The sequence below is a fragment of the Balaenoptera borealis genome, assembly GCF_965194805.1.
Source record: "Balaenoptera borealis genome assembly, chromosome: 7".
NCBI classification, from domain to species: domain Eukaryota; kingdom Metazoa; phylum Chordata; class Mammalia; order Artiodactyla; family Balaenopteridae; genus Balaenoptera; species Balaenoptera borealis.
Genome location: NC_138864.1, coordinates 117,320,351 through 117,540,591, shown reverse-complemented (window position 1 = coordinate 117,540,591; position 220,241 = coordinate 117,320,351). Strand labels below are relative to the sequence as shown.

General features: G+C 42.0%; 3 protein-coding genes across 19 annotated transcripts; 1 reads left to right on the top strand and 2 right to left on the bottom strand.

Annotated features, from left to right (window-relative positions):
- Nucleotides 1-3,513: 3,513 nt before the first annotated feature.
- Nucleotides 3,514-31,845, bottom strand: WEE2 (WEE2 oocyte meiosis inhibiting kinase). Of its 4 annotated transcripts, none has more exons than XM_082400324.1 (12): nt 29,916-31,327; nt 27,439-27,852; nt 22,377-22,573; nt 20,558-20,609; nt 18,460-18,632; nt 16,741-16,862; nt 11,470-11,616; nt 10,698-10,805; nt 10,480-10,565; nt 9,544-9,714; nt 7,753-7,895; nt 3,514-6,117 (listed from the first exon to the last, which is right to left on the bottom strand). In XM_082400324.1, exons 2-12 carry the CDS (start codon nt 27,790-27,792, stop codon nt 5,961-5,963), a joined length of 1,710 nt encoding a protein of 569 aa, XP_082256450.1. In that variant the 5' UTR covers nt 27,793-27,852; nt 29,916-31,327; the 3' UTR covers nt 3,514-5,960. The 4 variants fall into 4 exon arrangements, with proteins under 4 accessions (XP_082256450.1, XP_082256449.1, XP_082256451.1 ...); XM_082400323.1 differs by having other exon boundaries at nt 27,439-30,051; nt 31,223-31,293; XM_082400325.1 differs by lacking the exon at nt 27,439-27,852 and having other exon boundaries at nt 31,223-31,845.
- A 1,049-nt stretch (nt 31,846-32,894) lies between these two features.
- On the top strand, nt 32,895-92,653 carry DENND11 (DENN domain containing 11). 10 transcript variants are annotated; one of them, XM_082400349.1, is made up of 11 exons: nt 32,895-38,748; nt 59,602-59,701; nt 60,619-60,804; nt 73,585-73,738; nt 78,079-78,217; nt 79,114-79,245; nt 79,384-79,534; nt 80,042-80,110; nt 81,776-82,379; nt 83,290-83,373; nt 84,626-92,653. In XM_082400349.1, the coding sequence occupies exons 1-9, from the start codon at nt 38,481-38,483 to the stop codon at nt 81,969-81,971; spliced, it is 1,395 nt and encodes a 464-aa protein (XP_082256475.1). In that variant the 5' UTR covers nt 32,895-38,480; the 3' UTR covers nt 81,972-82,379; nt 83,290-83,373; nt 84,626-92,653. The 10 variants fall into 10 exon arrangements, with proteins under 10 accessions (XP_082256475.1, XP_082256474.1, XP_082256476.1 ...); XM_082400348.1 differs by having other exon boundaries at nt 82,484-83,373; XM_082400350.1 differs by having other exon boundaries at nt 81,776-82,392.
- A 114-nt stretch (nt 92,654-92,767) lies between these two features.
- AGK (acylglycerol kinase) lies at nt 92,768-219,152 on the bottom strand. Of its 5 annotated transcripts, XM_082400354.1 has the most exons (18): nt 218,862-219,152; nt 181,141-181,283; nt 178,631-178,884; nt 172,929-173,046; nt 146,773-146,812; nt 144,067-144,146; nt 138,379-138,454; nt 132,305-132,397; nt 130,617-130,649; nt 129,190-129,284; nt 124,252-124,321; nt 112,224-112,303; nt 109,272-109,329; nt 104,692-104,839; nt 104,150-104,244; nt 97,970-98,040; nt 95,898-95,982; nt 92,768-94,128 (listed from the first exon to the last, which is right to left on the bottom strand). In XM_082400354.1, exons 4-18 carry the CDS (start codon nt 173,027-173,029, stop codon nt 93,991-93,993), a joined length of 1,263 nt encoding a protein of 420 aa, XP_082256480.1. In that variant the 5' UTR covers nt 173,030-173,046; nt 178,631-178,884; nt 181,141-181,283; nt 218,862-219,152; the 3' UTR covers nt 92,768-93,990. The 5 variants fall into 5 exon arrangements, with proteins under 5 accessions (XP_082256480.1, XP_082256483.1, XP_082256482.1 ...); XM_082400357.1 differs by lacking the exons at nt 178,631-178,884; nt 181,141-181,283; XM_082400356.1 differs by lacking the exons at nt 178,631-178,884; nt 181,141-181,283; nt 218,862-219,152 and adding an exon at nt 174,079-176,628.
- Between the last annotated feature and the right edge of the window lie 1,089 nt (nt 219,153-220,241).

Sequence of the window (220,241 nt, the reverse complement as noted above, 5' to 3'; positions counted from 1 at the left end):
TCTAGCGAAGTGAAATTACTATTTGAGGAGGTTCCCGGCCCGGCCCGGCCCGGCCCGGCCCGGGACTCGGCACGGTGGACGAAACAAAGGATAGTTGTGTCTCTGGAAAAAACTAGAAAGGTTCAGGCCTCCAAAAGCAAGAAGAAAAAAACGAAACAACAAAAACAAACAAAAAACTGAAAAAGTAGTGGCGAAAGAGCCGAAAGCGCAAAATTTAAGGGTCACCAAAAAAATGGGAATCAAAGTAAGTAGTAATGCAATGTTTTCAAAAGTCAGAATTAAGGCAAAAAAATCGTGAATAAAACATGAAAATTTTTATTAAATACAGTATCTGAGCCAGATAGGATCCTAAGGCACCAGGAAAAACGTGTGCCCCTATATACAAGTTTTTATGTATTTAAAAAAAACTTTCCAAGAACGTTAAAGTACTTGAAGAAATATTGAACATCTGAAAATTAGGTGTATTAAAACTAACAACATTGCTTTAAGTTTAAATATTTTGCTTATACCAAAAACATAATTTTACCTTCCTGGCTTTAATGGAAGTCTACTTCTTTGCTTACTTTATTTCCAATTGCAAGAGTTGCCGTGCCTGATCATTTTTCCTGAGGAAGTGGCATTAACTTCAGCTCACTGATCTTGCCTTTATTTAGAATTCTTATATTTTGTTCATTGTGGATTTTTCATTAATTTTAATATCTTAAAAATATTGCATTAAAGTAGCATTCATCTTGAATGCTGGGTTTCTTGGCCCCCCTTAAATTTTGTCTCGTTCCCCCTAATCCTGGCCTTGGTAAGGAAGAGGGGAATGGAGGCCCATAGACTGCAGAATACAGGCCAGAGGGAACCTCCCCAGGCCTGTCCATCACCTGGTCCTGGCACTGTCCAACTTCTAGAAAAGGTACCCTCCACATCATTCTAATAAGGAAATCTCCTCCTCAGGACCCTACTTAAAACCTTTCAATGGCCCATTCTTGCCCTAAAAGGAAAGAACACGAACTACTTCATGTGGTTTCCAACACATACCCTAACCCACTCTTAAGGATATGACTTAGTAGTTGGTATATTTCTTGATGCTTACCTCTGTTTTACTTCCACCTTCAAGATGTTTAGTCCTGGAAACATACCATGTTATGCTGCCTTCAGGCCTTGCACAGGCATTAATCCCACACTCCATTAATCCCACACTCCACTGTGTTACTACTGTAACATACCCTCTGATGATTTCCTATTTAAAAATCCTATTTCCACTAGAGCTGTTGAGTCAAGTGAAAAACCAAATTCACCCTTTCCTTCAAAGCCAGTTTCCCCCTTCTAAGCTCCTTGTCTGTTTTAATGGTACCAAAATTCTCCCAGACTTGAACTTTGGAATCATCTTTGACACTTCTCACTGATCACCTACATCTGTTTCATCCATATCCAATCACTTGGCCCTAAAAGTTCTATCTTCACTAGGCCACAGATCTCTCCCTCTTTCTTTCTGTTCACAAACACTTTGGGGTAAGGAGTGTGGAAAAGTTTGTTTAAAAATAAGAAAGCACCATGCAAATTGAAAATAGACACACCTTTGGCAAACTTTTATAACCTTATGAATAACATCTCAGTGGAGAATCTGGGCTAATCTGAATTCTCTCTCAGATAGGAGTTACCAATACACGTTCTCCTTAGACTGTTGGCTGGAGAAATTTGCAAGTGCTGTTTTCTTTGACAAAAACATATTAAGATGTATAATGTCATGGAAGAACAGAGTTGAAACATTTTCTTCTGTCATCAAATAGATCCTCCTTCACAATATGACAAATACTTCAGTGTTGCTTTACTCTGTCTTCAGCATCAGAAATGTCCTTTCCACATACTTTCAAAATTCTCTACTCAAATCGTCTTTCCTTTGTTCTCCCATTTCACTTTCTTTACACACTCAGTCTATCTTGTATTAGAATTTAAATGCCCATGAAGGTGCCTCCTCTTCCCCATTGATTGTGAGCTCTTAGTGAATAGGGACCTTGTTGTGAATATCCAGTTGGCAATTATGCTTTAAACAAGAACAGACCACAGGCCAGAACAGAGAAATAGAACCTAGAAGGATACTCAAATAGGCCTGGAATTAGAAAATTTCAAAAAAAAAAAAAGAATCTAGAAGAGTAGCTGAAATGTATTTTTTAATTAAACATACCACTTTTACAAGAATTTACAATTTTCATTTTGGTGAGGAATTCCTGAAACCTCTTCATGGTGTGCATATACCTGCACACACTCTAACATAATCATAAACTTTCTGTAGTTCATCCATGGACCCAGAAAGTACCTTCCCAATGCTGAGAAGGGGTGAAAGCATCATGGCTTTAATCAGTTACAGTTACCCCTGGCAACAGTGGAATAATTCAGGGTTTTCATCCTTTGCAAAGCTAGCTGAGAAAGAGACATGTCTATCATATATGCTCAAGTCCACAAAGTTATCTTTGGCCTTGCCTTTTTTTTTTTTCCTTATGATAACAGATCAGTTTTAATTCTAACACCTGAAGCTATACAAGGGTGTGCATTATAAACTTCATGGAACTGTTGTACACATTCAATAAAGTGACAACTGTGCAATACCACTTAGTATCTCAAAATCAGGAACATACTTTGGAATTGTTTAAACACAATCCACAGAATTAAAAACAAAATCAGAAGTCATCCACGGTTATACTAATTGCCAATTAAAAGTTTTATCATTTACTACTTGATATAATAGTCAATATCTAGTAGGGGATATTGGAAGTGATTTCAGATTCTCATACTGTTGTACTCTGTTGGGAAGATTTCTTGAGTAGCTATGTGACTGGCCGAAGGTGGGTACAACTAGGACCAGAACAGCATGTAAGGTTCTACCACAGTTTCTGTAGTTTTCACTTTTTTTCCTTTGTCAGTGAAAAGTGAACAGTAAGAATTAAATACTTATCTTTACATATACACAAGGTATGCTGTGAAAGCATATTTGCTAAAAATATGGAACGCTTCACGAATTTGCGTGTCATCCTTGCGCAGGGGCCATGCTAATCTTCTCTGTATCGCTCCAATTTTAGTATATGTGCTGCCAAAGCAAGCACTGGCCTTGCCTTTTTTCCCCCCCTAAATTAAAAAAAATCTCAGCTATAGGCATCAAGTGGTAGAGACCAGGGTTGGCAATGCTTTCTCACAGATAGGAAGCTTTGGACAATTTCAGTGCTGTAGAATAACATTTTTTAGACACTTTAATCAAGTTTTCACTTTGCTTTTAAATCAGTTTTTCCTCAAGCCTCATAACTATTAGAAAATTACAGCACTTATTACTTAAACTGATTACTATCATGTTTTACATTGATTCAAAAGCAATTTTAACAATACTCCATAGTTACTATGGCTATTTTTTTGTTAATTTCTTTTTGAATTTTTGAATTTTATTTTATTTTTTTATACAGCAGGTTCTTATTAGTTATCCATTTTATACACATCTAGGTTGCTTCCATGACCTGGCTATTGTAAATAGTGCTACAATGCACATTGGGATGCATGTGTCTTTTTGAGTTATGGTTTTCTCTGGGTATATGCCCAGTAGTGGGATTGCTGGTTTGTATGATAGTTCTATTTTTAGTTTTTTAAGGAACCTCCATACTGTTCTCCATAGTGGCTGTATCAATTTACATTCCTACCAACAGTGCAAGAGGGTTCCCTTTTCTCCACACCCTCTCCAGCATTTGTTGTTTGTAGATTTTCTGATGATGCCCATTCTAACTGGTGTGAGGTGATACCTCATTGTAGTTTTGATTTGCATTTTGTTAAATTTTTTAAAAAAATCAACCTGACAGTTTTTATGCAATTCAAGATTGACAGTATGGTTCATACAGAGATTTTTAAGATACCTAACTGTTCAGGCTGAAATGTTGACATTTATCCTTCAGTGTTCATCTTTCTACAGCTTTAGAGAAATAGCTTCTATAAATTGTTGGATGTGTTAGAGCTTAGTAAAGCACAGTAGAACTTCTTTATAAGATTTCTTTTACTCAAGATTGTCTGTTGGCACCTTAACGTCAGTGTTCACGTTTAAGAAACAGAACTTCATGACTGAGGATGGAGCGTCTCACTGAGGCCAGGGGTCAACTTCCAACTGAAATGGAAGGGATTAAATCCCGAACCCATTGAGGATCCAGTCCCTCTCACACTCAGTGTCTGTGCAGCTGCCTGCTCTTTTGGTGACTTCCTGCTACCGTGGAGCCCAGCAGAGAGAAATGGAGAGAAACCAACAGTCTGGCATCGGGTCCATTCAGGTCCTAGAACAATCTTTGAGGAACATGGTAGAGAAGGGGTCGTAGGTCCTAATAGTAGTTGTCAATGCCTAAGAAGAAAAGTGTAACCACAGAATTCTGGGCTATACATTGCATACTCTTAATAATATACCTGCTTATAAATCGCAAAGTGTGGTTGACCTTGCAGCACTGTACCACAAGGGACATGGCTGGTGTCAGGGAGGCAAGAGATAAATTAACTCAGTTTTAAAACCTGAATAATCAACTATACTCCAACATAAAAAAAAATAAAAATTAAAAAAAAATACATAAGAGTTCAGGGGAAAAAAAAAACCTAAATAAAGACTCATTTTTTAAAATGTCAATGGGCAATACAGAGCACTATACCCCACTTAATTGCATGGAAGAAATTGCTACTCCAAAACAGAAGAATGACGTGATGGTTTGTTCAATGATTTATTCAATTTTAAAAACTTCTTAATTTGCTTTTAAAAATTAAGGGAAAAGAAGAAAACAAGGCAGCCAAAAAGCCTACAAGCCATGAAGAGGCTAACGTCATTAATATGACACAACTAGGAGTTCTCAAATGCCTTTATGACCAACATTATTTTGTATCATAGCTTGGCCATTATTAGCTTTTAGGGCCGTGAAGCTGGGCTTTAAAGCCAAGACCTGTTAGTACCAGCCTATTGAATTCTCTCTCCTATCTACTCATGGTTTCCAACATAAATTTCTTATTCTTTGTTAGTTACATATTTATAAAGAAGAGTGCTTTACTCATATTTGGCTTAGGACAAGATAAAAACCTTTATTTACAAACATTCTATTTCTTTAAAAATATATATACAGAGTAAAGGATTTGGATAAAATAAGTTAAATCACAGGAAGCAAAGCCAACTTCTGTTAAAATCAAGGAGAAATTGGTGACAGCCAGAGAATCAGAACCAGTTATAACAGTTACAAGAGGCTCAAAGCAAATAGATTGAGGGACAACAAACCACATCAAATTTCCCTTGAACCCTCTACCCAGTGGTTTTGTTCCACAAGTTAATAGCCAGCTCAGAAATTTGAAGTTATGTAGAGTCTTATTTCTACCCACCTCATATGGTGGTGAAGTCATTTACTTAATAAATACAATATCAGAGAAGGGGATTGGCTCCATTCAGAGAATGCAGTAGGAAAACTACTTGCTCAAAGTGGCTGAAAACTCCTTGAGGAATAAAATCATCTAACCTGGGAAATGTTGTTGAAATCCAGGCACACTTTCTTGTAAGCTGTTACCTCAACTGAAAACGAAATTGAATTCCTTTCTGTTCGCCCGGAGAGTCCCTGGGATCCTTGATAGGTAGGTAGGCAGCCTCATAGTCCACAGGCTGCACAAAGGGCTGCTTTCAGTTCAGAGGTCCATGCTTTCCCATTGTGCATCAACACATCTGAGAAGTGAATGAACTGTCGACAGGTGGTGTTAGGAATGTAGCAAGAGAGAAGAGAAATGGCTACCAATGATAGCACCTACGACCATTGCTGCTAGGAAGTCTTGATAGCTGTAGGATCTTGGCTGAAAATGCTAAATTAGGAGTGGCTTTTGAAATCTTTGGGCACCCAAGTCCATTAGTTTCTCCCTTTACAAGAGAAAGGTTGACACAGTTGGTATCTATTTTGGGGATAAAAGGTGAGTTGGTGTGAAAGGAGTTCTTATGGGGAAGACTGTCCCCAGGTGAAGCTTGAAGACTTGGCACTCTTTCCTCCCACCAGGCGTTTGGTGCTTCTTGATCCCGTGGGGGTCCCAGAGACCCCAGGGACACTGTGGCATTCCTTGGGGGACTGGGCCTGCTGGGCTTCTTTCAGTTCCCTGGAATTAAAGAGGAAAAATGTACGTTACTTGGTCCTAAATTAGAGATAATATTTATGATCAAAACTGATATAGATGTGGCATGGACATACATACACTACCAAATGTAAAATCGATAGCTAGTGGGAAGCAGCCACATAGCACGGGGAGATCAGCTCGGTGCTTTGTGACCACCTAGAGGGGTGGGATAGGGAGGATGGGAGGGAGATGCAAGAGGGAGGAGATACGGGGATATATGTATATGTATAGCTGATTCACTTTGTTATAAAGCAGAAACTAACACACCATTGTAAAGCAATTATACTCCAATAAAGATGTTTTTAAAAAATTAAATTAAAAATTTTCTATAAAGTGAAAAAAAACTGATATATATTTTTCTTTTGATTTCAGTATTTATAGAAACAAGCCTGAACTATACACGGAATAGAAAATTAGCTCCTGTGATTATCTTAAAAAATGGCTAGCACACACGTGCCTCAACACACAGCAGGCTCGGCTTACTGAATTCTACTGATTGGGGCATAAATGGTCTTTAAAATTAAAGAAAAATAAGAGAACAACTCTAGAGGCTATATATGAAAGCTCCAGGGGTCTGTGAAGCACAGCCCATGGGTCAAATCTGGCCTGCCACCTGTTTCTGTAAATAAAGTCTTACTGGAACTCAGCCATTCCCATTCATTTGTATATGGTCTATGGCCACTTTCACATCACTCCAGTAGAGTTGAGTCATTGCAGCTAAGATCATATGGCCCACAAAGGGTGAAATACTATCTCGTTCTTACAGAAAAGTATGCCAACCCCTGGTCTAGACAATTTCAAAAAGCAAAAAATTATTGAGTTGCTTATTAGCAAGGATTACCTGACTAAAGGCTCAGTTAGAGCTTCCACAACTCATTGCCAAGAAATCATTTGGGGGACTTTTCAAACTAATCATTTTAAGATGGGTTGTGCATCCAAAAGAAACTGGACCTCTAAGTTTATTCTAGACAAGGACCATTTTTCATCTGCTTTTATATTTTCAACAGTTCACAGTATGTAATAATTACTTTAAAATGCCTTCAGAACCGTGCTCAAACATCACTTCCTGACCTTTATAATACCAAGCCCACCCTATCTAATTAATTAATTTGTTAAATGAAGGAATAGATTAATAAATAAATGCATGCATGAATACAAGCTTACATGCATAAGTAATAGGACTGCTTCCTTTGGCTTGGAAAAATACCTCTTTCTCTAAACATTTGCCAAGACAGAATATCTGCCTGCCCCCAAGATTTAATGGATTTCTAATAGATATCTTCCCTCTTTAACTATGGTTATCTTATATCGGGTGATCATCCACCAGTTACTTTAAAACTCTTGCCACTCAGAATCCTGCTAATTTTTCTTTACCAGTTGTATTTCCTTGTATTCATTTGCATTGACTGGAATTTTCTCTCTCAAGCCGTCTAGTCATGGAGCATCCAGCCCCTTGTTACAAAGGGCCCCGTGCTACTAGCCTTCTTGTGGGCAGGGGCCCCTGTGTCATACTGTTGGATTCCACTCGAATCCATAGAGAAGACACATCAGACCAGTCATGTCACTGTGAGTAGTACATAAATAGATTCTTTCTCAACTCCAGCATCCAAAATCTACCTTTCCAGTGTGGCTGTCTTGAACTTTTCCAAGTTCAACTGCTGCTGAAGCTCTTCTGTTTTCCCCAGGGAGGGACAGAGAACTCGACTTTTGGCCAGAGCTGCTGCAGAAGGTCTCTCTGCTGGATCGGGGTGGATCATGTTCTGACGAGGTAGGACCAAAAAGGAGGAAATAGAACTTCACTGTTGGGAAAAATCTCCCCACCCAAGCCAACTCCAACCCAGCTTCTGCTGGTGGATTTTGTGAAACTCGCTTCTCCTTTGTGCAAAGGAAAGAAATAAATGAAAACTTAGCTCCACCTGGGACAGGAATATCATCCTTATCTGGTAGCATCAGTCATCCATACCTTTGAGTTGTCCTTAAGTATCATATTTTAGAGCTGGATGAATGATGAACCAGCTTAACTGCCTTAATTTTAAACAGGAAGAAACTGAGGTCCTGAGACAAAAAGTGGCTTGTCTAAGTTATTGACAGGACCAAGACTAAAACTCGGGTTACCCAACTCCTAGTTCAGCTCACTTTCTACCATAATGTGCTCATTTTTCACTTAAAATTAATTAAGGATATCCCACCATGACAGTATTCCTACAGCATTTATCTTCAGATAGAGGATGTGTATAGCCTATAATGACTGGAATACAGTAGAAAATACCTAATATACGGAAATTAGTAGTGTCGAATAATGAAGAAAACACTGACCCTTCCATTTGGGGAGCAACGTTCAGAGCCAGCTCCACCACTTATTATGTAGCCTTGAGCAAGTCACGTACCTTTGCTGAAACTCAGTCTCCCTTTCCTATATTTAGGATAGCGATATTCACCTTCTGGACTATTGTGAGAATTAAATGAATTAACATATGAGTATTACCTAGCACAGGGACAGCATTGAGGTACTCAGAATCAACTAAATCTAAGATCAATTTACACATAGAAATAGGTGATTAGACTATGAACAGAAGACCACTGTGAGGAAAGGTTTGCCTTCTTTCAGGAAAGCAGAAGTGAGGAAGGACAAGTTTGGAACTAAATTTGAAGTGTTCAGGTAAACTGTGAAACTCAAATTTAATCTCCAAGAGAGTAGATATTTCTAAGGCTATTTTAGGGATTCTAACCAATCCTGTTCCTTAAGCCATGAAGTAAGTCTTACATATACATTGCTTTTCTAGTATAATTCTAGCTTCTTGACAGTGTAGGTATTTTTGTACCTCTCTTTGTTTCAACATAATACCTTCCTTTCCTTGTCCCTTCACATACTCAGGTATCATTAAGGACAAAGAACACAGATTCCTAAATTAACATTATGCCTTTCTTCTGCTCAAATAACTGGGGGGATTGTCAGTTATCCATCAATAAAGTAACTTATGTTTCCTCTATACACGCAAAATTCAATTTTTTGAGTAATATCACTGTTACCATTGACTGTAGTTAAAACCCTGAAATAGGAGCCTAAGAGCAGGTTTGATTTTGGAGTTAATCAATTATTGAAAGTGAAATACAAGTCAAGGAGCTGCTCTGAGTCTTGGTTTCCTCATCTGCCCACCTCACAGGGTTATTAGGAAGGGTAAATGAAAAATACAATAGGATTTTTAAACTATAACAAAAGGTTTTCATGATATGCTCTAAGTTTCCTAGAGAACCTTTCAGTCTGTCCTGTTTTTTCTGGGCTTCCTAGTCATGTTTCCTTTCCCTTCTGTCAATGGCACCACCATTTCCCTTTTCCCACCTATTTACCATTACATTTTTTAAAAAACAGACATTTCTATCCTCTCTTCATTTCATTAGAGAAACCACCTTGAGTAGTTGGTGAAATTCTCTGGAGAGCTCCTGAGGCATGTCTGGAAGGTTCCCCTCTCGGATGTGATGCCACGCAGCACCATTGGTAGGTAATGACTCTGCTCCCGCAGCCAGTGCAACGGTCAATCCCAAGGCAAATATGTCTGCTTTAGGAAGGTGCTGATAATTCTTCAAAACAGAAGACACGAAGGCCAGTTAGTTCGCCAAGTGAAGTGAGTCTAGACTAAAACACAACTGGTAAGAGAGATTCATTTGAATGCACGTGAACTTAAACAGAAGCAGTGGGCAAGGTCATATCTGCTGTGGTTAGTGGTCTATCTCTAGGGAAGACAGGACAGAGCACAAATCCACTTGATTAGCACTGCCCTGCCCCAAAGAGTCTGAGGCAGAATCTCAGCGCCATTTTGTTCTCTCAGGCTCAAAGAGGCTTGAAGCATAGATTGGCTGATCACAGATAGGAAAGACTCCTCTTTTTCCCCCCTGATTATTATCCTGTAGAAAGTTATATCCTTCCTAGGCCAGACTCACAGACATCTTAGAAGGTGAGCAATAACTGAAGGTCATTCCAATGACCAAAGCTGGAGGTGCTATCAAAAGGATAGTAGCATGATGAAGATGGGTTCGACCAATAACGGCTTCCTTCCTACTAGGAAATCCGTAAATTTAATAATTCTAAGAAGTATTAGAAACAGTAAAGGACCTTCACGAAAAACAGTAAAAATTTTGCTTAATCCATGTTTGAGCCAGCTTTCCCCACACTTTTTTTTTTGCAAAAGTTTCTCTCCTATCTTTGGTCTCCATTCTGGATAGAAAAAGGATAATATAAATTTAAATTATAAATATATACTTTTCATTTCTTGCACTGTCAACGTTCATTTGAGACTCAAAATGTTCAATGGATTATAAAATACCCTCCGTTTCCCTAATCTATACCTCTTGCAAAATCTCATTAGCCAGGAAGCGACTATCTCCCTCTTCCACTTTGGGCTTGCTTATTGATGTCACATGACCCAAGTCACCTAGAAAAAGAAAAAAAGAAGTAGAGTTCTTTAAAAGCATGTCTTTCTTAAAACTGGAATAAACGGAGTAGAGTCGTCAGCATAAATTTTATAGGATAATATTATACCAACCAGGTTACAAGACAGACTCACCAATTTTATACATCACATTGGCAGAGAGAAACCAATCAGCTTCATTTTCAATCTCTTCTGGGACTACTGGAGAGTCACTTTGCATCTTATGACATATGAAGATGTTACCTGAAAAAATACAGAATTGTCATTAAGTAATGAATCCTAAGCTTTTTCACCCGAGATTCTTTTCTGTAAATAACATTTCAGTCACCCTCCTTTTCTGTGTGCATGTAACAAGACTACCAAGGTTTCCTTTCTTCCATGGAATCTCTCACACTACTTCTGAACAGCTGAGTGACTGATAATACCTATTTCAGTGAAACTTAAACCTCAAACATGCTCCATCCTCTGAAGAGGCTGGTGGCCTCAAAACAAAGAAATTATCAAAACCACAAAATAGTCACAACATTTCCTCGCATTTCACATTAATGAGTGCCTAAACCATTCATTTCTGCTCACTTCGATCAGGGCTGAGTTAGAAAGAGTAGAGCACTAGCTGTAAAAAGTCAGGATGCAGCCAATATGCTGTCACTTATCTATGCGGTAAATTAAACACTTCATATTTTTGCTTCACTATCTGGGAGTCTTTACTCTCTGTCCTCTAGGCCCAGGGGGGAAATGGTTAAAGCTCTTTAACTGAAATTTGGGCAGGGGAGGGGGAAAGGGGAACTGATGAAAGGGATTCTGCCAGCAAACAGCATCTTTGACACTTGATAGGCACGCACAGATTCTGACAACAGTGGGGAAAGAACTCAATACGGCCAGAGGAACAGAGGAGAGCTGTACTGACTAGGTTTGATGTCCAGGTGCACCATGCCAGAGCTGTGGATGTACTTAAGCCCAAGGGAAATCTGTAGAAGGATGTCTTTGAGTTTGCACTCTTGGAAATGATTGCCAGACTTTGCGTTTTCAGATATAGCAGCTTGCAAGCTCCCACCTGGGAAAGAAAAACAGAGAGTAGCCCCGCAAAATGAGAGAAAAGGTATGAATCTTATAAATGAAAGCATAGTACGTATTCAATAAATTCCTCATGAGTGAACGCAGTCCAGCAAGTATAAATTGCTTCAGTGTCAGTTTGAAACATGATATCTGCTCCCTGTCTACACCATAGACATATTGGAAAGAGGAATTAAGGGCCTTTAAAGAGGAAAAGAAAATGCCATATCCTAGGTATCCAAGATGTGGCCCTATTGCTTTGAGTATGCCCCAACTAACATTTTAAAAGTTTTACCTAGCTATTAACCAGAAGGCCAATCAGGCCTAGTCATGTAGCTACTATGGTGTTGATGAATAATTCCATGTTGGTATCAAGCTAGTAATTATAGGCCATTAGTAATTTTAATGTAATTGACTTCAAGTTTCATTCCATTAAAATATATATCATGAAATAAGAACATGTAATGATTGCTGACCCAAGGAAAATATAAAACCTCCATATACACCTAAACCCTATTTGAGCCACCGTGTTTGTATATCAACTATTTATCATTGTTATCAATAAAAAGATAAGGCCCCAGCTCACCTGACTACCTGATCTTAGATGCCCCTGTCCTAAGGTATTAGAATGCTTCTGAACCCTTTGTTTCATTAATTAGCATTTGTTGGCAGCCTCTTCAGTCAAATTAGAGACTCCTGGGACCCCCTGTCAGTTAGAAAGCCCACAGCTCCACCCTCCAAGTGTGTATCAGAACAGGAGGATCTGAGATGGTAACTATACTTTTAAGGAAATTGATATTTTAAAGTATCCTACGTAAAACTGAATTTAAAGCTTGAGCTGCCATGTTAAAATAAGTTCAGAAAGGAGAATTCAGCCCCTTTCAGAAACACAAAAAGGGCTAAAGTAAAGGTTATTTTTTTTCCCCCTGGGAGTCTTCTTAGGAAAGAACTTATGGACTGTCAAAGACATTAATTAAAAAGGAAGAATAAGTAAAGAAAGAGTGCGTGTGCTTGTTAAAAATGCAGTCACCTCAATACTAAGTTTGCGGAAAAGGTTATGAGCTGCGACAAAGCCCCCGGGTCCCCACTAGCCCGAGTGTTCCTTTAGGACAGGGCCCACAGCTCATTCATGTTCACTGTGCCAAGGTCTGGCACGTAATAAGTATTTTCTGAACTGAATGTCTATTCTGGCAACAGAGGGAAAAGAAAGGCTGAGTCAAGGACCCTATGAAAGGTATGGAAAGAAAGAAGCATCCTAGGTTACTTAGGATCCACTTAATATGTTCCTTTCGATTATAAGCAGAGGTATTTCTAATCCCCTGAAGAGCTACAGATATGTAGTAAGGGTAACTAGACCAGTACTAGCAGCACTTGTAGTTACTTAGAATCTGTATAGGTAATATTAAAGATAGCCAAGAGGTCATTAGAAGAGTAGAAGTTACTGGAAAGTACTCATTTATACGACTGTATTAGAATATCCTTATTTTGCTAGAGCTAAAGCGATTGTCCACACACTCTTATAGAAGAGCATAGTTAACTGTTCTTTACTAAATAGTACTAACAAGGAAGTATGTGTTTATAGACATAGCAATACTGAATGAACTGTAAACTTAATCCCTCCTAATCTCACCCAGCTGCCCTGGAGCCTTAGCTCTGTAACCCAAGGTACCCCCACTGGAGCTGGCTCCTGCCAGCATGGCGCCCTAGGAGGAAGCAAGCCAGCTCCTGGCAGCTCTTTTCAAATCACCTTTGTGAGATGAGTTGCTGAATTCCTTCCTTTAGATAAAATAAAGATACTCGCCCTACTTGGCCGGAAAAAAAAAAAAACTTAAGAAAAAAATATCCACGTTTTCCTGTCTGCTCGCGAGCCCTAACAGATACCGAAACAAATAAATAGCAAATGCCTTCCAACAATGAAATGCAAAAAGTAGACCAACAATTCAACAGGATATTATGTTCATATATTTGTATTCTCACAATCTTGATTTTATGTTGCTACCAACAGCACAAAGCATATTTTTCTGCTGGTAAAGTTGTTCCTTATTTGGTGGAAAAATATAACCAGTATTCATGGTGTTCCACAGAAGACACACTTCTGGATGTCACATCACTTGAGCAAGTATGAGAACCACCATTCTAGGGGAACATGCCCTGTAAAAGTTCTGTGACAGAGACGTCAAAAGAAAATACTGCCTTTAGGGAGAGATTAATCATCCAGTCCTGAATCAGTTAGAATACTGGTTGTTGCAGAATCAGCCTGCTACCGGAAAACCTTCAGATTTCTGAGGCTGGCCCAGGGGTGGCTTGTAGGGGATCTTGGCTAGGGTGGCAGAGAAGGAGGGAACTTTTGATTAGTTCAGGGTTCAGGAGGGACAGGAGGGGAAATCAGATAACTGTTAGCCTCTAATAGTTAAAATCTAAGTTATCAAAATCATCTAACTTATAATCAGAGTTAAAGCCATAACAGTACATGTTCCAGCCGGCCTGCTATGAGAGGCTAAGGGTGAGGGGTAAGGGTGGGCATGGGGAAACAGGGCATAAGGATGAAGAGGTGAGAAAGAGGGAGAGGATGCTGTGGGGAGGGAGTGGAAGGAATGAGGCACTGACTACTCTGCTACTTTACACATACTTTGGGCTTATTATCCTTTACTTAGAGCCATCAGGCAAAGTCTCAACATGGATTATCCTTAACTACAAACAAGGTATAAGGGCATGCTTTATTTTCCGTGATCAGTTCACATTTGAAAGGTTCAATGTATGTGAATTACATTTTGCTAAATCACAGTCCCATTTTAATTGGCAAGTGTTGAGTGAAGTTAGTGAACTTCCATGATGAACAAACAATGATTCCCCGTAATCTATCCCATCTAGTCAGACCCACTGCCTGGCTTTCACGGCCCACTGCAGTCTTCCCACCCTTTACCTTGCTGATCTTATTTCCTCCTGTAGGGTCACCTCAGGCCTGTTCGTCTCCTTACCGTCTGCTAGGCCAGCCCCGTTCCCAGCCCCGGTGCTCCTAGCCGGCCTGCTGTTCCCCTAACTGGGTGGTCTTCCCTCTCCTTGCCTAAACTCTAGTAATCCTTCTGCAAGGTCTCATTCAAGTCTTACCTCCTTTATGAGATTTTCTCCGGATATGCTAATGACAAGTATTATCAAGTTCTTACTATGTATTGAGACTTGATATTGTGCTAGCATTTGACATATATTGTTGCCAATTTGCAAACTACCCCCTTAAGTAAATATTACTGTCTCTTTACTCAGTGAGATTAAATGACATCCCAGTGGTCCTACAACTACTATGTGACAGAGCTGGATTTTGAACCCAGGTCTGCCTGACTTTAAAGCCCAGGCGCATCCCACCACACTGCCTCTTGCTCACATTCATCCTCTCCGAACGCTTTGTATCCACAGTTGTACCATATGGCTTTGCATCAGATCGTCTCTTTTGTATTCATTTTAACAGAGCAGATGGAATGAAGCTCCTTGAAGATAAGGACTTACTTACCTTATCTCACTCTACAGTATTTCTCACCCTAGAGCTTAATACAGTGTCGAGCCTATAGAAGGTATTCAAATGTTGAAAAGAATTAGAAGATGATTTGTAATAGATCACTTCATCTTATTCTTTTTGAAAATTTGAAACTTCTACATTGCCCCAGTTAAAATTTACATTGCCCGCAGGTTAAAATTAGTTGTGTTTTGCTTTATTAATTTTTTAATTTGATATTCTCTTTGTTAGTAGCTAAATGTCATGGAAATAAAATCAATCTTCTTTATAGAGAGAGGGAAGAGAGAAAAAGAATAGGGAATCTCAGGTTATGATAAGAGGAAATTAAGAAGAGAAGATGAAAAGAAAGTCTCAACATCTCAATCACAAGTATAAGGAAAGGGTCCATTTTTTAATCCCAAAGAAACTATTAGGAAAAGGGATTTGGGGTGAGCTTATTAAGGAAAAAAACTCATGAAGTTCACAGGTAAGGCTATGAGAAAATCAGGCTAGAAGGAAACAATAAGGGAAATGCCAAATCATTATTTTATAGGATATGTCTTCTATACCATTTTCTATGTTTTTAGCAACTCGTAATGTTATTTACTTACCTACTTGTAAAATCAATCATGTATACGGTGATGGAGCTTTATCACTGATCACTGTTCTCAAAAGCCAGGCTGGACATACAAACTCAGGGCTATCCAGTGGCCATTAAACTTACCCAAAGACACACTGTACTATTAAAGAAGCTCAGGGTGGGTGTATATGTTGGGGGGGATGCCGTTATCCAATATTACTGTGGCTAAAATATGGATTGCAAACTATGGATGCATCCTAAAATGATGGCAAGCTTCTATTCAACTGGTAGCACTTTTCTACTTTACCACTGAACATTTTGATGAAAATGTATTTCCGAGAATAACAATACACAACTACTGTTATGTCACCCCTTAATCACAGATTAGAAATATTAATCATGGATTAGAAATATGTTAATCCAAAGGACCACTCTTTATAATTTAAGTAGCCCAGAAAAAAAAAAGGTTTTACTGGTTACGGTGTATATATGGTCCTGAAGGACCTAGGAGAATATACCTGAAGTCACCAAGTTTCAGTCCCAGCACCCCACCCCATGCCCTTACTCTTGTGAGAATACTTAAAGCTCAAAGGTAAGAAGCAGCAAGAAACATGAACAATCCCCAAACACAGGAATCCATTTCAAAATTAATCAAAAGTTGGCTGTATAAGTTTACCACCCCTTCCCCAAAATCGTAAGGACTATGGTTTACATCTTTTAGAATACCTAGTAAATGGTAAAAGGATGATTTACCATTCAAACCACCAGGGTGAAAGTTTTCTCTTTAAGTATTAATTAAAGTGTGAAGGATGTGATGATAGCTTCTGTGTATTAGCTGTGCATCAGCTTTGAAAGAAATACATAACAGCATAAGCCTGAAATTCCTTTCCAGCTTAACTCATTTTCTCCAGCTCTCTGCTTCCAAACAAAACAGTAGTACAGACTTTTAGGTATGACTCTAATATACCTGCCATAAACTACAAGAAGGAGGCAAAGATTTTTTTCTGAAGCCTTAAAAGTTCATCTCCCTCTCCACAGATATTAGACCACATACTTACCATTGCAGTATTCATTCTGAATGATCATGTGGTCATCTTCTGCCCATGCAGAGTAGTAACGTACCACATGGGGGTGATGCCCGAGCACCGCATGAGCATAAACTTCATGCATAGCCAAATTCCTAAGAGATGGAAAAGCACTGAGAAAATTGAATCAAAATAATAGACATACAAAGGTTTTTAAAAGACAAGCTATGAGGCATTATTAACAATGGCAGAACATTTACTGAGTGCTCACTGCTTGCTTACTGTTTTATCACATTTAATGTTTGTAACGCCTCAGTATGATATAGTGGCAAGGATTAAGGCTTTAGAAAGTTAAGTGACTGACCCAAAGTCAACCTGGTGATAGTAGATCTAAGACCAGAACCTTGGTTGTCCTGGACCAAAGTCCATGGTTTTCTGATTGAACATGACATATGTAGAGAGGAATCTTAGGTGGTTATTACCTCAGCAGCAGACCTGCTTTTTTTTTTTTTTAAATAAATAAATGTATTTATTTATTTATTTATTTATGGCTGTGTTGGGTGTTCATTGCTGTGCACTGGCTTTCTTTAGTTGTGGTAAGCGGGGGCTACTCTTCGTTGCAGTGCACGGGCTTCTCATTGTCGTGGCTTCTCTTGTTACAGAGCACGGTCTCTAGGCACGCAGGCTTCAGTAGTTGTGGCACGTGGGCTCAGTAGTTATGGCTTGTGGGCTCTAGAGCTCAGGCTCAGTAGTTGTGGTGCACGGGCTTAGTTGCTCCGTGGCATGTGGGATCTTCCCAGGCCAGGGCTTGAACCCATGTCCCTGCATTGGCAGGCAGATTCTTAACCACTGCGCCACCAGGGAAGCCCAGACTGGCTTTGATTCTTATTTACACTGTATCACAATCTAAAAACCCTGATGGGCTTAAGAAGAAATGGACTTGATTGTGGATATTGTGATGGGGGCTTAAGAAGAAATGGACTTGATTGTGGATATTGTGATGGGCCCTCTACCTTCCCTATGAAGGCTAAACAATCATTATAGTCAATATTAAACTCAGCCAGTATGATGTAGTCACAGGGACAATCTTGGGGGCAGATATTCATTATGCAATAGGAAATCCAACACAAAAGAAGCAAAATATAGTACTTGATCAATTTCATTATTCAAATGAAGAATTCCAAAGACTGATGTCAGATTCAGCATTTTAGTATTATATTCCCCAGAGTTCATAAAAAGCAATGGCTGAATCTGAAAATATTTGTTTTCCTTGTGGAAAGGAAGAACTTTTGAACATTTAGTTCTGGGAATGAAATTTAAATTTTTGTTAGTTTTTCCTTGCTTACAAGGAAGGACACTTTGAAACTTGACTATTGAATTTATTATTAATGCAAAGTAGAGATAACCAGTGAGTTAACAATAACTTGGTAATATTTCTGATGAACTAAACAGGCACCAGAAGATCATTCCATAAATCTATTCGTTAAAAAAAACAGTAAGACCAGTAGTAAAAGCCAGGAGAACTACAAAAAACAAAACAAAAGCACAACATGATCCCAAATGCTCATGGTATATTTCAGGAAATAACTTATCTCTGATCTTGAAAATTCAGAAAGGTTATGAATGTGAGACAACTTTCAGTGGGTTGGGGGGGGTGATTAAAAAAAAAGTAGCAAATGACATCAGTGCCCTGATTCAAAATGCTTTGACAAATCCAAGTGTGTATTTCTAGTACATTTTAAAGGTACTCACTCATCTGATGATCCTACCAAAGGTTTCGTGGAGCGTTTTATTGCATAAACACATCCATCCAGCCTCTTAATGCACTTGTAGACTGTACCAAATTCCCCAACCCCGATTTTTTCCACCTCCAAGAATTCTTTTTCATAGCGGGAAGCCATGTTGGTTTCTCGTAGAACACATCTCTGAAATATTTCAGTAAAAAAAATAATTCTCCCTAACATATTGTGAGAATAAAATTAAGGCATATTATTCCTAAATTTCTCTAAGTTTTCAAAAAGACTTTTGAGGCAAACCCATCAATATTCTTGGTAGCAAACGCCCCTGCAACCCTGCCACAATTGCTGACTACCTTCTCTGTGTTCTTTATAACCTGTCATACAACTCTGTACTGACATTTCTCTTTGCTATATTATTACATCTTTTTCTATATTATTTCCTCTGTCTGGCCATACTCTTCTTCCCTATATGTGCCTAGAGGGGACACCTCACTCACAGCCAGAGCTACTGTCCTTAGCTGGAGGAGTGGGTGGGCTCTTGGAGGCGGATGTTAAACAAAGGGAACACCTCTCTTTGGCTCTTGTTTACTTGTCTCACACTCTGGCTGCTGATGCTTCATCTCAAGTTGAATAAACATACTGTGTTCAGTTTGCTTCCCCAAAAATCTTAGTCTGGAGAACAAAATTGTCAAATTGATTATTTCAGAATGTGTGCTCAGATATAGCAACCACTCCCGCTACTGGCCAACTAGCGACATCACTCTTTGCTCTGCTAGTAAATAACTCGAGCAAGTCACTGAACTCCGTTATCAGTTTCTCATTTGTAAGATGAGGATCATAGCAACTATGCCTCAGGGTCCTTTCAAACATCACATGAGAATTATATATGTTACAAATATATATATATATAAAAAATTCTCAGTAAATCGTGGCTATGATGACAGAAATATCCAGAGATTTATATGAATCTCAATCCAAGCTGATTCGTCTCTGTGAACTCATCTTTTCCCAATGTCCTCATTAGCAAGAACTTTTGCCATCCAACTTTAAGTGTTTAAAATATCTTGACTCTTACTAGCTCTTCATTTTCAACATGCAGTCCCAACCAGCCTTCATCAACAAGATCTATAATTTCCCTTGCCCTTAGCCAGTCTCAAGCTCTGTTTCCTCCAAGTCTGGATTTGCTGCAGCTACCAGCTCTCTCTCCATCTCCTCTAATAGGAAGATTGTTTTTGCAAAATGATGCTGTAGAATCAGACAAACCTAATTGTTTCCCATGAGGAATCCACACTTCTGTTCAGAGGCCTGAAGGCGCTGGTAGTGCTTACCTGCTACCTTACCATCCTCATCTCAGACACCAAGTACCACCTTACCATCCATATCACTCCCTCCCCCCTTCCCCTCCCCGACCCTCCCCCCCACTTACATGCACTGAACATTATAACATCATGAAAACATGCCTATGTTCAAGCATCTAAATGGCAATTTAATATTCCACTGACTTTAAACTATAATTTACTTGGCCATTCTTCTATTATTGGACATTTAGTACTCCCCCCCCCCTTTTTTTTTTTTTTTCTTTTTTGCTATTACAGTTAAGGCTGCAACAAACATCTCTGGTGGTAATATTTACAGCATTATTTTCTTAGTATATATTATCAAATGAGGGATACTAGATCAAAATTATAAAAATCAATAGATACTGCACATTTAAGAGCTAAATTTTTACATATAGACCTCTGGCTTTATGCCCTTTTTCTCTGTTTTGTCTTATTCATTTTTGGACCTTAAATATCTTGATTTTCCCTTCACTTCTTCTGGAGTATAGAATTTTTCCCCAGATCAAAGACTGTAGCAGTAGCCTTTAAGAATACTCCAAGGTAATGGTTCAGCAATATATGTGTTAGACACTGTCTGGTAAAGTAACAACTAGCTAAGAATATAGACCCTGATGAGAGCCCAGATAAATTTAGCTGAAAAACATATTTACTACAAGGTGTGTGGAGGGTTGGAGAGGAGAGAAGGCAGAAAGGAGGGAGGGAGGGAGAAAGAAGGAGGCATTAGGATGAAATGACTGTGTTACGACAGCTGGACCAAAGAACTGTGCTCACCTTGGCAGGCAGCCCTTGTTCTACCTTGCCTTCTCCTGGATCAGCTTCCTCACTTGGAAAAAAAAAAGTAATATCAGAGTATGATTAGCACTTATTGAGCCTGGTACTATGCTAGGTTTGGGGGCTCTACAAGTAAATAAGACAATTACTTCCCCTCTTCAATTTATATTTGGGCACAGGGATAAACAGAAATTTTCAATACAAGAACTTAGGACAGGATAAAAACAAGATATCAAGGGATACCATAGACAGCACCCAATTAATTATTTGAAGAGTAAAAGCCTTTCCCAAAAAAGAGGACATGTAGCTAAGATTCCAAGAATGAGTAGGAACCAGCTAAGAGAAAAGAACAGGGTTTTAGGCAAATAGAACACGGTATGCTGAGATGCGAATCAAGAGAGTGCACAGAACATACCTGAAACTCTAAGGGCTCTTCGCCAGGATACAACATTTCCCCTGCAACACCTGCCTCCCTTAGAACCAGGCCTGTCTTATGTTCACAAGCCAACTGTAAGTATAGCAGAATGTGCTCTAATCCTGGCTAAGATGTTTTCAACTACTTTTCATTAAGCTGAAGTCTCTGACGAACACCCTCTTTGGCATGAGCAGATGCATCCTGGATCTTTAAGCAAAATTTCAGTTTCTAGACCAGCCAGCTAGGTTCTTCTTCTGGACAAGTACAGGGTAGAAGTGGCAAGTGGAGGACATTACACCCATGCAAATTAAGTGATGCAGGACACTTGTGACTTACATTTAATACTACATTCTAACACTTTATAAAAGAACAACGCCACAATGAAGAAGAGGGGAAAATACCCTCTCAGAATCACTAAGTTATTGTACTAAAATGTCACCACTTTCAGGGCCAGGAATTCAAATCAGCAGTCTTTTCCTGCTAGCTTCAGTGAGAGGTGAAGCCATTCACTCTGAAGGTTTACAAAGAATTCTAAAGAGCTAAAAGCAGTGGAATACTCAGTAACAAGAATAGACCAGTGTACCTGTGCTGAAGTCCTGTTTACTTAAGATCCAGGAAATAGTATTGAGAAAATCCTATTCTGGCTACAAGGCTGATTAATATGTAGTCATGGATTCCAAAAGAACACAGCACATTAAGTGTTCTACAGGCTTTTAGATTGTTAGCTGTGCATTTATTTTGCTGAGTACACCTAAGCATAAATGACTGGCCTGTTTTAGAGGTGCTCCCATTCTATAAAAAAGCAGCATTGAGGATACAGTAAAGAACTGTCCTTGAGTAATCTGCACTCTCCTTATTTAGGTGATTTCTACCATTCAGTGGCCTTTATGGAATAGTGCAGCTGGCTTTCCATTTATTAGCACCTCCAAAAGCAGTACTCTCTTTTTCTCTTCAGCCAGCCTTCCATCACCTGCAGAGAAGTTCAAATCCTTGCTCTATAGCTCTCATCACCAGTCACACCACTAGACTCAAGACAGCAATATACTCTCTGGAATGAGAACTACACCTTCCCCAATTGCTGGACTCGTAGTAACCAGAGAGGAGCCCTTGAGTGCAGTTCCATAGCCCATTCAACTTCCTAATATAAGACAGATCTACTGCTTACTCTGCCCTGTTCTTTCAAAGAGAAGGCACTTTACGGTACACTTCAGAATGGAAAGGTGTTACGATCTCTGTGACAAAGAAGGTTAAAGCCAACGCTGACATTTAGAAAGGAGGGAATATATAAACATGATGTCGACTCATTCAGAAAGACTTCTTGTTTATTCCTAATCTTTAACACTCCCCCTTCCACTTGGTAATAGTAAGATCAGTTCTCAAAAGTCATAGCAACAGGACACTTACAGGTCGCCTCGGGTTTTCCGCTTGCCATTGGATTTAAGGAATTGTTTTCTATAGGACTCCGGAGTGAAGGGATTAATATTGACCAGGGCGAGTGAGGTCATCTCATCGGTGAAGGGACTAGGTGTGAGCTTCAGATGCTTAGAGCTTCGGGAGGGGAGCTTCCCTGTTGAAGAGATCACCGGCTGGCTCACCTGGCCCTGAATGAGGATGACAAAAGGCAAATCAGAATGGAGGTAATTTTAAAAAAATGGTTCTGTATCAGTTAGTTAATTAATATTTGAACCAAAGAAAGTTATTGCTGAAAGGGACCTTAGAGGATATCTGGTTCACTGCAAACATTGTAACTGGTTCTCTTATGAAAAATACAGACTCCCAGTCTACCTCTAGAAATTTTGATTCCTGGGATCAGCACAGCAATCTGTACTTTTGTTAAGCTCCACCCTCTTCCCCTGGGCGATTCTGAGAGTCAGCAATGAGACCACCAATTCTAGTCCTACCTCCAGCTTTTTAAAGATGACCTTTCAGCTTAGACAAATGAAAATGACTCTAGAAGACCTGGTGCTTATGTTCTCAGACTGTATAGTTAATTTCTCCTCAATTATTCATCCCAATATTTGTTTGGTACCTACTAAGTAGCAGATGCTGGGCTAGGTGCTGAAGGGTCCAGAGGTGAATTCTGGCTCTTAAGGAATGCACAGTCCGTTAATCAGCAGTTCAGCAATGTTTCAGAAATAATCACTTTGTAAGGGAAAGATTTCATAGACTATCTAAACATGGAAAAAGAAGTTTCCAAGTCCACTAAGAATGTAGCACAAATTGAGAAAAGTTCCAGGAAGTTGGGTAAGGAGACTGAAAAGTAATACTCTAAGCCCTTAAGATGCAAGGCTTTGCAGTGGCTACAACTAGCATACCAGTCAATAGGAAAATGTGCAGGGCTTACCACTCCAAGTGGGATACAGTAAGAGAACATCAGCCTAAAACCTAACCAGAACTAAATCAAACGACAGAGGGGAGAAATCAAAGACAAAGAATTCTGATGAGTCAGCAGAATGCTATTATGACCTAAGTGCCAGGGGTCAGAGGAATAGCTGCATAATAGATCCTCAAGAGGACAGTAGTAGACACAGGGGCCATGATGTAACCTCATAGTGTAATCATTGTACCATGAGGCTCTTTGGAAAAGAATTCTGTTTTGATATTCTCTGCACATGACTTTCGAGTGTAGAAGCAGAAGCTAGATTACAATATGATTCACTATATAAAAATGTAATTAAAGAATGTGAGGCTACAAAGAATGGATATTAAACTTATTAATGAATACTCATTATTAGATTAACAATAGAAGCAGAAATAAATACTCATTAAATGACTGATAGAAACAGAAATGAAGGAAGCTATAGAGTACACATAGTAGCCTAACATTTTTTTAAGTGAAGAAAACTTGACACAGTCAAGAGTTTTGCCAAGGGTTTTACATATGTCTTAGAGTTCAGAGGGTCAACAGCCCTGGGGATATTATCAGACAAAGCCATCAATGACAAACAATTTTCCCATAAGTTTATTGTAAGGGTTGAGTATTGGTTCAAAAGAAATAAAACTGTACTATATGATATTTCTCAGTTGTCTATGTGATTCAGGAAATGAATTTAGAATTATAGTAAATCATTTTCTGAAACAGTTTTTTTGTGATGCTGATTATCATATGGAAAATAAAATGCATCTGTCACATATGAAACAGTGGGGCATCCACACCTGGTATGCTGCACATAGCTCCAGTTGCTACAGTTCAAGGACAACAAAAAGGCCTAGAAACTTGTCAGATAAAAGCAAGGAAAAGTATTCATATCAAGGAAGACTATCAGAATTCCTAGTCTGGAAATATGAAGGCTGATAGATTTTGTGAACTCCACTTACAATATAGCAAATGATATTATGTTAATATGGGTTTTATTGCCAGAATGGTAGAATTGAGTAATCCTTTTGAAATCTAAAAGAACACAGGTTGCAACAAGATTTATGAAAGTGAGTTCTGCCTAGAAGTAAAGTAGACTGAAAATTTCTGGAAAGATGACCAGGTTGAGAGTATAAACGTGTTGCAGAGAGTGTAGCTAATTCTATATAAGTAACAGCTCTTACTACAGATGATTAAGAGAAAGGAAATTTGGGGAATAGCTCCTTGACTTCAGAAGATGGTGAGAGGAGAAGGTGGCAACCTCCCACTAAGACACAACATCACAGGGACTGGGAAAGACTTTAAAGGCCCAGTTGGTACAATTAGTTCCCTGATGCTTGAATCCCTGGTACAGTGTTTCTACCAAGTGGTCATCAAATAGCGTTGAATGCATTTAGCTACAGGGACCTTACTACCTCCTAAGGAAGCTCTTCTATCTCTAGATAATTCTGCTAGGAAGTCCTTATGGGGACCTGAAGTCGTTTCCCATGATTTCTGGTCCTATCCCTTGGGCAAGGCTGAACTAAGCCAATCCTCCTTTCCTCTGCATCCCTGTCTTTAGCACAACATTATGAATTATCATCACCCTGGCCTCTCTCCTCTGACCTTGATCCAAACTATATTTTTCGTAAAGTGTGTACTTTCCCAGTTGCATTTCCAGTTTCCTTCCCAAACTTTGTTTTCTTTCTGTCCCTCAAATCTTGGCATTTCTAGGGTCCCTAGCTTGGACCACTCCTCTTCTTACTCTGGCACACGGACTATGTAAACTTATACACACCCATGGCTTCAACAACTTCCTAAATGTTGATGATATCCAAATATAGATCTCCAGCTTAGGTGGTTTTCCTGCATAGCAGGACCACTTATCCAACGATTTACACCACATCTCTTTCTCCAAACCTGTACATCCTCTAAGGTCACCTACCTTGATTCAAGGTACCATCTACTCGGTCAAACAAGCAGGAAGCCTCACAACACCCTAGGTCCCTCCTTTTCCCGCAACCCCTCCATCAAGTCAGTTAGCAATTCCTAAACATCTCTCAGTTTACCACTGTCCACCACTATCCAAGTTCAGGCCCTTCTTTTTTCTCTGTAGATCTATTATGAATTCTGCCCTGCCCCCATGGTCTCTCCTGCTCCATTCCATCCCTCACATGAAGGTCATGATTTTTCAAAACTGCCTCTGACCAAAACCATTTAATGGCTCTCTCAACACTTTCAGGATAAAATCTCAGTGTAGCTCCTACCTACCTACTCTGGCCTCACTGCCAGACCCCCTGCCACGCTGAACAACAAGCGGTTTTCCAGGTGTAGCGTGATCTTTCCCCTCCATAGCTCGGTAGATGCTTTTCCCTCAGCCTCGAGCTCTCACTCCCTTCTTTTCCTAGCAAACTGCGACTCATCCTGTAAGACCGCTCTCAAACATTACTTTCTCTGGAAAGGTGTCCTGGATATCTCGAAACTTAATTCCCCACTATTTCTCATCATGCTCTACAAGTCCTCTAGCATATCTGATCTGAACTTTATTTACCGTTGTTGTTTACCTTTATTCATTCCGTAGGCACTTTTTGAGGTAGTGAAGGGTTTGCCAGCAGAAGGTCTGCTAGCATATCAAGGTGTTCAGTTAAGTTTTCAGTGAGTGGATGAAATACACATACCGTGCCGTGTCTCCTTGCCTGCTTACTCTTGCTCTGAACTACATGCTCCTAGCCCACTCTCCCCCTAATTTCCATGTATTAAAACCATACCATTATCAGGATACTCTGTAAGGGCAGGTTATTTCAAGTTCAAAAGACTTCAGCTGGACAAGAAATATGTATATAAATAAAAATGTTTGAGATTTTGTTATATTTAATAAAGTGAACATTTTTAGTTAAATTCAAAGAAAAAAAAAAACCATACCAACTTTCATTGCCCTTCATATGTTTCCTTCACCTGCATTTCTTTCCTGACTACCCACTGAGAAGCGGTCCACCCAGAGAACTCTGACCACTCTTGAATCACCTATCACGTAGTATCCGTAGGCATATCTCCCCTGCCAGAGACTACCTCATGCTTCCAGCCCACAGTGGGTTCTCAAAAAATAAATGGTTGATTGATTGGTTATTGGGACCATTGAAAAACCCAGACAGACACATGAGCGTATTAAAGTAGTTTGTCTACCAGTCAAACGAGAAGCTTAGTATTTCCTGGTAGTTGTGGTACTCATACTCAGCAGGGACAAAAGAGACCTGCTGACAGTGACTGTGCTGCCATCAGAAGCACAGATGTTATTATGATGATCTTAAGCACCTCAAGCTGAGCCAGCGGGAAGCAGAGCTAATTCCAGGCCTAAGGCTCACACACCACGGCACCAGTCTATTAGAGGTAACCCTGCCCCAGTCCTGGCTTTAATAACGTGAATGATATAATAGGAGATCAATCACAGCAAGGATAAAGGAACCTGCTTACTTGGGACCTTTACCTATTTGCCATCCTCAGCTTATAAAGTAGTATCAACAAGTTACCTCTTTGTTCACATATAAGAGCCTGTACCTCACTAGACCAAGGAATGGAGAGGACTTCTTTCTGGAAAGAGCAACGGCAAAGGGATAAAAATATGTTAAACAGTGAATGTGAACATTCTTATATTAGGAAATGTTAGTAAATAATCACAGAAAAATAGAGCCAGTTGGCGTAATGGCAAGAACAGCAGACCAAGCCCCAAAGATCATGTTTCTCAGTCCTTTCTCTGCCATTGGCTGAGCTACAGGCCACTTTCTCTCCTGAGACCTTGGTTTTCTCATAGGTAGAGTACAGGTCAGGCTGTAGATGTCAATATTTTTTCCAGTTCCAGTATTCTTTCACGAGGAACTTTTTCCCCACCCAAGATTTATCTGTGGCCTACACCAATGGTTTTAAGAAGACAGCTGGCAAGACACTTAATTCTGTTTTCCGGTAACTTTAAACTCTTCTTCGTTTTCACCAGCAAATACGTAACTGAAGATAGACACAGCCTGTGAAACAGAGCTGTCACACGTACATAGGACTGGGCCCTCGTTCTCTGTCCGCCGAACGGAAGGAGCACGGACCTCAGCGGCCGGGCTCCCTCCTCCCCAGTGATGGACTTACTTTGGGAGTGAAGGGGCTCTCGCAGCGTGGCGGCTTGCCCTTGTCTGGTGGGGCTGGGGTTTCAGGACGTGCGAGAGAGTGTGACACTGGAGTCCTCAGACCCTGACCCGGACTCGCTTGGTCTTTTTCCTGAAATGTGTTGAGGTCACGCACGTTACTAAGGGGAGTTCTGAGAGGTGTAAGCTCTGCCTCCTGGACACATCCTGAATCCTGAACTCCAGACTTCTCTGGGGTTTGGCTCTGGGCCTCTTTGCTCTCCTGGGCTTCCTTCTGTCCTTCGTTCTCATGCTCTTCCTCACAAGAGGAAAAGCTTAATTTCTGCTTCAGTTCTTTGTCCTCGTCGTTGTCACCCATCTCAGCCAAAGAGCTTTACAACCTAGGCAAGAAGGCCTCTCCGCAGGAAACACTACAGAGCTGCAGAAATAAGGAGGAGACAAGAAAGTAACCTGGCAAGTTCCCTAACTCTGGCCTGGCTTTCCTTCTGCCAACTAACAGCTACATGGAGACACACCATTGGTTTACTCACTTAAGTACCACGTATCTGTGTGATCTCAGCTTCTCCTCATTTCCATTCTGATTAAAGAAGGCTCCAGTAACTCTTTGAGCAATTAAATCCAATTATGTATAGAACTCTTCTGGATATCCCACAGTCTCCCTGAACCCATGTGCAACTACTAGGGAAACAGTTGGATTCTTTAATTTAGCATGGCTTTAAAAATACATGTTAGCCAACTGGGAACAAGCTCATTATTGGAAAGAAATTATTTTCATTCTCTTACACCTATCATTTAGAAATATCACCCTCTCCTCTCCCCTGGTTCCCACCTACCCAGTGGCTAGCAGCAGTTCCTTAGAATTCAGTATCACCTGGATATCATAATGATCCTTAAACAGCCCCTAATATATCTTGGCTGGAGTTCATCTCCCTAATAGAGACACACCTGACATCTCTGCCAGACACACCTGTCCTAATTCAGGCACCTCCACACCCTCCACCCACCCCCAGGTATTAGCAGTTAAAGCTTTTAGGGAACTGGACACATTTTCACACTGAAAAAAAAGAAAGGTAGAAAGATCAGCAAACAGAGAAGCAGATATATGTATCACTTGAAAATGGCAATTACTTGGGCCCCAGTCACCTTATTTTGTAAAATATGTTTTCTTACTGTTTAGATATCTTTAACATACCTTATTCAATTTCTTTCTCAGAGAGGCCCCTATGGAGAGGGTTAAAAAAAAAAAAAAAAGCTCTTTGAAGAAAGCAAAAGGCCACCAATATCACTTTGTAGGAGAAACCATGTGAAAGGCACTACATGAAAAAGGAAAATCATGTACATGAGCCCCCGGTGCCCTCAGGGGGGACTCTGGAGGGACTGGACCTGAGGAATTATTTACACGACAAACGTGGACCCAAAGAGAGAGAGGTGCTGAGGATGAGTTTGGTCTTGACTGAAACAAATTCAATGTCCCTTCTCTTGATAGTCTTTGGTTACCCATTGCCTGTCACCCATCTTCCATCTTCTCTCTCTTCACCAATCCCTCCACCCCTTTCTTTTTTCTCACTCCTTTCCCATTTCCCACTTGAACTCATGAGAAGGTTAATCCAAGTGAAGAGTAACTGGGGTGGAGGTGATTGTGAAAATGTTTCTGCAGCTAAACGCCTTCTCACGCCCCAGCTTTTTGTAGGTGCGCACACCACCCAATCCTTCCTTTGTCCTTCCCCAGTCCCTCCGGCCACGCAAACTTTCCAAATCACTCAACAAGGTAGCTCACTGCTCACCTTTGTCAGAGACTCGGCATCCCACAGGGACCAAGGAAAATAGAGTCATCCACAGGGAGGGGAGGCCGGTAAAGAAATTCCTATTAACTGAGATTCTGGGCTTCGGAGTGAGTCTCTTGTTTACAAACCAGCAGGCCATGTGATATAATTCCTTCACTACAGCCTTGGTGCTGATCAGTTTTCCCCTCTCAAGGCTATGGCTAGTCATTCTCACCTCTCCAGGCCAGCTAGAGGCTGACTCTGCTCTCAGGCAGGATGGGACCAACCTGAAACCCTCTGACTGTATCACGGGCCTGCAGCCAGGGCACAGGGGCTGGTGTATTGGGTGTTACCCAGTAGGGTAGGTTGGTTTTTATCATCACCCCTGCCTTTCCTCTCTGCCTTGCTAGAATTCTCAATTACCTTTACCTATGACTGCACTGTTTGCCTAGGGAGGCAACTATGCCATCATGATGACCAATCACAAGTATATAACTTGTGCCATTCACCATCCATGTATTATCACTCAGCAGATGATTGTGGCTAAGGCTTCAGAATAAGAAAGGTATAATAACAAGTACAAAAAGAATATTCCTGATTTGGAAAATAGAACAATGAGAATTGGGCAGTTGCCGACCTTGATGGCCCAAGGGAATCCCTGGAGGTGCACATCTGGCCTCTGGCCTGCAGCCCCACTATTTCTGGTGTCATGCTTTACCTCTGTCCTTAGCCTCTTCACATTGTGAAAGATTCCGTCTTTACTCCAGTGCATGTTAATACCACAGGCATCCATCCCAGGCACAAAGCTTAGCATCATAGTTGAGATGAGGTGTCAAAAGGGGAACCCAAATAATCTGTGGCAATAAGAGGAAAAGGAGGGAGGATTTTTCCCTTAATGTGGAACACATGTGGGTTTTCCATAAACTATTTTTGAATGGACTTGGGAAAGTAAAATTAATGTATCTCATTTTGTTTAAAATACTCAGTATTTGACTTTTTTGAAGGTGGAATATTTTTCATATTGTTATAGGGATTTCTGCACAGCAGGAAAGTAATGTTCCCAGGAGTAAGAGGTACAAGGAGGAAGTCAGCTTTGCATCTTAGGGCTGGCTTCCCCAAACCGTGTGCTTGGGGGAAACTCTCCTTCTGCAGATATTGCAGAGTGATGAGAAAGCTCCTAGACTCAGAGCTCCACTCTGACCAAACCTCAGTTCTGAGGCCTTTGAGACACTGATGGGAAGGACAGAAGCAGGAAAATCCAGCTAATTCAAATCGGATTCACAAGAGGTAGAAACTTGTACTCCCTTCAAGGTAGACTGTTCCTTTGCAAAAGTAAAGCTAAGGCCGTGGAAAATGAGATATTTGAGGGTCTGTTGCTCCGAGGAGGGACATGCTAGCCTGATTGTCTCCTCAGTTAGGAGGGAGAAATGTAAAAAATGCTTGAACAAGCCAAAGTGAAGCTCTACCACATTATTTATTGAAGATTGAATTAAGACTGATTCATTCCAGACTCTGAAAAAATACCGATGCTGGATTATGATGTATTTGATGGGACTGCCCCACTGGGAACCATTGGGAGGTCTGGTTTCCCAGATAAGAATTGGACATTTTTACTGCCAGGCTTAATGGGAAGCTGGCAGATTCCAGGACAGGAAGTGAAGACTTGAAGCAGGCTTAAGCTGAAAGCAACTCTCTGGGCTTTGGACTGTTGGGCCTGGAATCTGAAGACCAGAGACACACTTGAGGGAACTCCAAGGTGGTGGAGGAGAGAAGTTGACCTTTATCCCCAGAATGTGCCCTGTAGAGGCAACAGTGCAGCATCAGTGTTCTCAGACAAGGGCCCATGGGCCTCATCAACATATGGAGGAATAATCTCCAGCTCACTGAGGAAGCAGGACGAGTAGGCAGTGATATCTCTCAGGTCCCTCCTACTTCAACCCCATTGTCCTCCTTGTCCTTATTGTGCTCAGTCTCTCATCACAACCGGAAGTGTTTCTCAACCCCGCAGGGGAATGTTTGCAATACCTTAGAAAAAAGCAGAACGTGCTCATCACGTGTATTGTTCAGCTCCCTGGACGGATCCGTCAGCGGCAGTGACGTGAGCAGGGGCTGGGCCTGGACCCATCCCATCAAGGGTCTCAGGTGCTCCGGACTCCTAGCAGCTCTCTTCCCATGACAAGGGTGGTCAGCAAAGCCAGGAACCGTGAAGGGGGCCTTCTCTTGATTTCCTTCCCACACCAAGAGGGAGTGCACAGAAGCAGTGGCTGTCAGTTGCAGTCAATCTAGTGATAATTACAACAATCATTAACAATATTCACTAGCGGTACTTATATTTGGCCACCACATTTCTTCTTTTGAAGTCCTTGTACACCTATGTCTAATGAGTAGCGTTCCCAGCAGAACAGAATTCCAAGGCAAGATTGTGGGCCAGGTAAGATAAAGCCTGGAAGTCATCTTAAAGCTTATGAGTCTATCATGAATACTTTGCTTCTTGTTGTTTTGCTTTTTCTTGTGGAAATGTTCAAACACACCAAAAGTAGAGGAAATACAGTATAATGAGTCCTGATGTACCAATAACCTAGCTTCAAAAATTGGGGGCAGTTTTACAGTCTTGTTTCATTTACATCTACAACTTTCTTGGCGGTGTGTGCTGGAGTATTTTAGAGCAGATCACTGATAACATATCCTTTCACCCATGAATACTTTGGTGCCGTTAGTAAAAATCCTTAGATTAATCTATTTATTTGAAATCTACTATATAACTATGTAATGAGTAATCAGATTCTAACGAATTGCTTCTCTTGCCAGAGTTTTCCATTTGCTAGAACTAGAGGATATGCATCAAAATAGCTGTTATAATAGAGATATACTACTTGTCCACTCACAAGACAGTATTCTTAGAACAGGTACAGAGTTCTAACCTCATATCCCAATAATTTAGAGATGGTTGATGTACTGCCCATACTTTAAGGAGCAGATAGTTTAAAATGATATAGATTCATTAGTCTGATCTTTTCTCTATGGGCCACAGTTAGGAGAATTTATGTGGCATTTGACCATTCCCAGGTTCTGTAAAATTAGAGCAGGTAGTAGTTGCCTATGTGACTGAGTCTAAAGCCAGCCCTGCAGCCACAGAGGCGAGATCTCTGTCTCCTCTGTCTCTCTTTCTCTCTCTCACACACACAACATACACAACACTCGCGTGCACGCACACACACACACACACTCACTGCTTTAATGGGAAGAAATTAGTAGGGATGGAAAAGACATTCTCAGAGCTGGACCTACTGTACCTCAATCTTGACTCATTCTCTCTCTCTGCTCTGAGGGGTGGGACTCATGAAGTCCCAAGGAATTGATCAAACATTCTCAGTCATTTCTTCACACTTCTGACCCAATTACAAGATCCCCACACTGAAGTTTTGCCTTCATAAAACTAAGCAGGGCAAGGTTTTAATGATTTTTTTGAAGTGTGATTAGGAATTAAAGCTCTTCCACAGGAGGTGACCAGCAGAAACTCTAAAGACAGAAACTTAAAATATTAGTCTCTCAGAAGAGAGTGTGGGTATGGGGGATTGGAGGAGAAGGAGATTGCTACTCATTATACGTCCTGCATGCAATTTGATTATTTAATCTTTGCCATGTATATATATGCCAAATATAATATATATATATATATATATATATATATATATATATATATATTTAGACCTGTCCAGAATGTGCTTGAATCACTTTGCTCACTCCTCTTCATCTCCTGACCTCTGAACCCTGGAGGTCCCTGAGCTCAGTCCCCCAAACTTTTCTCTGTGTACACTCACTTCCTTGGAACATCATCCAGCCCATAGCTTTAAACCCTATCTGTAAGCTGGTGACTTTTGAATTGATATCTGCATCACATACCTCTCTGTTGAGCTTCAGAATTGCAGCTGCCTAATCAAATCTCCCTCTGGTTGTCTAACAGGCATCTCAGTCTCAACATGTCCGAAAACAAACTCCTGATCTTTCCTACCAAACCTATTCCTCCCGCAATTTTTTCATTTCCCAGTAAATGGAAACATACCAAAAATCTGCGAGTGATCGTTGACTACTCTCTTTCTCTGCAGCTGTGCATCCAATCTATGAGAGATTCTTTCAGTTCTCTCAGCCTCCTCCTACTGGCATCCCCTGCTTTCCCCCTGGCCCCTCTCCACCCAGCAGCCAAAGGGATCCTTCTAAAAGGATTCTGCACTCAGATCCTCCAGGGGCTCCCATTTCACTCAGAATACGGAGCAGCCCCTCTACGAGGCCCCCAGGGCCATAGGATCCACCCAACAACCTGTCTGATTCCTGCTACCCGCTCTCTGCTCTAGTCTCCTCACTGTTCCTCCAGACGCCAAAACCTTTCCCACGTGTCTCACTCACCCCATCGCTTCCTTCAGTTGTCTGCTCACAGGTCATTTATCAGAGAGGTCTTCCGCATCAACCCCATCACCCATTCTCTGGTCCCTCACCCTGTTTCCCATTTCTTCTCAGCACTTACCACCATATATATTATATATTCAAAGGTTCATTTAAAAACTTGTCTCCCTCATCCCACCCCCAATAGAATTTAAATTCCATGAGGATAGGGACTTAACTCTTGCTTGATGCTGTTTTTCCATTACCTGGAGTAAGGCTTGGCACACAGTAGGTGCTGTGAATCAAGGCACACACTATGTGTTCTATGTACCCTTATGATGGACACTACTGCAGAATGAATACCTTTTATGAGGTTTCAGATGTTTAATTTCCAACTCCATTGCAAATTTCAGAGGCCTAAAAGTGAGGGATGTGTGGATTTTAAATAACTTAGTAATTTTGAATATATATTCTATTCTATTAATCCCTATACCATTTCTGGCTCAACTGGAACTCAGCCTCTGTAGTATGTGATTTGCTGTGCTTTCAACTTGGATCCTGCCAACAAGTGCCCGAAGCACAGATGATTCAGTGCAGATGGGGCTGACGTCATAGTTGTGTGGCTAATGTATAAAGTAAATGTGTCTCCTCCATTCACATTCTAAATTTCACCCCGTTACACCTCAGCTTGTCCCACAATCTGGACTCCTGTCTGGACCACTGGTATTTGCCCTGGTCCACTAATTATGCAGACTGATCATGGAGGTAGAGCAACCTATTCCTCACATGGATGGAAGACTACCTGGCCGAATAAAATGGCTTAGTTATATAAAGATGTTGACCCTTCTCCAGTAAATATGTACAGATGACCCTTGAACAGTGCAAGGGTTGGGGCTCGACCTTCGGCAGGGTCAAAAATCCGCATGTAACTTACAGTCGGCCCTCTGTACCTGAGCCTCCCCTGCATCGTGGGTCCCCATCTGTGCTTTCAACCAACCACGGATGGTGTAGCACTGTAGTGTCTACTACTGACAACCCACGCGTAAGTGGACTCGTGCCCTTCAAACCTGTGTTGCTTAGGGGTCAACTGTAATTCTCATGCAGTTTCAAATGAACAAAGATCACATTTTTTTGAAACTGGCTAAAATGATTTTCAATTTCACATGGAAAAATCATTGTCAAAGAAATAGCTGAAGGTTTTTTAAAAAGAGTAAACAGAGGAGACTACCTCTCCTAGAAATAGAACTTTAAATTGTAGGTAGAATAGGCAGGTCAGTGGTGAAGAATATATAGCTTAGTAAATATCAGTAATATTTAAAATTTTAGAGTCTCACTTCCTATCACATATCAATATAAACATTGAATAAATGAAGAGATCAAATGTGGAAAATCAATCATAAATAACTAGAAGAAAATAAAAGTGAACGTTGATCAAATTTCTGGGAGGGGAACAACTTTATAAATGTCAAAGCAACGTGAGAAATCACAAAAAGAATTGATAAGCTTGATGACATAAAATTTAGAACTTCTATATTTCATAAAGCAATTAAGCAGCATTGAAACCATACAGTAAATTGGAAGTAATATTAACAAAAATTATGCCAGACAAAAGATTAATATTCTTACTGCACAAATAACTCATGCAAATTGATAACAATTCTTCAGTGTCTCCAGACAGGGCTCTGAAGAGCAACCACAAATCACCAACATATATTTTGAAACCATGATTAGATTCAGTCACAAAACGTTAACTTAAAACAAAATGCCACGGTCATCTGACAACTGGCCAAAAAAAAAAAAGATTTTAAATGGCACTATCTAACTGGGACAAGAGGGAAATGAGACTGATGCCCTTGTACACTTGTGAATCAACAATTTGGCAGTACAATCAAAACATGGATACACCTTAATCCAGTATTGCCACCTCTGGCAATCTGTCATGTCAGCAGCCTGAATAGCTGATTGTACTTGCCCTGCCTGTCACCCCTCATTCTAGATTTCATTTTTTGCCTGATAGCTGCCTTCCCTGCTGGGCTATAAGCTTGATGCGAAGGGATGTCTGTTTTCTTCACAGCTGGACTTGGCATAGAATAGGAACCTAGTGTTAGTTCAGAGTGAAATTTAGGCACAACAAAAAAGGGAAGAGCTTGATTGTCTAACAATGAGAATGGTTAAGTAAATAAATTTTCAAACACACATACAAGAGAAAGAATTAAAATGATGCATATAAAAGTTTCTAATAGAATGGCGAATTGTTCACAGTCTGATATTAAGGGGAAAAAAGAATACAAAATTGATATACAGTATGATTTCAACATGTAAACACAGAAAAGAAAAACAACTAAATCTATCATTTAAGATATACCATTATTATACCATTATTTTTACATGCCACTAAGAATGAAAAATGCCCATGATGGGGAGTCTAATATGATACCCCCTACACAACTTTGCCAAGTAAACCTCCCACGCAGAGAGGGGCAGGCAAGGAAGACTGCTTGTCTCAACTTTGTCATTGGGTGCAGAGAAGAAAAAAAATCTCACCTAGGAATTAAAAGGCAGGGCTCGCACTAGCTTGTATTTTGAATTCACACTACCAGCATGGTCCAAAGAACCTCCAGCGGAGAATTTAACTCAGAGTAGTCTCTGGTTGGTGGTCCTCCAGATGGCTGACAAAAGCAAACACAAATCTCCCCTGTGAGACCCGGACCTCAGTGGAGCTGGCAGCAGTTATAAGTCACCATAGGAATCCTAACAAGTGAGAAATTTTGCATCCTAGAACTGATGAGATAGGATAAGCAAAATCTTCGCAGGGGCCAATCCAGCGGTGAGATGATAGATCAAAAATACTTGTATATAATGTATTTTATGTACGTTGTATTTTTATTGTAGAGATATTTATATAGTGTAGATATATTTTATATGTTTTACATAATGTAGATATATTATTTGTAAAAGTGAAATAATTTTATTTTAAAATTAGGACATATGGGATTCTAGGGGAACTCATTAAAAAATTTAACATTATCCGAGGGTCTCTGAATGTGACCGACCTTCATTTCTTATTGCCCTTAACACTAGTTTCCCACCAGATCTATTCTAATAGCTAAGTTCAATTAATTCCCTCCCTATCCTCTCATGAAATTCAGTAGACACAGAGATGATGAATCTGATGGTCAGGTACAGGGCCTCTCTCAGTCTGTGAATGTGTGTCAAGCGGAGTGTCATCAGCGTCATTAACATTTTTGAACACCCACTATGTGCAAGATACCAGGTTAAGCCTGGCAGGAGGGGGGCCAGTTGTGCAGGGTTTAAGTCTCTACTTTTCATTCATTTGCTTAGTTGACAAATATTTGTTGAGCACCCGTTACGCAAGGCACTAGGGTCTGAAGATTGACCTGATGGCTGCTGAGCTAGAACACATGCTTAAATGAAGATTGGAAAAGGTGCTAGGTTTAGGGTTTGGACATTTTGGTCTTCTGTTTATACAGAAAATCGACTGGGATGGAGATTATGAGTTTATTTCTTCATATATATATATATACAGCTTGAGGGTATTAAACTAGGGGATTCGGGGCCTGGGGGGGGGCGGCTCACACAAAAGATCAGGAAAAGGAAGTCCCTTGGAAAAAAAGGAAAGTCAGACTGAAGCTGATGGCTTTGGAAATGGATTAAGGATTTCTTATGAATTCCCCATTTTATATTTAGAAGTAACATTTTGAATGCCTCACCCCTTGGGGTAAATCTGGTGGTTAAGTAATCAGAGGAGGTGGGATAAACAAATAGGAATAGCCACTAAAATAATGAGAAAACATGAGGTGAGGAGAGAGACTTGTTCAGATACCTAATTCCTCCAAAGTTCAGGAAGGCCTGGGGTTTGCCTGCCCTCAGAAGGATGCTAGGTGTTACCCGGAGGGTGTTGATGAAGAGTGACATCTGTGTACCAGACACGCAATGACAAGATGATTTAACCCTCCTTCCCAAGGAGATCATCAATGACTGCCCAAGGCTGCTGCTTCCAGACAAAAATCTATGACACAACAATAAAAGAATCTATGCAGCATTTTACCCTCAAGAATGGAGACTGCTTTCATCTTGGCTATATTTATCAACCTCTCCCCCACCCCCCAAGGGCAAGTAAGTGACCGTCGTCCACCACTCTCTGTAGAGACTAAGTCACTGAAATGTATGGGGAGCCCCAAGCAGGGTCCAGGAAGGCCAGGGCCAGGCACTATCCCCCACATTCAAGGGCACACCGACTGGGTGATATACACACAACTACTCCAGGCCGGACACCAAAGCCCATAGCTTCAGCGGATCAGGCCACGTCCCAAGCGCAAACAACGCGGGCAGCCGGGGCTCCCGCTTCTGCTTCACTCCCAGCACGGCGGGAGCTCTGAACACACATCCAGGGTTATGTAACACCTATCTGTCACGGTCCATATGACCAGGGGACTTTCAAAATCATGGTGGCGTGTAACAATTCACGGTGGTACAGTCATCCCACGGAATCCTAGGTGAGAAGGCACAGGTAGACAGATCCAAGTGGCTGCGCGTCCATGTCACCGCACTTTTCCTATCCCCGGGCGCGCAGATGCATCCGTGAAGTCTCAAACCAGGCACGCAGTTCAGCGAAGATCGTAGGGAGGACGCCTTCTAGGGCAGGATCGGAACGCCGCCGAGCTGGGTGGGAGGGCGGCGGGCGCGGGGCGGGGCGGGGCGGGGCGGGGCGGCCGGGGCAGGTGCCGGCCTGGGGCGGCGGAGGCGCGGCGTGAGCGCGGAGGCCCGGCCGGCTGGCCGCCCGCCCTCCGGCGAGAGGAGTTCCCGCAGCCCGCCCCTGCGCCCGCCCCTCGCCGCCCGCGGCTCCTCCTCGCCGCCGCGCCTCGCCTCGCCTCACCTCGCCATGGTGGAGCGGGGAGACGAGGCGCCGCTGCTGCGTTGGGCCGAGGGCCCCGCCGTCTCCCCGCCGCTGGCCCCGGACCCGCAGGCTGGAGGCCGGGGCTGGGGCGGCGGCGGGGGCGGCCGGGCGGCCGTGGAGCCGCCGAGGAGGCGGGAGCCCGAGGAGCTGGGTCCCTCCCAGGTGCTGCTGCAGCCCGGGCGCCTGGAGCTGGGCGACGTGGAGGAGGACCAGGTGGTGGCCGTATTCGTGGTCACCTTCGACCCCCGCTCGGGTGAGAGCCGCTCCGAGACCGCGGGCGGGGAGAGGGTCGCCCCCAACTGGGCTTCGGGGGCGGCGGGGGAGGGGCTCGCTGCGCGCGCACCCGCACACGTGCAACCCCCTCCGCGCCGACCGGGCTGCCCCGGGAGAGCCCGGTGCCCCCGGGAGGTCGGGTCGTGGGGCTTTGTTCCCTGCGCCTCTGACCCCCTCTCGGTTGCGTCCCGCTACCTCTCAGCGGATCCCCAGCCCGCGCGCCCGTCCCCACAGTCGTGTTTGCGCTTCTCCGGTGACAGAGGATCTTGTTTGTGGCCACAGGCACGCTGGCTTTTGTTTTCTTTTCGGGCTCGGTTAAAAGGTCTCTCCCGTGAAGAGGAGGAACGCCCCCCAGGTGAATTCCTTTCGAAACGGATCGTCCTCAGCTTCCACGTTCTCTGCTTCCCGCTCTTGCTCCCCATCCCTCCCTGCACGGTAACTTTGTGAGGGGCCAAGTTCACTCCCTCTGACGGTATTATTTTGAGGAATTGATGCCTGGAGCATTAAGGGGTGGCACTGAGGGATTAAGCTGGAGACCGATGAAAAGAGAAGCCTCCTCAGGTAGGCTCTCTTTGGTATGTTTGGAGAATTCAAGTGTTATCTCGCATAATCTTTACCCTGACCATCCAGTAAGGAAGTGTGCATTTTACTGGTGAGAGAATTCATGGGGTTCAAAAGTGAATGAGTAAATACCTCCCTCCGAGAGCCTTAGGTGGTCGGGGCAGGACCCTGCTCTCAGGATTGGAGGGATGAGAGCTGTAGTCTTGGTTCTAGGGTTTAAGAAAGCCCAGGTGTGTCTTTCTATCCTAACTCCACTGAGGTTGCTGGAATGTGGAGTGTCTATTAGGGGAAAAAAAACCAGAACAGTTTCTTTCTGGAGTTCCCTTCCTGGTCTGGCAAGGATGAGGTGTGGAAGCCATTCTGAAAAACTTGATACTGTGCGCTGGAGTGGGAGGAAAAAGGGTGAGGGTCTTGGGATGGCAGAAGATACAATCCAGGCAGGATTATAAACCAGCAAGACCCAGGAAGAAGTAGGAACAGCTGTGGGGAGACTAGGCCTTTCTGACTCCTGTCTATTCCTTGGCCCCATCCCAGTGGGTTTCAAATATTTTTGACTGTGACCCACCATATGAAATTCATTTTACATACCAATCAGTGTGCTCACATATGTACATACGTAACTGAAACAAGTTTCATGAAATAGTATTAACCCCTTTTACATGTAGTGCATACTGGCATTTTCTATTTTTCTTTTTCTTTTTTTTAATGCTCATCACATAGGCTGGTTGACTCATGTATGGTTGGGACCCCCAGACAGAAAAACTGTTCTTTTTTTGAACAGAGTAAACTTTATTGCTAGACAAAAACAGATACTACTTTGTAACTAATAATATTCCTTATGCCCTACCCCATCACCTACATACAGTAAATAGATGTGAGCATGAGATTCATTCTGGAAAGTGTTTAAGAGTAACTAGAAGAAATGGAGAGAAAGCGCTAACAGGGTCTGATTTAGCAGTGGTCGCTCTGGCGGTAGAGCCTAGAGAGGGGAAGAGGAGAAGAAAAAAAAAATACTACACTAACCACAGATGGAGTTAATAACACTGAAAAGCACCACAGAGCTGGAACCCTCCCCCTGCCTTGTCAATCACAGCTGGTGAGCATGATTTTGTGGGTATGTGTATATGGTATTTGTGTGTACGTGTGATGCACACACACGCACAAGTATGTATTTGTAATGGTTTTCAGATTAAGGTTAGTGTGGAAAGGGATTTAACTGACACTTGGACACTTGCTTTGTGCAGGCGTTTTACTATAATGGTTTTTCATCTAATTCTCATCACCATTGTAATTTGATGATCGTTTATAACCAAGGATGATTAAGTAACTTGGAAATATTAACTAGCTAATAAATACTTGACTCCGAGTCTGGTTGTCTTTCTAGAATACAACACTGCCTGAACCTCTGGCCCCTAACTTTTCATCTTACTGGGTGCAGAGAGGGGAGAGGCTGAGAAGGAGTGGGGGAGGGGAGAGAGTGTGTTTTTAACTTTGGTTGATGGTTTTGTTTTGGTTTTTTTTTTTGGAAAGCTGCTGTTTCCTGCCCATAACTCTCTTTTGTCATCTTCTCAGTCCCAATTGGCACTTTACTTCCTGTAAAAAATTGTGATAGTACCTATAGCAAGTAAAAATTATATGGTGCAGTATAATTCTAAGAGTAGAAGATGGAATGAATGAATGCTACTGGGGTTCCCAGGGCTGCAAAGGTCGACACTAGGACAAGGGCCTCAGAGAGCCCGTGGAGTGTCCCTTGGGTGAAGGTTGAGGGTTGAGGAAATCACAGTCTGGAGAGGGGAGATGGAGGCCCTCGGATGCCCAGTGAGCGGGAGACATCGCTGGGGCCAGACTTTCGTCTCCCGGTTTTAATAGTTCAGTGTCTTCCTCATTCTGCTGTGGAGGCGGGTGTGCTACGTTATTATTTAATCTTGGTCCACCAAGGCTTTTGCCTTCCTTAGCCCATGATACCCAAAGTGGTAAAGTGAATACTGGCTTCTTTACCCAAATCAGAACATATCACAGAAGTTCTTGCATGCGAGAAACTGGCTAGAGTTTCTGCACCTGCCTGTCTGCTCCCCGTGTCTCTCCCAGCTGTGTCCTCAGTGTCCTTCCCCAGGAGCTCCTCCCTTGTCCCCAAACCTCCCCAGTCGCCTACTGCCCAGGCCATGGGTATTTCGCTCATCTTCCCACCTGGTATAGGGAACTGTTGGCACATGTGCCTGCGAGCGTACAGGAGGGGATGGGGGAGGAGAGAATCCACAGCCGTGGGTCATGTGTCAGGGCGTGCGTGGTCTGGGTGCTGAGAGAGGGTGCGAGGGAGGAGTTGGATCCTGGTCACACACACATTCACACGCTCTTGGGCAGGGATGTGCTCAGTGATTCCCAGACCGGTGTATGGGAATAAGAGTAATTCTCCTATAGTTTTGGATACTAATTTTGGGTTGGGCATCTGTAGAAAGAATCACAGAAGAGGCTGGGGCTATAAAGAATGTTATTTTCATTGGAGTCACGGTTTGAAAATTATGGTTGTTGGATCTACTGATGTTGTGAGGTCTGTAGGGGCTTCAGGGTCAAGTGAGGCAGAGGCGCTCTCTCTCTCTCACACACACTCTCCTTCCCCTGTCTCTCTCTCACTCACTCCCTGACACACTCAGTCTTTATCTGGAGGAGGGAGTCCCTGGGATGGTGGTGGTGCCGGCCATGTGGGCTACAAAGCTGCTATTGAAACCAGGCCCAGATGCCGACTATGGGAGCCAAGTGGGAGAGGTTGGCAGCCAGAATATTGCTTTTTCATTGTGTCCAACCCATTATTTAGAGCTTTGGGTTTTAATTTTGATTCTCTTCTTCGGGTCTCTAGTAAAATTTTTGTTCTTTGGTCTGCTTAATTAAGGGAAAAGTTACTGTCACACTTGGAAATCAGCCTGCTCCCCCATCCCCTCTATGAAGGTGACATAGCTGTCTCGCCATGTGACTGAGGGCTTGTGTGTGGGCCTGAGGTAGGTAGAGCTCTGGCTCTACAATGTATGACACCTGTGAATCAGCCTCACTGGACTGTTTCTTTATAAGAGATTCACTTTCAACAGCTGCATTTTCCCCAGAGTTATTTTGTGAGTGTCTGGGGGAAATTCCTATGCTGTGCGTGTCTGTGTTGGGTTGGCTGAGTGGAGGAAAACCTGCTGAGGTTTGTAAGATGTCTCTTTTTCCTTTGTTCTTCCTGATTAGGGATGAATTACCTGTTCCTCCCTCAACCCCTCTAGCCAGTGCCTAAATTACATCTAAGCCCCTATTTAATTTAGTGCATCGAAGTGCTCCTGTGTTCATGTCAAATGAGCGTAGTATTTAAAATCACTCACATACACTAATTTTAACCCCCATACATTCTCCGTATAGTCAGCAGAATTCAAGCATTTTCTTTTAAACAATGGCGACGTGGAGGCAGCGAGACAGGGCCAGGTGTAGCATCTGAGGCATAACTTGGAGGGCTGCCCAGGTCATCTGACTCATGCAAATAATAAATGGCTCCAGCCTCTGGTGGGAACGTGACAAAGCAGAATGAGAATGGAAAATTTGGAGCGCCATTTTGAGTCTCAAAGAGCAGTCCTACGAATGGCCAGCTTAGGCCAAGAGAAGGCCCGTTCTGATAGCCTAGGCAAGAAAGCCTCTTCGAATGATTAACGCTGCCGCATCCTTTCTCTGTAGTTTCTATCAGATGTCAGTGGAATACAGCTGTGGTGAATTTCATTAATTCCCACATTGGCAAACTCTTTCCCAGGCTGTTGGTGATTCACCTGCTTGCGGTTTTCAGGGAGAAGGTCAGTTGGTGACCATCTGCAGGGACTTCTGTTTCTCCTCTTGAAAGTGGATGGAAACTAGAGTAGGAGTGGGAATCATAACAACCACCACTTACTGAGTGCCCACCGTGGACCAGGAACTAGCTAATCCTTTCAACAATCTTCTCTGTAATGACGAGAAAATCAGGGGCACAGGGCAGTTAAGTCATATTAAGTCACAGAGCAGAGAGGGGCAGAATTCCTGTGCTTCTTCCCACATCACACCACACCACTGCCTGGCGCAAAATGATATGGGGCCCCTGAAATGGAAAGTTTCTTCCATGTAAAATTAATGCATTGGAATTCAGCCATGGATTGGCATATGGCTGACTTGAAATCACCGGGATTAATTTCTTCCTGCCTCAGGTTTCTTTATACTGACTCGTTCTTCCTTTGCTTTGGATATGCTCTCATCCTAGGTGGTGGTAAGACAATTCAAAACTATTTAAGACCCAGAGTTGAGTGATATGGGCTGTCGACTTTTCTGGCGTTAGAGTCTGAACCATATAAGCTTCTGAGGTTTCTTCCATCTCTGGGATTTGGGGGCCTCCTGCAGTAGTGGAGACCACAAGTACACCTGGATTCTTGCCTTGATTCAGGGCTTGTGTGTATGCCGATGGGCAGAGCTGATGGAAAGAGTAAAAATCAACACACATGTTGGAGAGGGGAGAACTGGTACAGAGCTCCACTCTTGAGGTCAGAGGAGCCGTAACAGGACCTTGAGCTGAGGTAGCCACTGCTTATGAAATCCAGGCCTCAGGAGGAAATTCTTGATTGGGAACCGCCCAACATGGAGGGAGAAAAGGAGGAAGGAAGGCCACGTATTTCCCATAGACAGAGATTATTTTGGTTCAAGATCATTGCTTTCTCCGTTTTAAATATTCTGAGATCAGCTTTCTTAACAGGCAGCAGCAGTAGCAGCTAATATCTATTCCCCCTGGAGAAATGGTGGTTGGTGAAATCCAAATATGCTTGGGGGTGTGGTCATTTCACATTTCCACAGAAATAGAAGGCAGAGGCAGCCCTGCATGTAGATAGGACAGAGTACATCTCACCTAGCGTAGGAGCTTGTGAAACATCAGCTCTGGGAGGCCCTGGCACACAGGGCCACGAGGTTCAAGCCGTCTCTGCATCTACAGCCAGGCTCAGCATTGCCCTGTGGCTTCCCTGGGTACCTGAGCCGCCAACTCAGTAATCTCTTAGTCCAAGTTCCTTTGCCTGAGCCCAGAATCTGGCACTGGGCTGCCAAGTTATGTTCCATCAATATTTATTGAATGACTGGCTGAATGTACACAAAGCAGATTGCCACATTTGTTCCTCGTGCGGTCATGTCCATCCCTCCTAGAGGCTAGGCAGGGCCCAAGGCAAGGGGGGGACATGGAGATGGAAGGAGAGCAAGTCAGGAAATAAGGCACTTGTCAGTGTTGACTCCTCTCTTTGATTGCCTACCCCTGGGATGAGCCCTTCTGTTCAATCCTGCCAGGCCCCAGCTCCCTGGCTGCGTTCCTAAAGTGTGGTGAGGAAATTTGTAAAACCAAATGGCTTTGAGTGTGAAGGCTGAGCCTGAGGTAGGCAGCATTCTGTGTGAGGTTTTTCTGGCCCTAAATGGCTCACGACAAGGATTGTTATTTCTGCCAAATCACTTTCCTTTAAGCCTCTTACAAGTTCCATATATAAACGGGTTTCTAATTTTTGAGACTAGTGTACTATTTCTGTTAAAGGATGACCTTTAACCATCATGCTGTTTCATCCCCTTAAATATAACACATTGTCTCAATTATTTTTTGCCTTTGCAAAGTCCTTTAGGCTTAGCTTATGGTTTTTTGCATCTCTGTTATTTCAGTTATGTTTCTTAATTCATATGTTGAAATTTTTAAATTTTATTGTTTTTTTATATTGGGGTATAGTTGATTTACAGTGTTGTTAGTTTCAGGTGTACAGCAGTGATTCTGTTATACATATATCCATTCTTTTTCAGATTCTTTTCCCATATAGCTTATTACAGAATATTGAGTAGAGTTCCCTGTGCTGTACAGTAGGTCCTTGTTGATTGTCTATTTTATATATAGTAGTAATCCCAAACTCCTGATTTATCCCTCCCCCCCACCTTCCCCCTCTGGTACCATAAATTTGTTTTCAAAGCTTGTGAATCTGTTTCTGTTTTGTAGATAAGTTCATTTGTGTCATATTTTAGATTCTACATATAAGTGATATCATATGGTATGTGTCTTTCCCTTTTTGACTTAATTCACTTAGTATGATAATCTCTAGGTCCATCCATGTTGCTGCAAATGGCATTTCATTCTTTTTTATGACTGAGTAATATTCCACTGCATATATTGATATGTACCACACCTTCTTTATCCATTCATCTGTCAATGGACATTTAGGTTGCTTCCATGTCTTGGCTATTGTAAATAGTGCTGCAGTGAACATTGAGGTACATGTATCTTTTTGAATTATGGTTTCCTCCAGATATATGCCCAGGATTGGGATTACTGGATCATATGGTAGTTTTTTAAGGAACCTCTAGACAGTTCTCCATAGTGGTTGTACCAATTTACCTTCCCACCAACAGTTTAGGAGGGTTGCCTTTTCTCCACACCCTCTCCAGCACTTATTGTTTGTAGACTTTTTGATGTTGGCCATTCTGACCGGTGTGAGGTGAAACCTCATTGCAGATTTGATTTACATTTCTCTAATGATTAGCGATGTTGAGCATCTTTTCATGTGCGTTTTGCCATCTGTATGTCTTCTTTGGAGAAATGCCTATTAAGATCTGCCCACTTTTTGATTGGGCTGTTTGCTTTTTTGATATTGAACTGCATGAGCTGTTTGTACATTTTGGAGATTAATCCCTTGTCAGTCACTTTGTTTGCAAATATTTTTTCCCATTCTGTGGGTTGTCTTTTCATTTGGTTTATGGTTTCCTTTGCTGTGAAAAAGCTTTTAAGTTTCATTAGGTCCCATTTGTTTATTTTTGTTTTTATTTTCATTAGGAGGTGGATCCAAAAAAGATATTGCTGCAGTTTATGTCAAAGAGTATTCTGCCTATGTTTTCCTCTAGTATCTGGTCTTACATTTAGGTATTTAATTCATTTTGAGTTTATTTTTGTGTATGATGTTAGAGAATGTTCCAATTTCATTCTTTTACATATAGCTGTCCAGTTTTCCCAGCACCACTTATTGAAGAGACTGTCTTTTCTCCACTGTATATTCTTGCCTTCTTTGTCCTAAATTAATTGACCATAGGTGCATGGGTTTATTTCTGGGCTTTCTATCCTGTTCCATTGATCTGTATTTCTGTTTTGTGCCAGTACCATACTGTTTTGATTGGTGTAGCTTTGTAGTATAGTTTGAAGTTAGGGTGCCTGATTCCTTCAGCTCTGTTTTTCTTTCTCAAGGTTGCTTTGGCTATTTGGGGTCTTATATATTTCCATACAAATTGAAAATTTTTTTGTTCTAGTTCTGTGAAAAATGCCATTGGTAATTTGATCGGGATTGCATTGAATCTGTAGATTGCCTTGGTTAGTATAGGCATTTTGACAATATTGGGTCTTCCAATCCAAGAACATGGTATATTTTGCATCTCTTTGTGTCATCTTTGATTTTTTTCATCAGCATCTCATAGTTTTCAGAGTACAGGTCCTTTGCCTCCTTAGATAGGTTTATTCCTAGGTATTTTATTTTTTTGATGCGATGGTAAGTGGGATTGTTTCTTTAATTTCTCTTTCTGATTTTTCGTTGTTAGTGTATAGAAATGCAAGAGATTTCTGTGTATTAATTTTGTATCCTGCAACCTTACCAAATTCATTGATGAGCTCTAGTAGTTTTCTGGTAGCATCTTTAGGATTTTCTATGTATAGTATCATATCATCTGCAAACAGTGGCAGTTTTACTTCTTTTCCAGTTTGGATTCCTTTTATTTCTTCTTCTTCTCTGTTTGCCATGGCTAGGATTTCCAAAACTATGTTGAATAAAAGTGGTGAGAGTGGACATCCTTATCTTGTTCCTGATCTGAGAGGAAATGCTTTCAGCTTTTCACTGTTGAGTATGATGTTAGCTGTGGGTTCGTCATATATGGCCTTTATTATGTTGAGGTAGGTTCCCTCTGTGCCTACTTTCTGCAGAGTTTTTATCATAAATGGGTGTTGAATTTTGTCAAAAGCTTTTCCTGCATCTATTGAGATGATCATATAGTTTTTATTCTTCAATTTGTTAACAGGGTGTATCCACTGATTGATTTGCAGATACTGAAAAATCCTTGCACCCCTGGGAATAATCCCACTTGATCATGGTGTATGATCCTTATAATGTATTGTTGGATTCGGTTTGCTAGTATTTTGTTGAGGATTTTTGCGTCTATGTTCATCAGTGATGTTGGCCTGTAATTTTCTTTTTTTGTGATATCGTTATCTTCTTCTGGTACCAGGGTGATGGTGGCCCCATAGAATGAGTTTAGGAGTGTCCTTCCTCTGCAGTTTTTTGCAAGAGTTTCAGAAGGATAGGTGTTAACTCTTCTCTAAATGTTTGATAGAAGAATTCACCTGTGAAGCCATCTGGTCTTGGACTTTTGTTTGTTGGAATTTTTTTGATCACAGTTTCAATTTCAGTACTTGGTGATTGGTCTGTTCATATTTTCTATTTCTTCTTGGTTTGGTCTTGGAAGACTGTACCTTTCTAAGAATTTGTCCATTTCTTCTAGATTGTCCATTTTATTGGCATATAGTTGCTTGTAGTAGTCTCTTATGACTCTGTTTCTGTGGTGTCAGTTGTAACTTCTTTTTCATTTCTAATTTTATTGATTTGAGCCCCTTCCCTTTTTTTCTTGATGAATCTGGCTAAAGGTTTATCAATTTTGTTTACTTTTCAAAGAACCAGCTCTTAGGTTCATTGATCTTTTCTATTGTTTTCTTTGTCTCTTTCATTTATTTCTGCTCTGATCTTTATGATTTCTTTCCTTCTACTAACTTTGGGTTTTGCTTGTTCTTCTTTCTCTAGTTGCTTTAGGTGCAAGTTTAGGTTGTTTATTTGAAATTTTTCTTGTTTCCTGAGGTAAGATTGCATTGCTGTAAACTTCCCTCTTAGGACTGCTTTTGCTGCCTCCCATAGGTTTTCGATCTTTATGCTTTCGTTTTCATTCGTTTCTAGGTATTTTTTAATTTCCTCTTTGATTTCTTCATTGATCCATTGGTTTGTTGTAGCACATTGTTCAGCCTCCACGTGTTTGTGTTTTTGCAATTTTTTTTGTAGTTGATTTCTAATCTTATAGCATTGTGGTTGGAAAAGATGCTTGGTATGATTTCAGTTTTCTTTAATTTACTGAGGTTTGCTTTGTGGCCCAGCATCTGATCTGTCCTGGAGAATGTTTCGTGTGCACTTGAGAAGAATGTGTATTCTGCTGCTTTTGGATGGAATGTCCTATACATATAAATTAAGTCCATCTGGTCTAATGTGTCATTTAAGGCCTGTGTTTCCTTATTGATTTTCTGTCTGGGTGATCTGTCCATTGATGTAAGTGGAGTGTTAAAGTCCCCCACTATTATTGTTTTACTGTCAGTTTCTCCTTGTATGGCTGTTAGCATTCGCCTTAATTTATAAGGAGCTCCTATGTTGGGTGCATATATATTTATGATTGTTATATCTTCTTGGATTGATCCCTTGATCATTATGTAGGGTCCTTCTTTGTTTCTTGTAACAATCTTTATTTTAAAGTCTACTTTGTCTGATAAAAGTATTGCTACTCCAGCTTTCTTTTGATTTCCATTTGCATGGAATACCTTTTTCCATCCCCTCACTTTCAGTCTGTATGTGTCCCTAGATCTGAAGTGGGTCTCTTTTAGACAGCATATATACAGGTCTTGTTTTTGTATCCACTCAGCCAATCAGTGTCTTTTGGTTGGAGCATTTAATCTATTTACATTTAAGATAATTATCAATATGTATGTTCTTATTGCTGTTTTGTTAATTGTTTATTTGGCTGTGTTGGGTCTTAGTTGCGGCATGTGGGATCTTCGTTGTGGCATGTGGGATCTTCGTTGCAGCACGCGGGCTTCTCTCTAGTTGTGTGTGGGCTCAGTAGTTGCAGCGTGCAGGCTCTCTAGTTGTGGCATGCAGGGTCCAGAGTGTGTGGGTCAGTAGTTGTGGCGTGTGGGCTCCAGAGTGCATGGGCTCAGTAGTCACAACACATGGGCTCTCTAGTTGTGGCGCACAGGCTCTAGAGCACATGGGCTTAGTTGCCCCGTGGCATGTGGGATCTTAGTTCCCCGACCAGGGATTGAACCCACATCCCCTGCATTGGAAGGTGGATTCTTAACCACTGGACCACCAGGGAAGTCCTGCCATTTTGTTAATTGTTTAGGATTTGTTTTTGTAGGTCTTTTTTTTTGCTCTTCCTCTTTTGATATCTTCCCTTGTGATTTGATGACTATCATTAGAGTTGTGTTTGGATTGATTTTTCTTTTTTGTGTGTGTATATATTGTAGATTTTTGGTTTGTGGTTACCATGAGGTTTTGATATAGCAGTCTATATATATATATATATATATATATATATATATATATATATGTCCAAGATTGTTTTAAGTCTCTGGTCTCTTAATTTCAAATGCATTTCCAATATCCTGCATTTGTACTCACCTCTTTGCACAATTGCTGGTTTTGATACCATATTTGTGTGTGGATAATTTCTTAACCTTTACTGTATGTTTGCCTTTACCCATGAGCTTTCCCATTTGTAATTTTCTTATTTCTAGTTGTGGCCTTTTCTTTGCTGCCTAGAGAAGTTCATTGAGCATTTTTTGTAAAGCTGGTTTGGTGGTGCTGAATTCTCTAAGCTTCTGCTTGTCTGTAAAGTTTTTGATTTCTCTGTCGAATCTGAACAAGAGCCTTGCTGGGTAGAGTATACTTCGTTGTAGGTTTTTCCTTTTCACACTTTAAATATATCAGGCCACTCCTTTACGGCCTGCAGTTTCTGCTGAAAAATCAGCTGATAATCGTATGGGGGTTCCCTTTCTCTTTGTCTTTAATTTTTGTCAATTTGATTAATATGTGTCTTGGCATGTTCCTCCTTGGGCTTATCCTGTATGGGACTCTCTGCACTTCCTGGACTTGAGTGTTTCCTTTCCTATGTTAGGGAAGTTTTCAGCTATTATCTCTTCAAATATTTTCTCAGACCCTTTCTTTCTCTCTTCTTCTGGGACCCCTATAATGCAAATGTTGGTGTGATGAACGTCGTCCTAGAGGTCTCTTAGATTGTCCGCATTTCTTTTCATTCTTTTTTCTTTATTCTGTTCCGTGGCAGTGATTTCCACCATTCTTTCTTCCAGCTCACTTATTCATTCTTCCAGCTCACTTATTCATTCTTCTGCCTCATTTATTTTGCTATTGATTCTGTCTAGTGTATTTCTCATTTCAGTTATTGTATTGTTCATCTCTGTTTGTTTGTTCTTTAAATCTTCTAGCTCTTTGTTAAACATTTCTTGTATCTTGTTGGTCTGTGCCTCCATTCTTTTTCCAAGATCTTGGATCATCTTTACTATCATTACTCTGAATTCTTTTTCAGGCAGATTGCCTATCTCCACTTCACTTAGTTGTTCTTCTGAGGTTGTATCTTGTTCCTTCATCTGGAACATATTCCTCTGCCATCTCATTTTGTCTAACTTTCTGTGTTTCTGGTCTCCGTTTCTCAGGCTGCAGGTTTGTAGTTCCTCTTGCTTCTGGTGTCTACTCCCATTAGGTGAGGTTGGTTCAGGGGCTTGTGCAGGCTTCCAGGTGGGAGGCACTGGTGCCTGCCCACTGGTGGATGGAGCTGGGTCTTGTCTCTCTGGTGGGCAGGGCCGTGTCAAGGGGTGTGTTTAGAAGTGGCTGTGCACTCAGGATGACTTCAGGCAACCTGTCTGCTGTTGGGTGGGGCCAGGTCTTGGTACCAAAATGGCGACTTCTGGGAGAGCTCATGCCAATGAATATTCCCTGGGGCCTCTTCCACCAGTGTCCTTGCTCCCACAGTGAGCCACAGCTGACCCCTGCATCCCCAGGAGATCCTCCATGACCCGCAGGTAGGTCTTGCCCAGGCTCCTGTGGAGTCACTGCTTTGCCCTGGGTCCCAGTGCACATGAAACCTTGTGTGCACACTCCAAGAGTGGAGTCTCTGTTTCCCCTAGTCCTCTGTAGCTCCTGCACTCAAGCCCTGCTGGCCTTCAAAGCCAAATGCTCTGGGAGCTCCTCCTCCCAATGCCAGACCCCCAGGCTGGGGAGCCTGACATGGGGCTCAGAAGTCTCACTTCTGTGGGAGAACCTCTGCGATACAATTATTTTCCAATTTGTGGGTCACCCACCTGGCGGGTATGGGTTTTGATTATATCATGAAAACACCCGTCCTACTGTCTCGTTGTGGCTTCTTCTTTGTCTTTGGATGTAGAATACTTTTTTGGTAGTTTCCAGTCTTCTTTGTTGATGGTTGTTCAGCAGTTAGTTTTGATCTTGGTGTTTTCATGAGAGGAAGTAAGCTCAAGTCCTTTTATTCTGCCATCTTGTCTCCCTCTCATATGTTGAAATTTTTTAAACCTCAGAAAAGTTGAAAGAATAGTACAGTGAAAATCTATATATCCCTGACTTAGATATATGTGTCACTCCCCATTTGTTGACATTTTGCCATATTTGCTTTATCTAAAGTCAGTTCCACAGTAATGTGAAATACACATTCCTAAAAACCACTGTGCTAAGCAAATCATGCAGTAAAAATCACAGGGCTTATGGGGAAGATGGGGTGAGGGGCACAACACTCAAAAACTTTGTCAGTGACGCATTAAAGAAAGATAGGAACATAATAAAAGTGGTAGGATGGTTGTACGTATGTTAAATAATTAAGAAATACATCAATACTCAAAATACGGCACTCTACCTTAAAAAAGACCTGCTTTGCATACGAAGGTGGGTGTTGGAAGGGTTGAGCTTGTGAATTATAATGAAGCAGAGGAAGAGGGCTTTGTGAAATTGGATGGAAAGTTGTAACACTAGAGGAGATAAGTGTGGCTCAGAACACACATGGTGAACCAAGGTAGCAGGCAGATGTTTGAGTGTTGTGTGGAGATGCGTTTTGTGTAGAGCTACAGCTGGGTGCAGTTTTCTGTGTTCACATTGTGAACCTTGAGATCAAAATCACATATCAGCAAACATGAAATTCCCTATGATTGAATTGTTAACATATCGACTGCTTTGGAACAAATTCGGCCAGCATTATAGCAGAGCTGAGGATATATAAATATACTTTTTTTTTCTGAACTATTTGAAAGTAACTTTCAGACATCATGACATTGCATTTCTAAATACTTCAGTTTAAATCTCCTAAGAATAAGGCCATTTTCCTACATAACCACAATATCATTACTACCCCTAGGATAATTAACCTAGGTTAATTAATTTATTACCTTTCTTAATACATTTTATTTTATTTTTAACAATTTTAGGTTTACAGGAAAACTGAGCAGAAAGTACAGAGTTTCCATATACCCTCTTCCCCTACCTGCCCGCCCGGCCCCCCTGTTACCTCTATTATTGACATCTTGCATTAGCGTGGTATATTTATTGTAATTGATGAACCAATATTTATACATTATTGTTGTCTGAAGTTCATAGTTTACATAAGGGTTCACTCTTCGTGTTGTACATTCTCTGGGTTTTGAAAAATGCACAATGTTAGGTATCCACCATAACAGTATCATACAGAATAGTTTTACTGCCCTAAAAATCCTCTGTGCTCTGCTTATTCATCTCTGCTTACCCCCTGATCTTTTTTACTATCTATAGTTTTTCCTTTCCAAAATGTCACATAGTTGGGATTTTGCAGAATATAGCTTTTTTAGACTGGCTTCTTTCACTTAGCAATATGCATTTAAGTTTCCTCCATGTCTTTTCGTGGCTTGGTGGCTCATTTCTTTTTATTGCTGAATAGTATTTTGTTATATGGATAGCCCACAGTTTTGTTTATCCATTCACCTTTTTGAAGGACATCTTGGTTGCTTCCAATTTTTGGCAATTATATTAACAAAGCTGCTATAAACATTAACGTGCAGGCTTTTGTGTGGACCTAAGTTTTCAACTCATTGGATAAATATACAAAGGAGCATGATTGCTGGATCATGTGGTAAGAATATGTTTAGTTTTGTGAGCAACTGCCAAACTGTCTTCCAAAGTGGCTGTACCATTTTGCACTCCCACCAGCAGTGGATGAGCTTTCCTGTTGCTCCACATCCTCGTCAGCATTTGGTGTTTTCAGCGTTTTGGATTTTGACCATTCTAATAGGTGTATAGTAGGATCTCGTTGTTTTAATTGGCAATTCCTTGATGATATGTGATATTGAGCATGTTTTCATATGCACGTTTACCATCTGTATGTCTTCTTTGGTGAGATATCTGTTCAGATCTTTTGTCCATTTTTTTAAAAATTAATTAATTAATTTATTTATGGCTGTGCTGGGTCCTCGCTTCTGTGCGAGGGCCCTCTCCAGTCGCGGCAAGCGGGGGCCACCCTTCACCATGGCGCGCGGGCCTCTCACCACCGCGGCCCCCCGTTGCGGAGCACAGGCTCCAGATGCGCAGGCCCAGCAATTGTGGCTCACGGGCCCAGTCGCTCCGCCGCATGCGGGATCCTCCCAGACCAGGGCTCGAACCCGTGTCCCCCGCATTGGCAGGCAGACTCTCAACCACTGCGCCACCAGGGAAGCCCTGTCCATTTTTTAAATTGAGTTGTTTTCTTAATGTTGAGTTTTAAGAGTTCTTATTTTGGATATAAGCCTTTATCGGGTATGTTTTTGCAAATATTTTGCCCCATCATTAGCTTGTCTTTTTATTCTCTTAATGGTGTCTTTCACAGATCAGAAGTTTTTAATTTTAATGAAGTATAACTTACCAGTTTTTTCTTCATGGATGATTCTTTTGGTGTTGTATCTAAAAACTCATTGCTAAACTCAAAGTCCACCTAGATTTTCTCCTATGTTATCTTCTAGAAGTTTTATAATTTTGCATTTTACATTTAGGTATACTATTCATATTGAGTTAATTTTTGTGCAAAGTGTAAGGTCTGTGTCTAGATTCATTTTTTTCCTTATGGATATCCAGTTGTTCTAACACCACTTGTTGAAAAGACTATCTTTTTTCCCATTGTATTACCTTAGCTCCTTTGGCAAAGATCAGTTGACTATATTTGCGTGGGTCTATTTCTGGGCTCTCTAGTCTGTTCCATTGATCTATTTGTCTAATCTTGTGCCAGTACCATACTGTCTTGATTACTATAGCTTTATAGTGGGTCTTAGAATCAGGCAGTGTTAGTTCTCTTCGGGATTGTATTGGCTGATTTCAGCCTTTTGCCTTTCCATGTAAACTTTAGAATTAACTTGTCAGTATCCGTGAATAGCTTATTGGGATTTTCATTGAGATTGCATTGAATCCATAGCTTAGCAGATGTGAAATTCCCTATGTGCACATTGGTCTTAATATATCAGTTGTGTTGGCGCAAACTCAGCAAGCATTGCACTAGAATTGACTAAATACAGATAAAAACTTTTTTCCTTAGCCACTTGAAAGTAAATGCAGGGCTCCCCTGGTGGCGCAGTGGTTAAGGACCCGCCTGCCAATGCAGGGGACACGGGTTCAAGCGCTGGTCCAGGAAGATCCCACGTGCCGCGGAGCAACTAAGCCCGTGCGCCACAACTACTGAGCCTGCGCTCTAGAGCCCGCGAGCCACAACTACTGAGCCCACGCGCCACAACTACTGAAGCCTGCGCGCCTAGAGCCCGCGTGCCACAACTACTGAAGCCCACGTGCCTGGAGCCCGTGCTCCGCAACAAGAGAAGCCACCACAGTGAGAAGCCCGTGCACCACAACAAAGAGTAGCCCCCGCTCACCGCAACTAGAGAAAGCCCGCGCGCAGCAACGAAGACCCAATGCAACCCAAAATAAAAAATAGTAAATAAAATAAATTAATTTAAAGAAAGAAAGTAAATGCAGACGTGACTTCACTCCTAAATACTTGAGTATAAACCTCCTAAGAAAAAGGACGTTTTTCTACATAACCACAATGTCATTACTACTAGCTTTTTAAAAACATGCATATCCTCTATAAGGCTGGGTTTTTGCTTTGTTTTTGTTTTTAGGGTCCATCCTGTCTTGTGGTAAGCACTGTGCTGTGTTGGGATGTAAAGATAAACAAGCAGAGTTCCTGCCTTTAAGAAGTCCAGTCTCCTGGGGAGACAGATATCTAAGACAATGATTGTATTAGGCTGGGATGAGGGCCATAGTAGCTTTATCTACTTTCCTTTCATTCAAGGAGTGTGTCAGCAGAAATGTTCTTCCTGTGGGATAAAGAACTGTTCCCAGAGTGGTGTTCTGGAGTCCATACTCCATTCTGTGATTCACCGGCCTGACCCTGATGGACCTTTCTCCCCGACCTAGAGGGGCTTGCATCCATCTAGAAGAGAAGGATGTAACTAACACGGTATCATTCACTTCGTCTGATTCTTTCAGTTCCTCTACAATAAGGATTGGCCAGGCACAGAGGAATAAGAAAGAAGCTTTGAGAACCAGGCTGAGGAATTGGGGGCTTTATTCTTCAGATCACCTGTATTAAGTAAGAAGACGTATGTTTGGCTATGAATATCAGAGACCCAAATTAACAGTGACTTAATCAAGATAAGCATTTAGTTTTCACTTAACAGTCAGGAGATAGCCGGTCCAGGGCTGGAATGCCAGTTCAGATCCATGGGGTCATCCAAGGACCTAGACTCAAGTTGGCTCTCGCTCCATCATCCCCTCCTTGATATGTGGGCTGATGCCCTCACCTGTATGATTCAAGACGGCTTGTCACCACATCCATATGCCAGGCAGCAGGATGGAAGAAGGGACTACATACTCCTTCCCTTTAAGGCACGTTTTGGAAAGACACACCTCACTTCTGCCTGTATGCCACTGGCCAGAATTTACTTGTGTAGCCATACCTATTTGCAAGAAGGTCCAGAGAAACATAGTCACCATTTGGAAGGCCATATGCCAGGCTAAGAATAGGAGGTCCTATTCCCTATAAGAAAGGAGGAGTGGTATGTACTAAGGGTCAACTTGCAGCCCCTAATACACTGGTATTTCTTTAAAAAAAAAAAAAAAAGCCTTCTATAAAGTTTGGCCCTTAAGATGCTCCTTAAAAATAGGTTTATTGGCCAAATAATTTTGGAAACATTTAGCATGGTATTGATCTTGTAGCGATTCGTAATGTAGAGAAACATTAAAGGCTCTGAGAAGTTCTGTGGTAAAGGAACATGTCTGTCTTTGTTTAACCTAAACAAAGATTGTTTGGCTAAAATCCCTTTTTACAAATTTTGTTTTTTGCAGAAGCCCTAGTCACCTAAGCTTTGGGAAACACTGCTTTGGGAATTATTAAAGTTTCCTTAGTTTGCAGTGATGCAAACATTTTTACAGCTGTTCCACTCCTAGGGACGTAGTCAACAGAAATGACTGCATATTGTGTCAGTCAAAGTCAAGGTTTAATCAAAGAAACAGAACCACTGGGAGATAAATAAAGGGATTTATTGCAGGGATTTGATCTTGTGCAATTGTGGGAGCTGGTTAGAAAGCCTGTGTAAAGCTGTTGCCTTGTGTCTGATGGTGGAGCTTGAAGTCTCTTGAGCGGACAGTTAGGAAGAAGAGAGTAAAGTTGAGAAGAAGGAGAACAAGCTGGAACTCATGAGGGTGGGTGGGAACCCAGGTCAGTGTGTCGCTGCCTCCTGTTCTAATGATGTGGTGCCCTGACCTGATGAAGCTGATGCCCTTCATTATGGAACTAAGCACACGCCTGGGAGTCAGAGAAGCTGACAGAGGACCCAGGGAAGGTGGATCCATCGGCAGCAGGCCTGCCAGCCACCCCCCAAGTGCGATGAGCCTGCAAGATAAGCAGCAACGCCCATGAGTTACCTGATGCCCTCACACTGGCCTTCCGACATAAACACAACATGGCTACTGCTTCACTTCGCCTCCCCAGTCTCAAACGGAAATGGGAATGCTGAGAAATGTGAATCAGCCCAGCCGGGTCACGCATTACAAAGCTACCGCACGTGTAGTCACCAGATGACAAGTATGGAATTGTTCACAGTAGTGCTGTTTGTGATAGCTTCAAATAAGAAGTAAGCTAAATGTGCATCAACAGTTAAACAGATAAGTAAGCTGTGTTACGTGCATAGGATGGAAATAGTAAATGAAGAAATTATTGCTACATGCATTAACATGGATGAATCTTGCAAAAAAATATTAAGCCAAAGAAAACAGACACAAAAGAATACAAACTATGATTGCATTTATATAAATTTCAAAAACAGCAAAGCTAATTTATGATGTTAGAAGTCAGGATAATAGTTAGCCTTGAGAGAGGGATAATGATTCGGACGGGGCAGAAGAGAGGCTTCTGTTTTGCTGCTCATGTCCTGCTTCTTGATCTGGCTTCTGCTCACACAGGTATGTTCATGCTGGGAAAACTCATTGTGCTGCCTAGCTATGATCTGTGCACTTTTCTAAACTTATCCTTCAGCACAAAGTTTAGGTACATTAAAGTTTTAACAAGTCCTTGAGTAGTCATGGACGGGCTGGGTTAAGGAAAGGAAGTAAGAGCAAGTTGAACCCTGCGTGGAGTGGCATGGGGGCGGGGAACAAGGCAGCAGGTACCAGAAGAAGCAGGTAAGTGAGAGGACAGAGTCTGCCAGAGGGTCATCGCAGGCTGTCCCTCTCCTAGGCTGGCCATCTGTTGCCATCATGAAGGGTTAGGACCGCGTGCGCAGGAGGCTCGTCAACAGAAGCACCCACGTGGCACAGATCATGATCGTGTAGATTTGGGGTGAGGGTCAGCACCTTTGTGAGCTTCCTGGGTGTCCTGATGCACAACACAGGGTGAAAGCCACTGGACCGAGGAGACCGTAGACGGGGATGCTAGCGGAAAGACAGGAATGTGGGGGAAGTCGGTGTGCGAAAACTTACCTTTCTCCCCACGTTCGCCCCTCATTCAGCGTGCAGCATGCTTTTTCTTGTCTTTAACCCTGACAGATACAACATTGTTCTAGCCTTTCTGTTGTGTGAAATCTTAATTCCTTTTTTCATGCTTTCTGTTTTAGCCCACTGATTAGTTGTTTGAGTTTATGAGTCCTCTTTTGAAAATAAACTACTTGAAAGTGCCTTAGGCTGCTGAATATAGGATAGGCTGATCCCCTGTGATGTCCACCCCATTCGGAGACTGGGTTATGTCCAGGTAGACTTGATATGCGGTACCTCTGATGCCCCGAACAATTATCTGAAAGCATTGTTGTCTGGGATTAGTAATGGTATTTCTAATGCCTGGGAAATTAGGGTTTGAGGTGTTGATGAGAAGTTTGTTCTAAAGTGAAATCTTACAAGTATCTTAGTATTTTTATTTGGAAAATTTTTGAATATGCAAGAAAACAGTAGGGCATCTTCTGTAGCATTCTCTCAAGCCTCTAGGAAACACTGCTCTTGTGAAATTCTCTGATGCCCTCAATCTGATGGCTGCTTGTCATTGCTACGTTCTAAAATCCCATGTTATCTTCTGTCATAGAATTTACCACACACCACCACCCCCGGCCCCCAGAACTGTAATCACTGGTCTCCTTGTTTATCTCCATATCTGTCCCTGGAATCTAGTCTGTTTGAGGTCAGAGACTGTGTCTTATTTGACTTTGGAGCTCCAGCATCTAGCTCAGTAGAAACTCAGTAATTAGGGATAAGTGAATAAGCCCTGAAATTCTTCAGGCAAAGAACTGGTGTCTGGACCTTGGAGAAGAGCTTCATTTTGAGGAGAGAGGAGAAGGAGTTAGGGAAGGAAGCAGAGCTACATTTGATCAGAGAAGAAGGAAAAGAACCAAAATAGTATTCTATCACGAGAGTCAAGGGAAAAAGGGGAGACATTTTTGAGGAATTATCAAATGCCACAAAGACATCAATGAAAATGCGAATTAAAAAGAGTTTGGGGGTTTGTCAGAGTCATTAGTGGCCATAAAAAGGCAAGATGGAAGCAGGATCTCGAGGGGTTAAGGACAGAGTATGAGATGAGGAAATGGGGGTAGAGGGTCAAAACATGCACTTAGAAGTGAGGCTGCAAGAGGAAGGAGATTTGGAGGTGGCCAAGCAGAATGGGAGAACCAAAGCCGGCAGCCTTGCTAGGAAGAACTGTGTTCATTTGAAGGCAGAGATCGGAGGTGCCTTCAACGCCCATCTCCTGGCCCTCGGGATGGCTCAGGGACTCTGCTGGCATGTGGGCGATGGAGGGATGAGCCACCTGAGCATCCTGGTGGTCAAGTCAGTAGTACATTTACTCCGAAGCCATGTGCACTTAGCCCTGCACTAGGCCCTTTGAATGATTTTGTCTCTTTCAAACTTGTATCCTCCCTTCCCCACAGGAAACATGGTGGAATGGTGCTTACCTCAAGATATTGACCTTGAAGGCGTTGAGTTCAAGTCTATGGCCAGTGGGTCCCATAAAATTCAGTCTGATTTCATGTAAGTACTGCTGATTGCAAGTCTTCTCTGTACCATTTCCTCTGCCTCTGTGCTTTCCCCCAGAGAATAAGGGCTCTCATCGGGGCACTTTCAGGAAGTGTGTGTAAATGCCCTGAAAATATATACTGGTTTGTGTTTTTATATCAGTTTGCTAGCAAGAAGTTCCCAAGCTTTCATTAGGTTCTCGATGAGTTTCATGATCCAAACATGTTAAGAACTCCTGCCATAGAGGTTCTCTCCTTTCCTAAGACATGATTGGGCCTTGCTTGAGGTTTGGCTTTAATAAAGGAATAGAGTTTCGGTTGCATTTGGGTTAACTTAAGACATGTATGTGCTAAAACTTGAAATTCGAGCTTTAAGTAAGGCCAGTTTGTAGTCCTGTGTAATCAAGATTCCTGTGAGGAGCACATTGAAAGAATGTAAGGGTGATGGAGTAGCTTTCATCTTCTCATTGGGCTGAAACCATGACAGACATAAGTGTGAGAAAGGGGAAGGAAACAGAGTGACAGCTCTGGTCAAATGTTCTATTTAAAATATCAGAGACTCAGGAAGCGAGGAGAGAATCAACACAGTTTATGCTAATAAAACAGAGGTCCCCCCATCAGGTCAGTTGTTATGCAGGAGGAGAAGGGCTGTACCATGGTCGTGGGCAACTGAGCGGCAGGCTTTGCAGAGATCAAGTCCTGGCTCCAGCGGGATGACCCTTGGCGAGTTCCACAATTTCTTTGAGCCTTGGTTGTCCCATCTGTGAGGTTGAGGGCCTTGGGCTGATAGTCCCCCTGAGATTCTAAAAAAAGGTTTTTCTCAGGCTGAGTTTTCTCAGGTAGAGCCCTGGACACAGTTATGTCTTTTGCTCGCGACTGCATCTCAAAAGGCAAAACACAAAGTAAAATGAAATTTCTCTCTCTGATTTCGAGCCACGCTACACATTGGGTCTATTTTAGCTATTTCCGAAAGGGGCCCTTCTTTGGCCTGGCCTGCTTCGCCAACATGCCTGTGGAAAGCGAGCTGGAGCGTGGCGCCCGGATGAAATCCGTGGGCATCCTCTCTCCATCCTACACCCTGCTGTACCGGTACATGCACTTCCTGGAGAGCCAAGTCCGGTATGTGGCTTACATATGGGGTGGGGTGCAGGGAGGGCAGAGGCGGCAGGGCCCTGCCAGTTGGTGTGCTGGGCTGAGCCCTCAGGGGTAAAGGCTGTACATCAGAACGGCAGATGCCTCACCAAGAGCGTCCATGGCTGAGTCTCACACCTCGGGTGGTGGTCTTCGTGTTTCAGCCAGCGTCCTGCGTAAATGATTCTTCATCCTCGAATGACAGCTGGGGTAGATTTTGCTTTCAGCTTATACTAATATTGTCATCAATTTTGTTGAATTAATTTGTTGACATTGATGTGATCTTTGCTTACCTTAAACCACAATAATTATCTCCTTGCCCCAGGCAAATAGACTCTCAACTTTTTTTTAAGCCTAATCATTTATTATTGGCGGTAATTATTATCATTGGGGGTAATAGGAAGGGAATTTTTAACAGAAGCTGCAAAACTATTAATTACTTCATATTTTTTCATCATGTGAGTAACCTAATTTTATTTCAGATTTTGAAGGGAAAATCTACCCCTAAGCCCTGAAGCACTGTTAAAATTTTAGCACATTTGCCTCTCTTCTGGTATGCATGTGTGTGTACTTTATTTTATTTATTTATTTTTAAATATTTACTTATTTATTTGGTTGTGTCAGGTCTTAGTTGTGGCAGGCACGCTCCTTTAGTTGCAGCTTGCGGGCTCCTTAGTTGTGGCATGTGAACTCTTAGTTGCGGCATGCATGTGGGATCTAGTTCCCTGGCCTGGGATCGAACCCGGGCCCCCTGCATTGGGAGCGCAGTCTTATCCACTGTGCCACTGGGGAAGTCCCATGTGTGTGTACTTTAAAATAATATATACATACTTGGCACCATAGGACATACATACTTTTATATCATATGCGTTTAAAAGTTATTGTTATTTTAATTTTTGATATAATAGTCTATCTTGATCATCTTTGAAAGAATATGAAATTGTGGGAAAAAAATGTTTATTATTGAAAAATTTATGTGAACGTACAAATGAATTTTAACAATTCTTCCAAATCTTAACACCCAGTGGGATATCCATTGTCAGTATTCAGTGAATGCCATTCTAAAATAGACATAATTTTACAAAAATAGGGTTAATATTTTATGAAGATTTAATTTTATCAAATAGGCTAGTTTGAAATATATTTATTTGTATATATCAGAGAAAAAGAGTAAGTGAAACTGAAGGAATTGTCAAACTTTAATATTTTTTTCACAGTAAGATACGTTATTTCTTGGAATGTTCCTTCAGAGTTAAGAAAAAAGACTGCAAAATATGAAGATACAGTGTCATTCTTATTGAGAAATAACGTATATATAATAAAGTGCACAAATCTTTGTATAGGTGTCATTGGTGTTTTTAGGTTGTGTTTTAGTTGTAGACGGTCAGGTGTCTTATACTTCTTCCCAGAACGCCTCCCCGACTTTACTTCTCAACTTTCATATACTGTGAGATTTATTACATTTAGTTCTGTAATCACAATTCCCATGATTCTTTTTTTTTAAAATTTATTTATTGATTTTTGGCTGTGTTGGGTCTTCGTTTCTGTGCGAGGGCTTTCTCTAGTTGCGGCGAGCGGGGGCCACTCTTCATCGCTGTGCGCGGGCCTCTCACTGTCGTGGCCTCTCTTGTTGCGGGGCACAGGCTCCAGACGCGCAGGCTCAGTAGTTGTGGCACACGGGCTTAGTTGCTCCGCGGCATGTGGGATCTTCCCGGACTGGGGCACGAACCCGTGTCCCCTGCATTGGCAGGCGGATTCCTAACCACTGCGCCACCAGGGAAGCCCCGATTCCCATGATTCTTAAGTCTCAGTTATATGTTTACGACCACATCCAGGGCTTAACTGTGGCTTGCTACGTTCCAGAGCCCGTGATTTATTTCTTGGTTGGTTAGATTTTGCCATCAAGCATCTTTTGTTTCTTTTTTTTTCATGAAAGGATCATGGGTGCTGCCTTCTCTGAAATCTTGCATGCTTGATAGTATTGGTCTTTTACCTTTACTCTTGGCTGGGTATAAGATCCTTAAATCTTTTCTTTCTTCCTCTCAGGATGCTATAAATATTGTGCAGCAATATTCTGATATTGGTTGTTTCAGAGAAGTCTCTTTTGTCTAGATCCCTATAGATTCTTTATCTGTGATGTTTCTGAACAGTTTTTTTCTGGGATAGTTTGTCCCTTTTTATCTATAGATATGACATTTATTTTTAATTTCAGGAACCTTTTCTTCTACAATAAAGGACTCAACTTTTCCTCTGCATTTTCCCTTCTTCTTCAGGAACACCAGTTATGTATATGTTTCTCCCCATTGTCCTCCATATTTTTCATTTTGATGATTATTTTAATAGCTCTATAGTGCTAGAGCTGTCCCATTAGTTTACTCGATTATTCCCTATGGTTAAGCGGTTAGCATGCTTCTAATTGTTTTAACTACTCCTCTACAGTTTGGAGCTGTGATACATATTTTTCTGTATTTGAAATATTTCCTCAGTTTTGTGTCTCAGAAGTAACATTGAATTAAAAAAAAATTTTTTTTTATTGGGATCTTGACACTTTAAAAAAATTATTACTGCTTTTGAAAAATTAATTTCCCAAGGAGGCAATACATTCTCGTGGTTCAAAAGCCAAAAATTCTAAGGAGGTATTATATTAGAGTCCTGGCTAAATGGTGATAACGGAGGCCCCAAAATACACTGGCTCAAACAAGACAGAAGATTCTTCCCCATGTAATGTTCTAGAAGTAGGAGGGTGGTCAGGGCGAGCAGCCTGCCGTCCCCGCAATTCGGGGCCCACGCTGCTTCTCTTATTATTCTACCATATCCTGAGAGTGATTTTGTGTTCTAAGATGTTCTTCTCACCTGCTTGAAGCTGCTCACCACTACTATGTCTGCATTCCAGCCCATAGGGAGGAATGAAGGACCCGGAAGTTGCGTACATCACTTCTCATATCCCATTGTCAAGTCCTCAATCACAAAGACACACCTGACAGCAAAGGACACTGGGAAAGGTAGTCTCTAGTTGGGTGACCTTGTGACCAGTTAAAATTCGGGGGCTCCTGTTGCAAACAGGAAGAAGAGAAGAATGGATCTGGAGGAAATTTTAGCAGCCTCTGCTTCAGTTTGTCCCCCGGCGACCTCAGTATCCTTGTGTACTCTTCTTCCCAGACACAGAGGACATTCCTCCCACCCCGAGACATCATAGAGTCTCATCTGGTTCATGTTTCTAGTCTGAAATCCAGGGTTTCTGTGTGATTTGAGGCAATCAGGACATGGTTCTCTTATCCTGGAAAGCTGTGAAAGAACCGTCACGTCCTCCATTCCCACCTCCCAAATGCAGAATAGAAGTAGAAAAGGAACCACAATACAAGCTCCCATTTGAAAAAGAAGAATGAGAAATAATATGAGCGGTCGTTAGTCCATAATAACAATGAAATTCTGCTGAGCAGGGATGGCAGAGACCCCTTGTCCTCACAGAGTGCCATGCTCCTGGCTACACCTGGGCCCTGCTCACTAGAATCCCCTTGTCCGTTTTCCTCCACGGCTCCTGGCTTTGCCTTCTGGGGGTTCTTTATCCATTTTGTGCCATAACCACTTTTGAAGCAGGCTTTGGTGAACATTGGGGAAAGCTGCATGGCTTTGGAACACGTTTCCTGCTGGTGTGGGTTTGGGGGTCTAGGTTTGAGAAGTCAGCGGCTTATATAGGCCAAGAACATGACAATACAGACGAGATCCGGCGATTTCAGGGTGCTATGGCCGTAGACAAGAATGTGACAATACAGTTCCCTCAGAAACTGAATAGGCTTCTTGGTCTGTTTGCTTCCAGTCAATCCCACGTAAAAATATCCACTGCCCAAGATCTCATCTGGGTCTTAGTTTTTAAGTCAGTAGATGGTGGCCTAGTTACTGGTCACTGTTCTTGGCGTATCTATCTTGCCCTGGTTTTAATGGCAACTACCCTGAGACTGTAGCCTAAATCTGGGCTTTATAAATGGGCAGACTCCCGTGTCTGGGAGAGTTTCATAGAGGCTTTGAGAGAAATTCTTATCTCCTGCTTTTTTTTTCTTTTAAACATCTTTATTGGAGTATAATTGCTTCACAGTGTTGTGTTAGTTTCTGCTGTATAACAAAGTGAATCAGCTATACGTATACATATATCCCCATATCTCCTCCCTCTTGCGTCTCCCTCCCACCCTCCCTATCCCACCCCTCTAGGTGGTCGCAAAGCACTGAGCTGATCTCCCTGTGCTATGCGGCTGCTTCCCACTAGCTATCTATTTTACATTTGGTAGTGTATATATGCCCATGCCACTCTCTCACTTCATCCCAGCTTACCCTTCCCCCTCCCCGTGTCCTCAAGTCCATCCTCTAAGTCTGCGTCTTTATTCCTGTCCTGCCCCTACGTTCTTCCGACCTTTTTTGTTTTTTAAAGATTGATTGATTGATTGCTATGTTGGGTCTTCGTTTCTGTGCTAGGGCTTTCTCTAGTTGCGGCAAGCGGGGGCCACTCTTCATCACGGTGCGCGGGCCTCTCACTATCGTGGCCTCTCTTGTTGCGGAGCACAGGCTCCAGACGCGCAGGCTCAGTAGTTGTGGCTCACGGGCCTAGTTGCTCCGTGGCATGTGGGATCTTCCCAGACCAGGGCTCGAACCCGTGTCCCCTGCATTAGCAGGCAGATTCTCAACCGCTGTGCCACCAGGGAAGCCCCCCCTTTTTTTTTTTTTAGATTCCATATATATGTGTTAGCATACGGTATTTGTTTTTCTCTTTCTGACTTACTTCACTCTGTATGACAGACTCTAGGTCCATCCACCTCACTACAAATAACTCAATTTCGTTTCTTTTTATGGCTGAGTAATGATCCATTGTATATACGTGCCACATCTTCTTTATCCGTTCATCTGTCCGTGGACACTTAGGTTGCTTCCATGTGCTGGCTGTTGTAAATAGTGCTGCAATGAACATTGTGGTACATGACTCTTCTTGAATTATGGTTTTCTCAGGGTATATGCCCAGTAGTGGGATTGCTTGGTCTTTTAAGGAACCTCCATACTGTTCTCCATAGTGGCTGTATCAATTTACGTTCCCACCAACAGTGCAAGAGGGTTCCCTTTTCTCCACACCCTCTCCAGCATTTATTGTTTGTATATTTTTTTGATGATGGCCCTTCTGACTGGTGTGAGGTGATACCTCATTGTGGATTTGATTTGCATTTCTCTAATAATTAGTGATGTTGAGCATCTTTTCATGTGTTTGTTGGTAATCTGTATATCTTCTTTGGAGAAATGTCTATTTAGGTCTTCTGCCCATTTTTGGATTGGGGTGTTCTTTTTTTTTTGATATTGAGTTACATGAGCTGCTTGTATATTTTGGAGATTAATCCTTTGTCAGTTGCTTCATTTGCAAATATTTTATCCAATTCTGAGGGTTGTCTTTTTGTCTTGTTTATAGTTTCCTTTGCTGTGCAAAAGCTTTTAAATTTCATTAGGTCCCATTTGTTTATTTTTATTCCCATTTCTCTAGGTTATCTCCTGCTTTTTGGGTACAGAGGAATTGGTTTTTTCAGTCCCGTGGGGTCCCAGATATTTCAAGTCTCAATTAATTTATATTGCAGAACTCAGAATGTACACCCTTACACTGTATATCCCACCATTTCTGCTTGCAAACTGACCAAGTCTTGCTTATTTTCATCTTGCTCTTGTAGTAGTAAGATGAAAACTACTAAAAACTAAAAACATCAAGGAGCTATCAGTGCTCTGTTTCTCACTGCTTCCCTTAAAGTTACAAGTTCAGATGATACAAGGCCTGTCTTCCAAGTTATTGAAGTTCTAGCAAAGTTTTTTCTTGTTTTTTTTTTTTTTAATCATCTTCCCTTTCTAGCTACTAAGCCAATGCTACAGTGTGGTTTTTGATACTATGGTAAATCATTCCTAAATATCATTTTCTGCTTTAGCTCAAATCCAGGCTAGGTTGCTATAACAAAGAAACCCAAAATACAGTGACTCAAACAAGGTAGAAGTACAGCTTTTCTAGCATGACAATCCCAGAGGAAGGGAAGTAGTCCAGTGTGGTAGATGGCTTTGTTCCACTGGGTCATTTCTGGGACCCAAGTCTTTCTGTTTTGTATCCTGCCATCTGCTAGAGTATTGTCCTCACCCACATGGTAGAAGTTGATTCACCATTACTAGGTCTTGCAGGAAGGGGAAACACACAGGAATCCCAGAAATTGAACACATCGCTTCTGCCCACATTTCATTGACCTGTTCTTAGTTCCTAGCCACACCTAGCAGCAAGACAGTCTAGGAAATGGGGTCCTTAACTGGGTGGCCATGTGACCAGCTAAATTTTGGAAGGTTCTGTTACTAAGGGAAGAAGAGAGTGGCAGTCTCAACCACTGGCATAAAATGAAGTCTTCACCCAGTTCCCATATCCATCTAATCATCCCAGTAATCACTGCTGATTTCCCATGTATCTTTCCAAAGCTTGTGTATGTGTATATACAAATACAAATGTATATTCTTATTTTCCCTCTTTTCATACAAAAGGTAGCATGTTATACATGTTGTTTGCACCTTGCCTTTTTCATTCAACAATATATCTGGGAGATCTTCTCATACTAGTACGTGGAGAGCTTCTTCATTGTTTCTCACAGTTGTATTACGTGCCCTGTATAAAAGAACCATGCCTGCTTTATCAAGTCGCTTACTGATAGACATTTGGTTGTTTCCAGTCTTTTGCTGTTATGATGCTGCACTGAATACCTATGAGCAAGTATAATTTCACACATGAGTAGTATATGTGTACGTTAAATTTCTAGAAATGAAATTGGTGATTCAAAGAGCATATGTATTTGTAATTTTAATAGATATTGTCAAATTGCTTTACATAGAGATTGTACCATTTTACATGCCCAGCAGTAATGCAAGAGAATGCTGTTTCCTCACAGCATTGCCCACACAAAAATACAACTTGTGGATTTTTGGCATTCTGATTGGTAAAACACGGTACATGAGTATAATTTTAATTCGCATTTTTCTTAGGAGTGAGGACAAGCACCTTCATACATGTTTGAGTCATTTATATTTCCTCTTCTGTGAACTGTTCCGAGCCTTTGCTACATTATTATTATTTTTTAATTAATTAATTTATTTATTTTTGGCTGCATTGGGTCTTCATTGCTGCACGCGGGCTTTAGTTGCGTCAAGTGGGGGATACCCTTCGTTGCGGTGCGTGACCTTCTCATTGCGGTGGCTTCTCTTGCTGTGGAGCACGGGCTCTAGGCACGCGGGCCTCAGTAGCTGTGGCATGTGGGCTCCAGAGTACAGGCTCAGTATTTGTGGCGCACAGGCTTAGCTGCTCCGCGGCATGTGGGATCTTCCCGGACCGGGGCACGAACCCGTGTGCCCTGCATTGGTAGGCGGATTCTTAACCACTGCGCCACCGGGGAAGCCCTGCTACATTATTTTTTGATCGTTGGCTTCTTCTTATTAATTTCTAGGAGTTCTTTGTGTAATATGGAGATTCGTTCTTGTGATATTTTTTCCACTTTTTCGTTTGTCTTTTAACATTACTTTTTGTCATGCAGATGTTTTTCTTCCTTGAGTTCGATAATATTCCTATGGCCTCTAGATTTTGAGTCATAGCTAGAATGGTTTTGCAGTTTGGTGATTAAAGAGGGCTCAGGGTAACATGAGAGAAGGACTTGCATGAGAAGGTATGAGGAAAAGAAAGAAGCGTAGTGATGTTAAGCCCAGGTCTAGGCAGGGGTGATACTTGACTGCAGCAATGACTTTTATATAAATTAACTAGACTTGATTTTTTTTTTTTTTTTAAAGACAATCAGATGTTTTTATTTATTTATCTATTTATGGCTGTGTTGGGTCTTCGTTTCTGTGCAAGGGCTTTCTCTAGTTGTGGCAAGCGGGGGGCCACTCTTCATCGCGATGCGCGGGCCTCTCCCGCTGCGGAGCACAGGCTCCAGATGCGCAGGCTCAATAGTTGTGGCGCACGGGCTTAGTTGCTCTGCAGCATGTGGGATCTTCCCAGACCAGGGCTCGAACCCGTGTCCCCTGCATTGACAGGCAGATTCTCAACCACTGCGCCACCAGGGAAGCCCTAGACTTGATTTTTGAAAACACTGTATCCATGTTTTATTTTTATTCTTACTTATGATATCCTAACGTTATTTGTTAATATTTCATCTATAACTCTTGGCTTCGATATCTCCCTAGTTAGAGAGTCTTTTCTATGACTATTTCTTATTAATCAGAAGATATTGGAGAACTACTATATAGTTTTAAAGGATTAATTTTAAACCACATTTTTGACCTTGCTTAGATCATGATTCAAACAACCTACTGTAAAATAACATTTCAGGGACAGTTGGTATAATTTGAAAGTGGACTGGATATTAGTTTGGATTAAGGCACATTATTTTGTTAGGCAAGATAATGCCGTGGTGGTTATGTTATTTTTTAAATAGACTTTATTAGTTAGAGATGTATACTGACATATTTAGGGGTAAAATGTTATAAGGGATTTGCTTTAAAACATTTCAGGAAAAAGAGTGGTGGGTGGGCGGGCGGATAGGGTATAGATGTAACCATATTGATAAAATATTGTTGAAACTAAGTGGTGGATAAGGGGGTCTATTATTCTCTTCTTTCTACTTTTTGTTTATGTTTGAAATTTTCCATATTGAAAAGTTTAAAAAGACTAAATATAAACTTAACATAGAGTTATTGCAGAAAACTGAAAAATGGACAAAGGCTAACAGGAAAAAAAGAACGTAATCCCACGAGCCAGACATATCTGCTGTTAACATTTATATCCTTCTGGTCTTTTTACCTTGTATAAATGTGTACATACACATTAATTAAAAAAAAAAAGAATGTTGAGGTCATTCAGTACCTAAATTTTCCAACTGACAGGTATGTTAACCTTTCAGTGTATCATGAATAGTCATAGTCCTCATCGTCATTTTGGTGGTTCCTTAGCATCTCAGTATACAGACGAATTACAGATTATTTAGTTGTTTCACTGTTGCTGGGCTTTTAGGCGTTTTCTTATTTTTCACCACCATGAACATGAGTATCCTTACGGGTAAATGATTGTTCATATCCATATACAGATCTTTAGCCCTCGTTCCTAGAAGTGGAATCGTTGGGTTGCAGGGTACGTACAGGGTACAATCGGATACAAATTTCAAGTGACCCTTCAGAAAGGTGGTACCATGTTGTACCTGCACCAGCAGTAAGTGGGAATGCCTGTTTTTCTGTACTTGCAAGGCCAGAAGACAGACTGGTGCAGAGCAGTAATGAGTACACAGGAGTGATGAAGTGTAATTGCTGTACAGAGGCATCTCTGATAGTTACATTGGGTGCATTATTGCCCGGTGTGGTGGGGAAGGGAGGGTTAGTTGCAGTGGGCATCAGCATGGACACATAGCTTATGTTGTATCAGTGAAGGGGCTGCGGGCTTACGTAGCACCCCAGTGTCTCTGGTCCTTCAGGGGAATCCTTGATCTGGCCCAGAGCCCGTGGCTTCAGGTCAGTAGCGCATATTGTGCCAGTTACTCTCTCATTTCTACATTGTCATGTCTCTTGGGCAGTTTCCATAGATACTTGGGCTGTGTTCCTTAATCTATGTGTCTGTGTAGATAAGATCACCAGGAAGGCCTCCTCATGAATCATCTTTGAAGCCCAGCTTATCTTCCAACACTCTCAGCCTTGTTTCAGTACCTTTGGGTTTATCTTGGTGTTAACACTTTGATAATCAATCTTGTTTATTGCAAAATCTATATAGTGTTTAAAATTTGAGGCTTTCATAAAACGGTTGTTTAACATTTATCCAGGAACTACCAATTTATATTTATGTCAGTGTTCGTGTTCTGTATTCCATATGATTGCCTTGTTCTGTCCCATCAGCCAGTGGTATAGGCTGTCAGAGAACAGGATCCTGAAACTAGCTTTTTGTGTAAGAGACCCTAACTTAATAGTGAGCTTTTCTTTAGAATCTTGGTTCAAGTATAGAGTTTAATGTAGTCAAACAGGTAAGACAGTTAATTCAGAGGCAAATCAACAAGGAACCTAGAAAATAGTAGCCAAAATATAGTATTAAAAATACAGTAGGGCTTCCCAGGTGGCGCAGTGGTTGAGAATCTGCCTGCCAATGCAGGGGACACGGGTTCGAGCCCTGGTCTGGGAAGATCCCACATGCCGCGGAGCACCTAGGCCCGTGAGCCACAACTACTGAGCCTGCGCGTCTGGAGCCTGTGCTCTGCAACAAGAGAGGCCGCGATAGTGAGAGGCCCGCGCACCGCGATGAAGAGTGGCCCCCGCTTGCCGCAACTATAGAAAGCCCTCGCACAGAAACGAAGACCCAACACAGCCAAAAATAAAGAAATAAATTAATTAAAAAAACCCAAAAACAATGATTTTAAAAAAAAATACAATAAAATGCTTCCCACGGTTCTTTTTAAGGAAATTAGGTCCTAATGAACACAGCTTTGAACTTAATTGTCTGTGTGTTATTTTGTAGTAATCAAGCTTTTATCCCTTTGACACATCCCTGAAGGGTGTCTGAAGTCGGCCATCAGAATCGTCAGATACGCTTAGCCCCCATGGGTTTCCCATCTAGCGTGTGAACGTTTGTAAGAGTGAAAGAAATGATTATAAGCACACATACCCCCAGGGTCATTTGTTATTACATCACACAACTGCCTCCTTTTGCAAAGCTTAAAATAAAATGTATAGGAGCCCCCAGATTAGAGAGCTATCACGCAGAGAAGAGTTTATTTTTGTAATCTTTTTTTGGGTGTACTTGATGATTTTTTTTTCTTTTTAAAAATGTAAATTTGGGACCTCCCTGGTGGTGCAGTGGTTAAGAATCCGCCTGCCAATGCAGGGGACACGGGTTCGAGCCCTGGTCTGGGAGGATCCCACGTGCCGCGGAGCAACTAAGCCCGTGTGCCAGAACTACTGAGCCTGTGCTCTAGAGCCTGTGCTCCACAACAAGAGAAGCCACCACAATGAGAAGCCCGCGCGCCGCGACGAAGAGTAGCCCCCACTCAACGCAACTAGAGAAAGCTCATGTGCGGCAACGAAGACCCAATGCAGCCAAAAATAAATTAATTTTTTTAAAAAATGTAAATTTGCCTGAAGTTCTCTTCCAGGGCTTGCCCTGAATCTTCCCCATTTACCCACTGTTTCCGAGCCCTCGCTGTGCACCTGGCTAGACTCTGCCCCATGTGCTAGGGAGGAAGGAACCTACTGTGAGGGGCTGAGATGTATGAGGCCCATTTTCTGCTTAACTCCATTTACACCTCAGAATGATATCGCGGTGTTACTAGTATCTGCATTTTTAAGGAGGGGGAAAAAAGCAGATTTTGAAAAGTTCAGTAGCTTGACCGAGATCTCACAGGGAAGAAGTGGCAGCCGTAGCCTTGACGTCAGGAGCTGTACGTCCCTCTGGAGCAGAGATGTTTGGGGAGCAGCTGGGTACTGGTTGGATTGTGCGAATGTTGAATCTGAGTTTGTGTCAGCGTTTGGAGGAAGCCGGCAATGACAGGTTGCCTTTCAGTCATCATTGTACCAGGGCCAGCCGTAATCAGCGACGCCTCCCCTTGCTCAGTAAAGCTGTATTTTGATTCTTTTTCAGTGTAAGAGAATGGAAATTATAGGGTTCTAAAGAAATTTAAATGGACTAAAAAGGTTTTAGTGCCTTTTATTTCTCCCTATATTAGTTTCCTAACGCTGCTCTAACAAAGTACCAAAAACTAGGTGACTGAGAACAACAGAAATGTATTATCTTACAGTTCTGGAGGCTAGAAGTCTAAAATCAAGGTGTCAGCAGGCTTGGTTTCTCCCCAGGGCTCTGAGAGAGAATCTATTCATTGCCTCTCTCCTACCTTCTGCAGTCTTTGCTCTTCCTTGGCTTGTAGATGCATCACTCTGATCTCTGCCTTCATTTTCACATGGTGTTCTCATGTGTGTGTGTGCGTCTGCTTCCAAATTTCCCCTTTTCATAAAGACACCAGTGATACTGGATTATGGCCTCATTTAAAATTCAACCCATTGTGCTGTCAGTATTCATAGTGCCAATATGGTCCTCCTGTGCTTGACCTGAAGACAGGATTGGATTCTCCATTGTCCAGATGCTCCAGGGCCTCAATGTTGCTTTCTTGATTTTGGGGTCAGTTGACAGAACTACCCACAGCCAAGTCTCTGCCACCCGAGCAGGCTAGGGTGGGGAAAAAAAGAGGTTCTGAGCTTTTTATTACTTTATTACTTGGTGCAAAAATTATAAGCCCTTCGTGACATCCAGCAATTGTTTTCCATTATTTGAGACATTGAGGGGTACTCTTCATCTTATTCTTTTGTATCAGCAAAGCAAGAACACGAGCATGCGTTCTAAACAAAGAGCAGCTTTCAAGTAGGGAATTTGTGGTCTTCCAAGTTACCCCTTCTCTGGGAAGCATCCTTTGCTGGAGAACAATAGACATTAGTCACAGTCTGTTAATTCCCCCTCTTTCCCAAGAGGAGGAGATTGCGTCCACAGCACTGTTGGGGAGTTTCAGAGCCTATGTAAGAGTTTTCCATAAGGAGCTTCTGTAACACCAAAGGAGGCGTTCTAGGCGACCTCAAGAAGGGGGTCTCTTTGTTTATCCAGGCCTTCGCCCTCCCCACCCCCACCAAAGTATTACTTCCCTTGGGGCCAGGGAGTGAGTGGCAGGTCTGTGGGAAGAGCCATTCTCACTGCGCGTGTGTGTCGTGCAGACACCAGCTGGAGATGCCGGGACATTACTCTCATCTGGCGGCATTCTACGAGGACAAGAAGGGGGTGCTCCACGCCGGTCCGGGGAGCGGTGGCAGCCTGCCCCCTGTCTACTGGCTGCCTTCCATCCACCGATACATGTACCCCGAGATGAAGGTAGGTCAGCCAAACTCTCACACAGCCCGGGACTTAGGTCTGGGGACAGCAGTTGTTGATTATTGTTTTAATGAATAAGGCTGATGCCCGAAGTCTGCTTTTGATAGAATAGGATTGTAACCTAAGCATTTGATTCTTTTAAAACATAAGGCAAGTTATCTTAAACTAATATGCTTTCTAATACTTCTATAATCATGGTGCAAAGCCATATTGATAGGCCAGTTGTGGTGGACTCCAGTGGGGATGAGGTGGACTTGATTCTAGTGATTGCTTCAGGTAGTTTAAAGGCAGACATTTGAACTAAAGATGAAGAGTTTGAGCAGTTAAGATATTTCTTAGTTACAGTAGTTTTGGTATTCCTTTATTGTGTATTTTTTTCTGAAGTACTTTGTAAATACTAGAATATGTTTATTTACCATTAACAAAACACCCAGCCAAGTGTTAGGCGTTGGGAAGGTACAAAGATCACTCCTCCTCCTCCTCCTTTTTCCCCCATGCCCCCTCCTCCATCGTCCTCTTCCTCCTTCCCATCTCCCGTCCCCTACAGGTGGTCGCAAGATACTTCAGTGGAAATTTCAGGCTCCCTGGTAGAGAAATTATGCCATGAGTTCTAGAGAACTCTGGGAAGGCATCTTGGAAGAGGAGTTGGTCCTTGAAGTATTTGGCTGGGGGAAAGTGAGGGAAGCTAGTTCCAGACTGAGGGAAGGCATGAGCAACAGTGGGGACCATGGTCCATCACTTTGTCAGCACCTTCTGTGAGTTAGACATTCTGCTGGCTATTTATCAGTACCTGTTGCAGCACTCTTTAAAGTGGATTTTTTTTTTTTTTTTTTTTTTTACAGATAAACCAGTTGAGGTTTATAAAGGTTCAGTGACTTGGTTAAGGCCTTATAGCTAGTAGGAGATAAAGCCAGGATGTAAACACAGGCCTGATGCCAAGGCCAGTGCTCACTCCTTACCCCGCTCCACTGCCTTTGTGAGGTCGTGGGCGTGGGAAAGCACAGGGCAAGTTCATGGGATGTGAGCAGAATAGTTTGACTGGGACTGAATTTCAACGTCAGCTGGCCAGGAGAGAAAGGATTGGAACAATAGGTTGGAATCAGATTGTAGAGAATCTTAGATACTAGACCATGGAATTTGAACCTGAATAAGTACCAGTTAGGGTCTTGTTAGGAAAACACAAACTATGTCAGATATGTCAATACAGGGAATTGGTAATACAGGAATTGGAAAACCAAAAGCACAGAAAGGTAACAAGATAACCTAAACACTAGAAATACAGACAGTGGCTACCACCTTATATTAGTTTTATCTGTTGCTGCATCACAAATTGCCCCCAAATTAATGGTTTAAAACAGTACATATTTGTTTCTGTGAGTCAGGGATCCAGGCATGGCTTAGCTGGGTCCTCTGCTTCATGGTCTCTCATGAGATTGCAGTCAAGGTTGGGGTCTTATCTGAAGGCTTGACTGGGGAAATATCCACTTCTGAGCTCACGTGGTTGTTGGAAGGATTGAGTTCCTTGAGGGCTGTTGGACTGAGCGCCTTGCGGACTATTTGTTGCCCCCAGTGGGTCTCTCCAACATGATGGCTTGCTTCAACAAAGCCAACAAGTGAAAAAGACTGTTAGCGAGATGCAAGTCATAATCCTTTGTACCTAACCGTGGAAGTCACAGCCCTGCAATGTTGCCGTATTCTGGTGGTTAAAAGCAAGTTACTCAAGAGGAAGAGGGGGTTGCATAAGGCCATAAACACCAATAGGTGGGGGGTGTCCCTGGGGGTTTGGAGGCTGCCTGCCACGTGCTCCCGGGGCTGGAGTAACAAAGAGGGGAAAGTGACATTATCAAAACCGCAGGAGCTGGGGGAGGGGCCCTGCACAGCTGGTGCTCAGACCGCTGGCACTGTGCACCTGCAACGTGTTAAGAAATTTTAAGTATATAGTTCGGTGGATTTTTTACAAAGTGAACACATACATAAAGAAAAATTTCAAATAAGCTTATAAAGTAGAGGTCAGATTTAAGACTGTTACAGAGGAAAAAAAAAAAAAAAACCTGGAAAGTGAGAGGAAGGCAGGATCGCAGTCTCTCTGAGAGGCCCAACAGTGGCTGGTAAATGTTCCCCCAGGGAAATGGGAAAGTGGGAGAGAGACAGAAATGGGGGGACTGAGCCCCAGGAGCAGGTGAATTTCCTAGGGGGATACAGGTGAAAGGTGAGGGACAAAGCGTGAACCCCGAGGGGCCTGCCAGCAATGGTGAAGGAACAGGAAGAGGAGAGCGTACCTGGCATGAAAGGGCAGAGGGAAAACAGAGGTGGGAACTGTGCAAGTCAAGAGAAGAAGCTACAAGGCCGCGAGAAGGGAAATAAATGGCTTGGAGCGAAAGCAGGAGAAATGTCAGTGGCGCTGTGCAGCTGGACAGGAGAAGGGTCGAGGCGCAGCCTGCGGGGCCGCCTCTCTCCGAAGTGAGGAGGGCCCCTCGCCGGGCCCAGGAGGGGCTGCTTCTCGTACCTGCAGGCCTCCGCACGCCCTCCTGCAGTCCCCCGCCCCCCCATCCCCCCCATCGCGGCTCATATCAGCCTGGCCTTTATGGGCTTGTGCACCCGCCTCTGCCGCCAGCCTGTAAACTGTGCCAGGGCAGGGCCTGGCCTTCTGTTCATTGTGGGAACCAGACTGCTTAGCTCAGGGCACAAAGCGAGCGCGTGGGAAATGCTTCTTGCCAGAAGGCACACGTGTCCATGAATGAATGAATAAATAAGTACAGGCAGAATTGAGGACTGATGGTTTGCTCTAGGGTTCTAGGGCCCAGGACACATTTGGACAAAACCCTGCCAGGCCTTCGTGCAGGAGAAGCACACATTTAGGGCGTGAAGATAAGCAGAGTGGGCGCTGAGAAGAACCTGAGGGGCTTTGGCTCTGTTCTGTCTGGTTGGCGGGTGGAGGCCGGCGGGGGCTGAGGTGGAACAGTCAGGAGGAGGGAGGGAAGCAGAGGATGCGAGGCTTTCACGAGAGAGTGTGATTGGAGGCCGTGAGCAGCCGTGGTCTCGCGCTGACCCTCCTCCCGGAGAGTTGGGACGTGGTGGCAAAGGAGTGGCAGAGGGCAGGCGGGGCCCCTCGGGGACAGCCCTTCTGCAGGCATGGGGTGGGGGTTGGTTGTGGTGCGGGGCGATGCCTTGGGTAGGGAAGCCCTTTCCCCGGGTGGCCCCAGAGGAGGCGGGCTGGCAGACCGCTGCGGCCACCCTGGCGCTCGGGTGGCGGTGCCCCAGAGGGCTGCCAGGTGTCACACCCAGGGCGCGGCCTTGGTGCCGGTGGCACCTGCCTCCAGAAGTGCTCTCACCTGCATCCCGAACGGCTGAAGAGCAGTATCACTTCTGACGCTTTAGCATGAAGTGACCTTCCAGAAGGCTCACAAAGCACCTGGCTTGAAGCCTCATGTCTCGTCGGCGACAGTTGTGGCTGCTGCATGTGGCTTTTCCCACGTGCCAAGGGTTCCACACGGTTTTTCTCAAATGGTCCTTCTAGCCATACGAAGGATGCGACAGCAGTCTCCCTATTTTACAGATGAGGAAAGAGAGCCCAAAATGCTGGCTGGCTTTCCCGAGGCTTCCCTGTGAGTAGAGGGCAGAGCAGGACTGGCCTCCAGCTTTCCCTGGGTCAGAGCTCGAGCTCTTGACCCCGGGATGTGCCTTGGCGGCAGGGTCCCGGGAGGCGACCCTCAGGGTTGAGGGCTTCTCGCATCCCACACTGAGAGGAGGCGGGGGTGGGGTTAGGTGCAGGGGCTCGTGTCAGGGAGCCCCGTGGGGTAGCCCGTCATCTGTGCCCGCACGTCACCTCGCACGGGAGCCGGGTGCCTGTACGTTTGGGGTCTCAGCCGGGACTTGCCCGCACGTCACCTCGCACGGGAGCCGGGTCCCTGTACATTTGGGGTCTCACCCGGGACTGTCAGCGCATCCTTTTCTTCCTTCCGGTGCTCAGTCGTGTTGGGAGCTGAACTTTCTCACTGAGGTGTCCGTCACCTCGGAGAGACTCCCCGAAGTTACGTCCAGCTTCGCTTCCTCTGCACCGCTTCCCCCGGGGAAAGTAGTTTAATGATCCCTAAACTCACACTTCGGTGTATCAGGGGAGCTGTTGAATGATGGACCTCTAGTTTAAAGATAAGACTTTGAAAGTGAAAAATACCATTTTACGTGGAAGTAACCGTCCCTTATTGTATCTGTTTGGTGGTACCTTTTTTTTGTTGTCGTTGTTGGCAGGGGAAGGGGTGGTTAGCGCACACCTGTACTGAATAGTTTTCGCAATATTTCTAACAAGTTATTCCCCTCCCACCCCCTTTTAATTTTTTCAGATCACACACCCAGCTGGCTGCATGTCTCAGTTTATTAAGTTCTTTGGGGAGCAGATCCTCATCCTTTGGAAATTTGCCTTACTTCGAAAGCGCATTTTGATATTTTCTCCCCCTCCAGTGGGCGTCGTATGCTATAGAGGTAACTAGAAGCCAAAGTCAGGGACTCTTCCCAAGTTCTCTGCAACAGAAACTGCCCCAGTCTTTCCAGTGTTGACCAAGGCCAGAAGGGATTGAGCCATATCAGGGCCTCAGGGGTTTTAGGCCCGGGAGTGACACAGTTGGATTAGTATTGTAGAATGTGGACTATAATGTAAGATGATCGGGTAACACATCAGTAGTCTGGTGAGGGAGAAGGGTCTGGATTAAAGCAGAGAGGATGGATGCTTGATATGTTTAAGAGAGAAACCTGACAAGGTCTGGCGTCTGGGTGTAAGGTGCTGATGTATGTGAGGTAACGGAGGAAGAATCTAGGATGCCGAGGACGGTGAGGCCACCAGGCGGGGGACCGAGGAGGAGCAGGTGGGGGGCAGCATGACAGAGTTACCTTGGACGTGACGAGTTGCTGCTCTGAGGCCTTCTCGAGCGGTACTCTAGGCACTGCTACAGTTGGGTCAGGACCTTGGGGGACACGCTGGGCCAGAGAGACAGACCTGGGGGTGGCACAGAGGCCGAGCTGATAGCCGGGGGTGGGGGGTGCCGTCATTTTGGGAGAATGTGAGTAGGAGGGACGTGCCAGCGTGTAAGATGCGGGCCTGCGAGGTGAGCCAGTGAAGGCGGAAGGCAGAGGGGGTGTAGGCGTGCAGTCAGAAGAGGGGAGGGGACCAGGAGACGCGGGGCTCGCGGTGGGTAAGAGTTCTGAGAAGGGAGAGGGTCAGCAGCACCAAATGCTAAGCAGGACCTCGAGAGACGAAGACTGAAACGTGTCCGTTGGGTTTGAGCGCCTTGGAGGAGCTGACAGCTCTGAGAAGCCGGCCGGCAGGCTGGGAGGGAGGGGCCGCAGGGGCCCAGGCGGCCTCACCCCCGCTGTCCCCGCAGTGTACTGCTGCTGCTGCCTGGCCAACGTCTCCCTGCCGGGCATCGGGGGCACCGTTCCCGAGTCCAAGCCTTTCTTCTATGTGAACGTGGCCGACATCCAGAGCCTGGAGGTGGAGGTGTCCTACGTGGCCTGTGAGTACGGGGCCTGCCCCATCCTGCCCGCACGTCCCTGGCGGGGTCGCCCGGAGCCCCGATATCCCGACAGGGTCGGGCTGGTTCCCTGTAGGGCCATCCTCCGGGGTCCTGCCGCCTGAACCCCAGCTCCCGCAGGCACCACCGAGAAGATTTTTGAGGAGAAGCGGGAGCTGTACGACGTCTACGTGGACAATCAGAATGTGAAGACGCACCACGACCACCTGCAGCCGCTGCTGAAGATCAACAGTGCCGACCGGGAGAAATACCGGCGGCTCAACGAGCAGAGGTAGATGAGAGCCCGGGGCTGGGGTGCCGCCCTTGTCGGGACAGCCGGGGGACTCGCGTCAAGCCCGCCTGCCGCCCCTTCCCTCTGGGCACATTTCTGCCCCTCTGCCGGGAGCCGGGTTGAGGCATATAGTGATGGGCAGCAGGCATGTGTGGGGTGACTCCTTTCTGGCGGCCTCTGGAACCTGTGAAGCCCGAGGAAGCGTGTGGGTATCAGTGGCGAAATAAATGGCCTCATCACATCATCCCTATTTTATGACAGTTAGGAGAGGTGGTCCCTTGAGTGGGATTACACGGGGTAGAACCAGCCCTGGACTCCAAGCCCTGTTGATCTTTGCTGCTGCCGCTCTCCCTGCCTTTGGACGGGGGCCAGGGTGCGTGTGTCGCTCTGGATCAGCCTCCCCCCTGGGAGGCGGTGGACCGTGCAGATGCCTGGCCGGTGACCTAGCCCATTGGTGGGGTCCTTGTAGCTGCGCCAGAGGCTGACGGTCGTCTCCCCCCCCGGCAGGCAGATGCTGTTGTATTCCCAGGAGGTAGAAGAAGATTATAACCCTTGTGAAGAGGACCTCTTTGTGCTGTAAGTCGGCCCAGGCGGTGGTCGTGGGCCTCCCCGTGGGTCCCTTAACACTAATGGCATTAGCCTGGGTCCCTCCCGTGTTACCTGCTGCAGCCCAAGGATGCCCTTTATTGCCACCAAGGGCACTTCGAGCTGGGCTCCACACAGAGTCAACCTGAGCCCCAAAATGCTGTTAGGGGGACCCAGAAAAGTTAAAGCAGCAGGGGAAGGTTATTAAGAGAAAATGGGAGTCCCCGCAGTTGTCTTCCTGTTGGGCATTTACATCCAGATGTCTGCTGCATAGGAGCTCTGTGTGTCCCTCAGGATGCAGGGACTTCTCATTCCATTGCTTCCTTTGAATAGAGCAGTTCCTTGTACTGAGTATTATGGGATAATCAGAAACTTAACTCTTGAATTGAAAGACATTTCTTTCCTTCAGAGCTGTTGGTGGTCAGGGTGGGAGCCATGGCCTTTATACCTCGTTGCATTGATCTCATTCATAAGCAGCTGTGTGAAATAGTGCTCAGTGATAAGAACAGAATTGTAATTGAACCAGAAACAATTTTCCCAGCTTCCGGCTTGGTCTTCCTACCCCGCCTCCTGGGATGGGGGTGGGGAATAGCACTTGCAGTTAGAAATGTTTCTGGCTTTGACATTGGCTTTGATAATTCAACAAAGGTACAGTACTTTGATTCTAATAAAGTATACTTTCTAATGCATACATGCTGTTTAGCTGTAAAAGTATCTGGGAACTGAGCAGAGAACCAGCAGTCTCATCAAGGCTTGACAGTCTATTGAATCTGAAATTCCAGAGCACCCAGAGCTGCTTTGGGCACTAGGCACCTTGCTCTATGCAACACAGCTGAAAAATCTAGACAGTTAATGCCTTTTCTGACTACAGTTCATATATTCATACAGTACTGTAAGTTTGTGACATTCAAATCATGCTCTTTGCATAATTAAAACAAAAAAAGCAATCGAAAGAACCCAGCTGCGTACAGATGGTGCTGAGCTATGGCGATATCGGTCCCTCCAGGCTGACTCCCCTTCCTCCTTCACTGCCCACTCCAGCACGGCTGGCTTCAGGTTGCCCCGTGCCCGCCCCGGTGCCTCTGAGCTCCACCTTTTCTGTGTGGGTACCTCAGGGGCTGGAGAGCCAATTCAGAGCCCTTCTCTGCCTCTAGGAAGGCTCACCTCCTGCTGCCGGCTCTAATTACCCATCCAGGGCTTTGAAGGTGAATTTCACTTTCTCACATAAAGTCTTGACCTCAGAACTGCATTATCAGTTTTTCTGGTTTTGTTTTCTGTCCTTCTCTTCCCTTTATGACTAAGCAGAAAGAGAGGAACAGAGTTTATGGGGGCCTCTCCCTACAGCTGTGTTTAAACCCCTAGTGACCTCCCTCTCAACAGGAAAATAAATTTTTGGCAGTCAGGCCGTCAGTTGCTTAGAGATTTTGCTCATGATACCATGGTTAACGCCAGTTCTTTGCTGACCTTAGCGGCACTTGAATAACCGTTTAACTTTTATCCTGTTTTCTTCTTTTAAAAGATATGTCTGAGTTTTGAAACCATTTAAAAGTATATCAAGCAAAGCAGTGTAGTTTTGGTTCCCCATGTGCGGCTTACTTGGTGAGCTTTCGTGTCTTTTCTGCCCTCCCTCTCCCACGTCTTGTCTTGTGAATGCAGGTTTTTCCTAGAGCAAAACAATCGGATATTTCAGACTTTGCTGGAGGTGTCCGCCAGTCAAGACAAAACTCTGACAGCTGAGCATGCCCGGGGCATGGGTCTAGACCCCCAAGGAGACCGGAGCTTTCTTATGGACCTGCTGGAGGCCTACGGCATCGATGTCATGTTGGTCATTGACAACCCCTGTTGCCCATAGGAAGGATGAGTTCACCCAGGCCCCAGATGGCCTGATTTTTAATTAAGTTGACACAAAGGAACACTGTTTATACTTCCAACAAATGTAACTTTTGCATCTCCTTCCCTCCCTCCCAAGAGGTAAGATGAGAGCACCTTGGTTTTGTAGGTCGTTGGAAGCTACCACCTTCAGAGCTGCCGCCGGTGTGGTCTTAGGAGTTATCAGAGCAGATGCTCTCATTGCCTTGTTGAGGGACTTGAGGAGATGGGGCGAAGACCGCATATCACCAGGAGCGGGCCGAGCTCTGGAAACGTGGGGCTGGGCTGCTGAGAAAGTCTGTCCAGTCTTTGTCGCTTGACATATCAAGAATAAGAGAACTCTCCAGTGTGGCGTTGGATGTCCACCTGCCCGAAGCAGAAGCTAGACCAGGTGGCTTTTCAAGGTTATTTTAATCAGTTCTGGAAGTCTAGTCTTGGGATCAAATCCCTTTTCCTGTTTATTAGAGTAAATCTGTGTTTTCTCTGTTCACGTAGGTAAGAGACTTCAAAGAGGGACAAAGGATATTTCTGTCACCAAGTATGAGCTTCTCTAAGGACAGATGACTGGGAGAGGTTGCTTCTCAGTCACCTGAGAACTAAAATTTTAGAATGAAGCCTTGAAACCTTTCTCTGAGTGAGTTAATGGCGGCCACTCCACGTAATAGTCCTTTTTCTCTGAATCCCCTCCTCTTGGGACGGGCTGGCAGATTCCTTCAGGCCGATGTTAACAAGAGTGTGTACCAGTTTGGAGCCCTCGTAAACAAACTTCTCTTTAGCAGAGACGACATTTGTCGAGCAAAGTAATTGGGACCAGAGATGTACAGGTTTGTTAGCGAGCAAACGTGGCAGTCCCTCCACCCAGGAAAGTAGTTGGGAACCCTGAGTGTGAGCGATGAGCTCCTCTGCTTTGCTCTGGAACGTTCTGACCTGGGACAGCTCCTGTCGGCCCTGCCTGTTCTCTTTGGCTGGGGCGTTCAGTGGATGCCAGCTTAGGTGAGACAGCCACAGTTTGTTAGCCAGAGAAGCTAGCTCCTGGAGTAGCGTTTAGGCCTTTTGGGTCTGTTTAGGATTTTGACTTGGGATCCTGGGTTGTTGGTGACAAATAACTTCTTGCCCCTCACCATTCCTGCCTGGCTCTGTTATTGGAAAAACCATCAGTATATCCATGTCTGGGACCAAGTTCCAGCCAGGCAAATGTACACAGCAGAGAGAAAAAACTTCCAATTAGATGGATCACATGTCTTATCTCAAGACTAGCTTTATAGGGCTTATTGCTTTATTTAAAAATATTTTCACTGTAGCTCCTTGACATGGAATTCAAGACTAAAGAAATTCACATGTGGAAATGCAAACAGACATTGATTAATCAAGGTAGCATCTTTTATGTAAGTATATAAATAAGTTTGGGCATTGAATTGTAAACTGTACATTTTTCTCCTCTGTGGGTTTAGCCTTCATTTCAGTAATACATATGTTTACAAAAGAAAAAAAGAATCTGTGTTTAGAAGCTGAAGCTTCACTGCCTTTTTCCTGGAAGAGTGACTGTCTCCTCTTGCCCCTGGAGAAGAAGCGGCCTTTCTAACTTGGGTCAAGTTATGGTTACTTTTATACTTTTAGTGGTATCTGAAGGTTCAAGGCTTTCTAAGTTGGGGGTGGGTGGTCAGAAGTAGGGGTGGGCGTAAAAGGGAAGGTCAGATTCTCGTGGAGGACACAGGCAGACCCTCTTTCTGTGCAACTGGGGAATTTGTTGGGAGAATACTCTTTTTAAGCACTTCTGCCCCAGAGGCCTTCTGCGTGTGAACGCTTTTGTTTTTGTGGTATTGTAACTCCAAGCTCAGACGTGCTGATGCAAAGGTAGTAGGATGAAGATGAGATTCCTGTATTTCCCTTTGAATGGTGGGCCCAGGCTTCTGTGCTCCTTTTAGCTCCCTGCCGTCCTAGGCAGCTGTCCATCTGGCATCTCTGTGTGTCCCCCCGATGCTCACGCAGAGGTCTGGGCTGGGGGTGGTCCTGGGAGGGGTGCACCCATGAGGCAGTGCCACTCTGAGGTCATCCGCACCCTGGGCTCGGCTGACCTTGAAGAGGAAACCCAAGAATCGGTTCTTCCCTGCATTGCCAGCTTCCTGGGCGGGTGGCAGGGTGGGGTTGGGGGGCAGGAGTCTGGTGCAGCGCCCTCTGCTGGGCTGGCCAGCGCCCTCTGCTGGGCTGGCCAGCGCGCTCTTGCCCTGTAGTTACCCTCGTCACTGCCTGTGGTCCCCCAAAGATGCAGATGTGGAGCCTCTTGCTTCCGAGGTCAGAGGTCACCGTTTGAAGGCTCCCGCCTTCTCCCTGATCTCTCAGGTGAGCAGTACCCACAGCGTCACTTGCTGCCAGGTCTTGGAAAGGGGACTTCGTTGGTGAGGTACCAGGCAAGACTCCCTGCACAGGGACGGCAGAAGCTAGAAGCCACACAGACCTGCTTTTGTGTCACTGTGGAAGTATTTTCTGAGAAACCATCTGCTTTTGTTTGGAAGCTTTGGAGAATGTCCCTCTTCCCTGTCCTCCGTAGGGACAGGGCTTACTGTTATTACTGTGACCTTCTGGAGCAGGTTGGGAACCTCGGGTACGTTGACTGATGGTGGCCTTCTGTCCCTCTAGACTCTTGGACAACCTCCCTCCCTCCCCACCGCCCACCGCGCCAGCTGGCTTGGTCCTGCTGGGGAACTTCAAGCCTGATCTAACGCCAAGCTGTGAGCCACGTCCTAACTTGGAAACACTGCTGACCTGAGACACGGGGGCTGCCAGGTCATCCCTGAGTCAAGTTAGAAGAAATTCTCAGTGGCGAGAGTCCTTGTGGGACCTAGAATCCAGGCTCGGGGTTTGTTGATGTCTGTAAGATACGACAGAGTTCTGGTAAAATGGATTTTTCACTTGTGCAGGCTGGGCAGATGGTACCATTCAGACTGTGGGACAATGTCCAGTTGTCCTCTGGATTAGGACTCTTCAGGAGTCAGAAATGGTAGGACCTGTCTTTCACCAGACCAAAAAGTATGGGCCAAATAATAGTTTAGAATTAGCTTTGGCTTTTGCTAAGCATGAAGCACTCCTTAGGCCTGGTGTAGATCCCGTCTAACGTAAGTGCCTGTACAGTCCTCAGTGAGTTACGATTGCTGTGCATCAGCAGGCATTTGTCTCCCGTAGCCATCATTCATCCTGGCATCATGGCTTCCATTTGGCTGGAGACGGGAAGCTAAATTCATTGATATATTGATAGAAATAATTTAGCATAGGAATTTGCATTTATAACTTACCTTGTTTTGTCCCACGTGAAAATCAAGATGGGAAATTTAAGTATAGCACAGGGTGCAGATAATTCTCAATACCACGTGTGAAGATTCATTTATCAGTGTAACTACCTATGATATTTTAGCTAGAAGATGAAGATAAATGAAATCATAGCTGAATCACTGTTTTTCATTCTGGTGGTTATGAGGATGAACTTGCTATTTGTCTTGATACACTGAAAGCCCTTCAAACGCAATAAAAAGATAAGATTATTCACCTTTAAACCGAGGCCTTTGGGGAACCTTTTGTAAAGGGCAGTGATGAGTTAACCTTTTAACAGCAGTACAGCAACCCTCCAGGAAGAGGCGGGGACCTCAGGGACTGTTTGTTTTGTTTTGTTTTGTTTTAAATGAAACTGCAGAGCCCAGGGAATGAATTGAGGTGCTTTCTCCACTCCCAGGACGGATCATACTTGCAGAGGTAGAGGAGGGGGAGGGCGCTGCTGAATAAAATAAGACAGTGAACTTGCTTTGGTGTGATGACAGTTCTCAAACAGGCAAGGTTAGTACGGGGACCAGTGTCTCTCACATGGGCTTTCATCTCCCCGTTAGGTTCCTGGCTGGTGGGCTCAGACTCTGTGAAAGGGCCAGTCCTCGGGTCTTTTCCCTGCATTCCTGCGGTACTTAGTGCCCTGCCGTGAGGATCCTGCACCTGGGGCTCACTTCAGCAGGCCAGTCCGTCCCCTCTCGTTTTGGGAAAGCCCTTTTGTGATTCAGGTAGGGGAAGAGGAGTTCAGGGCTCCTTTTACTCCCAAGTCGTGGATTTTTAATATTCCATTTGTATACCAATATACCTCTGTTCCCCGGAGCTACTGGGGTGCAGAGTGCTGTGGGAAAAGGCTAACTGTGAATTTAGTTCATGTTTTTCTTATAAGAAATGGAAGTTTATTTTTATATCGATATTAATATGTGATGAATTGAGTATGCAGATGTTGGAAGGAAATTTCAAAACTATAATCCTAGAAGAAACGGGCAGTATTGCAATTTGGAAGCAGCTGAGACCCCATAAGAGTTTTGTTATTTGAATGTTTTGGTGAGTGAATAAGGACTGTCCTGTGAAATCTAACAAACAGCCTCTTGAGATGAAGTTGACAGTCCGATGGAGGAGGACACACAGTCACCAGCCTTAAGTGAGACTCTTGTATGAACGGGGGTGAATGTGATCACGCTGATTACCAGGCCCCTTAGCTGGAGGGAGATGGGAGGCAGGGGTAGTTTTACAACTGGCACTTTGACTCATTTGTGGCGCTGGAACACAGGAGCCATTTGGTGAAACTGCACATTTAGAAAGGAAGTAAGAATTTTCCAGAGCTAGATAGAGAAATGATGATGGAGAAGTAAAGCCCTGCTTTCATCTCTTTAGCATTTATTCTAGAAGCTCAGCGTAGTGGGCTTTTAGAGGTAATAGGATCTAAATTCAGAAAATTTATTTAGCTCCCATAGAAGGATAGGTATGAATTACCTCTGTTTGCTGTGGAATGCCTCTTTAGACTAATGGTACGTCTACTTTGCTTTCTAAGGACAGTTGGGGGGATGCAGGGGTGGGGTGTAGGGTATTATGAACTAGCCGGAGATGATCCACAAAACGAAAAATCCACACACAGGTCACTGAGTTCACTGGTTGTTAACATATACCATGGACATTGGAGTGAAAACTCCTTCCTTTGGCCAAATCAAGCAAAGATAAAAGTCTCAAAAAATTTTGAAGGCAGCATCAGGAAATGCATTTCGGTCTAGCCCTCCAAGACCAGTGAGGAGAGCTGTAGATTCTGTGCTTTTGAACAGACTAGGTAGGAGACTTTAGGGGTACGGAGTAGAGGAAAAACAAAACTTAACCTCCTTTGTTTATCCCAAGCTTGTTGGCTAAATTTTTTTATAGGTCTGAGAGAGAAACCTTTTCTGATAAAGAAATAGTTGTAAGCTTTGGGAAAAGTTCTGTTTTTTCCAAATTAGGATCAGCATAGTTTCCCTGTCGCCTTAAATGTCAAACCCCTACTTTGATTAATACCCCAGCATAAGAGTTACAGCAATAAGAGAAACCAAATCTGTTTTTGTTTTGAGTATTTACCTCATAGTATGAAATTAGTAAGACAGTTCATAGATCTCACCCTGAATATACTGCATCTGGGTATGTTGTTCTGTCTCTTCAATGGTGATCATTTTAAAGGCCTAAAGGAAGCTGGGGTTCATCCCGAAGAGTAAATGTTTCTTGAATTGATTTTGTTCTGTGGTACAAATAACATCTGTGTATATCATATGTGTATGTATCTGAACCAAATTGTACGCAGAGAGGTTGATATATTTACAGAAAACAGTTTTTACAATTAAAATTCACATTTTAACATGAACATGTGTGCTGCAGTCCTTCACTTGGTCCAAGAAACGTGGTTTGTGGTAGGAAGGAGCAACAGCCCGGGCACGAGCAGAATCCATGGCGCTCAACACCGACCTCACTTACGGTGATGACGGAAGAAACCAGAGCTGGTGCCTGTCCTCCTTGAGGCCATGGTCTGGATACACATTCTCCAGGTAATGAAACCAAAGTTGGAAATAACCATCCCCATTCCATCAGAAAAGCCAGGACTGTGCACCCTCCATCATATCAGACAACTTCTGGAGAAGGACCCCACGGAGACCAAAGCTTTTTTGTTTCACATCTTCCTCCTACTAAAGTTTACTTTAAAACATTATATACTGAGACACACACACACACACACACACACACACACACACACACATTTTATTTTTAACCTTCTGGGGAGTTTTACTTATTTTAAGGCAGTATAGACTCAATTCCTAACATTGTTAGCTCTGTGTTCCAAGCCAGGTTCCTACCTTCCAAGTGACATGACCATATATTACCTATTTCCTAGGGTTGTGAGAACACAGCTAATCAGTCGCATGTGTAAAGCACTGGCACATAGTAATTACAGCCATGCATACAAATCGGCCATGGGGTTAAGCAAAAGGCTTTATACTAAACTATATTTAATATAAAATATCTGCTCTGTTTTTAATAGAAATACTCTTGGTTTTTGAGTGAAATTAATCTGACAAAAGGTTTGTACTAAACAAGAAGGGGGGACTCGGGTTCTCCTCGGACCCCTCAGCATTCCAGGTCTAGCTGGTGAGGGTCTCTCATAGCTGCTGAAACATCCTTTACGTGGACCTCATATGGAAGGACAACAGAAAGGCGGCAGTAGATGACAAGGTAACCATGTTCTCAGTAAATAGTCTGAATCAAGGAAACAAAATTTGAACTAGGACATATATACATTTAAAAATGACTAAAAAATACTAATCTGAATTAAATATCCTTCCCCAATCATATGTTCCATTATTTCTATGGAAAAATTAGAATCACTAAAACACATACATGCTGGTAGCTAAGATTCTGTGCGGGTCTTTTGCACTCTGTTATAGAAGCAGTATATGCCAGATTCTCTTGGCTTACGCAGACTGTATTTTCTTACACCACAGCTCTCCCTCTCCCCTCCAGGGGCAGCATGGAGTGGCTGCTGCTTAGACTGTATGTTTGGACCTGCCTGCTTTTTGTTTTGTTGCTTTTGCAAAAGCACAGCTTTTAACACCACTCTGAAGAACACAGAGGTAAACAGGTAAGCATTCTTTTATGGGCTTTTCCGTCATGGTCTTTTCATAGCTGCTTTATAATCCTTTAAGCGTTGGTCTTCACTCTCCAGGGGGCTCGTGGGTGCAGGCATGTGCGCTGTCCTAAAACTGATCTACCCGAGGGTGACCCAGCCAGTTCTCCTTCCCCTCTTCCCCCCTTGTGCAATTTTCCTTCCTCTTTACAAAAAGAAAACCTTACGTCTCATCCAGCTTACTGTGGTGCACTGCTCTCTGGAATATAAAAACCTCAGGGGCACCAGAGTGATTATTGTGCCTAGCTAACGAATCCTTAGCAAGGTAGGTAGTTTCTGGTTCTCTGTCTTCAACAAGCTAAAGGAGGATCTCATCAAGCTGTTAAGTTGATAGGTCACTGTGATTTTTGATATGCAACTCAAAAGAACTGCATGACATTGTTATAACAGAATTTTTTCTGTCCCATCTGCTTATTTATGTATTTACATCTGTAAGGTTAAGGCTTGTCTCATCTTAGCTGTAAATAACATGTGCTTTTGGGAGGAGACAAAATGGTGGAATAGAATGACGTGAGCTCACCTCTTCTTACGGAAACAGAATCACAACTAACTGTTGAACAACCATCGACCAAAAAAAACGCTGGAACCTACCAGAAAAGATACCCTATATCCAAAGACAAAGAAGAAGCCACAATGAGACGGTAGGAGGGGTGCAATCGTGATAAAATCAAACCCCATACATGCCAGGTGGGCAACCCACAAACTGGAAAATAATTATACCACAGAAGTTCTCCCACAGGAGTTAAAGTTCTGAGCCCCATGTTAGGCTCCCCAGACTGGGGGTCTGGCAACAGGAGGAGGAGCTCCCAGAGAAGCTGGCTTTGAAGGCCAGCAGGGTTTGATTGCAGGAATTTCACAGGACTGGAGGAAACAGAAACTCCACTCTTGGAAGGGCACACACACGGTCTCATGTGCACCAGGATCCAGGGAAAAAGCAGAGACCTCATAACAGACTGGGCCAGACTTACCTGCTAGTGTTGGAGGGTCTGCTGCAGAGGCGGGAGGTGGCTGTGGCTCACTGTGGGGACAAGGACACTGGAGAGTATTCACTGGCGTGAGCCCTCTTGGAGGCCACTGTTTTCTCACCAAGACCTCGCCCCACCCAACAGCCAGTGCTAGGACGCCTCAGGCCAAACAACCAACAGGGTGGGAACGCAGCCTCACCCATCAACAGGTAGGCTACATGAAGTCCTGCTGAGAACACAGCTGCCCGGTAAACACACCCCCTGACACGGCCTTGCCCACCAGAGGGACAAGACCCAGCTCCACCCACGAGTGGGCAGGCACCAGTCCCTCCCACCAGGAAGCCTGCACAAGCCTCTTAGACAGCCTCAGCCACCAGGGGGCAGACCGCACAAGCAAGAAGAACTACAACTCTGCAGCCTGCAGAATGGAAACCGCAATCACAGAAAGTTAGGCAAAATGAGATGGCAGAGGAATATGTCCCAGATGAAGGAACAAGATAAAACCCCAGAAGAACAACTAAGAGATAGATAGGCAATCCACCTGAAGAATTCAGAGTAATGATAGTAAAGATGACCCAAGATCTCAGAAAAGAATGGAGGCACAGATCAAGAAGGTACAAGAAATGTTTAACAAAGAGCTAAAAGATTAAAAGAACAAATAGAGATAGATAAACAATACAATAACTGAAATGAAAAATACACTAGAAGGAATAAATGGGGCAGAAGAACCAATAAGTGAACTGGAAGACAGAATGGTGGAAATCACTGCCATGGAACAGAACAAAGAGGAAAGAATGAAAAGAAATGAGGAAAGTCCAGGAGACCTCTGGGACAACATTAAACACACCAACATTCACATTATAAGGATCCCAGAAGGAGCAGAGAGAGAGAGAGAGAGAACCTGAGGAAATATTTGAAGAAGTAATAGCTGAAAACTTCCCTAGTATGGGAAAGGAAACAGTCACCCAAGTCCAGGAAGCAAAGAGTCCCAGTCAGGATAAACCCAAGGAGGAACATGCTGAGACACATAGCAATCAAACTGGCAAAAATTGAAGACAAAGAAAAAATATTAAAAGCAACAAGGGAAAAGCAACAAATAACATACAAGGGAATTCCCATAAGGTTATCAGCTGATTTCTCAGCAGAAACTCTGCAGGCCAGAAGGGAGTGGCACAATATATTTAAAGTGATGAAAGGCAAGAACCTACAACCAAGAATACTCTACCCTGCAAGGCTCTCATTCAGATTTGATGGAGAAATCAAAAGCTTTACTGACAAGCAAAAGCTAAGAGAATTCAGCACCACCAAATCAGCTTTGCAACAAATGCTGAAGGAACTTCTCTAGGCAGAAAAGAAAAGGCCACAACTAGAAACAAGAAAATTATGAATGGAAAAGCTCACCAGTAAAGGCCAACATACAGAAAAAGGAGGAAATCATCTGCACACAGATATATCAAACCCAGCAACTGTGAGAAGACAGCACAAATGCAGGATATTGGAAATGCATTTGAAATTAAAAGACCAGCAACTTATAGCAGTCTATATATAAACAACATTGTTTTATCAAAACCTCATGGTAACTGCAAACCCAAAATCTACAATAGATAACACAGAAAGGAAAAGAATCCAAACACAACACTAAAAGTCATGAAATCACAAGAGAAGAGAACAAAAGAGGAAGGAAAGCCATAAACAAAATGAAAAGACAACCCACAGAATGGGAGAAAATATCTGCAAACGATGTGACTGATAAGGGATTAATCTCCAAACAGCTCATGTGACTCAATATCAAAAAAAACAACCCAATCAAAAAATGGGCAGAAGACCTAAATAGACATTTCTCCAAAGAATACACATGAAAAGATGCTTAACATCACTAATTATTAGAGAAATGCAAATCAAAACTACAATGAGGTATCACTTCACACCAGTCAGAATGGCCATCATCAAAAAGTCTACAAATAATAAATGCTGGAGAGGGTGTGGAGAAAAGGGAACCCTCTTGCACTGTTGGTGGGAATGTAAATTGGTACAGCCACTATGGAGAACAGTATGGAGGTTCTTTAAGAAACTAAAAATAGAGCTACCTATGATCCAGCAATCCCACTCCTGGGCATATATCTGGAGAAAAACATGGTTCAAAAGGATACATGCACCCCAATGTTCACTGCAGTGCTGTTTACAATAGCCAAGACATGGAAGCAACCTAAATGTCCATCAACAGAGGAATGGATAAAGAAGATGTGGTACATATGTACAATGGAATGAATGAAATAATGCCATTCACAGAAACATGGGTGGACCTGGAGATTATCATACTAAGTGATATAAGTCAGACAGAGAAAGACAAATATCATATGATATCATCACTTATGCAGAATCTAAAAAAAAATGATACAAATGAACTTACTTATTTACAAAACAGAGACAGACTTGGAGAAGGAACTTATGGTTACTAGGGGGAAAGGCAGGGGGAAAGATTGGGAGTTTGGGATTGACCGTGTACACACTGCTATATTTAAAATAGATAACCAACAAGGACCTGCTTGTATAGCACAGGGAGCTCTGCTCAGTACTCTGTAATAAACTAATGGGAAAAGAATCTGAAAAAGAATAGATACATGTATATGTATAACTGAATCACTTCGCTATACACCTGAAACTAACACACAATTGTTAATCAACTATACTCCAATACAAAATAAAAATTAAAAACTTGAATAAACAAACAACACAGAAAAACTGCTTTTTGATAAATGAACTCTAGGATAAAGAGCATTCTAATAAAATGTTGATTTTTAATTATCAAAAATTTATAATATTCATCAATTGTATTTTAATAATTTATAACATTTATTCTGTAGTGAGTTAACACTTGAAGAACTAAAAAAAAGTTACTTCCACTTACATTTTTTGTTGGCAAGAAGATAGGTCCAATGGAAAGAAAATTTCAAGCATAAAAACATTACATTATGATAGCATTCTTTGCTGAAAGTGGTTTGGAGATACACATACAAGGATAATCGACATTTTCAATGACAGAAAACTTACTCATTTTTGTAAATGGAGGATGAGTGTTAAATTGTTATATATTTCAATTACACTGAATATGTTTAAGACAGTGATGTAACAGTTTTATTTTAAAATATCAATATTTACATGACACCAGAAAGTATATACTTTGGCAACTAACTTCCCATGAAAAATTTTAGCTGTCAACTTAAAACTGAGGGGATACATGATTTTTCAAAATACTTTTAGGAAGTTCATAAGCAGAATAGTGTGTGGACCACTGCTTTACAAGACTGTGTCCTGTTCAGTTTGGGGGACACCTCTTGTAGTAGAACCACCTGGGGAAGGTGGACACCTTTTTTAAAATGCAGATTCCTGGGCTCCAGCCCCAGACTGAGTTACTAGATTTGGGTTGGGCCCCAAGTAAGTCAGTTTTCAGCATGCACCCCAGGTGGTTCTCATGCAAACCAACATTTAAGAAGCACTACTTCAGGGGAAAAAACTAGTATTTTACAGTATTTCAGCCATGGCTGAAGAGGGAAACACCTCAGGTATGTTTTTGATTAAGGAGAGAACTGAAAGACGCTAAGAATTGGGAGCTCACAAAATAGCAGCACCCGTGGAAGAGCCCGGGGAACGGGACGAGGCGGCAGAAGGCAGGCGCTTCCCTAGACTTCCCGGGGCGGCCATAGAGCCCAACAGGAGAGGAAGAGCCACTCAGCCCAGGATCCTGCTTCCCACTCAGGGGAGCTAACAAGGTCTAGCCCTTCTCCATCCATTGAGTGGGGGGGGGATTTCCTGGAACTAGCCTGAGGAAAAGCAGTATTTAGAAGGGACGGACTGTCACAGCAGAGTGAAAGCATGCGCTGCTGGGAAGCTGGCTGCAAAGCTGGGAAGCACTAGCGAGGAGGGTCGGGGGTACTTGCCATGAACAGGCCCTTGGGGTCCTCTGACAGCGCTGCAGGGACGGGGAGGCCTTGGTTCCCTTTTGGTCCCAGGGTAGCCTAAAGTGCAGTCTCGGGCGCCCACCTGCAGCCCGCTCACTGGGCCGTGCTTTGCAGCAGCTGCTCCCTCTTCCGAGGGTCGCAGAAGAACCGTAGTTTCCCGGGGAGCAGTTTCACCTCCACGGGCATCGCCTCGTACTCCTCGCTGTCAATGCTGAAGGAGCCCCCTGCTCCCTGTGGAGGAGAGAATATTCGCAACAGCTCACGCCCACACTGGCTGCAGCTCGTCACCACTAGGGCACCAGAGCAGGTGGTTAGGGCAAAGATCCTCCTCTCTGAGGATCTGGTCTGACGTTCTTTTTTTTTTTTTTTAATTTATTTTATTTATTCACTTTTGGCTGTGTTGGGTCTTCATTGCGGTGCGCGGGCTTCTCATTGCGGCGGCTTCTCCTGTTGCGTGCAGAGCACAGGCTCTAGGTGCGCAGCCCCCAGCAGCTGTGGCACGTGGGCTCAGCAGTTGTGGTTCGCAGTCTCCAGAGCTCAGGCTCAGCAGTTGTGGTGCACGGGCTTACCGGTCCGGCATGTGGGATCTTCCCGGACCAGGGATCGAACCCGTGTTCCCTGCACTGGCAGGCGGACCCTCAACCACTGCGCCACCAGGGAAGCCCCTGGTCTGATGTTCTTTGAAAAGAGTATTTCAGAGCCTGTGTCAGACACGGGGCTGGTTCCGGAAATAGCCCTATTCTACCATGACAAAGGTTTCAGTGGCCTCTGTCTCCTCCCAGAGTATTTTGGGATTTGTGAGACAAGGTTATCATTTTCAAATGCTTACTGTAAGACAGGGTCCTGTCACATCTTTAAGGAATTCATAGAACATACGTGTATGTCCTTCTCAGCCCTTAATCTTTCTCAAATGAAAAGCAAGAAACACAGCCAATTCTCTGAGGAAAGCCATTACAGCCACTTGATGATTTTCATGGTTCTTTAGGACCCACTTAGCTTTACACCTAAGGTATAGCAACATTAATATTACAGATTCTGTAAAACCCTTCTGTAACTCATGCATTTAATTCAACATTTGCTGCGTTGAAACTGGTGCCAGCCACTGTGGGGACACCTACCTTTTTGAACACCTTAGTTTAATAGCCACAAGTCTTCAGAGGCCACCTGTAGTAGGTTTTTTTCCACTTATAGGTTATTCTACTAAGCTTGGCATTTCACAGTACAGAAAAATTTACTGCCATCCTGAAAACTGCTTCCAGATCCTTTTTAAAAAATGTGAAGCTAGGACTTCCCTGGTGGTGCAGTGGTTAAGAATCCGCCTGCCAATGCAGGGGACAGGGGTTCAAGCCGTGGTCCGGGAGGATCCCACATGCCGCGGAGCAACTATGACCGTGTGCCACAGCTACTGAGCCTGCGCTCTAGAACCCACGAGCCACAACTACTGAGCCCACGTGCCACAACTACTGAAGCCCCTGCGCCTAGAGCCCATGCTCTGCAACAAGAGAAGCCACTGCAGTGAGAAGCCCGTGCACCACAACTTAGAGTAGCCCCTGCTCGCCACAACTAGAGAAAGCCCACATGCAGCAACGAAGACCCAACACAGCCAAAAATAAATTAATTAAATAAATTTAAAAAATAAAAAAGTAAAGCTACAATCCACTATTAACATTTGCTAACTGGAGAATTCTGTGGGTAGAGTAGCTATCTGCATAATTTACATTCAGAAAAATAAAAGCTCAGGAGACCTAAGGATCACTTTACAGAACCTTGGCTTGACAACACCGGAAGTCTTCAGGAGCCCAACTCTAAACCCGTGACTCAGAAGGGGCGTCTGTCATCTTTTCAGGTCTCCCTTAATGTAACCCAGAGCCTGGCACAGCGCTCAGCACGTACAAGGTACCTAGAAAAGGGTCTGTTAATAGGAAGGAGGGGGAAGAAAACAGAAAGGAAGACAGACCAGGAAAGAACCACAAGCTCTGGGACAGCTCACCCCCGCTCACCTCAGGAAGAAGCAAAGTGCAGCGGCTGGCCTGAAGACACTCGGTGCCGTCAGCGCGCACCTTGGGGTCTCTCACCTTTTTACTTCTGTTGGTACAGGAAAAAGCAAGCTTGGAAACCAGTGCTGGCAACTGCATTCGACTGCAAGAACACAGCAAGTTCTGCCTGTCTTTTGATGAGATGAAATAGATGGACTCATAATCTCTTGCACCGCGGGGTTCTGTGAATAATTATTCCCCCAGTGATTCTTCCTTAGTGTTGAGATACGTTCTAGATTGAGCAGGTTTATTTATTGCAGAGAACTGTTCTTGAAGTTAAGACTGATTTTTCTCTGAATTGTTTTTTATTTTTAAATAGTTCCATGTATACCTAATTCTTGGGCTATTTAAAAATCTCAACTTTAAAAATTGGAAAGAAATGAAATTCTTTAGAAAAAAGTACTAAATTTTTGATATTTGGTACTTCTTGTGAGTCTATTACTTGAAGGAGAAAATTTTTTATTCTAATTTAAACTAGATATTTATATGAACAACCAATCAGTAGTTCTTGAATGATTCTCTACTTAGCATAGTGCATCTTTACTTGGACTACATGGCTTTAGAGTAAAACTATCAGCCTGTCCACACACGTGCACGTGCATGTGCACACACACACACACACACACACACACACACTCTCCCCCTCCCCCTCATGTATACACCCTTCAGCCAGTCAGGGTCAGTGGAAAAGGTAAAAGCTAATCTCAGAAAATTAGTCCATTCTTTATCATTAATTAACAAGAGTAATTCTTTCATCTATGAAACTTCATCCATTTTCTAAAGCAACTTTACAGTGTTCTTATCAGATACCCAGAGGAAACAGACATTACTTGATTTCCCTCCCTGTAGAGACCAAAAGGAAACCATGTTATTGCTGCTGCTGAAGATGGTGACAGCAACAATGGAGAAACATAATGACTTCGTCTAATTTAAGCAATTATCACCGGGTTTTCTTCCTGTTTTGGGATGTCAGTATTATGAAGGAGATTCAAATATAGCTGGTCCCACTGGCCAGACTTTCAATTAAGACACTGTGTGGCTTCTGGACCCTTCCTAGGAGAAGAAAGACTTTTCCCTTCTTCCTTTTACTACAGTTAAGTAAGTCAAAGGCTGCTGAAGCAGCTATTCAGCAACTGAAGAATTGGTACCAAAGGCAAGAATAACACAAACTGATGAAAGACACTGTACTGCCGGTGCTGGTGCAGAGAATGAAGTAGCCACGGAGACCCGGCCGCTGCAGCAGAAATGTCTAATCCTTAGATGGGCGCCAGAGGGAGCTCTGAGACAGAGCTCATAAAAAGCTGAGCAGATTCCCAGTTGGCATGGTAACACACAGGCTCCTCAGATGCTTTGAAGGCTGGCAGAGGGTTGAGAGCATTCTTAACCAATAAAATTCTGGCAGAGGTAGGGCTTAACAAATCAGACAGGACTCGGAAGGGTATTCTGTAGTGGAAAAGGGAAAAAAAGCCTGGAAAATGTCCAAGGTTCTCAATACCTTTTCATCAATGCCCTGGGAAGAGGGCAAGGTGGGCTGACATGAATGGTAACTGATGCTGTGAAGTGCTTCACACTGAAAAAGACTTTTCCCACACAGTCCTTTGAGGCTCAAAAACAATCCTGAGATAGAGGTGATTATATCACACCATTCTATACACAGGGAAAAGGATTCAGAGAAGGTAAAGGATTTGTCCAAGTCATAAGGCCAGTAAGTGGCAAAGTCAAGATTTGTACCCAGTAGTTCTGACCCTGAAGCCAAAATTCTGGGTATGATACCACGCTACACGGAATCCTGTCATTTCAGTCGAAAGACAAAGACGGCTCCCATACTCTGATCTTCCCGAAATGAATGGGGAAGGCCACAGCAGGAGAGGCACGCTACACATGCCGACTCAAATGAAAAAAGGATGCTGTGGTTCCCAAACCAGACAAGTCCTCGGTTGGATCTCTGTCTTGGAGTGCATGGGCACTCAGATTGGTAAAGTCTGAGAATACAAACTACTTAAAGCCTCACTGCCTACAAACCCCAGTCCACTTACCCTATACTTATGAAGTCTCCTTTGCTGACCGTGTTGGGTTCCATGCAGATGTTCATAAAGTCTTCTTTGCTCTAAAAAGGTGAGGAAAACTAAAATTAATGCTCTAAATTTGGGCTAATGCAGCCTGTTGCCCTCCTTTAGCCTTAGAGGGTCGCGGTTGGAGCTGTGTATTACGGAGGGGACTTTACTTTCAATGACTTTATCCTGAATATATCCTCAGTCCTTTTTTTTCTTTTTACATTAAGACCTTTATTGAAGTGGTATTTACATACCATAAAATTCATCTCTATTGCTTGCTTGTTGTTTTACTACATACGTAAGCTAGGTAAAAACTCGGGTTTGGAGGGTTGTCAAGTTCTGTCGCTCGCTAATAATCATAGCTGTTATAGTCTCTAGGGTCCCCTCGCTGGCAGGCCAAGCTTCCAGCCCCTCTCTCCCAGCAAGTCTCCACCCTCGCTGTACGTCATCATCACGCCACACTGGCTGGATCAGCTTCTTGGTGTGGAGAGCCCCCAAGTATCTGTGTTTTTTTAAATGCTCTACATGCAAACTTGGTATGTGACCTGAGTCGAAGAGCAGCAATCCTTTTATGCCATGGCAATGTTTTTAAAACTTTACATTCCCAACCACAGAATATTCTGGAAGAACTGAGCTACAAGGAAGTGGCTATAAAAACAGACTTGGTTCCTGTGCCACTCCCCACCCTCCCCCCGCCTCCCCACAATTTACCACCAGTTGGTGGCTAGCAGTACAAACCTGGCCCTCTGTAAGTCAATCCCAACGCTTCTGGGTCTGCTTCAAATAGAGGTTTGTTTATTTTTGGACAGGTTCAAAATCTGTAGCCCCAGGATCACCCCCAGGCCTCTGAGAGCTGACAGCCTGTGCCTAAGGTTAAAGGGCACTACCAAAGCACAACTTCACATCTCAACGAGGAATTACAGAACATAGAGGGATAACTCTGCTCCAGGGTCACCTTTTGTTAAATGACTTACTGTCACCTCTGTACCATGAACTCTTCTAAGTGCTAGGGTTGTGTCAACGAATGAAAAAAACAAAAATTTCTGCCTACAAAGAACTTACATTCTACCAGCGAGAGTGGAAGGGATAAACAAAACAACCATAATAAAATAATAAACTTCATGTATATTAGAAGTATGTTAGAGTATATCCGTATAAAAATAGTAAATTGTGGACTGTGTATGTATATTAGCATAAATGGCAAATTATAGAGTCTATTAGAAGTATTATTAGAGTATATTATAAAAATGAGATAAAAGGTGGTATTGGTGGCATTTTCAGTATATGTGCTACCGAAGCAAGCACGATTGGTGGCGTCTTTAAAGAGGGGTCCAGGTAGGCCTCATTGACAAGGTAACCTCTAAGCAGACACCTGAAGGAGGTGAGGGCACTGTGGAAATCCAGGGCAAACTAGCAAACATCACCTGGAGGGCCTATTAAAACACAGGTCAGAGCTTATGGTTCAGTAGATCTAGGGTGAGCCCCAAGAATCTTCATTTCTAACAAGGTCCCAAGCGATGCTTCTGCTGCTGACCCAAGGCCCACGCTTTGAGAACCACTGGTCTAGGGAACTGCAGTCCACACAAAGGGCACTGCCAGGGCAGGCGCCTTAGGTGGGAGCAGGCCTGACGTGGCAAAGAACAGCAAGGAGGCCAGTATGGCTGGAGCAGAGTGAGAAAAGGGGATGAGAGGAGATGGAATCAGAGGGTTCAGGAGCTGGAGCAGTAGGGCCTTGTGCACCCCTATAAGGAAGTTGGCCGTCAGGCTGAGTGAAGTGAGGATCCACTGGAAGGTTCTAAGCAGAGAAATATGATTTGGCTTTTTTAAAATTAGGATCTCTCTGGCTACTGTGTTTAAAGGAGAAGGAAAGGGAAAAGGGCAGGGAGACCCCTTAGGAACATACTGTAATAATCGGGCGAAAAGACGACGCTGGCTTGGATCAGCTGGCAGTGGACACTGTGAGGCGTGCTGGCCATATTTAGAAGGTGAAGCCGCCAGGGCTTCCTCTGAGATTTGATGTGAGGAGAAAGAGGAGCCAAGATGTTTGGCCAGAACGATGAAAAGCACGGAATTACAATCAACTGCGCTGGAGGACTACTGAGGATAAGGCAGTTTTCAAGGGGTGGAATGGAAGACCAGGAGCTCAGTTTTGGACATGCCAAGACTGAAATGTATTTTAGACATGGAAGGGGATAAGTAGATATACATACAAGTCAAGGATTTGACTTTTGTTAAGAGTGCAAGTGCGAAAATCAATGTGTTACACTGCAATGACAGATTCAGTGAGAAAGCCTTATCTCAATAGTGGCTGGAAAGGTACTTGATAAAATTAAAGATCCACTCATGATAAAAACTCTCAGCACACTAGGATAGGAGTGGAAGGGAACTTCCTTAATCTGATAAAGGGTATCTACAAAAAACCCCATCAAACTCAAGAATGAAGCAGTGAAGCCTTTCTCCCTCAGTCAGGAATGAGACAGGGACACCTGCCATCCCTGCTTCTGTTCAACACTACTGAGGTCCTAGCCTATGCGATAAGACAAAAGATTAGAAGAAGGTTAAGTATTTGAAAGGGAAAAATCATATCCACTGCACTATTTGCGGTTGATATGACTGAATCTATAGAAAATCTAAAGGAATCCATAAACTTAACATAATAAGAATTGTTAGGTTGCTGACGCAGCATCAATATAAAAAATCATTACATGTCCATCAGCTAAATCAGTTTAAAAAAATAACAATTTAAGAGATACTATTTACAACAGTATCAAAAATTAAGATAACTAGGAATCTACCCAGCAAGACAAACTGTTATAGAGAAAACTATAAAACTTCATTGAAAGACATTAAAAACTTAAATAAATGAAGATACGCCATGTGCATACGATAGAAGAGTCAATATTGTAGAAATGTCATTTCTCCTCAAATTGATCTACTGGTTCAATGTAATGCTGATCAATATTATAACAGATTTTTATGTGGAACTTAATAAACATTCTAAAGGATTTATAGAGGTCGAAGAGCCAAGAGACTCTTTAAGAATAAAAACATAGAGGGACTTACTATAAAACTATAATAATTAAGAGAAACAGTATTAGTATAAATATAGAAAAATAGAGCAAAAGAATGACTAGAAACATCTCCATGTATATAGATACTTGAGGTATGACAGAGGTTTACTGCAGATCAGTGGGGTGTTGGGGGAAGGACATTTCAATAAATGGTGCTTGGACAACTGGCTTTCTATACGGAAAGAATATAAAATTGGAGCCTTACCTCCATCATTCACAAGACTCAATTATAGGTGGGAGTACTTCTTTTTTAAATAAATATGGAATCATTTGCTGCAAATCATGTTAACCTGGTTTTTCATTTAACAATATACGATGAACATCTTTCCATGTCAATAAATATAGAGAGAACATTTTAAATACATGTACCAAAATATATTTCTCATCAGTGGCCTGATTAGTTTGTTTCACATATTTTGCTATTATAAATACAGTGAACATAGCTCTACAAGAGATCCTAATTTTCAAGCATTCCACACCCCTCAGGCCTCTTTCAGACTCTGAATGGACTTTTTTTTAATGATAAATGAACATTTTGAGCTATTACATGGCAGCTTCATTGTCTTTGAATATTTTATTGCATTTGCTTTTATTTTTACAAAGAGGATAGAAAAAAAAATGAATGTGCTGCTGCTAGCGATAAGCAGCACAGGATCATATACTTTTATAATTGGCACAAAGATAAAAAGCTCTCGGCACTCTGAATGAGGCTAATCTCGAGCCACAATCACATACATACTCACTGAACTCAATCCATTCATTGGTATTCAGTCATCAGAGCAAAGAACAAGGTTAAAGAACATGAACAAAACACTGGAAGTACATATCATCAGAGACTGAGTATAAAGGAAATGTATAATTAGAAATCTTATCTTTCTTTTTAAAATTCCTCTTTTTAACAGAGTATTTTTTTTAACCTTAATACATTCACTTTCGCCAACATTTTCAGACTCTCTACATTATGTATCATCTGATTATTTCTGAAGGATAAATTTCTAGAAATATGCTTAATAGGGCCAAGGGTATGCTTACATTTCAGATGCTTAATATATACTGCCAAAATGCCTTGGAGAAAAAGTGTTCCGATTTCTCTTTCCCTCAAGAAAACCTGACAGCCCATTTCCCTATCCACACCAGCACTGAACACCAGCATGCTTTTTAATCTATGGCAATTCAATATTTACTATTTTAATTTGTACTTCTTTGATACTGAGCACTTTTTCTGTTTCTTTACCTATGAAATTCAGAGAGAAGTTATATCTACCTGATAGTGTAGTTATGAGGATTACATGAGCTGACACTGTAAAATTCTTAGGACAGTGCTTATCATGTAGTAAATATAAGCAATTTTTTTCAAGTTTATTTCCTTTGTGAATTTCTAATTATGCCCCCTGCCTGTTGTTTATATTAGTCCTTTGCCCGTTTCTTATTGATTATCCTAACAGTTAAGCATAAAGGAAAGCTATTAACTCCTGGTATATCACATCCTAATATTTTTCCCAATTTGTCATTAAAAAAAATTTTTTTTAAAGATTGATAAATTATAAAGGAAATCTAAAAATGAGTGTCATTAAAATTTTTGTTTATAGTTTCTTTTTTATTAGAAGTAGACAAATGCATCAATATGATTTTTGGTTAGATGCCAGGCTTGGAAAGGCCTCGTCCTCCCAAGTTTATATTGATAATCACTTAAGATTTCACTCTAGTGTTTTTAAGTTTTATTTTCTTACATTTAACCTTTTAATCCAACCAGAATCAATTTAGAAGGTGAAAAGAGCTATGTGATCCGAATGTTATACAATGGACATGCATTACCTTTATAATTAAAAAGCAGTCCAGTACTCTGAATATTAATATTGGAATCAAGCTTCTCACTACACTTGTCCCCCTCATTCATCTTACTACATTCATATGTTCAATTCCATGTGCCAGTTTTCAGACTACCCAGGTTAGTTGTGAACATACTTTGATTCACATAAAAGCTGAACATAGGATTAGTCCACGGTTAAGGATAACTTTCCTACTGGCATGCTCATTAACATAAACTATTAAAGTTTTCTCTAGACCAGGGGTCAGTAAACCCTTACTGTGAATGGCCAGAGAGTAAATGTTTTAGGCTTTTGGGCCATTCAATCTCTGTCACAACAACTCAGCTCTGCCACTGCCATATAAGAGTGGCCACAGACAACGTGGATATGGATGAATATGGCTAAGTTCCAATCAAACTTTACTTGTGGATGTTGAAACTTGAATTTCGTATACTTTTACCTATCACAAAATATAATTCTTCTTTTGACTTTATTCCAACCATTTAAAAACGTAAAATCAATTCTCAGCTTGCAGGCTGTAGTAAAACAGGTGGCAGATCAGTTTGCTAACCTCTGCTTTATTTCAAAAAATTTTTAGCCTTTTATCTACATCAGCACTATCCAGGAGAGCTTTTTGCACTACGGAAATAATTTCTATTTGCGCTTTTCAATATGGTAGCTACTAGCCACATATGGCTATTGAGCACTTGACATGTGGCATAAGTAATAAGTTTTAAATTTTATTTGTATTAATTTAAATTTAAGCAGCTACATGTGACTAGTGGCTACCATACTGGTCAGTGCATTTCAATAGATTGGACTCAATATGTAAAATAGAGATGTTTGTGTGTATACATATATACATCTATATAAATGTAGATGTATATATGGTTTTCTCTCCTGGAGACCTAAATCTACAAATTTAATATAGTCACAAAAATAATGGATATTTACTCAAGTAAAAGTTCCACAAATTTTTATTCCTGTGACAAATGGGATTAGGCTAACTCCATTTCTAAAGGCCTTTTGCCCTCAGTTCTCTCAGGCAGAAGGCTTGGTGACAGACACATGATCAGAGCCCCTTAAGCTTTTAGGCACTTCACTCGCTGTTTCTTCTCATTGCTATTATTCCTCAAAGGCACCCCACAGCCTCCTGTTCCTGATCCTTCCCTCTCTATCCCCACAGGGTAAAAATAAAAACACCAAGTTAGTGGAAGAGCATGTAGCCTTTGTCACTTTTTCCCAAATGCTTTTCTACTTTAAAAAAAAAAAAGCACACTTACTGCCAGGTCAAGCTGACTGTTCCGAGTCGTGATGGACAGTTCAAGGGTGGACAGCTGCACTTCTTTCCAGACCTCTGGGCTCACCTCTTGGGGGGCTGTGTGAATGCATTCGATACAGGTCAATGTCTCCCATGAACATCTCAGCACCACCACCACGGCCAGCTACCAGTGGCTCAGATGGCCTCCCAAGCCCATCTGCTGACCGCCCCCCCACCGCTTAGTTTTCTTTATCTCATACTTTTGATACACAGGTTAAAGGGCCAGGCTCAAAATGGAATCTCTATGCCTGAGACATCCCTATCAAAGCAGCCACAATAACATAAAGGTTGGTGACAGAAAGGGGAAGTCGCTGGGAGTCACAGCTGACACAGGCTGCTCCCATGCATGGGGACCCTGCTGCTGCTGTTTGGGGCCTGCACTGTGCACACAGAGGGCTGAGTTCAGTGACGCTGGAAAGGAGAGCCGAGCGCCGAGGCGGGGTCTGCTGCAGGCAGGCCTGAGCTGACCCGGGCTTTCCAGTCGTCAGTGCCCTCGCTGCTCACCGTCCTGCGGCTGGACCCAGTAGGATGCGAGCCTTCGTAATATCCTCCTGTACAAAGAGGGCCGTGGAGGGGTCTCTTCTGCTCCGCTGGGAGGTCGCTCTGTAGGTCCCGTGTATGAGAGAGAGGCTTGATGAGTCTGAGGCCACTCCTTTCAATGTGAAGAGACAAAAACCTTTATCGTGCAACACGATTCCAAACTCTTGGGGTTTCTCTCTACAAAGGACAGTATTCCACCCATATCTGCTTGAAAGCTAACTAGTAATCTCCTCTCATGGGATGAAATTATCTCTAATTTGCCGTGTGGAATCCTCAAGCTTTCTTTTCCTACTGAAGGCCTATAGGAACCAAGTGACTGCGGCCTCCACTGCTCTCCTAACACAGAGCAGAGAGGAGATCAAAGTGGACCAACAACCAGCCACTGCTTATACTTGTGCAAGAAAACCTCAGTATGAACAAGCATAGTCATCTGATACTGTGACTTAGAGATGGTGACACAAACATGAAATCCATTTGTATCACATACCTTCTTCACTTCTGTTATCATATTCCACTCAGAGACCAGACTGCTTTAGTCCAGCCTCGAAATCCAGCCCAAGGCCTCTCATTCCTGCTCAAAGGCCATCATTCTCAACTCTAGATTTGTCTTCTTCCTGGCACCCTGAGTCCAGTGCCATCCTGGGTCCCATCAGTGTCCCCAGGGATGATGAAAACAACACCCTAGCCTCTCAGCCCTTGACGTCACCTCTAACCCACCACAGCCACCGATTTCCATGGCCACGTCCCAGTCCTTATCGGTACCCGGAACTACTCCATCTTAGAAATCTAAAGCCCTGATATCCTACCATCTAATCACTTCCCATATTCTTCTGGTTGATTCTTTTGTGCCCAATGGCTCTTAGGGTGAACTACTCCCTTGTTCTCAAGTTTCCATGGGGTGAATTACAAAAGAGTAACAATTCCAACTTCTCTCACTCCATCTCTTACTCCTTCCCAAGTCCAGAAAGACCCAACCCCTTCTCTTCTCACTCTGGAATTGGCCATCCTGTGGACTCACGCATCCACTGCTTCCTCACGCAGTGAGGTTACTTAGCAGTCTCTGCCCCGAAGGAGATGTTTTAAGTGGATAAATTCAATTTGGAGTATTAGGAAATCAGATTGTGACCACGTATCCAAGCTGTGCCCTTCACTCCTGCTGACATTTATAAAGCTGGTATGCTGATTTCCATCTGCTTTGTTCCTGCATTTGGTTAGCCAGAGGAAGAAGAGAGGGGTGTGATTTGGGGGCCCGTGGAGACCCTAACCACACCAAGCTCTCAGTCGCACTGAGAATCCCAGCCCCTGACCACGCCATTTGTCCTCAGGCCAACCAGTGGGTTACTTTATATCACTCTCTTTCCCATTGCTTTTGGCCCTCGTGTCTCCTTTCTTCCATAATGTTTGCCCTGAAAAGCCCCTATTCTTGATCAATCTGTCACTAGGTGTCTGTACTTCTACATCGTGGCTCAATATTATTAGAGGGGGAAATAAAACACTCCTGCTGAGTACTGACACAGGGAAAACAATCACCCAAACGAGCATATCCATGTCAACAAATTCTTGGTCTAAGGTTGTCCATGCCACTTGATAATCCTTCTAAACCCACCTATTTTCATCTTTCTTCAAAACTCCCCATACCACCACGACCATCACCACCATCACCATCACCACCACCACCACCACCACCATCACCACTATCACCACTGTCACCATCACCATCACCACCATCACTACCATCACCACCATCACCATCACCATCACCACCACCATCACCACCATCACCACCACCATCACCACCATCACCACCACCACCATCACCATTATCACCAACACCACCATCACCACCACCACCTCACTTTCAAAAGATCACTTGCTTCCTGTGCTTCAGTGAGAATATCAAGACATCAGTGAGAACCGCCTTACCTCTTTATAAATATGTTTTCATCTGGACCTCTTCTTTATTTCTCTCCTGTCTCAAGGAAAAAGGCGTCCCTCCCCCGTCCAAGGCTAGTCCAGGACTTTGGATCCCACTCCCTTCCACTTGCTCGTGGAACTAGCTGAGTCAGTCATGCTTTTTGGGTCCTTTCTCTCTTCTCCTCCCATTCTTTTTCACTTCTGCTTCAGGATATAAAGACACAGATACCTCTCCAATTAAAAAAAACCAAACACTCCAGTGGCCCATATTTCTCACTAGCTTTTGTCTTTTTATGTCCTTCTCTTCAGAGTCGAGATCCTTGAGGGAGTGGCTCTACTGCCTCTACCTTTTGCTCCCATTTACCCCTGAACCTTCTTCAGTGTGGCTTCAGCTCTTCCACCCACGGGCTACCGAACCTTCAGAGGGCACTCACTTTCCTGCCTCTATTTAGACTCTGCCGTTGCTTCTTGAAATCGCACTCTCTTCTTGAAATTCTCTCTTCCATCGGCTTCTGTGTCGGTACTTCCTCCTGGAGTCTCTCTTAGGGTTCCCAGGCATCGTCTCTGGCTCTTTAAATGAAGGCTATTCCTGGCCATCTATTCTCACTAGTAACTTCACTAAATCCATAGCTCAATGCCACTCATACACTTATGACATTTACATCTATTTTTTTAGCCCATATCTCTCTGAATTCCAGACCGAAGTCACGACTGTACTGCCACTTGTCTGCACCACCAGTGTGTTAAACTCAGTATGTGCCAAACTGAAAATTTCATCTTTCTTCACAAACTTGATTCTACTCTAATATTATCATTATTAATGGAAAACTCTAGTTACCAAACTCTAGTCCCTCAAACCAGAAATCTGGGAATACTACACGCTCCTTCCAACTTTTGAGGGCTGTACCTCTTTAATCCATCCTCTGTGGTCAATATTCACTGTTACCACCTTATCACCTTTCAACTGGATTACATTAACAATCTTCTACCTGATGCCTTTGCATTTAACTACCCATGTCCAATCTCTTGTCCACACTGTTGCCAAACAATTTTTCTAAAGTGAAAATCTGCTCTTGCCACTCCCCTGCTTAAGACTCAATAACCCTCTAGTGCTTTAATGATAAATGTCAGATCCCACATCAAAACCTGTCATAAGTGGTCCTGACCTAACCCTCAAAGTCCCCTTCCCGCCATGCTACTGCATTGGCCATAATTAAAGACCGTGTTACACCACTGTGACTTCACACATCCTCACCGCTCCACTCGGAATGGCATTTATCTAGTCCTGTATGTATTTCAAAATCTGGCAAAAGTGTCACCTTCCCTGGGCTGACTTTACCAACCTTCAGTCAGAGGTAAATGCCCCTCCTCTCTGCTTCCATCTTATTCTCTCCATATTTCTCTCTTAGCACTTGCCAAACTGCTGATTTACTTGGACCTCACCCCCAGCACTTGAATACTTCTTGAGGGCAGGAAACCTGTCTTATTTGACTTTGCATTCCAAATATATAGCAGGGCTTGCCACACAACAGGTATGCAGTAATTGTTTGCTGAAGAAATGATGGAAACAGTTTACATGCTCCCAGATTCTACAACTTAAATATGTAGTTACTCTATTTCTTCCTGAATGCAATCCCGACTCCACCAATGTAATTATGCCCTCAAGCAACAGCAGTAATGCATTTCACTCACACAATTTGCCTTAGGTATAGAAAGTCCTTGGCGCCCCCCAAGTTCATTTTAATAATCATATAGATTTGTTACCCCTAGTACTTTAATGGTTTTGTTATCCATCTGGAATTTATTTAGAAGGTAAAGGGAGCTATGTTTTCCAAACGTATTGCAATGGACATATATTACTTTTGTAATTCGAAAAACACTCAATACTCTGAATGTTAACATTAAAACCAAACTTTTCACTACATTCAAACTTCATCTGCCAATTTTCAGATTGGTCGAATTGTAAATATACTACCTTGATTTGCATAAAAGCTGAACACAGCATATAGTACACAGATAAGTATGACTTTTCTATTAGCATTTTCATGAATATACATTGTTGAGCTTTTCTCTATGCCAGTATAGTCTACAGCAGCACGGCCTGATAGAACTTTCTCTGATGATGACAACTGTCTCTAGACCTGTGCTGTCCAATACGGCAACCACTACCCACATCTGGCTAGTTTGAAAAAGCATAGTTTGAAGCACAAAGCATAGTTTGAAACCTCCTATATTATACACAAGCCTATATGATTAGATATATTCAGATACAAAACTTCAGTTCATTTCCAGATGCTAATATAGACACACTTGCAAATAGTTAATGAGATACAGGTCATTGTGTTCAAGGTTAGTCTGGTAAGAGTGAGTGAATGAATAGACAAAGGGAAGTAAAATACTAAAATGAAATTAAATATGGGCTTGGTAATGGAGAAGGTAAGTTGGTAGATGAGAGGAATCACAACAGGAATGCTTTCTGCATTTGTATATAAGTAAATATGCCCCATTTTAGTGTTGGAGCACGCCATATACATCTGTAGCAAGAAATTTTTTAAAATTCCAAATACACACATCACAGAGGAACAACAAAATATCAGAGCTCAAACTTCTACATTGTAAACTGTATTTACCTTAAGAGTGCTGAAAAAGTGGGCTACTTTGGTTTTTAGAGGCCCAAGATACCAGTACCTGAGAAAGACCAAGATAAAAATGTAATTAGAATATTAAAAGAACTATCAATGTGCTAGATACCATTCATGACGGATAATACATTAGAATTACACCTTTACCATGAGTGTCTGCTCTGGAGGCTTGGAGACTGTGGTTTAGCATAAAAAAAAGTATTGCAGTAAGTTTTTAATCTGCATTTGAATACCATGTCAAACCATACATAATTAGTTATACAGCAGCTAGATCCTTGCAATTTACAAGGGATATATAATCAGAGTCTCCTTGAATCTCTAAATTCACAGGTATCACTGTAATATATACTTTCCACCATGGAATACAGTTGAGTATACATTCCAAATGAGCAGAGAGTGATAAAGCCACAATGAGATGTAGTTGCTGGGTGCTGATGTATTACTCATGAGCTAAATGGCTGCATTCTGCACACCATGTTCTCTCTCACACACAAACACAATTAAAATCTGTAAATCAGCATAACTTCACATTACTCATGTTATGCAGCTTGAAAATGGCAAATGTGAAATCTGGGAATGAAGAGGGTCTACTTCATATTGCTAAATACCTAAAAGCTACTGAAGAGAAAAAGATACCTAGTTGGAATTAGAAAAGTGGCATAAAGCAGATTTCTCTCTTAAAACTTATCTGTCACCTACCAGCCCATCTTAACTGCTCTCTATTTGTTTTGGATCAATATGTATTTATTTAGCACTTACTATGTATATGGAGGAAATGCAGCAATATAAAGAATATAAAATTCTTGCCTTTGAGGGCTCCTAATTTGAGAAAATAAGGCCCCCCAAAGTAATAGAAAATAACAAATAAACATATTTATATGACATGGTATAAACTGATCACTATTCATTGGTAAGGAGAGTCAAGACAGCACAAGAAATCATTAAGGGCCTAAAATTGAAGCAGCCACACTTGCATAATGAATGACACTAGAACAAAGTAAGGGCATGGGACCTAGAAACATGGGTTGGATTTATATACATGAAAGAGGGAAGGAAATCATTCTAGGCAGAAGGAGTAGTAGAAGTACGGGAAACACTGAGAGTAATAGCCAGAGCAAAAGCTTTATTTAAAGCAAAGATACACAACTCTGTAATTAGGGGTGCTGACAGATTAAGTTGGGCCTTGAATGCCCAAATAAGGAGTTTAGCTATAGAACGAGCAATGCGGAACCACTCTAACTATTATCCAGGTAAGTACGGTGAGGCTATTAATGAGGGCTTTGACCATCTAATTTTTTTGTTTTTGTTATTTTGTTTCAAAGGTTACTCAATGATTTGCTTCTTTTCCCAGTTAGCCAGACAGAAACACATCCCATCCAAACTGCCTGCAGTTCCCTCCATCTGTATCAATAGCAAGTTCTGACACTGCGCGTGCAGTCTTCCTGAGGCCAGCTAGGAATTGGTTTCTCGCGTCCCGATTATGTCTCTCATGACACACAGAGCGACTCAGTGCATGGTCCTAATCCAGGTGTAACCACCACCAGAATTTTAAAATTCACTGCTCGGAAATCAAACAGAATATGGGCCCGCGTGTGATATTCCTCAAGGGCTGACCTATGCTTGTGCTCAGTACATTTAGAAAGCAATTTGCTCTCATCAGACCTTCTCAGGGGAAACTAAGCAATTCCTCTTGGTAAATTGCTGGCATTTGAGATTACAGATCAGACACAAAGATAACTTGTGGAATCAAGATAACCATGGCATACTTGCAAATAAAAGCTGTGAAATATTAAAGAACACAGTGTATGATATAACATAATGATATCTCTCTTTGGACAGTCCGCTGTCAGGAACTTCATTAGCAGGAATAACCAGTGAAACAAATGAGAGAAATTTCTGTAGGCACTTCCCTGGCAGTCCAGTGGTTAAAAGACTTCGTCTTCCAATGCAGGGGGTGCGGGTTCGATCCCTGGTTGGGGAGCTAAGATTCCACAGGCCACACGGCCAAAAAAACCAAAACATAAAACAGGAGCAATATCATAACGGAAATTCAATAAAGTTAAAAATGGTCACATCAAAAAAAACAACAAAACAAAACAAGAAAAATTTCTGTAAAGAAAATGAGCAGGAATGCCTACAATGTGAAAGCGGGGTTTCTTGATAAAAGCTGTGTGTGAGATCAATCATAATTCATTTCAACCATACTAAAATTGTAAGCCCGTTTTCAAGAAGAGGTAAAGAAAAACTAACGCCCACGAGCGAGGAGGGAACCTCACGCCGCGTCTGCTCAGCCCCACCTCAGGAAGCCCTGCCCAAGCAGCCTCTCCATGCAACAGAACAGGACACACCCTCTTTCCGAGCCAGGAGCCTATTCTACACGATGAATTCTCCAAAAATAAGCCCGTTCACATGAAAAGCCAGCGGCGGCCCTCTAATCACCTCCTCCACAGGCCTGTTTCTTCCATCTCCCAACGCAGCCAGGCATCTGCCTTTCTTCCTCCTCTGAAAGAGGCGGCCTGGGGTCTGTGGATCTGCTAGGCTTTCAGAAAGAACACCTCTCGTGGGGGGTTGTGAAACCCGACGAGGGCTGTGAAAGCTCCACGAGGCTGTGGCCCCAGCGGTGCCTCTGACTTGGTACCCAGCTAATCAGGCCGCGGGAGGAGAGGCCAGCCAGTGCCCCTCCGGGCTAGCGCGGCCTCACCCACGCTCACATACGACGTCTAGAAAGAGAGATGCCCGCTGCTCCTCTTGAGCTTCCGCCAGGCTAGGGTGGAGGAAACCGGAACTCTCCGCAGCCTCTCTGCATGTAAGAACTTAAACCTCTACCTCTGTTATTCACACATAATTCAACCTAGATCACTACATATTGAAACCGCAAAGACAGGGACAGAATAAGAAGGTGTCTCAAAATCACCACACGTTAATACAGTGCCCCTTTACTTGCTAACTGAGACGCCAGCATCTCGGAAGGATCCCCATCGAAGGCCGGTCAGTGCAAACACTGGCTGTTCCTTTTCACCCTGCAAGTTAAACACATTTAATTTAAATTAATGACGACAATAACTTGGAACTCTCTACAGGTAAGTAACCAGCAAACGTTCATGGCCTACGTTTCATCAAACCAAAATTCTAAAAGGGATGTTCCAAATTTAAGAAATTAATTCTGTGAGTGCTCAGTAAAAGTACTTAAATAAACTGTCCTGTAAAATGAAGCTAACTTTTTTGTATAGGCCTCATGAATCCGCTGCAAGAAAATATAGTATCATACTTCAGACTGTAATCATTATGCTGATTCTTGGACCAATTAGTCGGGTCAGCCAGAATTTCTTCTCTCTCTTATACTTGTCCAAGGCAAAGATAATTTATGCCTGCGTTCTCTTTGGAGGGCCAAGAGCTATCAAGGAAGATCAGCAACCTGGTAGGTACTCCAGAATGTTTCACTTGGATATCTGAAAATACAGCCAGATATTTGTCATAACAAATCAGGATGAAAAGTGATTCGGATTTAGTCCAGTGCTTTATGGCCAAATACTGCATATTATAATCAGCAAGCTTCTAATAAATCAGTGAGTTTATTTAGCAATATATAGAAAACACACAATTGAGCCACTGCCTCCAAGTGTTTACACTTCATGATGGGCTTTCCTATATGAAAATATATACATCAGGATTCTGAAAGGGACTTTCCCGGTAGCTCAGAATTGCAGCTGAAGCCCAAGGGTGCCCCACATTCTAAAGAGAGCTGCCAAATGCCAGACACACTCCACAGAATTTGCTAAGCAGGCACAGTACCAGCTCGGTTTCCACCATGCAATCATTAGAACCAGGGTAAGCAAAAGATTAGGAACTGGAGGAGAATCCTTGGCACTGTAAGTTGTTGGCCTAGAGAAAGCATCTAAGTCTTCTTAGGAGAGGTAGTCCTTCCCCGCTCAGTCCCACTTTCACTCCTGTTCCCGCTACCCTGAAACAAGTGAGGGTTTTCTAGGCAGATCACACATGAATAGGGCCAGCCTACCAGTAAAAGACACTGGCCTCTCATTCCTTGGTTGTGTATCTGTTGAAGCAGATTTCCTTTTCTGCTCTCTGTACCTGCTTAAGCAAGAGAAGAAGGAGCTAGAGGGAAATGGCAGAGCAAAGAGGTGATGGTAAGGTAACCCACTACTGGCACAGCAAGGATGTATTAGTCTCCTGGGTGCCTAGTGCATACTGTGGAAGACAGCAGGGCTTGAGCCATCCTGACTATACTAAGCTAATCGTTCATTCATTCATTTTTTTTTCATGAATCATCATTAACGGATATATATTATATATTAGGAACTAGTGATAAAAAAATGTCCTCAAAGAGCTCAAGGTATAATGGGGGGTAGAAAGACACAGACAATAACAACACAATGCAGTAGGTTCAAAGAACAGAGATGTGTATCAAGTATTATGAAAGTACAGAGCAGGTGCAACTGTATAGTGAGTGAGGGAGCCAAGGAGATGGATGGTCAGGGAAAACACAATGTAAATTTTAAGACAAACCATAAATTTTAAAGAATAAGGTAAAATCTGAACAGACTGATTACTAGGAAGGAGACTGAATCAGTAGAAACCTCTCAACAAACAAAAGTCCAGGACCAGACAGTTTTACTGGTAAATTTTACCAAACATTCAAAGGAGAATTAATACCAATCCTTTTCATACTCTTCCAAAAAACAGAAGAGGAAGGAATTCTTCCAAACTGATTTTTTAAGGCCAGCATTACCCTGATACCAAAACCAGACAAGGACAATACAAGAAAACAAAATTAAAGGCCAATATTCCTGATGAACATAGATACAAAAACCCTCAACAAAATATTAGCAAACCAAACTCAACCATACATTAAAAGAATCAGACACCATAAATCAATATTTATTCCATGGATGCAAGGATGGTTCAACATCTTCAAATCAGTCAGTATGATATGCTACATCCACAAAATGAAGGATGAAAATCATATGATCATTTCACTAGATGCAGAAAAAGTATGTGATAAACTTCAACACTGATTTATGATAAAAACTCTCAACAAAGTGGGTATAGAGGGAATATACCTCAACATAATAAAAGGCCATATATGACAAGACCATAGCTAACATCCTACTCAACAGTAAAAAGCCTTTCCTCTAAGATCTTGAACAAGAAAGATGCCTACCCTTACCACTTTTATTCAACATAGTATTGGAAGTGTTAGAGCTATTAGGTAAGAAAAAGAAATAAAGGCATCCAAATTGGAAAGGAAGAAGTAAAACTATCATGATTTATGGATGACATGACAGAACTAATAAATTCAGTAAAGTTGCAGGATACAAAATCAATACACAAAAATCTGTGGCATTTCTAGACACTAATAACAAACTATCAGAAAGAGAAATAAAGAAAACAATCCCATTTACAACTGCATCAAAAAGAATAAAATATCTAGGAGTAAATTTAAACAAGGAGGTGAAATTGAAAACTACAAGACATTAATGAAAGAAATTGAAAATGGGAAGATATTCTGTGCTCCTGGATTGGAAAAATTACTGATGTTCAAATGTCCATACTACCAAAAGCAATCTGTAGATTCAATGCAATCCCTACCAAAATTCCAAAGACATTTTTCAAAGACATAGAACATATAATCCTAAAATTTGTATGGACCCACAAAGAAACCCCAAACAGCCAAAGCAATCCTGAGAAAGAAGAACAAAGCTGGAGGTATCACACTCCCTGATTTCAAACTATATTACAAAGCTATAGTGATTAAAACTGCATGGTATTGTCATATAAACAGACACATAAATCAACAAAGAGCCCAGAAATAAACCCACACATATATGGTAAATTAATTTATAACAAAGGAGCCAAGAATATACAATGGGGAAAGGACAGTCTCTTCAATAAATGATCCTAGGAAAACTGGACAGTCACATGCAAAAGAATGAAACTGGACCACTATCTTACACCACATAAAAAGATTAATTCAAAATGGATTAAAGACTTCAATATAAGACCTAAAACAATAAAGCTCCTAGAAGAAAACATAGGGGGTAAGCTTCCTGACATAAGTCTTGGCAATGATTTTTAAATTTGACACCAAAAGCAAAAGAAACTAAAGCAAAAACAAATAAGTGGGGCTACATCATACTAAAAACCTTCTGTTCAGCAAAGGAAACCATCAACAAAATAAAAAGGTAACCTACTGAATGGGAGAAAATGTTTGCAAATCGTATATCTGATAAGGGGTTAATATCCAAAATATATAAAGAACTCATATAACTCAATAGAAAAAAAAAAAAAGCAATCCACTTGAAAAATGGGCAAAGCAGAGAAACAGACATACTGATGCCCAGCATCATTAATCATCAGAGAAAGGCAAATGAAAACAACAATGAGATAACACCTCACACCTATTAGAATGGCTATCATCAAAAAGACAAGAAAAAACAAGTGTTGTTGAGAATGTGGAGAAAAGGGAAACCTTGTGCACGCTGGTGGGAATGTAAATTGGTGCAGCCACTATGGAAAATAGGATGGAAGTTCCTCAAAGAATTAAAAATAGACCTACCATGTGATCCAGCAATTCCACTTCTAGGTATTTATCCAATGAAAACACAAACGTTAACTCAAAAGATATATGCAACAGACACCGCAGAAATACAAAGCATCCTAAGAGACTACTACAAGCAACTCTATGCCAATAAAATGGACAACCTGGAAGAAATGGACAAATTCTTAGAAAGGTAGAACCTTCCAAGACTGAACCAGGAAGAAATAGAAAATATGAACAGACCAATCACAAGTAAGGAAATTGAAACTGTGATTAAAAATCTTCCAACAAACAAAAGTCCAGGACCAGATGGCTTCACAGGTGAATTCTATCAAACATTTACAGAACAGCTAACACCCATCCTTCTCAAACTCTTCCAAAAAAACTCCCAAACTCATTCTATGAGGCCACCATCACCCTGATACCAAAATCAGACAAAGATACTCCAAAAAAAGAAAATTACAGACCAATATCACTGATGAATATAGATACAAAAATCCTCAACAAAATACCAGCAAACAGAATCCAACAACACATTAAAAGGATCATACACCATGATCAAGTGGGATTTATCCCAGGGATGCAAGGATTCTTCAATATATGCAAATCAAGCAATGTGATACACCATATTAACAAATTGAAGAATAAAAACCATATGATCATCTCAATAGATGCAGAAAAAGCTTTTGACAAAATTCAACACCCATTTATGATAAAAACTCTCCAGAAAGTGGGCACAGAGGGAACCTACCTCAACATAATAAAGGCCATATATGACAAACCCACAGCAAACATCATTCTCAATGGTGAAAAGCTGAAAGCATTTCCTCTAAGATCAGGAACAAGACAAGGATGCCCATTCTCGCCACTATTATTCATCATAGTTTTGGAAGTCCTAGCCACGGCAATCAGAGAAGAAAAAGAATAAAAGGAATACAAATTGGAAAAGAAGAAGTAAAACTGTCACTGTTTGCAGATGACATGATACTATACATAGAGAATCCTCAAGATGCCACCAGAAAACTACTAGAGCTAATCAATGAATTTGGTAAAGTTGCAGGATACAAAATTAACGCACAGAAATCTCTTGCATTCCTATACACTAACAATGAAAGATCAGAAAGAGAAATTAAGGAAACAATCCCATTCACCATTGCAACAAAAAGAATAAAACACCTAGGAATAAACCTGCCTAAGGAGGTAAAAGACCTGTACTCAGAAAACTATAAGACACTGATGAAAGAAATCAAAGATGACACAAACGGAGAGATATATATACCATGTTCTTGGATTGGAAGAATCAATATTGTGAAAATGACTCTACTACCCAAAGCAATCTACAGATTCAATGCAATCCCTATCAAATTACCAGTGGCATTTTTTACAGAACTAGAACAAAAAATCTTAAAATTTGTATGGAGACACAAAAGACCCCGAATAGCCAAAGTACTCTTGAGGGAAAAAAACGGAACTGGAGGAATCAGACTCCCTAACTTCAGACTATACTACAAAGCTACAGTAATCAAGACAATATGGTACTGGCACAAAAACAGAAATATAGATCAATGGAACAGGATAGTAAGCCCAGAGATAAACCCACGCATCTACGGTCAACTAATCTATGACAAAGGAGGCAAGGATATATAATGGAGAAAAAGTCTCTTCAATAAGTGGTGCTGGGAAAACTGGACAGCTACATGTAAAAGAATGAAATTAGAACACTCCCTAACACCATACACAAAAATAAACTCAAAATGGATTAGAGATCTAAATGTAAGACCGGACACTATAAAACTCTTAGAGGAAAACATAGGAAGAACACTCTTTGATATAAATCACAGCAAGATCTTTTTTGATCCACCTCCTAGAGTAATGGAAATAAAAACAAAAATAAACAAATGGGACCTAATGAAACTTAAAAGGTTTTGCACAGCTGCACAGAAACTACAAACAAGACAAAAAGACAACCCTCAGAATGGGAGAAAATATTTGCAAACGAATCAACGGACAAAGGATTAATCTCCAAAATATATAAACAGCTCATGCAGCTCAATATTAAAAAAACAAACAACCCAATCCAATGATGGGCAGAAGACCTAAATAGACATTTCTCCAAAGAAGACATACAGGTGGCCAAGAAGCACATGAAAAGCTGCTCAACATCACTAATTATTAGAGAAATGCAAATCAAAACTACAATGAGGTATCACCTCAGACCAGTTAGAATGGGCATCATCAGAAAATCTACAAACAACAAATGCTAGAGAGGCTGTGGAGAAGAGGGAACCCTCTTGCACTGTTGGTGGGAATGTAAATGGATACAGCCACTATGGAGAACAGTATGGAGTTTCCTTAAAAACCTAAAAATAGAATTACCATATGACCCAGCAATCCCACTACTGGGCATATACCCTGAGAAAACCATAATTCAAAAAGACACATGCACCCCAGTGTTCACTGCAGCACTACTTACAATAGCCAGGTCATGGAAGCAACCTAAATGTCCATCGACAGACGAATGGACAAAGATGTGGTACATATATACAATAGAATATGATTCAGCCACAAAAAGGAAGAAATTGGGTCATTTGTAGAGATGTGGATGGACCTAGAGATTGTCATACAGAGTGAAGTAAGTCAGAAAGAGAAAAACAAATATCGTATATTAACGCATATATGTGGAACCTAGAAAAATGGTACAGGTGAACCGGTTTGCAGGGCAGAAATGAGACCCAGATGTAGAGAACAGCCTATGGACACCAAGGGGGAAAAGTGGTGGTGGGGGTGGGGGCGGTGGGATGAATTGGGAGATTGGGATTGACATATATACACTAATATGTATAAAATGGATAAGTAATAAGAACTCGCTGTATAAAAAATTTTAAAAATAAAACAAAGATACATGCACCCCCATGTTCATTGCAGCATTAATTACAATAGCCAAGATATGGAAACAGCTTAAGTGTCCATCGACAGATGAATGGATAAAGAAACTGTGGCATGCACACACACACGCGGGCCCGCATACACACACAGATTCAGGAATAAAATAGAATAAAAACTTGCCATTTGGGACAACATGGATGGACCTTGAGGGCACTGTGCTAAGTGAAGTAAGTCAGAGGAAGACAAATACTGTATGATCTCTCTTACATGTGAGATCTAAAAAAAAACAAAAAATAACAACAACAAAGAAAACAAGCTTATAGATGATACAGAAAACAGACTGGTGGTTGACAGAGGCAGGGAATGGGGGTGGGAGGAATTTTTTAATGCAATCTAACTATGTTTTTTGATCCAGCATTTATATGTATGTGTATCTGTATCTATATGTATATCTGTATAATTCCTGGATTCATTCTTTTATCTATTCATTATAATTTTTGCAGATCTACCTAGGAGGTTCCCAAGAGTGAGCTAAGCACTATATAGTATTGAAAGAGAAGGAACGAGGCTGAATCATACAGTACTGGACTAGGGAAGATGCATGCTAATTAAAAAAAAGAGAGAGAGAGAAATCAGGTCCCTTGAGAAAGGACACTATATTACAGTAATAAGTGCATACTATAGTGATTTCCCCAGTCCTTCCCCAGAAAGGAAAAATAAATAAAGCACCTACATTGGGGAGGGTGGGAAGAAAGTAGAGAGAAAGAAAAGAAACGAGGAGAAAGGGCGCTCTAGCCTAAGGGAGAGAATTAACACTATGTGAATAGTTTGCTGTATCAATGGAAACATTTCCCAAATGTTTCTTAAGATGTTAAGTGTTACAGCTGATGATGATGATGATGATAGAAGATTCCATGTTGAAATAAGTTGGGAAATATCAAACTTATTTGGTTTGAAAGAAGTTAGGTTTACTGCAATTCTTCTTAGAGTCTTTAATATGTTAATGTACATTATAAATTTCCAAAAGAAGAAATACAATATACAGCTTTCCTGAGGTGTTAACTGTTCAGCCCTTCTCTGGGAAGACATCTTGCGTAAGTAATATTCCTTAGGGAAATGCTGTTCTAAAGCATGCAGTGTAAGTAAGAAGTGCTGAGCCAAGTACTCACGATGTCCTGACTGGCGCTCTAAAACCATTTTCCCTTTCTTCATGTAGGGGGAAGACTTTTGGGACTCTTCTGTTAAGATTAACCGAAAAGCCTTGCTACCTTAAGGTTCCACGGAATTGAGTTGCTATGTTCCAGCAAGGGGTAGGAAAGGAGTGTGAAGAATGTGAAGAGTCTAGAAAAGCAGATGGACACGGAGCCCTCAGGATTCAGCAGAGGCCTGAGGGTCAGTAGTGGAGACACTGGTCCCAGTTGCAGGACACACGAGCACAGGAAAAATAAGCAAGGTCGGCTGGACAGAGTGGAAGCCAACAGACAAAGCACCACTGTATCTTAGGCCAGTGAAGTTCTGGGCGATAGTCAGATTATGAGATGGAGAGATCAGAAAACAAGAACAGATACTGTACAGAAAGACAGGCACACAGCCAGATCTTAGCAGCAAAGGAGATAAGCTGCTCCAAGTCAGAGGCTCCCCTGGACAGAGTAAATCCCTGCTGGGAAATGGCCTCATGGTCTGCAGAGGAAAACAACTGGGAGAGCTGGTTGGAACAGAATTTAAGGAACAGTGACAGGAAAACGATCCTGGTCAACTAGACAACTGCCCGACCTATGGATTTTAGGGATTCTAGATGAAGAAAAAGAATCAAGGCAGAAGGAGCTCAGCAGCAGTTCTAAGCATCGTCGTATGAGAGTGATCAGAGCTGGGGCTTTAACAGAAGGAAGCCAGGAAGGAAAGACAGGGGAAAGGGGGAGAGTCTCACTCTCACCACCTCCCCTATCTTCCTCATTTGGTTCTGGGTTGGCAGGGTCTGAGTCCAACTGAGAGACCAAAAAGAAAGAACTAGGAAGAATTCCATAAATCTTTACAGTAGTTACTTTAAAGTCAAGTTCCAGGCATTGTAGATGTCCACATGGGAAAACTGCCCTTTAAAAATCATGTGACAGGCCAAGAGTGATCCCACCTAGACAAAGCAGTGAAGGAAAAAGCAATGGACTGTAAGACAGAAAATCCTTATTCTACTTCTGTCTACAGCACAACTAGTCATACGATCAGATAACCCTTTTTTAAAAATCTGTCCAGTGAAGATACTAATACACATCTTGCCTCCCTCGCTGAGTTAGAAGTCCTAAGGAGATGCGAACTCACACTATACAATGAAAACATAAAGCACTATTATAGCTTCCAAGGACTATTTCTTTTATTTTTGGAGAATCTTCCATTATATGTTTAATTGTGTTTCAGTTTGTTTTTTAAAAGAAGAGGAATCTGGTATCAGGCTTCATCTGCAATGCTTTTCACCACATTCTGAAAGCAATTTCCAGAAATAAAGAAAAAAGAGAAGACAAATTCAGCCTAGCTGGGTGCCTCAAAAACAACAGTAGAGGCTACTGTACTATGTTTTCTAGGAATTGATTTTAAAAGTTTTCTGCTTCCTGGGGTGTGTTACCAATATACAGAGCCTGTGGTAAATTTGATACTGGTTTCATCAATTCACAGAATCAGTATGTTTGAATGAAAAAGAAAAAGAAGACAAGAGACATTTAAATGCAAGCACAGTCAAGAATGTTCGGTTAAATCCTAATTACTCTGGAATGTATTACTTCTCACACATAAATAAGAAGCAGTAAATCAATCACTCAGTTATTAAGAGATCTACCCTGATTCACTCCTTTGACAGCAACAATACTTTAAAATAACGGATGCTGAATCTCTAGTCTCTTTTCCAGGCTAACATTCCTTTCAGCACATTTTGTGAAAACGATTAAGCTTTATTAGATGCTAAAGAATCAATTGCAACTTAAATCACTTTTATCCTGACCAACAAGGTCATGGTGGAGAGTCCAGATATCACTGCATAAAGCACAAAGGAAAATAAAAGGGAAATGGGTTGCAAGCTCACGGGTTCATCAACCGTAAACGTGCATATAGCAAATGCCATATAACTAGGAACGACATTTTAGGATTGAAGTTTGGAATCATGACACAGTACGGAGCCTTCTTCCACAGATACTAGGAAACTTGCAAGAATATAAAATGTGCATAGCCTTTGGAGGACAACCTGAATGTAGCTGGTACATTCTAAGGCTAAACCTGAGTAAAGTATGCAGGATTCACTGTTTATAGGATTATTTGGCTTTATGGCTCAGCCTTCTTAAGAACCTGCCTTTTCCAGGGGGAAAAAGAAGAAATTTAGATGAAGAAGGAATAGATACTTAACTACCATCAAGCGAGAATATCTTTTCCCTAGGAATTAAACCCTTTTTAGAGAGAAGATTCTGATCAGGAATCAGGAATGGCTATTGGGTCTTCTTCCCTCCAAAATTTTAATTTTGGTAAGATGTCAAACCAAAAAACCTTTTATACGTGCAAGGAACACCATATTTACCTCTCACCCAGCTTCACCAGGCCAACATTTCCCCACATTAGCTTTATCTCTGTGTGTATAGTTTGTAGTATTGTTAAATCATTTGCAAATAAATTGCAGGCTTCATGGCCTTTCACTCCTAAATATTTCAGCATGTATCTCCCAAGAACAAGGACATACACAGACATAACCATAACACCACTGTCACTCTCAAGAAATCTCACACTGGCATATAACATCTAATATATCATCCATATTAAAATATCTCTGATATCTTTTACGGCTGACACTGTTTTTCATTTTTCCAGTCCAGGATCTCATACTGGACTTCATTATGATATTTCTTTAGTTTCCCTTAATCTTGAACAGACTATCTTCTTTTAGATTTCATGACATTGACATTTTCGAAGAAGCCAAATCAATGGTTGTTTTTAGAATGTCCTACAATTTGGATTTGATTGTTTTCTCACTATTAGATTCAGTTAGGTTAAGACTAATGTTTTGGGCAGAAAACTACATAGGTGATGTTGTATCCTTCTCGATATATCACATCAGGAGGCAGATAATGTCCATCTGTCCCATTATTGGTGATGCTGTTTGATCACTTGGTTAAGGCGGTGTGTGCTAGATCTCTCTACTATAAAGGTACTTTTTTCCTTTGTAATTATTAAGTAACTTGCGATAATTTGAGACTGTGTGGGTATTTGTTTCTCAACGACCTTTTATCCAATGTGTGTAGCATCCATTGATGATCCCTGTTTGAATTAATGATTTCACTAGTGATTGCCAAATGGTAATTCTCTAACTCTGTCGTATCTTATACATTTACAATTTCGCAATTCTTCTGTAACATAACTATAGATTCATAGATTCATCATTTTTATTTAATGTATTATAATCCACTAGCATTATTCTTTTTGATGTTCAAATTATCCCAAAATTGGCCAATAGGGTACCATCAGGCGGGCTCCTATTTTGTGGTGTCTTCATTAGTTTTTGAGTAGTTCTTTGCCTTATTCTTGCCCTGCCTCTGAAAGACATCTTTTCACAGAATCCTGGTAAGTTTTATTAGGGAATGGTATTTAGAGACCAAAATCTGGATGCCAGATATGCTCACTGTTGTTGGGTGTCACTGCCTTTAGGCCCCTTCAGTGGGCAAAGCGAGCAAACATCTTTCTAGAATAATTCATGAGTTTATCTACAAATCGGTAAGAAAATGTTAGACAACCCAATAGAAAAATGGGAAGTTCTGCTCCTCTCTAGGATGTAGGAAGCAACAAAGAACATTGTTCCCACCCTAAAAATGAGAAAAAGCCTAATAATCTACAGAATCATAATTATTCTTAAGCCCATCAGAGAGCTGACAATGCAAGACAACCAAGTAACCTGAATTCCAAAGAGAAGGCCCTCCAAAAGACAGATGGGTCACGAGAAAGGTTTCGCCTTTGGCAGAGCATGAGATAGAGAGGTGGCCACCATACAAACAGGTGAGACGAAATCGGGTGCTGTCCTAAGTGCATTATATTTATTAGCTCTTTTAATACTCAAAACAACCATATAAAACAGAAAAATTACTTGTGGGCCAAAGGTAATCAACAGAGGAACTAAAAATCATGATACAACTATACTGAGAGGTGATACAGAGGACTTCTGATAAGAGGCCAATAGATAAGGTCTAAAACTGATAAACCAAAAAGTAGTATTATATACTTAAACTGAATTATACACCTAAAAATCGTTCTGATGGTAAATTTCATGTTTTGTGGGTTTTTTTTTTTTAACCACAATTTTAAAAAGTAGCATCACGAGCATACTGATTAGTGATAACTAGAATAAACAGGTAAAATTATCTTCTCTGGGGGGTTATACTTCAGATAGGAAAGGGTAAGAAGAGGGACAGTTGTTTTCCTTATAATCTTACTTGAACTACTACATTTTTTTTAAAGTATGTATTACTTTGTTAATTTTTTCAAACTCTGATGAAAAGATCTTACCTTGATCTGCAAGACATCAAGTGGAACTGTCTCTCCTTTCACAATGGCAAGTGTAGCATCTGTAATATGTCTAAAAGATAACAAGAAGGAAATGATCATGTTGTGAAAAATAAGCAACACCTCCCCCAACACACACACACACACACACACACACAACCACACTCCTACCCAGAGTACTAATAGCTGGGTCAAGAAAAAGACAAATTCCTTCAAAATACTCCAAGAAATCAGAACAAAGGTGTATAAAAGAATTACTGATACAAATCTAGTGGAAGGCTCTGATACAGACTCAAAGAGAAGGCTTTGGCAAAGAGAAGTTTATACAAGGCACCAATCATTTATTTACTTCACATTTATTGAGTCTCTACATTGTGTCTGACTTTTATCACTGGAAAATATGATAAATAAATAATAATACAACATCTTTCATTCATTGTAAGAGAATGAAAGTCAAGCACTTCAAAAACCATATTCCTTTTTACTCTAATAATCTGAAGGATAGCTAAAGGACAGGATTTGCTGGAGTTATCTTAGCAAAATATAATAAATTCCCAAAATATACACATTAATTCCAATGCTTGGATTACATTCTGGGTTCCCTAGGAAGCAAACTGAAACTTAAGAAACAGCCTACTTTACTTTCTCATATTTCCCTATCAACATATCTTTATCCCATTTTCCCTCCAATACAGTTGCTATCTGGGAAGTAGGTAGCAGTTTAGAAAATGAGATTCAATTTAGGAGAAAGCAAGACACATGATCACCAGTTTAGATTAATTTGATATGAATACATTAATTTCAAAGGAAGTTATTAGAAAGAATCCTAAAGCTTTGTGCTTGCTCTGAGTAGTACCGAGCGCATTAAGAGGTTTAAGAAGTGCTTTTGAGAGGCTGACCTTTAAAAAATGTTCCAACTGAAAAATGCCTTTTTCTATTAATTTTTTTTTCAAAATTCCTTGGCAGAAGATGGTTAAAATGCAACCTTAAATTTATCATTCTCCAGCAATAATTGAAAGTTCTAAATAAAGCAGCACTGTAGCACGAAACAGCTATTTTTTAGGATTATTTATCTGCAACATTCCAAATTCAAAATTCCTTTTTCTTCTGTAGTAATTATGGTACAACAAATCTTGACAGCAATGCAAAAAGCAAAGCCTTGTTCTTTTAAGTAGCCTCAGGCATCTGCCATGTTAAGAGGTCTACAAAATTATGAACCCAGGGCAGACTGACTTAATTATCTAAGAGCCCTGGGGCATGCTTATAAATTAAGTTTTATAAATCTTTAAATTATAAATAGAAGCAGCAACAACATTAGTTTAACTACAGGGAAAATCAGCTCCTAAAAAACTGAAGGCTATCTAAGACCCTGAGAGCAGCCACACCGCACAGACACTGGCTTTTGGATAGGTGAGGCGTTCTCTAAGGGACATGTCCTACCTCGGCATCACTGACATATCTGGTAATGCTGGCAAGCAGTTCTAATAATCTATACTGACAGGCGGAAAGAGTAGCTATCTAAAGTAACCAAGACCCAAACCAGATAGGATTTGTCTCAGATAAGAAAAAATGTTTAATTCATTGTTTGTCATATTTATAGCCCCTCAGAAATTCTAAGCTGGGAAAAAAATATGGCAAACTGAAATGCCACATTAGGCTGCAGGATGATTGGTAAAGAGCTGAACACTCCCCATCAGACTAAGGCTTGAAGCATGAGAGACGTTTTAATAGAGGCCGGAGATATGTCAGCCCTTATGCCTGGTGTTTGATATATGGAGCAAGGTTTTATCTAAAAAAAAAAAAAAAAAAAAAGTTAAAAGATAAAAGATGACTCCTAAAACTACAACAGCAAAAATAAATCCACAAAACCAGCCTATTCAAAATCCCAAAGCAGAACTGGACAGCCACATGCAAAAGAATGAAACTAGACCACTAGCTTACACCATACACAAAGATTAGCTCAAAATGGATTAAAGAATTGAATGTAATAAGACCTGAAACCATAAAACTTCTAGAAGAAAACATAGAGGGTAAGCTTCTTGACATAAGACTTGGCAATGATTTTTGAATCTAACACCAAAAGCAAAAGCAATAAAAGTAAAAATAAGTAAGTGGGGCTACATGATACTAAAAACCTTCTGTGCAGCAAAGAAAACCATCAACAAAATGAAAAGGCAACCTACTGAATGGGAGAAAATATCTGCAAATCATATATCTGGTAAGTGGTTAATATACAAAATATATAAAGATCTCATACAACTCAACAGAAAAAAAAAATCCACTTGAAAAATGGGTAGATAACTGGAATCGACATTTTTCCAGAGAAGACGTACATACAGATGTCCAACAGGCACATGAAAAGATGCCCAGCATCATTAACCATCAGGGAAATGCAAATCAAAACACAATGAGACAGCACCTCACACCTGTTAGAATGGCTGTTACCAAAAAGATAAGAAGGGCTTCCCTGGTGGCGCAGTGGTTGAGAGTCCGCCTGCCAGTGCAGGGGACACGGGTTCGAGCCCTGGTCTGGGAGGATCCCGCGTGCCGCGGAGCGACTGGGCCCGTGAGCCACGATTACTGAGCCTGCGTGTCTGGAGCCTGTGCTCCGCAACAAGAGAGGCCGCGATAGTGAGAGGCCTGTGCACCACGATGAAGAGTGGCCCCCGCTTGCCGCAACTGGAGAAAGCCCTCGCACAGAAACGAAGACCCAACACAGCCATAAATAAATAAATAAATACTTAAAAAAAAAAAAAAAGATAAGAAATAACAAGTACTGTAGAGGATGTGGAGAAAAGGGAACCCTCCTGCACTGTTGCTGGGAATGTAAATTGGTGCAGCCAGTATGGAAAACAGTATGGAGGTTCCTCAAAGAATTAAAAATGGGACTACCATATGATCCAGCAATTCCACTTCTGGGTATTTATCCGAAGAAAGCGAAAACACTAACTCAAAAGATATATTCACCCGTGTTTGTTGTTCAGCATTATTTACAATAGCTAAGATATGGAAACAAGCTAAGTGTCCATTGACAGATGAATGAATAAAGAAGATGTGATATATATGTGAGACACATATATATAAACATTTGTGTGCACACACACACATACACTACAATACTATTCAGCAATAAAAAAGAATGAAATTTTGCCATCTGCAACAACACTGATGGACTTGGAGGGTATTATACTAAGTGAACTAAGTCAGACAGAGAAAGACAAATACTGTATGATATATGTGGGTGGCATCTTTAAAAAAAAAACAACAAGGGACTTCCCTTGTGGCGCAGTGGTTAAGAATCCACCTGCCAATGCAGGGGACACAGGTTCGAGCCCTGGTCCGGGAAGATCCCATATGCCACGGAGCGACTAAGCCCGTGCACCACAACTACTAAGCCTGCGCTCTAGAGCCTGCGAGCCACAACTACTGAAGCCGGTGCGCCACAACTACTGAAGCCTGCGCTCTAGAGCTCGCGAGCCACAACTACTGCAGCCCGCACGCCACAACTACTGAAGCCTGCGTACTAGAGCCCGTGCTCCACAACAAAAAGAAGCCACTGTAACAAGAAGCCCATGCACCGCAAGGAAGAGTAGCTCCCGCTCACAGCAACTAGAGAAAGCCTGTGTGCAGCAACGAAGACCCAATGCAGCCAAAAAATAAATTAAATTAAATTAAATTTAAATTAAAAAAAACAAGTTCATAGATGGTACAGAGAACAAATTGATGGTTGTCAGAGGTGGGGTGTGGGAGGCTGGTAAAAAGGGTGAAGGGAGTCAAGTTATAAAATAAGTCAGTCATGGGGATGGAATGTATAGCATGGCAACTAACAATAATACTGTATTACATGTTTGAAAGTTTTTAAGAGAGTATATCTTAAAAGTTCTCATCACAAGGAAAAACAATTCTGTAACTATTGAATGGTGACAGATGTTAACCATAATTATTGTGGTGGCATACAAATATCAAATCATCGTGTTATACACCTGAAACTAATATAATGTTTTATGTCAACTACACCTCAATCTAAAATAAAAATCCTAAAGCAGAAAAAAAAATCCAAAACAGAAAATCACCTGAGTATTATTATTGTTATTGATTCTAGAAGGTTATAACAAGAAATGTCTTGAGAAGATTTCAATTCATTCATTCAACAAATATTTTTTATTGACCTCCCCCAATGTATCACAAAGCTTACGTTAAAGATCAGGCAACTGACAATGAGAACCTGCCTGAAAATGATTTGTCCAAGATTATATTTTTAATCACTGTCAAAGCCACGACTCAAATTCAAGATTCCCATCTTCTTGAAAGACTAAATCTTTGTTTACATAATGCTTTCAAAAAAAAAGAGCAATAATAACAACTTGCCTGACTCCTGAGGACACTCTTAGACTCACAACAATTTAATTTAATGTCAGGGCTGCACTACTTTCTCTGTCTGCTTTATCCACACTGCCTTCTACTTTTGGCATTCCCTAAAGGATGTAACTATATTTGGTTCTTTTAGCTACTTACATTATCAAGGTAACGGAGCCAAGGCTGCTGCTGGCCCAGTCTCCACAGGGAACTTGCTATTTGTCATCATGCATACTTAAAGCAAACAAATGATCACTGCAAATATGTCTTCACCAGAGAATCTTACAACACAAAAGCACACAAACAGTATGCTTGGATCAGTGAAGCTATCTTCTTAAGTGGCAGAAGGACATCAGTATTCATCTCCATACCTGACCTGAGGACTTAACATTAGACCACCAGGGTCCCACAACCCAACAGAGAAACTTCCCAATCAACCCAACGCTTGAACTCTGATCTCTTCCTCTTAATGATTTGAAGTTTCAGGCTATCAAAACTCAAAAAGAAAATTATATCACACGTGTGAATTTTCCATTCCCAGGCTCGCTCACCCACAAATGCTACCATCCCACATTGACAACCTACTGGACTTTGTTTCCACTTTCGGCAAAGAGTGTCTGACTCAAACTACTGGTCTGGCCCAGTGGGATAAATCCAATGGGAATCTTACTGAAGGTAGCCTGGCGGGGAAGAAAACAAGAGCAAAGTTTTATTGTTATGGTCAGAAAATGAGGTTGAATAGAGAGGCACAGGTGTGTCCACTATGACAAAGTAACTGACCCTGGGCCTGCCTCCCAGCCTTCCTTCCCACACCCCTAGACCAGCAACCAGGTAATACTGACGAAGCAGGTTCTAGAACAAGGCAGTTCATGAAAACAACATACCTTCAAATTTGGAAGGAATATTTGGGTGCTCACTAATGGCAACAGGTTGAAAGAAATTTGGTTAAGAAAATGAGGGTCTTAGATATTAGATAAGTGCATGATTGTGACAGACTGTATTATATTGCCACACTATTTGACAAAGTTGCAGACAGAATTCAACTAAAAATGTCTAACATTTGTACACTGACTGAGGACAGGTGAAAGTGCCTTATAAACTACCTCAAGTATAAACAAGGCTAAGAGAATAAGCAAGGTCAAGTAGCAGAAGAATGGCATAGTAGAGGACTTAATTAAAGGCCACAAATAAACAGATACCGTAAGGTTCCTAAAGATTATTTTGAGCTCAGTCTACTATTACCAATGGGACTGGGAAGGATCTTCTTTCTTGTTGTTACTTATAAAATATTTTATCACACTTTTCTACAATAATTTAAAGTAATCTCACAAATACCCATGTACCCAAGACCCAGATTTAACAAATATTACATTTTGCCATATTTGCTTCAGAGTTTTAAGAAATAAAGTGATGCAGATACAATTCAAGTCCCTTCTCATCCTACTCCCCTTTCCCTTCCCAGAGGAAGCCTTTATCGTGAGGTTGGTGTGATTCCTTTCCATCCACACTGTTATCCTTTTACTACATAGTTTACGCATCTATTAAGAGTATCTTTGTTTTCTGAATTTTAAAACTTTGTAGAAATGCATAACATACTTTGGCAACCTGCCTTTTTTATTGAATATTTTTTAGATTTACCACGTAGATATTTATAAACCTAGTTCATTCATTTTAACTGTTGTATGGCTTCCAATATATGAATATACCACAATTTATTAATGAAGGAATCCTTTGAAGAAAAGATTCTATAGAGAAATTTTATATTTTAAACAACTCTTGGTAAAAGCCATTGGATACCCTGGATTCCCAAAGCAGAAAAGTCCACCATGAGTTAATAAAAGTGTTCTATGACATAGGCAGAAGTACTTTATTTTCTAAAATCCGAGGAAGCACAACTTGTGCCCATCTTAAAATATAAAAAGGGGAGAAAGGGTAAAAGAAAGAAATAAAGAGAGATAAAAAGAACAGGAAAGTAAAAGTCAAAATGCAATTATTCTTATTTTAAAGCTCACCTCATCTGCTCTTCGAAGAACTCCAGTTATAACCTATAAATGTTTTAAAAAAATTATTATGAACAACTTGTATTTCCTTTATCATAAAAGAATTGGATTCAATTTTCATGGACCACAAACTTGTTCCTGTTTTCTTCCTAGAAACTATGTCAAAAGATGTATTGGCTCTTAAAACACAAACTATTCTCCAATAAGATCAGAGCTAGATTAGACTTTATTCTCCACCTAGGATCAATAGTACTATAAAATTATAAAACTTCTACATTATATTAGTAAAATTACGTTTTAAGTTCTATAAGATGGGTATAAATGTGATGTACACATCAATTATACTAAAGATCCTAGTTTCCTACTATGAAGTACACATATCGGGAAAAAAAACAGCACTTTGCTACACTCAGAGAGAAGCCTGCTCTCAATAAATGTTTCTTACTGATGAATATGAAGACAAGGGAGATTTTATTCCCTCTATAAAAAGACATTTTTAATTTGAATTTTTACTTAATTTATTTTTTATTTTTAAACTATAATACCCATGTCTTGTAAAAACTGTGAAAAATACCTGAAGAAAAAATACTTTCTCATAAACCCACCGGGCATCATTAGTCAGTTGTTTATATTTTGCTATATTTCCCTCCAATTCTTTTATTTAACCAGGGCATATTTTGATGACTAGATTATACCAGATACACAATTTGGTTTCTTTCTTAAAAACATTTTGTAAAGTCAAGGCAAAGGCCAATCTTCTCCCGCATCTCCTGCCTCACTGAGTTTCGGGATTAAATGGGGCTGTCATGAGGTCCACTTCATTACTTTGTTGGCATGCTATCCGTATTCTTCACACTTCATTAAAAAGCCATAAACACAATTACAAGATCATTAGCACAGCCTTTTTAAAAGAAGCTTACTAAGGCTCACATGATTGCTAAGTCAAACACAGGACAGTGCCCTGTCTGCTGTTAGCTACTGGTCCCTGAACACCAATGAAACCACAAAAATAGAGGCAAAAGACAATGAGAAACGAGGTACGGATGTGACTTATGGTACACAGGATGGGGTGACTGAGTGGGAGGGGCACCTGCACCTCTTCTTCTGAAAAGAAGAGCATTTCCAGGGCAATATACTTACTGTCCTTATTGGACCAAAGCAAGCATTAAGGAAATGGAATTGTAGAAAAAAAGCAACGCATACATCGGAACATGTAGACCTCTGCCTCTAAATGTACCATTAGGAGATAACATTACATGGGATGGAAATGATGTGAGAATGGACAGATGCATTTTTTTAAAAGGCAATTGTTATTTAAGTTTATTTTATAAGAAACCTTCCCATAATTGAAACAGTGATTCCCTAACAAACAGGGCTACTTCATAAGAGTCTTCAAAATATAAAAAGCGTTTCACACCCAGCACCATTTTGTACCCTGTTTTATTCCATTTTATCCAACTTAAATTTGATACAAGAAAAACCCTTCTATGTGCTGGGTATAGAATTTATACGAAGCAATGAAATAAAAGTGCATGAGAAAAATGTAATGCTATACTTGTTTCAGAGAGAAACAATCCTAAAAAGAATGGATTACAAAGAAATAATTTCCTTAAATTATAACCACTTTATGCCACTGCTCCAAGACCTAATTTCTATTTTCCTCCCTTTCAAAATGGTTTCAAACAGAAAAGCGGCCACACCTCCTGCAAAGTCCCATCTCCTCCAGCAACAACGATCACATCTGTGTTTTCCAGCAGTTCCAGGAGCTTCTTGGCTTGGCCCTCATAATCTGTCTGCAATACAAAGGAAGCCTTTGGTAAATTTATCATCCTAGAGCCACAAGCCCAAAGGTCTAAAAATATGGGATATTTTCTTTAAAGTTTTACACTGAATCTTTTCTTAAATTCTACATAACTGATATACATGAAAAACTAAACAGCTATCAAAGCAACTATGTATGGTTTTTATAGTTTTATATTTTTAGAGCTGGAAGGGACCTCAGAAGCCATCTAGTCGGCTCCTTACTTTAAAAATAAAACTCAAACCTAGTGATTTGTCTCGGTTATACAGTCAGCTAGTCAGAGGAATCATTTCTAGTCCAGTGCAGGTTCTATTACATCATTTACCCAGTGACTTTCATCTGCAAGCAGAAAGTCAAGTGTATATGCAAATAAGGAGAAACAGATGTAATAAAAAGAGCACAGATTTGAGAGCCCAGGAGACCCAGATTAAATCCCAACTCTACTTTTTAGCTGAGTGGCCTTAAACTCTCAGGATCTTAATTTCCTTATCAATGAAATCATGTGTACTGGAGGAAGGGAAAAGTGCTTCCTCCTAATACTGTTGGAAAGCGTATGAAAAGAGACTAGCAAGGTAATTGTTCTTAACTGGCACTGTACTACATAAACGGTTACTGTGGTTTTGCTATGATTGTACATAAAGAAATATAGGTAGGACTCAAAGCAGTCACAAAAAGGTGACTAAATGGTATGTAAGCCTCACCATTTGTATTGAGAATACCTCATTTCAGATACATATGTAGACTTAAATGAATGATCTAAGCCACCACCTCTAAAACCAAACACTGAATTTTAACAAATGTAATGTAACTAATACTGAAATAAGGAAACACTCTCTCCTGTTGACACTTTACTAGACACACTAATAGGCAAAAATTAAAGATTTGGATGTCAGATGGGCTAAAGCACCTAGGCCACTAAGTCACAGTCAACACACGAAAAACGAAGTCCCTACACTAACACCATCTAATCTTATGATGAGTGGTTCTACTTTTATCCTGAAAAATGAAATGACTGGCTTTGCAGTTATACATTTGTAAATATTTCTTTTTTTTTTTTCACAGTTATCAGTTTATTAGAAAGGATTCAGATGAACAGACAAATGAAGAGGTACATGGGGCAAGGTGTGTGGGGAGGGGTGTGGGGTCTCCAGGCCCTCTCTGGGCGCACCGCCTTTCCCCAGATCTCCACAGGTTTACCAGCCCAGAAGCTTTCCAAACCCTGTCCTTTTGGGTTTTTGTGTCGGTTTCATTACATACCCATGGTTGATTAAATCATTGCCCTCTGGTGACTGAGCTCAATCAATCCAAATATTTCACTTTTTAAAAAAAGAACATAGGGACTTCCCTGGTGGCACAGTGGTTAGGAATCTGCCTGCCAATGCAGGGGACACGGGTTCGAGCCCCGGTCCAGGAAGATCCCACAGGCCGCGGAGCAACTAAGCCCACACGCCTAGAGTCCATGCTCTGCAGCAAAAGAAGCCCGCGCACCACAACGAAGAGTAGCCCCCGCTCGCCTCAACTAGAGAAAGCCCGCGCACAGCAATGAAGACCCAACGCAGCCAAAAATGAATATTAAAAAAAAGAGAGAGAGAATATATGTTGATCCTGATTAAAAGGATGCTTTGTGAACACCCCGAAATAGGTGATCACTGGGAATCTGCACGGGTTCGCCAAGAACGAGGCATTTCAGAGTATCCTCATCTTTGACAGATTACTAGATCAGAAGATCAGGAAATCCAGATAGACATTCTATTGGGTCTTCAGCAAGGTACCTGGCAAGTTATTTGATAATATCCTTGGGGACAAGGTGGAGATAGGTGGGAACAATACGCTAGAATACAATTGGGTGAATTGATTACCAATTGAATGTCTACATTCAAAGTAAGATGCTCAGTGGAGGGACATCAAATTGTAGGTAGATTCCTGGTGACATTTATTTAGGGCTCTCCATTCAGCCTCTTCCTACACACTTTATCAACAACAGAGAGGAAAGGTAATTGACTGAATGCGTAAATGATACAAACCTGACAATCTTGCCCCTCCTGACTTCTTCAACCTCATCCTCTCTCCTGTCTCCCCTTGCTCATTCTCCTCCAACTACATCTGCCTTCTCACTCTTCCTCAAGCCCCAAGTACACTCCTCCGTAGAGCCTCTGAATGTGCAGTACGCTCGGCCTGGATGCTTTCCCCAACCTACCAGCATGACTCACTCATTTCCCCCACGTCTCTTCCACAGGTCATCTTACCAGACTGGCCTTCCTTGGCCTTCGGAACTAAACTAACACCGCCATTACTCTTGTTCTCCTTACCCTGCTTGATTTTTCTCGTTGGCTCTCATCACCATCTGACAAATCATATGTTTATTTGTATATGTTTCTTATCTGCATCCCTCCTTTTCACACTTTGAATGGAAGCTCTTTGAGGACAGAGAGGGAAAACTTGTTTTGTTCAGACTGTATCCTCAACATGTAGAACAGAGCTTACTTTGTAGTAGGTACTCAAATATTTGCAAGAAAAATTGATAAATATGAACAAGTACACGAATGAAAGAACCAAAATTCAAAAAGATATTGAAAGATTTAACAGACCATAATTTAAAAGATTACATTAATAGGGATGACACATTTGAGGCTCTGATCTTAAGAGGAAAATTCCAAATGCAACAAAGAGAAAGGATAAAGAGTGGCCTAATGATGCAGAAAACTTGAACCTTATACCTTTCACAAAAATTAACTCAAAATGGATCATAGACCTAAATGTCAAATAAAAAACTATAAAGCTTCTAGAAAATAACACAGTAGAGGATCTAGGTGATCCTGGGTTTGGTGATGAGTTTTTAGATAAATCACCAAAAGCAAGATCCACAAAAGAAAAAAATTGATAAGTTGGACTTCTTTACAATTAAAAACTTCTGCTCTGTGAAAATACTGTCAAGAGAATGAAAACACAGCTTTAAAAGACAGTATAAGAGAAAATATTTTCGAAACACATATCTGATAAAGAACTTGTATTCAAAGAACTCTAAAACTCAACAATAAGAGAACAAACAAGAAACAACTCAATTAAAATAGCAAAGATTTGAACAGACACCTCACTGAAGAAGATATACAGATGGAAAATAAACAAATGAAAAAATGTTCAATGTTATATGTCATTAGGGAACTGCAAATTTAAACAATGAGAAACTACTATATACCTATCAGAACAGCTAAAACCCCAAACACTGAGAACACCAAATACTGATGAGGATGTGGAGCAACAGAAAATCTCCTTCATTGCTAGTGGGAATGCAAAATAGTACAGCCACTTGTGGAAAGCAGTCTGCCAGTTTCTTACAAAGCTAAGCATACCATGTAATACAGCCACTGCACTCCTAGGTATTTACCCAAATGAGCTGAAAAATTATGTCCACACAAAAACGTGCACACAAATGTTTATGGCAGCTTTATTCATAACTGCAAAACTGGAAGCAATCAAGATGCCCTTCAATAGGTAAATGGATAAACAAACTGTTGTACATCTACATGATGGAATATTATTCAGTGAGAAAAGGAAATAAATAAGCTATCAAGTCATGAAAAGACAAGCCACTGAGGAGCCCAGGTGAGACCAACACAAGAACAGCTCTGAACACGGATTGTTGACCAATAGAATTGTAAGCAGAAAAACTGTTGTCAAGGCAGTTTGTTATGTAGCAATAGATAACTGGTATAGAAATAAATCTAAATACATTAACAATTACAATAAATGTTAACGGATTATATGGTCCAGTCAAAAGGCACACAGACAAAAAGCATTGGATCTTTAAAATACCCTGTTTTCATGCCTTTACCAATGATGCATTAAAATATAAGGATACAAAATGGCTTAAGTAAAGATAAGTAAAAATTATACCAGGTAAAAACTAATCAAAGCAAGCTAGTATGGTTACTAACAATACTAAATAAAATAGACCACAGTAAAAGACAGCATTAGTGCTAAAGAGAGTAACTCTATGACACTGTTAACATGCAAGAAAAATGAAATAATTTGAAATGTGAATGCATCTACTGACATAGTCTCAAAATATAAAAAAGCAAAAGTGGATAAAACTACATAGAGAAACAGACAAATCTATCTAGTGGGATATTTCTAACACCTCTTTCTGAATAATCTATAGTTAAAACAGAAGAAAAAAATCAGTAAGGACATGTAAGATTTGAGCCACACAACTAACAGACTTGACTTAATGGACATATATAGAACATGGTACCCAATAACTGATATATATTCTTTTTAGGCCTACATAAAACATTTATGAAAACAAACCACATGCTAGGCCATAAAACAAATCTCAATAAACTTAAAATACTGGAATTATATAGACTACATTCTCTGACCATAACACAATTAAATCAGAAACCATTAACAAAAAGATGTGGGAAAACTTTAGATTTGAAATTTTTAAAACATGCTAAATAACTCATAGGTCAAACAAAAATCATGATGAAAATTAGAAAACATTTAGAAATGAATGATAATGAAAATATTATATATGAAAACTCCTAGGATGCAGCTGAAGCAGTAAAGTTTATAGCTTTCTAAGAAAACACCAGGAGAGAAGGGTGAAAATTAATGAAATAAACATCCAAGTTAAAATGTCAAAAAGAACAGCAGAAAAAAAGCCAAAGAAAGTAGAATGAAGAAAACAATACAGACCAAAAATTAATGAAAAAAACATAAATGAAAGGATCAACAAGCCAAAAAATGGTTCTTGGCAAGGATTAATTAAATTGACGCACCTCTCACATGACAGGCAGGCAAAAAAAAAAAAAAGCACAAATAAACAATAAAACAATATTGAGCAAGAAAATGACGTATTTCAGATGTTACAGAAATTTAAAAGTTAAAAAGAAGATATTATGAACAACTTGATGCCTATTAATTTGAAAACTTAGATGAAATTCACAAATTCCTTTAAAAAATTTACCTTACTAAAATTAATTCAAGAAGAAATAGAACTTCCTGATGTACTTCTACAGCCATTAAAGAAATTTAATATACAAAAAAATTTCCCTTCAAAGAAACCTCCAGGCCCAGATGGTTCTCCTTGTGAGTTCAACCAAACACTCCAGGAACAAACAATATCAGTCTTAAATAACCATTCTCAGATCTCTCATACGTAGAGTCTGCAAAATGCATTACAGGTCCTGAAATAAATGACAGTTTTCTTCCCCACTCTCCCATCCCCGGAGGCAGACAACTAGAAGACCACACCTCGGACAAGCTGGAGAAGAGAGTTCAACATCAACACTGCATGGTCAATTGGACTAAATGACCGTTCAATCTCTATGATTTAATGAAAGTGTGTAATATTAAAAATTGGTATACCATAGATTTACAAACATGGTAACAGTGATTTTCACCAAATACACACACCTATGTACATACCACACACATAGCACTTAAAGTCAAGAAAGTGGAGTCTTGAGGCATCTTCTAGAATAGCACAATTCCCTCTCATTTATTTTTGTCCCCATTTCTTCTTACCCAAATCTCGAAAATTCTAAAGCTTTACCACTTAAAATTCCTCACCTGAAATAATTCCTCACCAGAAAGAAAATGTTTACCTGTCTGTGGAACTACCAAGAAATTAATTACTCAAACTTGAAGTTTCTTTTTAATAGTCAGAAAAGGAATTCTTACAGCTGTAACAACTTTCATCTTCCAGGAGACAATAGTTCCACGTCCTATCTGTCAGATGAAAGGAGCCAAATTCATGGCTCCATTTAATCCTGTTCTGAAAGTGAAAAGCTGACCGTGGTTGGAAAAAACAATATTATCTTATTAATTATCAGAAGAAGAACACAACATAGACTTCTCTGTTCTTATCTTCTTAAGTGATAAGCGATTTCTGCTAAGAAGTCAAGAGAAGAGGATATGTTATAAGGAGGGGTAGCTTGGATAAAATCAACATTCTAGAGCAGTTCTCACCTTAACGATAGTCACATCCATGCCAGATAAGTGTAAAATCGGGGCAGCATTTTTTTCAAATAGAGTCCTGGCTTTGCTGTAGACAAAGGAAAAAAACACAAATATTTTAACACGAGTTCTCAAGAGGAAATATAAAAAGCCCAACCATCTTCTCTGGAAGAGAACAAGAAATAGCATAGAGAACACGTTTCCTCTATTTGTTCAAGGACAGGAAGGCTAGTGAAGAGTAATGAGTTTCTCGGGATATAAACATGGCCTCTTTCACTCTGGGGCCTCCAGGATTTTGCCCCTTGTGTCTATACAATAAGCTCTTACCCATGTGGGATGCTTACAGTGCACAATCCAGTTCCTCTAGAGGAAGTGTGTACACTAGATATGGCTCCACTCAGGTGACAATGTCTGATTCACTCAACAAGCATTTACTGAGCCTCTACTGTGTGCTAGACACATCTAGGAACTGGGCAAACAACAGGACAAGGCAGACAAAAATACGTGTCACTGAGGTATAATGTAATAAGCCCTCATGGAACTTATTTATATTCCAGTGGTTGACTGAGAATGTACTAGAAATCAAGGGATACAGAAGCTGCAAAAAGTCCCCAATTGCAGAGTCTCAAAGTTGAATAAATGTTAAAACATACCAATCAGCTGACTTGTCTTTTACCCAAATATTTTCAACCATCACATCACAAAACAAAAACAAAAACTAGTACTTTCAAAACAATCAACACCAAACATCTAACTTTTACATCCACATTTACTCAGTCCTCTTTCAAAAAGATTATTTTTTTTATCAGTGATGCATGCTTCAACTTTCTTAAGAATATTTTATACTAGAAACATACACAAAAGTAGTGAATGAGGAACATGTAGAGTGATGCACAGACCAACATTCTTTAAACTAAAAGAAATAGCTATCAAATGGAACACAGAACATAAAACATTTCTGATTATGAATTAAAATAGAAACTGAGAAGCTTGAGCAAATTTTCACAAGAACCAAAAGAATACCTTGAACCAAGGGCCTATGTGAGCACGTAATAAGCAAATTAAACAAACATATCCTCCCTCTTCTACAGCTCTGAATGCTGATTAGAATGAACATGAAAGGCTAAATGGAAATTTCTCCTTTCCAGATCACCATTTCTGGGGCTTAACCCAACAATAAAAGGCTGAGCTAGTGATACTGTAAACATTTCTCCTTGCAGGGTTGCTTTCATTACTAGGTTGATAAGAAAGGGTCAGGTAGAAGTAGATTAGATCTATCTCTGAGAAGCAAAACGCTGGAGAAGTCTCAATCGGCTGTATTAATCACTTACAACACATCTGTAAGCTCCTGTGAGTTAGTTTAAGAAATAAGATTTGGGCTTCCCTGGTGGTGCAGTGGTTAAGAATCCGCCTGCCAATGTCGGGGACACGGGTTCGAGCCCTGGTCTGGGAAGATCCCACATGCCGCAGAGCAACTAAGCCCATGCGCCACAACTACTGAGCCTGCGCTCTAGAGCCCACGAGCCACAACTACTGAAGCCCGCACGCCTAGAACCTGTGCTCCACAACAAGAGAAGCCACCTCAATGAGAAGCCCGTGCACCGCAACGAAGAGTAGCCCCCACTCGCCACACCTAGAGAAATCCTGCACACAGCAACGAAGACCCAACTCAGCCATAAATAATAAATTAATCAATTAAAAAAAAAAAAAAAAAGATTTGCAGAAGTAAAATGAGGTATCACCTCACACCAGTCAGAATGGCCATCCTCAAAAAGTCTACAAAGAATAAATGTTGGTGCAGCCACTATGGAGAACAGTATGGAGGTTCCTTAAAAAACTAAAAATAGAAGTACCATATGATCCAGCAATCCCACTCCTGGGCACATATCCAGAAAAGATGAAAACTCTAATTCGAAAAGATACATGCACCCCAATGTTCATAGCAGCACTATTTACAATAGCCAAGACATGGAAGCAACCTAAGTGTCCATCAACAGATGAATGGATAAAGATGTGTATGTGTGTGTGTGTGTGTGTGTGTGTGTGTGTGTGTGTGTGTGTGTAGAATATATTATATACATTATATATAAAGGAATATTACTCAGCCATAAAAAAGAATGAAATATTGTCATTTGCAGCAACATGAATGGACTTAGAGATTATCATACTAAGTGAAGACAGAAAGAGAAAGACAAATATTATATGATATTACTTACATGTGGAATCTAAAAAATAATACAAATGAATTTATTTAAAAAATAGAAACAGACTCACAGACATAGAAAACGAAGTTATGGCTACCAAAGGGGGAAGGGATAAATTAGGAGTATGGGATTAACAGATACACACTACTATATATAAAATAAACAATAAGAATTTACTGTATAGCATAGGGAACTATATTCAATAACTTGTAATAACCTACCATGGAAAAGGATCTGAAAAAAATATATGTATGTATATATAACTGAATCATTTTGCTGTACACCTGAAACTAACACAAGACTGTAAATCAACTATACTTCAATTAAAAAAAGAAAGAAAGAAAAAAGATTTGAACTTTGGGCCTTTATTCACATCTTTATGTAATGCCACAGGTACAGAAAATCTCTGAAGTGGGAAGTGAAGGCATTATTTTTCCTTCTAATATTTCATATAAAAGATTGAAAAACAAGTGTTACCAGTAATAAATGTATTATTTATTATATAATTAAGGGTGAGATAGCACCAGAGTTAAATAAAGCTTTCTATACCTATAGCAATTTGCAGGTTCACACGCACACACAAAATAATTACTCGCTAATGTATTATTTATTAATGCAAAACACAGTTATTTCCTAAAGCTGTAATGTAGTTTTAAACTAGTACTACATAAGGAAATAGCTACATGATAAATTATAAATTATATGTCAGGTCAGAGCCAAGACGACAAAAATAGTACAGTTAAATAGTGAAAGCTTTAAAAAAAGATGCTGGAGAGTTTCAAAGTGGCTGCTTCCTAGAAGCAGGCAGGGATTCACCTTGTTAAAGGGGACCATGACTTTAGAAAAGAAACACTTTCCTTACCCTAGCCTGCAGATGAAGGTATTACACTTTTCAACAAGAACCTACCTTTAAAAATGCAAATACACTTACGTGTAAAAGTGTAAACGGAACCTAAAACTTATCTAAAAAAAAAAGTTTATTCATTTTTTAAAAAGGCAAATATCTCGGGCTTCGCTGGTGGCGCAGTGGTTGAGAATCTGCCTGCCAATGCAGGGGACACGGGTTCGAGCCCTGGTCTGGGAAGATCCCACATGCCGCGGAGCAGCTGGGCCTGTGAGCGACAATTACTGAGCCTGCGCGTCTGGAGCCTGTGCTCCGCAACAAGAGAGGCCGCGATAATGAGAGGCCCGCGCACTGTGATGAAGAGGGGCCCCCACTTGCCGCAACTAGAGAAAGCCCTCACACAGAAACGAAGACCCAATACAGCAAGAAAGAAAGAAAGAAAGAAAGAAAGAAAGAAAGAAAGAAAGAAAGGAAGGAAGGAAGGAAGGAAGGAAGGAAGGAAGGAAGGAAGGAAGGAAGGAAGAAAGAAAGAAAGAAAGAAAGAAAGAAAGAAAGAAAGAAAGAAAGAAAGAAAGAAAGAAAGAAAGAAAGAAAGAAAGAAAGAAAGAAAGAAAGAAAGAAAGAATGAATCCTGGTCAAAAAAGGTGATGATTTAAAAAAAAAAAAAAAAGCAAATATCTCAAGTAGGAACTCAAAATGACTGATTATAGCTTAAACAAACTGCCATATATTTCAAGAGAATTAGCAAGTTACTAACTTCCTAGATCTCTAAAGTAATAGGACCTGGAACAGTTACAACAACGGAGGCAAAAGGAGAGATCCAAGGGTGGGAGAGCCAAGTAGTGAACCTTTTGACCCAGCCTACAGGTCAGGAATACCAAGCACAGCAGCTTATATTTCTTTTATCAAGTGCTAACTATGAAATGGAAAGAATGCTAAATACCTTATAGGCATTACCTCCTTTAATCCTAAAGTATTACATGGTAATTTTTATAAGGCATGCGCTATTACTTTTCACACTTTACAGATGAGTAAATTGAGGGTTTAAGGAGTTAAGCAACACCGGCAGTATCACAGAGCAGAAGAGGATACAAAGTATACACCCAGTTCCCTGCTAGCTTATCCCACAGGCCACCAGTGACTACTTAGTTATCTTGCGTATTTTGATTGTGTTGTGTTAGAACCTCTGTTGATATTTTTGTTCAGTGTTGGTTATGAACAAGAGGCCTTATGACTGGTATGTTTAGGGGGGCGGGAAGTGGCTCCAACAAAGGTTGGCAAATATGATTCAATTAGGTAGAGTAATGGAGCCGATTTAGATAATCTGTAGGTAAATATCTTAAACTGATGAATTAAAAAGAAATAAGGCGTGACTAGCCCTCACATCTGTGAAGCCACACATACTACCTCCCAAGAAATGACTAGAGAAACTTATTTCAGAGCCCCTGCGTTTCTCTCCAATGTTAACCTTACCACTTAGAAGCTACTCCCAACTATGCTTTTTGTTGTTGTTCTTATTATCTTAATGTCGTTTGACTTCGAACTTAGAGAATCCAATCTAATACATACTTATTAATTTTTCCTCAGGACAAAAAGAATTGTTCTGGCCGTTAGATAGAATAAAAGGTATCACTTTTTTCTCCCCCTCAACCCTTTCATTCTTACTATTTTTAAAAAATAATTTTAAATTTTAATGATTTCTTCTAAAAGCCACCAGAAGTCTTCTTATTTACCTTTCCAACTGAATGAGAGTTGTACTTAACTAGCAATTTAAAAAAAAAAAAGTTTTTATTTTGCTTACGGTACTTTTAAAAATTAATAGACTGTTTTTTAGAGCAGTTGTTAGGTTCACAGTAAAAATGAGTGGACGATACAGAGAGTTCTCACATACCCCCTGCTCCCCTACACACATGCACGCGCGCGCACACACACACACACACACACACACACACACACACACACACACACAAAACCTCCCTCACTTTCAATATCCTGCACCAGTGTGGTACATTTGTTCCAATAAATGAACATGGACACATGACTGTCAACCAAGGTCCCAACTATTCTTCACATCTTAATTCTTACAGTTGCCTCACATGACCCCTCGAGGCCAACCAGACCAGTTTACAGACTTTCCTGTGACACAGCAAAGGACATTAGTCGGCACTCCTGTCTCTAGGCTCCCGCCCCATGGGCCATTTCGTCAGTCGGGAAGACTGAGTGTTCTCCCTTGACTGACCTCCAAGACCTAACTCTACATTCACCACTTTGGGAAAGAATGTTTCTGACGTCACAAGGCCACAGTGCTTTTGGCCATCTCTGAACATCTTGTAACAGAGATGGACTCATAATTTACATCACAGCAGCAGAAGTTGTTCCCAAGGGGGCTATCACCAAGCAGATAAGACTGATTTGAGAGTGTTAATTCTGGAATAATTATTAAACTTCAATTAGACCAGTTAGCTAGGCATCAGTTAGCTTTACAGTTATATGTGATTAACCGTGATTTCTACATTACAATTGAATCTTATTGCTACAAGGGTACTGAACCTAGTAGCTCCAATTCCACACAATCCAACCAGCTGCCTAGTATTCTGTGCCTCTTTTCCCCTTAGAAAAACCACATCTATAACAAACCACAAACTGAACTACCCTTTGCAAGCGGCAGGGTTGAGAAAGACGGTTGCCTTCTTCACTTGTGCATTGGGAGGAATAAGTTGATTGCCAAACACCTAAAAAGGAACAAAGAAAAGTTTTCAGTAAATGTCCTTCTATTCAGTTAGTGAGCACACATATTCTTTCATTCCAAAAGAATTTACTTCTGGCAGATACGGTGTCTACCCTGGGGAAACAAATGTTCTTTCCGGATTTCATGTTGACAACCCCACCATAAACAACAACAATAAAAGTGCACCTTTATTTAATGAAAATAAGCTGAATTTTATATTGTAATAAAACGCCCTGCTTCATTCACCTACTAAAGGTAAGTAACTTTTCCTTTCTCTGTAAGATATGACTAGGTTTATTACAACCAGTAAGTCCATAGTCTGTCACAAGGGAAGTTTAATTTGTCTTTAGTTTTCAGAATATAACCTTTTTCTCTTTTAACTTATTACTAAAGCTTATTCATGAAGAATCTTCATGTTACCAGTTAATCTTCATATCTTTATACACATAAAAAATAAATCTAATACTCTATTTGCCTCCTTTCTTTGCAACCTTGATAAGTACCATCAACTGGTACAGGAAAAGAAATGTAATTAATATTTACTAAGCACCTAGTATTTGCCACTTCCACACATATTAATTCTTAGTTCTTAGAAACCAAGGAGGTATTAAATATTCCCATATTTATAGATGAGAAAGCCAAGATTCAGAAAGATTAAGTCAGTCAAAGTATTAATAAATTACAAGCCTAAAATTTATATCAAACTCCAAACTTCTACTCTATCAGCTCTAAAGAGCTAATAAGTGATAAGGCAGAGTTAAGACACCCAGAGGACTAGATGTGAGGAGTGAAAATGGGAACTAACGGGAGGAGGAGGTGGTCCTCCTATAAAAGGAATGAGAATAGGAAAACCCCACAGAGGGCAAAATTGCGAGTCTTAGATGGTGGGAAGTAGGTCTGGGCCAAGAAGGTAGAATTAAGTACAGAAGCACAAAGTAAAGATAGGAGAAAAATGAAAGTTATACCAAGATTTTTATTAAGTAACTGACCCCAACTCTACCACCTCCCTGACAGCCCACTGGAGATCCTTTGTCACCATTGTCTATCTCTTGCTTTAAAAAAAATAAACTTCTATTTCTAAATACTTCAGAAAGACATACTATTTCTTTGTAAAAAGTTTTCTGTGTACGTTATATATAATTACTACTCTGTTTTCACTCTTACTGAGTTAGATCTTAACATTTTGCTGCCAAATCTCTAAATATTGTAATTTGCTCTCTTTCTATCCATACTATTTCTGGAATTTGGCCAGAAATGATTTAATTAACCTGCCAGATTCCAGATCTACAGTTCTAGATTATTCCTCCTGGTCCTGGGTTTTTAGCCTCTAGAAGTCTTATCTACCTGCAACTCATGTCTCAGGTTTACATGAGACTACAATGAGGTGAGTTTATGTGAGATTAAAAAAAAAAAATCATATTCTTTCAAGAATTTAGACTGAAAAGGGAAGGACACACACAGGAAAAGTAACTAGAGGGAGGAGACTATAAGGATGAATTCGCTTCCTTTTTTCAGATGGAAGGAGCTAAATGGGTGTTGGGAAGTGGAGAATTAGAACAGTGGGAAAAGTAAGAGGAGATGGAGTTCAGAACAGAGGTGGAGGTATTTACTTTGCACAAGAAAGGGAGTACCCCATGACCACTCTTCCTTCAAGGGGGAAAGGCCTCCCCTCCCAAGAGGATTTTCCAGTTGCTAATGGAAAATTAGCTTGGGGTAAATGTCACCTCAAATTTAATATTAAAGTTTATTTGAATTGATTTCCAAAACAACTTAGAGCCATAAGAGATAAAACAACAAAGCAATCAAATTCTTAAAACACGGATTTAGAACAGTTAGGGAATCACTAAAGAGAGGAATTTATTAATAGTATCTATTGTCATTGTCATCCATGGAAACATTTCAAAAACAAACATGAGGTCTGCCACCCACCTCTCCTACTAAATGCCTCATGCCTTTTGTCATTTTTTAGTTTCATGTTTCTTTTTTGGTATTTCTGACATCGTATGCCTGAATGACATAACAAAAAGGCAACTCAGTCATGCAAATTAATCTGCAATGTATAACGTACACATTTGGAGGGGAGGGAAGAACAAAAATGTGGCCTTAAACTTGAAAGGATTAACAATTCAGCTATAACTAGATAGATGAATATTTAAGTGCAATATCATGAGACAGGGTCTGAATCAGTTGTGCTAAAGAGACAGGCTTTAAAAATATGAATCAACAGTTTTAAGAAGATTTGACTTTGAGAGGTAACACCTGTTCTGAACTGATATCCTTGGGGGTTATTCGGATTAGGGATGACTCAGGCTGTAGCCAGATCTTCAAGGACACCTGCAGACATGAACAAATTCCCAGAGCCCAACCAGTCCAGTTCTGTGTTCTTTGGACTAATCCAGAAATAAACAAGTCTAAAGGGGTGGGCGTTAGAACTGCTCTTCACCAGATTGTTAACTTCCTCCAGTTCTGTTCAGAGTTGGCTGGCAGCCTGATTCAACCCCTGATAGTGGGGAAAAAATAGCCAAGCTGCACTGATGCAAGGCGCTGTGCAAGTCCCCCTGGAACAGCCTGAGATTTCTGCACAGTGGAGATAAGGCGGGTTTTAATTGTTTCATATTAAATGGCATTACCTGAGCTTCTTGACAGGCTGCTCTCCTTAGTAGGTTATCACTATCAAAGTAAACAAAACAGAATGAACGTTAGCTTTAATAAGTAGGTTCAGATCCAAGCAAATCATCATCATTTTTTAAAATATGTATAACTCTTCCCTATAAAATACCCAAGTCAAAGTTTCTTAAGACCTGTAACAAATCATGGGCACATTTGAAAAATACTTTCTCTGAATGAAGCCCGGTGTTAGGTTTCCATACTATGGTAGGCATGATAATCCCTCCTCCCTCTAAGATGTCCACATCTGGGAATTCCCTGGCAGTCCAGTGGCTAGGACTCAGCACTTACACTGCTGTGGGCCTGAGTTCAATCCCTGGCCGGGGAACTAAGATCCTGCAAGCTGCGTGGCTCGGCCAAAGAAAAAAAAAAAGATGTCCACATCCCAGAACCTGAAAATGTTATCTTATGTGGCAAAAGGGATTTTGCAGATGTGACTAAGTTAGGATCTGGAGATAAGGAGAGAATCCTGGATTATGCAGGTGGGCCCAATCAAACCACAAGGGTCCTTAAAAGCAGAGAAACTTCAGCAGCAAATATGACCATGGAAGGATGGTCAGAAAGATGCAACCTCACTGGCTTTGAAGAGGGAAAGCGGCCATAAGTCAAGGAGTATGGGTACCCTCCAGAAGCTGTGACGGCAAGGAAATGGGTTCACCCCAGAGCCTCCAGAAGGAACGCTGTCCTTGCCAACACCGTCATTTTAGCCCAGTGAGACTTGTGTTGCACCTCTAATCCACAAAACCATAACATAATAAATTTGTGTTGTGTTAGATCACTAAGTTTGTGGTAATTTGTTAGGGCAGCAATAGAAAATGAATGCACATACCCTGCATTTTTCTTATCCAATAGAAATTATTCAGGTCATTTGCCAGAAATAAATTTAATATGTAGTTGCTTCTGCTAGTGTTTTATCTAAATCAGGGGTCCCCAACCCCCAGGCCACAGACCGGTACCAGTCTGTGGCCTGTTAGGAACCAGGCCACACAGCAGGAGGTGAGCAGTGAGTGAGCAAGCAAAGATTCATCTGTATTTACAGCCGCTCCCCATCGCTCGCATTACCACCTGAGCTCTGCCTCCTGTCAGATCAGCAGCAGCCTTGGATTCTCATAGGAGCTCGAGCCCTACTGTGAACTGCACATGTGAGGGATCTAGGTTGCACACTCCCTATGAGAATCTAATGCCTGATGATCTGAGGTGGAGCTGAGGTGGTGATGCTGGGCTGGGGAGTGGCTGCAGATACAGATTATCATTAGCAGAGAGGTTTGAGTGCACAGAGACCATAATAAATAAGTTACTTACAGACTCATATCAAAACCCATCAGTGAGTGGCAAGTGACAATTAAGCTGCATCTTACGGAGTAGACTGGACATAAGCAACACGCTTCGGGTGTCACTGTCTCCCATCACCCCCAGATGGGACCATCTAGTTGCAGGAAAACAAGCTCAGGGCTCCCACTGATTCTGCATTATGGTGAGTTGTATAATTATTTCATTATATATTACAATGTAATAATATAGAAATAAAGTGCACAATAAATGTAATGCGCTTGAATCACCCCAAAACCATCCCCCCCACACACACCCGGTCCCTGGAAAAACTGTCTTCCACGAAACCGGCCCCTGGTGCCAAAAAGGTTGGGGACCGCTGATCTAAATCTCTTATTTTTTATATCACAGTCAGATACTCAATTATATCATAAACAGAAAATTTGGGCATGAGGCAAAATTTTGCCTTGTGAAAATGAAAACACTCTATCAGAATATGTTCATCTATTTAGCATAAAGCTTTCTAAAATGTGTTTGTGCCACTTATACCTTAAGAGCACTTTAAATGGCTAACTGCCTACTGGGTTCCAGAATCTTCTCCTTGTAAGAGTCAATTCTAATGCATGTTGCTGGCACTGCTAAGATAATAACTTCAACCTGGTTAACAACAGTTAAGAAAACTAATACCCAGAAAACATGACCAATAAAGAATTTATAGGAAAGAATTAAAAGGAGAAAAGTGTTATTTCACTTAAATTTTCTGTCTAGACCTTTTTCATAACATCAAAGACCTTGAATTTTGCATTTTTATAGTAATTCAAATCAATTTTGACATTTAAGTTTGAACTAAAAAAATTAAACAACATTTTGCTGTTTGCCATGGTTGCAGTCAAAGGCTACGGATTTTTCTTCCATAGCCAGGCTGGAGGAGGACCCCTAGATTTCACAGAGCAGTCAGCTTCTATGAGAAAGTGGAAGTATCTTTTCCCTAAGGGGAAGTATCTCTGCTGCCCACCTGAAACCTAAGGGCAATGACAATGTCCATTACAATTATAATGACACCAGTACCTCAAAAGCACATACAGTTTTACAACGAAGATTTTAGGGGGACTGATCCCTTGTGAGGTCTACCCCACAAGGCACCTTTACAGCCAGGTTCAGTCCCCCTGCTCGAGTGACACTGCTCCCTACTACCCTGCGGCAAAGGGAGTCCTACAAGCTCCTCTCCCCTCCCCCACCCAAGAGTCACAAATATTCATGTTCTGCTCTTCTCTTCGCATGCCCCTCCATCAACTGCTCTTGGTGAATTATTCTAACATCAACAAAATATACACACATGCAAGATGAGGTTAATTCAGGGTACAAACTAGTAAAATATTGAAAAATAATTAACATGTCAGTAACCCTTTATAGTTGACTTGATCCCTCACACTCATGACCTTCTGTACAATGACGAGGTAAAATACTGAGCCCTCAGTAACTGCCAGATCATAAAATAAAACTAGGTTCCTTGTAGTCACCTGAGCGTTGTCACCAGATTCCCCCGGGCTCGGCTAACCCTCAGTCTAGCTTCCATACTGCCTGGGGTACCACTTCCAGCCTCACAGGACTGTCTTCCTGCAACCATTTGCCTCAACGTGTTTTTCCTAGTAGACAGAATGACCTGTGCCTCCACTGTCTTATCCTACAAAGACATCCTGTGGATTATCCTGTACAAGTATATGCTTCTATAAAAGCTGAGTGCCTATTTCTACACCCCTGTCCATTTCCCCCAGCCAGCTCCTCCTCCTCCTACGAGGGACAGGCCTCTGAGGGCACCAGGCTCCTCTGGGTCATTAGTAGATACCATCTTCCTTACCGCATCAGCCACACTGATGCCTGTGGACCCAGCTGAAAACAGAAGACCCCCAAACATACACAAGAATATGGGTAGCACCTTGGATCATTTTTTTCCTCAATTCTTTTTTGCTAGAACTAAAATTTTGATGGTTAAACCTGTGATGAAGTATATTATTAAAGATCTCAGCTCTCTCGAGCTTACTAATACTGCTTGATGTATCAGCCTGCTATTCAATAGCAATAGATTTTTTGATAGTTAATTCCCTGGATTTTCACGTGCCTAATGGAACGTGCATGCTGCCAATGCCACCTGTGAGAAAGCCAGAATATGTACCAATTTAGACACGACAAAAGGAATCCTCATTATAATCACACTTAATTTTCTAAATATCAAAAGTGGTATTAACTATGTTGATCACGCTCTCTGAACCAAACTGTATCTAAAAATCAAACGTATCCTCAAAGGAAAAAGTATTTCTCCTATTGACATATTCTGATGGTCTACAGAAAGCTCTAAAAACTATTTCAAAAAAGAAATTTCAGGGCTTCCCTGGTGGCGCAGTGGTTGAGAGTCTGCCTGCCAATGCAGGGCACACGGGTTCGTGCCCTGGTCTGGGAGGATCCCACGTGCCGCGGAGCAACTAGGCCCGTGAGCCACAATTACTGAGTCTGCGCGTCTGGAGACTGTGCTCCACAACAAGAGAGGCCGCGATAGTGGGAGGCCAGTGCACCGCAATGAGGAGTGGCCCCCGCTCGCCGCAACTAGAGAAAGCCCTCGCACAATAACGAAGACCCAACACAGCCAAAAATAAATAATAAATAAATAATAAAAATTAAAAAAAAAAAAAAAGAAATTTCAAAAACATTTTCTGTAATGGCTGCATTGGTGGAATAGAAAATAACTTAAAATTCACAGAACAACTACTGTGTGCCAGACACTATGGCAGTTGTTTTCATAAACCTTTAATCTCTGCAACAACCTTGCCAAGGCAGGCATTATATTCTCATCTTACTGATGAGGAAGTCCAGGCTCAGAGAAGCAGGAGAGCTGGGTTTCAAACCCATGCCAACCTAACCCTACAGTAAGTGCCTTAATGCTCTTTCTTCTTAATTTCAGACAATACTGAATAGGCAATACTCCTTCGGATGTATACATTATAGCACATGTATTAAAGTTATCACATTACTCCCTAGTTTCGTCTAATATAACTCTGAAGATTTATATTCATATAATTTTTTTTAATAAGTTCAGGTGGAATAAAGCTCCCAAAAGTAATTGGTGAAACAAACTTATTTAGCACAAAGTGCCAGGTACAGCACCGTGAACAAGATTTGGTCCTGACCTGAAGAAGCTTAGGATCGATCCAATGGCAAAGAATAGCTCTTGGTAAATATCAGTGATGTAGTAAAAGACATGTTTCTTGATAGATAATATGCCAGGCACTGTGCTAGATGTCTGGGATAGACCCGTGAATAAGCCCAACATTCCCCATCCTCATGAAGTTTATACTTTAGAAGGGAAGAAAGACAATTCGTTTGGCAATCATCAAATGATGTGACTTTTATGTGCACCATGAAAGGGGCATATAATAGGGGTATCTAACCTAGTCTTGAAGGAATTAGAGAAGACTTTTTACAGGGACAGTGAAGTTGAGATCTGGGAGATAAATAAAAAGCAGCCAGGCAAAAATAGGGAGGAGAATGCGGGCAGAGGAAAGAGCATGTGAGACGCCTGCAAGCGCTAGATCACGACCCAGGCAGGAAACTGAGAGCAGTTGGGGACGGCTGCAGGCAGCAAGCCAGGGAGGAGCCAGGCTCAGGCCAGACCACCGAGAGCCTTTTTAACCTGTTTAAGGAATGGGGATTTTATCCTAAGGGCCGTAAGAAGCCATTAAAGGGTTTTAAGAAGAGAACTGATATGATCAGGTTTCCACTGCAGAAGGATCGTCCTGGCTGCAGTGTCAAGAGGGCAAGGGTCAAAGGTAAGATTGAATCCAGGGAGCCCAGGGAGGATTCTTCAGGAAGGCAGGTCAGCGGTGAGGTCTAGAACCAGCATCGAGGTAGTGGGGCTGGAGAGAGGACAGACTCAGCAGACATTTGGGAGGTAAACTTAAGGGCTGGCTCGTGGGAACCCATGAGAAGGGAGGGGTCAAAGATGGTGCCCACGCTTCTGCCTTGACCTTCCAGTGGAAGGCAGCGGAAGGTGGTACCAGTCACAGAGATGGAAGGCAGGAGGAGGGGCAGGTGGAGGGGGGAGGAAGCTGAGTTTAGTCTTGGATTGGTCGATCTGAGACAGTGATGAGAGCACAGGTGGAAGGTTCCAGGGGACAGCTGGAAATACACATCTGGAATTCCAGACAGAGCTCCTGACTAAAGATACACACGGTAGTAAGAGGGGTGAGAGGGGATAAGATCATCTCCATGAGTAGGTGAAAGCAGAAGCAGGAAGAGATACCCTGCACGTTGGGACCTTCCATAGAGAACACCAAATGACTCTCAAGTAAATGGAGACTGCACCTCATCTCAAAGCCAAAGGAAAGATGTGGTGGACAAGCAAGGAAAAAGCCCAAGCATCCTTTCTCTTATCTCCCATCATGCTCTTGATGTTGCCTCAACTCTTGGCAAACTGCATGCCTTGTTGTTCCTAAAAGACAGAGCGAACCTTACTTTTCCCCTCCAAGGATGCGGTCATTTTATCCCCTCTCCCTTTAAAAAAAATCAAAGGCCAAATAATACCACCCACACCCTTACCTCACCACACACAAAGCTGCTTGTCTTATCTTTCCTCCTTGATTATAACTGTCTTGAAGTCATGGATAATTCACCCTTTTCTCTTCCACAGCACAGAGCACAGACTCTTGTAGGTCACCTAAGATGCTCAGTAAATGACTGTTTAATAAATAAGTGGCAAATGTTTGAACACGAGAGACTGACTCACTGTGCCCAGACAGGCAGACTCTGTTCTGGAGGATAAACTGAAGGTTATTCTTTGTAGGAGTATCTGGCATTCTGGAACCAAGAGATCAGCTGGGATGGTTCTTCAGTGTCATGACCACCAAAGGGCAAGAGGAGGGCTCATTGTGGGGCAGGACAGGAGAGGAGGGGAAACTTCAAACAGTCATAGGAACTTTACTAGATCAAGAAGACCCAGGGAGGTGTGTGTGTGTGCGTGTGCCCACGTGTATATGTTTGCCAGAGAGGGTAATGGAACTAGAACCCTCTAGAAAGGCTAAGTCAAGAACTCCTTTTGGTACACCAGGAAGCACCATAAGAACTGTCCCAGTGGCTGAGTTTGGTGTCAGAAATTCCAGATTGCTAATGAGTCAAGAATCTGATTGTGAAACGAAGACCCTGTGACCAGGAAAAAAAAAAAGTACTGTATATAATAAATTCCAAGCCCATGCTCTTTCCACTACAGCATGCTGCCTCCTGAGAGAATTGAAGCTTAACACAATTTAAAAGAGGTGCTACAAAATGTAGTCATATCAAAAAGAGTCCCTGAAGGTCTGCTCAGTACTAAAATGCAGGTTCTTTGACAGAAAGAAATTACAAGCTTCTGGATTAGAAAATGAACAAATCTGCTGATGTCACCCTGCCTGAGGCTTTAAAAGAATATGAACGTGCCTGCTACCACAGGAAGTGGGATGCTCTCAATTTATTCTGAGCCATAAATGTTTTATTTATTACTTTAGTACCGCAAAATAAGATAAGTTGCTATTTCAATAACAACTCTACACGGAGAGAAAAATCACATGGATCCATCCTATTTCCCAAAAAAGACTTCCCACTATAGTCTAGAGGCAAACTGTACAGCAATTTCCACCACCAGCTTTTCCCTTCATGCATGCAAACACAGCTTTTGCTTTACACAAAACAGATTTCAAGTTTAGATGTTTGTAACAACTACTTCTACTTATCAAAGTGTACTAGAATAATTAATCATTATATTGCAGTGGTGGTACCCACTGGTTGTCAGCAGGGATAGAGTGGAAACGGAAGCAAAGATGAAAATGAACCTTTGAGAAGCGATTGTCTTGTGTGCAAGATGGGAAAGCTCTTTCAAACTACAGATTCCTCCTCAAGCCCATGCCACCTCCAATTCCCCACCCAAGCAGGTAAGGGCTGCTGCAGTGAGCCTCTGTCATTCATGGGAAAATGCTGACTGTCTCTGCCTAAGAGAAAGGCATGTGACAAAGCCGGAAGAAATGCAGCCCCTTAAACAAGAATGCTTGATCTTTGAGGCCTGAAGAATGTTCATTTGGAGAGAAGAAAATGGATAGTATGCTGACTAGAAACTCCAAGAGAACAATGAAAACAGTAATCATTTTTTTAAGGTTTTTTTAATTTTTGAATGATTCTTTAAATTCTGCAGTGCTTTACAATTTTCACAAGTTTCACACACATGATTTCATATAATCCCATAACCCTCTATTCCCCCAACCCTATATTGCCCCTTCCCCCTTCCCTCTCTCCACTGATAACCACTAGTTCGTTCTCTGTATCTGTGAGTCTACTTCTTTTTTGTTTTACTCACTAGTTTGTTGTATTTTTTAGATTTCACATATAAGTGATAACATACGGTATCTGTCTTTCTCTATCTGACTTATTTCACTTAGCATAATGCCCTCCAAGTCCATCCATGTGGCTACAAATGGCAAAATTTCATTCTTTGTTATGGCTGAGCAGTGTTCCACTGTATGTATGTATGTATATATACACACACACATACCACATCTTCTTTATCCATTCCTCTGTTGATGGACACTTAGGTTGCTTCCATACCTCGGCAGTTGTAAATAATACTGCTATGAACACTGGGGTGCATTGTACCTTTTCAAATTAGTGTTTTTGTTTTTTTGGATGTACACCCAGGAGTGGAATATCCTTCCAGATAGATTTCTTTACTTAGGTATATTTAACAACGCAAAGATAAACATTTTTAATAACAATATAAAGCAAGTCAAGAGCATTTCCCCAAGACTGTTATTTGCCAAAACAGGAAAGAAGGGAAGGAGGGAGGGAGGGAGGGAAGGAGGGAGTCAGTCAAGTCCATGGTTAGCAAGAATGAATAAGTCAGCATTGAAATTAAAAATCTAGAGAAAGTAGCTTCTCTGAGGAATGAGCTGATACCGCAACCCCTTTCGTATCTAGTCAGCCCTCCCAGCAGGCCTTTGTCAAAATATGTTTCACCCCATTTAATACATAAGATGTGTGATTTACCCCAGAGATATCAATTTACCCACTATTTGACCATGGCTTCCTGAACATTTACACTAATTTTCAGGTCTACAATCCCTGTTTTTACTATCTTTATTTATTTATTTGTCAAAGTGTTAAAGCTCTACAGCTTTAAAGGTATTTTATTTAAAGCTAAATAAAATGCCTTTATCAAAGCCATCCAAGCCCAAGTTCCATTTCCTGACAATGAACATTTTTAAGGTTGGGCAAGTCCTCAGAAATTATCTAGTCCAATGCTTTTCAACCTCCCCCAACACAGCCTGATCCCCATCAATCAAATTACACGACATTCCATTAGCAAGAGATACACACATAGCATACCACACCACACCACACACACACACACACCCCTTATATAGTGCCAATCCCTAAACCCCACGTGATTCTGGTATGTTCACTTAATGAGGGAATCCTCCAACAGTGCCACCTCCTTTGAGCTCCTAAAAAATACCCAATTGATCTAGTCTGAGAAACTTCTGGCCTGGGGATTTGCCCATCGTTAGACAGAAGTTACTCAGAGACTGAGCAGTAGAACTTAAGCCTTCTCATTCTCAACAATGGCCTTTTTTCTCGCAACACTCTGCTTCTAGTCTGTTCTCTACGGGCATCCCCGAATGACACAAAAAGCAGTCAATAAATCTCCATCCACTCTTTAATCACACACGCAGGCATATGCCTCTGCGATGGTCACCTCAATTCACGATTGATAACTATAATGATTACTTTATCTCCTGCAAGTAGGCTTAGGAAAAAGCCCAACTAAATCTGACCCCACTCTTTATGCATTAATTCAAGAACACTTATTAGCCAGACAAAGATTCAATCTCTGTCCTCAGTGGGAAGGCCCCATCTATAATAATGGCTAGCAGCTGCACAAAGCTCTAGCTGAACTAGTGCTTATTCTTTCTCACTCTCTGAAATATAGAAATCCAAAAGCTACCTTCCTCCAATCTTACCTGTTTCCAGCCATTTTAGTCTATACACGTGTGCTTAAGTGGAACACGCCACTACTTCTAAATATTTCAAGTACCTTCTAATTCCTCGGGTTTTCTCCACAAAACTTCTCCTCTCCAATTCAGGATAGGAAATGACTTAATGAAAAACGGCATCCCCCGAGGGCTCCTCTCACATAATAAACGAATCATTTGGGTCTGTTCTGTAGAACTTTCCATCAGCCAGAGAGATGGAAATGGGTTCTGCCAGTTATACCCTCATTCCATTGACCAAGAGAAATGGACATGTAGGGAGTCTAAATTGTCTCTCTTTCTTCTCTTAGAACATGAAATTATTCAATTTTCACCCTCTTATTCGAGCCTCAGCTTTCCCTAAAATACCAATTTCTGTTCCGACTCCACTGCCGTACTAATATTCGCAGGAGCTAAGGTCTGAGGACCGTCTCCGGCTAGCTGCTAGGTTACGCTCAAGTGGGGCCTTTGGCTGCCTTTAAAGGGCATCGTTCTTTGAGATGCTACCACTAGCCACTTTTTCAATGACTCCTACCCCTACCTAATTCTCACAAGTATTCTGACATTCTCTTATGGTTCATTTACTTCTTCCACTTTCTGCTCTTTTTTCCATCCATTCATTTTTACCCTACATGCCAACTTAAACATCCTATGCCACATACTTTTCTTCACATACTGTATAACATTAACTTTACTAGGCAACCCCAATACTAGTCCTTTCTGTTCTGTCAACCATTATACATTTGCATATACAATTACAAACAAATACACACTGAGTAACAATTATATACAAGGTCCTTGCACCTATTTGCATAGAAAAAGAAAAGACAGAAAACAAATAACACAGAGATTATGACAGGTATTCAGGAAGAAAGCACAGGAAGAGAGAGTCCCTTCCGATCTTCCTCCCACCCAACAATGTGTTCTGTATAAATCGCATGCAGAGGGAGGTTATTTACTTTGAGCTCCAAGATTCAGGACAGATCTGGATAACTTCTGACCTATAAACACATAAACTAGTAGCTACTATTGTCAGTATTTCTGCAGTTCCAGGACATGCAATATTTGAGATGTCAGTTACTACCTGGAGAAGGGTTAATTTTAGCATCAGCTATGATTATTCTCTCTGCAGTGCTTGGAGCAGCTAAAACCACGGATATAAATATCCCTAAAAATTATGTAAAATCTACAAAACAAAATATAACTTAAATATACCTCTGCCATTCCATCTCAGTCCAACCCCATCCCACTCTACCTCCCACTAGTAAACATATGGAAAACACACAGAAAGGAAGCAAAATAAACAACATAGTTTTTTTAAAAGAAGAAATCTGTTTTCTAAAGAATATGACAAAGAGTTAAAAGGAAAGGGAAAATAAACTTCACTGCACTTAAAAAAAAAAAGCTTCCCCCATTCCCTATCAAATCTGGACTGACAGGCATGTTATTTAATTGCCCATAAATGAACTTCTTTAAATAGCACCTATTAATACTCCAAATTTCAGCATCAGCTTGTGCTCAGAAAAAGAGAGAGAGAGAGAGAAAAGAAACTTGAAACGGCTAAAACGCAAAACAAACTGCTTTCTTCAAATTGCAACAAAATCTGGAATGAGGAAAAGCCATGAGGGGGAAGAGCCTTGCTACCTTCTGCTGCTGAACGAGCCGGGTCCTGGACCACTGACTGCAAAGTCAGAGGCTAATGTGAATGGATGTCCAAGTAAAGATAAAACATCTGCTTGGTCAGAAACCGCAGAGATACTGAGAAATAAAGCACAAGGCATTACTGGAACCATAATCTGTACCAAAAGAAATAGCACAGGTCTAGTCAAGTGTGGCTCCTGCATAATTTCCCCCTGAAATCTGACACATTTACCCCTGGACATCCTGTCAGGGTCTCAAACTCAACATATCTAAAAGGGAATGTAATACCGCCTCCTTAAACCAATTCTCCCTGGCAACCTTCCTCTTTCTGTATCACCAATTATCCTAGACTTGAAGCTAAAAAATGATTTCTCCTACCCTCCTCTCCTTCAGCCAGACACCCAATCATCTAGTAATAATTACGACCAGCATTTATCTAGTGGCAACTCTAAGCCGGGCACGTGACATGCACCATCTCACTGAATCCTTACAGGTAACCTGCTAAACAGACCTCACTGTCCCCATTCACCAATAAGGAAAACGAGGCTCAGAGGTTAAGGGAATTAAGTAACTTGATGTGGCCAGTAAGTAGCGAAACCCAGACCAAACAGAAGTCTGTCTGCCCACAGCGCCCACGCTCAGGCATTGCTCACACTGCCACAGCTTCATAACCGCCCTTTTATTTTCCCCCCCAAATGCCACCACTCTGGCTCTGGCCTTTCCTACCTTCTACGTGAACCACTGACACGCCCTCCCAGTCTCCGTGCTTTTCTCCCTCCCATGTCTCTTGCGCAGGGAGATGGATTCAACGTCCTAAACTCCACTTCACATCATTCTCCTCTCCTTGAGCATCTTCACTGAGTCTTCACTGCTCACAAATACTACAAAACTTCCTAGAGTCAAAGCCTTCCCCAATCTGGCTTTCCCCCCACTCTACTGAAAAAATCAACTCTAGTGAAGTCAAATTCTTCGCCAATCTCCAAAAATACACTGTGCACTTCTGAATGTCACCTAGAAGTGACACTCAAGTCACGAATGTCACCTAGAACACTGTCCCACCCAGTCTGCAAGGCCCCACTCAAGACATTTTTGTTATGATGCTTTCTCTAATGAGGAAGGAAAAGTGGAAAGGCCGTGCCGTCTCTGACGGAGAGCTTGCTGTATGTCAGGTCCGGTTCTAAGAAAATCTGCATGACAGCCCAATGAGATGCATCCACCATGATGCCCAGTTTACAGAGAGAGAACTGAAGCACCTTGTCCAGGGTCGCAGACTGGTAAGTGTAAGTCGACATTCAAATCCATCTAGCTGCCCTCCTCACCACCACGTTGACCCAAGGAGCTCTCAGAATCGACTTCTCAACTTTCTAACAGGTGGGTCAGGATGATCACATCTGAACTCACTGATCAAGTTTAACATCCCCAAAAGCAAGACAACCAGACACCATGTACTTCCTGCTGTGATACAGTAAGAAATCCACAACAGGCCTATGAAGCTTTCTTGCCAAAAAAACTAAACCTGATTGGAATCACACCTCCAGAGCAGTGCTCCTCAAACTTTACTGTGCACGCAGATCCCCTGGGGATCCAGTTAAAATGCAGATTCTGACTCAGCAGGTCTGGGTTGGGGTCTACGATTCTGCATTTGTAATAAGCTCCCAGGAGTGAGCTGTGCTGCTGGACCATGGCTCACACTTTGAATAGCAAAGCTCCAGAAGCCAAACATAATCACCAGTGGACAAGACACAGGTGAGACAGAGAAACAAGTTAACTCATGGCCGACACTAGAATGAAGGGACTGAGGAACCACTTGCCTCAGGTGCAAAATTTAAGGGAGCACCGGAAGACATAGGAATGGAGATAAACATTTTAACACAGTATTTTAAAAAATCAAAATGAACGTAAAAGACCCATGATGAACACAATATCAGAGTTTTAAATAAGGGAAGACTCAGTATTACTGATTTTTCTTTTTGCTCAGATTCCGATATGGCTCTGCCCAGCACTGAACTGTATAAGTTAACCGCCAAATCCGGAGGATGAAAAATTCTAAAGGGCAAATGTAGACATGCCTGGTTGCTAAAACAAATAAATACTATGAAAGGAGGATGGGGTTAGAGTTTACGAGGCTTAAGAATAGACATAAATGCAATGTGTGAAACTTGTGTTGATATTGACTTGAACAAAACCATAAAACAGAATTTTGGGTGGACAGGCAAAATATAAACACAGACTGAATATTAGATGACGTAAAGGATTTTTAATTTTGTTAGGTCATGTTAATGGTATTGTGATTTTTAAAAATTCCTTAATTATTAAAGATAAGATACTAAAGTATTTATGGGTAAAATGACATGAGATATATCTGGGATTTGCTTTAAAATATTCCGGAAAAAAAAAAAAGTAGAGGAGAGAAATGGGATGAGATTAGCAAAATGCTGGTATCTGTTGAAGCTGGGGGACAATACAGGGGGATTCGTTACACTACTCGAATTTTTATGTTTTAAATTTCCATAATAAAAAAATGTTTAAGTAGCCCTTTTTGCCTTAGGCACCCTAACACTGACTTTGTGCCACTCAAACAGGACACAGCACGGAGTGCCTTATTCATCCATAAGAAAAGGAGCTGCTCTTTCTAATGTGTGCCAGGAACTGGGGTGATCTCATTTAAATGTCACAATAATGTTGTGAGATACTGTGTGGATGAAGAAGAGTGAAGTTCAGCAAGCTTGAAGAACGTGCCCGAAGTCACACATCAACAAGTGACAAAGGCAAGGCTTGAACCCAGACCCAACTGACTCAGAAGGAAGTCCGATCAGAAGCACGACATTCTATCATCCGTCTTACGCCCTGGGGGGCTGAAGGCCTACAACCACCTCAGTTTATAGTTCATCCCTCTCATGCTACCTAAGACACAGGAGCCATTCTGAGAGGTGACGAGGAGGCCCCGGTTTTGAAGCGGGGCCCTGACACTGACCAGCCGTGTGACCCTGGGCAAATTACTCAACCTTGCTGTCCCTCAATTTCTTCATCTTTGTAGGGCTATTAATCTCACACTAGTATGAGATTAACAACCACCTCACAAAGTTGTTAGGAAGATAAAATGAGCTAATAAATGTAAAGTGCTAGAACTGTCTGACACATGGCAAGCACTGATTGTTAGTGATTATCATCATTATTGCCACTAAGTTCTCAATGAAATTGAATGACACTGAACACACCCCTCAGGCCAACTCATAACCATTTAGTTTTCCTTCTAAGCAACCGTCTGACCACAGAACTTGAAAGATGGGTTCTTACCAATGCTTACAGTTTAGTAATCAAGATTAATGTTCCTCTGTTCAGAGGGAAAGAAAACTCCAGTATTAATAAAAACCTAGAGACACATGGCCCAGGACCGTTGCTATACAGTAAGTCCCATACATACGAACGAGTTCCGTTTCGAGAGCACGTTCCTAAGTCCAATTTGTTCGTAAGTCCAACAAAGTTAGCCTAGGTACCCAACTAACACAATCCACTCTATACCACTGCTTTTACACTTCCTTCCGGACATCCTGGGCTTGAAATAAAGATACTATACTACTGTACTCTATACAGGACTGTACAGTAAAGTACACAAAAACACAGCCACTTGTAGAGGATGCACGCATGTGACAATGTACGCCAGACTCGTGAACTCACTTACATGATTGGACATGCGAATGCTTGTTCGCATCTTTGAGAGTTCGCAACTTGAAGGTTCATATGGAGGGGGCTTACTATAGTATCACAATTGCTTTGCAAGTTTCACGTTAAGGGAGGTATAGTGTTTGTGGGATTTAAAATTCTCTGAGAAGGAACCAAGAATTCTGGCTGAGAGGCTAGACGCTCCACAGAAATAAACAGGAGGGAGTCCTGGGTCACAGGCCAAGGTGGGTGGCAGAAGTGGTGCCAGAGCACTGAGCCAAAGGATGAGGCTGAAAACCAGGAGCCGGAACTAAGCAGGAGCAGAGCTATGGTCAACTGCTGAGCCACGAGGATTAGTTGAGAAGCCGTGGAAGGGCTCACCAGCCAAAATCACAAGGAGAGAGGCCAGAGCCAGGATGGGCAAGGACAAGGCCCCCAGTGATGAAAGGAACAATCTGAGCTCACATGAGACAGACAAGGGTTCTGACACGGCTTGAGGCTTTCAACTACTTAGTCCCTGCCTCTTTTGTGGTTATGTTCTGTCACGCTTGAAATTACACTTTTCCAAGCTGTCTTGTTACCCATGGAAGATGAAATAAATAAAAGGCTGAGATCTCATTACACCACCTGGCAGATCCTCGTCTTCCTTCCCCACTGGCTGTCTCTCGAATCACTCATTGCCCAGTTACCAGCAGTAATTCATTTTAACTCCTAAAGTAACTGAGTATATATTATATCAAATTAATGCACAATTACTAGCATGTATTGAACCCTGATATCAATCAAGCACTATGCTAAGAGCTCTCCAGTTATCTTAATCCTTCAATGGTCCAATGAGGAACTGTTATTATCCCCACTTTACAGATGAACCTGAGGCTTACAGCGCCCAAGGTCATTCTGTTAGAAGTGCCTCCTTTCTTATGTTACTCTCTACTAGCAGGCTCCTTGCTACTGAAAGGGCTCCAAATGAGAGAAAGACCATTGCAGGTAACTGCTGACATGATGAACTGAACAACCTGGAACTCGATCTCCCCCAGGGAACCCCTAAAGCTTGGGAAGAGCAGTCGAAGAGGAATGAGCAATACTTAAATTCTCTTTACTTTCAGCAAAGAGGGTCATTTCCTCCTCTTCAACTGCTCTGACCAGAGTCCTGAGAGCAGCCTCTGCTGCTCCTGTCAACTACTGCTACGTGCTGTGGGGGAAACGATGCAGAAAAAAATATCACAGGTTCTTTTCCTTGAAACTGAGGGGAAGGGAGAAAAAAAAGGAGAGGAATTCCCATAGGAGAAGAAAACTTATAAATAGAGCAACATGAAATGATGCCTGCAAATAAATAACACCTGTGCCAAAAGAGAAGTTAAAGACAGCAGCCAAAAATGGGACAGATAAAAATAAATAACATATGCAATTTCTTCCAAAGCTGTTGCAGAAAAAGCCTTGTTTCCTTAAAAGCAAACTAAAATTTACTCTATCAAACCATGGTCGTTATTAAAATCAACATTGAAATACAGCCAATTATTATTACTGGCATGTGACTCCTGTATCAGGAGACACTATTTTCCTTTCAAAGGAAAGAAAAAGTCAAATACACATAATACAATAATTTGATTGCTTTTTAAAATTAGAAATATAAAATATTATGTTCACTATTACGTTCTTGTTAGAAATCAATAAAAAGGAACTTAAAATTCTATAAGTGTAAAACAATAATTATTTTATGCTTATCTTCTAGAATACTACCCAGCAAAAAAAAAAAAAAGGAATGAACTACAGATAAATAAAACAGTATGGACGAATCTCAAAGCCATTATGCTAAGAGAAAGAAGGCTTACAAAAAACAATACAGGTTACATTATATGATTCCATTTATATAAAGTTCTAGAAGTGAAAAAAAAAAAAAAAGAATCTATGGTGGGGAAAAAACCAGAACAAAGGTTGCCTCAGGGTGTAGGGGGACAGGGACTGACTGTGAAGGGACATGAGGAAAACGTCTAGAGGGGTGGCAGCGCTCTCTATCTTGCTAGAAGTCTGGGTTACACAGGTGTATGCAACTGACAAAACTCAGTGAAAGCAGGCTTAAGATTTGTATGTTTCATTGCATGTAAATTTCATAGTAAGGGAAAAAACACTATAAGCAAATACTGAACTCTAATTACTGATATGCATGGTCAAGTATTCAGGTGGAAGTACACTGATGTCGACAAATTATTAATACTTGGAAATGCATCAAAAAGTAAGATTGAGAGGAGGATGGACAGATGGATGATAAGTGATGAAGCAAATACAGTAAAATCTAGAATCCAAGTAGTAGGTAGGCAGGTGTTTACTGTAAAATTCTTTCGAGTTTGCTGTATGTTTGAAGATTTTTGTAGAATAGAGGAAAAATAAATGTACACATCTATAAATTACAAACAGGTAAGGAAGCTAAGAAAAGGGTGGGGGGGGGGGTAGAAAAGTGAAAGGCAGAGTGAAAGGGAAAGAACAGTGAGTAAAAGGGAGAAAAGGAGAAGGGGAGTCAGACCAGTATATGAAAGGCCTACAGAGAACAACTGAGAGCACAAAAGAACAACCAAGAGCACCCAGGAGGTTCTGAAATGAGGGCTCTGGTCCCTGGGCAGATGTGTCCAGTTTTCACCTTGTCTCTACTAAATGCTAATAAATGTGTTCTATTTAATAAAGGAGCTTTATTCCATCCAGTGAAAAATGAAATGAGAACATAATAGAACATTTCTAATAAAGTTATATGAAAGGCATTTAAAAGTTAATGCCATTTAATAATTGCAGCAGGATTTATATATTAAAGTGAGCTTTATTTTTCAAAGTTGTCAGCAGCAAAGAAAGTACATGGGATTTAGAACGTGATTAACCTGGGTCCAAATCCCAGTTTCACCAGTAAGCAGAAATATGACTTTAGACAAGTTACTGATTTCTCTGAGCCTCAGTTTCCTCATTTATATATGGGAATAACATTACCTCTCTCACAGGGCTATTTTGAGGATTAAATGAGACCATGTATGTACACGGAAACAACTAGCCCAGCACCAGGTACGGCGTAATTATTTAACACAGGTTGTTTTCCTTTCCTCTTATTCTAATAATGCCACCATTACTTAACACAGCTTTGTGACACATTTTTTGAGCTGTTGGCCAGGCGAAGAAGAGCAAAAGTGTTCCAGGTCGGGGGAAGAACACAAGCAAAGGGAAAGAGAGGGACAACAGGAAACAGGTCTTTTTCTAAAGACTTCTGGAACATAGAGGTTGAGTGTAAGGGTGATGGAGGGAGGATGAAAAAGAATCAGAAAAAAACTGAGAGGAAGACAAGGCAGGATCATGAAGGGCCTTTTATGCCATGCTAAGCAGTTGGGTCTTTTTCTTCCAGGCAATGGAGAGTCATTTACAGGTTGTCAGTAGAACAGTGACATGATCAGAGTTCTCTTTTAGAAAGAATATTCTGCTGGCTGCCTGCATGGTACAATTCCAGGAACACGACTCACATAGGATGTCAAGAGAAGCAAGACATGGACTAAAAAGTATTATGACTCTGAAATCTTAAGTACCACACCTGAAAACCCTAGTGTAGTTATGGTCACCTAAGAAGTCTACAGAACGAGGATAGGACCTGGGACACCAACCTTTAAGGGCCAAGCAGAACAAAGAGACACCCTAAAGGTAACTGAAGAGGATATGGTCAAAGAGAATCAAATGTGGCAGATATGGACTGAAAGTATCCACTTCATTTAACAACTAAGAGGCTATTAATGACCTCGTCAAGAACAGGGTCAATCAAATGATGGGAACAAAACCAGATTTTACTAAGCTTACTCTAAAGTGGAGGTAGAGGCTGCAAGTGCGAGGCAAGCTCTCAAGAATGGTATAAATGGAAGAGAGAGACCAGTAAATAAATGGGGACACACAGCTGAGATGACACGTTTAAGCTAGGAAGAGTTTGACAAATAGGGGGAAAGAAGTAGGAAGGATGAGATTCAAGATACAAGTGAGGAAAAGGATAACTAATGAAGGAGGAAGAACGGGATGAGATCAGGGTTGGCCTTGGGCAGGAGGATGGCAACCTCATCCAATGAGACAAAAAGAACAGAAATGTGCGTGCAGGGGTAACTGCCCAGTGTTCTTTATTTTCTCTTTGAAGTAGGAGTTAAGGTTGTCCAAGAATGAATATGGAGAAGGTGAAGCAGGAAACTGAGGAAATTCATGAATATTTCAAAGTAAATTTGTGAAAATGGAAGAGTCACCTGACTATGGGTTTAGTGTATCATTTTCTTCAGGAGGATTCAACAGCCTGGGTTTGTGAATTCACAAGTGGCCAGTCAACAGGGTTGAGATTTTGCCCTCTGAGACTTTCATTCTCTTATTTGTTCCTTCCTCCATAAATACAATATGTCTCAACTACCTTCTATGTGCTGGGTCTTGGGGACAACACTAAGAAAGACAAACAGGGCCCCTGCCTTTAGAGTCTTATATAAGAGAAAAAACAAACAGAACAAAAAACTATAATAGTAATAAGTATTATGTAGATGTTCACAATACCATGGAGAAAATGGAGGAAGTCTGCCTAACCAAGACTGGAGGGAACAGGGAAGAAGTAACATTTGAGACCTGGAGAAATGGTAGTTGGCTGGGGAAGAAGAGAAGGGAAGAGTGTTTCAGGAGGGAACATGTATGAAGGCCCCCTAAGGAACCCTGAAACAGAAAGGACGTGCCACTTCGGAAGACCTGAAAGTTCTATATGCCAAAGTGTAGAGTGTGGCAGGGCTAGAGCTGTCTACAGATGGGGCCAAGTCATGTAGAGTTGGTAAGAATTTTGGATTTGAGTCTAAAAGCAATAGCAATTTGCATTTTTAAAAGACTGCTCTGGCAGTGCTGTGCCAAATAGATTAGAAACAGGCAAGAGTAGATACAAGGAAAACAGTCAGAAAGCACTTAGTAAGAATCCAGGCCAGAGATGATGGTAGTGAGCACAAAGGCGGCAACAGTGAGGAAGGACAACAGAAATGGAACAAAGTAAGTGATATAAAAGAAGTAAAATCACTTAGAATGTATAACCTGAACGTGGGAAATAAGGATGAAGGACGAATGGAGAATGACGTTCAAATTTTTAGTTTGGGAAGTTGGATGGTGAGTGGCACTGATCACTGAGAAGGAACAGGTTTGACGGCAAAGCTTTTGATTTTATTTTTAGTCTGTTGAGTTTGAGGCACCTAGGAAGCAACCAAGGAGACAAGTTCAGTAAGCAGCTGAATGCACACATAGGTCTGGAGCTCAGAAGAGGTCTCTATGGAAATACAAACCTGCGGTCTGTCTACCTACGGCTGACAATAAAGCCATTGCGAGCAGATGAGATTATACAGGGAGAGGGTATAAAGTGAGCAGAGGGCCTAGGGCAGGGTCCTAGAGAACTACTTCTGCAACCCCTGAGCAGATGGGAGAAGTAAAAGGTGAGACGGAATGGCCGGAGGAGTAGGAGGGAAAACAGATAACTGGCAGTCAGAAGCCAAGAAAAAAAAAAGTGTTTCAAGGAGAGTCAACTGTGTCTAAAGCTGAGCAGTCAAAAAGGATGAGTAATAAAACTGGTGCGACTAATTCAAATGAAGACCACACAGGATGTAGAATGGGTAGGAGGTAGGGAAGCAGAGAGAACCTATTCAAAAAGTTTAACTTAAAATAGGAGGAGGAAATGAGAGAGTGAAAAGGCCAGGGAAGACATATGAAAAACTGTGTTGAATTGTGTGATGTATTGAATCAAGGAACCTAGGACAGGAAGAAAGTGAAGAAGGCAGGGATGAGTGATAGACTGGGAAGAAACTGGAGGGCCCAAGGGACAAGAAGTCTTGATAACACTGAAAAACAGGAGTAAAGGAAGAAAACTGGAATAATAGAAGGCTGAAATGAGAGATTCAGATGCTTAAGTTCCATTTTCAAAAGTGGAACAAGGACAAGTGATGACAAGGTTTAGCATTCAACCAGTGAGAATGGGGAGAGCTGAAAGAGGGCAAAGTATTAAAGTCCCAGGAATAGATTAAGTCTGGGAAAGGAAAGACAAGGTGTTGTTAGGTGGGTTGTTCACATAAACACTCAGGGCATTCAGAAAGATAACAAGATAACAATGTCCTTTTCTCTTAAAGAGAAAAGGACATTGATAAGCTAGGCACCAAAGCCTAAGTCTAATGTAGATGAGATCCCAGAAAGCTGGGTGGTTTATGGTTTTATAATATAGCCAGATATTATGAGCCTCAAAGGAGAAGAGATTTTTATAAGATGAAAGAGTAATGGTTTGGAATAGGTACTGAGGAGCTAGGAGAATGCCAACCCCACCTCACAACCCATTTGAAGAGGAGGGCAGCTTCTGTTCAAGAGAGCTGCAGGGTAAGATTTTTCCAGGGAAAAAACTAAGTTAGTATTATAAAAAATAATGTGAGGACTGTTATGTGAAAAGTTTGGGATTTTTTTTTTTAAAGGACAATAGAAGGAAACTACCTCAACATAATAAAGGACATATATGAAAAGCCCACAGCTGACATCATATTCAACAGAGAAGACTGAAAGCTTTTCCTTAAAGATCAGGAACAAGGGAAGGATGCCCACTCTTGCCACTTCTATTGAACATAGTACTGGGAATCTTAGCCAGAGCAATTAGGCAAGAAAAAGAAATAAAACGCACCCAAATAGGAAAGGAAGAAGTAAAATTGTTTGCAGATGACATGATCTTATATGTAGAAAACACTAAAGAGTCCACACAAATAAACTATTAGAATAAACAAATTCAGCAAAGTTGCAAAAGTTTGCAAAGTTTACAAAATCAAAGCACAAAAATCAGTTGTGTTTTTATACACTAACAATGAACAATTCAAAAAGGAAGTTAAAAAAAAATCCCATTTACGGAACAGGATAGAAAGCCCAGAGATAAACCCACGCACCTATGGTCAACTAATGTATGACAAAGGAGGCAAGGATATACAATGGAGAAAAGACAGTCTCTTCAATAAGTGGTGCTGGGAAAATTTGGCAGCTACACGTAAAAGAATGAAATTAGAACACTCCCTAACACCGTACACAAAAATAAACTCAAAGTGGATTAAAGACCTAAATGTAAGACCGGACACTATAAAACTCTTAGAGGAAAACATAGGAAGAACACTCTTTGGCATAAATCACAGCAAGATCTTTATTGACCCACCTCCTAGAGTAATGGAAATAAAAACAAAAATAAACAAATGGGACCTAATGAAACTTAAAAGTTTTGTACAGCAAAGGAAACTATAAACAAGATGAAAAGACAACACTCAGAATGGGAGAAAATATTTGCAAACGAATCAATGGACAAAGGATTAATCTACAATATATACAAATAGTTCATGCAGTTCTATGTCAAGAAAAAAACAACCCAATCAAAAAATGGGCAGAAGATCTAAACAGACATTTCTCCAAAGAAGACAGACAGATGGCCAAGAAACACATGAAAAGCTGCTCAACATCACTAATTATTAGAGAAATGCAAACCAAAACTACAATGAGGTATCACCTCACACCGGTTAGAATGTGCATCATCAGAAAATCTACAAACAACAAATGCCGGAGAGGGTGTGGAGAAAAGAGAACCCTCTTGCACTGTTGGTGGGAATGTAAATTGATACAGCCACTATGGAGAACAGTATGGAGGTTCCTTAAAAAACTAAAAGTGGAATTGCCATATGACCCAGCAATCCCACTACTGGGCATATACCCAGAGAAAACCAAAATTCAAAAAGACACATGCACCCCAATGTTCATTGCAGCACTATTTACAATAGCCACGTCCTGAAAGCAACCTAAATGCCCATTGACAGACGAATGGATAAAGAAGATGTGGTACATATATACAATGGAATATTACTCAGCCATAAAAAGGAATGAAATTGGGTCATTTGTAGAGATGTGGATGAACCTAGAGACTGTCATACAGAGTGAAGTAAGTCAGAAAGAGAAAAACAAATATCGTATATTAATGCATATATGTGGAATCTAGAAAAACGGTACAGATGAACTGGTTTGCAAGGCAGAAATAGAGAGACAGATGTAGAGAACAAACGTATGGACACCAAGGGGGGAAAACGGGGGCAGGGGTGGTGGTCATGGGATGAATTGAGAGATTGGGATTGACATGTATACACTGATGTGTATAAAATAGATAAATAATAAGAACCTGCTGTATAAAAAATAAAATAAAATGCAAGAAAAAGGGGAAAAAAAATTTTTTAAATCCCATTTACAATAGCACTGAAAAGAATAAAATATTTAGGAATAAATATTTTAACCAAGAAGGTGAAAGACTTGTATACTAAAAATGATAAAACATTGCTGAAAGAAATTAAAGAAGACACAAATGAATGGAAAGACATCCCATGCTCATGGATTGGAAGGCTTAATATTGTTAAAATGTCCATACTACCCAAAATGAGCTACAGATTCAATGTAATCCCTATCAAAATTCTAGTGGCATTTTTGAAAAAATAGAAAAAACCATCCTAAAATGCATATGGAATCTCAAGGGGCCCTGAATAGCCAAAAGAATCCTGAAAAAGAACAAAGTTAGAGGCCTATCACTAATTTCAAAACATATTACAAAGCTACAGTAATTAAAACAGTATGATACTGGCATAAAGACAAACATATAGATCAGTGGAACAGAACAGAGAGCCCAGAAATAAATTCTCACATGTATGATCAAATGATGTTTGACAAGGCCACCTAGATGACACACTGGGGAAAGAACTCGAAATAGATTAAAGACCTAAACCTAAGACCTAAAACTATAAAACTCCTAGGAAAAAAACATAGGGGGGAAGCTTTATGACACTGGATTTGGCAATGATTTCTTAGATGTGACACCAAAAGCAAAAATAGACAAATGGAATTACACCAAGCTTAAAAACTTCTGTGCATCAAAGGACAATCAACAGAGAGAAAAAGGCAATCTACGGAATAGAAGAAAATATTTGCAAATCATGTATCTCATAAAAGGTTAAAGAACTCCTACAACTCAACAAATAACCTGATTTTTTTTTAATAGGCAAAAAACTTGAACAGACATTTCTCCAAATACGATAAACAAACGGCCAGCAAACATACGAAAAAATCACTAATCATTAAGAGAAACGCGAACGAAAACCACAAAATGCCATATCACACCCATTAGGATGGCCAATATCAAAAAAAAAAAAAAAAAACAGAAAAACAAGTGTTGATAAGCATGTGGAGAAATTGGGATTGTAAAATGGTGCAGCCACTATGGAAAACAGTATGGAGTTTCCTCAAAAATTTAAAAATAGAAATACCATCTGATCCAGCAATCCCACTTCTGGGTTTATACCCAAAAGAATTAAAAACAGGATGTTACAGCCATATCTGCACACCCAAGTTCAATGTAGCATTATTCCCAATATCCAAGAGGTGGAAGCAATCCAAATGTCCATCAACATATAAACAGATAAAGAAATGTGGTATATACATACAATGGAATATTATTCAACCTTAAAAAAAGAAGGAAATCCTGCCATATGCTACAACATCAATGAACCATAAGGACATTATGCTAAGTGAAATAAGCCAGTCACAGAAGACAAATACTACATGATTCCACTCATATGAAGTATCTAAAGCAGTCAAACTTACAGAAACAGAAAATAGAATGGTGGTTGCCAGGAGCTGGAAGGAGGAGGAAATGGGGAGTTGTATTCAGTGGGGATAAAGTTTCCATTTTGCAAGATGAAAAAGTTCTAGAGATCTGCTGTACAGCAATATGAATATATTTAACACTACTGAGTGTACACTTAAAAATGGTCAAGGTGGTAAATTTTCTGTTAGTGTTTTTTTACCACAATTTTTTAAAAGGGGGAGGGAGGGGTGCTAAATAGCACCAGAGCATGTGGAGAGAAGTCTGAGAAAAGGAAGCTATGCAGGACAATGGGGGGTTGCATTCTGAGCAGTAACCTTGAATGTCAAGGGTAGAGACAGAGCAAAATGATGCCTCCAGCCTCCTGCTACGCCTCTCGTTCAAGCTGTTTCAGATCCAACTGAGAATGAGGCCTCCGACGTGCCACAGACTGAATGGGCCTTTTTTGAAGTCTCAAGACTACGCTGCGAGAAATTATTATGGTACCTTAAAGACATCCTGAACAGGGGACACGGTTATTTCCTCACATCTTCACCCAGTAGTAGCAATGGCAATAATCCTCAGCAGGTGGGAGGTTCTCCCGCCTTGAGCCAGCTGTGGCCTGGACTGGGTGCTCCTGAATAGGAAATCCTAGTTCCTACCTTGGCAGGAGGTATAAGGAGCCTTTCCTCGAGGGCTCAAATGTTACGGCTCAAATTTGCTGTAAAATGTTACGGAAAGACCAGAACGAACTTTTTGGTCAGCCCAATAGTTTGAAAAGGGAGGAAAAGCCAAACATTATATGCTCCATACACAATTTGTTAAAACATTTCCTCTGCCCTTCTCTTTTTTGTATATTAAAATTGTAAGATTCTTAGGTCTGTTCTTTATAGGCTAGCTAATGGAATTCAAGTGCTTAGCCTTGAGAATACTTAGAAAGAAAAGGGGGGAATGTTCCATCTTCTCCACACCTGCAAAAAAGTACACACCATGTGCATCATAAATTATCTCTGATAGTGGTGAATTGAGAACATTCACAGAAGTACCAGTGTGACTCTCCTTTCCAACGTGGAGACTTCCATTATAAAGTCTGTTCACTTTTCTGTTTAACAAAGCAGTTATTTAGGACACTTGGATGTCAGAGAATGTTGCTATATATTTAAGACGTAGCCCTGAATCCCCAAAAGACTGCAATTTGATCGGCTCTCTTAGTAATTTGTATAATTTTTATATAAAAACGGTTTATTTAAATCTTATTACCATGTTAATCCAGAAGAGGAGCTCTGGCGCTTTCTTCTCCCCACAGACCTGAAAGTCTATAAAACCCATGACTCCCTGGAATTCCTTATTCAAACAAAAGGTTTGAAAGTCTAAGTCTCATTTAAATGAACTAATAGGTTCATTAGTTTTGTTGTTGCTAATGGGTTAGATGAGGAAAATCACAGGGGTTGCAGGTAGCAGACTCAGTGTCTAACAAAGGGCACTATTAGAGATCAAGAGACCATAGCAGGAAACAGAAGGACCACCCAAGGACACGTGTGAGTTCCAACCCTCTACTATTACTAGGGAAGTCCCTTGTCTCTCTCTAGGCGGCCCTCAATTTCTCCCCATTCTGATCTCGCTGCAGTAATCTGTGTCCACTGAAGGACGAGTGTTAATAGCTCTATACAGTTTCTATCTTTCAGAACTGGGTACAACAAGAAGCCTTTGTCTTTGAGGTTTTAACATTTGCTTTCCTTTTACATCACACTGTTTTAGAGAGACAAGCACAGCTAAACAAGATTTTAACCGTAGGCCCTTTTGGACTGTTTTGTTGTTGCATGTGAAGGCAGGGGGATGGGGGCTGTCAGATACTTACCAGTGTTTTCCATAGAGCCAGTGGCCTCCCCACGTCAGCAGGCAGATCCCAGCTGTAGTTTTCTTCCAATGATTTCGAAGTGTTTTAAAGAACACAGTCATCTTCTCTCAGGGATTTGCTAGATTAGTAGAGGCAGAAAAGAAAAATATAATTGCCCAAGGGAATCGTGCAGAGTCCCTATGACTGTCTTCGGGTCTTTCATCCTCTCCATGTGTTTTCCTTCCTCCCGCCTTTTCCTTCCTAGTTACATCATCTTCATCTTCTCACCCACGCACCTACCCATTCTTTCTTTCTGTCTTTCTTCTTTCTCCTTTCTTTTTCTTTCTTTCTTCCTTTCTTCCTTCCTTCTTTCTTTCTTTCTCTTTCTTTTCTTCCTTCCTTCCTTCCCTTCCATTTCCTTTCCTTTCCCTTCCTTCCTTTCTTTCTTTCTTTCTTTCTTTCTTCACTTCTTTCCACCTAAACTACACTTTTTTCTTCTTTCATCACTTTTTCTTAGAAGGAAGGGGGAGAGGAGCAGGAAGAGAAGAAGGGAATTCTAGGTGTCCTGTCTTTGCTTTCTTCTTACACTCATTATACTGCTATTTAAGAGTATCTGCTTATCTGGGAATTCCCTGGCCGTCCAGTGGTTAGGACTCGGCACTCTCACTGCCAGGGCCTGGGTTGGATCCCTGGTCGGGGAACTAAGATCCTGCAAGCCGTGTGGCACGGCCAGAAAAGAAAAGGAAAAATAAAAAAAAGAGTGTCTGCTTATCCATTATATATAAAGTATATATCATCAAATTAGTAATCAAATTAGTAATGTAAAGGGATTATTCAAAATAGGAGAAAACACTAGGCCCTCAATAGAACATTCACAGAAAACCCAATGAAGAGGAAATGCACATTGCTCTGTAAAAATGCTCAACTTCCTGAGTAATCAAAGACATGCAAATTACAAAGAACTATCACTATTCACCTATAAAATTACCAAAATTTTTAAATGATTATACTCACTGATGACAAAATGAGATAGACACACACTCCTATACGGAAGGTAAACTAGCATAACTTTACTCAAAAACAAAGTGACCATATAAACCTATTCTGTTTCTTTTCGTCACAGCACTTATCCTGTGATGATCCTTATGTGCCCGTTTGTTTATTAACTTACCCCACTGGAATGTAAACTCCGCAAGAGTAAAGATTTTGACTGTTCTGGTCACTGCAGTATCCCTGTGTCTAAAATAAAACCTGGCACATAATAGCCATTCGGTAAATAACTGTTGAATGTGATGGGGTTCAAGACATGCTACCCCAAAATATGGCACCTTGGCAGAGTGGATATTTTAAGCGGAAGGAGTTTGGGAAAACGGCAGAAGCAGGAAGGTCACCCTGACCATCTCCCCACCTTGCCCTTCTTCCCTGAAACAGATCATAAAACCCTCCAGTGACAGGTGCCTGCCCTATACCCAGCAGGAAGGATCGATTTGTCTCCAAAGAAAAAGGGATGCCAAGAAGAATTCTAACACGCAGGCCTTGCTAAGTTTCCCATTTGCTATAATTACCTCATACCCTTTACCCTATCACGCTCCTCCACGACTGTCTAAAATAAAATACTCGGGCCTGTTTCCTTGGGTCTTCATTTCTTTAGGAAGGTTCTCGTATCATGTAAAACTTACGCTGAGTAAACTTGTATGCTTTCCTCCTGTTGATCAGTCTTTGTCAGTTTAATTTCCAGACCTAGCCAGGGGCCCTATGAAGGTTAAGGAACACTTTTCCCCCACTACACTAAATTTTTTTTCACTAAGAATTTTTGTTGATGTGGAAAAAACTAAAAATATAATGTTAAGTAAAATTAGCAGGATTAAAAAGCCTTGTACACAAGGTATTTACCAATTATGTTCAAACATGAATATAAGTGAAAAAAAACACCAGTAGAAATAAACACACAGAAATTTTAAGCAATTCCCTCTTGGTTGTGAGAAAATGGGTGACATTTATTTTACATCTTAAATTGCAATGTATTTTCTAAATTTTCTAAAAATAAATATAAATTATTTTCTAAACAGATACAGAAAATTTTTATGACTTTGTGTGCATGAGGTAAACAGACCAAGAAAAAAACAATCTTCAGCTTTTGCTGAAGATTCTAGTTCTTTTATTACTCCCTTTAACCACAAAGACTCTCTTCTTGACCTAACTTTAATCAGGCTCCTCTGAGCTCTGCTGGACAAGGCCCTAGCTTGGGCTTCCCTCTCTGCCCTTGTAAAATCCAGTTTGAGCAAGAATCCTACTTAGTGTAGTGAAAATCCCCCACCTCCACCGTTGGTATCTGACCACCCTGGATATCTTATCACCCTGGCCTGCCTTCAGCAAGAACTCTACTGAGTCAGCCTAACAAGAATTCCCCTTAACCCTGATGTTCCCTCTTAGTAATTTTCCATCCACTGATGCCCACCCTGCCCCTTGGCTATAAACCCCCATTTGTCCTCGTTGGAGTCAGAGTTGAGTCCAACCTCCTTCCCCCACTCCAAGACCACCACCGCAGTGGTCTCTACGTCCACCCAGATGCCTCTCCCTACCCTTGAGTAAAGTCTGCCTTACCATTCTTTAACAAGTGTCACTACATAATTTTTTCTTTAACACTACCATTGGTTAAAATTCCTCTCAAGGCCAGACACATCCTTATCACCAGCAACAATGAAGCCAGCGCCAGGGAGCCCTCCTTCCTGTGAATCAGAGCCACAGTACAGGATGGTACGTAAAGGAACCCAAAGGCACATGTGATAATCAGATGCCTCTCCATCGCACCCTAAAGCACTCGTTCATTCAGCATGCTAGACTCTGTGCTGGGTGCTAGGCAGAGAAGCACAAGTCTCTATTCTCAAGTGCTGGCAACTGTTAAACCCACAAGTGCAGAACAATTACACAATTTATGATTGTAATACAGTGGGAAGGATGTTGAGGGGTAAGTCATGGCTCTGTCAGAAGCCACAAGAATGACCCAATGTAGACTGGAGGTGACACGGTGGTCCGTGGTTGGGGGAAGTCTTCCCAGAAGGCGTAACATTTACCCGGGGTCTTGGAGAATGAGGAGTACCAAATGAGAAGCTAAAGAGATTGATGTGCATAAAGGCATAAATGATAGCCAGGTATGTTCAGGGAAACACAGGTGGGTAGTCAGGTATAAAGAGCAGGGTAAATATGGAAGGTGAGAACAAGGCCTCTCAAACTCTAGTGTAAAACTTGTTAAAATGCAGATTCTTGGGCATTACCCCCTGAGAGTCTGACTTGTTCTGGTTGGGCTGTTAGTGAAACCGAGCAGGACCCTGTGGGGCTCCTGGGCACGAAAGCCTTTCTGTGTCTCCCATTTCTAGACATTCCGAGTTCCAAAGGGCAGGTTCAAACAGTTGCTAATCAGGGAAGGGAAGGGACACAGAGACAAGGGAGGAGCAGTCAAAAAATATTAGTGCAGCCTTGGGGCAGGGTCCTGGGTCCACCTCAAGGGATACACAGAACAATATCTTTGAGCTCTTGCACAGAACTAAAACCCCCAACAAATGGAAGATGTGAAGTACTTGATGAAGCAATCTTCATTTCAGAGAGGTCACAGTTTAATAACCTCCAGAATCACAGAAGCTCATCAGAGGACCACCTGAGGCCAGATTAAAGGAACAGCAGGCCCTGCACACACCCTGATCCTTATAAGCAACCCCGCCCTTGAACCATTGCTATAAAAGTCACCAAATCCCCCTGGGTTGGGACACACAGTTTTTGAGGGCATGAGCCTGCTGTGTCCCCCTCTGCCTGGCAAAGCAATAAAGCTATTCTTTTCTACTTCACCCAAAACTCTGTCTCCAAGATTCGATTCGGCACCAGTGCACAGAGGCCGAGTTTTTGGCATCATCATCTTCATTATTAATGAGTACTCTCATGCTTCTAGCGGAGGTCAGCACCACACTCTGAGAAATAGTAGTCTGGAGATAAAGGACGGGGAAGGTCGGGGAGGTTCAGAAAAGATCAGGAAGGACCTTGACTCCACGCTAAAGACTTTGGATGGTACATTGAAAATGATGAAAAACCTTGAAGGGATTTAAGCAAGTGAGTGATAGAATCACATTTGGACTGTAGAAAGATCACTTTGTAGCAGAATGGAAAATGGGCTGGAAGAAGCTGAGCTAAAAGCTACAGAGAGCCAGTAGCAAGTTACTACCACAATCTCTAGGCACATAAACGAAGGAAGGAGCAAAGGAGACAGAGAGAGGATAGATGTGGCAGATCTTTAGAAAATAGAATCTAGCAGCCATTGGTGATCAACTGATAGTAGGAGGTGAGAGAAGAGGAACCAAGCCAGTTTTGTACTTGGGCAACTTACTGAATAGTGATTTCAATCATTAGAGTTGGACTGTAGGTTCATGAAGAAAAGTGTTGGAGATATTGAGTTTGAGATGCCTGTGGGGCATCCAAAGGAAATGATCAATGGACGTCTGGACTTAGCAGTTTGAAGCCAGGAGAAATTGTCTGGATGGAAGATATAGATTTGGGGCTCATCAGTGTGAAGGAGATAAAGTTGGAGTACAGGTAAAATATCTAAGGCAAGGACAGAAGTTCGAGAACAATCTAACAGTCGTTAAGAGTCTGTTTTAAGGCCACCCATGACCCACTGGAACTCCCTTTGTGTCACAAATGAATGGGTCTGCGTATTACAAAACTACTGTGGAAACATGCAGGCAACCTAGTGTAGTGGAAAGAGTACTGGTCCAAGGGTCTTGAGGCCTAGATTCTAGTCCTACTTCTGTTACTTACTGGCAGTGAGAGCCTGGGTAAATCATTTAACCTGTCTCTATGTTCTCATTAGTAAAATGAGGACACACCTGCTCTGCTTAACTCATTTGGCTGCGAAGATCACATCTGATGGGGCTGTGAATGCACTTTCCTCCTTAGTAAAATGAGAATACACCTGCTCTGCTTCACTGATCTGGCTGTAAAGCTCACATCTGTGAGGGGTATGGATGAACCTTGTAAATTTTTCCGGATTTAAGTCATCATCAAATATGTAATATATTAGCTAGCAGTGTATATGCCTTCTAAGTACCCAACAGAACTCTTATTCCCCAATCTCAGTAAAAACTTAAATTTTTACTGAATAAAATTTGGCACATAATAGCCATTCGATAAATAACTGTTGCATGTCTCGTCCGAAATGCATGGGTTTTTTTTTTTTTTTTTCCAAGAACTCCCCAATTCTGATTCTATTCTACCCTCCTCACCATGAGGCGGGGCTTTTCTCACTAGACTTGGGACCCCACAATGGGCAGGTTCTGTCTGTGCATCTCTAGCAAACAAAACCTAGTAAAGCACCTGGAATGAACGAACCAATCAACCAATCCATCAGGCGATCAGAAACCATTCGCCCCATTTTGCAAATGAGTTAGCTGAATCGCTCCCCCCCCCCCACCGCCCCAAGAGAAGTGGGTAAGGGTCACGCAAGTTCAAGGCAGCTCTGGGACTAGACCCCAGGCCACCAGCCTCCCGCAGCGGCAACAGGAACCCCGCCATCCGCACGGAGCCCTCCCCGCGCGGTTCCGCCCGGCCCTCGCTCCCACCCTCCGCCCGCACCCGGGTCGCGACGCCCACCCCACGCCCCGGGGCCCTCCCCGCCCGCCCGGGCCGGGTCCCCGAGCCCCGCTCCCGGCTCCCCGCCCCGGCACCGCCGCACTCACCAAGGCGGGTCCCGCGCGCAAGCTGCCTTTCCTGTGTGCTCGCTCAAGATTCCCCTGCTCTTTGAAGGGAAACCGCTGCCGCCGCCCTTGGGTTCCGCGGCGGGTTCCTGGCGCGCAAGGAGGGTGCGGTCTGCAGGGGCCGCCCGAGGCGCGCCGGGGGCGGGGGGGTGCCTTCAGTTTTCGATCGCTCATTTGTTCATCCATTCAGCCTTATCATCCATCCCTCTGTCGCTCAGCAATATTTTATGGAAAGCCTACCGAGACAAACACTGTTTTAGGACCTGGCACTAAATCGGAGAATAACTAAATGAACAGGGCCATTTCAGGTAGTGCTATGTACCACGAAGAAAACGAAAACAGGTGATAGAAAAGGAGTGGGGTGGGGGGAGAACTATTTTAAGTTAGGCCGTCTAAGTTAGGCCTCTCCGAGTAAGGGGCAATTAATCTGAGACCTGAAGGCGAGAAGGAGCAGGTCAAGCAAAGATCCAGAGGAAAAGAGAACCTGAAGGAGGGCACGGCCAGTGCAAAATCTGTAAAGCCTGAGGCAGTTTACCAAGTCGGAGGCCAGTGCCAGTGAAGCAGAGACAACTAAGCAATAAGAAGTAGCGATGAAGCCGGAGAGGTGGGCAAGACGGGCCATGGTGGTAAGGAGTTCCGACATTATATGGAATGGGATGGGAAGACCTTGAGAGGATTCAGTCGGGGGAGTGACCTGATCTGGTTTGCATTTTAAACACCTCTGGCCACAGTGTAGTGAACAGATTCTAGAGAGCAAGAGAGCTGCAGAGAAGCCAGGGCCCATGCTGACCACCAGAGGGCAGTTCTAATTCTCTGTCCCCCTCCCACCAGTTCCCCCACCCGCACGTGTGCTGTGGGGACCATACCAGTCAGTCAAGGTTTCTTTCTTTTCTTCTCCCATCCATCGTTGGATCAACCAACATTTGCTGAGTGCTGCGCATGCGCTAGGCACAGGGGATGCACTCCTCTACAGCACCCACCCCCGCCCATTGTCCCTGCCCTCATAGAGCTTGCAGTCTAGTTTCCCCATTTACTGCATAAAGATACGCATCCTTACTATCGCCCCCCCAGATGAATGTTTTAAGAGAAATGAGAACCACCGACGAGATTATGGTGCAGTAAAGCATACTCGGCCAGGTTCTAATCCTCAGGAGCCCACACTACCAGTAGGGTGAACTTCCTAGCCCTTCCACCTGTAAATTAGAAGACTGGATCGCCGTAAAAAATCTCTTCTAGCTATAAGATGTTGTGATATTCTAGGTATGAGAGACAGTTATTTTCAACTCTCCTTTTCCAACCATCTAAAACATTTGCATTTGAAAATGAGTTGCTGAACTGCTTGCCTTCAGGCTAGAAAAATCTGGAACTTGATGCTGCATGGTCCAATGGGCACACTAAGCTTTAGGGTTTCAGCAAAACAGTGGTTCCGCAAAGTGAGAAAAGTTTGGCTTAAATGAATTTTCCATAATTTTCCAATCAGAAAATGAAGAAATATAGAAAGAAGCTTTTTCTTAAAATATGTATCTATACTTTATATATAGATGTATATTTTGTATATGTATACTTTTTATATATGTATACCTTTTCTTGTTGTTGTAGGGCTGATTTTATTTTTCTTTTGGATAACACATTGACAGGGAGCTCTACACTCATTTCTGTCTTTAGGGTCAACAAAGAACAGAATCCAGTCTCACTGGGACACCTGCATCACGTATGGATGTGATCTGACCACACTGAATGGGCTCATGTGCATGCTGGCCTGTGAGCGCCCCTGTGACGACAGCTGTGCAAGCATGGCCGTGTATCTGTGCACACGGCGTGGATAGTTTTATGGCAGTGAAAAGAGGCCTCCCTCTGTGGTCTGTGACTTATTGGCACAATTGGATGAGAGCATAGCACTGCCCAGGCTGCAGATGGGCATTAGTGTGGTCTTAACACTGCACTTAGCCAGTGTGGGAGGGCAGCACTGTCCAGTAGGTAAATGTATTTGCACCTTTGGAACCAGGTGCCTGGACTGGAATTCCAGCTCTGCCACATACTAGCTGAGGGAGTTGAACAATACCTTTAATTTCTTTGTACCTAAGTTTCTATAATGATGATGATAATAACTGTGTCTACTTCATTGGATTGTCATGAGGAGTAAGTGAGTCCATACACGTAAATCCTTTAGAAAAGTACACAGAACAGAGTTAACACTCAATAGATACTTGTGGTGTTTTTGGTTTTGTTTTTTTTCCTGTAGCCACTGCCTAAACCTCAAGCAACTACCAGCTAACCAGAAAATCCCTGGGATCCAACAGGTACCCTGGAAGGAAGAATATGTATTTGGCAAAACTGGGATGAGCGCCTGAGAGTTTCAAGCCCATCGGGAGCAGGCCATCTGTACACATGGATGGAGTGCTAGTCGGCCAGGGCGAGAATTCTGAGTACCGACCCCTCCCCAATCCACCCCCCAGGGTCACTGAAGACAGGAGACAGGAACGTTAACTCACAGAGGGCTGATGCCAAAGATCCAGGGCTGGGGTGAGATTTCAGATCCCCTGTTCGAAACGGAGGTCACAGCTTTGAGTCTCCCAAAGCTCCGGGGAGAGGGCGTGAGGGTCTCACCGGAAGGTAACATCTGGATGGGGTTGAGCTGTGGGAAAAGAAAACTCTGGTTTTATGTGAGTTAGAGCCATGCACTGTTGAAAAGCTCAGGCATCACAAGGCAGATGCCCAGAATGCCTGTGAAGAAGGGTGACAGGCTTCTGCCACCAGGGAGAAAACAGCACCCCACGGGGGAGGCAGTCCCTCCAGGGAAGGGAGAACAAGGGCATGTGGAGGGTCGTGTGTCTCACAGCCCACCTCACTCAGGACTAGTCGAGTAGTGTTCATGAGACCATTAGGGAATATTTGTTAGTTTTCTTTACTTTATTTCTTTAATATGAAGGCTTTAATTCATTGTGGCCAGTGTGGCAGTAACTGGGAATGTTGGTGTCAGGCTGTTGAGTTCCCAGCAGAGAAGTCTGGAAATATCTCCCAGGTTTTTATCCGGATTCTCAGACTAGAGAAAATAAGACATCTCCGCAAAATAAAGCCTCAGAATTACATTTGCAAAAGAGAGGAGTGTAGCCGTGGTGTGGGGCATGTCTCTGAGAGAGACCTTTGTGTTCCCTCCTTAAATTGCATGTTTGTATAAACAGGAACAATAGGTCATATGGCTCAGATAGGTCACCTGCAAATGGGAAAATACCTGCATCAAAATGGGAGTGAGCCGTAAATTCATCTCTGAGGAATTAACTGTACCCATCACACGACACATGTATTTCCTGACACTGTAAAGCATTATTGAAGCATCCCATTTATTTTTGAAATGATATAATTTATACTATTAATATTTTTGCTGTAGAAACTGCCCCTTTTTGGCCACATTGGTTAAGCCAATGATTGCCCCTTCGTATCCTTTCTAGAGGCACACAGCTGTAAATAAATAAGTGAAGGATTATCCCTGTTTCAGATGTAGAAAACGGATGGACGGATGCCCGGGGGGAAGGGGGAGGTGGGATGAATTGGGAGATTGGGATTGACATATATACACTACTATGCATAAAAAAGATAACTAATGAGAACCTACTGTAGATCACAGGGAACTCTACTCAATGCTCTGTGGTGACCTGAATGGGAAGGAAATCCAAAAAAGAGGGGATATATGTATACGTATAGCTGATTCACTTTGCTATACAGCAGAAACTAACACAACATTGTAAAGCAACTATATTCCTCCCCCCCAAAAAAAAGTGAAAAAAAAAAAAAAAGATCAGAAATTGGAAAAAAAAAAAAAAAAAGATTATCCGTGTTTACAGAAGTTAACCCCACCCCCATCCTGTGGGGGGATAGAGTGGAAGCCACATCCTACACGTGTAGTCTGTAAGGCCACAAATGACACTAAAACATGGAAACCTCTCAGAGGCTCTTTTCAGGTATCATGACCAGGGCTGAGCAGTGGACATGGAGATGCGCCACCCGGATCCGCCTTCAAGGAAAGACCTGCCGTCCCAGCTGCCCGGAGCACTGTGACAGACAGCCCCTGCCGGGGCAGCCTCCATGCAGCGAGCCATCTTGACCGGTGTCACGCCCTTCTGGAAGTGACCCACAGCTAATGACCTGATCCAGGAGAAAGTACAACAGCTTTGTCACTTTAGACCCAAATAAGACACCTCTGACCAGTTATCCTAGCCCCAGAGCTCCTCATGGGGTCAGCTGCGGCTGTCAGGCTGCATCATAGCTCAGCTTCTCCCTCTACTCTATCCTGCTTCCTTCTCTCCCTTTTTGCAGGTGTTGATTCTGAACGCTAAACACTGTATGCCAGACAGCGTAATAACCCCCCCCAAAATGTCCATGTCCAACCCCAGAACCTATGAATACTCTATAGACATGTTTAAGTTAAGGATCTTGAGATAGGAAGAGTATCCTGCATTATCCAGGTGGACCCAGTGTAATCCCAAGGATCTTTATAAGAAGGAGACCAGAGATCAGAGAGAGAGAAGATGTTGCTCTGCTGGCTTTGAAGGTGGAAGAAGGGGTCACAAGACAAGGAATGTAGGCAGTCTCCAGAGTCTGGAAAAAGTAAGAAAATAAGTTCTCCTTTACAGCCAGAGAGCACACAGCCCTACAGACCCATTTTAGGTTTCTGACCTTCAGAACTGTAGGATAAGAAATGTGTGTTGTTTTAAGCTACTAAGTTTGTGGTAATTTGTTACAGCAGCAAATAGGAAATTAATACACACTGTCATAGAATATGCTCCCTGGAGAATCCAACCTGGACAGGTTGATATTTCAATACTTTCAGTGCATCAAAATTAAAACTAAATTATTTTTCTGTCTGACATTCTGTCTGTTTAGGGCCATTTGTGCAATCCCTCACCCAACCCCAGAGCAAACCTGTAGTGCCCCCTTTCCTTCTCTCTGCTCATCCAAATCACATCCTTCCTGCAGCCTTTCCTGAGAGCTACACTCTTGTTGATCTACCCCTTTCTCGAACAAGGGTAATGTTTTTAGTCTGCATCATTCACTTCAGCCATTAATCATGTATTTTTATAGGACAAATGGGGGACATCAGAGATAATGAAGGAATCCCTGTATGCACTCCTCTAGGTAGATGTAGAAGTTGGAGTTTTTGGAGACCTACACCAACTCTACTCTCTTCCAAACTCTATTTTACTAGGATGTACACAGATCCCAAAATAATCAGGCTCAATTGCTAGCCAGCCTTGAATGGTTTCCTGCAGCCCAGCAGAAACCTGACACTCTGGCTTAGGCAGCCCCAAGACCTTCTGTTAGTCAAAGACTGGAGCCTGGTCCTCTCTCACAGTTAGGGAGAGTCCTGGAAATTTTCCTCTGCTGGTCCATGATGAGCATCTCTAGTTCCAGAGAAGAAGACTCAGGTCTGACACCACAGCCCTTAGATGCCTGCAGCGGCCCCTTGGGCAGCATCCCTGAGGTTCACTGGCACATTCATGTCTTAGATGAGGCCAAAGAGCTATCCAGAGGTGCACAGCCAGAGACACGGGCATGGCTCATGCTCTCCCTTTCCCATGTTCTTTGTTCAGCATTGCTGACAGTTAAGTGAGGTTCCTAAGCAGCAGAAAATTAATTCCCAGTAGTCATTTGGAAGTTTCCTTGGTCTCCAACTCTTGCCTGGGATCTTTGGAGAACATTCTGCACCGTCAAAGATAGGGATTTGTGTCTCTTTCACACAACACATTGCCACACATGGTACTGGCTACACGTTGAAATAAGCTACACAATGAAACTGTGAACTCAGTTGCCTATAAAATGAAGTCATGTTTCCCTGAGGGCATTAGAAGAATGTGCTGACAGATAGCCAATAGCCCCTAGTATTGGAAGAGTCTTACTTACGTCTCAGTATCTGTAATATTTAAGAAACTAAAAATAGAGCTATCACATGGTCCAGTAATCTCACTCCTGGGCATATATCCAGAGGAAAACATGGTTCGAAAGGATACATGCACCCCAATGTTCATTGCAGCACTGTTTACAATAGCCAAGACATGGAAGCAACCTAAATGTCCATCGACGGATGAATGGATAAAGAAGATATGGTACATACAATATATACAATGGAATATTACTCAGCCATAGAAAAGAATGAAATAATGCCATTTGCAGCAACATGGATGGACCTGGAGATCATACTAAGTGAAGTAAGTCAGACAGAGAAAGACAAATATCACATGATATCGCTTATATGTGGAATCCAAAAAAATGATACAAATGAACTTATTTACAAAACAGAGAATGAATTTATGGTTACGGGGGCGGGGGGGGAAGGGTGCAGGGGGAGGGATAGTTAGGGAGTTTGGGATTGGCATGCACACACTGCTATATTTAAAGAAGATAACCAACAAGGACCTACTGTATAGCAGAGGGAACTCTGCTCAGTACTCTGTAATAACCTAAATGGGAAAAGAATTTGAAAAAGAATAGGTACAAGTATATGTATAACTGAATCACTTTGCTGTACACCTGAAACTAACAACACTGTTAATCAACTATACCTCCAAATAAAATAAAATGTTTAACAATCTGTAGTATTTTCCTAACATGATGACAGACCATCTGGAAACCCAGTAGCTTCCCATTAGTCCAGAACCAATCCTGAGGTGACTTTCTCTTGGCTCAAAATCTGTTATTAAGAATGTTGAAGGGGGGCTTCCCTGGTGGCACAGTGGTTAAGAATCTGCCTGCCAATGCAGGGGACACGGGTTCAAGCCCTGATCTGGGAAGATCACACATGCCGCGGAGCAGCAAAGCCCGTGCGCCACAACTACTGAGCCTGTGCTCTAGAGCCCATGAGCCACAACTACTGAAGCCCGCGCACCTAGAGCCCGTGCTCCGCAACAAGAGAAGCCACTGCAATGAGAAGCCCGTGCACCGCAAGAAGAGTAGCCCCTGCTCGCTGCAACTAGAGAAAGCCCGCGCGCAGCAACGAAGACCCAACACAGCCAAAAATTAATTAATTAATTAATTAATTTTAAAAAACAAAAAGAATGTTGAAGGGAAACAACCTCTGTTTAGAAGTAGTGTAAGAGTAAACAGGAAGATAGAAGTGCCATGATCACTCACGGATCACTGGGGATTTAAGAACTGCTTAAGTCGCCAGTCAGATTGCTCCCTAATGTGGAAGAGTGAGAGAATGTGAGACTAAACCAAGGGAGAGAGACTCAAGGTTTAAGGTAGCCCCACATTTTAATTTTATGCTCACTGACAAGATATACATATACAGATATACATGCATATGCGTATATCTAATACTCTCATAATTGCAACCTCCTTCCCAGTTATATACATCAACCACATAAACCTAGAACAGCAAAGGTGGCTGTTGATTACCCTAGAGAGGGTGCTGTGTGGCTCTCACCTCTCACTTACTTCTCCCTGCTTTTGCCACTTCCCTGAAGCTCCAGAACTTGGTCAGCTTAGCTAAGCCTGATGGTAGGATCTACTGCAGGGATGGTATATCGAGTCACTTGAGGCAGTGGCCATGGTAAACCTACAGCAATAGAACCTTCATAGTGTCCTACAGTCGGAAACTTACAGATGCAGAACAAAAAGCCAGAAAGAAAGGAAGACCAATAGAATAAATAAACCCAAGATAAGTGTAGCCTCTTTCACCCCTGATTCTTGGCTCCACTTGTAATTATGTTGTACTAAGTGTAGTATACACTTTCTTTCTTTATCCATCATCCATTTCCCCCATTCTTCTTTCCTAAAAGGAACCAAATTTTGCTCAGGTATACACCTCTCACCTTCACAGTCCCTGCCTGCCTGTGACAACTTTGCAGGTGACTAGGTAACCCCATCCCTGTTGTTGGGAGTTAGTTTACATCAGTTTAAGGTCCTCATAGTAATTCGTCTTCCACTGCCAGTGCTTGGGTTAGGAATTGATCATGTAACTCAATTTAAACCAGAGAGTCTTAGGGGGAGTCTGCTGAGAGATCTCAGGAAAGATTTCATTCTCCTTAAAAGGGGACATTCAAGAAAGATATGGTGATGACCCTTAAACATTATGCTAGGTGAAATAAGCCAGTCACAAAAGACCACATATTGTATGAGTCCACTTATATGAAACATTCAGAATTGCCAAATACATAGAGATGGAAAGTGGATTAGAGGTTGCCTGAGGCTGGGGTTGGGGATGGTTGGGGGAAAAATAGGAAATGATTGCTAATGGGTATGAGATTTCTTTTTGGGGGAATGAAACGTTCTAAAATTGGTTGTGGTGAGAGTTGCACAATTCTATGAATATACTAAAAACTACTGAATTATAAACTCTAGATGAAAGAGTTGTAAGGTATGTGAATTACACCTCAATAATGCTGTTGAAAAAAATGAAAGGGATGGTCCCACTTTTTCCCATAGATAGGGTCATATGTGTACATAATACCTGAAGCTGCTACAACTATTGTTCAGCCAGGAAGGGAGCCAGCCCTTGGGCGAAGCCAGCTCACAGAGGATGAGCAGAAAGAGATGGAAAGAACTTGGGTCCTTGCTGACATCGTTGAGGCAAATGGTTGGACTATGCCTGGAGTTTGCTCAAACTTGGACATCCCATAATGTGAAATAATAAATTCCATTATGGTCTAAGCCAGTTAGAGCCAGGGTTTTCTGCTCCTTGAAGCCAAGAGCACTGACTTGATAAAGCACAAGCCATAGGCTCTTGGTGGGTAGGAGACACAGTGAGGACAATGTTTTTAAAAAGATGATGTTGAAATTTTATGGGAAAAACAGATGAAAACAGAAAGGAGCTAGTTGACATCAATTGGTATGTTTAACCTTATATTGTTCCTAAAATCATTCTCCAACAATTCCCCTGGACCCTGGACCTGGGCCATGCTCATTTGCTATAGATTCATTAACATTAAAATAGAGTTAAGTGTTCAGAAAAATTGGTATAACGTTCATATCACCGCAAATAGCCTTACATGAGGCATCTCAGATGGAATCTGCTTCTTATGGGAATAGATGTTCCTCCACCAGAACTTTTACCATAGAAAATTATGTACGAATTCCTTTAACATTCATTTTGGTTTGTTTACATATTTTATGCACACAGGTTCTTCTTTAGACTACTTTGTTTCCAATAAGAAAAGTATGAAATGGAGATCTTGTGGTATTTAGGCTTAAAATCTCTTCTTTGTTGTGACCTTTAATATCCACTGTTAGTAGTAACTAACAGATTGGAAACATGTAAATGAGGCCTTTCAAGAAACCAGCAGGTTGCTAGGAGAGAGAATATCTTCCACATTTAACATGGAATTTTATAAGAACCCTCTGCAAAGCCCATTCTCACCCATGATCGATATGGGCCCTCCCTTTTCCTGAAAGTGACATCTTTTGTTAATGTGTCTCCTTGTCCTTTGCCACCTCCTCCTCCTGACGACATCTGGGCCCTGGCTGGCACTTTCCAGTTGGCTGTTTAACATAGGCATGAAAAGGGACAAAGATAGGGTTCACATTGATTGTATCAAGCAAGTTCTCCAATATTGTTTTGCAAAACCCAGTCTCCCAGAGTAACCCAGTTTCTAAGTATTCTGAAACAAAAAGGAGGAAATTCTATCTATAATGAATTTTAAGGAGGTGTTCTTTTAAAGATTCTATTTTTTAGAGCAGTTTTAGGTTTATCACAAAATTGAGAGGAAGGTACAGAGATTTCCCATATATCCCCCTGCCCCTACACTTGCATAGCCTACCCCCATTATCCCATCACTCACCAGAATGGTGCCTTTTTTTTTTTTTTTAACTAAAGATGAGCTTACATGGACACATCATAATCACCCGAAGTCCATAGTTTACCTTAGGGTTTACTCTTGGTCTTAAATGTTCTATGGGTTTAGACAAAAGTATAATGACATATATCCATCATTATAATATTATACAGGGTAATTTCAATGCCCTAAAAAAACCACTGTGCTCACTGTGCTTTCTATTTCTCTCTCTCCCAACCCCCACCCCAGCAAGCACTGATCTTTTTACTATCTCCATAGTTTTGCTTTTCCAGATTGTCACATAATTAGAATCATATAGTATGCAGCCTTTTCAGATTGGCTTCTTTCACTTTGTAATATGCATTTAAGTTTCCTCCATGTCTTTTCATTGCTTGATAGCTCATTTCTTTTTAGCCCTGAATAATATTCCATTGTCTGGATGGACCACAGTTTATCTACCCATTCACCGACTAAAGGTCATTTGGGTGCTTCCAAGCTGTGGCAGTTATGAATAAAGCTGCTATACACATCCATGTGTAGGTTTCTGTGTGGACATAAGTTTTCAACTCCTTTGGGTAAATACCAAGAAGTGTGATTGCTGGATCATATGGTAAGAGTATGTTTAGTTTTGTTAGAAACCACCAAACTGTCGTCCAAAGTGGACGTACCGTTCTGCCTTCCCATCAGCAATGAATGAGAGTTCCTGCTGTTCCACATCCTCACTAGCATTTCACGTCAGTGTTCCAGATTTTGGCCATTCTAACAGGCTTGTAGTGGTATCACCTTGTTGCTTGAATTTGCATTTCCCTGATAATATTATGTGGAGTAGATTTTCATATGTTTTTTAATTTGCCAACTGTATATCACTTTTGGTGAAGCGTCTGTTAAAAGTTTTTGGTCCATTTTAAAATCAGGTTGTTTGTTTCCTTATTGTTGAGTTTTAAGAGTTCTTTGTATATTTTCGAGAGCAGTCCCTTACCAGATGTGTCTTTTGTAAGTATTTCCTCCCAGTTTATGGCTTGTCTTCTAATTCTCTCGATATTATCTTTTGCAAAGCAGAAGTTTTTCATCTCAATGAAGCCCAGTTTATCATTTTTTTCTTTCATGGGTCATGTCTGGTGTGGTGTCTAAGAAGGCATCACCACACCCAAGGTCATCTAGGTTTCCTCCTTATGCTATCTTCCAGAAATTTTATAGAGTTTTATTTTACATTTAGGTCTATGATCCATTTTGAGTTAATTTTTGTGATTAGTGTAAGGTGTCTAATTTTTTTTTTTTTTGTAAGTGGATTTTCAATTTTTCCAGCACTATTTGTTGAAGAGACTATCTCTGTTTCATTGTACTGTCTTTGTTCCTTTGTCAAAGATCAGTTCACTCTAATTATGAGGGTCTATTTCTGGGCCCTCTATCTTGTTCCATTGATCTACTTGTCTGTTCTTTTGCCAATACCATACTGTCTTGAGTAGTGATGCTCATGGCCCTTTACCTAACTTGGGTTCCTTGGTGTGAAGCAATGCTGTGCAAGATACCGCGATCATTCATAAGGCCCCTGGTGAGTCCCCAGTTGGTGGCTCTGGCAAGGCATGACAGGCAGGGAAAATAAAACCAAATCTGTGAATCCACAGGGTCTTGCTATACGCTCCATTCCACATCCTGATCTGCCCCCAGACACCAGGAACATGGTTAGATCTGTTAGATCTTAAGGGCTGAAGGACAAAATCAATTGTAGCCGTCAGCAGAGGAAACGTCTCCTGCTCCAAGCCCACTCAGACCTGACAGATTTTCGCCCACCTGTGAAATGGGTCACTGTAGCACACGTGCATCTCACAGTTGTTGCCTCAAAAATGGGTGCCTTCTTTTGGTGGAGGATGCAGTACACGGTGCGCTTCCTTCGCTGTGATAGCGTTAAGGTAGTGGACCAGCCAATACGATATTTTTTAGGGTAGTGTGGCAGTAAAAGTCTCTTGCCTTCAGTGGCCGCATGGTTGCAGGTGACCACAGATCATAATATATATATTTTTTAATTTATTTATTCATTTATTTATCTTTGGCTGCGTTGGGTCTTCGTTGCTGCGCGCAGGCTTTCTCTAGTTGCGGCGAGCGGGGGCTACTCTTTGTTGTGGCGCGCGGGCTTCTTATTGCTGTGGCTTCTCTCGTTGTGGAGCACGGGCTCTAGGCATGCGGGCATCAGTAGTTGTGGCACACAGGCTCAGTAATTGTGGCTCGCGGGCTCTAGAGTGCAGGCTCAGTAGTTGTGGCACACGGGCTTAGTTGCTCCGTGGCATGTGGGATCTTCCCAGACCAGGGCTCAAACCCGTGTCCCCTGCACTGGCAGGCGGATTCTTAACCACTGTGCAACCAGGGATGCCCACATAATATTTTTTTTAATTCTTTTTAATTAATACATAGTATTTCAACATTTGGATACATTGTTGTTTATCCCTTCATTGTTGAAAGATTGGGCTTTAAGATTTTAACTAAAAAAAAAAAAATCGAAGATCTTTGAAGTCGTTTAGGATTATATCCTTAGGGTTAACTTTAAAAACTGGAATCAGGGAAAAAAAAAAATCTAAGGTTTCAGATGCATATTCCCAAACTGTTTTATTAAAAGCTTATAACCAATTTAACATTCTCACCATCTGTATAGGATAGCCTTCTCACCAGCAGTAAGTAACTTTTTTCCCCCCAATTTCTACTTATTTAATTGCTGGCAAGATGGTATTTCGTTTTTTCAACTTACATTTGATTATGAGTAAAAATGCTTTTTCATCTATTTAGCCATTTTAATTTTCTCTTCCATAAAATATTTGCTTGTCTTTTACTTGTATTTTTATCATATTTTCTCAACTTGCTTTTTATGTTTATTTTTGCCTCTAAAATTCTATAACCTTATCTAAATGATGAAAGTAGTAAATCATTTTAGAAGGATGATATTATAGTAACTGGATCCTGTTGATATTTTGGTGGTTTTCTCATCAATCTGATACATGCTCTTTGTGGATTAAGAGTCGTAATCCTTTGATTTATTTGTTCCAAATACCTTCATGGTTTATTTGCCTTTGTACTTGGTTTATGATATGTTTTACATTTAAAAAAACAAACAAACAACAAAAAACCTCTTGTATGGTATGTAGTTGAATCTCAGTCATACTACTGGAGAGCCTTCTATCAAATCATCAGAAATTCACCTGTATTTATTTCCTAGGAATTTTCTGTGGTTTCATTTTTTATATTCTTTTAAAATTCACCCATAATTATTTTTCCATATCAAAATATACCAAAATCTTTCCAACTTCAAGGTCTTCACCAAGGCTGGTCCATTTACTCATCACCTAACCCACTCCCATTCATCTTCCTCCTCTGAGCTCAATGGTCACTTCACCCCAGAGACCTTCCCTGGGTCATTCATCTAAAGTAGGTTCCTCCTGTTACACTCACCCAGAGCTCCCTTAACCTTCGTGGAATTCATTAATAATCTGAATGTTTCGCAATTGTATCTGTAATATAATACAAGTTTGTAATTGTATTAGTGCCTGACCCCTCCCCCAACTATGATGTTCTAAATTCCATAAGGACGGTGACAATGTTATTCTTTTTCCTATAGAATACTCTTATCCTTATATAGATAGTCATAAAATAAACACTATTATAGGGTTGAATGAACCCTGAACTTCCTCAACTTTCTGCCCTCCCACGCACAAAATTACTCACATAACATGACTCAAAGGTGAAAATGCACACCACCCTCCTCCACTGAAGGCTGTGGGACACAGCGCTCCCTCCTCCCCTGTAAGGCTCATGCATCCACCTCCACTTTGCCAGGCACCGCCTTCTCCCTCTCTTTGAGAAAACTGCCTTATCAGTCAAACCCTCCCTCCAGCGATTTCTCCCTCCATCTCCACTGTCTTTCCCTCTTTAGCATATAAACCTACTCAAAATGTGTCCCCCTCAACACAGAGATATACCCAAACCTACTCCTTCCTGATCTTGCATTCCCCACGACAATTTTTAAAATCAATTTTATTGACATATAATTTACATACAATAAAATGCACCCAGATTGGTGACTTTTGATAAATCCATACATTCCTGTCATGGCCACAATGAAGACATACGTAGATCAATTTGAGGAGACAACCTTTTTTACAATATTGAGTCTTCCAATCCGTGAACATGGCATTTGTCTCCATTTATTTAGGTGTTCTTTATCTCAGTAATGTTTCTTAAGTTTTAGTTGTACATGTCTTGGACACATTTCGTTAAATAGATCCTTATGTTTTTCAGGTTTTTAGTACTCTTGTAAATGGTACTGTTTAAATTTCAATATAGAACTATTTGTTTCTAGAATATAGAATATACAGAAATACATTTTTTAAATATTCAGCTTGGATCCATCAACTCTTTTCTCCAAATCTCTCCAAGGCTAATTGAAATTTTTCACTTACAGAATTATTTATTCCAATTACCAATGCTTCTGAAGCACTAAGAACTGATTATATAATGAATAGTAATTTGATCAGATTGTTTTGCTAACATCAAACTGATAAGCACTGAGGAAACCAGAGTAGGTGTGAGTGGTAACTTTGAAACCTGCTGTATGCTGAGATGGAGAGGTTAAAATAGGCCGCTGGACTATCAGTCAATTATGCCTCAATGAAGCTGGAAAGTAAATAAGTAAATAAAAGGTTAAAAAAAAAAAAAGAGAGAGAGAGATGAAAAAGATGGGGAGCTAGAGTGAGTAGCATTCCAAGAAACAGATGAAAGATGTCGAAGAAAGGAAGGGAGAAGATGCCATACCATAGGTACATTTTACATTTTCAGGGAGACCCCCGGAGACAATCACTGTACCATTGAAATCCTGCTCTCCCATATTAATTCTTTCTTGAACAAGGAAGGTTACAAGTAAGAATTTTGAAGCAAACTTATGCTCTGAGCTGTTTTTCCGTTTTTGTTTTATGCCCAAGGACTATTTCAAAGGATTGAATCCTCATTCAGTTCAAAATCATCTCTCAAGTCCGGGTCTCTTCAATCAGACTGTCCAGCATGTTATCTTCCAGACCAGCATTTCTCATGGTGTGTTTTATAGCGTATTATGTCAGAGGAAAGTTAACAGTTATACACACATACCAAACAACAACAACAACAACAACAAAACAATGATTCCACGAGCTTGGGAATCACTAGGCTAAACATGTGTATTTATATTAGATTCAATAGAACCTTTGATATACAAATGAACATACAAATTTCCAAAAGGGTGATATAGTATATAGGGTTTTATGTATTATTAAGTTGGGAATAAAAAAGACTTCTTGACTTCAAGTATGGTGCAGTCAAGTCATGTGGTAGAAATACTCCTAGACTTTGAGATAGGAAACCCAGCTCCTTTGTTTACTTACGTCATTGGGGGTGGTTACTTTAAATCTATGAATGACATGCTCTTAAAGAAAATGCAGATTTTAAAAATCCACTGTGATTTGCATTAATTAGGTTAAAAATATTACATACAGAGATGGACCTAAATATTATAATAGACAAAGGAGAGAGGAGTTGACATTATAGTTAAGATATTTAATGCATATAACAAATGTAATAAACTGCCATCTGCATTATAAAAATTCTCAGGAATTGTAGTTCCTGCATTAGGCACAGAGTGATCCAAGCCTTTAGGAATACAGTTTGTTGGAATAGGATAGAACCAAGCTGATTGGTAGGAGAATATCAATGCAACTGTGGCAAAACCAGACAAATATCAAAAGAAAGGGGGCACTAAGAAGCAGCACAGCAAAAGGAAAAGATCACTCCATCCAATCCGGGTCCTTGCTTCCTTTGTTGGCCATTTGACCTTGGGCATTTAATGGAGCCTTACCTGCTCTAATTGAGAAATGGAAATAACACTTGCTCTGCCTCGGGGTAGGGGCTGGGTCGGGTTCTCTCTTCTACTTCTCAGTTCTGCACTTCTTTGCACAGCTTTAACTTTTGATCTTGGCCTCACTGTCCGCAGAGAGATAAGCACAAATACAAAACCCTGCTCCTAACTGTATGCATGTAATTGCTGAGATTAAGTTCTGTGACTTAAGATTCTCTGACGTTAATTCTAAAGCTCTCCATTTATTCATCATTTCCACATAGTCTCTAATCCTGAACCTTAAGAGGAAGGCTTTAATCCTTCCAGCTTTAAGCCAGGGCCTGAAGCCCTCCCTGGTGGGTTGCTTTGGGTTGCTTTGGTAGCACAGCCAGCATGAAGGGCACACCACTAGGTGGCGCTGAAGATCTGGCTGGAGAAGGAGAATTGGGGCTAAACAGGTCCACAAGCGACAACTTTCCTCTGGGTCTACTGGCTGGCCCCAGGTTGCTATTTTCTTTATTGTCAGAGACCTTGGGGATGTCCTGGCTTGAATCTGATACAAACAGTCCCTCTGCAGTGCTTAGCAGTCTGTAAAGGGGATCTTGGTCTCGGCAGTAATATCTCCCGGGCCTTATCACAAGATCATTAATGACTGGATCTTACTGCCTCCTCCTTGCATCTTCCCTGAGTCCCCAAGTCTGGGGGCCTACCCTGTGTTTCCTCACCCATTCATTCAAGCATTTATTGCATGCTCTTACGTGTCAGGTTTGAGATACAAGACTTGAGCATTTTTTTTCTTAGTTGACCATCAGCACCAGGCCCAGGTACTATGTGCATCAGGCCCTGCGCTTAGGGGACCAAGTTGCTGGCAGTTGAGCTGTGTTTCCAGGAGGGAGAAGAAGAGCAATATCCAGGTTCTTATATGTACAAGCAGCCCATAATCCCTGCCCCCTCTGAGACACACCGCCTGCATGAAATGCCACGAGAGGGGAAGTGCAACCTCTCTGCCCACACACCTCTACATCAAGCTGCCCTTTGCACCTTCCTTTTCTCTTTCATGGAGCTCTTGATATTTAATTAACTCTAATACAATGCAGTCTTTGGTCTTTCTTTTTAAATAAAATGTCTGCTGGGAATACGTTTGTAATGGAATATTTTTCAACCATGAAAAAGAGCTCTCAAGGAAAAGACCCGGAGCAACTTGAAAGACATATTACTAAGTGACAGAAGCCAATGTGAAAGGCCACACACTGTATGAGTCCAACTCTATGACATCTGGAAAGGCAAAGCTACGGAGACAGTGAAAAGATCGCTGGTTGCCAGGGTTCTGGGGAGACAGGAGATGAACAGGGGGAGCACAGGGGATTTGTAGGGCAGTGAAACCATGCTGTACAACACTGGATATATGTCATTAAACATGTCAAAGCCCATGGAATGTGCAACACAAAGAATGAACCCTAATATAAACTATGGATTTAGTTCATAATAATGTACCAGTATTGGCTCGTCGATTGTAACAAATGGATGCAAGAATTTAATAATAGTGGAAACTGCAGGCGGAGTGGGAGGCCTATGGGAACTCTGTACTTTCTGCTCAATTTTTCTGTACACCTAAAACTGCTCAAAAAATAAAATCCATTATTTGTTTTAAAACATCTGCTGGGAAAGGCCTCATATTTATACAGTGCTTTACAGTTTCCGAATCAATCCATTTGATTCTCAGAAGAGCACCATAAGATGAAAAGGACTGGTATTGTCCTGAGTTTACAGATTTGGGCATCAAGGTCAAAGAAATTGAGTGACTTTTCAAGTTCATGTAGCTAAAACACTGCAGAACAAGGACTGGACCTCAGGTCTTCTTATCCCAGATCCGGAGCTCGTTTCTCTATTCTAGACTCTTGCAAACAGGGAAATTCGTGATAGTCCTCTATGCTCTCTAGTGATTATTCTTTTTTCTCCCAAGGTTCTGGGTGAGCCCAATTTGATAGAGATATATACCATAAATTATAACTCAAGACTTCACTCTATGGCTATTTGACACAATTTAATGCAAAAGTTTCATGAATAAAAGGGCATCTTTAACATACTTTTTTCGCCCAACTCTACCACCAATTCTTTCCTCCAGAGTCTTGGAAACTTTGCTTCCTCTCCACTTTTAGGATAATTCATTAGAGCAAGAATGAAAGCAGAGAGACCAGCTAGAAGAGGCTGGGGACACTTTTATAGAATACAGCACTGAGGACTTGGGATTGTTCTCCATAAGAACCCACAGCAGATTGTGATGGGATCTGAGCCTTCTAGGAGGATTGGTCCAGAGCAAACCAGCATCCGCGGTCAGATGGCTCAGAACAAGTCCTCAACAGCGACACCTTGTGGTAATGAGACTCAACTGCAGTAGAAATCAGATGAAATAACTTTTCTCTCCTCTTGGGTATGGAGACCATACTGTCTCCTCTTGGACACTGTATAAACCTCCAGAATCCCTGGGAGGGGAGTGAAAATTCCCAAGAGAGTCACCTGCTTTCAGCTAAGTCGTCCTTTAGACACTTGAGCAATGAATTAAAGAAAAGAGGTGTGACCATCTTGCACCCCGACGTTGTGGAGCGGTTCACAACAATTGCACTAAGGAATGTAATCTGGAAAGAGACCTTTTCAAAAGGACTGAAGTATATTGGGAATGTCCGTAAAATGACCAGGGCAAAGAGGGTAAAATGGAGGCATCATGTTTGTGATTCTTATGTGGTGACCGTCCCTGGCACACTAAATACTCTCCAGCCTCAGGAATGCCAGTGGAACCTGAATAAATATAGATGTGGTCAGAGAGGGGAAGACCAGTTTGGAAAGTTATGAGATCGTTGGTGAAATGTCTCTGGAAATTTTAAATTTTCCTATAAGAAATGAAGACTGTGGTTTAGGAAGTCACGATAAAAATAACATTTTCGACCCACAGCTGGGGGACCGTGGTGAGCAAGAGAGGGGCAGCCCCTGTCTTTCTGGGTCTCACATTCTGAAGGGAAAGACAGACATGTTAACAGGAGCACAGACCCAGTGGAAAAGACAGGTATCGCGCTGCTAATTTTTTCACGCTTGTCCAGCCCTCCTGACCTCTGATGTTCCTGTTCCTCAGCGCTTGTCCCAGGGCCCTTATTATGCATTGAGTTGTGTCCCCAAAAGGTGTGTTGAAATCCTAACCTCCAGCACCTCAGAATGTAAGCTTGGTTGGAAGCAGGGGTTTTGTAGATATAATTAGTTAGGATGAGGTCATACTGGAATAGCAATGGCCCTTAATCTAGTATGGCTGGTGTCCTTCAAAGAAGAGGAGAGAAAGATACACAGGAAATGGAGGGCCCCATGGAGACACAGACATGTGAGTGGAGGGTGCCTTGTTTTTTTTGTTTATTTTTTTAAATTTATTTTTGGCTGCATTGGGTCTTCGTTGCTGCCCGTGGGCTTTCTCTAGTTGCGGCGAGTGGGGGCTACTCTTTGTTGCGGTGCGCGTGCTTCTCATTGCGGTGGCTTCTCTTGTTGCGGAGCACGGGCTCTAGGGCCGTGGGCTTCAGTAGTTGTGGCGCACGGGCTCAGTAGTTGTGGCTCGCGGGCTCTAGAGCGCAGGCTCGGTATTTGTGGCGCACGGGCTTAGTTGCTCCGTGGCATGTGGGATCTTCCCGGACCAGGGCTCCAACCTGTGTCCCCTGCATTGGCAGGCGGATTCTTAACCACTGCGCCACCAGGGAAGTCCCTGGAGGTTGCCTTGTGATGACAGAGGCAGATATCAGAGGGATGCATCTCCAAGCCAAGGAATGCCGAGGACTGCCAGCAAACACCAGAAGCTAGAAGAGGCGAAGAAGGATTCTGCCCTGCAGGTTTCAGAGGGGGCACAGCCCTGATAACACCCTGATCTCCGACTTCTAGTCTCCAGAACTATGAAAGAATACATTTCTCTTGTTTTAAGGCTCCCAGTTTGTGGTACTTGGTGACGCCAGCCCTAGGAAACGAATACAGCCCCCATTCTGCTTCACCCTCACCCTGAGTGACCTTGTTCATTTCCATATTTTTAAAAACCATCCGGTTGCTGATGATTCCCAAGTTTATACACTAAAGCCGTATTACGTGAACAGTGATTTCAACTTTACCCACGTGGCAAAGAAAAAAGTCTTCCTTCCTCCATTTTTCCCATTTCCACAAACCAGACTTTGCTTTCCAGTAACCCAGAGAAGATGTTGCTGGGGGTGAGGGGGATGCGAATAGGGGCCGCAGTGCAAAGAGCAAAAGAAGTGGACCCCGGCTTCTGGCTTCCAAAGGCTCAGGTTCAAAAGACAGTAGAGTTTTTCAAAGGCAGTTTCTAATTGTTTACACTTTGGCTTTACATGCTGACTTTACACCTTAACCCTGAGGTCAGAGGAGACTCCATATATCCCCAGCCTACAAGTCATCTTTCAACTCCCAGCCTGTATAACTGACCACTAGACACATCTGCTTGAATGTCTCACAAACATCTCAAACAAGCATCTTCAAAACTGAACTCTGGATTTTCCTCTCTAACCAGTTTCTCCCCGTCTCTGTTGCCACCACGCTAATCTAAGCTATTACAGTCCCATCGTGGGATTCACTGAAAGTAGCCTGATTGCAAACCCTGCTTTCACAGTTGCCTCCACAGGGTCCATTCTCACATAGTGACAGTTGTGTCATAGCTGTTCTGGTTAAAATCTTTAAAAATCTTCCTAATATCCTTACTGTAATCTAAATCCTTATTAGGGCCACGTGGCCCTGTGAAATCTTGCCCCTGCCTACTTTTTCCAACTTCACCTAGGTTCCTCTCTGCGTCGCTCACTGCATTTCAATCATCCTGGCCTCTTTCATTCTTCTCAAATACGCTAAACTCTTTCCCACCTGATTGCCTGCCCCTGGTGGAGGGAACGGCATACGTGAAGACACTGACATGGCTAGCTGCTTCTCAGCCTTTAGGTCTTAACTTCAAAACATCTTCTCAGGGGCTTCCCTGGTGGCGCAGTGGTTGAGAATCTGCCTGCCAATGCAGGGGACACGGGTTCGAGCCCTGGTCTGGGAAGATCCCACATGCCATGGAGCAACTAAGCCCATGAGCCACAACTACTGAGCCTGCGCGTCTGGAGCCTGTGCTCCGCAATGGGAGAGGCCGCGACAGTGAGAGGCCCGCACACCGCGATGAAGAGTGGCCCCCGCTCGCCGCAACTAGAGAAAGCCCTCGCACAGAAACGAAGACCCAACACAGCCAAAAATAAATAAATAAATAAATAAATTTATAAAAAAAAAAAAAAACATCTTCTCAAAGAGGCCCTTCCTAGCTCCTGAGTCTACAGTAGGTGCTCACACTTCTCTCTCACCATACCCTGCTTTTTCCTTTGAGTACTTCTTATAATTTGTTATTATATATTCATTTAGTTTTCTTATTTATTGTCTGTTCCACCTGTTCATCTCCTGCCCAGACTATGGGCTCCTTGAGGACAGGGAGCTCTGTGTCTTGTGTATCAGAATATATTCAGTATCTGGCACTGTTATGGACTGAATTGTGTTTTCCCAAGATTCATATGTTGAAACCCTAACCCCAAGAGTGACTGAATTTGGAGACAGGGCCTTGTCTTGGCTCAGGCTGCTATAATAAAATGCCATAGACAGGGTGGCTTATAAACAACCAGAAATTTATTTCTCACAGTTCTGGAGGCTGGAAGTCTGAGATCAGGATGCCAGCACAGTTGGGTTCTGATGAGAGCCTTCTCCAAGTTGCAAACTGGCGACTTCTCATTGTATCCTCACACAGCAAAAAGAGAACTAGCTAGCTCTCAGGTCTCTTTTTATAAGGGCACTAATGCCATTCATGAGGGCTCTACCATCATGACCTAATAACCTCCCAAAGGCCTCACCTCCAAATACCATCACAATGAGAATTAGATTCAACATATGAATTTTGCGGGAACACTAACATTTAGTCCATAACAGGTCTTTGAAGAAGTAATTAAAGCTCTAAATGAGGCCATAAGGATGGGGTCCTAATCCAATATGATTAGCATCCTTATAAGAAGAGGAGACCAAGACAGGGGAACCTGAGGACTGGTGGCCATTAGCCAGGCAGAAGGAAATAGTGTATGCAAAGGCCCTGAGGTTGAGAGGAGCACAGTGTATTTTAAGATCTGAAAGGTGGAGCTCAGAGAACAAGGAGAGAGATTCTAGAAGAGGCTGGTGAGGCAGGCCAGAGCCAGACAAGGCAGGGCTTCTCAGGCCACATGCAAGAGTTTGGAGTAAGGGCAATCCATGTTAAGGACAGAAATGACAGGATCAGGTTTGTGTGGCAACAAGATCTATCTGGCTGCTCTGTGGAGAGTTTGTAAGATGGGGTTGGGGTGGGGTGGGGTGGGGTGGGATTAGGGGGAGGTGAGGATAGATGTAGAGACACCAGGAATCCACAGGAGGCAAAGTGAAAAACCGTGGCTTGAACTAGGGTGATGGAAGCAGAGATGAGTGGGTAATTCCAAAAGATATTTAGAAAGATGTGCAAAAAAGAGAAAGACCAGGTCCTTGCTCTCAAAAACCTTACTTTTTCTGAGGATGGAAAGCCATGCAGAAGGTAGGAATGGTAGTAGATAAGGGAAGGAATAAATAGGAAGAGGAAGGAATAGAGCCTGGCCTAATCGAATCCTGAAAGTATTAAAAATGGAATTCTGAGGGGTGACACTGTAAGAAGAGGAAAGTAAATATTCTTGTGCCTAACGCTGTTCGTCTGATTACCTTACAAAATCCCCTTTGTAACGCAGAAGCCCCAACGTGTATCAGTTCACTACTGCAAATAATATTTTGCATTAAGAGTTTTGGCTTTTAGCCCACCTTCATTCAGTTTTAGATCTGATTTTTTGCTACTCAACAGATCGTACTCTTGGTTGCCTTTTAATTATTGGATTGCTGTTCGTTATCTGCAGTATCTGACTAGCAACCTTATTATAACAATTGCCCAAGACTCAGAACTGCACAGGGCACAATAAAAATCTGCAATAATGAAAATGCTTAAATTAAATAAAAATCTCCTAACAAGTAGCAGAGCATGCTGGAATGGATTATATGAGTCACTGACTGTATGAATGATTTATTTTGGAAGTTATATCAGCTGAAGAAGATCATATTTTGATCTCAACATTCAATACTCAGGCTTGTCCTAATACCCTCATCACAGAGCCTCTGAATGAAATAGCCTCAGGCAGAGATTATTAATCTATAAATAAAACCCTGATGGTCTATTGGGATTTACGACTACTGTTTTTAAAAAATATTTGCTAATGGCTTTAATGGTTGCTGCATATTTCTTTTCAGTGTCCCATATCTGTTTGTAACTGTGTGTGAGTGAGTGTGCGTACTGTGTTGTAAGCTTGCTAAAGTAGCCATACTGTGATATACAGGCTAGAATCTGCTTCTCGTTCTTATTTTTTTTAATACACTATTAGATTCCATTGATCTTTTTTTTAATAAATTTATTTATTTTATTTATCTTTATTTTTGGCTGCATTGGGTCTTTGTTGCTGCGCGCGGGCTTTCTGTAGTTGCGGTGAGCGGGGGCTATTCTTTGTGGCACTGCGCGGGCTTCTCATTGTGGTGGCTTCTCTGGTTGCAGAGACGGGCTCTAGGCACACAGGTTTCAGTAGTTGTGGCACTTGGGCTCAGTAGTTGTGGCTCATGGGCTCTAGAGCACAGGCTCAGTAGTTGTGGCATACGGGCTTAGTTGCTCCGCGGCACGTGGGATCTTCCCGGACCAGGGCTCAAACCCGTGTCCCCTGCATTGGCAGGCGGATTCTTAACCACTGTGCCACCAGGGAAGCCCATCTTTCTTATTTTTAAAGAATAAGAAAAGAAGAAAGCCTTATAAAACATTAAAGAAAATCCCAATTTTGTGACTTGAGAATGCAGAATGGTTTTATGAATGGAAAACTAGAGAGCTATGTTCTAAATTCTATTCCTCCTTTACTAGAGCAGCACAAAGGAATCGCATGGCAAGAGATCTCATCAGACACTTCCCAAAAGAGGAGATCCGAATGGCCAGTAATGACACGAAAGGGTACTCGACCTCCTCAGTAATCAGAGAAATGCAAATGGAAATGAAAATGAGATGCCTTAACAGAATGGCTAGAGTTAAAAGGACTGACTGACGAAGCGCTGACGAAGACATGGAACAATGGGAACAATCATACATTCCTGGTGGGAGTAAAGTTGGCATAACCATATTGGAAAATTGACAGTGTCTAGAAAAGATGAACGTGGACATACACAATGATTCTACTTACAAGAACATCATCGTATTAGTTTTCTATTGCTGCCGTAACAAATTACCACAAACTTAGTGGAATAAAACAACACATCTTTTTATCTTAGGGTTCTGCAGTTCAGAAGTTCAAAATGGGTCTCCTGGGTTAAAATCAAGGTGTCAGCAAGGCTGTGTTCTTTCTGGAGATTCTAGGGAAGAATCCTTTTCCTTGATCATTTCAACTTCTGGAGGCCACCCATAGTCCTCGGCTGATGGTCCCAGAGCCAGCAACAGTGGGTGGGTCTCAGAATGCATCACTCTGACCTCCTTTTCTGCCCCCTCTCCAACTTCCACATTTAAGGACACTTGTGATTACACTGGGCCCAGCCAGATCATCCAGGATAATCTTCCTATCTTAAAGTCAGCTGATTATCAAATGTACTTCCATTTGCTACCCTAATTTCACTTCGCCATGAAATGTAACATATTCATAGGTTCTGGGGATTAGGATGTAGATATCTCTGTGGACCATTAATCTGCCTACCACAATGGCTAACAGAAATGCATGCACGTGTGTATCAAAAGACATGTACAAGGAGGTTTAGAGCCTAGCGTAGGTAGTGTCTTTACCGGCCAAAAAGTGGAAATAACCCAAATGTATATCAGTGGTAGAACAGATTGTTATATAATGTATATTGTAGTATATTCATATAACAGAATCCTTTATGGTAATGAAATACATTCAGTTACAGCTTCATACTACAGCTTAAATGGACCTCACACATATGTTAAGCAAGAAGCCAGACGCAAAACATGTACCACAGGATTTTATTTATATATAAGTTTAAAAACAGGCAAATGTGTCAATTATACCTCAGTAAAGCTGAAAAAAAAAAAAAAAAAAAAAAACCCCAAGCAAATGTGGTGCCAGAGTCTAGGTATTGGCTACATCTACGGAGGAAGAAGAAAGGTGATGACTGGGAGGAGAACTAGGGCTTCTGGATGCTTCTGGATGATTCTAGGTCATGTTCTGTTTCTTGACCTGAGTGGTTACATGGGTGTGTTCATTTTATGAAAATTCACTGAGCTGTACACTTTAGATCTGTACACTTTCATATCTGTGTTATGCTTCGATAAAAAGGTTTTTAAAATGACCCACCTATGTTACTTTTTCTTATTAAATGTTTTTAACTATTGGTCTCACGTCACTGGGCAGCCCTGGGGAGAGGCCCACACGACTGAGTTTGGAAGCAGATCTTCCGAGGCCTGTGAACAGCCACACAGGTGAGCTTCGAAGTGGCCCTTAGAGCCTTGGGATGAGGCTGCAGCCCAGACCGACACCTTGACTGCAGCCTGCGAGACCTTGAGCCGGACACCAGCTCAACCACTCCCAGATGCCTGACCCACAGGAACTGTGAGACAATAGGTGTTTGCTGTTTCAAATCGCTAAGTATTGGGGGTAATTTGTTCCTCAGCAACAGATCGCTAATACGGGAACCACCTAGTGCTGCTTCGCATTTGCAGAGATTTTCGGGAGAGGCCTGGCCTGTACAGTCCACGTATCCACGTGAAAGCGGAAGTGCAGCTCTGATCAGAAAGTCGGCTCCATAAATCAGTGCCCTGTCAGGGAGTACACGGAACAGGTGTAGTGTGCAGCCCACATGAGCTGGGCAGAGCAGCACCTGCATTACAGAAGACAGAAAACGGTGACGCTGTGTCCCAAAGGTTGGGCCTAGACATCCCATACCAAACACTAGGTAGAGAGATAAAGGTCCCGCTGGCTGATACTCCGACACACTCCAGATATGGCGTCCAGGGCATGGATTCCTTTCCTGCAAGACTTCAGATGAGCCCTTCTTTTCCTCCAAGTACAGCAACAAATGGTTCCCAGAGCCTTTTCAACCCCTATGATGGTTGCTCAAGCCTTCCCCGGAGCAGCTGTGCTGAGGAATGCTTCCAAGCAATGGAAACAAGGAAGTCCTGTGACGTCGCACCTCTCCTGAGCTGCTCCAGGCCCGGCTGCTCAGCCAGGTGACCGAGCTCTGCCACTGGCTGCATGACTTCTCAGCTGCCCCCTCCACAGCCCAGCGCACAGGTGTGTTCCTCTTCCTCCAGGGAAACTTGTTGACAGATTTTGTGGTTATTTACCACTAAATCTGGCCGCACACTTTCCCACAGATGTCTCCAAACTCCATAATACGTATCGCAGCACCCCAGCTAGCTCGCGGGCTTTTGGAGACACAGAATTTGTCTCATGCACCCTCTGTAGCATCACACGCGAAGGCAGGCTGGTCACACGCGCCCTTGAACTCGGGGGAAGGAGCCACGTGTGCAGAGATATGCTTATTTCTACATTCACACAGACGTGCCAAGAAAAGGCAGCTTTTTTATTTCCTATAACTGATCTGCTCTTCACCATCAGCCCCCATCCCATTGGGTAACTCCGAAGAGAAACAAAATTAAAATTTGAGCAGTGTGTAGTTTCATAGTTTATTTTGCCTAAAATGGTCTGGGTTGTTTGTTTCTTTGTTTTAATCACTCAGCCTCTTTGTGGTGTGAAGCTCAGTAGTTCAGATTTCCTCCATACCTAGTTCCTTTCGAGGATGCTGCGTGGAAAGGTAGAGAGTATTCAGGGCCTTATGGTAGCAGAGATCGGGGGGCAGCCTTCACTGAATCATTTCACTCAAAAAATATTGATCGAGCTCCTACTATGTCCCAGTACTATGTTCCAGGGGCTGGATAGACAGACGTGGACAAAGTCCCTACCCTCTGGCCTCATGGACCTTATATTCTGCGGGATGTACAACAGATAATATATAGACTCACAGTATGTAATATGTCAGGGGGAGATAGGTGATTATGCTGGCGGGAGAGGCAGGTTAAGGGAGATAGAGTGCAGGGCGGGGCTGTTCTTCCACATGGGGTGGCCACGGAAGAGCCTACTAATAAGAAGACATTTGGGAGCTTCCCTGGTGGTGCAGTGGTTGAGAATCTGCCTGCTAATGCAGGGGACACAGGTTCGGGCCCTGGTCTGGGAGGATCCCACATGCCGCGGAGCAACTGGGCCCGTGAGCCACAACTACTGAGCCTGCGCGTCTGGAGCCTGTGCTCCGCAACAAGAGAGGCCGCGATGGTGAGAGGCCCGCGCACCGCGATGAAGAGTGGCCCCCGCTTGCTGCGACTAGAGAAAGCCCTCGCACAGAAACAAAGACCCAATACAGCCAAAAGTAAATAAATAAAAATAAATTAAAAAAAAAAAAAAAAAAGAAGACATTTGAAGCTGAGTCCTGAAGAAAGTGCAGGACCGATTCTGGGGGCAGGGCCTTCCAGGCAGGCAGAAGAGCAAGGGCACAGGCCTGGAGGCCAGCGCGGGCACGACGTGGAGCAGGAAGGGCAGGGACTCCTGACGGCTGGACCGGAGGGAGCGAGGGTGAGAGGCAGCCAGAGTGCGGCAGACCCGGTGGGCCGTGGGAAGGAGTTTTGCTTTTACAGTGAGATGAGAAGCCTTTGGGGACTTTGAGCAGAGAAGCAACATACATTTTAAAAGTCCCATTACAGCCGCTGGTGGGGAACAGGCTACAGGCGAGCAGGCGTGGGCGAAGAGAGGTGAGTTGGAAGGCGACTGCACAAATCCCGGTGAACGACGATAGTGCATGGCCCAGGGTCGTAGCACTAATGGTACGAGAGATAAAGAAGTCGAGGGTACTCCATGGCTTTTGGTCGAGCAATTGGAAGACTGGCATTTCCCTGTAGAAGAAGAGAAGGCTGAGGGGGAGGCTTGCTGAGGCGAGAAGAGGGCATGGACTTCAGTTTTGTGCAAGCAGAAGTATTAAGGAAGGAACTGCCTTTAAAGGTCTGAGTTCAAGGAAGAGCAAAGAGTGGAGACATACGATTGAGATTTGTAGTGTATGGGAAGTGTTTAAAGCCGTGACACTGGATGATATCACTAAAGGAGTTGGGTATAGACAGGAATTCCAGAGCTTGGAGTTAAAGAGGAATCTGCAAAGGGGACTGAGAAAGAGGACCGGTCCCAGCCATTTGCCCTGGTCTCAATGTCTCCGCCCAGGGCGGTGTCTTCTGCCAACCCCAAGCTTCCACCTGCCCCCAGCACTCTCTGCACCCCCTCTTGGCCAGGGAAGAACTTCCGGGTGCTCTGCTCTTCCTGAGCCGCCCAAGGGGACCCAGAAGTGCCGCCTCAGGGTCCTTCATGCAGCCACTTCCTCAGGCAATGCCTTATGACCGCTCTTTTGTCACGTTGGACAGGTGGGTCTTTGACTGGGAACAGGTAGCCTCCTCTAAGGTGTGTCCAGGTACATGTGCCACAAGGCCACCCTTCACTTTAACCTTCTCAGCTCCCCCATAACTACCTGTTTCTCTCCCCAGTCCTCCACCTACACACACACACAAACACACACACACACTGAAGGCTTCCCACCCCTAGAAACGGGCAACGAGAACCCACCTGATTCCTCATCCTAGCTCAGTCTCGCCTCAACCTGGATAGGTCTTCTCTCTGATGTGGACCTCCCTTTTCCAAAACTCACCCATCTATCCAACCAGGCATGGCTCTTCATATGTTAAAAGACCTATCCAGGTTTCTACAATCTAGAAAACCCTCTTCTCGTTCCATAAATCCTAGCTTTCAAGATCAAGCTCTTGACTAAGAGGTCAAAGTAGTGAGGATTCGATACCCAAAGGTAATCAAGTTGCCTCTCAGTTCTACCCACCTTCTCCTTCCCTGGTGCAGTAAACTCTGTGACTCAGACTTGGAGGGAGATTGTTGCAAGTAATGTGATTTAAAGGAGAAATGAAAATACGTCATTTTTAATATTTTCCAAATAGGATTCTGTTCTCAACCCAACCATCTACCTGTAGATAACAATTCTCCCTTTCCCTTTCACTCCCTACTCACCAAAAAGAGGGGGATCTAGAGGTGAATTGTGAATGGAAAACCTTATAGTGATGGCTGAGAGGGAAGGGAGTAGAGCGCAGACTGCATGAGAGGGCAGGTGACAATCAGCAGAGGCTCAGAGCTGGGAAGGCGGGGCAGTCCTGAGGCTCACCTCCCGGTCTTCTCCAGGCTGGGAATGGGTTGGGAGGGGGCATATTTTTAATGTGCAAGGTCCCCGCCCCTGGAGTCAAGCCCGAGCCCTGGAGAGCTTAGTTCTGTGGCCAGCGAGGGAAGCTGCAGGAGGAGGTGCTACTGAGCCCAGGGAAGATTTAGCACATTGATTTTTTCCCCTTTATTTTTTTTTAGGCACTGTGGTTTGTGACTGAGTGGGGAGGTTGGGGAGGAGAGCCAAGGCTTTTAAAGGTGCCAATACTCCAGCCAGAAATAAGGAAGAGTGGCTGCTAAAAGAGCCTGGATTCTCCGTTCCACCCTCCTGTGCCTCATTTTTCTTCTCCTCTTTTCTGCTTTCTTGGATGACCCTGCCTGTCAGCAATGTGATTAAAAGCTTTGGTGAAGCGCAGAGCAGGACTGGGAGGAGGGCTCAGAGCGGGAGTCAGAAGGCCTGGGTCCTGAGCCTGGCTGATGATCTGACCTTGAGCACATCGCCACCCAGCTCCCTGGTTCCTGCCTCCCTTCCTTCACGTGCTCTTTCATTCTGGCATCCGTCAAATATTAACAAAGTGTCTACTGTGTGCCAGGCACTCTTCATGCAGTCGTGACAAAACAGACACGGTCCTGCCCTCAGGAGGCTTATACTCTAGGAAGGTAGAGGACATTCAAGAAAGGGCAAGAAATAAATATGTGCCTACAGGTAATGCTAAATGCCACTGAGCAAAACAACCGCACGTCATGGAAGAGAATCACCACGCAGTTGGCGGTCAGGGCAGGTTTCTCTCTGAGACATTTAAGCGAGGGCCACAGGATGACATAAAATGGAGGTGGGACCCAGGTCACGCACATGGGGACAGAGTGCCAAGGAAACCAACAGATGATGAGGAAAAGAGCTCCAGTTGACCCCTCATCTGGTAGGACAGATTCAGGAGCTACTTTCCACATTTTGTAAGCTTATTCACTTGTTCATTAGCACCAGCCTGTAAGGTGGCACCTAGAAATCCAGTGTCTGAATGTTTCCTGCCCTTGACAGATGTTAAGGGCATAGTGGTACAAGTCTGCTATTTTCTTTTTGTAAAATAGGACTTTCTAAATTGAAAGAATTTGTGAACAATGCTATAATTAGGATCTAAAATACTTCTTATATCAAAAGTCAGGAAGCAGAGATACTTGTGAAATCAACTCTCTACATTTTCATTTGGGAAAGCCTCAAATTCTTTTATAGAAAATTGGAAATTGAGTATGTCCCAAGATCTTTCTTATATAGTAGTAACATTCCCATCTGGTAGACTCTGAGCAATTACCAACAAAGATCAATAAAGCCAAGTTGTATGTTGGTGACTATGGTTACAAATATTCTTTCCATTCTTTTCTCCCTATTATCCATCTCTATGCCCATTTACTCAGCAGACATTTACTAGACACCTACTGTGTGCCAGGGACCATCCTTCACACTGGCTGGGAATATAGCAATGAACAAAACAGAACAGACTAAGTCACTTTCTTTTGCTGGAGGGAGACAGTCAATAAATAAACAGATTAACATGCAATGAGTCTGTTAGCCATTAATGACAAAAAGAGAAAGAAAGCAGAGAAAGGAGATAGAGAGTGACTCATGGGGGTCAGAGTTCCTACTTTGTACAGAAGTCAGAGAAGATGATATTTGAGCAGAGACTGGAAAGACTCGAGGGAAAGAATATTCCAGGCAGAGGAAACAGAATATGCAAAGGCTCTGGGTGGTGGGGTGTTTGATATGTTCTAGAAACAGGAAGCTGGTGTGGCTGGAGTGGAGTGAGAGGTGTCTTAGTTTTCATACTTCCTGAGACAAGGATTTGGGTACAAGGGGTTTCTGGAGGTGATCTTAGGAAGCACTAAGAGAGAGTGGGGAAGAGAGAGAGGGAAGGAAGGAAAGCTAACAATGGGACATTAATGAGTGGGTGTCTCAGTGTGGGCCACTGAGGCTCAGTCTTGCTGGGGACCTCTGAGAATACATGGGACATGCCTCAGAACTGCCCCAGTGACCAGTCAGGAAGCTGGGTATTTTCCCACTCCTGCCTCACTGCTGAAGATGGCTTCTGGAAGCTGCCCCTGAGGCCATAGAAGACCTCCAGGCAGATGCACAAAGACCACTGGAGCCCAGGGCAGTGTTAGCAGGTGGTCTCTGGGGCAAGCCAGGGGTGTGGGCAAGGCACTGACCCTATCTGCTGGAGGAGGCAACAGGAAGAGATGAGATCCAGAGGCGGCGCAGCCCAGATCAGGCGAATCTGCTAGGCCTCGATAAGAACTGTGGACTTTATCTTCAGCATGGTGGCAAGCATTTGGAGACTTTAAGCAACATGATCTGATTTCCACTTTTAAATAAAAACATTATGGGGGCCAGGGGGGAGGGATAGACTGGGAGGTTGAGGTTGACATGTACACACACTGCTATATTTAAAGCAGATAACCAACAAGGACCTACTGTACAGCACAGGGAACTCTGCTCAATACTCTGTAATGACCTAAATGGGAAAAGAATTTGAAAAAAATAGATGCATTTCTATGTATAACTGAATCACTTTGCTGTACACCTGAAACTAACACAACATTGTCAATCAACTGTACTCCAATACAAAATTTTAAAAAAAATTTTTTAAAGATGTGGTATATACACACAATGGACTATTACTCAGCCATTAAAAAAGAATGAGGAGAGCCGACTCCCTCTTGTGAGAGCACCGGAATCACAAATAACTGCTGAACAATCATCATCAGGAAGACACTGGAACTCACCAAAAAATATACCCCACATCCAAAGACAAAGCAGAAGCCACAATGAGATGGTAGGAGGGGTGCAATCACAATAAAATTAAATCCCATAACTGCTGGGTGGGTGACTCACAAACTGGAGAACACTTATACCACAGAAGTCCACCCACTGGAGTGAAGGTTCTGAGCCCCACGTCAGGCTTCCCAGCCTGGGGGTCCGGCAATGGCAGGAGGAATTCCTAGAGAATCAGACTTTGAAGGCTAGCGGGATTTGATTCCAAGACTTCGACAGGAAGGGGGAAACAGAGACTCCACACTTGGAGGGCACACACAAAGTAGTGTGCACATCGGGACCCAGGGGAAGGAGCAGTGACCCTGTAGGAGACTGAACCAGACCTACCGGCTAGTGTTGGAGGGTCTACTGCAGAGGCAGGGGGTGGCTGTGTCTCACCGTGAGGACAAGGACACTGGCAGGAGAAGTTCTGGGAAGTGCTCCTTGGCGTGAGCCCTCCCAGAGTCCGCCATTAGCCCCACCAAAGAGCCCGGGTAGGCTCCAGTGTTGGGTCGCCTCAGGCCAACAACCAACAGGGAGGGAACCCAGCCCCACCCATCAGCAGACAAGCAGATTAAAGTTTTACTGAGCTCTGCCCACCAGAGCAACAGCCAGCTCTACCCACCACCAGTCCCTCCCATCAGGAAACTTGCACAAGCCTCTGAGATAGCCTCATCCACCAGAGGGCAGACAGCAGAAGCAAGAAGAACTACAATCCTGCAGCCTGTGGAATAAAAACCACATTCACAGAAAGATAGACAAGATGAAAAGGCAGAGGGCTATGTACAAGATGATGGAACAAGATAAAACCCCAGAAAAACAACTAAATGAAGTGGAGATAGGCAACCTTCCAGAAAAAGAATTCAGAATAACGATAGTGAAGATGATCCAGGACCTCGGAAAAACAATGGAGGCAAAGATTGAGAAGATGCAAGAAATGTTTAACAAAGACCTAGAAGAATTAAAGAACAAACAAACAGAGATGAACAATACAATAACTGAAATGAAAATTACACTAGAAGGAATCAATAGCAAAATAACTGAGGCAGAAGAACGGATAAGTGACCTGGAAGACAGAATGGTGGAATTCACTGCTGCGGAACAAAATAAAGAAAAAAGAATGCAAAGGAATGAAGACAGCCTAAGAGACCTCTGGGACAACATTAAACACAATAGTCGCATTATAGGGGTCCCAGAAGGAGAAGAAAGAGAGAAAGGACCCAAGAAAATATTTGAAGAGATAATAGTCGAAAACTTCCCTAACATGGGAAAGGAAATAGCCACCCAAGTCCAGGAAACGCAGAGAGTCCCAGGCAGGATAAACCCAAGAAGAAACACGCCGAGACACATAGTAATCAAATTGGCAAAAATCAAAGACAAAGAAAAATTATTGAAAGCAGCAAGGGAAAAATGACAAAAAACATACAAGGGAACTCCCATAAGGTTAACAGCTGATTTCTCAGCAGAAACTCTACAAGCCAGAAGGCAGTGGCATGACATATTTAAATGATGAAAGGGAAAAACCTACAACCAAGATTACTCTACCCAGCAAGGATCTCATTCAGAGTTGATGAAGAAATCAAAAGCTTTACAGACAAGCGAAAGCTAAGAGAATTCAGCACCACCAAACCAGCTCTACAACAAATGCTAAAGGAACTTCTCTAAGTGGGAAACACAACAGAAGAAAAGGACCTACAAAAACAAACCCAAAACAATTAAGAAAATGGTCATAGGAACATACATATTGATAATTACCTTAAACATGAATGGATTAAATGCTCCAACCAAAAGACACAGGCTTGCTGAATGGATACAAAAACAAGACCCATATATACGCTGTCTACGAGAGACCCACTTCAGACCTAGGGACACATACAGACTGAAAGTGAGGGGATGGAAAAAGATATTCCATGCAAATGGAAATCAAAAGAAAGCTGGAGTAGCAATACTCCTATCAGATAAAATAGACTTTAAAATAAAGAATGTTACAAGAGACAAGGAAGGACACTACATAATGATCAAGGGATCAATCCAAGAAGAAGATATAACAATTATAAATATATATGCATCCAACATAGGAGCACCTTAATACCTAAGGCAACTGCTAAAAGCTATAAAAGAGGAAATCGACAGTAACACAGTAATAGTGGGGGACATTAACACCTCACTTACACCAATGGACAGATCATCCAAAATGAAAATAAATAAGGAAACAGAAGCTTTAAATGACACAATAGACCAGATGGATTTAATTGATATTTATAGGACATTCCATCCAAAAACAGCAGATTTCACTTTCTTCTCAAGTGCACACAGAACATTCTCCAGGAGAGATCACATCGTGGGTCACAAATCAAGCCTCAGTAAATTTAAGAAAATTGAAATCATATCAAGCATCTTTTCTGACCACAACACTATGAGATTAGAAATGAATTACAGGGAAAAAAAGCACAAACACGTGGAGGCTAAACAATACGTTATTAAATAACCAAGAGATCACTGAAGAAATCAAAGAGGAAATCAAAAAATACCTAGGGACAAATGACAATGAAAACACAATGATCCAAAACCTATGGGATGCAGCAAAAGCAGTTCTAAGCTGAAAGTTTATAGCAGTACAATCCTACCTCAAGAAAAAACAAACATCTCAAATAAACAACCTAACCTTACACCTAAAGGAACCAGAGAAAGAAGAACAAACAAAACCCAAAGTTAGTAGAAGGAAAGAAATCATAAAGATCAGAGCAGAAATAAATGAAATAGAAACAAAGAAAACAATAGCAAAGATCAATAAAACTAAAAGCTGGTTCTTTGAGAAGATAAACAAAATTGATAAACCATTAGCCAGACTCATCAAGAAAAAGTCGGAGAGGACTCAAGTCAATAAAATTAGAAATGAAAAAGGAGAAGTTACGACACCGCAGAAATACAAAGCATCCTAAGAGACTACAACAAGCAACTCTATGTCAATAAAATGGACAACCTGGAAGAAATGGACAAATTCTTAGAAAGGTATAACCTTCCCAGACTGAACCAGGAAGAAATAGAAAATATGAACAGACCAATCACAAGTAATGAAATTGAAACTGTGATTAAAAATCTTCCAACAAACAAAAATCCAGGACCAGATGGCTTCACAGGTGAATTCTATCAAACATTTAGAGAAGAGCTAACACCCATCCTTCTCAAACTCTTCCAAAAAATTGCAGAGGAAGGAACACTCCCAAACTCATTCTATGAGGCCACCATCACCCTGATACCAAAACCAGACAAAGATACTCCAAAAAAAGAAAATTACAGACCAATATCACTGATGAATATAGATGCAAAAATCCTCAACAAAATACTAGCAAACAGAATCCAACAACACATTAAAAGAATCATACACCATGATCAAGTGGGATTTATCCCAGGGATGCAGAGATTCTTCAATATACGCAAATCAATCAATGTGATACACCATATTAACATATTGAAGAATAAAAACCATATGATCATCTCAATAGATGCAGAAAAAGCTTTTGACAAAATTCAACACCCATTTATGATAAAAACTCTCCAGAAAGTGGGCACAGAGGGAACCTACCTCAACATAATAAAGGCCATATACGACAAACCCACAGCAAACATCATTCTCAATGGTGAAAAACTGAAAGCATTTCCTCTAAGATCAGGAAGATCAGGACAAGGATGTCCACTCTCACCACTATTATTCAACATAGTTTTGGAAGTTCTAGCCACGGCAATCAGAGAAGAAAAAGAAATAAAAGGAATACAAATTGGAAAAGAAGAAGTAAAACTGTCACTGTTTGCGGATGACATGATACCATACATCGAGAATCCTCAAGATGCCACCATAAAACTACTAGAGCTAATCAATGAATCTGGTTAAGTTGAAGGATACAAAATTAATGCACAGAAATCTCTTGCATTCCTATACACCACTGATGAAAAATCTGAAAGAGAAATTAAGGAAACACTCCCATTGATCATTGCAACAAAAAGAATAAAATACCTAGGAATAAATCTACCTAGGGAGAAAAAACACCTGTATGCAGAAAACTATAAGACACTGATGAAAGAAATTAAATATGATTCCAACAGATGGAGAGATATACCATGTTTTTGGATTGGAAGAATCAATATTGTGAAAATGACTATACTACCCAAAGTAATCTACAGATTCAATACAACCCCTATCAAATTACCAATGGCATTTTTTACAGAACTAGAATAAAAAATCTTAAAATTTGTACGGAGACACAAAAGCCCCCAAATAGCCAAAGTGGTCTTGAGGGAAAAAACCAGAGCTGGAGGAATCAGACTCCCTGACTTCAGAGTATACTACAAAGCTACAGTAATCAAGGAAATATGGTACTGGCACAAAAACAGAAATATAGATCAATGGAACAGGATAGAAAGCCCAGAGATAAACCGACACACCTATGGTCAACTAATCTATGATAAAGGAGGCAAGGATATACAATGGAGAAAAGACATCCTCTTCAATAAGTGGTGCTGGGACAACTGGACAGCTACATGTAAAAGAATGAAATTAGAACACTCCCTAACACCATACACAAAAATAAACTCAAAATGGATTAGAGACCTAAATGAAGACTGGACACTATAAAAGTCTTAGAGGACAACATAGGAAGAACACTCCTTGACATAAATCACAGCAAGATCTTTTTTGATCCACCTCCTAGAGTAATGGAAATAAAAACAAAAATAAGCAAAATGGGACCTAATGAAACTTAAAAGCTTTTACAAAGTAAAGAAAACTACAAACAAGATGAAAAGACAACCCTCAGAAAGGGAGAAAATATTTTCAAATGAAGCAACTGACAAAGGATTAATCTCCAAAATATACAAGCAGCTCATGCAGCTCAATATTAAAAAAACAAACAACCCAATCCAAAGATGGGCAGAAGATCTAAATAGACATTTCTCCAAAGAAGACATACAGATGGCCAAGAAGCACATGAAAAGCTGCTCAACATCACTAATTATTAGAGAAATGCAAATCAAAACTACAATGACGTATCACCTCACACCAATTTGAATGGGCATCATCAGAAAATCTACAAATAACAAATGCTGGAGAGGGTGTGGCAAAGGGAACCCTCTTGCACTGTTGGTGGGAATGTAAATTGATACAGCCACTATGGAGAACAGTATGGAGGTTCCTTAAACAACTAAAAATAGAATTACCATATGATCCAGCAATCCCACTACTGGGCATATACCCAGAGAAAACCATAGTTCAAAAAGACACATTCACCCCAATGTTCATGGCAGCACTATTTATAATAGCCAGGTGATGGAAGCAACCTAAATGCCCATCGACAGACGAATGGATAAAGAAGATGTGGTACATACATACAATGGAATATTACTCAGCCATAAAAAGGAACAAAATTGGGTCATTTGTAGAGACATGAATGGATCTAGAGACTGTCATACAGAGTGAAGTAAGTCAGAAAGAGAAAAACAAATATTGTATGTTAACGCATATATGTGGAACCTAGAAAAATGGTACAGATCAACCAATTTGCAGGGCAGAAATAGACACAGATGTAGAGAACAAACGTATGGACACCAAGGGGGGAAAGTGGTTGGGGGGTGGGGGTGTGATGAATTGGGGGATTGGGATTGACATATATACACTGATGTGTATAAAACTGATGACTGATAAGAACCTGCTGTATAAAAAAATAAATAAAATAAAATTCAAACAAAATTAAATAAAAAAATAAAGTTCTAGAGAACCTAAAAAAAAAAAAAAAGAATGAAATTCTACCATTTGCAACAATGTGGATGGACCTAGAGGGTATTATGCTTAGTGAAATAAGTTAGAGAAAGACAAAAACTCTACCACTTATATGTAGAATCTAAAAAAATAAAATGAATGTACATAACAAAACAGAAACAGATTCACAGATAAAGAGAACAAATGAGTGGTTACCAGTGGGAACAGGGAGGGGGCAAGACAGAAGTATGGAATTAAGAGATACAAACTGCTATGTATAAAATAAGTAACAAGGATATATTGTACAGCATAGGGAAATACGGCCATTGTTTTGTGATAACTTTAAATGGAGTATAATCTATAAAAATATTGAATCACTGTGTTGTACACCTGAAGTTAATATAATATTGTAAGTCAACTATACTTTAATAAAAAATTTAAATCTAAAAATATATTATGACTGCTGTGGGGAGAATATACAGTAGCAGAGCAAGGATGGAAGCAGGGAGACCAGTTAGGAAGGCTTTGCAATAACGTAGGCAAGAAATGATGGCAGTTTGGCCCAGGGTGGTAGCAGCTGGATGGCAAGAGGTAGCTGATTTCTTGGTATATTTAGAAGGAAGAGCATACAGAATTTGCCAAAGGATTAGATTTGGGGCAGGAGAGGAAGAGAGGAGTTAAGACTAACTCTAAAATGGGAGACTAGAAAAGACGTTTATTGAGATGGGGTGGGCTTAGGGAGGAATGGTTTGGGACCTTCTCTATTTGGAATGTCTCCAAGTGGAAGACACCCATGTGGAGATGGGGATCAGGCAGCAGGATATGTACACCTGGAACTTAACTCATGCTGACCTGACCCACAGCTTTGTCCATTCCCTCCTAGCCAGCCCAGCGTCTTCTCTGTCTTGGCATGATGTCTTTAAATCTGAGCACTTCCAGCCTCATCCCACACTTCCGATTAGGTTCAATGTCTCCCTGGTTCTCATACTACTCCACTCCCTACTCCTAAATCAAAAGGTGAACAGGCGATTAGGACATGTCCTATGCTTGGAGAACAACCATTTGAATGGGGAACAACTTGGGGAACAACCTTCCCCATCTTACTTCTGTCAGTTCCTTTCCAGCACCTCCTAAGCAAAGGCAGAAATGCTTAAGTTGCATTGCAGCCTCAATAAGCTACCTCTGAAGCCTTTGCTCACGCCCTGCTCACCAAGGAAGTCTCTGAGGACGAGGTTTCTCGTGTGCCCTGGGAGGAGGAAGAGAGTTTTTGGAAAAGTGGGAACAAGTTACTTTTCCCCTAGAAAGATATACTAATGCTAGCTAATGAAGTAAACAATCTCTAAAGCTCAGTATCTGAACACACTAAAAGTTAATTTCTCAGCCACGCCACAGTTCAGTGTGAGTCAGGCATCTCTCCTGGTGGCATTCTTCCACGTGGTGACTCAGGATCCCAGACCCTTCCATTGTGTGTCTCCTCCATTGCAGAGTCCCTCACTTCCAGCACTTGGGACATTGTATGGCCAGGTCTGGAAGTGGCATATGTCACTTCTGCCCACATTCCGTTGTCTGGAACTCAATCCCATGGTTCCACCTAACAGCAAGTGAGGCTGGGGAATCTAGTCTCCCGACCTGCCCGGGAAGAAGCAACAGGACGGGCGAGCATCTCTCCAGTCTCTGACACCAAAAGGTTTACCCCTCCTAGGGATGAATACATTGGTACTTTGGTTTTGCCCTTATTCCCTCGTGAATGTTACAGCCCGATTCTACTTTGCCATGCATGATTGCTCCCAGTGAACCCAAAAGATCGAGTTTCTGAACCAGCATAGTTGAGGACCAAACCGCGCTGACCCAAAGCGCGCTCAAGCCTCAAAGTTCCCTCAGGCACATCTTATCTGGAACAACGCTGCCCACCGGAGTCATCAGAAAGGCCCAAGTACATTACCTGTGCTCTGTGCTCTGTTTAATACGTCAATGAAGTGTGTCCTAAATTTACTTATTTCTAGGATCTCTTCCTCATTCCCCAGAAGGTCCGGTTTTACGGCCCTCACATGCTTCCCATGGCGAGGGAGGGAGCGGAGGAAAGTGACTCGAAAAGGAACAAGGCAGAGAAAGGGAGGGAAGGGGCAGGGTAAGGGAGGAAGTCAGCTAAACGGTGAAGGTAAAAACCTGTACCTGAGAGGGAGGAAGGGAAGTCAAAGGTGAAAATCAGCTCGGGAGAAAGATTTGGGGAGCCAGCCACCAAGAGGGCGAGAACTCTAGAGAGGCGAGAGGAGGAGGAGCCGGAGGAGAGGGAAATGCAGGCGGAAGGAGGGAAGGGCGCCCTTAAGAGACCCTGGGGCGGCAGCCTGGGAACCGAGTGCAGCTGTTACCACGGCAGCAGCGCAGCTCTTTGGGCTCCAAGGAGCCCGCGTATCGCCCTTGGGAGCAGAACCCGCCCCCACCCGGGAATGGGGGAGCGGGAAGCAGGAAGGAGGGGCAGGTGCAGGAGCGGGTAAGGATGGACCTGAGCGCAGGCAGAGACGTACCAGAGGGAGGGGGAAAGCTGCCCCTGCTGGAAAGAACAAGTGCCCTGTGCTCGGCAGGCTAGCTTTTTACCTTCTGCAGACACTCAAAGCTCCCACTTCTCAGTCTCAGTTTGAAATAAACACACTTGCCCACCAAGACGAAGGGACTGAGGCTGGCGCCTCCCACCCATCCGAGCTGCCCGTGCCCGGGCCTTACCTGGCACACCTGGCCGCACTTGGATGCTTCTCGCCGGGAGTGCAGGCTGCCTCCGGAACTTTCTACTGCTCTGCAGGAAAATCTCAGGGCTGGGGCCTGAGGCCAAGAAGTGCAACGTGGGGTGCGGGTGCGGGGGCTGTAATTACGGTACTCGAGGGGGCGGCCGGCCCGAGGCGCAGAAACAGCTACAGAATCAGCCATAAAAGATCGAACTGGCCCCGCTTCCTCTCTGAACGTTGGCCTCTGTCTTTCGCTCGGCAATACTTTTCAGACTGCTGGCTATTAGCAGACAGAGCATGCGCAGAAAAGGTCCTGCTCGACTCCAGGCGCAGGTGGGCAGGGCAGGTCGCGGAGGTAGCGCCCCTCGGGGCAATTTCCCACAGCTGGGCAACCTGCGCCTTCCCTCATTGGCCGGTTCACTCTTTCACTCCATCAGATCTGCTTGGATTTTGTTTTTCTCTCTCTCCTTTTGTTTTCTCCTTTGCGTTTCCTCTCTCTTCCTTTCCTTCGTTCTGGGCCACACCTGAGACTTCTCGTGGACGTTACTGAGTCTACATGGCACTAAATAAGAGGGCAACCCAAGGCCACCCCCAAATGAAGGCTTTTTTTCTTCAGGCACCTTGGGGAACTTGCTTGCATTTCCACCAAGCCGCCTCACTGCCAAACTCCACCCAAGCCTGTCAGCTAAAGTGCACGATTTACTTTATGGCTGTTTAAGGAACGGAAAGGAACTGCTGATATACACAGTGCCGTTTTAAAGTAATAACGTTGAGGCTACAAGCCGCATAGGAATCCCACGTCATCACTTCAGTTACATCTGAACTGTGGTGGTAACGGTGCCATCTTGCTTCACTCAGTTATCTCCACGTGGGTTAACGCCCTTCCCAGGAATCCCTTATCACCCCTCTCTTGGGTCCTTTTGGCGAGATTCACTGGATCTGGGGGAGGGTGATGGCTGATAGCTGTTTCTCCTGCCTGCCTCTCCAAGGCTTCAAAACCAAGGCTTGTAGGTTCTCCGAGCTGCCTGGGACTACCATGGCACTTTTGTGTTCCATTCTTACAGATCTGCTCTTTTTAGTTCTCCCTCTGTTTCCTTGTGTCCTTGCTCCCAGGGTTCCCTGGCCCTCCCTTTGCTTGGATTCGGCTTATGTTAGTGACCCTTTAGCCTGCGTTCTGGAGCAACTACACTAGAAAGTCCCCTTAGCTTGCCACAGCTCCAGTCACGGCCATGGTATTCCCGGCTGACCCCAGCTGCTCCGCGTCACCTTGACTGATACTGATGAGCAGTCTGCAGAGTTCACAAGTCCCCGCTGCGTCCTGCCTGACAAATAAACATTCTTAAGACGTTGCATCCGTTTGCTTTCCCAGAGACGCGGCCTC

Excerpts from the sequence above, each read along its gene's own strand:
- WEE2 (XM_082400322.1), bottom strand. The coding sequence starts at position 27,792 with ATGGGTGACAACGACGAGGACAAAGAACTGAAGCAGAAATTAAGCTTT. Across the intron at positions 20,610-22,376 it reads CGGAAAACCCGAGGCGACCT|TGAGGAAGCTGATCCAGGAG; the intron begins GTAAGTGTCCTG and ends TTTTTTTCCAAG. Across the intron at positions 6,118-7,752 it reads AAGACAGCCACACTGGAAAG|GGAACTGAAAGAAGCCCAGC; the intron begins GTAGATTTTGGA and ends CTTTAATTCCAG.
- DENND11 (XM_082400351.1), top strand. The coding sequence starts at position 38,481 with ATGGTGGAGCGGGGAGACGAGGCGCCGCTGCTGCGTTGGGCCGAGGGC. Across the intron at positions 38,749-59,601 it reads CACCTTCGACCCCCGCTCGG|GAAACATGGTGGAATGGTGC; the intron begins GTGAGAGCCGCT and ends CCTTCCCCACAG. Across the intron at positions 73,739-78,078 it reads ACATGTACCCCGAGATGAAG|ATCACACACCCAGCTGGCTG; the intron begins GTAGGTCAGCCA and ends TAATTTTTTCAG.
- AGK (XM_082400354.1), bottom strand. The coding sequence starts at position 173,029 with ATGACTGTGTTCTTTAAAACACTTCGAAATCATTGGAAGAAAACTACA. Across the intron at positions 146,813-172,928 it reads TGGCTCTATGGAAAACACTG|TGATAACCTACTAAGGAGAG; the intron begins GTAAGTATCTGA and ends TTACTTTGATAG. Across the intron at positions 98,041-104,149 it reads ACAGTCAGCTTGACCTGGCA|AGCAAAGAAGACTTTATGAA; the intron begins GTAAGTGTGCTT and ends TCACCTTTTTAG.